At 44.2% G+C, this 288358-nt stretch overlaps 1 protein-coding gene across 2 annotated transcripts; it reads left to right on the top strand.

Annotated features, from left to right (window-relative positions):
- Positions 1-65559: 65559 nt before the first annotated feature.
- LOC141107521 (class I histocompatibility antigen, F10 alpha chain-like) lies at positions 65560-269284 on the top strand. Of its 2 annotated transcripts, none has more exons than XM_073598313.1 (7): positions 65560-65713; positions 147921-148181; positions 219655-219933; positions 250860-251135; positions 254946-255044; positions 256755-256784; positions 265252-269284. In XM_073598313.1, exons 1-7 carry the CDS (start codon positions 65656-65658, stop codon positions 265293-265295), a joined length of 1047 nt encoding a protein of 348 aa, XP_073454414.1. In that variant the 5' UTR covers positions 65560-65655; the 3' UTR covers positions 265296-269284. The 2 variants fall into 2 exon arrangements, with proteins under 2 accessions (XP_073454414.1, XP_073454413.1); XM_073598312.1 differs by lacking the exon at positions 265252-269284 and adding an exon at positions 257082-257456 and having other exon boundaries at positions 65561-65713.
- Positions 269285-288358: the final 19074 nt, after the last annotated feature.

Below are 288358 nucleotides of genomic sequence, written 5' to 3'. Positions count from 1 at the left end.
TTTCCAACAACGGATTTTGTTGTCGGAAAATTTTATCTCCTGCTCTCCAACTTTGTGTGTCGGAAAATCCGATGGAAAATGTCCGATGGAGCCCACACACGGTCGGAATTTCCGACAACACACTCCGATCGGACATTTTCCATCGGAAAATCCGACCGTGTGTACGGGGCATTAGATACTATTTGTCCTCATCGCTAAGCGAGAACTTATTACTCATTTAAACTATTTGGATTTCCACCCATAGGATTGTTCCTCTTCGCTCCAGTATACTGCTGTGGCCTGCACGTATCCGGGAGGGGCAGGGGTAGGTGAAGCTTTATGTACACAATATAGAAAGAAATTTCCCCCCCTTGTACTTCTTTGGGGAATTACTATAAAGTCGATAGAGTACCCAGAGAACAGCATCCTGCATCTATAAATACCAATCAAGCGCCATCTTACTTGCAAGCATTCTTTGCTCCTTGTTGTAATTGTCACCATTTTTTGCTCAGAAGCCAACGATAACACAACAGGTAGGTGATCAATGGATCATTTAACCTACAAATGGTTATTAGCATACAGATATATATGACAACTTACCAATTACAATTCTCTAACTAATTTAGATGAACTCCTCTTTTCAACTATTACCCTGAAGAAGGACTGAAATAGAATGTACCCTGAAACGCGTTGGGCATGAAAAGAGTCTCACCATATAAGTGTTATCTTTTAATATAAACAGATAAAAAACTCTTCTGAATTATGTTTACTATATAATATGTTCTCGTTGTTTGCAAATGTTTACACTGTTTTTAATATATGAATTTTTGAATAAATATAAACATTGTTTCACTCTTTATATGAGTTTGTACTCTTCCACTTCATATAACTCTTGTGCAAGTGCCGGAAAAATCCACTTAGGGGAACCTTTTTTCTTTAAATAAGCTTTTTGGATGTGGCACCCCCCCTTTATTAACCTAGGAGAGCTAGTCACTCTCTTCTATGACTTCATTGTAACAGCAAACAAAGTGTAAAAAAATAAAGAATCCTTTTCATCCCCCCAGAGTAGTAAAGTGTTACTATGTTGACACTGAACTACTTTAATGAAAGTATGTAAAACAAAATGTAAAAAAATGTTAGAAAATGAAAAAAAAATGTTTAAAAAAATTGAATAAAAAAAAGACAATATATATTTTTTAACATACTGTTGCTAGTCAGTGTCCCTGGTCACCGATCACATCAGTCATATGATGACGCTGTACTGCACTGGTGACAGTATTAAAAAAAATATGGAAAAAGAACAATTTTATTTCAATTTCTTCATTTGCAAAAAAGTTGTGATAAAACAATTATAAATTTAAAAAAACTCGCCATAACTCATTCTAAATACCTCAGACTGCCTACTTTCTAAAAAGGGATCATTTGGGGAATATTTGTTCTGTCCGGGCATTTTAAGAAATGAGTACATCAGTCAGTACATCAGGATTGATCAATTTTCAGATATACAGTATCTCACAAAAGTGAGTACACCCCTCACATATTTTATTCTATCTTTTCATGTGACAACACTGAAGAAACAACACTTTGCTACAATGTAAAGTAGTGTGTAGAGTGTACATCTTGTAGAACAGTGTAAATTTGTCCCTTCAAAATAACTCAACACACAGCCATTAATGTCTAAAGAAGCTGAGGGTAAAGGTGATGGACTGGCCAAGCATGTCTCCAGACCTAAACCCTATTGAGCATCTATCGGTCATCCTCAAACAGAAGGTGGAGGAGCGCAAGGTCTCTAACATCCACCAGCTCTGTGATGTCGTCATGGAGGAGTGGAAGAGGACTCCAGTGGCAACCTGTGAAGCTCTGGTGAACTCCATGCCCAAGAGGGTTAAGGCAGTGCTGGAAAATAATGGTGGCCACACAAAATATTTTCCTTTCAAATTTGGCTGTTAGTGAACGTAACAAATACAAATTTTTCTGAAGTTACAAATTTTCTGAAATAACGAATGCCATATCTAAATGAACGGAAAGTAATGAATTGATAATAATAAATAATAATACAAATTTTTTATTATTATTATTATTATTAGTTCATTCCGTTCCATTTGTTTAGATAAGAACATTCGTTATTTCGGATAAACGGTAACTTCGGATAAATTCTTATTCGTTATGTTCACTAACAGCCAAATTTGAAAGGAAATTACAATACCTATAATTTAATCGTTAGTTATTGTTAGTTAATATTTCGAATTTACGGATTTTCGATTTTACGAATTTTCAAATTTACTAATTTCAATCATAACGAATGACCCAAAAGAAAAAAAAAAGAAATGAAAATGAACAAATTTATGTGCAGTGCACATGTCTACTCCCCATTCACACCTGCCACCTTGTAACACTAATGAGTCATATGACACCGGGGAGGGAAAATATTTAATTGAGCCCAATTTGGACATTTTTCACTTAAGGGTGTACTCACGTTTGTTGCCAGTGGTTGAGACATTAATGGCTGTGTGTTGAGTTATTTTGAGGGGACAGCAAATTTACACTGTTATACAGGCTGTACACTCACTACTTTACATTGTAGCAAAGTGTCATTTCTTCAGTGTTGTCACATGAAAAGATAGAATAAAATATTTACAAAAATGTGAGGGGTGTACTCACTTTTGTGAGATACTGTATATACCATAGTTTGTGGGCTCTAACTTTCCTTCAGACTAAATAATATACACTGATTTGGGATATTTTCACCAAAGAAATGTATCAGAATACATTTTAACCTAAATTTATGAATAAAGATTTTTTTTTGCAAAATTTTTTACATCAGTACATCAGAATTGATCAATTTTCAAGTATACTGTATATACCAACTTTCACACAAACCAATTAATATACACTTATTGGGATTGTTTTTTTATCAAAAACTTGTAGCAGAATACATTTTGGCCTAAATTTATAGCAAAATTAGATTTTTTTTCAAAATGTTTGGTCTTTTTTGTTTATATCACAAGAAAAAAAAACCCAGTGGTGACCAAATACCACCAAAAGAAAGTTATAAAAAATAACAAAAATGTATTTTGAGTACAGTATTGCATGACCACGCGACTGCCAGTTAAAGTAACGCAGTGCTGAATAGGAGAAAATGCCCTGGTCATGAAGAAGGTAAAACCTTCTGGAGGTCAAGTGGTTAAATACCACCAAAAGAAAGCTCTATTTGTGTGTGAAAAAATGCTAAAACTGTAATTTGGATACAGTATAGCATGACTGCGCAATTGTCATTCAAAATGTGACAGCGCTGAAAGCTGAAAATTGGCCTGGCAGGAAGGGGGAGAAGGTGCCCTGTATTGATGTGGTTAAAGAGGGTAGATATGATAGGTAGGAGGAGTGGGAGGAAAGATTTTTAAGAAGTTGGTATTAGGCTTTTCTTCCACTTTAAAGTGTTTGTAAACCCTTTACAACCACTTTAACCTACAGGTAAGCCTAGATTAAGGCTTACCTGTAGGTGCAAGAAATATCTCCCAAACCTAAAAGGAATAGGAGATATTTGCAGAATAGTGGCACCGATGTTTACGGCGCAGGCGCACTGAGCGTGCCATTTCTAACGGTGATCATGCCGTTAGTGGCAGCACTAGCACGCATGCATGGGAATTACATCATCGCGGCTCCGGCTGCTATACCCAGAAGTCATTCTGGGATAGATGGCGGTGTTTGAGGAGGCAAACAAGGACCGATTCGGGGGCTTCGATCTCAGGGAAGTATTTCATAATGAGCTAGTATGCTATGCATACTAGCTCATTATAGCCTTTGTCTTACAGGGTGTATTTTTTTTTTTAGAGGCTTTACTTCCTCTTTAACTTTACCTTTAGCCTGGGTTCACACTCTAGCGAACACAGACATTGCATGCGGTGCAGATCACATGCAATGTCTGTGCAATGCGAGTTTAGCCATACAGTTTGTATGGCTGAACTCACATTGGATTCGCATAAAAAGATGCAGGGTCTTTTTTTCCCACACTGGAATCAGATTGTATGGGTGTTCTCACCCATGCAATCTGATTCTCATCTGAATCCCCAGTTCGCACTGCAATCTGTGAACCGATATGGGGGTGTCATTAACATTGTATTGACACCCCCAGCATTTCACAGAGGGCAGTGTGAACTGCCTGCGGGAGAGATGTGATGCGGGAACCGGCGCTGGAATCACGCTGGTTCCCGAATCGCTACAGTGTGAACCCGGGCTTATTTTATTTTTACTTTACTGATATCAGAAGGCACTAAATTACATCAGGGCTTTCACTTCAGTCAGTTTACAATATTATTATAATACAGGATGTACAGCATCTCACAAAAGTGAGTACACCCCTCACATTTTTGTAAATATTTTATTATCTCTTTTCATGTGACGACACTGAAGAAATGACACTTTGCTACAATGTAAAGTAGTGAGTGTACAGCTTGTATAACAGTGTAAATTTGCTGGCTTCTCAAAATAACTCAACACACAGCCAAATTCAGCCCAAAGTGTCAATATTTTGTGTGGCCGCCATTATTTTCTAGCACTGCCTTAACCCTCTTAGGCATGGAGTTCACCAGAGCTTCACTGGTTGCCACTGGAGTCCTCTTCCACTCCTCCATGATGACATCACAGAGCTGGTGGATGTTAGAGACCTTGCGCTCCTCCACCTTCCATTTGAGGATGCCCCACAGATGCTCAATAGGGTTTAGGTCTTGAGATGTGCTTGGCCAGTCCATCACCTTTACCCTCAGCTTCTTTAGCAAGGCAGTGGTCGTCTTGGAGGTGTGTTTGGGGTCGTTATCATGTTGGAATACTGCCCTGCGGCCCAGTCTCCGAAGGGAGGGGATAATGCTCAGCTTCAGTATGTCACAGTACATCTTGGCATTCATGGTTCCCTCAATGAACTGTAGCTCCCCAGTGCCAGCAGCACTCATGCAGCCCCAGACCATGACACTCCCACCACCATGCTTGACTGTAGGCAAGACACACTTGTCTTTGTACTCCTCACTTGGTTGCTGCCACACACGCTTGACACCATCTGAACCAAATACGTTTATCTTGGTCGCATTAGACCACAGGACATGGTTCCAGTAATCCATGTCCTTAGTCTGCTTGTCTTCAGCAAAAGGTTTGCGGGATTTCTTGTGCATCATCTTTTGAAGAGGCTTCCTTCTGGGACGACAGCCATGCAGACCAATTTGTTGCAGTGTGTGGCGTATGGTCTGAGCACTGACATGCTGACCCCCCCACCCCTTCAACCTCTGCAGCAATGCTGGCAGTACTCATACGTCTATTTCCCAAAGACAACCTCTGGATATGACGCTGAGCACGTGCACTCAACTCCTTTGGTGGACCATGGCGAGGCCTGTTCTGAGTGGAACCTGTCCTGGCCATCTTTATGTAGAGCAACAATTCTTTTTTTCAGATCCTCACAGAGTTCTTTCCCATGAGGTGCCATGTTGAACTTCCAGTGACCAGTATGAGAGAGAGTGATAACAACAAATTTAACACACCTGCTCCCAATTCACACCTGAGACCTTGTAACACTAACGAGTCACATGACACCGGGGAGGGAAAATGGCTAATTGAGCCCAATTTGGACATTTTCACTTAGGGGTGTACTCACTTTTGTTGCCAGCAGTTTAGACATTAATGGCTGTGTGTTGAGTTATTTTGAGGGGACAGCAAATTTACATATTTGTCACATGAAAAGATAGCATAAAATATTTACAAAAATGTGAGGGTTGTACTCACTTTTGTGAGATACTGTATATAGCACCAACAGTTTGAGCAGCGCTTTACAACATGAGGGCAGACAGTACAGTTACAATACAATTCAATACAGGAGGAATCAGAGAGCCCTGCTTGTTAGAGTTTACAATGTAAGAGGGAGGGTCAAGTGAAACAAAAGGTAATAACTGTGGGGGATGGGCTCATGGAGAAAATAAAAGTACAGTTGTTAGGTGGAGACATACCACCATACCAAATAGGAATTGTATAGGGAGTACTTTTATCTAAATGATAGGGCCTATACTGGATGCTACCAATGGTGTATTTGATTGACTGTTAACCTCTAATGTCTGGGGATTATTTCTATATCTGTAAGACCATGCCTTTAATAGTTTGTTCAGGGTCAACAGCTCTGTGTATAAACATACATTGTTTTTTTAGGGTTTTTGTTCAAAAGTGAAGTCACTATTTCCCTATTAACCCCTTCTCACCTAAGGGTAAAACAAATGTTAATGCTTAAGCACAATTTTACAACTTTGACATGTTTTAGTAAAACCCGTATATATCATCATAACTAGTTTGTGCATCCAAGTGGATTTGGTGGTAAATGGTAATGCATATCTCCTGATTTTTTTTTTTATTTTATTTTTTTTAGTATCAAAGAAAAGCTGGCTTAAAAAAGTAAAAAAAATAGCTGTATATTTCTTGCTACCACCATAACCTACTCCCAAAGAACAATCCAAAATAAATTCTCCTGCTCCTGACAATCGCAGTAATACTACATATGTGTATGTTAGTTGTTGCTTGTACCCGTAGTACAGCCCAGAAACAATAGTGCACATTTTGCTTTTTTTATCCTACCTAAAACCAGGGTCTTCTTTAATATTGATTGAACCTTGGGCAAATATTTTCTTGGGCCCCCCTGGCCCCCGCCATGTAATTTTGCTCTCAGCCTTCTCTGAGAGCAGCTAGACTCAAAATCAGTTTACTACAGCAGATCAGGCAGGGATTGAGATTGGTTGCTAGAAGATGCAGCATATCATTACCACTGGTTGCTAGAGGTTACTGCACACATTACAGCTCACTGATTAGTTTCTAGATGTTACAGCATATAATTTCTGCTTGCTAAGTGGTTGCTAGACGTTACTGCACATCCTTACCATTCACTGAATGGTTGCTAGAGGTTACTGCACATCATTACGGCTCACTTATTGGTTGCCGAAGGTTACAGCACATCATTTCCTTACTGCCTGCACACCATGGGCTAGGGAGGTGAGGAGTAACTGGACACAATTAACCCTTTCATTGCTGGCAGATGAGAGCCCAAGTGGAAGTGCATGATTAACCCTTTCAGATCTGTGTTGGAAGTGTGTGATTAATCATTTCTTTGCTAGCAGAACCCTATTGGAAATGCATGAAATTTCCAGCAGGGATCTTCTAGCATTAAAAGGGTCATCATGTGCTTCCCCTGGGATCTATCTCAACTTAGCAGCTGCCATGGCACACACCTCTGTACAGTCTGCTCTGCAGCCTGACTAAAGCTTGCCATAGATGGTTCGGATCTCAGCTGGTTCAGCAGGAACTGGCCAAAATTTGAACCATGTATGGGCAGGCTGAATATACCCAAGTTAATTGATCAATCAACTTGGGTACAACCAGCCTGAAGGATTTTACATGCAATTATTCCTAGCAGTTGTTATAGCCGCTAGCAATATTCACTGCATTCTCCTGCCGGGAACGGCTTCCCCCCACCCCCCACTCACTGGAAAAAGACAATGGCTCAGCAGGAGGGATTCTCCTATCAACACTGACTGTGTTGATAGGGGAATCAAGCGAATTTCTTTTCTGCAACCACAGGTTGCAGGAAAGAAAATTGCTCTGTCTATGGCTGACCTAAGCCTCTCAAAACAGCATACCTGCTTGCCCACAAGCTGCAATCACCTCCAAGGTAGTTCCTAATGGTTCATGCTCTAATGGTGGTAACATGTAGTGGCTGCAAAGCCTTCTTACCAGATCCAGCGACACAACAGCAGTGGTCCCTTCAATCAGGTGTCTGTGGTTGCCCATGATGACTACAGTAGGCAGTGCAGCAAGTTTCATATCCTGGCAGCGGCTCGGCAACATGGTCCTCTCGCTTTTGCAGTCTCCCCCACATGGTACTTGCTTGGTGGTTTTTCAGCAGCTCAGTCTCTGGAGGGAACTGTACCACATGTTCCTCTCACTAACTCCCCCAGAACACTGCACTGTCCTGGTGAATTTTTGCCCAGGCAAAACTTGCTCCCTCCTCCTTTAAAAGCAGGGTATAGTAGCAGAGTATAGTTCAGGCACCATGGGACTACATGTCCCATCACACCCCTTGATTCTCTTCTGATTGGCTGCTTGTTCTGCTTAGCCAGAGGAAGGGGGAAGAACAAGCAGCAATTAGACAGAGCCAGCTGCTGACAGGAGATGGAGGGAAGAGATAGGAGGGTGTTCTATTGAATAGTGCCTACGTCAAAAAGTGCCCACGCATGCGAAGTATGGAAGGCCACTCCAGCTGATTTCCCGATCAGCTGGCGTGACGTTACCATGGCGCATGCGCACATCCTAGGAAGCATTTTTCAACAGGAGATACCATTTCACTGGCACAATTGAAAGCTATGCAAACAGCAGAGGGAGACCGTAGTTGTCAGATTGTGCCTCGCTGTTGCAAGGGATTTGTGGCTGTGTTGCAGGGCGGGTTTGGTGTGTTGAAGGGCGGGTTTTGTCTGTGTTGCAACCCGCCCTTAGACACAGACAAAATCCGACCTTGAGCACAATGTAAACCCGCTCCACAACAGCGAGGACAACTACGGTCTCCCTCCGCTGTTTGCATAGCTTTCAATTGTGCCCGTCAAATGGTATCTCCAATCAAAAAATGCCTGCTACGATGTGCGCACGCGCTATGATGAAGACGTCATGCCAGCTGATCGGGAAATCAGGTGGAGTGGCCTTTCATACTGCGCATGCACGACGGCGGGCACTATTCCTTAGAACAGAGGGAAAAGGGGGGGCAAGCGGGTTGCAAGTACACAGACAACTCGCAGCTGCACCTCTCCCCTGTCATAGCACAGCCAACCAGAGACCCATAGTGGCCTGTGCAGTGGTGGGAGGGCAGATCGCTCAGCTACATTGATAATGAATGACAGGGAGGCTGCGCGAGCCCCTGTAACTAGGAGTGACCCGAGATATTCTGGCCGATTGGCTGCTTGTTCAGCTTAGCCTGAGGGGAAAGAACAAGCAGCGATTAGAAAGAGCCCGCTGCTAACAGGAGGAGTGGGGCAAGTGGGTTTCGAGTACACAGGCAACTGCAGCTGTGCCTCTCCCCTGTCATAGCACAACCGACCAGAGACCCGTAGTGGTGGGAGGGGAGATCGTTCAGCTACACTGATGACGGGGAGGCCACACGGGCCCCTGTAGCTAGGAGCGATCCAAGAAATTATGCATATGACGGGCTCAAGGGGCAGCTGCTTTAGGCCCCACAAAAATGGCTGGGCCCTGTGCAGCTGCCCCTTTTGCCCCACCTTAAAGACAGCCCTGCCTAAAACACACTGACAATAATGTGACACTGATACTAATTTAGAAAAAAAAAATCCTGCCCAAAAAATCCTGACATTGACTTTTGACCCAAACACTAACCCCGGCACTGACCTAGATCAAACCTTGATCTAGATATTTTTATTATTATTAATTTTTTTAATTACAATTTTTTTACACACAGTTGCTTTTTTTATTTCTCCCTGCAAGGAGAGAGACAGAGGTATGATGTATCTGTCCCCTACATTCAGAGAGAGAGAAAGAAAACATGGGGGCGGGCTTCACAGTGACTGATCACTATGATAGCCAATCAGAGGCTATCACAAGGATCAGGTGACCCAGAATCAGGAGTTCGAGGTCCCAATCGTTAGTACGGGGCTCAGGGCTCTCAGTGAGACCCCGGTCTCTATGCTGGGAATGCGCATTCCCAACACAAAGACAGATACGCAAATATGCAGCCCCACGGAAAAAAGCCCAGTCCAGTGGGGCCGCATTTTTGCATATGCTCGGTGCCAAGGGGTTAAACACATGCATCAATCATGAATCTACAATATGGTAGTTATTCTGGCAAACAAATACAGCCTGATACGATTGTTATATGTTAATGTAATTTTGCTGATTATAAACATATTAGTTATGTGTACATGAGGTCAGTAATGATGTTCTCCTTTTTTGTATTTTTTTTCATAAGTATTGTCCCTTTAAAAATTGGAAAAAAAATAGTGTAGAGCTTTCCTTAAAATTTTAATCAGACCCTGGGAGGCCAAGAGAGGGAGGGCAGCAAGTGAACCACACTAGGTCACTTAAAGCAGAGCTCCACTCAAAAGGGGAAGCTCTGCTTGTCTGCCTCCTCCTCCACATTTGGCACCTTTTGGGGGAGAGGGGGAGCAGGTACCTGGGGGAGAAGTTCGGCCCCCTCCTCCTTCCCCCTCAGCTGGCCCATTCACAGAGCACAGTGCGGCTCACACATTCCCAATAGGGAACTGGCTGTGAAGCCACAAGACCCTTAGTGGAGATGGTGGTGGCAGCACCTGATAGCCGATTAAAAAATTGGGTTGGGTGACGACACCACTGGATTCCTGGGGAGGTAAGTGTCCTAATATTAAAAGTCAGCAGCTACAGTATTCGTAGCTGCTGACTTTTCATTTTTTCTGAAGGAGCCTGGAGCTCCCCTTTAATTTTTAACATTGGGAGGTACCAAGCAAGGGGCGCTGGAAATCTTCCCTCCTTGAAAGGCACCTTGTCCTAATGCTGTGATTGACAATAACTAAAACAACAAGCAGATTGCACAGACATAAGTGCAATAATAACATCAAACCTTTTGACATTACAAAAAAAATTGCATTTACGAGATGTGTAAAAAAAAATCTGCTGGTGAGAAGCCCACAGCAGGAGGCAGAAATGACAGCTTTCTGTGGGCCAGCAGAGGAGCTGAATCCGCAATAAAGAACATCCCGATGGCTGTCTGAATGGAATGAAAAGCTACTAATAGGAGAATCCTGACAACCCAGGGTGTTCCAGAGCTGTGAATATCTCCTGGGTGGAAAGAAGAGCAGGAGATTTCTAAGCATTGTGTTTCGGGAGTTCCACCTCCTTTGTCAAGGAGGGTGTCATAGAACGAGAGCATCTACACATCACTTAACAGCAGGGAAAGTGACCAAGCCATACAAATAAATACAGGGAAGGCTGATACAATTGGAAATTGTTTGACATCCTTATAAAAAAAACTTGTAAACAATATTTGTGTCTATAGGAATTGTGTTTTTTTTAGGAAAAGCTGAAATCTAGATATGACTTTTATTGCATAGTTATATTGGTCCATATTTGAATATTTGTGGGTGCTATCAGCCTCTCATTAATTTTGTAGGGGACTTCCCGACCGCAGCTGTTTGCAGAAATACTGCTTTCCCATGGGAGATCGTACTCTGCCCCCAACCACATGATTTTATGCGGCCCTAAAATATAACTAATGGCAGAAGTTTTTTTGTTTTGGATGGAGTGGAGAGGGATTATACCAACTGTCAGATTTTTATTGCTGTCTGTGGCCCGTTATTCACCCTCTCTATTTGTCCTGATTACTGTTATCATCAAAAGTGAAAGAAAAATTAGGGATATCCCTAGAATAGGAATAGAGGGGAAATCTTCTAACGGGGACACTAGTTCTGGTGATCCTGGCGACAACCAGGGATTACCTCACTTTGGAAGGATTTCCTTTCACTTCCTGTTTTGGCTATGGGACAGGAAGTGGATGTAAGTCTTCCCATTGAGACACAGATGACAAGAAAAACCCGACAGGCTTTATAACTCTCCCATACCCTATCCAAAATTAGAAAAAAAGTTTTGCCTTAAAGTGATTTAAAAGGGTATTTTTTTTAAGTAATGAACATGTTATACTTACCTGCTCTGTGCAATGGTTTTGCACAGAGCAGCCCTGATCCTCCTCTTCTGGGGTCCCCTGCCAGCGCTTTGGGCTCTTCCTCTTCTCCGTGTGCTACCATAGGAAGCAGCTTGCTATGGTGGCACACATGTGGGCTGACACACACAGTATGGCTTGGCCCTGTCCCCACTTCCTCATCACTGGATTTGATTGACAACATCAGAAGCCAGGAGCGGAGTCCAGTGAGAAGAGAGAGAGCGGAGAGTGCCACTGCTCTTGGGCACAGTGGAGAATTGAGTTTGGGCTCAGGTAAGTATTTAGGGGAGCTGGGATTGAGCTGCACATAAAAGGTCTTTTATCTTACTGCAGAGAAGGCAATAAGGTCAAAAACCTGAAGCCTTTACAACCACCTTGTATGTCGGCAGAATGGCACAGCTGGCCAAAAGGGCATACCTGTACATCCCTTTGAATTTGTTCCCGTGCCATTGCGTGTGCGTGCCAGCCAGGAGCTCCGTGAGTCGGGTCGCGGGTCCCACGGACTCGATGTCCGCGGGGATACCCGCGATCGCCTCACGGAGAGGAAGAACAGGGAGATGCTAATGTAAACAAGCATCTCCCCGTTCTGCCTAGTGACAGTGTCACTGATCTCTGCTCCCTGTGATCGGGAGCTATGGTCAGTGATGTGTGATGTGTCACAGCTAGCCCATCCCCCCTACAGTTAGAACACATCCCTAGGACATACTTAACCCCTACAGCACCACCTAGTGTTAACCCCTTCACTGCCAGTCACATTTACACAGTAATCAATGCAATTTTAATCGCACTGATCGCTGTATAAATGTGAATGGTCCCAAAAATCATGCCAAAATTGACAGACGTGTCCGCCATAATGTTGCAGTGACGATAAAAATTGCTGATCGCCACCATTACTAGTAAAAAAAAAATATTACCCTGTTTCCCTGAAAATAAGACCTAGCATGATTGTCAGTGATAGCTGCAATATAAGCCCTACCCCCCAAATAAGCCCTAGTTAAAGTCCTTGTAGGTCTTAGTTTCAGGGTAGGGCTTATTTTCGGAGAAACAGGGTAGGGCTTATTTGGGGGGTAGGGCTTATATTGAAGCCATCACCGACAATCACGCTACGTCTTATTTTCGGGGAAACAGGGTACTAAAAATGCCATAAAACTATCCCCTATTTCTATTTTTTACCGAAAAATATGTAGAAGAATACATATCGGCCTAAACTGAGGAAAAAAAATTTTTTTTATATATTTTTTGGGGAATATTTATTATAGCAAAAATCAAAAAATAATGTGTTTTTTTCAAAATTGTCGCTATTTTTTTGTTTATAGCGCAAAAAATAAAAATCACAGAGGTGATCAAATACCACCAAAAGAAAGCTCTATTTGTGGGAAAAAAAGGCGTCAGTTTTGTTTGGGAGCCACGTTGCACGACCGCGCAATTGTCAGTTAAAGCGACGCAGTACCGAATAGCAAAAAGTGCTCTGGTCTTTGGCCAGCAAAATGGCCCAGGTGGTTAAGTTCTACTGTAATGTAAAAGTTAATTTATTTCAGTAATTCAATTCAAAAAAGTGAAATTCATATAGTATATAGATTTATTACACACAGAGCAATATATTTCAAGCATTTCTTTCATTTATTTTTGATGATTATGGCTTACAGCTAGTGAACACCCAAAATTCAGTGTCTCAGAAAATTAGAAAATTACATAAAACCAATAAAAAAAATGATTTTTAATACAGAAATGTTGACTTACTGAAAAGTATGTCCATGTACAGTATAATATGCACTCAATACTTGGTCGGGATCCTTTTGTGTAAATTACTGCATTAATGTGGCGTGGCATGGAGGTGATCAGCCTGTGGCATTGCTGAGGTGTTATGGAAGCCCAGGTTGCTTTTATAGCGTCCTTCAACTTGTCTGCATTGTTGGGTCTGGTGTCTCTCATCTTCCTCTTGACAATACCCCACAGGTTCTCTATGGGGTTTAGGTCAGGCGAGTTTGCTGGTCAATCAAGCACAGCGATACCATGATCATTAAACCAGGTTTTGGTACTTTTGGCAGTGTGGGCAGGTGCCAAGTCCTGCTGGAAAATGAAATCAGCATCTCCATAAAGCTGGTCAGCAGAGGGAAGCATGAAGTGCTCTAGAATTTCCTGGTAGAGGGCTGTGCTGACTTTGGACTTGATAAAACACAATGGACCAAAACCAGCAGATGACATTGCTCCTCAAATCATCAATGACTGGGAAAATTTACACTGGACCTCATGCAACTTTGATTCTGTGCCTCTCCACTCTTCCTCCAGACTCTGGGGCTTTGATTTCCAAATAAAATGCAAAATTTACTTTCATCCGAAAAGAGTACTTTGGAACACTGAGCAACAGTCCAGTCCTTTTACTCCTTAGCGCAGGTAAGATGCTTCTGACATTGTCTCTGGTTAAGGAGTAGCTTGACACAAGGAATGTGACAGTTGTAGCCCATGCCCTGGATATGTCTGTGTGTCGTGACTCTTAAAGCACTGACACCAGCCCTAGTCCACTCCTTGTGAATCTCCCCAAAATTCTTTAATGGCCTTTGCTTCACAACCCTTTCAAGGCTGTGGTTATCCCTGTTGCTTGTTGCACCTTTTTCTACCACACTTTTTTTTCACTCCACTTTCCATTAATATGCTTGGATACAGCACTCTGTGAACAGCCAGCATCTTTAGCAATGACCTTTTGTGACTTACCCTCTTTGTGGAGGGTATCAATGACTGTCTTCTGGACAACTGTCAAGTCAGATCTTCCCCATAATTGTGTAACCTACTGAACCAGACTGAGAGACCATTTAAAGGGTCAAGTAACCTTTTGAGTTAATTAGCTGATTAGAGCATGACACTATCAGTCTACAATATTGAACTTTTTAACAATATTCTAATTTTCTGAGATACTGAATTTTGGGTTTTCACTAGCTGTAAGCCATAATCATCCAAATTAGAAGAAAGAAATGCCTGAAATATATCACTTTATGTGTAATAAATCTATATAATATATGGGTCAGTGGTGGTGCGTCCATAAAGGGCACAGGAGCACCGCCCCCTCTCTCCTGGCACTGCTCTATCACCATAGATTCATGCATTGCATTAATCTATCTATGTTCGCTGCTGACACCCCCTATTCAGGTGGGCTGGGCACCTGAATTACAGCGGCGGGGTTGTTTTTTAGAAGCACCTGATTAGAGCCGTAAGCTCTAATAGGCGCTCAAAAAGGTGAACAGCGGGCACAATGCTGTGTGTTCGCTGTTCACACAGCTGTGTGTTAGCAAAGCGAAGGAATTGCCTCTCAGCCAATCAGGTGCTCGGGTCTGTTACCTGTCACCTGATTGGCTGAAACGTCAGGCACTGTGATTGGACGCCTGATAGAGAGGATGGAAGAAAACTTCGAGGAGCATGCAGGACACCGCCACTGACCCGCTGCGAGACAGGTAAGTGCTGGGCGATGCACACTGGCAGCATTTGATGAGGCACAGTAGCGGTTATTGATGGGCATACTGGCAGCATTTGATGGGGCACAGTAGCGGCAATTGAGGTGCACACTGGCAGCATTTGATGGACACACTGGCAGCAATTGATGGGTACAGTAGCTGCATTTGATAGGCACAGTGGCTGCGCTTGATGGGCAAAGGGGCTGTGTTTGATGGCACAGTGGCAGCATTTGATGGGCACAGTTGCTGCGTTTGATGGGCACAGTGGCTGCGTTTGATGGACACAGTGGCTGCGTTTGATGGCACAGTGGCTGCGTTTAATGGCACAGTGGCAGCATTTGATGGGCACAGTGGCTGCGTTTGATGGCACAGTGGCAGCATTTGATGAGCACAGTGGCTGCGTTTGATGGGCACAGTGGCAGCATTTGATGGGCACAGTGGCTGCGTTTGATGGGCACAGTGGCTGTGTTTGATGGGCACAGTGGCTGCCTTTGATGGCTGCGTTTGATGGCACAGTGGCTGCGTTTGATGGGCACATTGGCAGCATTTGATGGGCACAGTGGCTTCGTTTGATGGGCACAGTGGCTACAATTTATGTTTTTTATTTTCAGTTTGTTTGCGCCCCCCAAAAAATTTTGAGCACCAGCCGCCACTGATATGAGTTTCACTTTTTGAATTGAATTAGTGAAATAAATTATCTTTTTGATGATACAGTATTCAATTTTTTTTTAGATGCACCTGTATGTGAGGATACAAAGTAGCTTACATTCCTAGTGCACTAAATTGTTTTTAAAAAAACAGTCTTATACAGTAAGTTGTACTGGATTTTTGGAGAATGTGCATCCAAATAGTTTTGAAAAGCCTCCTAAACCATGTCTTTGGAGGAGCTCTCCTGTATTTGTTTTTTTACTATCGCACTTTGGGAGATGTAATCCACACCTAAAGTGCATTTTTTTGAGTCTATAGAACTAGAATCTGAGAATGTTATTCGTTTACATTTTCCATGGTGATATTTATTTTCATGAAGATAGAAATTCCCACTGGTGACGTGCCTCCATCATTCCACTGCTCTCCTCTCTCCCTCTCCCACTCAGCTCCTATGTGTGTCTCACCGCCTATCAGCCCCCCAACCACTTTAAAATGATTCATGAACAGAATGTTTCCATCCTGTTCATGAAAAAGATCTAAATTACAAATATTAGAGATACAGGGTTAACAACAGGCCTAAATCTCAAGCCAAGTGTGTTATTGTTACAATAAAGTAAAAAAGGGAGAATGGTCTGTGTGACCCAGGGCCGGCATTACCATAAGGCAACTTAACAACTTGCTGGCCAGCCACCACCGGCAGATCGGCTCTATTGCGCAAATCACCATACTGGTATGGGTGTTCGTTTAATAGATATAGCAGACAAGTCTACGGCACCGGAGCTGATGCACGTGGCCGACGGCCACCCATGATCGCTCAGAGAGGCAAAACGGGGATCTGCCAATGTAAACAAAGCAAATCCCCATACTGTCAGGGGAGTACAGTGAGATTGTCTGTTCCTAGTGATCAGGAACAGCAATCCTTCTCTACACCCTGTCAGTACACTCCTCCACAGTTAGAAACACCTCCCCAGGACACACTTAACCCCTTCCCTGTCAGTGTTATTTATAGAGTAATCAGTGCATTTTTATAGCTCTGATCGCTGTATAAATGTGACTGGTCACAAAAAGTGTCAAAAGTGTCCGATCTGTCCACCGCAATGTCGCAGTCCTGCTAAAAATTGCTGATCGCCGCCATTACTAGTAAAAAAAAAAATAATAATAATAAAAATGCCATAAATCTATCCCCTATTTTGTAAAAGCTATAACTTTTGTGCAAACCAGTCAATATACGCTTATTGCGATTTTTTAAAATCAAAAATATGTGGTAAATTACATATTTGCCTAAACTGATGAATAAATTCGTTTTTTGTTTTTTTTTTGGATATTTATTATAGCAGAAAGTAAAAAATATTGTTTTTTTTTAAATTGTCGAAACGGACCAAGTTATCTTTGATAGATCAAGAAATTAAAGATCTTAAAGATAAACTTCCTGTACACAGGACCACGGCTGAATAAATTTCCCTTTCCTCCACTCTGAAAAATAACTTGGAGAAGGAAGAGAAGGATCAGAAAAATAAAAAACAAAAGAAATATAATAGGGATTTTTCCGATTATAGTACACATATGGTTTTCAATTGGCAAAAAAAGATGGCCTTTTCTGCCTCTATAGAAAATGGGTCTCTTCCTGTTGAGACTCAACATCCAATAAAAAACAATCCAGACAGGAGATTAGTATATGAACCACCACAGAATACAGGGGGAACCTCGGGGCAATCTTACCAAACCCCCAGACGCCCCCTAGACTCTAAACGCAATAATTCTAGGAATCCAGGTCCTAGAAATGCCCCCCAACGTCCACTACTCCCTTTCTATCCCTCTCCTAACCATAGAGGAGGAGGACCTAAAAATCGAGGTAGAGGCCACTCACGGGGATACCCTGTTGATCCACCTTATCGTGGAGCCCCTGGGTCTTCACCATATAATTGGCGAAATTTGGCGGGTAATCAAAGACCTAGATCACATAGTTGTGATTACCCCTACGAGACTCCGATTCATACCCAAAACCGCTACTTACCCTGCAGGAATATCCAACACAAGATGTATACCACTAGGCCTATCCCCAATATGATAGGGAGGAGGATGTATATAATAGGTCCCCATATAACTACAACCAAAGAGGTTTAAGTTTTGAACAAACATCGGGTTTTCAGAGGCCCATGGAAAACCATTCAGGTTATCAAGAAGGAAAAGAGGGACCAGAGGGGGTGGAAGGTTAGAAGCCAAAAGAAAAAGAGTTTGAGAGGCGTTGGGATCTTTACTCTTAGCACTGTCCACTTGACTGAAGCCGAGAAATCGGTTCTAGACAAGGGACTTAAGTTTGTTCCCCCAAGACCTCTGAATAAATTTTGTACATTCATTGATGTACTAAAATTTACTAGGAGGGGGTGTGGCCTAGCGCGGCATGTGAACAGACCTGTTCACCGGAGCTCCCGCTGTTGATCCTTGGACCGATCTTTTCCTCGCTTATCCATACGCCCACGAATCACGGTACCGGTACCCACAGCCTCCCTGTCATCCCAGGTCACAGTAACAGCACCAGATTGGGGCATGATGACCCGAGGGAACCGCGGAGAACAAGCGGCCTCGGCCGCTACAGACTTCCAAGATGGCGCCTGGTCATCTCAGCCTCAGAGAACACCACGAGGCCAGGAGAAGAAAACAGAGCAGGGGGTAAGTTACAGAAACCCCCTAAGACTAAAGACCAGACCAGGGATATGCTTTATTATGCGCAGAAGTTAGCGGGCTCAGCAGACTCCACACAGAGCAGCACACAGCTTCCTGCAGCTTCCCTGGAGCAGGCAGGCAGGGGGGACACAGACAGGCCAGAAGACACTGACACCATGGAGTCTGTACCAGATCCTATGCCAGGCCTGTTCGATATGCAGGTGGAGGACACCCCCCAGCCCACGCTGAGTGAAATACTCCATGCAGTCCACAGATGTACTGCCTCAGTGGATGACCTTAAGGAAAAGTTTGGGGGGCTGAAGGAGACTGTCTCCCTCCTCCATCAGGACATTCAAAAAATTAGAGAGAGAACCACGGCAGTGGAGGGGAGAGTCAGTGACATAGAAGACCAGATGCCCCACTTGAACATAGAAGTGAGGGGGGCCGCACAGCATGCACACCAGGCCTTTGAAAAGACTGACGACATCAAGAACTGCCTGCGACGCAACAACGTCCACATAGTGGGGTTACCAGAGAAGGTTGAGGGCAGAGACCCCACGGTGTTCATTGAGGAATGGTTACAGAATATATTTGGCAAAGAGGCCTTCTCACCCCTGTATGCGGTGGAACGGGCGCATCAAGTACCACCAAGACCTCTCCCACCTGGCAATCCCCCCAGAGCGATGCTGGCCAGGCTCCTCAACTATCGGGACCGTGAAGTGGTTCTAAGGTTAGCCAGAGAAAAGGGGGCTTTGCAGTTTAACGGTACCAAAATATCCTTCTATCCTGACTTCTCAGCTGAAGTGCAGCGCAGAAGATCTAAGTTTGCTGACATTAAAAAAAGGCTACAACGACTGCAACTCAAGTATGCGATGCTGTTCCCCGCTAAGTTGAGAGTTACAGCCGGAGACCAGAACAGCATGGGTTATTGCGATTTTTATATGCCGGCTTGTTTTTAATTGTATTTCTACCTCACGGAGCGTGCACTCTCCATTGCGGTCTGTACTTTTATTCAATAAATCCTCAAACTTTTTACACTATTGGAGCTCCGCTCTTTTGTTTTTTCCTTTGCCACTCTGGGAGCAAGAGAGCTGTCCTTCCCCCCCTCTTCAGGCGTTTCACTTGGACTAGCCCGGACCGGAGACAGCATTCCTGACAGCTGCTGGGGAGATCTTCTCATCACACGGTCCCTGCAGAGGGCAAAATCTGCATGCCTGATAGACCCTGCCAAGGAGGGGGTCCAACACGGAGGGTAAGAGTCCACCTTTACCACTTTTCTCACTTATTGGAGTCACCGCCAGTGAAATTGTACCATCCTGCACATCCCTCACCTTTGTCGATCCACTCATAGGGAGATTGGTTGCTGCTAAGCTGTATAGTGGATGGAAGTATTTTTTCACTGATGAACGTTTTATGTTTGAACTCATGGACTGAGTCTGTTTGATTATCATGTTTTCACGTTATTATTATTGTTGTACTTCACATGTACACTTTTTTCTTTTTATTTGAGTTTTTATGATTGGCACGTATATTTTTCCATCACCCATTGAGTCATTTATTTGCTCTCAGTAGATTGTGGTTTTCACTACCACCCATATGCATTCACAATTATGTGTATATTCTCATACAGTTAGCGCACTTTATTTATTTTTATTTTTATTTTCTCAGCTGAAGTGCAGCGCAGAAGATCTAAGTTTGCTGACGTTAAAAAAAGGCTACAACGACTGCAACTCAAGTATGCGATGCTGTTCCCCGCTAAGTTGAGAGTTACAGCCGGAGACCAGAACCACTTTTTTGAAACCGCACAGGATGCTGCAGGATGGCTGGACCAGAATGAACAAGATCTACGCCACCGCAGACGTGAAAATGAGGAAGGCTGATCTCAACTAACCCACTTACTCCATGCATAAAAGGCGCCTACATTCCACTTTTGATATTGCTCCTTATACAGAGGACGTTTCCTTAACATCAAGTGACAGCGATTGAATACTAAATCTTTCAGAGCTCGGTACAGTTGTTGTCTAACCAACCGGGTGGGCTGTGAATGTGCTTCACTCCCGCACAATACAAGTTGCCACTGTTGTTATGGCTTGAGTTTTTGTGCCCTGTTGGCACAGTTTGGGCCCACAGAGCCTCACAGTTTTTGATGCCTTTCCGCTTGGTATTGCCAGCGGGACTTGTTTTGCAAGATCTACTTTATCCATGGATCTACCACGTGGTCTGTTTCACCATGCAACTGAGTTTACTTATTTTTTGCAAAGATCTGATGCTTCTCCACTGCATATTATGCCCCATCGACCTGCCCCACGCTCCGCACAGTCGGCTGGTCACTTTGCTTGCACATGGACTGCAGCTTGGAAGTTTCCGGGTGCAACATCAAATGATACAGGACAGGGACATGCCCATGAGAAATGGTTCAAACTCTCGCAATGTCTGATACACCTATAGTGTCCTGGAACGTGCGAGGAGTAAATGACCCATTAAAAAGATCCATGATTTCTGCTGGGTTGCGGAAGTTTTACCCGGCCATAATTGGCTTGCAGGAAACCCACTTGAAGAGCGACACAGTCAATTTTTTACAATACGCCTGGGTAGGTAAAGCTTATCACTCCACTTACTCTGCTTTTTCGCGTGGAGTAAGTGTTTTGATACATAAAGCCCTAGTGTACCAGGAACTGGACTCATTAATAGATATATCTGGAAGGTTTGTGTTTTTGCACTGTAAATTGTACACAATCACATTGATATTAGCCTTTGTATATGTGCCCCCTCCGTTCTCCAGAGAGGTTTTACAGCTATTAATCTCATACTTAGTTAACAAACCGGATATACTGGTACTGATAATGGGTGACTTTAATTGTTACCTGAATCCTAAATTAGACAGACACCCTCCTGTGCAGCCTCCTGGGGGCAGACAAGGCACAGCTCTGAGCCGCCTACTTACAGAGGTAGGATGGATGGATATGTGGCATAACAGAAATCCAAATAACAAGCAATTCTCTTGTTTCTCTAAGACCCATGGGTCACTATCTCCTATTGATTTATGCATAGGTACCCCAAGCCTGGTCGGTAGTATATCTAAAATAGAATATTTCCCGTGAGGTGTCTCGGACCACTCCCCATTAGCTATATGGTTAACTACTCGACCACCTAGTAACTTACCTAGAGCCCCTTGGAAGTTAAATGCTTTCTGGCTAAAACTTTTCACTTCACAAGAAAGAATAGCCGCCCAGATTCAGGCTTTCTTTAAAATGCATCGACATTTAACTAATGCTCATTTGAAATGGGGGACCTTTAAAGCACACTTGAGAGGGACTTTTATTCAGGAAATACAGAAGGTCAAACACAACTCCTCGGTCCTGTTAGAACAGGCGGGGGACTTGGTGCGACAACTGGAACTAACTTATGTCACCAGCCCTACCGACTCCGCTAGGGAGGCGTGGATGTTGGCCCAGGATTCCCTGGACCGGCTGAGATCCTCCACAGCGGAGACAAAGAGATTTTTCTTGAAACTGGCGTTCTATGAAGAGGGGGAAAAGACAGGCCGTCTACTTGCTAAAATCGCACGATCCCAACAGCAGTCACCAGCCATTGGGGCTATTTGGGCAGCCAATGGGAAAATAGTTAATTCTCCGGAGGTCATTATTTCCGAGCTGGCATCTTTCTATGGCGACCTGTATAGATCGAGGGATGCTTACTCGGATGCAGACCTAACCGTGTATATGACAAAAATTGATTTACCCTCGTTGTCGGTGGCAGCTCCAAATCAGTTGGATGCTCCTATAACTTTGGAGGAGCTACAGACGGCGGCCTGCTCTTTTCCCACATGTAAGGCACCGGGAGAGGATGGCCTCCCCACGGAGGTATTTAGTCAGTATGGTGAACAGATACTCCCGGAACTGCTATTGGTTTTCGATGCTTGCCTGGATGCGGGTAGACTTCCTGAATCCAAGGCAAGAGCCAACGTAATTCTACTACTCAAACAGGGGAAGGATCCGGTAGACCCCAGCTCCTACAGACATATATCGTTACTCCAGAGTGACGTGAAGATCCTAGCTAAGGTCCTGGTGCTCCGGGTCAATGGGATCATCTCCTCCATTATACACCAGGATCAGGCAGGCTTTATGCTGCAAAAGTCAACGGCCACAAATCTTAGGAGACTGTTCCTGAATATGCAAATGCAAGCAGATAACGGGGGTCAAAGGGCACTGTTGTCTCTTGACGCCAACAAGGCCTTTGACAGCGTTAGCTGGAGATATTTATGGGCAGTACTGGAAAAGTTTGGTTTTGGTGCACGGTTTATAGCATGGGTTAAGTTGCTATATGCGTCCCCTCAGGCCAATATTAGAGTGACGGACAGGGTTTTGCAAGCTTTCGCTCTGGGCAGGGGGACAAGGCAAGGTTGCCCTCTCTCCCCTCTGCTCTTTGCGATCGCGATAGAGCCCCTAGCAGCCCTGATAAGAGATAGTGCCCAGGTACAGGGATTCCTATACGGAAATCTACATGAAAAAATTATGTTGTACGCTGACGACATGTTACTCTTTTTAGGGGACACGAGTCACTCATTAGTGGAGGTGATGTCTATAATAAAAATGTTCGGTCACTATTCCGTGCTAACCATAAACTGGTCCAAGTCGGCCCTGATGTTGTTGGACGGAGATCATGGGGTTGTACTCCCAGATAGCTGCCTCATTCCTCTGGTCACTAGTTTCAAATACCTGGGCATACAAGTGGCGCCCAGGATTGGAGACTACTGCTCCCTAAACATCTATCCCTTGCTATCTCGTTTTCAAGACAAAATAAATACCTGGAACAACCTGAAGATGTCCTTAGCGGGCAAGGCCAACTTAATTAAAATGATCCTAATGCCACAGTTGCTATACTTCTTACATAATACTCCGGTCGTGGTTCCACTAAAAATCTTCAGAATAGTAAATACACTCTTCCGCCGGTTACTATGGAATAACAAAAACCCCAGAATTAAGCTGGAGCAGCTGCAGCAATCAAAGGACAATGGGGGTTGGCAGTTCCCAACCCCTGGTTGTACTATATAGCGTCCTAATTGCAACAGCTGGTCGGCTCTATGGCGCCAGAACCAAAAGGCTCATCGGCACAGTTGATGTTGATGGTGTCGGGGGCAGAGACCATCCCCATGGGCCTTGAGGCACAGCTATTTGCAAAATCCAACAAACAGACCCCAACATTGTCACTTGTACAAAAAATTTGGAATAAGGTCAGACAGCTTCAGGGGGTGCAAGGCTTCATTGATTTTAGCCCAATATGGGGCAACCGCTCTTACACTGAGCTGGATAAATTACTACAAGGGCCAAGATGGCGTAAACACGGGTTTAAACTGCTACCACATATATTCTCAAACGGTAAACTACTCTCTTTTACAGAATTGCAGGATAAATTTAACCTGCCAGATAGCATGTTTTATTCCTACCTTCAGCTCCGACATGCGATCATTGCGCAGGGGGATGCGGGTGGATGGACATTGTCGCCCACGCTGGTGTTTCATGTGTTGCAGTCCAGTAGTGAGACCAAGGGAATTATATCTCAATGCTACCAGATGTTGTTAGTAAGGCACCTGCGAGCATACATGTGCAATGCAATGTCGGCTTGGGAAAGGGACCTTGGTCAGATTACAGAGGAGCAATGGGAGGAGGCCTTGCAGTCTGTATCCACGTGCTCCCTTAACATTGCACAAAAGGTTTCCCAATTGTTTATAGCGTTAAGAGTGCACTATACCCCATAAAAGCTATTTAAAATGGACAGGACGGCAGACCCTCTATGTTCCCGTTGTCGTCAGCATGATGGGGACCTTTTTCACCTCCTGTGGAGATGCCCGAAGCTCCACCGATATTGGAGGGAGGTGATGGGTACGCTCAATGAGGTATTTCAAACGAAGGTCCCCATGGACCCCATGTGTTGTATACTGGGGGTCCTGGAGGATGAGATCCCTGAGGAATTGATCAGGGTCGCATTCTCAGAGCTTTATTTCAGGCCAGGAAACTTATACTCATGGGTTGGAAGTCTGTGGGGCCACCTACTAGTCGCACCTGGGTGGAACACATGGGACAAACCCTCATAAGGGAAAAGTATATATATCAACACAGAGGGTGCCCTACCAGGTTTGAACAAATTTGGTCCAAATGGCTGGACACACCAGGTCTAAGCCCGAGAGAGCTAGTGATGTCCAGGCTCCTACAATCTCTGTAAACATGATGAGGGGATGCAGGATAGTATATATAATATAAACTGTGCGGGCGGGGGGGTGGAGATGAGAAAAGGTGAATTTTTGTTGGCAGGAGAAGTGCAGTGGGCTGGATAGCCAAGTTGAAATAAACACTGTATGTACATGAACAGAATCTGTTGTAACAAATCTTATGTAATTGCAAACTGAGTGACGATTATTGTTGGATAATATGTGAATGTTCAATAAAACCTTTTTTGATTTAAAAAAAAATTTACTAGGAAATTAAGTATACACAGACATTTTTTGAGCCAACCTTCTATTCCCTCTACAGTGAACCATATCTCTAGGAACAATGAATATATACACTCTGGATTAACCAATCCCTCACTATTTAACCCCCCCAGGGAATTTAGCCCCGTCCCTTCAAGTTTTCAAGACTTTAGTCCTACAAGACTTGGATAAACTCCAGAAATCCAAAAGGAGCACCCATTTGGACCCTCAGATTAAAGTAGGACTTAAAGAACTTTGTGATAGGAAGGATCTTATTATAAGACCCTCCGACAAGGGTGGGGGCATTGTAGTTCTAAATAAGGAAGATTATATTAGAGAAATGCTCAGGATTCTTCAAGATCGAGATACCTATACCCCTATTGACTTTAATCCAACCCATAGGTTTAAACAAACCTTGGTTGAATTGGTCAACGAAGGTTATTCCTTGGGGATTCTAAATAAAAAAGAGAAGAGTTACTTAGTGCCTCATGTTCCGCAGATCCCCGCAATATATTATCTCCCCAAAGTCCATAAGGACCCAGTCAATCCCCCTGGCAGACCTATTGTCAGCGGGATTGACTTGGTCACTTCCAGGATAGGGAGATATGTAGATTTTTACCTCCAACCACTGGTCCAATCCATTCCGTCTTACCTTAAGGACACGGGACGTTATCAAACGACTTGAAAAAGTAAAACTCAAGGAAGGAACCTATTTGGTCACATCCGATGTGGCTGTCCTATATACATGTATACCACATAATTTGGGGTTCAATGCAGTCGAAAAACATCTGTCCATGAACAATACTTTGCCAATATTGCAGCGTAATTTCATTATGCAACTCCTGCGGTTTGCCACAGGCCACAACTACTTTTGGTTCCAGAACCAGTTTTATGTACAACAAAAGGGTGTGGCCATGGGGGCCAAATTCGCCCCCAGTTTGGCCAACCTTTTTATGGCCCAATGGAAGGAGGATGTCGTCTATGCCTACCAGAGACCAGAATTAGTCCTCTGGATTAGGTATATTGATGACATCCTCCTCCTATGGCAGGGAAACCGTGAGTCTTTAGACAGTTTCATGGCTGTTCTGAATACCAATGATCGCAGGATCTCCCTTAGTTACGAGGCCAGTGTAAGCTCAATTCACTTTTTAGATTTGGAAATTATGATAGTTGATCAACACCTTGAGTTCAAGACTTACTTTAAACCCACAGATCGAAACGGGTATATCCTGTCCGACAGTTGCCACCATGCTCAGTGGCTACGGTCTGTTCCACGCAGCCAGTTATTACGACTGCGTCGTAATTGCTCCAAAATTTCTGACTATTATGTCTAATCTTACATATTGAAAGACAGATTTGTAGCTAAAGAATATAATGCAAGAGAATTGGATGCAGAAATCAATAGAGTTTCACTGATTGACAGGAACTCTACTTTGGTTGAACGTCCTACTAATACCTCTGATTCTAGAGCTAAATGGTCCTTTTTCACCACATATTCCACTCAGTTTAAGGAAATAAAGGCCATTTTCAGAAAACATTGGAAAGTACTCAAGAGTGACAGACTTTTAGGTCCTGACTTACCCGATAACGCTGGAGTCATCTTTAGAGGTGCCCGCTCTATACAAGGACAAATTGCCCCCAACATTATAGACCCTCCAAAGAAAGTTTCCTTCTTTCAACAATGCCAAGGATTTTATCCATGTCGTAGATGTAATGTGTGCACACATAATGCCATAATAGGATGTAAAATTGACACTTTCAGTTCCACTACTACCTTGCGCATTTACCATATGAGAGAATTTGCCACCTGTGCCACTCAATATGTGGTATACTTGATTACTTGCCCATGCAAGAAGCAATACGTGGGTAGGACCATTAGAACGTATACCACACGTGTAAACGAACATATTGCTGGCATAAAAGGTGGCAAGGATAAACATACGGTACCTTGGCATTACCTATCCCACCACAACAAGGATCCTACGGGAAGTACATTCCAAGTGATTGATAGGTTTGTCCCCCACTGGCGGGGCAAGTCTCTTCTACGGGGGGGTATCTAAGTTAGAGACGTATTGGATACATGAACTCAGATCTTACTTTCCGTTCGGGCTTAACGTAGAGTGGGATCTGAATTCATTTATTAATCTTTCATAACGTTCCAAGTGCAACCTTATTCTAGCCTATTCTATCATAACCCTAAAAAGCTTGGGCCCCAATAATATTTTTACTTCACTAACATTTTTTAGGTATATATTCTTTGTTCCCCTTTACAAATATTAATTTATATTCATCCATAATTAATTTAATTTTCATTTAGGTTCATATTAGGTTCATATTAATAAACTCCTTGGTTGGAAGTATAAATAAAAAATCTTGGCTAAGATGAGGTACAGTGTGCAAGGTTTTGGCCTTGTCCACTTTATTTTTCATTCTTTAGCTTCATATATATATTTTTTGGCTATCTGGTACTTATTATGTGCCCCCTTCCAATTATGTGATTGTTACCTGACTACCTTGTTTTTGTGTAGTTTTCCCTGCAGGACACACACAATTACTTTCAGCATGCAGACATGCTCTTCCGGTTTGACCCACATCAGCGGTCACATGGGAGATCAATTTGCGTGTCAGGTGACCGTGGTGCGGGCACGCCCATGTTGTTGTGAGCTTCCCTAACATGGCGTCACAGCTGCCTAGCAACCTACACATACTGCCCACATGTGAGCGATGTCAGGTGTCACATGGGGTAGTAGCCAAGTGTCACATGATGACCACGTGAACACGTGTTTTGCATTCGCGGGCTTTTGCGACATGGCGTTTATCATTGCTGTTCAACCTCCATGTGCGGAACGCACGTTTCTGGGTGCCGGCATCATGTGCATAGGTTTCGCCCATTTCCCGGGCTTCCAGCATGTGGACGCCCACTCAGAATTTCACTAACCTCCATGGACATGGGTGAGATTAGATACCCTTATTGGTAGATGTATATGGCGATATTTAACTACAAGTACACTGATTGCACTTGAGGAGATGGTGCATCATACTCCAATGGGGGATGCTCTCCTGGTCCAATAAGATTCATTGTTGTTCACATGTTCACAGCCTATTGGTCTTGTATTATCTTTGATTGTACACATTATTTTATAAATTTGGGCAGTGTCATGAGGGTCCCACATGCCCCTGTTGAAGGTCGTTGGATCAAAACGCGTAGGGCGGCTTTTATATACCCTGCACACTGCCTTTTTATTAGTGATCACTCTTTATGTATTGTGGTTTTTTAGCAATAAAATACCCTGAGTTACACTATGTGGAAGCATCCCACTTTCTTTCCACATACTTCTGGGAACTGAGAAACAACTTCTACTTTGGAACCAATCCTGCCTTGTTCCTGTGGATTTAGAGGTGACATCTTGGCCCTGCAGAGGCTCTACCTTGCCTTCATCACTCCACATATCCGCCCTTGGTGGCACAAAGCCCAATTGATTCTATGCTCATGGCAGTAGAATACAACAGTTCCGGTAAGCGTACCCCATCTATTCGTTAAGTTTGATGACATCTGAGCTGACAGTTGGGAAGCAGGAAGAACCGTCACACTGATTACACCCATTCACTGTGGACCAGTGCTGTGTCGGCCTAGGCCTAGGGCGGCACTTTGGGGGGGCAGCATCTGCTGCCCCCCCTGCTCCCGAATCAGCCCGAGAATTTGACAGAACACCGGAGTTGCTGGCTGCAGCGTTCTGAGAGCATCTCTCTCTCTCATACAACGTGTGGTGACAGTTCCCCCCTCCTCCTCCCCCTCCTCCTCTCTACACAGATGGAGAGCAGTGGGAGAGATGGTCAGTTTCTCTTCCTGTGTTGTGACCTCTCAGGTACGGAGCCGTCAAATTGTGGCGGACCCCGCTACTGTGTACATTCTGTATATCTGACCTGGCTGGAGGGGTGAGAGGAAATACCAATAGTCACTGTGTCTCCTTGCAAACCTCACAGCACTGCTTATCTGTGCTCCAACTTTCCCACTTTGTTTCTCCTGTTATCTGAAATAGAGACTCTCTAGTAATTAAACCTCTGTGTCCTTGCTGGGGGAGAACTGTGCTTTTCTTTTCTTCTCTGCTTCAGTCCAGGTTCACACCAGTGTGATCAGACATTGCATGTTGTTCGCACCTGCACCAGTGGTACCGATCACATGCGATGTCTGTGAGATGCGAGTTCAGCCATGAAATTGTATGGCTGAACTCGCATTGGATTGGCACAGTAAAAATTGCAGGGACTTGTTTTTCCCCGCACTAGAATCAGATCTCACCTATGCGATCTGATTCCTGTGCGAGTTAACAGTTCGCACTGCGATCTGTGAACTAAGCTGGGGGTGTCATTAACATTGTATTGACACCCATAGAGGTTTGCAGAGGGTGGTGTGATCTGCCCGCGGGAGAGATACAAAGCGGTAACTGGTGCTGGAATCGCACTGGTTCCCACATCACAGTGAACCCAGGCTTAATGAACACGTGTACACTGCTGTTTACCCCTTTCACACTGGAGGTGTTTTTCAGGCGCTACAGCGCTAAAATAGCACCTGCATAGCACCTGAAAATAGCCTGAGTGCTTTCACACTGGGGCGCTGCGCTGGCAGGGTGTTACAAAAAGTCCTGCCAGCAGCTTCTTTGCAGCGGTGTAGGAGCGGTGAATACACTGCCCCTGCCCATTGAAATCAATGGGCAGCACCGGCAAAGCGCCGCTGCAGCGGCATTTTGCAGGCGGATTTTACCCTTGTTTGGCCGCTAGCAGGGGTTAAAACCGCCCCGCTAGCGGCTGAATAGCGCCGCTAAAACAGCGGTAAAGCGGCGCTAAAAATAGCGCCGCTTTACTGTCGATGCCCAGGTGCTTTCAATGTGAAAGGACTCTAAATGGTTAAGGCTGCACTCATACCTAAGCGTATTTTTTTCATGCAGAAAGTCGCACGTTTTTACCACAATTTTTGCAACAATTTTGTACAGGTCAAAAGGTCACCAAAGAAAAAAGCAGAAAAATGCCTATAATCTGCCTATAAAGAAGTTCATGTACTTTTTTGAGCTCAGGCTCTGTTTACACATAGGCGTTTTTGGGCGTTTGTTTGCTCTCAGCCTCAGCTCTAAAAACGCCCAACAAGACTAATCCTATTCATTTCAATGGCCCCTGTTCACAACTGAGCTTTCTGTTACATAAAGCAAAACGGCCATCGCTCAAAAAAGTACATCAGCTTCTTTTTTGGCAGATTACAGGCATTTTTAATTCTTTTACATTGGTGACCTTTTGACCTGTACAAAATTGTGGCAAACATAGCGTAACTTTCTGCCTGAAAACAATACACTCAGGTGTGAATGCAGCTTCAGGCGTTTTACTACAGTCGACAAAATGCTCAGATGTGAACAGGGGCCATTTAAATGAATGGGATTTTACTTGTTGGGTGTTTTCACGGGTTTTTGATGGCATTTTACGAGCTGAAAACATTCAGGTGTGAATGCAGCCTGACTATGTACAGCTCAACATCTGCAGGCTGGTGCTTCTGGTAAAAAATGGCATTTAACACCTTAGTGTCTGCTTGTATATATTGGTTTAACCTTTCATAGCTACCTGTATGGTTCATGCTGCCTTCTGACATACGAAGAAAAGTGTCATTTCTCATTATAGATCAGTCTGGATTTTATTGTCCATTCTACTAACTACATTTAAGACTGACGTATATTTTTTTTTGTCTCTATTTGGAGTGAACGCAGTTTGCTGAAAAGGCCAATGATTTTGCCCCGCCTCCTTATGATCTATCCAATCTCTGTTGTGCCTGCCCCATAAGCTATGTCCAGACTCCACCCCCTGATGCACACACAGACACACTTTCTGTGTATATGTTAAGGTGTGCAGGACAGGTGGCAAATCAGAGTACACGCACACTAGAGGCTGGAAAATTGGTTAGTAAGTTTAGACATCACCTCCCCCTAGACAATTACACTAATGCCCCCCTCTGCTGCTCTGATTAAAAAAGACTGTCACACTTCTGAAAAGCAATCCACAACAGATTTCTTTTCAGAGGCAATATGCGGCCTCCTCGCCACCTGTGTGGGCACTGGTGAGGCGGCACTGATGAGGCTGCACTTGGTACCCACTTTAAGCCCACAATCACATTGGGCCAATTTGGCATGTCAAATTGCATGCCAAATCGGCAGCTATTGCTGACAATTACACAGTTCAAATCGGTGCGACGCTGCCTTTGCGGAGCCGAACCGATTCCCAAAATAAGTTCCTGTACTACTTTTGGTGACTTTGGGGGCGATTTGAATAGACATCTGTGCATGAACCCACACAGATGTCTGTCAAATCGTCCCCGAATTCGGACTGCATTGCCAGTTTGAAATAATGCGAGTTCAGATTTCAAACCCTCCCTAATGTGAACGTAGGCCTAATGTACAGAGAAGAAGAGGTGGAGCCTAAAGAGGAAGGGGTGTGGTTTACAGATGACAGAGCAGGTCTTAAACATGAAGGGGTGTGGCATCGACAGGAAGGGATGGGTCATATTTAACCACTTCAATACCAGGCACTTAGACACCTTCCCGCCCAGACCAATTTTCAGCTTTCAGCGCTGTCGCAATTTGAATGACAATTGCGCGGCCATGCTACACTGTACCCAAACAAATTTTTTATCATTTTGTTCCCACAAATAGAGCTTTCTTTTGGTGGTATTTGATCACCTCTGCGGTTTTTATTTTTTGCGCAACAAATTAAAAAAGACCGAAAATTTTGAAAAAAAACAAGTTTTTCTTTGTTTCTGTTAAAATTTTTTTGTAAATAAGTACGTTTTCTTCGTCAATGACGGGCACTGATATGGCTGCACTGACGGGCACTGACTGGCACTGATACGGCGGCACTGATGGGCGCCGATGAGGTGGCACCAATGAGGTGGCACTGATGAGGTGGCACTGACGGGCACTGATGATGGGCACTGATAGGCGGCACTGATGGGCACTGATAGGCGGCACTGATAGGTGGCACTGGTAAGCGGCACTGATGGGCACTCATAGGTGGCACTGATGGGCACTCATAGGTGGCACTGATGGGCACTCATAGGTGGCACAGATGGGCACTCATAGGCGGCACTGATGGGCACTCATAGGTGGCATTGATGGGCACTCATAGGTGGCACTGATAGTTGGCACAGATGGGCATGGATGGGCACTGATAGATGGGCACTGATGGGCACGGATGGGCACTGACAGGTGGCATGAATGGACACTGATGGGTGGCACTGACGGCACTGGTTGTTTGCAGTGATGCCCCTAAGGGTGGCATTGCTGGGCATCACTGCAACATAATGGTGCCAATCAGTGCCCATTTGTGGGCACTGATTGGCACTGACTGGGCACACTGGGCACATGTGGATGGCCATGGGGTACATACCTGGCCATCCACATGTTGTCCCTTCCCTGGTGGTCCTAGTGGTGATCCCTGGTGGTCCAGTGTGGTGATCTGAGGGGGGGCTGCGCTGATAAACAATCAGCACAGACCCCCCCTGCCAGGAGAGCCGCCGATCGGCTCTCCTCTAATCGCGTCTGTCAGACGCGAGTGAGGAAGAGCCGATCAACGGCTCTTCCTATTGACAGCGTGATCAGCCGTGATTGGACACGGCTGATCACGTGGTAAAGAGCCTCCGCCGGAGGCTTTTTACCAAGATCAGTGTAGCGGTGTGTCAGACTGACACACCGCTCCACCGATCGCCGCGATGCGCGCCCCCGGGGGCGCGCTGCGGCATGTTATCCTGCTGGACGTCATATGACGTCCAGTCAGGATAACACAACCACTTCCCGGACGTCAATCCGCCATAGGGCGGGCGGGAAGTGGTTAAATTTGGGGGTGCATGAGTTTAGTCAGGCCTAGGGCAGCACAAAATGTAAATACACCACTGCTGTGGACTACTTTTGCTTTGACCACACGTCACTATTGGGACACTATGTTTATGTTTACAGAGACACTCTGTCCATATTGCACATGTGTGTTTTAGCTCTACAATTTATTCAGTATTTGTTTGCATCTTTGTCATATGGTTTGTAGCAGCTTGCTTTGTTGTTTTTTTTTTGGGTAGCGCATTAATCATCCCCCCTTTTTTGACATATATACACATACATACATCCTATGGGGCAAGGCCGTTTAATTGGAGTCCTTGCAAGGGTCCGTTTGAATCTCATTGATATAAATATAGAATTCAATATCTCCATCACACAACTTAAAGCGGTTGTAAACCGCAGCGGTAAAAAAAAAAAACATTTTCCCCTGTAAGGCATTTGCATAATGTGCTAGTATGCATCACATACTGGCACATTATGAAATTCTCACTCTACAACAAAGCCCTCTGACAGGGCATACATCTTCCCTGGTTTGCCACAGCCGCAATGATGTCTCTCCCACACATACAGAGACAATTTGAGAGGTGGTGAGGGGGGGTTGTATCGCCTCCACACAACCTGTTTTAACCCCTTGAACTCCACTTTGCATGCAGTTGCAGGCCACTTGCAGATCGCTGCCTTTCACTTGAATGGGTCACAGTCAGTGGGTGCCACACCTGATGAAAGCAACAGGGAATAAATATGCAGCTGCGGCATGTGAACAAGCCCAGCCGTTGCCCCTAAATTAAAAGATGGTAGTGGTTGAGGGGCGGTAAAAGCACAGCTCAACAGCAGGGCTTTACTGCACCTCAAACGCTAGTGTGAACAATTAAATGTTTTAATAAATTTAAAAAATTCAAGTTTCTTTTTTTTACATTTGATAAGTCTTTAAAAAAACACATTTTAATACATTTTAAAATTTTTTTTACATTTACAGTAAAACCTTGGTTTGAGAAAAGAGAGGAGCCTCTAAGTGTAGCAATATGGTTACATTTAATGAAGGTACAACATTTAGCAACTTATTGCTACACTTAGAGGTGCCTCTCTTCTCTTTTATACCCTGTAAAAAAATGCTTTGACATACAAGTGCTTTGGATTACATGCATGTTTCTGGAACGAATTATGCTCACAATCCAAGATTTTACTGTATTTATACGTGTGTGTGTGTGTGTGTATATATATATATATATATATATATATATATATATATATATATATATATATATATATATATATATATATATATACGCACGCATGTGTGTTTGAGCCTTGGGATGCACACCCTAATGCAATAGGCTGCGCACGCCTATGGTCCTGCCCCTTGCCTGCACTAACAGCTAATCAGTGCTCAGTCCTTCCTCTTCCTCCCTGGAGCTGCTACTCAAGCAGAGAGCATTGCTTGGCAGGAGCTAGGGCCCGTTTGCACTGCCTGCACACTAAACTGCAGCGGTTTAGTGAGTAGGCAGCTCTCCATTCTGGCTGCAGTGAGTGGGCAGCAGGGGGCAGTGTGATGTGCGTTTTAGCGCATCGCTCAATTCCCTTATTTGTTTCAACTTTATTTGAAGTGCACAAAGAGCGGTGCATTGCCCTGCTGTACAGTAACATGTAATATCCTCCTGTACCCTGCAATAAAATGCAGCATCCTTACATTTTAGCACAGTATACTGTACTGCACCTCTGGGCTCATTGACATGTGAACAGGACACATAGAAAACAATTGTTTTAGGTGGGCCCTTGCAGTGATTTGCATTCATCCAGTGCAGTAAAACAAAGGTCACTGTATTATTTGTGAACAGAGCCTTAAGGATCCCATCCCAGTGCTACACAATTCTATCAGAACTGTGATTACTATGCCATATATATTTGGAACCTCTAATGCAACGTACTCACGGTCAGACTTTTTGACCGGACTTTTGACAGACCTCCGGTGGACTTTTTTTACGAATGGACTTGCCAATACACGACCGAACTACGGACGGCCTTGCCTACACACGACTGGACTTTCCAGCGGACCTATTTCCTGACGGAGTTATGGTGGACTTTCCAAATGAACTGACATGCCCACACACGAACAAGTCCATTCATTTTGAACGTGACTTGTGTACAACAGGACTAGAAAAGGAAGTCAATCTCGCCACTTTTATCGGCGAGATTGACACCTTGCGAGCCCCGTCGCGGGGCATACCAGGCCCTTAGGTCTGGTATGGGTTTTAAGGGGAACCCCCTACGCTGAAAAAATGGCGTGGGGTCCCCCCAAAATCCATACCAGACCCCTATCCAAGCATGCAGCCCAGCCGGTCAGGAAAGGGGTGGGGACGAGTGAGCGCCCCCCCTCTTGAACCGTACCAGGCAGCATGCCCTCAACATGGGGGGGTTGGGTGCTTTGGGGGAGGGGGGGCCCTGCGGGCCCCCCCCAAAGCACCTTGTCCCCATGTTGATGAGGACAAGGGCCTCTTCCTGACAACCCTGGCCGGGTTTAATAAGGGGGCCCCCAGATCCCGGCCCCCCATCCTATGTGAATGAGTATGGGGTACATGGTACCCCTACCCATTCATCTAGGGAAAAAGTGTCAATAAAAAAACACACTAGACAGGTTTTTAAATTAATTTATTAGACAGCTCCGGGGGTCTTCTTCCGACTTCGGGGGTCTCTCCGGTGTCTTCTCCCGATGTCCGGTTCTTCTCCGCTCTCTCCCGGCGTCTTCTCCCGATGTCCGGTTAAAGCAGGCTTCAAATCTAAAGTCCGTTGGATTTCCGACCGAAACGGTCCGTCGGAAGTCCGATGCAGACCAAACACGGTCGGATTGTCCGCCGGATTTGGACCATCGGACCAGTCCGGTCGGAAAGTCCACCTTTGTGTACACGGCGTTACTGGCATAGTAATTCCTTTTGTACAGTATTATAACAATATCACCCTTGGCCTAATAAAGGAGGTGTGTTACTGGCCAGATCACAGGTGAAGACAGAGGGGAAAAAAAGAAAAAAAAAGAAAACTGATTCAGCCACCACATCTAATGCTTGGTACACTGCAATATATTACATTTATGGTTTTGGGTTTAAGCCAAAAAACAAAACCTTTTTAAGTCTAAAAAAACCTTTAAACCCACTAATCTTCATAAAAATCGTTGGTATTATGGCACATGGATGTGTAATGTCCTAAAAAGCCAGTTCTGTAGAAAAAATTTCACTTTTATACATGGATTATATCATCCAAATTGAGATATAAGGTGGTTGAAGAAGCTTTTTAAAATTATTTGGATAACCCCGCATCCTACAAAAAGCCCTTACCAAGAAAGTATTAATTTCATTTTTCCGCACATGCGCAGTTAAGACCACAGTTACGGCCCATTCTGTGTGCCGCAGCGATGTGGCTCCCATGAACATGCGCAGGAGTGATGTCACCGCTACCCGGGCATTCAAGTATTCAAGTGGCTGAAGATTTCAAACCTGGAAGGAAGACCGGGTGAAGATGGAAGCACCAGGGAGCTGTGACTGTGCAGCGTTGGAGGGCTCATTTTTTAGGTAAGTCTGTCATAATGTACTAGTATGCAGTGCATACTAGCACATTATGACAAAGTGTTTATTACCCCAACACTTCATATTCCTGATATGTGCCTGCTATGTACTCGTGAGAGATAGTCTCCTGTTCTCTTTGTGTTGCTTCCTTTGTGTGAAACCCCTGGTGTTCCTACTAGTCCCTCTACTCTCCTATTAAAAACTGACCATACTAAGCAGGAGAACACATCGTGGTCAGTTCTCTAGCTGTGCTGGGAACTCAGGCTGCTCTCCTCCAATGATCAGACTTGTCCTGCCACGCCCCCACGGCACAGCCATTCACTGGCAAGATCAGTGTGCTGCTGTTTCTCCTCCCCCAGCTCTCATGCAGCTGAGAACAGAGGGAATGTGATCACTTATAAAAAAAGGGGAAAAAATATTTATAATGCTTTTTTATCTATACACAAATGTTTAGTCTTTCATTTAAATTTTAAACTGAAAAGGTTGTTTTACAAGGTGATTTTTTACAAACACACACTGCAGGGGGGCATTTTTTTACATTGAATAATGGCCCGTACACATGATCCGAAAATCAGACGAAAAATACCACTTTTGACGCGATTGTAAGATAATCGGATCGATAACACAGAGCTTTCAAGAGCCGATCATGACCGTTCATTCCGATATTATCCGATGGGATATCACATGTGACACTGATGATGAGGCACTGATGGGCACTGATAGGTGGCATTGGTGGACACTGCTTAGCAGTACTGATATGCACTGGTAGGTGGCACAGGTGGGCACTGGTAGGTGGCACTGCTTAGGTGGCCCTGTGTGCGGGACCGATGTCCCGTTTTTCTCCTCACGCTGTCAGTGTGAAGGGAAAAAAGCTGATTCTGTTTACATCACGTGATCAGTTATCATTGGCTGACAGCTGATCATGTGGTAAAGGGCCGGGATCAGCCCCTTCAATCTGTGATCAGCCGTGTCTCACGGACTCTCTGATCACAGAGCCGCCATAAATGAAGGAACTTCAGGGGGAACTGATCTGGAAATTTAAGCCCTGAAAATAATATACTTTATTATTAATGTGACTTACAGTGATGACTCTATAGTTTCAGAACATGTTTAGAATCAACAGAGACACCATACCCAGCTGTGGAATTTTATCTGACAAAAGCCTCTTCTCTGACCATTTGGTACCATAATAATGTCACGTCAAAGGAGGTGGGAAGGGAACAGGAAGAACTTGGTCATAAAATGGTAGCTGGTGTTCTATCTTAAAGGGGTTGTAAACCTTCCTGTTTTTTCACCTTAATGCATCCTCTGCATTAAGGTGAATAAACACCTGGCAGTGACTGGCCCCCCATCCCCCCATTTTACTTAAGCGGAGTTCCACACAAAAATGGAACTTCTGCTTTTCAGAACCCTCCCCCCCTCCGGTGTCACATTTGGCACCTTTCAGGGGGGAGGGGGGTGCAGATACTTGTCTAAGACAGGTATTTGCACCCACTTCTGGCATAGACTCCCACGGGAGTCTATGCCTCTTCCTGTCCCTCCACGCTGTCTCCTGGGAAACACACAGCTCCCAGGAGACAGCGGGGACCAATTACGACACGCAGCGTGACTCGCGCATGCGCAGTAGGGAACCAGGAAGTGAAGCCGCAACGCTTCACTTCCTGATTCCCTCACCTAGTATGTCGGCAGCAGCTGCCGAGAATCGAGCGAGTGATCGGTGTCTGCTGCCGACATCGCTGGACTCCTGGACAGGTAAGTGGCCATTTATTAAAAGTCAGCAGCTGCAGTATTTGTAGCTGCTGGCTTTTAATATTTTTTTTTAGGTGGACTCCCTCTTTACCTAATCCCTGGAACTAGACCCGGCGGGGACGCGCTCTCTCTCTGCCCGGGGGGTTCTCGGCTCTTGATTGAATAGATTGATAACAGCGCAGACATTGGCTCCCGCTGCTGTCAATCAATTTCAATGACGCGAGCGCTATGGGGCGGGCCAAGTCCTACATTCGGCCTCTATGGTCGGCTGCAAGGTAACCCCCTCGGGGAAGCGCTTCTCCCAGGGGGTTATCAGATGTGGGGAGGAGCCGCGAGAGCCACCGGGGGACCCCAGAAGAGCAGGTTCGGGGCCACTCTATGCAAAACGAGCTGTACAGTGGAGGTAGGTATGATATATGTTTTTTATTTTAAAAAAATGTACTCTTACAATCACTTTAAGAGAGTCCCCCACCCACATTGGCTCAATGTAGCAGGTTTAGCACATAGGAGGGGGGGTTACAAGTGTGTATATATCAGAATACACCCCCCTGGCTCTCTCTCTTAGCCTCATAGAAGACAAAGCATGGTCATGTAAGGGCTGTCTGGGTAATGTATCCGTATTATCTTATTTCTCTTTTCTTTTCTCTAACTTTTTCTATTCTAGGATTTGCCTTAAAGGGGTTGTAAAGGTAAAAATGTTATAACTTATAATCGATGTCTGTTAGGTACTTATAAAGAATAATGTTGTCACTTGTATTAAAATTATTTAAATACCTGAGCAAATATTCCTTGTATATCACCCTCCTGCCTTCCTCTCTTGTTTCTATACAGTATTTCTGTGTTTGCGGTGCGCGTGCATTACAGCCACGTCACGGCCTAATGGGAAGTACAGTTCCCATTAGGCTTAGCGGCATGCGCAGTCCCTTTTTTTTAAATTTCGCCTAACGAGAACGAGCAAAGTTCTCGTGGACGCCGCCGTATTGTCAGAACACATCGCGCATGTGCAGTGAGAAATTTCTGCCCGCATGGAGCATTCTATGATGGGGAGCAGAATATGACACTACACCGCCCCTAGTATACACCCATTCCCGCCTCCCCAGCCTACAGCAATATTATCTACAGCACAATGGTAAAGCTTTATAAGAGGCATATTATATATTTAAATTTGACAAAATTCTTGACAACATTTGAAGATTAACTTATATGTGATAAAAAGGGCATAGTTGATGAAAAAATAAAAAGAACAATCACTACTAATAATAATAATTAAAAAAAATAATACTAAATTAATATAAATAATGCTGATTACTGGATTTAATTTAAGGGCATAGATGATGAATTATGAGTAAAAAATTTATAATAATAATGAAAATAATAATAAATAAAAAAATAATAAATGAATGTAAATAATGAAGATGACTGATTAAAATAATTTGTATACTGTAATTTATATTCAGATAATTAAAATGCATACCATTTATGCATCTGCACAATCGATATGCATTTCAAGCTATTGATATTGTGTTGATAAATATTTTTTTGTTAGTTGTTTATTAAATAACAATAATAAAATTCTTGTGTATTTGTTACTTAATTAAAATATATACTTAAATTAAAATTATACTTTAATATAACATTATTTACTCAAATAATTTAATATATTTATATAAATTTTTTAAAAAATATTACAGTATTGGTTATTAAAAAAATAATTTTAGTTATTTTAAATCCATAAAATATATAATAAATATATAGATCTCTCTATCTATCTATCTATCTATCTATCTATCTATCTATCTATCTATCTATCTATCTATCTATCTATCTATCTATATATATATATATATATATATATAAAATTAATAAATAATTTGTACATCTAAGATAATACGTGTATATAATTACTTTACTATAAATTATTAATAATCAAATACATTTCATAGGAATCCCAGAATTTATATGACAAAGAGCATTCTATTTTATAAGAAGAAATATCATTTACCTCAAGCTCTCAGGTTGGTTTTATATACAAGTTTTATTATACATGTTTAATTATAGAATATGTACATTAAAAAAAAAATATATATATTTTTTTTAAAAGGACACCGCTGAGAGTGTGCATATTAATGGTACAGATGATGATGACAATGAAATTTATGCATCATCTGTTCCTAGCAAAATCGATTAGGTAAACATTTCAATCATATATAGTTTAAATGAATAAAATTGTTATAATTACTAAGATTTTTTTTTTTAAGTATGTTTTTTATGTGATGCAGCCACCACAGCTACAAGAAAACTATTTCCAAAATTAGGATACTCTTTGTGATCAATATCATATAGTGTTGCACTATCTACATAATTCTTCATTCAGAGATACGCATATGTAGAGTGCCTGGATGTACTATTTAGAGAGTGAGGCTCGATTCACACAGGGGCAACACGACTTCAACGCGACTTCAACACGACTTGTGGATCCGACTTTACCCTGCGACATGTGTCCGACTTTCAATGAACGGGGATCCGACTTGGATCCCCGCCACTGTGTTTGGTATGAATCTTTAGGGGGAACTCTGCGCCAAATTTTAAATAAAAAACCGGCATGGGTTCCCCCTTCAGGAGCATATCAGGCCCTTGGGTCTGGTATGGACCTTGAGGGGAACCCCCTACGCCGAAAAAATGGCGTGGGGGTCCCCCCCCAATCCATACCAGACCCTTATCTGAGCACGCAGCCCGGCCGGACAGGAATGGGGGTGGGGACGAGCGAGCGCCCCCCCCCCCCCTGAACCGTACCAGGCCGCATGCCCTCAACATGGGGGGTTAGTGCCTTGGTAGAGGGGGCGCGTTGCGGGCCCCCCCAAAGCACCTTGTCCCCGCCTTGTCCCCCCGTCCCAGGGACTGTGACGGCATAAGGGGGCGTGGTCACCACCTATATAAGTCAGAGCAGAGCGCTCAGAGTGCATTCTAGCCCCAGAGAGTGTCATGTCAACATCAGGAGAAGAGGGCAGAAGGCAGAAGATTGAAGACCGGGCTCCTTCGCTATAGCAAAAGAGCGGCAAAAGAGCAGAAAATAGTGGAGGAGCCCGGCAGAAGACCCGGAGAGCGCGGAGAAGAACCGGAGAGACCCCCGAAGTCGGAAGAAGACCCCCCGGAGCTGTCTAATAAAATACTTTAAAAATCTGTGTAGTGTTTTTTTTTTTAATTGACACTTTTTCCCTAGGTGAATGGGTAGGGGTACGATGTACCCCATACTCATTCACATAGGGTGGGGGGCCGGAATCTGGGGGCCCCCTTATTAAAGGGGGCTCCCGGATTCCAATAAGCCCTCCGCCCACAGACCCCGACAACCAACGGCCAGGGTTGTCGGGAAGAGGTCCTTGTCCTCATCAACATGGGGACAAGGTGCTTTGGGGTGGGGGGGCCGCAGCCCCCATGTTGAGGGCATGCGGCCTGGTACGGTTCAGGATGGGGGTGGGGCGCCCGCTCGTCCCCCATTCCTGTCCGGCCGGGCTGCGTGCTCGGATAAGGGTCTGGTATGGATTGGGGGACCCCCCATGCCGTTTTTTCGGCGTAGGGGGTTCCCCTCAAGATCCATACCAGACCCAAGGGCCTGGTATGCTCTTGGAGGGGGAACCCATGCCGGATTTTTATTTAAAATTTGGCGCGGAGTTCCCCCTCAAGATCATCTGAGCACAAGTCGCATGCCGAAGTCGGATCATGCAAGACGGCGATCCGACTTTGATCCGACTTCAATGATAGTCAATGGGCTGAAGTCGGATCAAAGTCAGATCAAAGTAGTACAGGGAGTACGCTCTGAAGTCGGAGCGACTTCAGTAGCGTCTATTAAGACACTAGCGTTCACTCCCATTGAGACTATTTCTGGGGTGACTTGAGGGCGTACAAGTCGGATCCCAAGTCGCCCCAGTGTGAACCGAGCCTGAAGGGGTTGGTGGTGTGTGCTAGGTTCAGAGTGCAAGGTGGAGGGGCGCGCTATATGCAGAATGCTGGTTTGAGGGGTACGCAAAGTGCATAGTGCACGGTTAACCACTTAAGGACCAGCCTCGTTTTGGATTTTAGGTGTTTACATGTTTTAAACAGTTTTTTTTTGCTAGAAAATTACTTAGAACCCCCAAACATTATATATTGTTTTTTTTCTAACACCCTAGAGAATAAAACGGCGGTCATTGCAATACTTTTTTTCACACCGTATTTGCGTAGCGGTGTTACAAGCGCGTTTTTTTTGAAAAAATTAACTTTTTTGAATAAAAAAATAAGACAACAGTAAAGTTAGCCCAATTTTTTTATATTGTGAAATATAATGTTATGCCGAGTAAATTGATACCCAACATGTCATGCTTCAAAATTGCACCCGCTCGTGGAATGGCGTCAAACTTTTACCCTCAAAAATCTCCACAGGCGACGTTTAAAAAATTCTACAGGTTGCATGTTTTGTGTTATAGAGGAGGTCTAGGGCTAGAATTATTGCTCTCGCTCTAACAATCGTGGCGATACCTCACATGTGTGGTTTGACCACCGTTTTCATATGCGGGTGCTACTCACGTATGCGTTCTCTTCTGCACGCGAGCTCGTCGGGACGGGGCGTTTTAAAAAAAAAAGGTATTTTTCTTATTTATTTTACATGATTTTATTTATTTTTACACTGTTTAAAAAAATGGTGTTACTTTTATTCCTATTACAAGGAATGTAAACATCCCTTGTAATAGAAAAATTGCATGACAGGTCCTCTTAAATATGAGATCTGGGGTCAAAAAGACCTCAGATCTCATATTTACACTAAAATGCAATAAAAAAAAGTCATTTAAAAAAATGACATTGAAAAAATTGTGCCTTTAAGAGGTATGGGTGGAAGTGACGTTTTGACGTTGCTTCCGCCCTGCAGTGTCATGGAGACGATTGGGTGCCATCTTCCCCTCACTCGTCTCCAGGCACAACAAGGGGACAGATGCAATCGCCTCCGCCGCTACCGACGGCTCCGGTAAGCGGCGGAGGGCACCGGATCGCGGCGGGAGGGGGAGCCCTCTCCCGCCACTGATAAAAGTAATCTCACGGCGAATCCGCCGCAGGGACTACTTTTATCTTGTAGCCAACCGCCGCATGAAAACGGGGATACCAGGTTTATGGCAGCTAGCTGCTGCCATAACAATGATATCCCCCGCCAAACTTTGGATGTATATTGGTGTGTGGCGGTCAGCAAGTGGTTAAGGGGCAACACTATGTGCAGAGTGCAGGGTTCATGGGTATGCTATATACAGAGTGCAGGGTGCTGGGGTTACCTATATACATAGTGCAGGGTTAAGGGGTACACTAGTTGCAGGGGGTGAGGTGGATGAACAGTGCCGTGGATGAGGTGGGTGCATAGTTTAGAGGGTGAGTGCAGAGTGCAGGGGGTGAGGTGCGTGCAAAGTGCAGAGGGTGAGGTTGGTACAGAGTGCATGTATGCACGGCTCTCCTCCATTTCAGATTCCAGTAAAAAGCTCCACACTCCACACTCCCCCTAAGTACAAGGCAAAACTCTCCTCCCTCAATGTTTCCGCCATTCCAGTGCAGAGTTTTCCTCTGTCCCAAATGTTACTCACAGCATGGTGTCCAGTCCTCCAATGTCCTTCCAACATGCCAGTTTGCGGCCGCTTCCCTTGTGCAGATTACCCGCCCCCTTCCTCCTCTGCTCTCATAGAGCGTGTGTACACCAGAAAGATCACAGTGGCCGCTGGTAGAGGAGCGTTGTCATTTGGAAATACAGGAGCAGCGCTTCTGTATTTCCAAGTGACATTAGCGAGCAGCCAGCATGCGACCATTATCAGAGGTGGCCGAACTCCGGCGGGCAGCGAGGGGCTCAAGAGGCGGGCAGCGGAGGGGCACCCATCAGTGACATGGCCCTGTGCATCTGCCCCTTTTGCCACACGTTAAAGACTGCACTGATCTCCACTTTGAAGCATGTATTGCATAGAGTGGCCACCATCCACGTCTTATGGGCTCACTTTGCCATCTGACTCCACTCCTCAAAGCTTTTGATAATCCCCTCTGGTAAGCAATCTCCCTATTCTTTTACCTATTGGGAGTGCTCCCTATTCCTCCATTTGTTGTCTACAGACATACACTATAAGACTCGGCCCCGACCCCGGCCCTCTAGTCATTGTAGTAGATTCACTGCGGTGCAAGCCATTGGCTGTGCTGAGCTTAATCTATGCCATGAAGAGCTGAGAAAACCATGCCTAGATCAAGAGCATTATCAACGCTTGACTTACAATTACTCAGCTATGTAACCCGTGTGTGCGTGGGGTCCGGAAATCATGAAATCTTTTTTCACCAATAAAGGTGTTCTAAATGTTTGAGTTTTCTCATCTCCATACATCCAATGCTTCCCCCAGCCCCCAGTTTTACTTACAGAAACCATGGAACTCCTGGCCTCGTTCACACCATGCTTTTTCCCTTGCTTGAGGCAGCTTGTCATTTATTAATACATGTTTTCCAATAATAATATTTAACTGAGATTATTTTTATTTTGTTAGGAAATTCATGTTATCATGTTTTTTTCAATTTAATTTAGGATGTTACTAATCTTAGAGAAAGATTACGTCACAAATATCAACAGCCTGGCACTGAGGAGCCACCAGCGTTTCCTATAAATCCCCTAAAAAAGAAAAGAATGATTGAAAGTTTAGAAGAGGAAGATCATTCAGAAATTCTAATTGGTCATACAAGGTGGTGTGTATGTGGAGAATGTAGGCCCATGCCAACAACAGAAGAATCAAAATGCTGCAAGTCATTAACCACTTCAATACCGGGCACTTTCCCCCCTTCCTGCCCAGTACAATTTTGAGCTTTCAGCGCTGTTGCACTTTGAATGACAATTGTGCGGTCATACAACACTGTACCCAAACCACATTTTTATAAGTTTCTTCCCACAAATAGAGCTTCCTTTGGTGGTATTTGATCACATCTGTGTTATTTATTATTAAACAAACTAAAAAAGGCCGACATTTTTGAAAAAAAAAAGTTTTTCTTCATTTCTGTTATAAAATTTTGTTTTCTCCTTCACTGATGTGCACTGATGAGTCAGCACTGATAAGGTGGCACTGATGGGCACTGATGAGGAGGCACTGATATGTAGAATGATATGTAGAATTGATGGGCACTGATAGGCGGCACTGATATGCAGCACTGATGGGCACTGACAGGCAGCATTGATGGGCACTGACTGATGGCACTGATGGGCACTGACAGGCAGCACTGATGGGCACTGACAGGCGGCATTGATGTGCACTGACTGGTGGCACTGATTGGCACTGACAGGCGGCACTGATGGGCACTGACAGGCAGCATTGATGTGCACTGACCGGTGGCACTGATTGGCTCTGATAGGCAGCACTGATTGGCACTGACAGGTGGCATTGACGGATACTAATAGATGGCACTGATGGGCAGCACTGATTGGGCAGGTACTGACAGGTATTAATGCTGGGCACTGATTGGTACTGTGATAGACACTGATTGGCAATGTGATGTGCTCTGATTTGCACTGTGGTGGGCACTGGCAGACTTTTTTATTGGAGCACTGCTGGGCACTGATTGGAAGCTGATTGGCACTTCTGATGGGGCTGTGCTGATAATCAATGTGCTAATTATCAGCACAGGGAGAGCTGCCGATCGGCTCTCCCTGTCAGCGAGAACCTGAGGAATGCCATTTACCGGCACTTCCTGGTTCTCGCAATGATCAGCTGTGATTGGTCACAGCTGATCATATGGTAAGAAGCCTCTGTCAGAGGCTTCTTATCACGATCGAAGATGCAGCGTGTCAGACTGAAACTCTGAGCTCACGATCGCCGTGCTGCACGCTTCCGTGGGCGCGCGCCGGCATGTTATACTGCTGGACGTCATATGACACCTAGTCAGGATAACAGAACCACTTCCCGGCCGACATTCTGTTATACACCGGGTGGGAAGTGGTTAAATGGGGTTGAGCCTTTCTTGACGCATGGACTTATATGTGTAATAAACAACGAAGAATTTAAGGAAAGATGTCTGATGAAAAGAATTCTTTTTACCAAATACAGATGGAATCTGGAAATGCTCACAAAGTGTATATTTGTGATGCTAATAGGTATATTTTAATTACATTTTTTTTTTTATTTTTTTTAACATTTATAAAACCCCTTTTACAATGTTGGCATATTGCAGGCGCTATAGTGTTAAAAATAGTGCCTTCAATACACCCTCAAACAGCTGATCCATTTTTCACAGTCCTGTTAGCACCATTTTTGGAGCGTTGAAGGAGCGTTGTGTTTACCACTCCTCCCCCACTCCTGCCCATTGAATTCTATGGGACAGTGCGACTATACCGCTGGAAATGCACTGCTGCAGCAGCACATTACGGGCAGTGGGGGCATTTATCCACCACGCTGGCGACCAAAATAAGCCTCATATCTGCCAATAATGTAGGTGTCGCAAATAGCGTAGTTTTACCAAGGACACTATGGGTGTCTCAATGTGAAAATATTAATTTTTAAATTGTTTTTATAATAAACATGTTGTATTCTTTTTTTCTTTATTTCAATAACATAACATGTTTAAAATCATTATGCTTAATCTTTTGTTCAAAATTTTTACAATTAAAAATCAAATAATAAAATATATATTTTGAAGCACTTCTCGCCTGCTATATGTTGAAAGACGTCAGGGTATTGGTTATGTTATGCTGACTGGACGTCTATTTTAGTACATCATTATAACATAAGGGACACGCAGCGCGGCGAAAGCAAGTGTTTAGTGTCAGTCAGACAACCTGCTTCTCAGATTGTGGTAAGAAGCCTCTGTCATGGCCTTATTTTCACGTGATCAGATGTGACAAAGCACAGTTCATCATCCTGTGGACCATGAGGTACCGTTAAACGGCATTTATCTTTTCACACTGACAGGGAGAGGAAATCGGTTGCTCTCCCTATATGAGGGGGGTTCTCTGATGATAATCATCACATTGACTATCAGCACAGTCCCCTCCTATGTGGCACACCCCCTTTTAAAAGTTGACAGTCAGTGGCCAACCAAAACACTGCTAAATGTGACCATCAAAGTGCCAATCAGTGCCGACCAGAGTGCCTGTAATTGCCCATCTCAGTGCCCTGCAGTAAAACATGTCAGTACTTCAACATCAGTGATGGCCATCAGTGATACCTGTCAGTGTAAGTCAGTACCGCCTATCTGTCAATCAGTGCCGCCTGTCATTGCCCATCACAGCCGCTTGTCAGGGCCCATGAGTGCCGCCAGTCATTGCTCATCAGTGCAGCCAGTCAGTGCCCATCAGTGCCATCTATCATTGCCCATCTCTGTTGCCTATCAGTGACCATCAGTGCTGCATAACATTATCGGCTATTGGTGCCCATCAGTGCAGATTATCATTGCTCCTGAATTCTACATATCAGTGCCAACTCATCAGTGTCCATCCTTGCTGCATCATCATTGCCCATCAGTAAAGCCTCATAATTTACCGTTATTGAACGCAAAATCAAATTTTTTTATATCTATAAAAATAAAAATCCAAAGAATATTAAAATTTTTAAATTTTATCAAAAAATAAAACCATTAAAGGTGATCAAGTACCATCATAAAATATCAATATTTGTGGGTAAAAAAAAAGATGACATTTTTGATTGTGTAGAGTGTTACATGAGCGTGCAATTGACATTTGAACAGCGACAGAGCTGAAAGCATAAAATTGTCATGTGTGGGAATGGTTGAAAGTTACTGGTATATAAGTGGTTAATTTAAAAAAAAATATTCATTTACCTCACAAGAATCTTCTATCACAATAAAAAAGATAAAAATATATTTATGTTATATATGTACAATAGTAAAATATGTAATATTTTTATTTTAAAAGATGCCTGAGAAGAGGAGCCTACAGATCCTTCACAAACATGGTGCTGGTTTTCTGGGGAAGAATAGGAGAATTCTGATACCCTCACGTGTTGTCTGGGCCATCCGAAATATGTATCCTGATCCCGATAATGAATACACTGGATTCAAATGGTCATCAGACTACAATGCTTCAGATATGGCATTATAATAATTATTTTGTTAATAAATGTGATTTCTTAGTACATTCTTTCTTTGGCTTACAAACAGTTAAAAAATTTTAATTGTTAATTTATTTTGAATAATATTTTTATTTCAAATGACCGTTTTTTCTAATAATATAAAATTGTGTTTATGTTTCTTTTTACAATAAATATATTTAATTTCAAATAAATAATAATGTCTTGTTTTTCCTTTTGAAATTTCATATGAATAAAAAAAATGGGTCTATACACTGTGTGCTAATAATAATAACAAATATGCTAATAAAAAAATAAGAAACATATTATAAGCTAAATATTCTTTATTATTATTTTCTTTTATCCATAAAATTATATATTAACTTGCATTTAGAAAAAATGTAATTTTTTTCAATACATACAACATTTTAAATTGTATATTTAAACAGTGTAATCTTATATTTATAGAATTATATTATAAAAAAAATCAATTATTAATTTTTAGTCAAAACGAGAAAGATATTTAGAGAGCAGTTCATGTTTTTCCGGACGTGGAAATGCTGCAATGTTTTTCTGAAACATTGACCTGCCTCGAATGCCATGTAAAATGTTTGATTCCGGCAGTATGGTCAATGACATCACTGATGATCTTTCATGAATGTTTGACTAGTTGGTTCATATACTTTGCCGACAATCCAGTCTTTTTTTGCCTTACTGAAGCCATACCGGTAACACATAGCCCCCTTATTTTCAGAAATGTTTTTGGTTTTTGAATAACTGCTTTCAACCTGTTTATGTTGTGATTGTGGTCGAGGGCAGCAAGTTGTGTTCTTACAACCATGCTGTCCATAGAGAAGTGATGCTGTTTTGATCTATATTTCAACCCCATACTATGAAACACTTCAACTTCACCTGTATGGTAAAAACCAGAAATATGATCAAGGTCCTTTATCAGTCTCTGGTCTTGAATTATGGCATTTAAGTTCTGGTGAGCTGCAGATCCTTGTGTAAGCCACTCATATTCCCTCTCTTCATCAGTAGGTATTGGCGTATGTGAACACTGATGGTATAGGGAATTTCCATGCCATTCATCTACATTTGCTGCATGAAAACTCATTGAAAGTCATTTTTCTTTTAGTAGAATAGGATTATCCTGACAAGTACTGGATGACCACCAGAAATGATTTTTGGCTAAAGGAACCCGGCCAGCAAGTTCCCTACTGTTATTTTTTTTACTTGCAGCCATCAGTTTTGCTCCAATTGATTTCGCCATATGCCATACATCAAATTTGTGCCTAATTTGTGGGTATTTCTCGGTTATTATTTTTCTTGTGGAGACATGTCTGTCCATTGCAATGATTTTTACCTGCACTTGATCCCTTAAAACACGCTCCAAGGCTTCAACAAATGCCAATTTTTCAAGTGACACTGAGATACGACCAGTTTGCAGTTGCTCCACTTGGAAATTTAAGATGTAATCTGTTTCTGCATCTATTAACCCCTTCCCGACCGGCTCCTGTAGATATTCGTCGGCAGAATGGCACAGCTGCGCAAACTGACGTACCCATACGTTACTTTGAATTTGCCACCGCGAGCGCATGCACCTGCCGCGAGCTCCGTGAGTCGGGTCGTGGGTCCCGCGGACTCGATCGCCGCGGGGATACCCATGATCGCCTCATGGAGAGGACGAACGGGGAGATGCTGATGTAAACAGCATCTCCCCATTCTGCCTAGTGACAGTGTCACTGATCTCTGCTCCCTGTCATCGAGAGCAGAGATCAGTGACGTGCCACACACAGCCCATCCCCCCTACAGTTAGAACACATCCCTAGTACTGACATAACCCCTCCCCGCCCCCTAGTGGTTAATCCCTTCACTGACAGTGTCATTTACACAGAAATCAGTGCATTTGTAAAGCACTGATTGCTGTATAAATGACAATGGTCCCAAAAATGTGTCAAAAGTGTCTGATGTGTCCGCCATAATGTCGCAGTCACAATAAAAATTGCTGATCGCCGCCATTACTAGTAAACAAAAATTATTAATAAAAATGCCATAAAACTATCCCCTATTTTGTAAACGCTATAACTTTTGCGCAAACCAATCAATAAACGCTTATTGCGATTTTTTTTTTTACCAAAAATATGTAGAAGAATACGGATCGACCTAAACTGAGGGAAAAAATGTTTTTTTATATATTTTTTGGGGATATTTATTATATCAAAATGTAAAAAATAATGCGTTTTTCTTCAAAATTATTGCTCTTTTTTTGTTTATAGTGCAAAAAATAAAAACCGCAGAGATGATCAAATACCACCAAAAGAAAGCTCTATTTGTGGGGAAAAAAGGACACAAATTTTGTCTCGGAGCCACGACGCACGACCGCGCAATTGTCAGTTAAAGCGACACAGTGCCAAATCGCAAAAAGTGATCTGGTCAGGAAGGGGGTAAATCCTTCCGGGTGTGAAGTGGTTAACGTATAAGCGCAGTACTTTGCATTGAAGCCAGGCGAATCACATTGTCCATCACCAATCAATGCTACACTGTTATCAGCAATTTTTTGAATGTTCTTTGTTCGTTGATTTAACCAATGATGTTCAATAGTTGGGAAAATGAATTTTTGTGGTTATTATAATGTGTAGTTGCAGAACTCTTCAGATGTTCTTCTAAGAGCAGAGAAGAGTGATCTGTACTCTTCAGATGTTTTTCTAAGAGCAGAGAAGAGTGATCTGTACTCTTCAGATGTTCCTCTAAGAGCAGAGAAGGGCGATCTGTACTCTTCAGATGTTTTTCTAAGAGCAGAGAAGAGTGATCTGTACTCTTCAGATGTTCCTCTAAGAGCAGAGAAGAGTGATCTGTACTCTTCAGATGTTCCTCTAAGAGCAGAGAAGGGTGATCTGTACTCTTCAGATGTTCCTCTAAGAGCAGAGAAGGGTGATCTGTACTCTTCAAATGTTCTTCTAAGAGCAAAGAAGGGTGATCTGTACTCTTCAGATGTTCTTCTAAAGAGCAGAGAAGGGTGATCTGTACTCTTCAGATGTTCTTCTAAAGAGCAGAGAAGGGTGATCTGTACTCTTCAGAGGTTCTTCTAAGAGCAGAGAAAGGTGATCTGTACTCTTCAGATGTTCTAAGAGCAGAGAAGGGTGATCTGTACTCTTCATATGTTCTTCTAAGAGCAGAGAAGGGTGATCTGTACTCTTCAGATGTTCTTCTAAGAGCAGAGAAGGGTGATCTGTACTCTTCAGAGGTTCTTCTAAGAGCAGAGAAGGGTGATCTGTACTCTTTAGATGTTCTTCTAAGAGCAGAGAAGGGCGATCTGTACTCTTCAGATGTTTTTGGACCTCTTAGTTCAGAATCTTCTTCAGAAAAACATTTTGAACAAATGTGGAATTGGTTTCGTTTTATAAATAGTTTCCACCAACGATTCGAATTCTCCGCTTGGAATGTGGATTTTTTCCATGTTTTGATTCTCTCCATTGCGGGGAAATGAATGAAGTTTAATATTCTCATTTTTCAAGTTCAGAGAAGAAGATTTCATAAAACAACCGGACATTCTGACATCTATTACATCATAAATTGGTTTGTTTTTGATATTAAAAAAATAGAATAAAGTGATTAAGATTGAAGAAAAGAACGAGAATTGAGCATGACCAAGGAATTTGATGAATGGATGGAGATGTGAGAAATAAGACATAGTGATGTGTGAGCGAGGGATGTAATGAATTGATGGATGGAGATGGGAGAAATAAGACATAGTGATGCGTGAGCGAGTGATGGGATGAATGGATGGATGGAGATGGGAGAAATAAGACATAGTGATACGTGAGCGAGGGATGTGATGAATGGATGGATGGAGAAATATGTGAAGTATAGAAGTAGAAGAAATGAGACAGAGGGATGTGATGAATGGATGGAGATGGATGTGTATGAAATAGTTTTTGGGGATAGAAATGGGAGAAATGTGAAGGTCGGATCCATGAAATAATAATATTACAGTTTAGGAAATGTTGTGGGGGAGGGGCGTTTTTGTTGGTATTTGTAGGAGGAGCCACACAATGCTGTTTATTGCATATAATAAAGACACCGATATAAATAGACATCACTAAGTTTGTGTATAAATCTTACAATATACAGTCATTGTAGAGACAACTCTCAGGTTTTCCTCATCTTGTTGTTTTGTAAAGAAATGTTGATGTTTCTGCTCTCCTCCCCAATACACTGTATAGATGAGTTTAGAATTTTCAATCTTCAGGCAGCAAGGGGGCGGAGTCCAGGCGGGGCAGTGAAGCTTAGTAAATGAAACTAAGCCAAGGGAGGCGGGGCTGTGGTGTGGTAGACACGCCCACTAACCCACAGCTCTTTTCTCAAGCTTTTCAAAGAAGAAATAAGGACATTTCCAAGCAAAATGGAAGGATGAGGTAAGTGAAGGAGGACTGCACTAAGGTAAAGGAAGCTATTTAGGAAAAATTGTACCTTTACAACCCCTTTAATACATTGATAGCATTTGTATGTCCATTGTAACCATATATACTTTTTGCATTAATTATCTTTGTAGAATGACAACACTGTATATGTAATATCACTATGTTATATTTGGTAATCTCTGATTATTCTAACATTTCTTTTCTGTATAAATAAATTTGATATTCTTTTTGCACAGTTATCATTTGTTTTTAATTCTATAGTAATAGCTGCAACCACATTGATTGATTCTTATATAGACAAAAGGTTTTAATCACTTATTTTATGTATCATTAATCATTTAAGTGAGGTATGAAAATTGCCATGACAGATGGTGCCCTGTGTGAGGAAGTTGAACGTTCGGGTGAATGTGATTTCTTGTATGGAAGACAGAGCTGCTCTATACAGTCCTAACTCCTAAGTGTTTTTTTCTTATGTCTTTTATGTTCACCTGTCTCCCATCTGAATACCCAGACTAACAAACTTCTCAGAACTTTCCTTTTTTACCTTTTGACTTTAGTAATACTTTGATGAGACTGATTTTGAATAATGTGTATATAAAATGAAATTGTAAGTGTGAATGATGACGGCTCCATTTGGAACCTTGGAGACATGGGAAAAGGATATGTGCCTCTCTGCCAAAAAGCAATTTCACACTGGGGCTGTTTGCAGGTGGTATTGCGCTAAAAATACCACCTGCAAACCGCCCCTAAACAGCCTCCGCTGTTTGTTCAGTGTGAAAGCCCGAGGGCTTTCACACTGAAGCGGTGTGCTGGCAGGACGGTGAAAAAAGTCCTGCAAACCGCTTCTTTGGAGCAGTGAAGGAGCTGTGTATTCACCGCTCCTAAACCGCTCCTGCCCATTGAAATCAATGGGACAGCGCGGCTATACCGCGTCAATACCGCGGCAATACCGCAGCTATAGCCGCGCTGTACGAGTGATTTTAACCCTTTTTCGGCCGCCAGTGGGGGTTAAAACCGCACCGCTAGCGGCCGAATACAGCTGCAAGAATGATGGTACAGCAGCGCTAAAAATAGCGCTGTTGTACCGCCGACGCCCCCACCGCCCCAGTGTGAAAGGGGCCTAAGAATATGATTAGGCCAATCTTTGTGATTGGAACGCACCTGTGGGCATAGAGCCCTGTGGGCATAGGGCTACTTTTTCACTGGTACAACTCCAAGGTCGCACGATTGAGAGTGTGACTGAGGTGCGACTGTGGTGTAGCTTTGAATGCAACTTTGATCCAAATTCACACTCTGGGTCAGAGTGGCATCTGAAGTTCCATCAGGGTGGTGCAGGTACCTTTTCAGAGTCACTGCAGCTTTGAATTGCATAGATTGGAATGGGTGCTATTGAAATCAATGAGCTGCGACTTGTATTGCAACTTTGTGTGTCCAAAATTGCATGACAAATTGCACTATGAGAAACAGAGACTAAATCACACTGAATGATCTTGGGTATGAATCTTTTTTCTTTGCAATTACTAACTGAGGATTGTAAACTTTGTATTTAGACCTGGGAACACTGGCTATACTGTAACTGATATAAATCATATTGCAAATCATTGTGCCTCAGTTGATTGCCTTCTGTACTCCAAGCAGGCATATATTTTCTTGATTATCCAAGTCTGCTCGAATCATTCTTGAGATAACAAAAGTATTATCCTACTTTAAGCCATTTTTAAAAATACTTTGGAAAAGTCCACAGGGGGAGATTGAACTAAAGAGTTCGGGAAAATCTCCAGGTTTCTTGAAGGACTATCGTCACGAACAGGGAAAATATTGTTCTGACAAGTAGTGAAAAGAGGCAACGGTGATCAGTAGTCCTATATGAATGATGTTTACCGACTTTTTCAATGGGACTGGACAGACAGAATTTAGATATGTGACCAAATACCCCACATAAGTGACATTTTATCTTATCTAAAGTGGTGCTACATCTCTTAACGACAGGCTTTGTTTTAGACGACTAAGAAAGTGGGATGGCTTTTTCTGGATTAGTAGTTTCCAGGGATTTATTCTTGTTGGTACATACATTAGGTGTGGTGGATGTCCCCCTGAATTCAGACCTACCCAAATCAGTTGCTCTGTTATCTCCTCTATCTGAAAACTGAGCAAACGGCTCCTGGCAGCTGACAGATAATGGTTTCACTTCACTTTCTGCATCCTTCAGTCTTTTCCCAACTGATGAATGTTCTCCTGTAATCTTTGGTTTTCTAGTACTAATTGCTGGTGGATAGCCTCAGAATTTGACATAGAAACTTCTAAAGTACTGATGTTACCTTTGGTTATTTCTAGAGCTTCTTTTAGGGATGTGTTTTGCACTTTCAAATGTTCATACTGTTTTGCTAACCACCTAGCCGCAAAGATTAGCAGCGTTTTTCCTGTGCGCTTATTACAGCTTCTTCCAGTGAAAAAAACTACTAATCCAGAAAAAGCCATCCCACTTTCTTAGTCGTCTAAAACAAAGCCTGTCATTAAGAGATGTTGTACCACTTTAGATAAGATAAAATGTCACTTATGTGGGGTATTTGGTCACATATCTAAATTCTGTCTGTCCAGTCCCATTGAAAAAGTCAGTAAACATAATTCATATAGGACCACTGTCACAGTCCCTTCCGTGCCAAGCAGATGGCCGGGCATGGTCACACCCCAAGTGGCTCAAGGTGGTATTGAACCCATAACCTTCCGTTTGCTGCTCCTGTTGCTTTACCACTGAGGCACACTTCAGTTCTCTATTCAGCTTGCTTTCCAGCTATGCCTAGTTCTGCATGAAGTACTGAGGGTGATACTCTGATTGTACCTGTCACTCCTGGTTCAGCTGAGGCAGTTTATCCAATCATCTAGGTATAAAACACTGCCTCACTCTGAGGGCTTTGTCAGTTCATTCTCTCTTGCTTCCTGTGTTCCTGTCTTCTAGTTACAGCGTTCCAAGACTGACTCTGGCTTCAGACCCTGGCTCTGCTTATTGTTTATTCTGTCTTCTGGAATCCCTGACTATGGCTTTACCTCGACTATCCTTTTGCAAATTCCTCTCAAGCCCCTGTTCACAGATTTCTACCCTGTTACCATGAGCTGTGAGTATTTGCAAGGGTGAGCATACATCTCTGCATCATGGACTCCAACCTAGGTAGGCACTTACATACTGAACTGAATGACATGGAGTCCACAGAGATGTACAAGATGCTCACCTCCCTTGTTCTGCAAGTCTCCAGCCTGGGCCAGACCATTTTGGAATTGCAGCAAGAAGTTCTGTTATTTAAAGTACAGTACGCCCAGCCCCGGAACCAGCATGTCCTGAGCCATTTGTGGTGATGCCAGAGAGGTTTGACGGTAGTCGAGCATCATTCGTGTGCTTTAAGATGGATTGTGAGCTGTTGTTTGCTCTTAAGCCTAGGACCTATGCCACCAACTATATAAAGATTTGCGCTTCCATCAACCTGCTCACTGGACAATGCAAAACATGGGCTCATCAGCTTTTACAGGAAAGGAGTCCAGTCTTGGACAGCTGGGAAGCATTCATGTTTGCTCTGGACTCTCACATTCCTGTTTCTAAGAAAACCAGAGTTCCCAAGTCTGCTCTCTGTTCACGTGACCTATGGGTATCCAGGGACAGGAATACCCTGTACAGATATGACTCTGAGCCATCCCAGTATGTGCCAAGCTATGAAGTTCTAACCCCACAAAGCCAAGATGCTCCTGAAGATACACACACACACACCTACCCTGGAAGATGTGGAGATTGGGGCCATCCGGTCCAAGCTATCTAAAGGTGAAAGAGAGCGGAGGAGAGACTATGGTCTTTGTTTCTACTGTGGAGAAAGAGGGCACTTTATCTCTCTCTGCCCAACTCGCCCACCTCGGCCAAAGGTTCTTCAAGTGGGTACTATTAGGATCCTTCCTGTCACCCCTGAATCTCTGCCTGCTATCCAGCTTGAAGTTCCTGTGCCCCAGTCTGACAGCCCAGTGCCTGCTACCCAGTCTGATGTTCTGGTACCTGCTGTCTGGTCTGATGTCCCTGTGCCCATGTCCCCGCTTGAAGTTCCGGCACTGGTGTCCCCGCTTGAAGTTCCGGTGCCGGTGTCCCCGCTTGAAGTTCCTGTACCTGTTTCACCACTTGACGTTCCTATGCCTGTGTCCCCAATTGAAGTTACTGTGCTTGTATCCCTGCTTGAAGTTCCTGTGCTTGTATCCCTGCTTGAAGTTCCTGTGCTTGTATCCCTGCTTGAAGTTCCTGTGCTTGTGTCCCCGCTTGAAGTTCCTGTGCTTGTGTCCCCGCATGAAGTTCCTGTGCTTGTGTCCCCGCATGAAGTTCCTGTGCCTGTATCCCCAATTGAAGTTCCTGTGCTTGTGTCCCCACATGAAGTTCCTGTGCTTGTGTCCCCGCATGAAGTTCCTGTGCCTGTATCCCCAATTGAAGTTCCTGTGCTTGTGTCCCCAATTGAAGTTCCTGTGCTTGTGTCCCCGCATGAAGTTCCTGTGCCTGTATCCCCAATTGAAGTTCTGGTGCCCGTGTCCCCACTTGAAGTCCCGGCACCCGTGTCCCCACTTGAAGTCCCGGCACCCGTGTCCCCACTTGAAGTCCCGGCACCCGTGTCCCCACTTGAAGTCCCGGCACCCGTGTCCCCACTTGAAGTCCCGGCACCCGTGTCCCCACTTGAAGTCCCGGCACCCGTGTCCCCACTTGAAGTCCCGGCACCCGTGTCCCCACTTGAAGTCCCGGCACCCGTGTCCCCACTTGAAGTCCCGGCACCCGTGTCCCCACTTGAAGTCCCGGCACCCGTGTCCCCACTTGAAGTCCCGGCACCCGTGTCCCCACTTGAAGTCCTGGCGCCCGTGTCCCCACTTGAAGTTCTACCATCTGACTGTACGTATGCCTCGAATGGCACCATTGTCCATAAGCAGGATCTGGTAAGGTTTGAAAAATCTTTGCAAACGGCGAATGCACCCCCTACAAGAACTTCAAAAACAACAAAGACCAAAAAGAAAAAGACTTCTGGCACTGCTTTGGTTCCCCGTGGGCTTAATGAGGACTGTATATATGGCATGGATGCCTATGGCAGAACATTCCTAATGTCAGGTGACAAAGTGCTTGGCTGCTCTGATGAGGAGGGTGGTTTGGACCCTGAGGACTATGCCTGTGAGGAGCCACCTGTCCATTCCCAGAGGATGTTTCTAAGGGGGGAACTGTTACGGTTCCTACCGTGCCAAGCAGACAGCCAGGCGTGGTCACGCCCCAAGTGGCTCAAGGTGGTATGGAACCCATAACCCTCCGTTTGCTGCTCCTGTTGCTTTACCTCTGAGCCACACCTCAGTTCTCTATTCAGTTTGCTTTCCAGCTATACATGAAGTACTGAGGGCGATCCTCTGATTGTACCTGTCACTCCTGGTTCAACTGAGGCAGTTTATCTAATCAGCTGTGTATAAAACACTGCCTCACTCTGAGGGCTTTGTCAGTTCATTGTCTCTTGTTTCCTGTGTTGCCAAAGGTTCCTGTATTCCAGTATTCCTGTGTTCTAGTTACAGTGTTCCAAGACTGACTCCGGCTTCTAACCCTGGCTCTGCTTATCGTTTATTCTGTCTTCTGAAATCCCTGACTATGGCTTTACCTCGACTATCCTTTGGCAAATTCCTGTCAAGCCCCCGTGCACAGATTCACAGCCCAGGTAGCTTATTACTCTGTTACCGCGGGCTGTGCATTTGCAAGGGTGAGCATACATCTCTGCATCATGGACTCCAACCTAGATAAGCCCTTACAACCACAAGACGTGATTTTAAAGTGTACTTTGCACGCTTCGCCACGTGGCCTAGGTGTAAGAAGTATTGACCACCTAGGTCATGGGTCCCATTCCAAAATCCTGAGAATGTATCCATACAGGCTGAGAAGAAGCTAATGAAATGGGATGGATCTCTGAAAGAATTTCAAACTTACAAAACAGATGTTATGGGTTTAAGAAGAAATACAGGTTATTATAGAAAACATGCTGATATGTGTGATGTCTAGAGTTCCTCTTTAACCTAGCTAATTGTGTGAGTGTGTGTGTTGAATATGGAATATATGTTGTGTCATCTAACTCTGAGGTCTGTTGTCTCAACTGCAGAGAACCCACCCAAATGACCCCCCCTTCTTTCTGACCAGGTCGGTGGGAGTGTAAAGTGAACTGTATTGACATGCAAATTACCTGAGCCAAGATAAATATCTGTAATAGTGAATTGAAATGTGTATTTACTAAAATGTGTTTGTTTTCCAGAAAGACTGTTCTGGAGAGGTTCGGTATTATGATTTGTAGATAAATGGTACCGCTAAAAGGTTTATTACGAGTTGATAATTTTTTTCTCACCATGGTGAATACATTTTTTTGGGGGGGTAAATTAATTGTATACCATAAAACAAACATCCACGTAGTAGTAGTTAAAGTTGAGCTCAACAATTTTTGGTATTTTAAAAAAGTGCACTGTTCCAAAACAAATAAGAGACTTTCTTTATGGAATGGAATGTCATATATATTTGGGTTTCATATGCTAATGTCTTGTTACAGGTATACAATCATTGGTTTATTTTGTTTCTGAGCAAAAAATGGAATGTTTATTACTAAATTTTATTGGTGTTTTATCCCTCAGATTCGATAATTGGGTTTCACGGCTTTCAGAACAAAAGGAAATTACAGCCTCCATAGACAACTTTATACAAAATAGTTTTTCTTTTTCCTGGTTTGTCGGGTTTCACATGTGAATGTTTTAGGTTTTCGTCACCATTATTTAGTTGGTGCTTCTATTTGTCAGTCCATTCGGTTGTGTTTTGGACTACCTAGCAGTGTTGCCAACAGCCCACGTTTTTACGGGCAGCCGTAAAAACTGGGCATATTTTCAGTAAAGTGAAAAGCCTTCCAGTAAATACATACGCTTTCAGCCAGTGACGCTCTTGGTTCTACTGCACATGTGCAGTTCCCGGCCAGAGCCGGTGTTCTGCCATATAGTGTCCTGGTATCAGATAGTGTCCTCCTCGTACTGCGCAGGCGCAGCGCCTGCGCAGTACGGAGGAGCAGGAGATGCCGAAAATGCCCGAAGTTGATCAGCTGACCATCAGCTGTACACGGCGCTCGGGCACCTGTCAGCGATGGCAGTGTAAGAGGGCCCCTCGCGGGCTCGCTTCGCTCGCCACGCTTCGGGCACGGCCTCGCTGCGCTCGGCAAATATTTATTCTAACTCTATGTCCACTTGGATAGTAGGGAATGATCCTGGACATAGGGTAAGAATAAATGCGCAGGCGCCGTGTACAGCTGACGATCAGCTGTTGAACTTCGGAGACTTTCGGAGTCTCGTTTGTCCTCCGTACTGCGCCTGCGCAGTACAGGGCGGACACTTTTGGATAGGGGACTGAATTCGACAAGACACCGGCTGAGACCGAGAGTTCCCAATGATCTGAATGTGAGTGAAGCTACCTGTACCCTCCCCCCTTTCTCTCGGAGCGCCTTATTTGAGTTCCTCACAGGAGATGCTGGGAGGAGTGGAGACATTCTGTAGTGGAGGACGGAGTTCAGCCTAAGGTAAGCTAGCTGAGCAAGATGCAGACAGTCCTGCTGGCGGCTTATCTTAGTGGGCAGGAGGAGGGGAGAGGGAAGAGGGTGGGCTCTGTGTAGCAGGCTCCTGTCTCATGCTGTTACACTACTGTAGATGGTTTTTGTGTGTGACTGAACTGCTCTGCTTCTATAGGGAGCATGTTTTCTGAGATCTCTCCCCAATCTCCATTATACCTCTCTGTCTCTACCCATTACCAGGCACAGTCTCCTCTCCTACATGACCACCTCATGTGTCAGGCTGTGGCACTACAAATCCCAGCATGTCAGGAGAGGGGAGGCAGCAGCAATATCACAGATCAGGCTGATTTTGTAGATGAAAAGTGCTGATGTTGTATAGTGTGTTGTCTATAAAATGTATGATTGATCATTATATATTTGATTACTTATTGTGCTTGCTGGTCTTAGGGTGTTTATTATTCATATATTTTTTTTTAGTAAGTAGTGAGAAAATTTGGTGTAGAAGCGCATTGGAGTATTTTTATTTGTTTATAATGGAAAGACAGAGTAGTGGAGTGATGGGGAGGTGGATGGACAGAGATGGAAACAGCGAGGAGTGAGTTAGGCCCCTTTAACACATGCGGACCATTCAGGTCAGCCTGTCAGTTTTTCAGGCGGACCTGAATGGACGCTCCATGCACCTCTATGGAGTGACAGATGTCAGCAGTGACATGTTTGTGACATCCGATCTGCTCCACTAAATCCAGATGGATGGTGACCCGGCTGTCTGTTTTCATCCGATTCCCCCATAGAGGAGAGCGGGGCTCAGACAGGTCCGTCCCTGCACAGTGAGCAGAGACAGACCTGTCATCCGGCGGCTCAGCGGGGATCAATGGAACGATCCCTGCTGAGCAAGTGAAGTCCGTGAAAAAACAGACATATATGTGTGCAAGAGCCCTATATATAGATTGGGTGACAGGCATGGAGGGACGTGAGCGAGACCGAGAAATGGAGTAAAAGAGAAGAGAATGGAGTTATGGAAAGATAGAGGGAGAGACAGAATAATAGAGGGATGAAAGTGATGGAGGATAAAAAAGGTGGAGGGATATAAGGCACAAGGATTGTTGGATGGACAGTATGATGGAGAGAGGGATGGAGCAAGAGATAAAAGGATGAAGTTATGGAAAGATGAAAGAAGGGAGGGATAGAGTAACATAGGGATGGAAGTGATGGAGTGTGAAGAGGTTGGAGGCACCTGCAACAGAGGGATGGAGACGGGAGAGGAGGTGAAGGAGGTATGGAGACGGGAGAAGAGGTGAAGGAGGGATGGAGAGGAGGTGAAGGAGGGATGGAGATGGGATAGAAGGTGAAGGAGGGATGGAGACGGGAGAGGTAGTGAAGGAGAAATGGAGATGGGAGGTGGAGGAGGGATGGAGATGGGAGAGGTAGTGAAGGACGGATGGAGACGGGAGAGGAGGTGAAGGAGGGATGGAGACGGGAGAGGAGGTGAAGGAGGGATGGAGACTGGAGAGGAGGAGAAGGAAGGATGGAGATGGGAGAGGAGGTGAAGGAGGGATGCAGAGGAGGTGAAGGAGGGATGCAGAGGAGGTGAAGGAGGGATGCAGAGGAGGTAAAGGAGGGATGCAGAGGAGGTGAAGGAGGGATGGAGACGGGAGAGGAGGTGAAGGAGGGGATGGAGACGGGAGAGGAGGTGAAGGAGGGATGGAGACGGGAGAGGAGGTGAAGGAGGGATGCAGAGGAGGTGAAGGAGGGATGCAGAGGAGGTAAAGGAGGGATGCAGAGGAGGTGAAGGAGGGATGGAGACGGGAGAGGAGGTGAAGGAGGGGATGGAGACGGGAGAGGAGGTGAAGGAGGGATGGAGACGGGAGAGGAGGTGAAGGAGGGATGGAGACGGGAGAGGAGGTGAAGGAAGGATGGAGACGGGAGAGGAGGTGAAGGAAGGATGGAGACGGGAGAGGAGGTGAAGGAAGGATGGAGACGGGAGAGGAGGTGAAGGAAGGATGGAGACGGGAGAGGAGGTGAAGGAGGGATGGAGACGGGAGAGGAGGTGAAGGAAGGATGGAGATGGGAGAGGAGGTGAAGGAAGGATGGAGACGGGAGAGGAGGTGAAGGAAGGATGCAGAGGAGGTGAAGGAGGGATGCAGAGGAGGTGAAGGAGGGATGGAGACAGGAGAGGAGGTGAAGGAGGGATGCAGAGGAGGTGAAGGAGGGATGGAGATGGGAGAGAAGGTGAAGGAGGGATGCAGAGGAGGTGAAGGAGGGATGGAGACGGGAGAGGAGGTGAAGGAGGGATAGAGACGGGAGGTGAAGGAGGGATAGGGACGGGAGGTGAAGGAGGGATAGGGATGGGAGGTGAAGGAGGGATAGAGGTCGGAGGTGAAGGAGGGATAGAGACGGGAGAGGAGGTGTACGAGGGATGGAGACGGGAGGTGAAGGAGGGATGGAGACGGGAGGTGAAGGAGAGATGGAGACGGGGGGTGAAGGAGGGATGGAGACGGGAGGTGAAGGAGAGATGGAGACGGGAGGTGAAGGAGGGATGGAGCAATGGAGACAGGAAGTCTTTAGAATTGGGGACATAAATTCTGGTGATCCTGGTGGCTACCTGGGATTTCTGCTCACTTTCTGTGTTGGCTATGGAACAGAAATGAAGGGGAAAAATCTCCAGTTGGACATACATGACAAAATCTGATGGGTTATAATCAGGGCCGCCATCAGGGGGAGTGCTGCCAACCTGCCAGATTGAAATTTACTGGCACGACATCCAACATTTACTGGTACAGCCAAGTTTTTACTGGCAGTTCCAAAAGTTACAAATTATTTAGGCTACAAATAAGTACAATATGCAATTAGCAATGTGATTTAGGGTAGATATTAAGGCAAAAAGCATATTTCTTATTTTATTTTATATAGAAAGTAGCTCAGGGACAGGACTCAGGAGGGCAATACATTAGAATGGGTGATGCACACATGGAATTGACTCTCACAGTGATACTGACAGCAGTATGCAGGAGCACAGATCACCGACAGGACACACCCCCTCCTGAGTCACAGTGACATTCTCTCTCCATGCCAGGTGGTCCCTTCAGTCCCCTCCAGTCCAAACAGCACTGACAGTCACACTCCTGGCTTGCCTTAATTTCATCCTGCAGACCCACACACGAGGCTCTGGCTGTGCCTCCACCTGACCCGCCCCCCACGACACGCTCAGACACCGCCTCCACCTGACCCACCCCCCCATGCCACACTCAGATACCGCCTCCACCTCACCCGCCCCCCACAACATGCTCAGACACTGCCTCCACCTGACCCCCCCACCATCGCTGCCCAAACATACTGTAGTGTAGCAGACACTTGGATAGTCAGTCGGCTCCAGGCCCGAGCAGCGCACGTGCAGTTCCGAGCCAAGCGTCACAGCCATATTTTTTACTGGCAACCTTTTCCTCTTACTGGCATTTACTGGCAGGAGAAAAGTGCCAAGTTTTTTACTGGCTGCCAGTAAAAATACTGATGGTTGGCAACACTGATCAGGGGGGTACAGCCGTCACAACTGTAAGGGGCCCCCGGGGCCAGAATAAGGACAGACGGGTGAAGCGGATCCATGCTGTGCATTACAGAAACGATTTCGCAGCTTCTGCTGTTCTCGTGTCATTGAGCTCAGACATCGAGCTCTTTACTGCCACCTCTGGCTACTATGTGTATGTGCACCCCTCGTGTGATTTGTACTGAGCTTCTCAGCAACATGTCAGCTTTGTGAAAATGAGCTGGGACCAGGTAGGAAGACCTTCTTTACAAGTAGGAGCTGTGAGGGAAAAGGAGGGGCTGTTTGTGTACAGGGAGGGGCCAGAGCCTTGTGTGTTTACAGGTTTGTGTATGTGAGGAACTGCCATATATACAGGTGTGTGTATGTGTGTGGGGGGGTGGCTGACATATATACAGATGTGTGTGGTGGCTGACATATAACCCCTCCTAGATTGTAAGCTCTAACGAGCAGGGCCCTCTGATTCCTCCTGTATTGAATTGTATTGTACTTGTACTGTCTGCCCTAATGTTGTAAAGCGCTGCGTAAACTGTCGGTGCTATATAAATCTTGTATAATAATAATAATATACAAATGTGTGTGGAGGGTGGCTGGCATATATATACAGATGTGTGTGTGTGTGGGGGCTGACATATAAACAGGTGTGTGGGGGCTGATATATATACAGGTGTGTGTGGGGGCTGACATATATATAGGTGTGTGGGGGGGCTGACATATATACAGGTGTGGGGGGACTGAGTGTGTTTACAGGTGGGATGGCCGGTGTGCGGATTCGGTAGGATGGTCCGTGGGCAAGCCCTGGGAAATGTTGGTGGTCAGGCTCGGGGGGTGGGTTCAGGCCTTAAACCTGTGTAAGGGGCCCAAAAATTTCTGATGGCTACACTGGTTATAATAACCCACCCTTACTATATCAAAAATAACATAGGAAATATGTTTTGTTTTTTTTTACCTTAATATCTATCTTAAACCACATTGCTAACTGCATATTGTACTTGTTTGTAGCTTAAGTACTGAAATTTGCACTGAAAACCGTCATTTTGTAACTTTTAGAAAATGCCAGTAAAAACGTGGCTGTGCCAGTAAATTTTGAGTTTAGTGTCAGTGAATTTTAGTCTGGTAGGTTGGCAACACTGGCGGCCAGCTCAGAGAAGGAAGGGCTGAGCCCAGCCCTGACACTACCCTTAATATGGGGGTAACATGTTAAAAAGGTGAACTTATCCTTTAAATAACATGTTGCGGTTATTTTAGCAATCAGGGCTGTTTCACATGGGCTGCAGCTTGTATAAGGGCAGTGTGAACAGCAAACTTTGACAAAACATGTGCAAAGTTTTCAGCAAGCTTTGTTGAAGCTTTTGAAGCACCATTCAGCTCCAGTTTGTAAATATTAAACAGAACCTAATGGGAGTGTTGATTGCCGCTTTAAACAAGCTGCTGGCAGGCTTCAGAACTTCTTGAAGCTTGTTGAAAGCCTGCTAGCAGTTGGATTAAAGTGACAATCAGCACTCCCATTAGTTTCTGTGTTCAACATTTACAAACTGGAGCTCAATGATACTCCAAAAGCTTCAATAAAGCGTCCTGAAATCTCTGCACATGCTTTGTCAAAGCTTGCTGTTCACACTGCTCTGTTGAAGCCTGTGTGAACACACCTTAGTCTGCTCAGTGCTGCAGTAATCTCTCCTCAGGATGTGGAAATTCCCAGCTCTAAGCTCATTCTTCTCTCATTTTGTTTGTGAAGAAACTCCAGATTTTACTTTCACTTTCTCCCCCCCCCTGTGTTAAAGCTTTGCAACCTTTTCGAGTACTCTCTACCCAGCAACTACTGACCATCTCCGTATGAATTTTCCTATTGGCTAAAAGCTCTGGATCACCCAATCAGCAGGTAGAGACAGCCTCCTGAACACAGTGATTGGCTCCTGACAGTGTCAGTGGAAGTCAGAGTCTTCTCAGTATTTGGGGTCCCAGCCGTGTATATCATACAGGAGGGAGATGGAGATTTACTGGCGGCTCATCCCGCTCTTTGTAGCTGTGATACAAATGTGTTCTGGTGAGTAGAATTCCCTGTATATTGTTCTTTATAATAAGATCTGTCATCATGTGGAATAGACTTTCTCTGGATCTACTTCTAGCCAACTCTGTAGAGTCTTTATAAAGGGAGATATTACAATGCAACTCAATACAAGAAGGATGAGAGGGCCCTGTACCGGAGAGCTTACAATCTAATAGGGAGGGGCAAGAGATACAAAAGGTAATAACTGTGATGGAGGAAGAAAAGTTCCGTTGTTAGGTGGAGGTGGGAAAGACTCTGAAAATCTGATTTCTAAGGGTTAGCCTAACCACTTGCCGACCGCTGATATACGTCCTCACTTTGGGGGAGGATATCGTTACTATGGCTGCAGCTATCTGCCATAACCCTGGTATCCCTGTGTTCGGCCGGCAGTCGGCTACAAGATAAAAGTGGTCTCTGCGGCAGATTCACCGCAAGATCACTTTTATCGGTGGCGGGAGAGGGGCAGCAGCGGAGGCGATCGCATCCTGTCAGTGGCTGGGTATGGAGATGAGTGAGGGGAAGATGGCCCCCACCCGTCTCCATACCATAGCAGGGCGGAAGCGATGTCAAAACGTCACTTCCGCCCATACGTCTTAAAGGCACATGTCTTTTTTTCAAATGACAATCTTTTTTTTATTGCATTTAAGTCAAAATATGAGATCTGAGGTCTTTTTGACCCCAGATCTCATATTTAAGAGGTCCTGTCATGCTTTTTTTCTATTACAAGGGATGTTTACATTCCTTGTAATAGGAATAAAAGGGACCCAATTTATTAAAAAAAAAAAAAACAGTGTAAAAATAAATAAAATCAAGTAAAATAAAAAAAACAAAAACTTGAGATCGTGCGCAGAAGCGAACGCATACGTGAGCAGCACCCACATATGAAAACGGTGGTCAAACCACACATGTGAGGTATCGCCGCAATTGTTAGAGCGAGAGCAATAATTCTAGCCCTAGACCTCCTCTGTAACTCAAAACATGCAACATGTAGAATTTTTTAAACGTCGCCTATGGAGATTTTTGAGGGTAAAAGTTTGACGCCATTCCATTAGCGGGCACAATTTTGAAGCATGACATGTTGGGTATCAATTATCTCGGCGTAACATCTTCTTTCACAATATAAAAAAAATTGGGCTAACTTTACTGTTGTGTTATTTTTTTTCCCAAAAAAGTGCCCTTGTAAGACCGCTGCGCAAATACGGTGTGAAAAAAAGTATTGCAATGACCGCCATTTTATTTTCTAGGGTGTTAGAAAAAAAACCAATATATAATGTTTGGGGTTCTAAGTAATTTTCTAGCAAAAATAACTGTTTTAAACTTGTAAGCACCAAAATCTCAAAACGAGGCTAGTCCTTAAGTGGCTAAAGATGGATAGGGTAGGAGATCAGCAGAGATTGGGGTAGGGAGTTCCAGCAGGGACGTGCGGTGAGATGAGTGGCTGATGAAGAACTGGCTAGTATCAGAGCCAGATACACACAGGTTACATACGCCGTGATTGTTAGAACGAGAACAATAATTCTAGCACTAGACCTCCTCTGTAACTCTAAACATGTAATCTGTACAAAAAATTTAAAGCGCCACCTATGGAGATTTATGCGCAATTTTAAAGCATGACACGTTAGTAATATAGTATACAAAAATATTGGGCTAACTTTAGTGTTTTTTTCTCTAGTCATCTTCCAGGACGGCACACCGGAGAGATGAGAGGCTCCTCCCTACAGGAAACACAATCAATCGACAGCTGTTTTAAGTCCCCACCCTTCCCCTTGATCCTCAGTTTTTGATTGTGTTTCTCCCTACACAGCGAAACCGTTTGTTTTTTTCCAAATGACCCGAAGCCTGGGGCTGGTGGTCCCCCCCTGGGAGTCGGACCAAATGCCTGGGGAAGGCCTACGGCCACAACACCCTGAAAGTGAAAGAGGGCGCCGCCTGCCCGATCTCGTATGATCTCGGAGGCAAAGCAGGGTCGGGCCTGGTTAGTACCTGATGGGCCTCTGGGTCTGGCCGGATATATTTATCCTTCCTGGGGGGTTCCCCTATCCTTTCCTCAGGGGGGGCAGCAGAAACTGGAAGAGCCCCCCTGAGAGCTGAAGGCCCCTGGGTACAGTGGTGTCCCCAGAACTTCAGGGACCTTTTTCCTGTCTCCCCCCTTACCTGTCCGGGCGTCCGTTCAGACAGGGGTGCTGGCTGTCAGTTCTTTCCAGGGCCCCCGACTCCTGGGCCCCTGGTAGCTCGCGTGGGCTGCTGGGGAGGGTGCCACCTGAACGACCCGCGTTCTTACCCAGGAGGGAAGGCTGAGAGTCAGCAGGAGCAGGTGCCCACATCCTTCTTTCGAGGAGGCACCAGTTCACTACGGTGGATGTCTGCCTAAACCACCTCAGAATGGAATGAGGAACGTACGGCATTGCCCCCCCAGGTGTATATACTGACTGGCAGGACACAGCCTAACCTTGCAGCTCCCTACGGGGACAGCAGTTGGGGGGGCACTTTGGCGGCTATCCTCCTTGCGTGTGGACCATAAGGATGGAAAAGCAAGCCCGGTGGCTGTGGAAAAAGGGGAAGACTACAACGGTGAGTACTTTCCTTTACCTTGGGAATTTAGCTACAAAATCCCCAATCCCAGCCAGATGGTTTCTGGGCATTTGAGATAATCTCCCCTGGGGTCTAGATTCAAATAGCCCAGAAGCTTCTGCTAAAAATACCAGCTACAGCTCCCTCTTACATCAGAGATGCTGTATGGTGGACAAGTGGTGCAGAGGAGCGAGTGTGCCTAAACCACCTCAGATGGGAAAGAGGTAGGTAAGGCATTTCTTCCCCTTCCCCCTGTATTTACTAAGTGGTGCAGTGCAGGACCTGGGGTCTGCATAACAAAATAGCCCAGAAGCTACTGCTAAAACCACCAGCCACAGCTCCCTCTTACAGCAGAGACACTGTGGTTATCACAACAGTAGGTTTCCAGACTCTCCCTACATGTCCGGTTGTGGGACATTAGTAGGGATGAATAGAGCGAAGGGGGGGGGCCTGGTAGATACAAAGAGTTCCTTACAGGCCAGGTATACCACTGAACAATTTATGGATTGTGCAATGGTTGAAGGATTCAGGAGTAAGCTCTCCTGGTCAGCAGGTGCACTAGGTTGTATGGCCCTATTAGCCCAGCTGCTAGGAATCTGAAGTCATAAGCTCCAACCTCCCACTCCACCTTTACATTGTGGTTATATTGAAGTGCAGGAGGTAAGAAAAACCTTTTTGTTGGTTTGGGCTACAGTCAACTCAGTGACAGATCTAAAGGCGATTTACCATAAATCGCTTCTTATATCCTTTAATTAAGGATTTTCTGTGCAAACATATGCAAGAGCTAGATAGATACATGATTGCTTGTTTAAGGTCTGCGGGTGGCTATTTTCCTCCAGGCTAAATTGGTGATCACCTTTTCTAGAGGCTGTGCTAAATTGGTCTCTAGGGCTGGGCTCATTGAGACTTTAGTTTCTGATCAGCCCCACCTGTGTGTGAGCTGGCCAGCGTTTGCTCAGTCTACGGAGGTAAGGTAGGACAACAGCTACTATAGTAAGGTGTCTAGCCATTTTTAGAATTTGTTCCTTCACTGGGGGTGAAGTGTTAGTATCTACAGCCCAGGCTATGCCTAGGGATCAAATTGCTCTGTTTGGTTATTTCATAAAGGGATACACCATGACTTCTCCTTGGTTGCACACCAGTAGACCTCAGTAGTGAAGGTTTGTCCTTGCTGGGATGTTTTGTGGCACAGCAGAAATACACATTGAGATTTGTGACATCTCTGCTCATAAGGAGTACAGTGCTGTACATCAGAAATGCACAGCACTGAAGCTTGGTTGTTGTCTGTTATATCCTAAAGGTACGGCCTTATTTGGCTACAGATCAGAAAAATACAACAGGGAAGGTGGTCTGTACTTTCTGGTCTTGTGACGCATGGCGGAAATGCACATCATTGAGTCTTATGACATCTCTGCTCATATATGTTATATTGCTGCACATCAGACATACTCAGAATTGAGTTCTGTCTGGCTTTTTTTGTGTCCTGTATTACTGCCTTATTGGTTGCTTATTAGAAAGGCAGTAGTGAAGATTGATGGTCCTGAATTGTTGGGAAATACAAATTGAACCTGTGCCAGGGGTAGTACTGGTACTGCCTTTAGTAATCGGTGCAGCCCCGCAAAATGGCGTCAGGCTGACCGTGCTATTAACAGCAAAGGTTGCCGATTTTAGGCATGCAATTTGACATGTTGAGTCGCATGCCAAATCCCTTCAATATGGATGTGCTATCTCTATTCAGATTGTTATATTGTTGCATATCAGATATATACAAGATTGAAGGTTGTCTGTCCTTTTATGTCTTACATTTACTGCCTTATTGGCTGCATATCAGAAGGGACACAGCAGTGGGGTTGCTTGTCCTTTTCTGATTTGTTTTTGCTGCCTCAGCAGGGAGACACCTTGAGGATGGTGGCGTCTCTGCTCAGTATTGGTATATTACTACACATCAGACATACACAAAGATTGAAGATTGTTTGTGTCCTGTATGTTCTATATTTACTGCCTTATCGGCTGCATATCAGAAAGGCACAGCAGTGAGGGGTGTCTTTTCTGTTTCTCATTGTTCTACCTTGATGCTTCTTAGGGATACACAGCAGGGGGTTGTTGGCTGCACGCCTCCAGGGAGATACAGCATTGGAGACCCCTCGCTTGTTCAACCTGAAAATTGCAAGTTACCTGCGACCTGTGTAATCTTGAGGTCTGTGGATCCAGAAAGCAGGGTCTGCTTGGTGGCGCTGCGACCTGGAGTTGCACAGACACGAATGGTTCCCATTGGAAGCCATAGTGTATGACTTTTCTCTTGCATTTTTGCGGTTGCAGGTTGGGTCGCACAGGTGTGGGAGCCCTAAGTTTCCCTTCTGGTTGAGGTTTTGCTACACACAAGAATAGACATCATGGAGTTTATTGCCTTACTTTGCAATACACCAGAAAGATTGAAGCTAGGAAGGCTGTCTGTTTTTATGTGGCTGCACAGCAGAAATACTCAACATTGAAGCTTGTTGGTGCTTTCTGTTTCAGATTCCCTTACCTTACTGCACTTTGGGAAAAACACAATGCTGCAGGTTGCTTGGGTCCTTTCCGTGTTGGTTCTATGTGACTGCACTACAGAACTGCATAACAGAAAAGATATTGTCTTGTTATGTTGGTTTAGCTAGCCAGTGCCATATTGACCTTTTAACTGTATTTGGTGGTTCATCAGAAATACGCAACATAGAAGTTTGGGTCTTTCTGTCTTATATTTATGGCCCTGTTTTGCTGTACATCAGTAAAACTCCACCGTAAACAGGACTCCCGTCCTTTATGTATATATATCAGTTATGACCTAGCTAGCTGCACTTCAGAAACATGTAGCATTTAGGGTCGGTTCACACTGAGGCAGCACGACTTACAGCGCGACTGCCTCAGGCGACCAAGGACACGACTCAGCGGTGACTTGCGAAACGACTTCTGTATAGAAGTCAATGCAAGTTGCCCCCAAAGTCGCACAGGAGCCTTTTTTCTAAGTCGGAGCGACTTGCATCGCGCCGATTTAGAACGGCTCCATTGCACAGAACAGGACGCTACTTGTCAGGTGACTGTCGCCTGACAAGTCGTCCCAGTGTGAACCAAGGTTGAGGGTTTGCGTGTGTCTTAATGTTTTTACAGATTGGCTGCATATCAGAAAACCAGACTGAGGATTGTTTGTCTACATTGAAGTTCAGATTTGGGTCTCTCCCATATTTGATATGTTGGTTTAGCTAGCCACACTCGGATACACATTATTGTCTATGCTTGTGTCCTTTCTGTCTAAATCTATTGTGCTGGGTCCACAATCTATGATCTTTTTTTTTTAATTTGTGATATTAATAATGCATGTATCACCTTTTGTATTTCAGCCCTCTTTTCCGTGGAGGGGCCTGGAGTTCTGGCTGCAGATGTCACATGTCAGAAAGCCTCAGCCCCTTACATTCAGGGATGCTGGAACCATTTCCTAGGGTTGAAGCCCAGTAGGGTTATAGGACACTGGAGGAAGGCTATAAAGAATCACCCTGCTTAGTAAGAACTTGGGAAGTTCTGTTCAGAGGAGTATTATGACCTGAAGATGAAGTATAAAGATGTCCACCCAACCGAATAGGTTACTGCTCGGTGCATGGCCTTCATCTCACCCTTCTAGCAGAACTAGATGTAGCAGTATAAGTGTTATACTCCTGCTATGAACTTTATTCTCCTGAAGTAGGCACTCAGGCGTAAGTAAAGCCACAGAGTGGGCATGCCTTAAACCCAGGGATCAAGCCTCGGTTAATCTATTACCCTTAAGTAGGCTTCCCTTTAGTTTTTGCTGATGTAAAGATAAAAATGAACAAAAAAGGTTGTCTGTTAGGGGCCCACCTTTTTTTTGCAGTTTTAATTCCCTGAACAGGGTAGTGTTAAGACAGGCCCTCTTGGTGATCAATTAGTGTCCTTGTCTTACAACACGGGTCTCTGATTAATCTTTAAGGGTTATAAGTAGCACCTACAGGCACAATAGGCCATGGTTGTTAGATGTGTGAGACAGGCAACACTGATAACCTACAAGTTTAACATGTTTTCTGATTCCATCTTTAAGAGCCCACTCCACCTAGGTCCTGCATCCGAAGCAGAGAAGGCAGGGACATCGGTGGAGTAGACCTGCAGACCAGCCGCATGATCCAGCTATAATACCTTCATCAAGCATATGGAGTGGAGGTAAAACTCACTGCAGAACCAAGGTTCGCCAAGAGGGTCTTGCAGTGGTCCCACCCTAAGGTAGGCCTGAGGTACTTGATTATCCTCTCAGGTGTGCCGTCCTGGAAGATGACTAGAGAAAATTGACAGTTACTGATAACTGTTTTTTTAGGATATCTTCCAGGACGGCAGGCCTACTTCCCGCCCGTTGGAGGAGGGAAAATGGTAGAACACTAGAAGGTGAGTACCTATGAGGAATGATTTCCCTTGTGAACCAGGTTCAGGAGTTAATTCTCTACAAACTGAGGATCAAGGGGAAGGGTGGGGACTTAAAACAGCTGTCGATTGATTGTGTTTCCTGTAGGGAGGAGCCTCTCATCTCTCCGGTGTGCCATCCTGGAAGATATCCTAGAAAAACAGTTATCGGTAAGTAACTGTCAATTTTTTTAAATTCAGGAAACTATTTCTTTAAAAAAAATGCGTTTTCAAAATTGCTGCGCAAATACCGTGTAACATAAAAAGTTGCAACGACCACCATTTTATTCCCTATGGTGTCTGCTAAAACAATATATATAATGTTTTTGGGGGTTCTGAGTAATTTTCTAGCAAAAAAATATTTTTACATTTAGGAGAGAAGTGTCAGAATTGGCCGGGGTGGTAAGGGGTTAATTACCATAAGTAAGTAATATACAAATAATTATTATATATTGTTTTTAAGGTAATTTACTATAGTTTCAAAAACTGTACTCAAGCAGGTGGCTTAACGGACAAATTACTGAAGTTTGAAGTTATAACTTCCAACCAGTAATTTCACAGTAAATAGATAAATAATAAACTATTATATTATAACATATAGCATAATAATATATGATTAACCTTGAATATAATACCTTTTCAGCAGCAGACAATTCTCATTCTACCTCTTAACTGTGTTAGAAAAACATGGGATTGTGGGTAAATCTTATACAGATAAACACGTATTTAAGAGGGCTGGAAGGGAGCATTTGTCTTTTAGACACATGCCCCCTTCTATGACACTGCAGTTAGAGGCGTGCCTCCGCTGCGGCATTTTTATTGGACATCTGGGCCCAATGGTACTTTACCGTTGGTCCAAGGCTCCAAGCTGTCCATTGAGCTCAGTGCCTCTGACAAGAAGTGAGAGGCACTGTGAGCTCATCCTCTCAGTCTGCTGCAGAGTGTGTCAGCTTGTATTTAAACTGGCCGCTCTGTATGTAGCTTCTGACAGGCTGTGCAAGGAGCCCCATATCTCCGGAACCATAGGTCCCAGGAGCCCCAAATTTTGACCAGTGGTGGGGTAGGACTTCGGCTATCTACCTAAAGCCCAGGTCGCTGAGCTATGGCCCTCAAAGCTTGATTGTTTTGGGTTTTTTGGGGTTTTTTTTATGTTCATGGCTCTGTCTCCCCTGAGTGCACTTCCCTGAGTTCCAGAGGATGGGAGAGACTATAGAGAAATCTATCTTTCAGACATGCTGATGACGGGGTATTATTGGTGCTTTATTCATTAACTGCAGGAGGAAAAGATTTGGCAATCTTGACTACAGCATTTATTAAAGTGATTCTAAAGGTTAAAGGTTTTTTCTTACCTTGATGTATTCTCTGTATTAAAAACCTCTTAGGTGCAGCTCCCCCCAGCCCCCCTAAATACTTACCTGATCCCAATCTTGATCCAGCACTGTGCCCGAGAGCACGGCTCTGCTCTCTCTTTCCTCACTGGAGTCAGTGAGAGCAGTGGGGGCCATTGGCTCCTGCTTAGGGCTGAAACAATGAATCAATTAATCGACAACTAATCAATTATGAAAACAGCAATCAATTAATTTCATAATCAATTAATTGGCCAGTAACATAATGGGGTTAAAAAAACTAAAATGAGCCCTTTATAGTACAAAAAAAGAGCAAATTGCTACTGTAAATATTACTTGCACAGTTCTACAGGAAAAAAATGAACCCCTTACAGTAGTGATTAGCTGTTTTTTTTGTACTATAAAGGGCTAATTTTAGTTTTTTTTTTTAAACCCCTTTATGCTACTAAACATCTTAGGCCTGGTTCACACCTATGCATTTTTGGTGCTTTTTGCAGAAACGCACTACATTTCATTTACATGGTTTCCTATGGGACACGTTCACATCTATGCTTTTTTCAGCCGCTGCATATTTGGAAACGGACAGGGACTTTTTTTTTTACGCAAAACTGTACTTTTTTGTTTCAATATACTTCAACGGAGAGGCTGCAGAAAAGCATGTAATGCGTTTTTGCAGCAATTTGTGTTTTTTTTTTTTTTTTTTTTTTATCTGCACAACAACAAATTGGCCAAAAAAAATGCAAAAACACAAATCGCAGAAAAATCATGTGCGCAAAAATCAAAACGCAAAGCAAAAAGCACTACAGAAACAGATCAAAAGTAAACTGTATAGGTGTGTACTGAGCCTAATGCTGGCCACATGGATCAATTTTCAGACAAATCTTTGTACATTCGCTGAATGAAAGAGTGTTTGAAATTTTCACTTGTTTTTAACATTCTGTTTTTAAAGTTAATGTAATTTGTGAACAAAAACCACATACACTGTCTGAAAATTCCTTTCACCAAGAAGTTTTCTATTACTTCCAAATTTTCCCGTCACTGTGGTTGAAAATGAACGTTGATTTGACCCCACTAATGATTAGAAAATCGAACGTTCTTAAAATTTAATTTTTTTTCGAAGGAAGACATTATTTGTTTTTTAACCACTTGCCGCCTGACTCACGCCGATATACGTCAGCATAAGGGCACGTACAGGCAGATTAACGCACCTGTACATTGCCCTTTAAGAAGCGGTTTGCACAGGTGACCTTCGTGAGTTTGATCGCAGGTCCTGTGGACTTGATGTCTGCAGGGATACCCGCGATCGTCTCATGGAGAGGAAGAATGGGATAATGCTGATGTAAACAAGCATTTCCCTGTTCTGCCTACTGACAGGACACTGATCACAGCTCCCTGTAATCAGGTGCAGTGATCAGTGATGTGTCACACACAGCCCCTCCCCCCCACAGTTAGAATCACTCCCTAGGACACACTTAACCTCTACAGCGCCACCTAGTGTTTAACCGATTCCCTGCCAGTCACATTTACACAGTAATCAATGCATTTTTAATGGCACTGATCGCTGTATAAATGTGAATGGTCCCAAAAGTGTCCGATCTGTCCACCATAATGTTTCAGTCACGATAAAAATCGCGGATCGCCGCCATTACTAGTAAAAAAAATTATTAATAAAAATGGCATAAATATATCCCCTATTTTGTAGACGCTATAACTTTTGTGCAAACCAATCAATAAACGCTTATTGTGTTTTTTTTTTTTAACCAAAAATATGTAGAAGAATACGTATCTTACCCCCTTCAGTTAATTGCATAGATATTCAAATGCCGCACAAATTTTTTTTTATCACTGTAATTACCTTTTATATTGTACTTTATTGTGGCACTTCCTGTCTCCCCTCCCATGGGAGTAGGCGTGTTTATTGCCTTTCCCCAGCGCCGCACTGTCTCCTGGGAGCTTAGTGTCAGGCTTCCCAAGATTCAGTGTGGAAACAATGATCATGCGCGTGAACAAGCTGTGAATGAACAGCATTCACCGCATCCAGGAAATCAATGCTTGTGGGCTTCACATGCCCACAAGCAAGATGGAAACAGCCAGCATCATGTTTTTTAAGTTATTCTTTAGTACGAAAACAGACAGAGGCGGAAATATTACACCCAAACTGTGAGTATAATTTTGGGATTAGCAAAGTGTCTCAATGACCTAAAAAAAAAAAAAAAAAAAAATTGGTTCGCCGGACTCCCGCCACATCCTCTCCTCCTCATTAGGCAGCAATACTGAGAGCTTAAATCTGGTTTTAATAAATTGTCCGGTTTGGAGATAAACTCCAAACCGGACGCAGGACTCAAATCCCGGACTGTCCGGGTCAAAACCGGACAGGTGTCAAACCTAGGGGTGAGGGCCTTGGACGAGCTGCACTGAGTGTATCAATAGATGCACAAAGAGCGACTCGGGATGGAGCCTACACAAGTAACCCCTCTAGGAAAGGCTTGCAACAGGGGGACTCGGAAGGCAGGAGAAGCCAGGAGCACCTGCAGGGAACCCGAGAAGTGGAGGATCGGGGCTGCTCTGTGCGAAGCCATTGCACAGAGAAGGTAAGTATAATTATAATAAAAAAAAAAAAATATATATATATATAATTGGTGTTGCTGAGCTTGCTGGTGCATTCTTTCTTTTTACGGATGTTCCAAACAGTTGATTTGGCCACACCTAATGTTTTTGCTATCTCTCTGATGGGGTTGTTTTTGTTTTTTCAGCCTAATGATGGCTTGCTTCAATGATAGTGACAGCTCTTTGGATCTCATATTGAGAGTTGAAAGCAACAGATTCCAAATGCAAATGGCACACTTGAAACGAACTCTGAACTTTTTATCTGCTGCTTGTAAATGGGATAATAAGGGAATAACACACACCTGGCCATAGAACAGCTGAGCAGCCAATTGTCCCATTACTTTTGGTCCCTTAAAAAGTGGGAGGCACATTTACAAACTGTTGTAATTCCTACACCGTTCACCTGATTTGGATGTAAATACCCTCAAATTAAAGTTGAAAGTCTGCAGTTAAAGTACATCTTGTTTATTTCATTTCAAATCCATTGTGGTTATAGAGCCAAAAAGATTAGAATTGTGTCGATGTCCCAATATTTATGGAGCTAACTGTGTGTGTGTGTGTATGTGTATATATATATATATATATATATATATATATATATATATATATATATATATATATATATAACCCTTTACAAACACTTTCACTTTCTGCCTTCTAGGACTGTTGAGATAAGAGACTTATGGCCATAGATGATTAGCTAGAGGCCCTAAAGTCTAAACCCAGCTGATTCTTTTTTTTTTTTTTTTTTTAAGCTTTCTACAGGGTAAGAAAGAGTTAAATTTTCTGTCCCTTTTTTTTTTTTTTTTTTTTTTTTCTGTAACCCCATTGGATGATTTTTCCTCACTTCCTGTCACTGTGATGACTGTATAAGAAATAGGAGGACAGGAAGACAGAACATCTGATAATGTGGTTTCTGCTGTTCATATCTCTGCCTCCCTCTACAAAACATATGTTTGTGTTTGGTGTGTGTCCTCATTGAAGATGGTTCCCATCACCTTCTGTCCTGACAGGATGTGAGGGTGAATCCCCTCAGCAGATAGATAGCAATAAAAACCTGGCAGACACTCTAACCTCTCCAGGCTCTGTTCAAAACAGAATAAAAAGCTTTGGCTGGAGACGGGCTTTAATAGTACAAGGCCTACAGAACGTATTATTCCTCTGGTCTGACTCTGTACAGGCTTTATAAGAAATTCAGCAATGTGCTTTAATTGGGACTTTCATGTATGAAATTCAAACTACCAAATTTTAAACCACTTTCTATTTTTATATTTTTTCCTTAATTTAATGGGGGCATTTATCATGCAAATTAATAGTGACACAATCACAAATCAGGCTACGTCTCCTTTAGCAAAATCTTTGTGAAACAACCTGTGCGCTTGTGTTCCTGGGGAACCAAGTAAAGTGCTAGATATAAGACTTTCACTCTATAAAGATATATAATTAAAGAGGAAGTGAACCCCGTACATTTTTTCTTTTTTTTTTTTTTTTTTTTTTTTTTAAATAATCATCCTGGAATGTATTTGTAAGCCATACATATTTAAATATGACAAAAACGAGGTTGTAAAATACCTTATTTCACTTTAAATTTCGTTTCTTCCGGGTATTGGCCGCGCCATTGTTACTACTGATTGATGAATCTTTTGTGGACGTCATTTCTGCCCTTACTTTGTTTTCCTGTCCAAGTCTAAACCAAGCCTGTATCTCGATTACCGTTACTATGGCAACGAGCTAAGCCATTGATGACGGTGTTCTATTGGGAAGTTCCCTGGGATGTACTGCGCATGTGCAGCACATGCGCTGTACGGAACAGCACAACAGCTGATTTTACAATCAGCTGTTGAGACGGCGTCTGCGCACAATAGCCGATGGAAGAAATTTTGTGTCTGGCACTGGTGAGGCGTGTTCATGTTGGTGAGGGGCAGATTTGTACATGTTGGGTGGATTTCTAAATGATGGGCAGTGCTGCAAAGATGGAGGTGGATTTTGCAAAGATGGCCAGTGCTGCAAAACAAATTTTATCCTGCTATTTTTCCTGGATGCTTGCGGGACGTGCCCATCTTTTAAAAATCTGCATCCAACATGTACAAATCTGCCCCTCACCAATATGAGGTATCATTTAAAAATCTGCCCCCCATCTTTGCAGCACTGCCCATAATTTTACAATCCACCCTCAACATGTACAAATCCGCCCTTCACTGACATGAACACGCCTCGGCAGTGTGAGGCACAATCTGACAGAAAAATTTCTTCCGCTGTCTTGCTGTCACAACAGCTGATTGTAAAATCAGCTGTTGTGCTGTTCCATATGGTGCATGCGCAGTACATCCCGGGCACTTCTCGATAGCAGGCACTATCTGACAGAACACCGGCAAATCACTCTCTGTGCTGCTCTGGTTCACTCCCCCTGTGTGACGTCTTATACAGTCACAAGGGGGAGAACCAGGAGGGAGAGGATGAGAGTACAGCATCGTGAGGCTTCTTTCTCTGTGCCGTTTTCAATGAAAGTCAATGGCATGGAGAGGATAGTGAAATGGCACACATAGCGTGCCTCAAAGAATCTATGGAATGTGCAAGCGTGGTGGACTTCACTACAGATTGCAGGACGATTTCTAAGGGAACAGAAAGAGTCAGTGAAATTTCACAAGCAGCGATCAGCTGTCTGTTACAGTAACTCACAAAAGTGAGTACACCCCTCACATTTTTGTAAATATTTTATTATATCTTTTCATGTGATAACACTGAAGAAATGACACTTTGCTACAATGTAAAATAGTGAGTGTACAGCTTGTATAACAGTGTAAATTTGCTGTCTCCTCAAAAATAACTCCATGGTGCTGAACTCCATGCCCAAGAGGGTTAAGGCAGTGCTAGAAAATAATGGTGGCCACACAAAATATTGACAATTTGGACATTTTCACTTAGGGGTGTACTCACTTTTGTTGCCAGCGGTTTAGACACTAATGGCTGTGTGTTGTTTTGAGGGGACAGCAAATTTACACTGTTATGCCCCGTACACACGGTTGGATTTTCCAATGGAGAATTACCGATCGGAGCGTGTTGTCGGAAATTGTGTTGTGTGGGCTCCATAGGACATTTTCCATCGGATTTTCCAACACACAAAGTTTGAGAGCAGAATATAAAATTTTCCGACAACAAAATCCGTTGTCGGAAATTCCGATCGTGTGTACACAAATCCGATGGAAAAAGTGCCACGCATGCTCAGAATAAATAAAGAGATGAAAGCTATTGGCTACTGCCCCGTTTATAGTCCCGACGTACGTGTTTTACGTCACCGCGTTCAGAATGATCGGATTTTCTGACAACTTTGTGTGACCGTGTGTATGCAAGACAAGTTTGAGCCAACATCTGTCGGAAAAAATCCTAGGATTTTGTTGTCGGAATGTTCGAACAAAGTCTGACCGTGTGTACGGGGCATAATACAAGCTGTACACTCACTACTTTACATTGTAGCAAAAGTGTCATTTCTTCAGTGTTGTCACATGAAAAGAGATAATAAAATATTTACAAAAATGTGAGGGCTGTACTTACTTTTGTGAGATACTGTATATATAGATCAGATTGAGCTAAAGTGAAAGTGGAGGGTTTACAACCACGTTAAGAAGTCATTGGGGTCATTTTTAAATTGTTTATCACAATACTATAAAAATCAAAACACAATAACAAATCTCCAAATGTAAACATAGAAAATCAAAAATTTGAGGGCAATATATTGCAAACAAAAATGAGATCTTCTACATTAGTGGGCTCCAAACTGCAGCCCTTTGCTTGCCTTTATCCAGCCCTTGGGGCATTATTCCTCCCACTAACAGCAACAGTGGGGCATAGTTCCTGCCACTGACACTAACAATGGGGCACTATTCCTCCCACTGACACCAGTGATGGGGCAATATTTCTCCTAGGGATACCAGTGATGGGGCACTATTCCTCCCACTGACACCAGAGATGGGGCACTATTCCTCCCACTGACACCAGAGATGGGGCACTATTCCTCCCACTGACACCAGTGATGGGGCACTATTCCTCCCAGTGACACCAGTGATGGGGCACTATTCCTCCCAGTGACACCAGTGATGGGGCACTATTCCTCCCAGTGACACCAGTGATGGGGCACTATTCCTCCCAGTGACACCAGTGATGGGGCACTATTCCTCCCAGTGACACCAGTGATGGGGCACTATTCCTCCCAGTGACACCAGTGATGGGGCACTATTCCTCCCAGTGACACCAGTGATGGGGCACTATTCCTCCCACTGACACCAGTGATGGGGCACTATTCCTCCCCAATACTAAAGATGGGGCACTTTTGCTCCCACGGACACCAGTGATGGGGCAATATTTCTCCTAGTGATACCAATGATGGGGTACTATTCCTCCAACTGACACCAGTGATGGGGCAATATTTATCCTAGTAATACCAATGATGGGGCACTATTCCTCTCACTAACACCAATGATGGGGCATTAGTCCTCCCCAATACTAAAGATGGGGCACTATTCCTCCAAATGACACCAGTGATGGGGCAATATTGCTCCTGGTGATACCAATGATGGGGCACTATTCCTCCCCCAATACTAAAGATGGGGCTCTATTCCTCCCACTGACAACTACAATGGGGCCACCATTCCTCCCACTGATATTAATAATGGGGCACTATTCCTCCCCTCATACTAAAGATGGGGCATTATTCCTCCCACTGACACCAATGATGGGGCATTTTTTCTCCCACTGAAACCAATAATGGGACACTATTCCTCCCACTGGCACCAGCGATGGGACACTATTCCCTGTATACTAAATAGGGGACACCAGGACATATTGTACTTCTGCTGACTGTATTCTCACCCCCCTAAAAATTGAAAGATAAAAAACTGGCCTTTTGTTTACAAAGTTTGGAGACCCCTGTTCTAAATCTTACAAGATGCAATTTATGGACACTTGTGTTGGTTTTGCATTGCTTGCTTTGTATAGTGTCGTGTGTTGTTTGTTGTTGTGTCTGTTTTTCTCCTCCCCCTCATCTCCTGGGTGTTATGGGTAGGAGTTATGTCCATTTCACATCCCCCACTACAGGTTATTACTTTTTGTTGTGTTGGTTTTCGTTTTATTTATGGTAGATTTTGTTGTTGATGAGTCAGGTTTTGGGCCGATGGCTATTGTAGCGGAGTATGCATTCCAGGGTTGTTTTTTGTGGGTAAGCTTTCACACCTGTGCCCACCACCTTCAGTTGATTATGGGGTACCAGAGGTGGTGTGCCATAATGGTACATAATTTCTAGTTCCGGCCTCAGGGTAAGGTGTGGCACGGGAAGTAACATCAAATCGGTGGGACTTGTGTATGCTGTAGTGGAGCGTCCTGCCAACATATCTATGTCGCTTGACACATGAGTTGGGTGGGGAATGAGCCCTGGGTGGGTCTCCCCTCTATATATAAAATGGCATATGTGTTTGCATGCTAGGATGCCATTGCTGGGAAAGTGTGTTATGAAAATAGCTCTCAGAGACAGGTGAGGACATTTTCTGCATGGTTTGATTTGGTGGGTTGGTTCATTTGTTATTGATGGTGCTACTTTTAACTATGGAGTTTTGGGTTTGTTTGCTTAAAATCCATACCAGACCTGAAGGACCTGGTATGGATTTTGGGGGGGACCCCACGCCATATTTATTTGTGTGTGTGTGTGTGATTCTCTCTGCTCTTCTGAAGCCACAGCCATCAAAAGAAGGGAAGAGAAAAAATGGGCAATCTGCCAAGAAACAAAACCTTCTTTATCAGTTGAAATTAAGTATAAACATTGTAACAGTTTGTCAATGGAATATACTTCCTGTGTAAGTGAAAAAAGTTTAACCACTTAAACACTTTCTGACATTTGTTGGTTTCAAGTTAAAATCATTTTTTTTGCTAGAAAATTACTTGGAACCCCCAAACATTATATATTTTTTAGTAGACAGCCAAGAGAATAAAATGGTGGTTGTTGCAATATTTTATGTCACACTGTATTTGTGCAGCGGTCTTTTTTTGGAAAAAATTACTTTAATGAATTTAAAAAAAAATCTAACCAGTAAAGTTAGCCATTTTTTTTTTTTTGTATAATGTGAAAGATTTAAGTCGCGAGAATCGTGATCTTTTTATTCTAAGCAAAAAAATTGTGATTCTCATTTGGCCAGAATCATGCAGCTCTTATATATATATATATATATATATATATATATATATATATATATATATATATATATATATATATATATATATATATATATATAATTTTGTAGCAGAGCATCCCAGAGAGAGCTCCTCTCATATACGTTCAGGGATCTCTGATCCATGGTCCAGTTCAGGTCTTTGTCCTCTCCCCAGGATAATTGGATAATTTAAGCTCACCTGAGCAGACAGCCTTTGCTCTTGGCCTGGGAACCATAGACAACTTCTGCGCTGGCAGGACGTCAGGAAAAGTCCTGCCAGCAGCTTCTTTGGAGCGGTGAAGGAGCAGTGTGTTTACCGCTTCTTCACCGCTGCTCCCCATTGAAAACAATGGGGCAGCGCTGGGATACCGCTGGCAAAACGCCGCTATTGCGGGCCGTTTTAACGCTTTCTTGCCCGCTAGCGGGGGGGTAAAACGCCCCTCTAGTGGCCGAAATGCGCTGCAAATCTGGTGGTATTTTACCGCCGATAGTCTGCTCAGCCCGGTAGTTAGGCTTTGTAAATATTGTATAGTTAGTGCCGAGACCCAGCTAGGTTTTTGGTTGGCTATTTTTGTTCCTGTTTGTTTTTGGAACACTGTACAGCACCTGTGTATATAGACTTGTATATATCACAAATAAACACTGCACTGTTTGTCACTACCTCACTGGATTTGGTATCTGTGCCTGAAAGACTGCTAATCCCAGGGAGCCTTGTACCTGCTACCTGTCTCCCAGGTTACATATGGTGGAGGCTGCGACCAGCTGCTGTAAGTTACTACTTAAAAGGCCAATACCCAGAGTGACTAAACATGGAGGAAATCCTAAAACAATTGGTGCTATCCATCGTGCACAGCAGCAAGCAAATGCTGCACAGCATCAAGCAAATGCTGCACAACGGCAAGCCAATGTTATTGCACAGGAGCAAACCAAGGCGCTGTGCCAACAGATTGGTGCTGTGCAGGAGCAATTGCAGAGGCTGTTTGAACAGTTAGTCACTGATGCAAAAGCGGATAGGAAAACCTTGACTGAGGTTGTGGAGATGCTAGCACAGTGGTCTCCTGCTAAAGTTGATAATGTTGGAGACAAGCCCTCAGCCATCCATGTGGGTCGCTTTCTTTCTAAGATGACTGCAGATGATGATCCAGAGACCTTTCTGCTAACGTTTGAATGGACAGCTGAGAGGGAAGGTTGGCCTAAAACCCAGTGGGCAGGACTGGTCACCCCCTTGCTTTCTGGAGAATCGCAGAAGGCCTACTATGATTTGGAGTCAGCAGAAGCGGGAGACTATGAAAAGGTCAAGCGGGAAATCCTGGCGCAACTTGGTGTCAACTTGGCAGTTCGAGCACAGCGGGTCCACAGCTGGTTCTTCCAAGATGAGAGGCCCCCAAGATCGTAGATGTTTGACCTAATTCACCTGGTGAGGAAATGGCTACAGCCGGAGTCTCTGTCTGGGCCACAAATAGTCGAGCGTGTGGTCATGGACCGGTTCCTGAGGTCACTACCAATTCCCCTGCAGAAGTGGGTGAGTCAAGGAGACCCCAACTCGGCAGACAACCTGGTGGAACTCGTTGAAAGGTACTTTGCTGCAGAGAGCCTGGTCACCACCCCTACAGCCACATGGACTTTCCACCCAAAGCCATGGTCTCCCCAGGCAACTGGTAAGACTGTTCCAGGGGAAGTGGGTGGTAAGCATGGCAAGGAAATAGGGGGGAGGAATTTTGGTGCCAGGACTGAAGTTTGGCGTCCCAAACAAGGGAAGCCACTGCCTGTCAGCAAACCAAACTGGGGAAACATTAGGTGTTTTCATTGCCAAGAACTGGGACATGTTGCAGCAAACTGTCCATTGACAGATGAACCAATGCAGTGTGATCTATCTATTAGAAGGCAGTCTATGTTTGCAGCTGTTTCATGTGCTGCAACACCAAATATTGGAAAACACATGGGCCAAATGACTGTTAATAATAAGCCTATTATGGCCTTGCTAGACAGTGGGAGTCTAGTGACTTTGGTTACAGCTGAGATGGTTGAAACTTTTAGCATGAAAATTCACAAAGTTGCTGTGGTCTGTGTACATGGGGATACCCGGGAGTATCCTATAGCCACTGTTCAGATTAAAATTGGCTGGTGACCCATCCGGTCAGACTTGTGCCCTACTTGGTGCACAAGGCCATCGTTGGTAGGGACTTCCCTAAGTTTTGGGAACTGTGGGATCGTCCCGACCTGGTCACAGTAGCTGACGTGATGGCAGAGCCAGAACTCCTGGCCACTACTGACAATGTGGGTTTAGGGGACTCCTCTCAGGGCTCCCCGTGTTTACCTTTCTCAGTTATGGCAGGAGATCTGGAGAAGCCTCCCACAACCAGTAGTCCCCACAACCAGTAGAGCTGGACAGCCGTCTGCTGAATCTGAGCCTATGTTGGAGTTTGCTGACCTTAATGTACACAAGGAAAATTTTGGTACCGAGCAGAGAAAAGACCCTACCCTCGCCAGGGCCTGGGAAAATGTAATAGTGCTTAATGATGTACCTGTTGAACCAGGGGACAGGCCCTGTTTCTCTTCTTTCAGCAGCAATGAGGATTTACTATATCGTGTATGTAAAAAGATTGATGAAGTGCTTGAACAGTTGGTGGTCCCTAAGCCATACAGACGGGGGGTTTTGCAACTTGCACATGGGCACTTGCTAGGAGGCCATTTAGGGGTTGAGAAAACAACTGAAAGGCTATTGCACAGGTTTTACTGGCCCGGGATACAGAAAGGTATTGAGAATTATTGTCAATCCTGTCCTGTGTGTCAGATGTCAGCCCCACTACACAACTTCTGAAGTCCTTTAGTGCCCTTGCCCATTATTGAAGTGCCCTTTGAGAGGATTGCCATGGACCTTGTTGGTCCACTCCCCAAGTCTGCATGGGGTCATCAGCATATCCTTGTAATCATGGATTACGCTACCTGTTACCCCGAGGCAGTTCCCTTATGCACTGCATGCTAAAAACATTGCCAAAGAGCTGTTTATGGTGTTCAGTCATGTTGGCATCCCTAAAGAAGTCCTTACAGACCAGGGCACCCCATTTATGTCACGAATAACTAGGGAGCTGTGCAAGTTTTTTAAGGTGACGCAACTGCGAACCTCTGTGTACCATCCACAAACGGATGGCTTGGTGGAACGCTTCAAAAAGACATTAAAGAGCATGTTAAAAAAGGTTTTTGACAAGGATGGGAAAAACTGGGACTTCCTGATTCCATACTTGATGTTTGCCATCAGGGAGGTTTCCCAGTACTCTACGGGGTACTCTCCCATTTGAGTTGCTTTATGGGAGACACCCTTGGGGACTCTTAGACATAGCCAAAGCAACTTGGGAGGGGAGCAGACACCCCATAAAAGTGTCATTGAGCATATCACTCAAATGCAGGACAGGATTGCAGCAATCATGCCGATGGTAAAAGAACACTTACTGCAGGCCCAAGCAGCTCAACAGAGGATATACAACAGGAGGCCCAACTCCGTGTTTTCTCAACTGGTGACAGGGTCCTGGTGTTAGTTCCCACTGTTGAGAGCAAGTTCCTGGCTAAGTGGCAGGGTCCCTTTTGATGTAATTGAAACAGTTGGGGAGGTCAATTACAAGGTATATCAACCAACAAAAAGGAAGCCCACACAGATTTACCACATAAACTTGTTAAAGACCTGGAAGGATAGACTGGCGTTAACTGTGAGGTCCCTCCCGGTAACGCGTAAGGGTACTGAGTCCCCTCTGATCCCTGAGGTCACGATTTCAGACACCCTGTCATATTCCCCAAAACAGGAAACTAGAGAGTTCCTGATAAGGAATAGAGAGAAATTTTCAGAGTTACCTGGCACGACATCAGCAGTTCAGCATGATATTGCTACTGAACCTGGGGTCCGTGTCAAGCTCAAACCGTACCGAATACCTGAGGCGAAAGGACATCGTGTTGGTCCCAAAACCAGATGGCCCTTGGAGGTTCTGTAACGACTTCAGGAAGCTTAATGCAGTGAAAAAGTTTGACACGTATCCAATGCCCAGAGTGGACGAACTTATAGACCGACTTGGCAAGGCTCGCTATCTGACCACTTTGGACTTGACAAAAGGGTATTGGCAAATACCCCTGACTGGTAGCGCCAAAGAGAAGACTACATTTGTGACCCCGGAGGTTTCATTTTAATATAAAAAAAAATGCCTTTTGGGTTGCAAAATGCCCCGTAACATTTCAGAGGGCCATTGACAGGACCCTAATACCCCACCGATGATATGCAGCAGCCTATCTAGATGACATAGTGGTACATAGCGCTGACTGGGAGTCTCACTTGCCCCGTGTCCAGGCTGTCCTTGATTCCCTCTTCAAAGAAGGTTTTACGGCAAATCCAAAAAATGTGCCATTGGTCTAGAGGAAGCCAAGTATTTGGGCTACACTATTGGCCGTGGTGTCATAAAACCTCAAGTGAGTAAAATAGAAGCCATCCAGGAGTGGCCATGTCCTACAAACAAGAAGCAGGTCAGGGCCTTTCTTGGCATTGCGGGGTATTCTAGAAAATGTATCCCAAATTTTGCAACTATAGCTGCCCCACTGACAGACCTTACAAAAGGGAAAGACTCTGTAATGGTGAAATGGTCCTCTGTTAGAAAAGTTTTAAATGTTTATTGTGTGACTATTAGAAAAACAATAACCCTGAAACTTTTCTTAAGATGACTTCTGAGCACATTGTTGTATTAACTAGCTGTATCGTTTGCTTTAACTAACTCCATAGTAAGTTATAGGATGATTAGGCTTAACCATATATGGTAGAACAAGAATGTACAGGAAACACTAATTGGCAAATAAAGTACCATTTTGTACCAGGCACGCTATGTGTGTTTCCTCAGCCAATAGAAGCGTTATCTCTATATTATTGTAGGTATTAGGAGGGGGGATGTTCATCTCTTTGTATGATTCTTACTGCATCTTTTGACTTGTAAGCATCATCCATTTGTGTGACACATCTGAAATAAATTGTCTGCTTTTCAATACACCTGGAGTTCGACTGATCACAAGAGGAGAGTAATCCTAACATTTTGGTCCTCCGAGCCGGAACCAACAAGTGCATTTTGGGTCAGATGGTCCCGACAAAAACTTTGGTGAGTATTGGACCTCAAAGCTCACTGAGAATTAAAAGTCCCCCCACTCAACGTTAGTGGTGAAATAGGGGTGGGGGCCTGAGACCCAGATCCACTGTCTGGTTTTTAACTTCGTGATCTAGTCCTCCTGGTGTTTGAGAGGTAAGATAATTTAACTTATTCTTAATACTCTCTAAGAGTCTTTTCTTCTCTTTCTGTTTGATTAATGTGTTGTAATTGCTGACACTGGTATTGATTGTATAATATTTTAATAATCCAGTGTGCAAAGACAGAGACACTTGGGAGCGTTGTCTAAGGTAAAAAATAGCGTTACCCGCTGTCCAGGACAGATAAAAAAGATTTGAGGTATACCAACGTTAGTGGTGAAACAGGGGCGGGGGCCTGAGACCCAGATCCACTGTCTGGTTTTGAACTTCGTGATCTAGTCCTCCTGGTGTTTGAGAGGTAAGATAATTTAACTTATTCTTAATACTCTCTAAGAGTCTTTTCTTCTCTTTCTGTTTGATTAATGTGTTGTAATTGCTGACACTGGTATTGATTGTATAATATTTTAATAATCCAGTGTGCAAAGACAGAGACACTTGGGAGCGTTGTCTAAGGTAAAAAATAGCGTTACCCGCTGTCCAGGACAGATAAAAAAGATTTGAGGTATACCAACGTTAGTGGTGAAACAGGGGCGGGGGCCTGAGACCCAGATCCACTGTCTGGTTTTGAACTTCGTGATCTAGTCCTCCTGGTGTTTGAGAGGTAAGATAATTTAACTTATTCTTAATACTCTCTAAGAGTCTTTTCTTCTCTTTCTGTTTGATTAATGTGTTGTAATTGCTGACACTGGTATTGATTGTATAATATTTTAATAATCCAGTGTGCGAAGACATAGACACTTGGGAGCGTTGTCTAAGGTAAAAAATAGCGTTACCCGCTGTCCAGGACAGATAAAAAAAAGATTTGAGGTATACCGAACGTCAGTGGGTGAATGCCTGACGTCATCGTCAGAGGTGGATTGCCCGACGATGTAAGCGCTTAAGTGATCTAGGAAGATCACAAGACTAACTTTCTTTTGTGTGTTTAGTTTCTCCTTTCTCATGGTTAACCTTTCTGTTGATGCTGTAACCTTATTGAAAAGAAAAAAAAAAAAAAAACAGTACTGCAGAGACAAGTTAATTATTTTTTGATTATCCCTATAGTCTGGGGAGTGATGATATTTTTACACTTCTTGTATTCCTATTGTTACCATGGGCGGAGGGTCACTATACCAGTGTTTTATAGGTAAATGAGAGACCCGTCTGGCATTGACAATGGGGAATAGTCTCTGTAAAATGTTTTGTGCCTGCTTATGAGGCTGCTGTGTTCCTAATGTGCCAAGTGGGAGACTGGAACTTCTCTTTAAGGACACAGGGCTTTATAGGGCAGTTTGGATTCAATAGTAAACTAACTGTAAAAGTGTCAGGATTTGATGGATACATTTAAATTGTTAGGACCCAAAGATCAAAAAAGGTATGGGTTGATAATAGGATTTTAAATAACCAGCAAAAAATCTCTCTTCATAACTCATGGTCTGTGTGTTTGTAAAATTTGTGTTGTAGCCTGCTTGCCTGTCAGTGACAGATTGGGAGCTGGCAGAGAAGCAGGAAACTTTAGAAAAGTTTAAAGAGATACTTGGTTTAATTGTCTTATGGCTTCGCTCTGTAAGGCAGCCAACACCTTGCTAGCCAATGTATTAAGCAGATAAATATGTAAAATACCACGTGACATTGCACTATATGGCCCATGGGGATTGGACCGGAGCTGGCGTCTTGGATTACTGCACTGTCTCAGGTACCACTGGACAACATTGGGAGACTGTGCTACATCTGGGCCGCCTGCTCGGGGACAACCCTCAGTCAGACTCATAGGAACCAAACAGTTGGAGCTGCAACTTCAGGTAAAGGTAATCCAATAGCCATATCACTGATGGGTCTAGCAAAAGAGAATTAGACCAGACACAAGTGTGATCTAAATGTTTAACAAATATTTGAGAAGCAGAAAAATAGCGAAGTATGACTGAGTAAAAAAAATAAATAAATAAGTGCGAGAAATCATCACAGGGAGATTAAAGCCTTCAGTTTTTCCTCACCCCTCCCCTCGTGTGAATCTCCTGTATTACAGGAGGGAGTGAATTACAGTGAGTTAACTCTTGACCAGCTATGACAAGACAGAAGGGTTATGAAAGTAAATATTGAAACTGAGTATAAAAAAAATGAAAGGTACACTGATAACACCAGGGTGCTTTATTATTTTAGCATGCCATGGTGTTAAAGAAAGCACATGGCAGAAATTGTTGATGGTTTTGAGGAGGTAGATGGGAGACATGAAGGTGGATTACATTGTGGAGTGAACAGAATGTTGTGGAGTTGTCAAGTGGTTTGATGAATGTGAGAAAAGAGAAGGCTGAGAATGTTGTGATTACTTTAAATGTGTCCAGTCCAGAGACAGTATGTGACTGAGTGCTAATTTTACTGCCATAAGGAAACGGATTTGAATGGGCTTTGCTAAGAGAAACGTGCAGTAGTTTTGAAGTCCAGAGAGAGGAGAGAAGGGAATATACAGACTTCATGCTTTTTCTCAGAAACAAGAAAATGCAGATTGCCTGACAGACATAGCATAAGAGAGAGGGAGATGATAATGGATGACTAGTAGGGCAGCATTAACCCTTTGAGCACACAGGTTAATTTGTGCATCTGTAAAAATATTAGGATTTTCGGTGGGAAAGAAAGTCCAAATAATAGTCTTAAAGTAAATATTTCTTGGATATGTTACTTTTAGTACTCCCAGATTTTCAACTGTAAAGTGTTAATGATGCAATGCTGTTTATATTTAGGTACATTTATAAAATCAAAAGGCTAAGTTCTGAATTAGAATATGTGTTTGGGTTAAATGAAAAAAAAAATGTTTTGGGACCAGAGAATAAGGGGAACAATACAAAAGGGATTCATGTTTTATTCAATTCTGCTAAAATATCGGGGTCTGAAAAAAAATATTTTTATATATATTGAATATATATGTCAAATAATGTAAATGCCACTAGGAAACATTTTATGTCTGCATACTTGGTGACCTTATGGACTTATATTTGAATAAATGAAAGAATATTGTTTTTAACAACTCCAAAGGAAGGAAGGCATTCTTTGGTAGTTTGATCTGTGATCCTGCGCTCATTCATTTTAGATAAAGAGTATCTATTTTCCCCAGCCCCAATTCAAGTGCAGATATGACATCCCCCCCTCCTCCTTCTACAGAACTGAAGAATGAGTCGAGTTCCTTTTTATGGGGTGGGTGTCTAGTGATTGCATGAATGGGTACAAAATTGAACCTTTAGAGGTATTTTAGAGTTTAGAACATTAAATTAAGGTATGAAATAATGTAGACTACACAGTCCTTAGAGACAAAGAAACTATATTGGAAAACAAAAGGTTGCACAAGTATAGATAACATTTACATGTCACCTGATTGAAAACCGGTATTGCCAAAATCCTTATTTAGGTATGCAGCAGTATTGACACATGGAGTAACACATGTGTCAAACAGGGGGGTGACTGAGATGTTTAATAAGGTATTTACAGCCCATGGCTTCACTAACTACTAAAAAAAAAACTTTTTGCTCTCAATGGATTATATGTGCAAGATACAATGCTTTGGGAGGCATAAGACCACGGAAAGGGAAGTTCCCCACACCGCAATATCCATTCCAACACATTTGCATGGATTTTATTGAATTGGACAAATGTGAAAGGAAGAAATATTGTTTGCTAATCACAGACACCCTGACCAAATGGGTGGAGAATTCCCAACAGGAAGTGCAGAGGCACAGACAGTGATAATGGACCCTATTTTGTAAATAAAACTATACAACATTTGACAGAAGTGATGGGAATTCAAGTGAAATACCATTGTGCCTATCATTCCCAATCAGCTGGATTGGTGGAAAGACATAATGGCATTCTAAAAAGCAAACTGAGGAAAGCTATGGAAAAAACAGGTAAAAATTGGATGTACTGCCTACTAGTGGCTGTGACTAGTATGCATATCACACCTACAAAAGAAGGTTTAAAGGGGTTGTAAAGGTAAATTATTTATTTATTTTTTTAAATAACAAACATGTCATACTTACCTTCACTGTGCAGCTCGTTCTGCACAGAGTGGCCCCAAACCTGCTCTTCTGGGGTCCCTCGGCGGCTGTTTCAGCTCCTCCCCGCAAGAACTAACCACCTTAATGCGAGCTCCCCCGCATGGTGGTTAGTTATTGCGGGCGCGCTCCCGTGATACAGCCGGTGGCTATAGCCACTCACTGTATCACTCGGCCCCGCCCCCCAGCGAGCCGCGTCATTGGATGTGATTGACAGCAGTGCGAGCCAATGGCTGCGCTGCTTTCAATCCATCCACTGTAGACAAACAGCGACCAGGCTGAGCTGCAATAGAGATGACTGGAACGAGCAGCGGAGATTCAAGGTGTCAGGTAAGTAAAATGGGGGGCGGCGGTATTGTCAAAAGTTTTTTCACCTTAATGCATATAATGCATTAAGGTGAAATTTTTTTTACCTTTACAACCCCTTTAAGCCCATTTGAGATGATAAATGGAAGGCCATATAAGATACCCTTACAATCAAATGAAACCCCTACTGAGGAGTCTGAGCACACACTAGCAGAATACATGTCTAGGCTGTTAAGACAAAGACGTACTAATGATTTATGTTCTGTCCTAGAAGGTCCAATTCAAGAAGATGAAAAGGTGCATGTGGGAGATTGGGTCTTAACAAAAAGTAATAAGAAAAAGCAGTGGTACTCCCCAAGGTAGGATGGTCCTTTCAAAGTCCTCCTAACTACCCCTACTGCGATAAGGATTGCAGAGAGGTCTACCTGGATTCACCAGTTCCATTGCAAAAAGGTTTTACAGGTAGAGTAGGGCCAGTTGGCTACAAGAGGTTCAGAAAGTCCGGCTACAAAGGGAGGTCCTGCACAAGGTGGGACTTGTCTCAAACCGGTGAAGTCTGCCCTACCCTATCCGCTGGAACTCTGTAGCTGGTTAGGATGAAAGGGACAGTAATTAACCTTGGGTTACTGGTGATTCTAGGAGAGGCATAAAAGGGGTTATACGTTATGGAAGAGCAGAGGAACCTTTGGGTTGGGAAAGAACAGGAAAAGCATTGAATCTAACCTTTATAGAGGGAATAACTAGCACTATACTGGTAGACTTCTGTCAGATTGTGGGGATACAACTGGGGCTAGAGGACTTCTATGGGCAGATAAATACATTTGGTGGCTCTGAAATAGGGCAGGATGTCAAGCATAGGATCAAGTCAAGATTGGGGGTATAATCTACCAGGGCCTAAAAAGAGTGGAATAAAGGAAAGATTAAATTACAGAAGCAGCCAACTCCCCCTACACACATAGTAAGAACTGTAAACAATTATTGATAACATTAAAGGAGTCGAGGAAGGAAGATCAGTGGTTGTACTCTATGGGAGCATGGGTGTCAGAAACTGACCCCTCAGGCAAATTTTTCCTCAAGGTATTACCATCTAATAAAACCTGACAACAGGAAAAGGTAGATTATGGGAGTGTAGATGTGGCACTATTTCCCTTCAAATTAAAATATATATATATATATATATATATATATATATATATATATATATATATATATATATATATATATATATATATATATATATATATATATATATATATATATATATATATATATATGTATGTATGTATGTATGTATGTGTATATATATATATATATATATATATATATATATATATGTAAAATATTAGGGGAGGTATGCCTCAAATAAAATGAACTGTGATACATCCTCTGTCTGTTGGTCTCAAAATGTGTTTGAAAAAAATAAAAATATATATAAGTGCCAAACATCTAAACAAATGCAACTACTTTATGTATTAAACCTCTGATGCAGTAAACCACTTTTGTGTTGCACCCCCTGGGGGCAAGAATTAAAAATAACCTATACAAGTGGTAGTGTTACACCCCCTGTTGATGGATATCAGAGTGTGTGTGTGTTGAAGGTGCTGAACTTCAGATAGGGTGTCCAACTGGTGTGCTACACCCTCTGGAGTCCGCAAACTAAAATCTATGATCTACAATATCTGGAACTGTAAAAATGCAGTGATCTAATCCCTAGTTGGCAAAGTGATAAATATGGATGTCTGCTGTATCAAAAATCTGGTATGTGAATAAAAATCCAATTATGCCAATAGATAAACTTTAAGCAGAAGTGAAAAATAAATAAAAAAAAAAAGAAACAAACAACAAAAATGTGAATGCACAATTCAATATACGTCTCTGTGTTACACCACGGTTTGACCACATTCAAAACCAAAACAAATGATGAAATTGTTGCAAACACTAAATTATGAGTAGATAAGTCCATACAATAAATAAAGTGATGTGCTTAAAAAAAACAAAAACAAAAAAAAAACAGTGTCCAGTGCTTTATCAAAATTTGGTGCTGATTATCCTTTCAAGTGACAGTGGTGCCAGGTGATATTATCCGTGTTGATAATGTGATTGCACTCACCAGATGACATTACCCCCCAGGGGTGTTATGACTTCACAGTGTGAGCTACTGGGTTTTGCTGGGCAATCTGAGAAACGTTTTGCTGGCTTTTCCACCGAGATATCACATAGGGGAAAGAGTAATGCCCATAGTGTGATATTGTTTAAAAAGGCTTCATTTATTAAAAAGTTTAGGAGATATACTCACATGATAAAACAAGAGCCGGCGCTGTGTAAACAACAATCGCCGCTCAGACGGAAGTGACGCCATACTAAAATAGAAGTTCTGAGTAAAACTGTAAGATTTACTAATCTAACAGTAGAAGATGCCATAGCTTTGGAGACAGGATACCAGGGAAAAAAAAGAGTGGTTAGAATGGTTGAGGTACACGGCTAAAACTTTAAAAAAAAAAAGGAAAACTGTTTAGTTTGTGCCAGAGCAAGACTACATTTAGCAACTATTCCTTTTCCTCTAGATCACAATACAGATCCAGAAAGTTTAAAATGTATGTTGTGATTATATAATAAGAGTTATAAACCTGAAACAAATTCTACCTGTCACACGTTGAGTTTGTTGTTACCCCCAGTACAGAGACCTCAGATACCTTCAGTGGGTACTACTTATCTGGGCAACTTTACTTGTTTTGCACTCCCAGGGAACCCTTGGGTCGCTACCCGATGACTATTGTAGGGAGAGGATTAACATGGGCAATGGTGACTGGGTTGAACATGACATTCAGAGTGCTGATGTCTGGTGGATGTGTGGGGATAAGAAACTGTAAGCTAGGATACTGGCCAATGCCCGAGGGGATTGCGCTATGGTCCAGCTGGCTATGCCCCTGAGGATCCTGTCAGAACACCCGTGGACTAAGAGTCACCAACGGTATTGGAGGGACACCTCTCCCATAGGGTCATTTGACTCTCGGATCTACATAGATGAGATTGGGGTTCCTCGCGGAGTGCTGGATGAGTTTAGGGCCAGGAATCGGGTGACAGCTGGGTTTGAGTCTCTTCTCTGGTGGGTGACTATAGATAAAAATGTTGACTGGATTAACTAAATATATACTATAGGGCTGCAACTAACGATTATTTTCATAATCGATTAGTTGGCCGATTATTGTTTCGATTAATCGGTTAATAAGCTTAAAAAAAAAAGTGTGGCGTATAATTTAGTTAATATGTAAAGTTTTAAAAAAAGGCAAATTATGCTTAAATATCTCTATGCAGTGGTAAATATAAATAACTATATGGTTAGGGAGCAAAATATCTAATCTACTCTGAGAATAACAGACAGAAGAGATTTACTATTAGAGGAGACATACTGTATGTACTATTAGAGGAGAGATATGCTGTATATGCTATTGGAGGATATATACTATTAAAGGGTGAATCTGGTAAATATCAGAGATCAAATGTTTTTTATTTAAAAAACAAACAATGTCTTCCTTAAAAAAAAAAAGGCATTTTAAGAATGTTAGTTCGATTCTCTAATCGTTAGTGGGGTCAAATCGACGTTCATTTTCAACCATGGTGACAATTTGTAAATAATAGAAAACTTCTTGGTCAAAGGAGTTTTCAGACGGTGTATGTGGTTTTCCTTCGTTTTAAAAACAGAATGTTAAAAACAAGTGAAAATTTCAAACATTCTTTCATTCAGCGAGTGTACAAAGATTTTTCGTCTGAATATTCTCGTCTGAAAATTGATCCGTGTGGCCAGCATATGGCTTGGTACACACCTATGCAGTTTGCTTTTGATCTATTTCTGCAGTGCTTTTTGCTGTGCATTTTGATTTTTGCACACGTGATTTTTCTGCGATTTGCATTTTTGCATTTTTTTGTCCAATTTGTTGTTGGGCAGATTAAAAAATACAAATTTCTGCAAAAATGCATTACATGCTTTTCTGCAGCTTCTCTATTGAAGTATATTGAACCAAAAAAGCACAGTTTTGTGTTAAAAAAGTCCCTGACCCTTTCCAAATACGTAGCGGCTAAACATAGATGTGAACTTGTCCCAAAGAAAACCATGTAAATGAACTGTAGTGCAACCAGGTCTAAGACGTGTAGTAACATAATGGGGTTAAAAAAAAAAAAAAAAAAAAAAAACTAAAATTAGCCCTTTATAGTACAAAAAAAGCAGATAATCACTACTGTAAGGAGTTCATTCTTTTACTGTAGAACTGTGAAAGTAATATTTACAGTAGTGATTATTTGCTCTTTTTGTACTATAAAGGGCTCATTTTAGTTTTTCCTAACCCCATTATGTTACTGGCCAATTATTCGATTATGAAAATAGTAATCGATTAATTTCATAATCGATTAGTTGTTTCAGCCCTAATATACTATAACCAACAACGGTTTGTAAACTATACTAGGGACACTGTGAAGGCCCTAACAGAACAGTTGGCCACCACATCTCTAATGGCATGGCAGAACCGAATGGCCTTTAGATATGGTCCTAGTTGAAAGAGGCGGGGTATGCAAAATGTTTGGTAGCATGTGTTGCACCTTTATCCCTAATACAGCTCCTGAAGGGACCGTGACCAGAGCGTTGGAAGGACTGACTGCTCTATCGAATGAATTAGCGGAAAAATCAGGTATTAATGATCCATTAACAAACTGGCTTGAAGGATGGTTCGGTAAGTGGACTGGACTTATCACATCATGTTTGATCTCAATTGCTGTGGCTTTGGCCATTTTGGTCACTTGCGGATGCTGCTGCATTCCCTGTATTCGAGGACTTTCACAGAAACTGATTGAAACCGCAGTCTCAAGAACAATGTATCAAGCCCTTCCTACCTCTGAGGAGACCTGTGTGGACATTGAAGCTCAACTTAATGACATACAGTCCTAAAGTGTATAAACACAGGGACTATTATAGAAATGTGTTGAGATAAAATAGTCACACAAGAGGAGGGAATGTTAGAAAAGTTTTAAATGTTTATTGTGTGACTATTAGAAAAAAACTATTAGAAAAACAATAACCTTGAAACTTTTCTTAAGATGACTTCTGAGCACATTGTTGTATTAACTTGCTGTATCGTTTGCTTTAACTAACTCCATAGTAAGTTGTAGTATGATTAGGCTTAACCATATATGGTAGAACAAGAATGTACACGAAACACTAATTGGCAAATAAAGTACCATTTTGTACCAGGCATGCTATGTGTGTTTCCTCCAATAGAAGCGTTATCTCTATATTATTGTAGGTATTAGGAGGGGGGGATGTTTATCTCTTTGTATGATTCTTACTGCATCTTTTGACTTGTAAGCATCATCCATTTGTGTGACACATCTAAAATAAATTGTCTGCTTTTCAATACACCTGGAGTTCGACTGATCACAAGAGGAGAGTAATCCTAACAAAGCTACATAGATATTCACAGCCAGTGCAGTGGCATGAGAAACGGCAGAAAAAAATCTATATACCATACAATGTTTGGTAAAATTACACTTTTTGTAAGACCAGGGTTAAAAATGAAAAACGAGGCAGAGAGATGGAAATGGGTTTCTTTACAGTACATCACGGGACACAGAGCAACAGTAATTACTACATGGGTTATGGGCCACCTTCAGGTGATGGACACTGGCATAATCAAGACTGGAAGTCCCCCTCTATATAACCCTTCCCACATGGGGAGTACCGCCAGTGTCTAAGGTGTTGGTCACGGTTAACATTATGCTCTTCAGAAGGGCCCTAGGCAGGGCCAGGGAGCTATACATTTGGATCCATTCAAAAAGCCAAAACAAAGGCAAAAGTGCATGGTACCCGAGCCTCGATATGGGAGAACGGGGTTATGCTTGTAATGCTTCTCTTTGGAGAGCTGGGCCCTGGCATCCAGCACCTTGGTCACATTGCTATACCACAGGTTGCTCTGGCGGGGTGCTATACAGGTCCAAGTCAGTGGACCCTAATAAATTAAATAAAGGGGACCCCGTCCTTGAAGGTCTGGCATGACTCTGAGCCTGCTGTGATTGGTGAAGATTGGGTCACACTGATAATTCAGGTAGTACCCTGCGGTGGGAATGGTAAGTTAAAAAGACCCTTTGTGGACTTCTTTTAATGAATATTTTATGTCTTGCCTGTGTTTTCTTCTACCACTAGAGGGTGTGAAGTAGCATACCTGGTGTCAGCATCCCATGCCTGCCTAGTTAAAAAGGTCTGTCAGCAGCGCTTGTGGAAGAGTTCTGCCTCTCCCTCTCAGTTCGTCAGCCACCTAAGGAGGGGGGGGAAATTTGGTGTTTCCACCAGCAGTGAGACTTACTCCACCCCCCCGGATCCCTGAGTGGACCGCCGCTTGCACACGTGAGGAGAACCTCTTTTTATGTGAAAAGGACGCCACAGGGGGGCAGGGAGCGGTGCCGCCGGCGTGCTCGCTGATTGGCGTGCACATTGCCCTACGGCACAGGCGTGAACCAGCAATTGTTATAAACTCAAGCCACGTGAGTAAAGGTGCGTGGATGGAGAGACAGACACTTTTCACAGGGCATGTAAGCGCTGGGGACAGACGATTTTCAAGACTCATCTGTTCAGCATCTGAGCTGTGGCATATTAAGATTGCTAAGACTGAGCTCAGCAATAGATGCATAGTAATTAGTACCTCTGCTTTGTGCCTAGGACTTTAGGAAATTTATCCTATGGAGGAGAAATTCACTAAGAAATGGAGTGTGCCAGCAGTAGACGCTGCTGTTTCTTCCCTGAATAAAAGTCTTACTTGTCCAGTCAACAATGTTCAGGTGTTTAAAGATCCAGTGGATAAAAGACTGGAGTCATTGCTTATGGCCGGTGCGGTTGCACAGCCTGCAAAAGCAGCTATTGCCATCTGTCAATTCCTTAAAGATAAGGTGAAACAGGCCGTCAGAGGGAAAGAGGTCCTGGACCTTCTGGAGCTTCCTAAAGCCCTTTGTTTTGAAGTTGACACCATTAAGGGTTCTATCCACCAGACATCACGTCTTGCTCCTCTGCTGGTACACATGCGAAGAGTGCTATGCCTTAAGCATTGGTCAGCAGAGCTGCCTTGTAAGAAACTGTTGACTGGGTTTCCTTTTCACGGAGAGCGTTTATTTGGGGAGGACTTGGATAAGTACATCCAGAAGATCTCGGGTGGAAAGAGTATCCTTCTTCCTGTAAAGAGAAGAAGTAAGCATCCTTCTTTTAAATGTTCTGCCTCTCCATTGCCTGGAGCATCAGCCTCCAGACAGTCATGACGGCCTCCGCTGGAAGCCCCAAGAGGAAGACCCCAAAGCCAGGCTCAGGGCCAGAAGAAGTCCTGGGGACAAAAATCTGCAAAGCAGAGTCCCAAGGCCTCCTTATGAAGGGGCGCCCCCGCTCGCACAAGTGGGGGGAAGGCTCCTGCAGTTTGCGGGAGCCTGGCAGGAGGAGATTCAAGACATATGGGTCATATCCAGTTTCTCTAGGTTACAAGCTGGAGTTTCGAGAATTTCCTCCACCTTATTTTATAAAATCGAGCGTTTCCAAGGATCCGGTAAAAGGGCTTCATTGTTTCAGGCACTAGACCGATTGATTTCTCAAGGGGTGATCATAGAGACCCCCTCAAGAGAACAAGGAATGAGATTTTACTCAAATCTCTTTACAGTGCCCAAGCAAAACAGATGTCAGACCCATTTTGGATCTCAAGAGTCTGAACCAATTTCTAAATATCCACTCTTTTCGCATGGAATCAATTCGGTCAGTGGTGTCCTCCCTTCTGGGAGGAGAGTTCTTAGCATCAATAGACATCAAGGATGCATATCTCCATGTGCCAATTTTCCCTGCTCACCAAAAATTCCTGTGATTCACGGTAGAGCAGCGACACTTTCAGTTTGTGGCCTTGCCCTTCAGGTTGGCCACCACACCACGAGTGGTTACAAAGGTTCTTGCTCTGCTTATAGCAAAACTAAGAGCCCAAGGTATAGTGGTAAAAGCATACCTAGACGACCTATTACTGATCGATCAGTCCATAAAGGGTCTGGATCTGAGTGTAGCCAGCATGGTCAGGTATCTGGAGCATCTGGGTTGGATTATCAACCTAGAAAAATCATCCTTGCGGCCAGTAAAAAGACTGGAGTACTTGGGTCTGGTGGTAGACACAGCCCACAAGGAGGTGTTCTTACTCCAGGCAAAAGTCTGCTCGATAAGAGATCTGGTGCACACAGTCAGGATAAGGGAAGAGCCTCCCATCTTTCTCTGTATGAGACTGCTAGGGAAGATGGTAGCTTCATTCGAAGCAGTCCCTTATGCTCAGTTCCATTCAAGACTGTTGCAAAGCAGTATCCTGTCTGCCTGGTGCAGGAGAAACCAGGATTTGGATTGTCCAATGCGTTTGGCTCCAAGCATACGCCAAAGTCTCAATTGATGGTTACTAACCAAGAATTTGCAGGGAAATGCTTCCTACCGATCACTTGGAAATAGTGACGACCGATGCCAGCCTTGTAGGCTGGGAAGCAATTCTAGAAGAGAATGCTGTTCAGGGGGAACGGTCAGAGTCCGAGAAGACCTTGCCCATCAACATTTTAGAAATTTGGGCAGTATGCCTGGCCTTAAGGACTTGGTCGGGCAGACTGCGGTGATAGCCTGTCAGAATTCAGTCGGACAATGCCACGGCAGTGGCCTATATCAATGACCAGGGTGACACCAAGAGTCGTGCGGCCCAGAAAGAGGTAGATCTTGTTCTGGTTTGGGCAGAGGAACATGTTCCTTGCCTATCTGCAGTGTACATCCCAGGGGTAGAAAATTATCAGGCCGACTTCTTAAGCCGACAGCCATTGCTCCCAGGGGAATGGTCCCTACATCCAGATATCTTTCTGGCCATTTGCCGGAGATGGGGTACCCCGGACGTTGATCTTTTTTGCGTCCAGGTTCAACACCAAACTAGGCAAGTTTGTGTCCCAAACAAGCGACCCGCTCGCTTGCGGGAAAGATGCATTGGTAACCCCTTGGGATCAGTTTTCTCCGATTTATGCGTTCCCTCCAGTTCAGTTGCTCCAGCAGGATCAAAGGGGAACGGCAATCTTAGTAATCTTAGTGGCCCCGGCGTGGCCCAGAAGATCCTGGTATGCAGAGATCGTAAAGATGGCAGTGAGAGATCCTTGGGTTCTATCAGCTGCCAAGGATCTGCTGTCACAAGGGCCAGTATTCCATCTTGCCTTACAAACACTGAATTTGACGGTTTGGCTGTTGAGGCCCTCATTCTAAAGGATCAGGGGCTTTCAGGCTTAGTGGTAACCACCCTGATTAATGCTAGAAAGCCAGCTTCTAGAGCTATCTACTATAGGGTCTGGAAGGCCTATGTTTCCTGGTGTGAGAACAAGGGATGGCATCCTCCCAAGTATAGCATAAGCAGGATTCTAGACTTTCTACAGTTAGGAGTAGAGATGAAGCTAGCCTTGAGTACTATTAAAGGTCAAGTCTTGGCTTTGTCAGTTTTTTTTTTTTTTTTTCCAAAAACCTCTTGCTTCTCATGCTCTACGCCATGGGATCTGAATTTGGTCTTGTCAGTCCTTCAGGGGCCTCCCTTTGAGCCGATGTGTGATGCCCCGTTGGCCATGGTCACAAGGAAGCTAGTATTTTCGGTTGCTGTAACTTCTGCAAGAAGAGTCTCGGAGTTGGCAGCGTTATCTTGCAGAGAACCATTTCTGGTTGTTCATAAAGACAAGGTGGTGTTACACCACGGCCGTCTTTACTGCCTAAAGTAGTATCCAGTTTTCATTTGAACCAGGATATTTTGCTGCCTTAATTTTTTCCGGAGCCAAATTCAGTAGTAGAAGAGTCATTACATTCTCTCGATGTAGTGAGAGCAGTTAGCTTCTATCTGGAAGCAACTGCTCAGATTTGGAAGATGGATGAGTTGTTCGTGCTGCCAGGAGGCCCCAGGAGGGGACAGGCAGCATCCAAATCGACCATCTCTAGATGGGTTCGCCAGATCATTACTTAAGCCTATGATTTACAAGGGAAATTTCCGCCTTTTCATCTCAGAGCACACTCCACCAGGGCAGTTAGCACTTCTTGGGCAGTGCGTCTCCAGGCCTCCATAGCTCATCTGTTCATACATTCACTAAATTTTACCAGGTGGATGTGGGTCAATAGGAGGATGCCGCCTTTGGGCGCAGTGTTTAGCAGGCGGCAGTATAGGTCCTCATGTCTGACGGAGGTCTGCTTTGCTTGTTCGTGTCTCCCTCCCCTCAGATGGCATTGCTTTGGCATTGCATGGGCATCATTACTGGTGCTCTGTGTCCCGTGATGTACTGTAAAGAAAATAGGATTTTCTTTCTCGGACATCACGGGACACAGAGCCACAGTAATAACTGGTGGGTTATGTAGGTTCCTTTTAGGTATTGGACACTGGTCACACTCTAAGCAGGAAGTTTAACCCCCTATATAATCCCTCCCCTTCCAGGGATACCTCAGTTTTTACGCCAGTGTCTTAGGTGTTGGACGTGTAAAGATGTCCTGTGCTGAAGCTCCAAAGGGAATATCCTGATATCTTATACTGGGGCAAGCCAGGCGAACCGGATCCATTCAAAGTGTCTTTTCATGGCCAAATTGGATGGTACCCAGGCCTCATGTCCGAAGAAAGGAGGTTTTACCTGTAACGCTTCTCTTTTTAGAGAGCTGGACCCCGCAGATCAGAAAATGGCTTTAAACCTCCTAATTTCTGGCTGGGTGCTTTACAGGGCCAGAACTGCAGGATCCCCCTATTCGTAGGGGGCCCCAGTCTCTGACGGTTTTTTCAAACGGAGCCCACCGTGAGAGGTGAAGATTGGGTCTGTTTATACAGAACCCTGCGGCTGGATAAGGTAAGAGGAGATTCCACAGAATTTTGAATTCTAGTAGGTTTCTCCTTTAAGGTAAATGCTTGCAATGCCTATTGTGACCACCGGGGGCTGCCAAGAGCACATACCTTCTCATGCTGTTTTCTGTCTCGGCGTTCCATGCTGCACAGCTCTTCCGACCGGCTCCAGGTAGGATGGGATGGGGGGGATTTCTCCTCAGGGATGTCCTCCCCAGGCTTAGGGGAGGCTGCAAGTGGGCTGTAAGGTGGTTTGTTACACCGCACTGCCGCTGCCGCCGCCATTGCAGGTATGCAGGCCCCCATCGCTGCTGGCCTCTCCCCTTCCTCCTCCACCCCCAGCCTTCCTCCATGATAATTCCAGAAGGGTCAGGCTCATGTGGGAAGCGCTCGTTTTCGAAAAAGACAAGGGGGGGCGCCGGGGGGGTGGGGCGTCAGCGTGCTCAGACGCCCACAGTGCCAGAAGCATGGCTATTTAAAAGCACACTTTACAGGTGCTCTGAGCCTTGGAGGGACACAGAGCTGACAGTCGCATGTAAGGTGGGACACAGGCATTCTCCTAGGCTGCATTTACTATATAGCACCAGACTGGGCATTTGGTAGCAAGGCTTTTGCCAGACTACATCGCTCACCAGTCAGTGTTCATTTTGGATATCTCACACCTTGTTGCTTTGCACTATGGGTAGGAGAGGTTCAAATACTCCCAGAACCGGAGACACTAGGGGATCTTGTTCAGGTTCTGAGGACCCCCTGTCTGCTACATCCTCCCCCCCTGAGGGGCCAGGCATGGCTGGACAGGGAGAGCTGTTGGGGTCCGGGGCTGTACCTGCTTCTGGCACTTCAGCCCCTGTATACATTACACAAGAGGTTTTTTCCTCAACCATTACTGGATTAGAGGAAAGATTAATGGCCATGATTACAGCTTTACTCAGTGGAAGAAAATGTACTAGGCCTTCCTCTGTTTCCCAAGTCCCTCAAACAGAGGAGCTCTGGGATAAAGGAGATGAATCCCTTTCAGAGGATCATGATGGGATGGATGATTCCTCTTCTGAATTAGGTGGAGAGGGACCCTCTGCGACTTCCCAAGAGGAGAAAGTCTTAGTACGGATCCTTACTGGATTGGTCCACTCTACATTTAAGTTGCCCGTACCTGAAGCTGTTAAAGAATCCTCTTCTGCTTTGGGGTCACTGAAACCTTCTGAAACGGCACATGCTTTTCTGTTCATAATTTGCTTGAAAAGCTCCTTTTATTCTGAGTGGGATCACCCAGATAAGCAATTTCTTCCACCGAAAAAGTTTTCAACACTTTATCCTATGGAAGAAAAATTCATTAAGATGTGGGGAATGCCGGCTATTGATGCGGCCAGATCCTCTGTGAATAGTAGTCTGACTTGTCCTGTAGACAACGCTCAGATGCTCATGGATCCTGTGGATAAAAAGATGGAATCCTTATTAAAGGATGTTTTTTCCTTAGCAGGATCAGTGGCCCAACCTGCAGTAGCAGCGATTGCAGTCTGTCAATACTTAAGAGACTATGTTAAACAGGTCATCAAAGTTGTACCTGAACAACAGGCCCAGGGGTTTGCTAACCTTCCAGCGGCCTTATGTTATGTTGTTGACGCCATCAGAGATTCTATCATGCAAACCTCTCGCCATTCACTTGGGTTGGTGCATATGCGTAGAATCTTATGGTTGAAAAATTGGTCAACCGAAGCACCATGTAAGAAGCTGCTGGCTGGGTTTCGTTTTTGTGGTGCAAGGTTGTTTGGAGAAGACTTGGATAACTATATCAAGAGAATCTCCTGTGGGAAAAGCACTCTCTTGCCTGTTAAGAAGAAGAGTAAGCGTCCCTCTTTCAAACGGACTCTTTCCCCAGCACCAGGAGCTTCAGCCTCCAGGCAGTCACGACGGCCTCCTCTGTCTGGGGCAAGAAACAAGAGTTAACCCCAAGGCCAAAAGAAGTCCTGGGGGAAGAAGTCTTCTAGACAAGACACTAAGGCCTCTTCATGAAGGGGTGCCCCCGCTCGCTCGAGTGGGGGGAAGACTGCTACAGTTCTCAAAGCTCTGGCAGGAGGACTTCCAGGACAGATGGGTAATCTCCACGGTAACCTTAGGGTACAAGCTGGAGTTCCAAGAATTTCCCTCTCCTCGTTTCCTCAGATCAAGTGTTCCCAGAGAAGAAGCAGTTGCTCCTTCTAGTGTTAGAGCGACTTTTGTCGCAAGAGGTCATTATGGTGGTTCCCACAAAGGATCAAGGATTGGGCTTCTATTCCAACCTTTTTACGGTCCAAAAACCAAATGGGGATGTCAGGCCCATTCTGGATTTAAGGGATCTGAATCGATTCCTAAGGATTCAGTCCTTCCGCATGGAATCAATTCGGACAGTAGTCTCCATCCTGCAGGGAGGAGAATTTTTGGCATCGATAGACATCAGAGATGCATATCTACGCTTAGAGATAGGAGGGTGCCATTTCCAGTTTGTGGCTCTGCCCTTCGGGATAGCCACTGCACCTCGAGTGTTCACAAAGATCTTGGCTCCTCCTCTGGCCAGATTAAGGGCTCAGGGTATAGCTGTCATAGCATACCTAGATGACCTGCTCTTGATAGACCAGTCGGTAGCCTCCTTGAATGGGAACTTGAGGACTAGGGATGAGCTTCGTGTTCGAGTCGAACCCATGTTCGACTCGAACATCGGCTGTTCGGTCGTTCGCCGAATTGCGAACGATATGGGCCGTTCGCGCCAAATTCGTGTGGCGCGTCACGGCCCATAATTCACTGCGGCATCGCAGTACATTGCTTGCTGATGATTGGCCAAGCATGCACTATGACCCGCATGCTTGGCCAATCACAGCGCCGCCTGAACAGAGAGCCGTAATTGGCCAAAGCCAAGGAGGCTTTGGCCAATTATGGCTCAGGGGATTTAGTACACGCCCCACACCATATAAGGCCGCCTGCATGGCGGCCCTGTGCAGTGTGTTCCGGTGTGCTTAGAGAGAGAGAGAGAGAGAGAGAGAGACAGTGTCATTTCATTTGAGTTAGCTAGATAAGGCAGGACAGTCAGTCAGTTAGCTGCACTTAAAGTGTATTGTGTATATATATATGCATCCCAGGTGTTGCGCATATATATATATATATATATATACACTGTATTCAGTTTAGCTAGATCCGTTCCTGTTATCTTCTAGCCTATTTACATTTAGTGCAGTGCGTCCTGCTCACAGTGTTCAGCTAGATCCATTCCTGTTATCTTCCTACTGACAGGCAGGCTTGTCTTGTTACAGTATATAAAGCTACCTAAAGAAAATTACTGGTGTTCTTTTGATCCTATTAGTACAACGGTCAGGCAGCTAGACTATTTACATTTAGTGCAGTGCGTCCTGCTCAGTGTTCAGCTAGATCGGTTCCTGTTATCTTCCTACTGACAGGCAGGCTTGTCTTGTTACAGTATTTACAGCTACCTAAAGAAAATTACTGGTGTTCTTTTGATACTATTAGTACCAGGGTCAGGCAGCTAGACTATTTACATTTAGTGCAGTGCGTCCTGCTCACAGTGTTCAGCTAGATCCGTTCCTGTTATCTTCCTACTGACAGGCAGGCTTGTCTTGTTACAGTATATAAAGCTACCTGAAGAAAATTACTGGTGTTCTTTTGATCCTATTAGTACCACGGTCAGGCAGCTAGACTATTTACATTTAGTGCAGTGCGTCCTGCTCACAGTGTTCAGCTAGATCCGTTCCTGTTATCTTCCTACTGACAGGCAGGCTTGTCTTGTTACAGTATATAAAGCTACCTGAAGAAAATTACTGGTGTTCTTTTGATCCTATTAGTATCACAGTCAGGCAGCTAGACTATTTACAGTTAGTGCAGTGCGTCCTGCTCACAGTGTTCAGCTAAACCTACAAGTTAGTGGGGTGCGTCCACCTCACAGTGTTCAGCTAAAGCTACCTGTAGAAGGTTGGTGGTGTTCTCATACTACAGGCAGGCAGTTGATTTTGCTAGCTGCAGTATCAGTACATATATAATATATAATATATATATATATATATATATATATATATATATCCCAGCTTAGTGCAGCTACAGGCCATTAGTATGTCTGGAAGGCCAAGAAGGAGAGGCAGACAGTCAAAAGCCAATAAGAGAGGGCAAGCAGGCTCTGTGTCTAGTGCTGGTCATGGAGACGGTGCATCCTCATCAGCACGTGGCCATGGGACACGCTTGGCCTTTTTTTTGGCAGCTGGCCGTGTTGAGCCACAATATGCGGAAGACTTGGTTGAGTGGATGACCAAGCCGTCCTCATCCTCCTCATCCTCTCTCACCCATGCCCAGGGTGCTTTGTCTGGCAAAGCAGCAGCCTCTTCCCTCGGCTCAATGTCATCAGTGACTCCTTCCCTAGCTCCACCATGTCCTCCTGAGGAGTCCCTCGAACTGTTTGACCACAGTGTTGGGTACATGCTCCAGGAGGATGCCCAGTGTTTGGAAGGCTCTGATGATGATGATACTGAGCTTGATGAAGGCAGTAACATGAGCATGGACAGAGGGGGTGCCCAAGAAGGACAGCAATCTGGCAGTCATGCTCCCCCTGCTGCAGCATACTGCCAGGTTTGCTCCAGTGATGAGGAGGGAGGGGATGTTGAGGTCACTGACTCAACGTGGGTGCCTGATAGGAGAGAGGAGGAGGAGGAGGCGGCACATCACCAACGAGGCAGGATGCCCTCCAGGGGCCAGCCTAAGGGCAGCACATTGACTGCATCACACCCCAAAGCTCCACATGTGCAGGGCGCTGCAGTCTCTGCGCGTTATTCAAAAAGTTCTTTGGTGTGGGCCTTTTTTGAGACGAGTGCATCAGATCGCACCGCTGCTATTTGCAACATATGTCTCAAGCGTATCTCATGTGGCCAAAACATCTCCCGCTTGGGTACCACATGCTTGACCAGACATATGTTGACCTGCCATGCAGTTCGTTGGCAAGCGTATCTAAAAGACCCACACCAAAGAACAAAGAGGACCTCTCCTTGCTCCTCATCAGCTGAGATTTCCAACCCCACTAGACCTCCAGTCCTCTCTGAGACCTGCACTGAGAGGAATGAAGCTGTAGAATTAGGTGTGTCACAGCCAAGTACTTGTGGGCAATCTGCTTTTGGTACACCGACGTCAGATTGTACCAGGCAAATTTCCCTGCCCCAGCTGCTGCACCGCCGGAAGAAGTTTGCTCCCAGCCATCCACATGCCCAGCGGTTGAATGCTAGCTTGGCAAAATTGCTAGCACTTCAACTGCTGCCTTTTCAGTTGGTAGACTCTGCCCCCTTCCGTGAGTTTGTGGAATGTGCGGTTCCTCAGTGGCAGGTACCCAAACGCCACTTTTTCTCACGGAAGGCGATTCCGGCTCTCTACCGGCATGTGGAAGGCAATGTCCATGCCTCGCTGGACAGGGCAGTCAGCGGTAAGGTGCATATTACCGCTGACTCATGGTCCAGCAGGCATGGACAGGGACGTTACCTAAGTTTCACGGCGCATTGGGTGACTCTGCTGGCAGCTGGGAAGGATGCAGGACAAGGTGCAGTAGTGTTGGAGGTTGTTCCGCCACCATGCCTCCAAAATGCTAATGATTGTGACACTCTCTCCTCCACCCCCTCCTCTTCTTCTTCCTCCATGGCCTCTTCCTTGGAACCAGCGGTACTCCGTAGTCATTCAAGGGGCTACGCAAGTACGCAGGCCAAAAGATGCCATGCGGTGCTTGAGCTGGTGTGCTTGGGGGACAGGAGCCACACTGGGGCAGAGGTTCTGTCAGCTCTGCAGGGGCAGGTTCAGAGGTGGTTGATGCCACGCCAACTTAAGGCAGGAATGGTGGTTTGCGACAATGGCACCAACCTCCTCTCTGCCCTCCGACAGGGACAAATGACCCATGTGCCCTGTTTGGCTCACGTCCTTAACTTGGTGGTGCAGCGGTTCTTGGGCAGGTACCCGGGCTTACAGGATGTCCTGAGGCAGGCCAGGAAAGTCTGTGTGCATTTCCGCTGGTCATATAATGCTAGTGCTCGGCTGACGGACCTCCAAAAGGAGTTTAACTTGCCCAAGAACCGCCTAATCTGTGACATGCCCACCAGGTGGAACTCAATGTTGGCCATGCTGCAGCGGCTGCACACGCAGCAGAGGGCCATCAATGAGTACCTGTGTGACTATGGCACCAGGACAGGGTCAGGGGAGCTTGGTTTTTTTTCCCCACGCCAGTGGGCCATGATCAGGGATGCATGCACTGTCCTGTCACCATTCGAGGAGGCCACGCTGCGTGGAATAATGGACAGGGCACTTGAGGCAGGAAGAGGAGGACTTCCTTAGCTCTCAAGGCCCCCTTTATCCAGACAGTGTTCCTGCGTGCCCGCCGATCACACAGGAAGAGGAGGAGGAGGAGGAGGAGGAGGAGGAAGATTGTGTCAGTATGGAGGTGGAGCCTGGCACTCAGCATCAGCAGCAGTCTTTAAGGGATCAGTCCCAAGAAACACATGGACTTGTACGTGGCTGGGAGGAGGTGGCTCCAGACATTGTCGTCCTTAGTGACCCAGAAGACTCCGGACCGAATGCCTCAGCAAACCTACGCTGCATGGCCTCCCTGATCCTGCAAAGCCTGCGTAAGGATCCTCGTATTCGTGGTATCAAGGAGAAGGACCAATACTGGCTGGCAACCCTCCTTGATCCACGTTACAAGGGTAAGGTTGCGGACCTTATCCTGCCATCGCAGAGGGAGCAGAGGATGAAACCTCTTCGGGAGGCCTTGCAGAAAGGTCTGTGCAACGCGTTCCCAGAGACTGGGAGGTTACAAACTCCTGTTTCTGGACAACGTGTTGCTGAGGCTTCGGTCAGTCAAAGAAGGAGCAGTGGAGAAGGTGGCCGTCTGACCGATGCGTTCAGACAATTTTTTGGTCCGCAGCCCCAAGGTATGATCGGTTCCAGCAACCATCGCCAGGGTCTGTTTTACATGGTGCAGGAATACCTAGGGGCAAGATCAGACTTGGACACCTTTCCCACCGAAAATCCTCTGGGTTACTGGGTCTTGAGGATGGATCACTGGCCAGAGCTTGCACAGTATGCAATTGAGCTACTGGCCTGTCCTGCATCCAGCGTTCTTTCGGAACGCACATTCAGTGCTGCTGGAGGCGTGGTAACCGATCACAGGGTGCGTCTGTCCACCGACTCGGTCGATCGACTGACCTTCATAAAAATGAATCAGTCTTGGATCACCACCAAATCTCAGATCCCTTAAAAGACTGCCTATGCTGATGCTGAGTGACTATCCCTGAGTAATTATCCTCTTCCTCCTCAATCATCACGCTGATAGCTTGTAAGAACATTTTTGGTTCTGGGCGCCACCACCAGTGCCTAAGGCACAATTGTGTGTAATTACAATTTTTGATGTAATACTTTGCAGCAGGGCTCGTTCTTGCATTCCAACTAGAGTGTCTGTGAGGGGTTGCAGTGTTGTGGCACCAGCACCAGTGCCTAAGGCCCAATTTTTCTGCCCCTGTTCAATAGGGGCATGTAATTAAAATTCTTGATCTAATATTTCACAGCAGGGCCCTGTGAGGGCTTACAGTGTTGTGGCCACAGCAACACCTAAGGCACAAATTTCTGCTGAGTATATAGGGCAGGACCCTACTTTCAAACATCTAACTTACAAACGACTCCTACTTGCAAACGGAAGGAGACAACAGGAAGTGAGATGAAATCTACCCCTAGGAAGGGAAATTCTCTCCTGTAAGAGTTAATATGGGAAAAAAATTTCTCCTTTCCACTGATGCTTTCCAATCCTTGTTCCACAAAAAAACCCAAATTTTCAAAAAACATTTTTCATTGGGACAAAAAGTGAGGTGAAATCTTCTGAACAGGAGGAAAGACAGCAAAACAAATGTCACAGGGGTGATGACCCTTCCCTATGTTTTCCAAAAAGCTTAAAAAAGATTTTTTGGCTGGAGCTAAACACGTTAAAAATGTACCCGTTCAAAATCACAAAGAGATTCTACTTAACAACAAACTTACAGTCCCTGTCTTGTTTGCACCGCCTGTATACTGCTGTTCAGAGTATATAGGGCCTGGTAGCCCCACACCTTTCCTTATTTTAATTTGGGTGCGGGGTTCCCCTTAATATCCATACAAGACCCAAAGGGCCTGGTAATGGACTGGGGGGGTACCCATGCCGTTTGTCTCACTGATTTTCATCCATATTGCCATGACCCGACATTACATTAAACCCGCAAGCAGTTTTAAATGAGATTTTTTCCTTTTGAAAATGACATTTGGTGCAGGGACTGTTCTAAACACGGGAAACACGCGTCACTTTACAGGCATACTATAGACACCCCCCAGGTACGATATTTAAAGGAATATTTCACTTTTTTTTTTTTTTACTTTAAGCATCATTAAAATCACTGCTCCCGAAAAAACGGCCGTTTTTAAAAGTTTTTTTTGCATTGATACATGTCCCCTGGGGTAGGACCCGGGTCCCCAAACCCTTTTTAGGACAATACCATGCAAATTAGCTTTTAAAATGAGCACTTTTGATTTCGAACGTTCGAGTCCCATAGACATCAATGGGGTTCTAATGTTCGTGCGAACTTTTGGTCCGTTCGCAGGTTCTGGTGCGAACCGAACCGGGGGGTGTTCGGCTCATCCCTATTGAGGACCACAGTCAAGTATCTGGAACATCTAGGTTGGATCCTCAACCTAGAAAAATCTTTCCTAAAACCAGTAAGAAGACTGGAGTATTTGGGTCTGATCATAGATACAAGCCAGGAGAAGGTATTTCTTCCTTAGGCAAAGATCACTGCTTTAAGGGAGCTGATTCTGACAGTCAGGACCAAGAAGGGGCCTTCTGTCCACCTTTGTATGAGGCTGCTATAAAAGATGGTGTCTTCATTCGAAGCAGTTCCCTATGCTCAGTTCCATTCAAGACTACTGCAACACAGTATTCTGTCGGCCTGGAACAAGAAGGTTCAGGCATTCGATTTTCCGATGCACCTGTAGCATGCGGTGCATCAGAACCTCAATTGGTGGCTCATACCCGAAAACCTGCAGAAGGGGAAATCCTTTCTACCGGTTACCTGGACGGTGGTAACAGATGCCAGTCTGTCAGGTTGGGGAGCAGTTCTGAAACAGTCTGCGATCCAGGGCTATGGTCCAAGACCAAAAGGACCTTACCCATCAACATTCTGGAGATCCAGGCAGTATACCTAGCCCTAAAAGCCTGGACTATCAGGCTACAGGGTTGCCCGGTCAGGATCCAGTCCGACAATTCCACAGCAGTGGCTTATGTCAATCATCAGGGAGGCACCTGGAGCCGAGCTGCTCAAAAGGAGGTGAACCAGATCTTAGTCTGGGCAGAGAGGCATGTGCCATGCATATTGGCAGTTTTCATTCCAGGGATAGAGAACTGGCAGACGGACTATCTAAGTCGCCAGCAGTTACTCCCAGGGGAATCGTCTCTGCACCCCGATGTCTTTTGGGCCATATGCCAAAGATGGGGGGTCCCAGATGTAGATCTCTTTGCATCCCGATTCAACAAAAAGGTAGACAGATTTGTGGCAAGGACGAGGGATAACAAGAGTCAGGAGAAAAAAAGAAAGTTAAAAAAAAGGATGAGGGCAACAGGATCAGAGGGGAAAGCATGGCTCATAAATGTTTTGTTTATACTGAGAAGGGCCTTGACAGTGCCTTGAAAAAGTATTCATACCCCTTGAAATTTTCCACATTTTGGCATGTTACAACCAAAAAAGTAAATGTATTGTATTTGGATTTTATGTGATAGACACAAAGTGGCACATAATTGTGAAGTGGAAGGAACATAACTGGTTTATAATTTTTCCATTGGAAAACCCTGCCTTGTGTCTTGATTGCTGTTGAACCTTGAACTTCTGGCTCCTCCCATGAACTTCCTATATAAGCCTTGCATCTTCACTTCCTGTTGCCAGATTATTGTGGTCTAATCCTGCACACTACTTGAGCTACTTCTACTGCTGTTTGGAAACGACTTTGGCTTGTGACCCAGACTACGAAATTCTCCTCCTGCATCTACATTGGCTTGTGACCCCCGAATACGGCACTCTCTCCTGCACCAACCTCAGCATGTGACTCCCAACACTGGTCTAGCAATTCAGACTTTCCAATCTTTCACAGACCTGAGAACGGAGCTTGCCTGACATTGTCGCCCATTAGTCTTCACTCATTACAGGTATTCTCTTAACAGCTCTCATAGGGAATCATTGATTTACACGCGTCATGCGACATGTGCTCCCAAAGTCGGAGCATATGTCGTACCAGTGTAAAACCAGCCTTAAGGGATGCAGAGCCTGCCACTTGCCTCATTACAGCCCTGCAGGTGCAGCAGCTGGTTGATAATTATAAAACCACTCCCATACAGATTCACTCAGAACAAGGGCACAAACAGCTAGTTTGAATCCCAATCATGGCACTACCTGCCCGGAGTTTGCATGTTCTCCCTGTACTTACCTGGGTTTCCTACAGGTACTCTGGTTTCCTCCCACCCTCCAAAGACCTACTGGTAGGTTAATTGGATCATGTCTAAATTGGTTCTAGTTACATAGTTAGGTTGAAATAAGACCATCCAGTTCAACCATAAAAAAAAAAAAATATAATATCATACAATCCCATAAACCCAATTCTATACCCACAGATGATCCGTGTGTGTATATTTATATATGTGTATGTATGTGTATGTGTGTGTGTATATATATATATATATATATATATATATATATATATATATATATATATATATATATAATATATAAATAAATTTACACTGTATTCAGTTTAGCTAGATCCGTTCCTGTTATTCTCTTCCTAATATACTTACATCCTGTGCACAGTGTGCAACTAAAGCTAACTGCAGACAATTGCTGGTGTTCTCTTCCTAATAATACCACAGGCAGGCAGCTGCAGTATTTTCAGTCAGTGTACTGTATCCTGTGCACAGTGTGCAACTAAAGCTAACTGCAGACAATTGCTGGTGTTCTCTTCCTAATAATACCTCAGGCAGGCAGCTGCAGTATTTTCAGTCAGTGTACTGTATCCTGTGCATCAGCACGTGGCCGTGGTGCACGCTTGTCCTTTTTCTCGGCAGCTGGCCGTGTTGAGCCACAACATGCCGAAGAGTTGGTAGAGTGGATGTCCAAGCCGTCCTCATCCTCCTCGTCCTCTGTCACCCAGGCTACCTTGGCTGCCAATGCAGGTGCCAAAGCGGCTTATTCCTTGGACTCAAGGTCATCATCAGTTACTCCTTCCCTAGCCCCACCGGAGGAGTCCCCTGAACTGTTTGACCACAGTGTCTGGTACAAGCTGCAGGGCTCCAAAGATGGTACCCAGCTTGAGGAAGGCAGTAACGTGAGCCCAGAGAGAGGGGTTGCCCAAGAAGGACAACAAACTGGCAGTTATGTTCCCCCAGCTGCAGCATACTGCCAGGTTTGCTCCAGTGACGAGGAGGGAGGGGATGATGAGCTCACTGACTCTACATGGGTGCCTGAGAGGAGGAGGCACATCTCCAACGAGGCAGGATGCCCTCCAGGGGGCAGCCAACCGACTGCATCACACCACAGAGCTCCGCAAGTGCAGGGCGCTGGTGACTCCATGCGTTATTCCAAAAGTTCTTTGGTGTGGTCCTTTTTTGAGACGTGTGCAGCAGATCGCACCGTTGCTATTTGCAACATATGTCTGAAGCGTATCAAGCGTGGACTAGACAGCAAGCGCTTGGGCACCACATGCTTAATCAGACATGAAGCTCCCATGCAGCCCCTTGGCAACACTACCTAAAAGACCCACACCAAAGAACAAGGTGGACTTCTCCTTGCTCCTACTCATCAGCTGGGATCTCCAACCCCACTATACCTCCAGTCCTCTCAGAAACCTTCACTGAGAGGAATGAAGGCATAGAATTAGGTGTGCCACTGCCAAGTATTTGCGGGCAATCTGCTATCAGTACACCAACGTCCGATTCTAGCGGGCAGATTTTCCTACCCCAGTTGCTCCACCGGCAAAAGAAGTTCGCTCCCAGCCATCCACATGCCCAGCAGTTGAATGCTAGCTTGGCTAAATTGCTAGCACTTCAACTGCTGCTTTTTCAGTTTGGTAGACTCTGCCCCCTTCCGTGAGTTTGTGGAATGTGCGGTACCTCAGTGGCAGGTTCCCAAACGCCACTTTTTTTTACACGGAAGGCGATTCTGGCTCTCTACCGGCATGTGGAAGGCAATATCCATGCCTCACTGGGCAGGGTGGTCAGCGGTAAGGTGAATATTACCACTGACTCATGGTCCAGCAGGCATGGACAGGGACGTTACCTATTTTTCACCACACACTGGGTGACTCTGCTGGCAGCTGGGAAGGATGCAGAACAAGGTGCAGTAGTGTTGGAGGTTGTTCTGTCACCACACCTCCAAAATTCTACTAGTGGTGATTTTGCCACACCTCTCTCCCCCCCTCCTCTTCTTCTTCCTCCATGACCTCTTCCTGTGCTGATTTGTCCTCAGAACCAGCGGTGCTCCATGTGCGTTCAACGGGCTACGCAAGCACGCAGGCAAAAAGATCCCATGCAGTGCTTCAGCTGGTGTGCTTGGGGGACAGGAGCCACACTGGGGCAGAGGTTCTGTCAGCTCTGCAGGGGCAGGCTCAGAGGCGGTTGATGCCATGGCAGCTTAAGGCAGGAATGGTGGTTTGCGACAATGTCACCAACCTCCTCTCCGCCCTCTGACAGGGACAACTGACCCATGTGCCCTGTTTGGCTCATGTCCTTAACTTGGTGGTGCAGCGGTTCTTGGGCAGGTACCCGGGCTTACAGGATCTCCTGAGGCAGGCCAGGAAAGTGTGTGTGCATTTCCGCCGGTCATATAATGCCAGTGCTCGGCTGGCTGACCTCCAAAAGGAATTTAACCTGCCCAAGAACCGCCTAATCTGTGACATGCCCACCAGGTGGAACTCAACGTTGGCCGTGCTGCAGCGGCTGCACACACAGCAGAGGGCCATCAATGAGTACTTTTGCAGCTCTCATTTGTTTTTGAAAATGAAGAAAGACAAGAAAAAACATTTTTTTTTCTTTTTTCAAATTTCAAAACTTTGTGACAAAAAGTGAGGTCTGCAAAATACTCACTATACCTCTCAGCAAATAGTTTTGGGTGTCTACTTTTCAAAATGGGGTCATTTGGGGGGGTTTGTGCCACCTGGGCATTCCATGGCCTCCGAAACTGTGATAGGCAGTGAAGAGTGAAATCAAAAATTTACACCCTTAGAAAGCCTGAAGGCGGTGCTTGGTTTTCGGGGTCCCGTACGCGGCTAGGCTCCCAAAAAGTCTCACACGTGGTACCCCCGTACTCAGGAGAAGCAACAGAATGTATTTTGGGGTGTAATTTCACATATTCCCATGGCATGTTTGAGCAATATATCATTTAGTGACAACTTTGTGCAAAAAAAAAAATTGTCTCTTTCCCGCAACTTGTGTCGCAATATAAAATATTCCATGGACTCTACATGCCTCTCAGCAAATAGCTTGGGGTGTCTACTTTCCAAAATGGGGTCATTTGGGGGGTTTTGAACTGTCCTGGCATTTTATGCACAACATTTAGAAGCTTATGTCACACATCACCCACTCTTCTAACCACTTGAAGACAAAGCCCTTTCTGACACTTTTTGTTTACATGAAAAAGTTATTTTTTTGCAAGAAAATTACTTTGAACCCCTAAACATTATATATTTTTTTTAAAGCAAATGCCCTACAGATTAAAATGGTGGGTGTTTCATTTTTTTTTCACACAGTATTTGCGCAGCAATTTTTCAAACGCATTTTTTGGGGAAAACACACACTTTTTTTTAAATTTTAATGCACTAAAACACACTATATTGCCCAAATGTTTGATGAAGTAAAAAAGATGATCTTAGGCCGAGTACATGAATACCAAACATGACATGCTTTACAATTGCGCACAAACGTGCAGTGGCAACAAAATAAATACATTTTTAAAAGCCTTTAAAAGCCTTTACAGGTTACCACTTTAGATTTACAGAGGAGGTCTACTGCAAAAATTACTGCCCTCGATCTGACCTTCGCGGTGATACCTCACATGCATGGTGCAATTGCTGTTTACGTTTGACGACAGACCACCGCTTGCGTTCGCCTTCGCGCAAGAGCAGGGGGCAACAGGGGTGCTTTTTTTTTTTTTTTTTTTTTTTTATTATTTTTTTTCTTTTTTATCTTTTTTTAAACTGTTCCTTTCATTTTTTTTTTTTTTAATCATTTTTATTGTTATCTCGGGGAATGTAAATATCCCCTATGATAGCAATAGGTAGTGACAGGTACTCTTTTTTGAAAAAATTGTGGTCTATTAGACCCTAGATCTCTCCTCTGCCCTCAAAGCATCTGACCACACCAAGATCGGTGTGATAAAATGCTTCCCCAATTTCCCAATGGTGCTATTTACATCCGGCGAAATCTAAGTCTTAAAATGCTCATAGCTTCTGGTTTCTTAGGCCATAGAGGTGTTTGGAGCCACTCTGGTCTCTGATCAGCTCTATGGTCAGCTGGCTGAATCACCAGCTGCATTCTCAGGTTCCCTGTTGAGACAGGAGAGCCAGAGAAAAACACGGAAGATGGTGGGGGGGGGGCATTCCCTCCCACGGCTTGTTAAAGCAGTCTAGAGGCTAATTAAAGGCTAGGATTGCTTTTACATGAAAGCCGACCGCTGGCTGAAAAGAATGATACCAAGATGATACCTAACCCTGCAGGCATCATTCTGGTATAACCACTCAAAGTCGTGAATGGCGTACCTGAAGACAAAAAAATGGTTAACAATAAAGCACAGTAAACGGTAAACTATAAAAAATTGCATACCTGAAAAGCAAACATGATAAAACATAATAACAATAAAACATTGCAGAATAGAATACAGTAAAAAAGAGCAGAACAATAGAGAGAGAGAATAAACAATAAAACGACAACTATTTTTTTATTTTATATATATATATTTTTTTTTTACACTTTTTTTGTAACTAACTTTTATAACTGTAACCGGTTCCAGGTTCGGGTCTCTCAAAATGCGATGGAATCTTGGGAGACCCTGTGAAAGTGTGCCTAGTCTGTGGAATGCTGTACCCTACGCTAATACTCAACTAGTGTATGGTAGCGTTCAAAACATTCACCAATGCAAAGACCAGGATTGTCAGGACAGGAGGGACAATAATAGTGGGTGTCACACCTATATCCGCGCTTGCTGCAGACACAACATCTTTTTTGGGGGGGTTCGTTGGGTAGGGGTACTTGGGAGGACATAAAGAAAATGCCTCTCATGCAGCCGACTGCATTTGGTTGGGGATGTGAATGGGGGGTTTACGGGTGCTGCAGAAGTGGTGGGTTCCCAATTAGGATTGGCAAATGCAGCAGGAAGGGCATTATGGGCACGACGGGCCTGTGTTTGTCTTTTTGGTGGCAGCGGGACACTACTTGTGCTTGCCACCTCGCCAGCTTGAACTGCACTTATGGGACTCGCCACGTCACCAAGTGTTACTGCAGTGCTAGTTTGACTACGACCGGGGTGTACTAGGCCACTGGTGCTTGCCAGTTCAATAAAAAGCTACCAAAAAAACTGTTAGCGATCGCAGGGATCAGGCCTGACTCTGCGAACGCTGCAGTTATGCGTTTAGTGTTTTGTAAGTGACAGTGATCGATCGATACTGCACTTGGGTGGGCTGGGCTGGGCCGGGCGGAGGGGCAAAACGCAGGTGCTAGCAGGTATCTGGGCTGATCCCGCTAACACTGCGTTTTTGGGAACCCTAAACTGCTGGGGACGCTAGTATAGATCTGATCGGATCAGATATTGATCCGTTCAGATACTATACCACTAAGGGAGGTGTATGCTGCGTGCGTGGGTGTTAGTGGTACTGGCGCTAACCTGACACTGCTTGGGGCTGGTGCTTGCCAGTTCACCAAAATGCTACCCAAAAAACTGTTAGCGATCGCAAGGATCAGGCCTGACTCTGCGATCGCTGCAGTTATGCATTTAGTGTTTTGTAAGTGTCAGTGATCGATCGATACTGCACTTGAGTGGGCTGGGCTGGGCCGGGCGGAGGGGCAAAACGCAGGTGCTAGCAGGTATCTGGGCTGATCCCACTAACACTGCGTTTTTGGAACCCTAAACTGCTGGGGACACTAGTATAGATCTGATCGGATCAGATACTATACCACTAAGGGAGGCGTATGCTGTGTGCATGGGTGTTAGCGGTACTGGCACTAATCTGACACTGCCTGGGGTGATGCATATCACCACCGGGCGATCAGGGGGCTAAACCTTTATTCGGTAATAAACGGCGGGTGCCCTGACACTATAAAAAATAAACGAACTAACCAGCATCACCCGTAACAGTTATACGGTGATCAGTGGTGAAAGGGTTAACTAGGGGGCAATCAAGGAGTTAAAACCTTTATTAGGTAGTATATGGGGATCCCTGACGCTATAAAACGCTGACGGTGAACCTAAATATTTACCTCCCTAACTAGCGTCACCAGCGACACTAATACAGCAATCAGAAAAATGATCGCTTAGTGACACTGGCGACGGGGTGATCAAGGGGTTAAAACTTTATTAGGGGGGTACTCTAGACCTAAAGGGGGCTAACCCTAACTGTCCTAACACTGTAACTGTCACAAACTGACACCATGCAGTAATCAGAAAAAAAAACAAAAAAAAACTGCTTGGTGTCAGTTTGTGACAGGGGGGGGTGATTGGGGGGGAGCGGGGGGGAGGATCGGGGTGTTTTGTGTGCCTGGCATGTTCTACTGTGTGTGTAGTGTTTGTGCACTCACATTTCAGTCTTCTCTCCTCGGCGCCGGAACAGAAAATACCGAGCCGAGGAGAGATGACATCATTTCCTTTGCTGCTGTTTAGCATACAGCAGCAAAGGAATGTTCCCATTGGCCGGCGGCGATCTCGAGGCGGGGCCACGAAAGGATGGCCTCCCCCTCACCTCCGATCGCCAGGGGACAAAAGAGGACCGCCTCGGACACCGGGGGGGAACCGATCGGACCCCCCACCCTTGGGAGGCAAAATCACGTACATGTACGTGATTTTGCCTGCCCGTGCCGCCTTGCCGACGTACATCGGCGTGAGGCGGTCCTTAAGTGGTTTAATAATCATTAAAATCACTGCTCCCGAAGAAACGGACGTTTTTAAAACTTTTTTTGCATTGATACATGGGGCAGATTCCGGGTCCCCAAACCCTATTAAGGACAATAACTTGCATATTAGCCTTTAAAATTCGCACTTTTTTATTTCTCACATTCGAGCCCCATAGACTTTAACGGGGTTCGAAAGTTGGCGCGAACTTTTGGTCCGTTCGAATGTTCTGATGCGAACCAAAGCGGGGGGGTGTTCGTCTCATCCCTCAGTGATCAGTGTCGTGTCACACGTAGCCCATCCCCCCTACAGTTAGAATACATGCCTAGGACACACTTAACCCCTGCAGCATCCCCTCCTGGTTAACCCCTTCACTGCCAGTCACATTTACACAGTAATTTAGTGCATTTTTAATCGCACTGATTGCTGTATAAATGTGAATGGTCCCAAGATGGCGCCAAAAGTGTCCACCATAATGTCGCAGTCACGATAAAAATCGCTGATCGCCGCCATTACTAGTCAACATCACCCGGTGACCCTGCCCACTTATGCCGTCACAGTCCCAGCATGCCCAGGGACTGTGACGGCATAAGGGGGCAGGGTCACCGCCTATATAAGTCATAGCGGAGCGCCCAGACAGCATTACAGCCGGAGAGAGCATCGTGTCAATATCGGAAGAAGAGAAGAGGGAAGAAGGCGACGCAGAAGTCCGGGCCACTGCTAGCAAAAGAGTGGCAGAAGGTAGCGGTGGAACAGGCAGAAGAACCGGATACCGAGAGAAGAGGTCGAACACCGGGAGAAGAGGCTGGAGAGCGCGGAGAAGAACCAACCGGACGCCGGAAGAAAAGGCCGGAGGGACCCCCGAAGTCGGAAGAAGACCCCCAGAGCTGTCTAATAAATTACTTTAAAAACCTGTGTAATGTGTTTTTTTTAATTGACACTTTTTTCCCTAGGTGAATGGGTAGGGGTACGATGTACCCCATACTCATTCACATAGGGTTGTCGCCCACAGACCCCGACAACCAACGGCCAGGGTTGTCGGAAAGAGGCCCTTGTCCTCATCAACATGGGAACAAGGTGCTTTAGGGTGGCGGGGGCCGTAGGGCACCCCCCTCCCCCAAAGCACCCCCCCATGTTGAGGGCATGCGGCCTGGTACGGTTCAGGAGGGGGGATCAACCCAGAAGGGAATGTTTTTTTGTCAACAAAGGTATTTGTTGTTCCTGACTTTTCATTTTTTGGGGAGAGCCTGGAGCTCCTCTTTACATGTACACCTGTGTAAGGGCGTGTATGCCTGTATGGGATGCACAGGTGTCTCTTGCATCCCCATACAGACAGTCCCACTCAGGTAAATTGGTACACAGTGGTTGCACAGATGCAGTCGTTGCTCTCAATTTGACAGTCATGTGGGTGTGGTGATATGTCCCCGAATGCATACAGTAGGTGTTCCAGTACAGTAGGTGTTCTGGCACCCCTACCCTCACAGATGTCAAATTGGGAGCAGCAGCTGTGTCCTAATTTACATGAATGAGACTGCCTGCTCAGGGATGCTCATAACACTTACAGAGAATGTAGATATAACTCCAAACATGGCAGCATGTTTCCTAACAGCTATCAGTCTCTGGATGGATGCTTAGACTTTCCCATGCTGATCCTTACTCACAGCAGGCTGAAAGTGTTTTCATATAGCAGGGTTTCTGAGGTTTTTTTTTCTTTTTATGCACCAGCTGAATGATTGTAGCACAAACCAATGGAGATTCTAGTGTTACTCCAATATACAGCTCTTGTGTTCATCTCCTGTAGTCTCAATAGCTTCAGCAGTTCACCATTTATCTCAGAGAGCTGATTCTTCAAAAATGCACTCCCAGGATCCTGAAATGAAGACCTTTCTAGAAGGTTGTTCCAGATATTTAAAGTGATTGTAAAGGTTTTTTTTTTCTTAAATGACAAACATGTTATGTTGTTGGTGTATCTGGATTTTGCAAAAGCATTTGACACAGTTCCCCATAAATGTTTACTGTACAAAATAAGGTCCATTGGCATGGACCATAGGGGGAGTAGATGGATTGAAGCCTGGCTACAAGGGTGAGTTCAGAGGGTGATGATAAATACTCAGAATGGTCAGGGGTGGGTAGTGGGGTCCCACAGGGTTCTGTGCTGGGACCAATCATATTTAATTTATTCATAAACGACCTGGGGGATGGGGTAAACAGTTCAATCTCTGTCTTTGCAGACGATACTATGCTAAGCAGGGCAATAACTTCTCAGCAGGATGTGGAAACCTTGCAAGAAGATTTGAACAAATTATTGTGGTGGGCAACTACATGGAAAATGAGGTTTAATGTCAAAAAATGTAAAATAATGCATTTGGGTGGCAAAATTATAAAGGCAATCTATACACTGGGGGAGAACTTCTGGGGGAATCTAGGATGGAAAAGGGCCTAGTAGATGATAGGCTCAGAAATGGCATGCAATGCCAAGCTGCTGCTAACAAAGCAAACAGAACATTGGCATGCATTAAAAAAGGGATTAACTCCAGGGATAAAGCGATAATTCTCCCACTCTACAAGACTCTGGTCCGGCCACACCTAGGGTATGCTGTCCAGTTCTGGGCAATGGTCCTCAGGAAGGATGTACTAGAAATGGAGCGAGTACAAAGAAGGGCAACAAAGCTAATAAAGGGTCTGGAGGATATTAGTTATGAAGAAAGGTTGCGAGCACTGAACTTATTCTTTCTGGAGAAGAGACGCTCGAGAGGGGATATGATTTCAATTTACAAATACCGTACTGGTGACCCCACAATAGGGATAACTTTTTGGCGGAAAGGGAGTTTAACAAGACTAGTGTCTCTCAGTAAAATTAGAAGAAAATAGATTTACCATAAACTACATAGAAGGTTCTTTACTGTAAGAGCAGCCAGGAAGTGGAATTCCCTCCTACAGGCGGTGGTCTCAGCGGGGGGGGCATCAAAAGTTTTAAAAAATATTAGATAAGCACCTGAATGACCAAAACATACAGGGATATACAAGGAACTATTGACTTATAATCACACATATAGGATGGACTTGTGTGTTTTTTCAACCTCACCTACTATGTAACTATGTCATACTTACCTGCTCTGTGCAAGGGTCTTGCACAGATCAGCCCGATCCTCCTTTTCTTTGGGCTCCTGGCTCCTCTTCATTGAGTGCCTCCACAGAGAGAACCTGTGCGGGCGTGCTCACGAGTCCCGCTGCTGCATCCATTGACAAAACCCCGCCCCCGGCTCCCGTGTCACTAAATTTGATTGACAGCAGCGGGAGCCAATGGCTCCTGCTGCTATCAATATATCCAATGAGGACCTGAGACAGCGGCTGGAGCTGCTGGGCTCGAGCTCATCGCTGGAATAATCGGGTTCATTTAAGAAAAAGGGGAGTCTGGGGGGCCGCTGCAGCACAGCTTTTTTCACCTTTATTGCATAAAATACATTAGGGTGAAATACAATGAGGCTTTACAACCCCTTTTAACAGTTTGCCTGGCTCAACCAGCAGGTAGAACTCTGGATAGCTGTAAAGCATGTAAAACTAACCCCTCTTCATACTTCTGACCCAACATTCCTTACAGCCCAACAGAGGCTGACCTAGTATAGAAATTGAGAAACCCCAAAGCACAAAGAAACTGGCGAAAACCAGACAAAACCCAGAAAACAAATAGATTATTAAACAGGACACTAGGGAAGGACATCCCTACGTACTTGTATTGCCATGGTCCCTGTTCATAGTTGGTGTGTTACTAAACCCAGGACTCTACATTCACTATATCTGGTCTCACACAGAACATGGAAATGCAGTTATTTTAGTAAATATAAACTGCTAAATACTTTTTCTCATCAGCAACCCGTGGTTGCAGGAAAAAAATTGCATCATCTTATGGCCTGCTTTAGCCTTTATGCATTGAGCTTTGCTGAGAGCTGCCTAAACATGCCGGGTCTGTGTTATCTCTCTGCTGCAGGTAAAAGCCTTGAGTGGGTGAAGCACTGCTTTGTCTTGTTGTGCTGAAGAAAAGAGGACTTTTGTTTTGTCATTTGGGGGTATACAGTGGGGACGGAAAGTATTCAGACCCCCTTAAATTTTTCACTCTTTGTTATATTGCAGCCATTTGCTAAAATCATTTAAGTTAATTTTTTTCCTCATTAATGTACACACAGCACCCCATATTGACAGAAAAACACAGAATTGTTGACATTTTTGCAGATTTAATAAAAAAGAAAAACTGAAATATCATATGGTCCTAAGTATTCAGACCCTTTGCTCAGTATTTAGTAGAAGCACCCTTTTGATCTAATACAGCCATGAGTCTTTTTGGGAAACATGCAACAAGTGTTTCACACCTGGATTTGGGGATCTTCTGCTATTCCTCCTTGCAGATCCTCTCCAGTTCTGTCAGGTTGGATGGAAAACATTGGTGGACAGCCATTTTTAGGTCTCTTCAGAGATGCTCAATTGGGTTTAAGTCAGGGCTCTGGCTGGGCCATTCAAGAACAGTCACAGAGTTGTTGTGAAGCCACTCCTTTGTTATTTTAGCTGTGTGCTTAGGGTCATTGTCTTGTTGGAAGGTAAACCTTTGGCCCAGTCTGAGGTCCTGAGCACTCTGGAGAAGGTTTTCATCCAGGATATCCCTGCACTTGGCCGCATTCATCTTTCCCTTGATTGCAACCAGTCGTCCTGTCCCTGCAGCTTAAAAACACCCCCACAGCATGATGCTGCCACCACCATGCTTCACTGTTGGGACTGTATTGGACAGGTGATGAGCAGGGCCTGGTTTTCTCCACACATACCGCTTAGAATTAAAGCCAAAAAGTTCTATCTTGGTCTCATCAGACCAAAGAATCTTATTTCTCACCATCTTGGAGTCCTTCAGGTGTTTTTTAGCAAACTCCATGCGGGCTTTCATGTGTATTGCACTGAGGAGAGGCTTCCATTGGCCCACTCTGCCATAAAGCCCTGACTGGTGGAGGGCTGCAGTGATGGTTTACTTTCTACTACTTTATCTCATCTCCTGACTGCATCTCTGGAGCTCAGCCACAGCGATCTTTGGGTTCTTCTTTACCTCTCTCACCAAGGCTCTTCTCCTCCCGATAGCTCAGTTTGGCCAGACGACCAGATCTAGGAAGGGTTCTGGTCGTCCCAAACGTCTTCCATGTAAGGATTATGGAGGCCACTGTGCTCTTAGGAACTTTAAGTGCAGCAGAAATTTTTTTGTAACTTTGGCCAGGTCTGTGCCTTGCCACAATTCTGTCTCTGAGCTCTTCAGGCAGTTCCTTTTGACCTTATGATTCTCATTTGCTCTGACATGCACTGTGAGCTGTAAAGTTTTTTATATAAATAGGTGTGTGGCTTTCCTAATCAAGTCCAATCAGTATAATCAAACACAGCTGGACTCAAATGAAGGTGTAGAACTATCTCAAGGATGATCAGAAGAAATGGACAGCACCTGAGTTAAATATATGAGTGTCACAGCAAAGGGTCTGAATACTTGACCATGTTATATTTCAGTTTTTTTTTTTAATAAATCTGCAAAAATGTCAACAATTCTGTGTTTTCTGTCAGTATGGGGTGCTGTGTGTACATTGAGGAAAAAATGAACTTAAATGATTTTAGCAAATGACTGCAATATAACAGAGTTAAAAATTTAAGGGGGTCTGAATACTTTCTGTCCCCACTGTATATTAATTGCATAAAATGGAAAATTGAATACCAAATACTTACCTGCGATTTTCCTTTCCTAACGACCTCCATGTCAGCCACCTCCAGGTAAGGCCCCATCCACCCCCAAGCAATCAGGACTGAACTCATAAATTTGACCCCCACAACCTGAATGGTGTTACGTAACTAGAAATTTGTCCATAGGTTGAGAGTCTGCGCTGACATGGAGCTGGTCAGGAAAGGAAAATTGCGGTAAGTATTTGGTATTCCATTTTCCTGACAGCTCCATGTCAGCCACCTCTGGGAAATAACTAGATACAAGGGTGGGATGCTGCTTTATCAGTTAAATTATTGCCACCGCCCACAAAAATTATTGTTTTGTCATACTCAAATCTTCAAATCTCACCTTGCGCTCATCAAACCAACTTTACAGAACGCAGTGCCTTTCATGGAAACACTCACCCTTCATCTTCAAACAACACCCCAAGACACCAGTCACATACTACTATGCTACAGACCACCAGGACCGAAGACTAATCTCCTTACACCCTTCACTGAATTCTTCTCAACATACAGCCTGAAAACCAAAAACTTTCTGGTACTTCGGGACATTTACCTCTGGGTAAACTCTACCCAAGACCCCATCGCCACCGCCTGCATTAACCAACTAGAAGAACTTGGTCTGCAGCAACTGATAAATACTCCCACACATGGTTCAGGACACATTCTGGACCTCATCTTAAAACAAAATATGGACATCAACATTTTCGACAACGTACCGCTACCATGGACGGACCACCACGCTATCAAATTTAAAATCGCCACCAACACCACCATCCAAAAACCGAAACAGGCAATAACAACACACTGGACCAGATCTCAGAAGAAACTACATTCCGAACACTTAAAAACCACATTATCAACCAAAATAGCAATGCTAAATTCAAACCACTCAACGGAACAAACTCTCAACTCCTTGAACAAGACATTACTACAAACAGCAGACGAAGTGGCTCCAAAACGTAGAAAACGCATCCGCAAAAAGAACTCTGGATGGTTTAATGGCACTCTTACTTCACTGAAACAGGAACGTAGAAAAGCCGAAAGAGCCTGGAGAAGAAATTCTACAAAAGAAAACCACACAAGCTACAAAGCACTCACCAGGAAATATCACATAGCAATCTTCAAAGCAAAAAAAGAACAAGTCTCAAACACCATCTCAACAGCCTTAAACTGTCCTTGGGAACTTTTCAAAATAGTTGCGCAGACTATGAACCCTACCTGCTTAGAGCCCCCAGCATACGAAACTCAAGAATTCTGTAATGAGTTATCAGATTTTTTTTCATCGACAAAGACGACAACATTCGGGAAACAATTCAACAGAAAAGAACAACCAACCTCGTTCAACTAAAGCAAAAAGAGAAAATTGACACGAACGTCACACAAGCACCGAACTTCTCGCTGATCCCAATCACCACTGACACCACCAAAAACATCATCAGAAGCCTCTGAGACAGCACATCACCAAACATCATCCCCACAAAACTCCTGAAAGAATGTTCCGACATTCTGGCTCCTACTATAACACATCTCACAAATGTGTTTATCGTTCAAAGAAGGGATTGTTCCAGTCGCCCTCAAGCAAGGCATCATCAAACCCCTCCTAAAGAAACCCAACCTCGACCCTAAAGATCCTAACTACTGCAGACCAGTTACAAGCCTCAACTCCTTCTCCAAGATTATGGAAAAAGCAATAGTACAACAGCTACAATGCCACTTGGACACACAAACTCTTGGACCCACTGCAATCAGGCTTCCGCCCAGGCCATGGCACAGAAACGGCACTTCTCAAAATATGGGATGACGCCCTCGAAGCAGCAGATGACAGAGAATCATGTCTCCTGGTACTGTTGGACCTCAGTGCAGTGTTTGACACAGTGGACCACAATACCCTACTCATCCGCCTCACAGAAGTAGCTGGAGTCTCAAATTCAGATCTACCATGGTTCACATCCTTCCTACAAAATCGGTCACAGACTGTGAAACTAGGAGCCTTCACCTCTGAAACTTGGGCAATTTCTTGTGGAGTCCCTCAAGGTCCACCCTTATCACCAGTGCTCTTCAACATCTACATCTGTCCACTCCTCCAAATCATTAGAAAATCGGACCTCTGCTTCCACTCATACGCTGATGACGCCCAACTCTACTTTCGCATCACCGATCAAAAAGACCACTGCCAGCTACTAGAAAAATGCCTCACATTGATAGACGACTGGATGACCACGAGCTCCTTAAAACTCAACGGATCCAAAAGAGAGCTTCCTCATCTTTGACTCAGAAATGTTGATGGATGCACAAATGGGATCGGTAGTCAGTGGATCTCCTTCGCCTACTACGTAGACTCATCCCCTTCATTCCAAAAGAAGACAAAGCAGCAGTAGTTGGAACAATCATCAATTCCCGGCTCAAATAAGCAAACTTCCTCTACATAGGACTACCTAAATACCAGATTGCATGCCTACAAGTCATCCAAAACACTGCAGCAAGACTGTTAACAGGAAAAAACCCTGGGAATCCATCTCCCCATCCCTGAGGAGCCTACATTGGCTAACCGTAAAGGACCGGATCACATTCAAGACCTTCTGCCTCACCCATAAATGCACTCAAGGAAACGCTTCACAATACCTATGCGAGAAAATAAAACACTACACACCTAAAGCGCAGTCTTCGATCAACTAACCAAAACCTCCTCCTCATTCCCAAGTCCCACTACAAATCAAAGGAAGAATGAAGATTCGCAGTCCAAGGACCACAGTTATGGAACGCTCTACTTGCCAACATCTGCATGGAAGAAAATCATCGGGTCTTCAGGAAAAAACTCAACTCTCTTCAAGAAACGGGACTAACAGCACGGATCAAGCGCCTTGAGGCAATTCAGTTCGCATTTGCAGCGCTATACAAATCTTTCATTCATTCATACTCCACTGTAGTCAACATTGATGGGTCAACATGGTAGTGAGAGACAAACGTGTGCATGGACGACCAGGTTGGTGTCTTGCATGTGATTTCTGGCGATATCGGACACGCAGCTGCCCATGAGGTTGAAATGCTCCTTGTGGAGTGAGCTGTTATTTTCTCTGGAGGTGCCAACCCCTTATCCTTGTATGCCATTGTGATTGTTTTTACTAACCAGGTGGCGATAATCCTACTGGAGGCTCTGTATCTCTTGCATACTCTGTCAAGAATTATGAACAGGAAGTCTGATGCCCGGGGTCACTTCAATGTACCTTTTTAGCGTTCTGCCCATGTCCAGTGGGCTGACTTCTTGTCCGTCTTCCTGGAAATAGGTGGGTAGCACTATATCCTGACTGAGATGGAACTTGGTGGCCACCTTAGGGATGAAGTCTGGCATCGGCCTTAGAATGACCCTGTCCGCCCCAAAGGATGTGTGGGGCTCTTTAACCACAGAGCTGCCATTTCTGAGACTCTCATGGCCGAAGTTATTGCAACCTTGGCCAAACTTGGGTGAGGCCAGAAAGTTCTGAGCTAGCAGGAGGTCCCACTTGAAGAGTGTGGGTGCTCTAGGGGGCCTTCATTTCACTACGGCCTTGAAGAACTGTATTGTTAGGTTGTTAGAAGCCCACTGAATCCCCGTGAAAGCAGAGATGGGAGAGACTTGGCCCTTAAGTGTACTAGTCCCATTTCCAGGCCCTTCTGCAGGAATCCAAGAATGTGACAGGCTCTGAGTTCTTCCAACTCAAGACTTCCCAATGCTGGAACTCCTGGGATTTTTGCCAGCTCCTGTTGTAGACGCTGTTTGTGCTTGCGAGCCCTCATAAGGATCTGCACAACTTCCACGGAGCACCCCAGTATTATGGGCCTCCACCGTTCAATATCCAGGCCACTAAGCTGAGTCTCTACGGTGCTGGGTGCAACACTAGGCCCTGGCCCAGATGATCTGGCCTCACCGGTAACACACAACGCACCCTGGTACTCAAGCGTAGAAACAGGGGATACCACTGATGTTTGGGCCAGTCTGGAATTACTGCCAGCACCGTAGCACCATAACATCTTCCCCCCTTAGTCTGTTCAGAAAGGGCAGTATCAGAGGTACAGGGGAAAGGTAGAGGCTGTCCTAAATTCCCACTTCACAGTCAGTGCATCCAAAGGGTTGCCCGAGGATGGAACCCTTTCTGGGGAGCTTGCATTGGCTGGAGATGTGAAGAGGTCCACTTTGGGCAGGAATGACCAAGCTACCAGCTCCCTGAACACTGGTGTCTGTAGGGACCACTCATTGTTGTCCATTGCGGTCCTGGACAAGTAGTCCACCTGGAGGTTGACGTGCCCAGGTAAGTATACTGCAAAAAGGCGAAGCAGATTTTCCTGGGCCCAGTTCATTATGGGTTCTACCTCCTCTAGGAGGGACCGACTCTGCGTGCCTCCCTACTTTTTGACATAGGCTATGGCTGTTACATTGTCCATCTTCAGGAGAACCAAGCCCCCACAGATTTTCTGGGGAAAGGCCAGGAGGGTTAGAAATGCCAACCTCAAGTCCAACCTGTTGGAAACAATGTTCTCCGGAGGGGGAAGGCAATCTGCCTTGAGCCCACTGGTCTCTGCAAACAGCACCCCATCCTACCTTGCTGGCACCCAAGGTGATCACTATTCAGAATATTGGGAGAAGGAAGAGACACTGCCTTAGATTGCTCTTCTCTTCCCATCAGGCCAGACTCTGTTTCATAGACTGTTTCAATGATCTGTTCTGATGCAGACTCCAGGAGGCCCATTGCCGGAGGAACCCATACTGGAATGGACAAGAGTGCCACTGGGCCCATTTCACCGATGTCATCATGCCCAGCAACTGGAGGTGGATCTTGGCACGGAGCCAGGTGCCTGACCTCACGACCTTTTCAAGCTCTAGGATAAGAGGAACCTTCCCTTCTGGCAGGGATACCATGTTTCTTTGCATGTTTAGCTCTGCACCCAGGCAGACCAGCAACTGGGATGGGTCTAACTGGCTCTTTTCCCAGTTTGAGTCATCTGAGCTGTTGAAGTGTTGAGATGACTTTGTCGTGGTGAGTCAGCAACTGGTTCCTGTCTTGGTCTAGCAACAGGATGTCGCCCAGGTAGTGGTAAATATGAATTCTGCATTTTCTCAGCTGTGCCACTACTGCCAGCAGAATCTTGGTAAAGACCCTGGGTGAGGTTGTCAACCCGAAGGGCAGGTAGAGGTAGACAAACTGATAGTGAAGAAGACCCACTGTAAATCACAGGAACTTCTGGCAGCATTTGGCGACCAGCACGTGGAAATAGGCATCCTTCAGGTCCACCAAAAGTCTCCAGGTAGTATCAAATTCAGAATGTTCTGTAATGATTCCATTTTTAAAGTGTTCCTTCTTCACGTGATTGTTAGCCATCTGAGGTAGATTACTGGCCTCCAGTCTCCCAACTTTTTCTGTAGCAAGAATTGCTCCCTCCGGCCAATGGCTCTATCGCTTCCTGTTGTAGGAGTGTGTTTATGTAATGTAAAAGAATCTCCCTACTCAGGGAGCTTGAGGGGAGAGTGGTCAGTACAAAGTTTGCCCTCAGTTTTCTGAAATATTCCCAGGAGTGCCCCGTCTTTATAGTGGAGAGCACCCAATGATCTTGAACGTTCTCTGTCCATATTTGCCAGAAACTGCGTAGCTCGGATCCCACTGGATGAGCATGGACAGGAACACCATCAAAATGACTTCCGGGGTCCATACTGTACACCACTGAGTAAACTTATGGAGGAGGTGGGTTGGACTGACCCTTGGCATGATAGGCACTCAGGGGACAAGTACTTTTCCTGTTTTACTAAATCACGTATGTCCCTATCCCGAATAGATCTCAGTATCTGCTCAGCAACAGCCTCTCGCTATATATCAGAAATCACGTATGCTGTCTGCAGCATATCTAATAACTCGCCAGTGCTTACCAACTTGGAGGTGAGACGCATCTCTAATATGGTAAGTGCCCCCTGGAAACTGAATGCCTTTTGGCTTAACCTGTTTTCATCCCATGCCCAAATAGGGACCAACATTGAGGAGTTCTGGAGGGTACATGGAGATCAGGCCGCAATGGAGAATGTATGGGAGGCCTTCGATGCCTTTCTCCATGGTACATTTACCAGAGAGAGCAATGTAATTAAACAGGATACTAATGCCCAAAGGGAGGGTTTGGAGCGACTGGTGAGTGATCTGGAGGTAAAATTTATATCTGATCCCACAGAGGAACATAAGGACTCCTGGTTGGCCGCCAGTGAGGCGCTCAGTCACTGTAATACCTCCACAGCAGAGAGGAAATGCTTTTTTAACAAACTGGCCTATTATGAGGAGGGGGTGTAGACCGGTCACCTGCTAGTGAAAATTGCTCACTTGCAACAGAACTCACCCTCCATTAGCGCACTTAGGACTCAGGCGGGAGTTGTAACCAGTAATCCTGATCACATGTCTGTCTCCTACTACTCTACTATATATCATTCCAAACAGACTTATTCAGCGAATTCCTTCCAAACGTACCTTGAAACGATAGACCTCCCAACGTTATCAGAGTCTGCTAGAAAGCAGCTGGATGCTCCTCTTACCTTGGACGAGCTCCAGCGGGCGACCGGGATGTTCCCTAACTCTAAAGCACCGGGGGAAGATGGTATTCCAATTGAAGTATACAAGCAATATGCTGATTGTATGCTCCCCAAACTACTGAATTTATTCAAAGAGGCTAAGAAAAACAAAAGTCTCCCCCGTCCATGACCAAAGCCATCATAGTGCTGCTGTTGAAACCAGGCAAAGACCCACTAGACCCGGGCTCTTGCAGACCCATATCCCTCCTGCAGAACGATGTTAAGATTCTAGCAAAAGTCCTGGCTGTGCATTTAAACAAAGTGATATCCACTATTATACATTCGGATCAGGCAGGGTTCATGCCCCAAAAATCTACAGCAATAAACTTATGCAGACTTTTTTCCTTAATATCCAGACTGAGGCTGACAACAAGGGGGACCAGGCACTACTGTCCTTAGATGCCGCCCACAAGGCATTTGACAGTATTGAATGGACATACTTGTGGGCAGTCTTGAAAAAATTTGGGTTTGGGGAGGAATTTGTTGCCTGGGTGCAACTGTTGTACCACACCCCTAGGGCCACCATTAGGGAGGCGGGTAGAGTATCACAGGACTTTCAGTTACATAAGGGTACTAGACAGGAGTTCCCATTGTCCCCTCTTCTGTTCGCTCTAGCCATACAGCCCCTAGCGGCACACATCCGTTCCAACACTGATATTCAAGGCTTCTGATTCGGGGGGATACAGGAGAAGTTAATGTTATATGCGGATGATACCAGGCTACTCTTATGGGATACCGGGAAGTCACTGGATGAAGCCATGGAGGTGGTGCAGACCTTCGGCTTGTATTCAGGGTTGGTAGTAAACTGGAATAAATCCTCGCTCATGTTCCTTGATGTGAGCACAGACCAGCAACTGCCAACACTTGTTGATATACCAGTGTCTAGGACTATTGAATATCTTGCTCTACAAGTCACCCCTGACCCTTTCCATTATCTTAGGTTGAATCTTACGCCCCTGCTTAATCGTATTCATGATAGGATTAAGGTCTGGTCCAGGCTAAAAATGTCACCAGTAGGTAGCATCAATCTCATAAAAATGATTCTTATGCCCCAAATTCTTTGTTCCATAATTCCCCGCTAGTGATCCCCTTGAAACAATTCCGAATCATCAATTCAATGTTCAGATCCCTTATATGGCACTCCTCTATGGCTAGGGTGAGATTGGAACAGCTTCAAAGGCCCAAGGAGACAGGTGGATTGGCGCTGCCAAACCCATGCTTGTACTATCTGGCCTCCCAGTTGAAACACGTAGCCAGGGCGCTTAATCCGGTGCCCACCTCGGAGTGGAATTTGGTGGATTCAACCACCTCACTTCTTACATTTACTATTGGTAGGGGGGTAGCAGAGGGGTTGGAAGCACTTCAATTTGGTAAATTGAATAAATTATACCCCACATACAATTTAATGCAGAAAGTTTGGAATAAAATCAGAACATTACAACAGGTAGAGGGATTTACTAAATATAGTCCTATATGGCAAAATAAACATTACACAGAGATAGGGAAATTACAGTATAGCAAAAAATTGCAGCAATACGGAATCAACTACCTATCTCAAATATTCCGTAATGGTGAGCTGCGGACATTTGCCGCTCTCCAGGAGGAATTCCAACTCCCCAGGTCCATGCAATTTTACTATTTCCAATTACAACACGCTATAAAAGCCAAAAGTGGGGTGGATGCCTGGGTTCAAAGCAGCACTTCTATCTTTAACTATATGACGGGGGTATCTTCTTATAAGGGCTTCATATCTTGTAGTTACGCTATGCTACTTAACATGGTCCTACCTGATCTGACCCGAAAGGTGATGGCCCAATGGGAGGGTGATGTGGGGCCCTTTGAAGAGGGACCGTGGGAGGAGGCTCTCTTAGCAGTATCTCAATGCTCTTTGAATGTTGCACAGTGCCTGTCCCAATTATACATACTTTTACAAGTCCACTACACTCCCTGTCAGGGAGTGCTGGATGATCCCTCGTGCACTCGTTGCATGCGGGACCATAGTGACCTATTACACCTTATATGGCGCTTTTCCAAGCTACATGTTTACTGGACAGAGGTGTTGATCATTAACCAAGCTTTCCAGGTTCAAATTAAAAAAGATCCCAAACCTTGCCTGTTAGGTATTATTGAGGGTGACTTGATTGAGGAGGTGCCCAGGCAGGCCAGGGCTCTTTTTCAGTCCCGGATGCTGATTTACGACACTGGAAGTCGACAGAACCACCTACTGTGAGGGAATGGATAAAGCAAATGGGTAACACACTAAGGCTGGAAACGCTTATCTACCAACATGGGGTAGTATGGCAAAATGTTCTAAGCTCTAGGATCCATGGCTGAATGTTCCAGGGCTAGCTCCGGTGGAGCTGATATTGGATCGAATAATGTAACTGTTGCTATATATATATAACAGAATTTTTTTTTTGTTTTTTTTTTAACGGAGGTTGCACAACGCACCGCTCACCTTTCCCATAGTTTTGTTTAACCGCCCGCGCGGCTCTCATTGCGGGAGGGCGTCATATGACGTCCTCCCATTTAAACAGGGAATGCGCGCTATTGTGCGCACGCATCCCTGTTCCTTCGGTGGCGGCGTGTCACGGAGACACCGCTCGCCACCGAGGGGGGTGAACAGCCATTGGACATGGCTGTTTACCATGTGATGAAGTCACGGCCGATCACAGATAGGTCCACCCCATTGTGCATGGCGCATGCGCGCAATCACGTCGGTGACGGAGTGTTCCCGGGAACACTACTCGTCACCGACGCCGGTAAACAGCCATTGGCTGGCTGTTTACCCACGTGATCGGCTGTGATCCATTCACAGCCGATCATAAATGTAAACACAGAGCGGTAACTAGCTGTTACCAGCTCTTCTCTCCTCACACACCGTTTCCAGTGTGAGGAGAGAAGAGCCAGAAGCAGTGAGTTACCGATCTGTGTTCTGTAGTGTCTGCACCAACACCACACCTGTCCCATCGCCCCCCCCAATTGTCATCTGTCACCCAACAGTCACCAGTGTCACCCAATAAAGTGCACCTGTCACATAAGGGACTGCCATCAGTAACCATCAGCGGTGCACCTGTCACCCGTCACAAATCAGTGACCATCAGCGGTGCACCTGTCACCCGTCACAAATCAGTGACCATCAGCGGTGCACCTGTCACCCATCAGCCGTCACCCATCAGTAACCGCCAGCCGTCACCCGTCACCCATCAGTGACCGCCAGCCATCACCCATCAGTGACCTCCAGCCATCACCCGTCACCCATCAGTGACCGCCAGTGGTGCTCCTGTCACCCGTCACAAATCAGTGACCATCAGCGGTGCTCCTGTCACCCATCACCCATCAGTGACCGCCAGCCGTCACCCGTCACCCATCAGTGACTGCCACCCGTCGCCCATCAGTGACTGCCAGCCGTCACCCATAAGTGACCGCCAGCCATCACCAGTCACCCATCAGTGACCGCCAGCGGTGCTCCTGTCACCCATCACAAATCAGTGACCATCAGCGGTGCACCTGTCACCCGTCACAAATCAGTGACCATCAGCGGTGCACCTGTCACCCGTCAGCCATCACCCATCAGTGACCGCCAGCCATCACCCGTCACCCATCAGTGACCGCCACCCATCACCCATCAGTGACCGCCAGCCATCACCCGTCACCCATCAGTGACCGCCAGCCATCACCCATTACCCATCATCTGTCACCCATCAGTGACCGTCAGCCATCACCGATCACCTGTCACCTTTTAGTGACCGTCACCCATCACCAGTAACTGTCCGTGGCCTGTCACCCATCAGTGACCATCGCCTGTCACACCGTCATCACCGATCAGTGAACGTCAGCTGCCACCTATCGCACAGCCCATCAGTGACCGTCACCTGCCACCTGTCACACCGCGTCATGTCCAAAAGAGTATTCAGCAGTGAGGAGGCGTTCCAGATCCTCTCCATGACCGATGAGAGCAACGGGGAGTTCTCATCAGATTCCAATTTGGATTCTGATTCAAGTTCGGCATTTGAACCAAATAGTGAATCGACAAATGATTCGGAGGAAGAATGGGTCCCTCCCAAAAGCGCACGGCACTCTGGAAACCAGGATTATATTCCCAGGCCCAGTACCAGCGCTGCCACCACCAATAGGCCCCAGGAACAAATTCCCAGGCCCAGTACCAGCGCTGCCGCCAGCGTTAGGCCCCAGGAACAAATGCCCAGTACCAGCGCTGCCACCACCAATAGGCCCCAGGAACAAATTCCCAGGCCCAGTACCAGCGCTGCCACCAGCGTTAGGCCCCGGGAACAATTGCCTAGTACCAGCGCTGCCACCGGCGATAGCCCCAGGAACAAATGCCCAGACCCAGTACCAGTCCTGCCACATCACTCCTGAGTACCAGCACAGGAAATTCCAATCCAACTACTGGAGTGTCACACCCCCCAAGAGCCAGGGCCTCTGCATACATGCCAGATGGTCTTGCCAACCCAATATGGCTGCCTTCCAACCTCGGCATCGCCAATTATTCCCCCGTTCACAGCACTGCCAGGTGTGCAGACCAACACCCAAAATTTCTCAGAGATTGATTTCTTTCATATGTTTTTGCCCGACACTATGCTGCAATTTATTGTGGACCAGACAAATTTGTATGCCTAGCAATATATTGCCAACAACCCCCAATCATCCTATGCCCGTCCTTTTGAGTGGAGAGATCTGAATTTGGAGGAGTTCAAAATGTTTATGGGCCTCACCCTAAACATGGGGATTACAAAAAAAATGAAGGACATGCCTATTGGTCCACCCACCTGTCTTAAAACCAAAGAGAAGCATTTTAACCTAAAATAATTTTCATAACATCTGTACATATTACATAATCCGTATTGATCAATATATTTGACATCTAAGGTGAGATGCTGCACAATGGCTTGGCATAGCATAAATTATAGTATGTTGGGTGGTTTTCCTAAATTTATAAGAGGGGTGAGTGAAATTCATCACTCTAGTCATGATTTGAAACTTTGTTGATTCAGTTGTTTATAATATGCTAAAGGCTATGACACATATGGATGAAAAAGACCTTTCTACCTTTCATGGTGAAGATACTGGCAAGAATTTCCACTGCTGCTTTGTCTGGATAGAAGATCTGATAAACACTGATGTCAAGCTGATTCTATCTGAACCATCGTGTGGGGGTATATGTATATGTTGGTATACCATTCAAGTGTAATTATGGACTGAATGATCCAAGTAACTGCTCTATTGAAGGCAATGAGGGGTCGGCCTACAGCAAATTACAAAAGCAAGTTGTGGCTGGCAATCAACAAATTCTGGTACTTGACAGGTACACAACCCGGTCATCTTTGTTCAAATTGTGGAAATGGAAAGAAGCAGATGTGAATTGTAAAATACTTGCAAGATGGACTCATGAATGTCAAGTGCAAGAAAATAGTTTGAAGCACAGTTTTTACTGCCATATCCAAACCTTTTGACCTTGAAAGTGAGTGCTGGTACATTGATAGTTCTTCTTACTATAAAGATGAAAGTAGAGTGTTTGCGTAAAAGCATCTTTAAAAATGAAAAGCTTGAGCCTGGAGATGGAAAAAAATCCTGGACTTATGTGGATTGGAGTTCCCAGAGCATACCAAGTTTACTTTCAGTGAGATGGTGAGAGATGTGAGGAAGTCAGACCGAAGAATGGACTGTGACATCAGCTCATCTTTGCGCAATATTCAAGATCTTGATGTGATATAATAAGGCCTAACAGCTATATGGGCTACTGATGTTTACCAAATCCTTTTCCAGTCATGGTCTAAAAGTTATATTATCTAATAACTGTTTCATGGGGATATTTTAGAGGCTGGCGAAGAGAGATGTAACCAGTTTCAACTTCATATTTTATATGAGCCATTGTAAAGCATCCAGTACCTTAAATCATACTGATATGTTTTGTTGTTTGATTTATGGGTCAGTTCTAGTTGTTAGAACCGACCCAAGTGGGGGTATATGTTGTAATATGTTGGCCAATTTATGTATAATATTGTATTGGAGTGCTGACCAGAAATTCAGTTGCATTGTCCAACTGAATTTTAACATAGCAAGGGAAAAGCTGAAGACTCTTTGATGTGTTAATCATATGCAAGTCTATTTGAACATTTCAAAGGGTATTCAGGTGGTATGTTAATCTAATCTAATTACATATATCTAAAGAGGACTTGTTGATGTTGATATGCGGGAGTGCAAATTGGGGTGGTTTATGACTACAGCTGTTCACGGCTGGGGGTTGTTGTCTATTTGAAAGACTAAAGCTAATCAAAGGCCAATCAAATTGCTCAGCCATTCAATATTTAGTGAATATAACACGGCATTCAGTCTATAGGTTTGGTAAGTGAGGCTTGTATGTATAGGGGAGGCTTGTCTGTGCATGGCTGGGAAGACTGAATAATATGGGTCTCTGAATTATATTTCCTCTGTCGGATTTCTTTGTCATCTGTGGACTTTGGACTTTGTTCTGTGTTGGAAGTCAATAAAGTGCATCTCTCTGGAAGAATTGGGTTGCTGCGGAAGAGTACTTACATCATCATTATAATAATACCTAAATATTAATCATCATACCCACTCTACATCATATCATCCAGTATACCCGGTGATCCGGATATCACCCAATATACATTAATAGACAATAGATCACTACACCACCCCATCCACAATATGCCCATTTATTCTGCCCTAATGTCCAGGTCCCGATACAAGATGATAATGCGCTTTCTTCACTTGAGCGACAACACCCAGTGCCCTCCCCACAATCATCCAAATTACGACAAGTTATACAAGATTCGCCCACTGATAAATTTCTTTTCTCAACAATTTGCAGAACTCTGTCCCCGATCAGAAAATTTGCGTCGATGAGTCCCTGGTACCCTTTTCAGGCCGGCTAGGAATAAAGCAGTATATTCCTAGCAAAAGGGCCAGATACGGAGTAAAGTTATACAAGCTATGTGAGAGAGACACGGGATATTTGTATGCATTCCGCATATATGAAGGAAAAGATTCCCAGCTCCAGCCCCCTGAGTGCCCGGCCTACATGGGCACAACTCTAAAGATTGTATGGGACCTGGCATACCCACTTCTAAACAAAGGATATCATATTTACATTGACAACTTTTACACCAGCCTGCCCCTTTTCAAACACTTATACATCGCAAAAACCCTGGCCTGTGGAACCTCCAGAAAAAATAGAAAGGGCTTCCCACAATCTTTAGTGAACAAAAAGCTGCGAAGGGGGGAAAGAGCATCATTGAGATGCAACGAAGTGCTGGCCTTGAGGTGGAAGGATAAGAGGGATGTGCACATGATGTCCACCATCCATGAAGACACTGCAATTGTGGTACAAAGAAGACAAGGTTTCATTGAAAAGCCAACATGTGTCCAAGATTATAATCTCTACATGGGGGGTAGATTTTAACGATCAAATGATTCAGCCCTATTTGTCAATAAGGAGGTCCCGATTCTGGTATAAGAAGGTAGCAATTTATCTCATCCATTTGGCCATTTACAATTCCTACGTAGTCTACACCAAATCCATTGAAAGCCCCGCCCCCTTCCTAAAATTCATAGAAGAAGTTGTCACGTCCCTCATCTATCACCAAAGACCCCCCCAAGAAGACCTTCGCTCTGAGACTGTTTGCCGACTCCATGAGCGCCACTTCCTCTTCAGCATTCCACCATCTGAAGCAGGCCGAAGATGGCAAAAAAAATGTCGCGTGTGCACCAAAAGAGGATTTAGAAGAGATACCAGCTACCATTGTCCCCAGTGTCCCTCCCAACCTGGCCTTTGCATTGGTGAATGCTTCCAAATTTATTACACATCCATAAAATATTAGCCCATATTTTTAACCATTTCCCCATTTTCATCATCTGTGCTGACCATTTTCCATTCTTTCCCAAATAACCATGCCACTGCCTTCCATGTGAACTGACCCTGGCCTGTTTTTTGACTATGCCTCTGCCTACCGTTTGGACTGCTTTCATGTGAACTGACCCTGGCCTGTTTTGTGACTATGCCTCTGCCTACCGTTTGGACTGCCTCCACGTGAACTGACCCTGGCCTGTTTTATCAACTACTCTACTGCCTACCGCTTGGACTGCTTACATGTGAACTGACCCTGGCCTGTTTTATGGACTATGCTTTTGCCTACCGCTTGGACTGATCTGTTGCCCTGCTACTGTAGTACACAGGGGTCTCACATATGTGAGGGGCTCCAGAATTGTTTTTCCGGTTGGAGAAAACAATTATTTTGTTTTCTTCGGGTTTCGGAATTAGGGTCTGGAGTCAGGAGGTTTCATAGAGATTTGGGTGGGTCGAAGCCTCTACCCCTGTGCCCCTGTGCACAGGTCTTACCTGATTGTGGCCCTCAGCCTGCTGCTGACTTACTGCCACCATGCCCATGCCTGTCGCAGTACAATAATGAGTGTCTGCAGTTAACAGTGTACCAGGACCAATATTATGGCTGTGCTGGCTGTCTCTGCCTGGACAATTTCTATGGACTGTGCTGTGCCGACTATAGACAATATTTCTACCTGCTGCCTGGATAGTTAATATTGCTGTCGCTAAGCACCTCCCTGCCTGCTGCCTGGACCAGTGCTCTCCTCTGTGGATACTACTAAAAGCACAGGTATTGCTTTTTTTTTACCCTTTCTGCAATAGAATTTATTTTGGATTGTAATTCTTGGTATGTGCATGCTATGTGTTAGAAATATGAAGGGTTTTCAAAAATGATAGGTTGCCAGGAAATTATATATGTCATTTATGCTCCTAGAACGCCTGATGGTGCTACTTTGATGTTGGGCCTCTGTATGTGGCCAGGCTGTGTAAAAGTCTCACACATGTGGTATCGCCATACTCAGGAGGAGTAGCAGAATGTATTTTGGGGTGTCATCTTTGCTACGTACATGCTATGTGTTGGAAATATCTGATAAATAGACAACTTTGTGTTAAAAAAAAAATGCGTTTTCATTTTTTCCACATTTTCCAAAAACTTTTGGAAAAAAATGAACCGTTCAAAAGACTCATTATGCCTCATAGATTATACGTTGGGGTGTTTGCTTTCCAAAATGGGGTCATTTTGGGTGCAATTCCATTGTCCTGGTACTCCAGGGCCTTCAAAAATGCAATAGGTGGTTGAGAAATGAGATGTGTCATTTATGCTCGTAGATCGCCTGATGGTGCTACTTCAATGTTGGGCCTTTGTATGTGGCCACGCTGTGTAAAAGTCTCACACATGTGGTATCGCTATACTCAGGAGGAGTAGCAGAATGTATTTTGGGGTGTCATCTTTGCTACGTACATGCTATGTGTTGGAAATATCTGATAAATAGACAACTTTGTGTAAAAAAAATGTGTTTTCATTTTTTTCCACATTTTCCAAAAACTTCTGGAAAAAAAAGAACTGTTCAAAAGACTCATTATGCCTCATAGATTATACGTTGGGGTGTTTGCTTTACAAAATGGGGTCATTTTGGGGGCAATTCCATTGTCCTGGTGCTCCAGGGCCTTCAAAAATGCAATAGGTGGTTGAGAAATGAGATGTGTCATTTATGCTCGTAGATCGCCTGATGGTGCTACTTCAATGTTGGGCCTTTGTATGTGGCCACGCTGTGTAAAAGTCTCACACATGTGGTATCGCTATACTCAGGAGGAGTAGAAGAATGTATTTTGGGGTGTCATCTTTGCTACGTACATGCTATGTGTTGGAAATATCTGATAAATGGACAACTTTGTGTAAAAAAAAAAATGCGTTTTCATTTTTTTCCACATTTTCCAAAAACTTCTGGAAAAAAATGAACCGTTCAAAAGACTCATTATGCCTCATAGATTATACGATGGGGTGTTTGCTTTCCAAAATGGGGTCATTTTGGGGGCAATTCTATTGACCTGGTGCTCCAGGGCCTTCAAAACTGTAATAGGTGGTTGAGAACTGAAATGTGTCATTTATGCTCGTAGAACGCATGGAGATGCTACTTCAATGTTGGGCCTTTGTATGTAGCCAGGCTGTGTAAAAGTCTCACACATGTGGTATCGCCATACTCAGGAGGAGTAGCAGAATGTATTTTGGGGTGTCATCTTTGCTACGTACATGCTATGTGTTGGAAATATCTGATAAATGGACAACTTTGTGTAAAAAAAAAATGTGTTTTCATTTTTTTCCACATTTTCCAAAAACTTCTGGAAAAAAATGAACCGTTCAAAAGACTCATTATGCCTCATAGATTATACGTTGGGGTGTTTGCTTTCCAAAATGGGGTCAGTTTGGGGGCAATTCTATTGTCCTGGTGCTCCAGGGCCTTAAAAAGTGTAAATGGTGGTTGAGAAATGAGATGTGTCATTTAGGCTCATAGAACGCATGAAGATGCTACTTCAATGTTCGCCCTTTGTATGTGGCCAGGCTGTGTAAAAGTCTCACACGTGTGGTATTGCCATACTCAAGAAGAGTAGCAGAATGTATTTTGGGGTGTAATTTGTTGTATGCATATGCTCTGAGAGAGAAATAACCTGTTAATATGACAATTTTGTAAAAAAAAAAAATCTTCATTTTGCAAAGAATTGTGGGAAAAAATTACAACTTAAAAAAATTCATAATGCTACTTACTTAATACCTTGGAATGTCTACTTTCTAAAAAGGGGTCATTTAGGGGGTATTTGTACTTTTCTGACTTGTTAGTATACCAAGAAATGAGATAGACCATCAGTACATCTGTGTGTTCAGATGTGATCAATTTTCAGTGATTGGCACCATAGTTTGTAGACACTATAACTTTCACAAAGATCAAATAATTTGCACTAATTTGGGTTATTTTTACCAAAGCTATGTAGCAGTATAAATTTTGGCCAAAATTTATGAAGAAAAATTACTAATTTGCAAAATTGTATGACAGAAATAAAGAAAAAGGCATTTTTTTTCACAAAATTTACGGTCTTTTTTATTTATAGCACAAAAAATAAAAAACCCACTAGTGATTAAATACCACCAAAAGAAAGCTCTATTTGTGTGAAAAAAGGACGCAAATTTCATATGGGTACAGTGTTGCACGACTGAGTAATTGTCATTCAAAGTGTGAGAGCGCTGAAAGCTGAAAATTGATCTGGGCAGGAAGGGGGTGTAAGTGCACTGTATTGAGGTGGTTAAGGAATTTGGAGTGAAGATGCAAACAGTTATACTTGTAGTACGATGTATGGAAGAAAGACTTGTGACTGTACAACAGCTTGTATTGCTCTGATGCCAATTATAGATATATTGTACCTTTTTTCTTTTTCAATAAAACCTTGCTTTGAGATAAAAAAAAAGACTTCTTGGCCTGCAGGGGTACCTGCCGCCTTCTGTTTTGACCCCAAGGGAGTATTCTAAGGCTTGTGGAATTCTCTCTCTGGCCTATAGGATCTTGCTTCTTTCCTTCTGGTTCTAGGGACTGACAAAAGGCCGGATTCTTCTGGCGGAGTAGTCTCCTGTCCTGGGGAATAAAGACGGAACTTCCCCCTGTCGCCCTGGCGATTGCAGTATTGAGCTTGTCCCAAAATAGAGACCCTCCCTCGAAGGGGAACTTGACCCATCCTTGTTTAGAGGAGGGCTCCGCCACCCAAGGTCTGAGCCATAAGGCGCATCTTGCTGTGACAGCGTAAAGCATCACGCCTGCCAGGGCTTTAATTATATCAATGGCAGCTTCTGCAGTGAACCCTGCTGTCAGCCTTATGTTGTTGAGTGAGGACATGATCTCGGTCTTATCCCGATCATTGGCAATATCTGCTTCCGAGTTGTCTATCCAGACTTGCAAGCCCCTCCTGTGACTGTGTAGACCTTCTTCAGGTCCAAGTTTACTCTCCTATTGAGGATGTCCCTGAAGGAGACTGCGTCATCTAGTGGTAGTGTAACATGCCTGGCTAAACTCATCAGGGCTGCGTCAACTAAAGGTGGGTCTTCCAAATGTTTAACATCCTTCTTTTTGAAGGGATACAGTTTGGCCAGGCGACTCAGAAAAAAAGTGTTTTTCTCTGGTTGCCTCCACTCATCCTCTAATATACTCTTGATTTTATTTATGAAGGGGAAGGTGAGACCCTCTCTCCCTGTTTTTAAAATAGCAGCACTGTTTTTTCAGCAGCTTCTCGATTTGCGTCCTCCCATTGTAAGGCCTCCCTGACATCCTAAAGGAAGGGCTGCACCAGGTTGAAGTCAAACCCTTCATAACTCATATCAGCTTCTTCCCCAGAAGAGTCTTCGGATGCTGCCCCTTTAGCCCCATTCCCTAGCTGAGACGTAGTCACCTGGGACACCAAAGGGGCTTGCTGATGTGCTGGCTGTAGCTGCTCAGCAAATGACTAAGGGCACTTTTACACGGATGTGTCCGTGTACGGGCTCCGCTTTGCTCAGTAGGGGATTGCTCTGTGGATCCCCGCTGAGCAGGCAGATGACAGGTTGTTCTCTGCACGCTGTGCAGGGACCGACCTGTCAGAGCGCTGCTCTCCTCTATGGGGGGATCGGATGAGGATGGACCGTAGAGTCTGTTTTCATCCGATCCGCAGACGGGGTTTCCTCCGTCGCACTTTTTCAAAACGGAGCGGGTCGGATGTCAGCGGACATGTCACCGCTGACATCCGTCGCTCCATAAAGGTCTGTGGAGCGTCCGTTCAGGTCCGCCTAAAAAACTGACAGGCGGACCTGAATGGTTCGTCCGTGTGAAAGAGGCCTTAAGTGTGTCTCTGAATGCTTCCTTAATAAGCGACACCATTTCCTCTCTCCCTGCCTCCTTATCCTTGGCTGCGTCCTTAAAGCAGGTTTTGCAAACCGTTTTGCCAGGTATAACCTCCTTTGGGCAGGCCCAACACATCTGGGGCCCAGGCTGAGGATGGTGGGAGGGGCTTTGGGTCCTCACAGGGGAGCTATGATGTCTGGATCTCAAGTGTCAATTTCTTTACCTTTTGTGTGTCGATTCCTTGACCTTTCACTGTACTGGCTACCCCTGGATCTAGAGCGGTACTCTTGTTCCGAACAGCATCTCTCTTAGCGGGGGGATGAATAGTGTCTTGATGAACTGGCAAAGAGAGGGTTAAACAATAAGTGTCAAACTGGGAAACATAACGATCTCACATGGTGGTGGGTGAGTCTCCTTCCTTCTCGCCATTCGCTGATCTTTTGGGGTTGGCATTGTCTCATATGCAGCAATGGAAGATACAGACTGGTGAGGAAACACAGGAAAGACAAGTCATCTGCAGTTCGCACAGCCCACACAGTCTCAGCTGCTGGCATCCCCACCTACCTCACTCTCCTTGCTTGCAGATTAAGGCAGCTTCTGAGCTGGCCCAGCACACTGTTCTGGCAGGCAGCATCGCACTGAGAACTCCTCCCATTTAATTCTTGTAACAAGCTGTCTGGCCCCGCCTCCACAATCTCCAATGGGTTACTGACCTTGCACATGGGCCGTCTGCTCCCGACTTCCTGTATTCAGTGTGGAACGCACTGCCATCTTGCTAGTGCTGGCTTGATTGTAGCTGAACGGCAAGATCCCTGGGGCTCCACCGGCCGTTTGACGTTTGGGAGAGGAGAGACCATGCCACCCCGACTGCAGACCTTTAGTCCGCTTCTTGATGCCATGAAAACCAGCAGCGGGGACCCCACACAGCCAAGGTGTTTAGCGGGCATCCTCGATCCAGAAAGGTAGAGGACTGCACCAGGTCCTGACAACACAGAGGAAAAGAAAGGAATGCCGTTCAAGGCGTGGGGGGTAAATTTATGAGTTTGGTTCTGATTGCTTGGGGGTGGGTGGGGCCTTACCCGGAGGTGGCTGACATGGAGCTGTCAGGAAAAACGTTTGACAGGCTGGTTGTAATGGAGTTGACCAATGGCTCAACTTCAGTAAAACTCAGCCTGTTCAATCCATCTATGGCAGGCCTAAAGAGGTGTTCCGCCCCCCTAAACAAAAAAAATTAAAAGTCAGCAGCTACAAATACTGTAGCTGCTGACTTTTAATATTAGGACACTTACCTGTCTAGGGTTCCTGCAATGTCAGCACCCCAGCCAATTTTCAGATCAGCTCCCGAGTGCTGCTGCCACCATTTCTGCTAAGGGAAACTGGCAGAGAAGCCTTTCAGCTTCACAGCCGATACCCCACTATGCATGCGCGCAGCGCACTGTGCTTTATAACTGGCCTGGGGGAAGGAGGAGGGGGGCTGAACTTCTGAGGGATGGCACCGTCTCCCGGGAGTGTGGAAGGGTACCTGGCTGTCAAAAACAGGTACCCATTCCCCCCTCCCCCCTGAAAGGTGCCAAATAGGTGGCCCACTCGCATCCACTGGGAAAAACGGACAGATGGATCCGAGCGGGCCGATCGTGTACAAGGGGCCTTATGCCGTGTACACGCGACTGGACTTTTCAAAGGTCTGACGTAATTTTGACGGAGATACGACAGAGTTACGTTGAATCGGACTTGTCTACACACGATCACAACAAAGTCCGACGGATTCAACCGTGATGATGTGCGACCAGACTAAAATAAGGAAGTTCATAGCCAGTAGCCAATAGCTGCCCTTGTGTCGTTTGTCCGTCGGACTAGAATACAGATGAACTGATTTTTCAACCGGACTCAAATCTGTCGGAAAGATTTGAAACCTGTTCTATTTCTAAAGTCCGTCTGCTTTTTCGACAGCAAAGGTCCGACCATCCCACACACGATTGAATTGTCCGGCGGATTCGTTCCGTCGGACCTTTGCTGTCAAAGTCCGGTCGTGTGTACATGGCATATAAATGCTTTTCTGTTTCTTTTTTTTATATTTGAGATGTTTGTAAATAATGAAACTGAGCAATAATTGGGCTATCAAGTGAAATTCTCAGAGGTAGTAATGGCCAATTCTGAGTTGTGAAAGAGCTCATCTTTGTGTGTGTGTGTGTGTGTGTGTGTGTGTGTGTGTGTGTGTGTGTGTGTATAGATGGTATAATTTTTTCAGTCACTGACAGACTCTATTTGTCTGCCCATTTCTGTTTTCCTGGATGTAATCTATATTCATAAATTAGATGCTATGTGATGTATAACGGTCTGTCTCCCTTTCTCAATCTCTCAGACAGTCATTTTCTCCAGTACTATACCACTGCAGTCACCTCTCCGGGACCTGGACTCCCTGTGTACTCTGAAGTCGGATATGTGGATGATCGGGAGATAGCAAGTTATAACAGTGACACCCGTCAGTATCTTCCAAAGACTGAGTGGATGAAAAAACTGGAATCTGAATACTGGGAGAGAGAGACACAAAGAAATCAATTAAGGGAGGTAGATTCCAAGCACAATTTGCAGACAGTGATGACTCAATTTAATCAGACTAGAGGTAAGACAATTCTTACACTCATTCATATATATATAAAGTCTACACACACCTGTTAAAATGTCAGGTTTCTGTGATGTAAAAAAAATGAGACAAAGATAAATATTTTCAGAACATTTTCCACATTTAATGTGGCCTATAAACTGTATAACTCAATTGAAAAAAAAGAAATGTTTTGGGTGAGGGGGGGTGGTAAGGGTAAAAATTAAAATAATGTGGTTGCATAAGTCTGCACACCCTGTTATAACTGGGGATCTAGCTATGTTCAGAATTAAGCAATCACATTCAAACTCATGTTAATTAGGAGTCAGTACACACCTGCCTTTAATTAACCCCAAATAAAGTTCAGCTGTTCTAGTAGGTCTTGCCTGACATTTTCTTAGTCGGATCCTACAGAAAAAGCCATGGTCCACAGAGAGCTTCCAAAGCATCAGAGGGATCTCACTGTTAAAAGGTATCAGTCAGGAGAAGGGTACAAAAGAATTTCCAAGGCATTAGATTGTCATGGCCGGGATACATAAACATTTTCATAATTCATGAAACCAAAGGCGCGCCCCCCACCAGAAAAGGTTGATTGAATTATCCCCAATATACAAACCTTATGTTGAAACAGAGTAACCTGAACAATAGTGCCACTTTTACACCAAACCAACTAACAATACTTACTTGGTATTTTGAGTCCTAGATATCAAGGCCTTTGTTTAAGGAAGAGCGAGGGTAAATATCCCCGTTGTTTCACAGGGTGAGATTGTCTCCTTAGTGAGCACCCAATGTTGGCTCAGACAATGGCAGGGACGCCCGGTTAATTATATACCAAAATGACACCAGTCACAAGTACTGTATATGGACATTCTACAATGAATATCATAATGTGCCTAATATGCCTAAAAGGAATTATTACATTTTGGCTATATGTGTAGGGCAATCGTTTATTGAAATTCATACCATCTATGCTGATATCTAACAGAACTCATTGTTTAGACTCAAGGGTTTGGCTGTACAAACAATTCCTAATCTAAATATTCATTGAGTCTGTCCAAGGTTTATTTCAAACATTTTAGGAAGACATTTAAATCCTGTCCACTCAGCGATATTTTAAAATACATGTGATTATAAGTAGGGCTGCAACTAACGATTATTTTCATAATCGATTAGTTGGCCGATTATGGTTTTGTTTAATCGGATGCATTTTTTATGCTTTTTTTGGCCAATTTGTTGTTGGGCAGATTAAAAAACACAAATTGCTGCAAAAAACGCACTACATGCTTTTCTGCAGCTTCTCCATTGAAGTATATTGAACCAAAAAAGCACCATTTTGCGTTGAAAAAAGTCCTCGACCCTTTCCAAATATGCAGCAGCTGAAAAAAGCATGAATGTGTCCCATAAGAAACCACGTTAAATAAACTGTAGTGCGTTTCTGCAAAAAGCACCAAATAATGCATAGGTGTGAACCAGGCCTAAGATGTTTAGTAGTAGCAGCATGCTTTGTTAAATATAAGGCACAATACTGGTAAAAGTTTACTTTAATTGTAATTGTAATGCCTTATATTCCCTCCAGTCTATCTGTTTTCACCTTCTCTGGGTTCAGATGCTGATCCTCCCTGCACAGTCTTTAAAGTGATTTAAAAAAAAACAAACATGTTATACTTACCTGCTCTGTGTAATGGTTTTGCACAGAGCAGCCCTGATTCTCCTCTTCTGGGGTCCCCCATCAATGCTTCTGGTGCCTCCTGCCTTCAGAGTGCCCCACTAGCAAGCTGCAAAGTATAGTATATATAGTGTCCGTATAGCAAGGTAAAGAAAACTTCTGCCTCTAGAACCACTCAATTCCTGCACAGGACTAGATGTCCCATGAGGCATTGCTCCTCACGCATTCACAAGTTCTCAGACACTTACTGACATGTGTGGAAGATGTACTAAGCTGTATGTGTGCTGCACTGTATTTCCTGATATGTAAACAATTAATGTATTCTGTATGCAGGCCAAGTAATCGGCTGGCATAGTTGTTGACAACTATTTTCATAATCGATTAGTTGTTTCAATCCTAATTATAAGTTATTAAAATATATATTAGATTCCAAGTCATAGATACAATTATGATTTTAGTGTCTACGGACCCAATGATAATTCTGTAATAAGGTAAAAATATAATATTTTGATGTAGAAGAAATTGGAAGTAAGAATTGTTTTAAGATACTGATCATTGTTATGAAAGACATATAAATTGTGACTATAGCTACATAAAAATGTACATATAGCCTGTGTTTTTCATAGATAAATAAGTATTCAAAGGATATACAAGAATTATACATTTACCCACATAGATAATCATTTTATGTGATATTGATTAATCAAAATTATACTGCGTGTATGGTATATTGAACCGGTTACCAGAGTCCCTAATAAAAAATATATATATATATTCATCAGCACCAATATACAAACAGATACACATTATGAAAATAGAACATATTCTTTAACAGATAGTTCAGAACACATTTTTCTACATAAACTATCAACAATGTGGGTATAATTGGCGCTACCTGGAAAAACTGAATGCTAGGCATGTACAGGAAAAAACTTTTGAACTGGTTATAATTACACTCTTGCACATCAATATATGAGGGAGAGATATCTCAATAGCAGTAGGAGGCATCCTAAAATCCCTTCACCATAGAATTTTTGCATGTAGGGATAAGGTTTGTTATATAAGTGTGACCATACTGATATAATAGCTGAGTTTGTGTAATAATTGGACCAATTCCACTATATGTATATCAATATACACTATATTGGCTATGTATAGACAACCAGCCAGTGGAATATACTATAAGCTATACCTCAATTGGTGCAGTACTAAAAAATGTAACATGTACTTCAATACATCACCATACATAAGCATCTGCATCAGCCGCAAGGATTGTATGCATCAAGGGGTGGAAATTGCTCAGAAAACACTAACATTCCATACACTGAAAACTGGATCAGACTGCATTAACCACAAACCATATATGCATCAAATTTGAAGTGGAAATCGCATACAAGCATTACAGTTCATAAATTGAGACCTGGACCCAGTATGTACTGCAGCAGTTAAATCACAGTAGAGTGTAATAGTCCCATAGAATTATCACTATATCAGGTCAGGAACTCCCAGGGGTGACTTTGGTGCAGAGAATGTTGCCAGGTGACTTTTGTGCTCCCCCTTCTGATTTCCTACTCACTGACTCCTGGAACCCCTGCAGGGGTAGTACGCCTGTAGTATTTTTAGGTGGGACTCTCCGCTTCCTGTTTTCTGTGATGGATGCCTCCGGTGTATCCTGATTGGTGGAGGTATTGTAATACCCTCGTGCATCAAAAAATATGAAGAGCTTCCATAGCGTGATAAAGTAAAAAAACTTTTATTTTCCTTAAAACATGTATTAAACAAAAAAAATCCCAAAGACTTATGTATTCCTACCCAGTTATGCACTGGGATAGGATAACAACAGTTCCCGACAGGTAAAACAAGTTAAAAGGTCACTATATCCAGAGCGTGTATCGAGATGGGGGTAAGACAGCTGGACGCTGCACCTGCGTTCCGCCCACTCGTATGCCCGGAGGTGACGTAAAGAGCGTGGTTCCGTCGTGCATGCTTCGTCACATGACATCCTAAGCGACGGTACCACCCTCCTGCACACTGTGAAATTTATGGGGAGAACGTCCATGTTTGTCCCGCCCCTCGGGATACGAGCATTATTTGCATACATATCTCCTAAGGAGCGACTAATCATATATTAGCCCAAAGGATATTTCCCATCAGCCAAATTTAAAATCTGTGTACCGAGTGTGTATTTTTATTTGGGCAAAAAGTTATTATAATAGAAATCATGGAAACGCTCTCCGCTATGTTGTTAAAAAGGCTACTCATATACAGTGTATGCAATTAGGGGGACTACCCCTACTGGTCAATAAGTAGTAAAACGTGTATCCCAGCCAGACATTATTCTCGATGTCATAAAGGTTAGGAAGTGCGATACAACTGGATATACCGTATTTATCGGCGTATAACACGCACAGACGTATAACACGCACATTCATTTTAAGAGGGAAGTTTCAGGAAAAAAACTTAAATTTTAAATAAGAAACTTTAAAGCAAAATAAGGGTCAGTGCCCATCTGCAGCCTCGCCATTGCCATCAATGCAGCCTGATCAATGCCCATCTGCAGCCTCACAAGTGCCATTAATGCAGCCTCATCAGTCCACATCAATGCAGCCTCACCATTGCCATCAATGCAGCAGCCTCACCATTGCCATCAGTGCAGCTTGATCAATGCCCATCTGCAGCCCAGAGGGGACAGGGAGGGGGACAGGATGAGCGCCGTCAGATTACATACAGTGAGAATCTCCTAAGATAGACAGAACAGTGGTCCAAAGGCTGCCCAAGAGACAAGACTTCTTATTACAGATGCCGCCAAGTAAACAGGAGATTCTCATTGTATGTAATCTGACGGCGCTTGTCCTGACCCCCCCTCCCTGTCCCCTCCGAGGCAGCTAAAATGAAAGAATTGCGTATAACACGCACACGCTATTTGCACCCGATTTTAATGGTGAAAAAGTGAGTGTTACATAGTTACATAGTAGGTGAGGTTGAAAAAAGACACACGTCCATCAAGTCCAACCTATGTTTGTGATTATGTGTAAGTATTACATTATATATCCCTGTATGTTGCGGTCATTCAGGTGATTATCTAATAGTTTCTTGAAGCTATCAATGCTCCCCGCTGAGACCACCGCCTGTGGAAGGGAATTCCACATCCTTACCGCTCTTACAGTAAAGAACCCTCTACGTAGTTTAAGGTTAAACCTCTTTTCTTCTAATTGTAATGAGTGGCCCCGAGTCTTATTAAACTCTCTTCTGCGAAAAAGTTTTATCCCTATTGTGGGGTCACCAGTACAGTATTTGTAAATTGAAATCATATCCCCTCTCAAGCGTCTCTTCTCCAGAGAGAATAAGTTCAACACTCGCAACCTTTCCTCATAACTAAGATCCTCCAGACCCTTTATTAGCTTTGTTGCCCTTCTTTGTACTCGCTCCATTTCCAGTACATCCTTCCTGAGGACTGGTGCCCAGAACTGGACAGCATACTCCAGGTGCGGCCGGACCAGAGTCTTGTAGAGCGGGAGAATTATCGTTTTATCTCTGGAGTTGATCCCCCTTTTAATACATGCCAATATTCTGTTTGCCTTATTAGCAGCAGCTTGGCATTGCATGCCATTGCTGAGCCTATCATCTACTAGGACCCCCAGGTCCTTTTCCATCCTAGATTCCCCCAGAGGTTCTCCCCCCAGTGTATAGATTGCATTCATATTTTTGCCACCCAAATGCATTATTTTACATTTTTCTACATTGAACCTCATTTGCCATGTAGTTGCCCACCCCATTAATTTGTTCAGGTCTTTTTGCAAGGTTTCCACATCCTGCGGAGAAGTTATTGCCCTGCTTAGCTTAGTATCGTCTGCAAATACAGAGATTGAACTGTTTATCCCATCCTCCAGATCGTTTATAAACAAATTAAATAGGATTGGTCCCAGCACAGAACCCTGGGGAACCCCACTACCCACCCCTGACCATTCTGAGTACTCCCCATTTATCACCACCCTCTGAACATGCCCTTGTAGCCAGTTTTCAATCCAGGTACTCACCCTATGGTCCATGCCAACGGACCCTATTTTGTACAGTAAACGTTTATGGGGAACTGTGTCAAATTCTTTTGCAAAATCCAGATACACCACGTCTACGGGACTTCCTTTATCTAGATGGCAACTCACCTCCTCATAGAAGGTTAATAGATTGGTTTGGCAAGAACGATTCTTCATGAATCCATGCTGATTACTGCTAATGATATCGTTCTTATTACTAAAATCTTGTATATGGTCCCTTATCATCCCCTCCAAGATTTTACATACTATTGATGTTAGGCTTACTGGTCTGTAATTCCCAGGGATGTTTTTTTGCCCTTTTTAAATATTGGTGCTACATTGGCTTTTCTCCAATCAGCTGGTACCATTCCAGTCAATAGACTGTCTGTAAAAATTAGGAACAACGGTCTGGCAATCACCTGACTGAGTTCCCTAAGTACCCTCGGATGCAAGCCATCTGGTCCCGGTGATTTATTATTGTTAAGTTTCTCAAGTCTAATTTTTTTTTTAACAAAAAAGTTTATTTAGGTTTTCCAAAACAAACAGTTTAAAATGGATTAGACATAGATAAAGACATCTAACAAAGTTTTCTTACATTTCTTAACAAATGCAGGAGTAGTAGTCAAATCAACAATATGTTTACAAGAACATTGCTCCCATCTCAGGTGGAGGTATAAGAGGTCAGATTGATTACCTTTAGTTCCCTCATTTTAACCCCACACTCTCACAGGTAGACACAAAAATCTATTTATGGGGACCAGTTTATATCAACCATCGTGAGCCCCGACCCGGGGGCCTCAATCAATAGTTAGATGTTTTGCCTTCACCCATGCTGCCCAAATCTTCCCAAACTTTTTGGGGCAGTTTCTTCCCATATATGTCATTTTATATAATGGTAATGCCCTATTTATCAAGGACTGCCAAAGCTGTCTGGTGGGTGGCTCGGACTGATTCCACTGTAATAGGATAGCCTTTCTAGCATACAGTGTGGCGTAGAAGATAAATAATTTCTTCCCCCATGAGACCTCCAGGAAGTCGCAAATACCTAACAAAAGAGGGATTGGGCTGTATGGAACCATCACTCTCCCAATAGAATTAATATCGGCAAGTATATTTTCCCAGAATTCCTTCACACCAGGGCAGGACCAGACTATATGGAAGAAGTCAGCGTCATCCGAACCACACCTAGCGCACCTCGCCGACCTATCAGGGTAAATTCTCACTAAACGTACTGGAGAGTAATATGCACGGTGAAGAAACTTCAGTTGCATGAATCTATCTCTAGCTGAGATTGTAAGGGGTAGATATTGCTGAATCCCCTCCTCCCAGTCCTCATCTGTCAGTTTCGGGATATCCCCCGCCATAACTCACACAGCCGGGACACTCCAGATGTGTCGTGGGACGCAAATATGTTGCACAGTGTGGACAACGTTTTCCCTGTATCTGGGGGTTTAAGTGTATTTTCCACAGGCGACCCCTCCAAATTTAGCGGGCCAGGGAATTGGGACCGGAATGCATTGCGCAACTGAAGGAATCTGAAGAACATATGGTTCAGGAGTTCCTTATCTCTTTTTAAGGCATCAAAAGAGAAGAGTCGGCCCTGTGCTACTATATCTCCCAAAGTTTTGACCTCATATCTAGCCCACACATCAGGAATAGAGCGAAAGTGAGGCAGACGAGGGTTGCCCCACAAGGGAGTCGCAGGGGACCAGTCATTGGGTCCCATGAGTTGTTTTTTGGCCGTGTCCCAAACCCTAAGGGTCGTCATCATGGGAAGAGTCACCCGAAGATTGGATCTGGGGCCTCCATAAACCAAATTCCCCAACTCCACAAACGAACCAACCAATGGCGCCTCCGTGGTGGAAGCGGGATTAGTCAGGTCCTCCGAGAACCACCACTTAACAGTCACCAGGACCGCCGCCCAATAGTATTTCAGAAAACAGGGCAAGGCCAATCCTCCCAGCACACCTGGCAGCTGCAGAGTTGATCTAGCTATTCTAGGGGCCTTCCCAGGGCCGGTCCCAGGGCCGGTCCCAGGCGGGTGCACGGGGTGCAGTGCACCCAGGCGCCAGAGAGGTGGGGGCGCTGAAGCGCCAGAGTGCTCCCTTCCCTCCTCCTCCTCCCCTCCGTGTCCAGAAGTAGCTCTGTCCGCAGCAGCTCACCGCCACGGAGCGGCCGCGCCGGCGCCGGCGCCGCTGTGCTTTACATTGCTAGAGCCTGTCCCCCCTCCCTCCTCCTCCTCCTGTCAGAGGAGAGCAGCCGCCGGAGATCGGAGCGGCTGGTCTCTGCGTTGAGGGACTTCGCTGTGGGGAGGGGGGGCGGCCCGTGCCTGTCCGTGCCTGCCCGTGCCTGCAGCCTGACACAGGTTCTCTCTCTCATCCGCTGTCTCTCACTCCCGCCTAAGCTGATGCCTGCAGCCTGTCTTGATCTGTTCACGGCTGCACACTGTCCTCTCTAGCTGCTGCCCGGGTGTTAATGTGTCTGTACTGATAGAGGGAGGTTTGTCCGTGGGGCGGTCTGTGCTAATGGGGGGGTTGTCCTGGGGGGCGGTCTGTACTAATGGGGAGGTTGTCCTGGGGGGCGGTCTGTACTAATGGGGGGGTTGTCCTGGGGGGCGGTCTGTACTAATGGGGGGGTTGTCCTGGGGGGCGGTCTGTACTAATGGGGGGGTTGTCCTGGGGGCGGTCTGTACTAATGGGGGGGTTGTCCTGGGGGGGCGGTCTGTACTAATGGGGGGGCAGTCTGTACTAATGTGGGGTTGTCCTGGGGGGGCGGTCTGTACTAATGGGGGGGTTGTCCTGGGGGGGGTCTGTACTAATGGGGGGGTTGTCCGGGGGGGCGGTCTGTACTAATGGGGGGGTTGTCCTGGGGGGGCGGTCTGTACTAATGGGGGGGTTGTCCTGGGGGGCGGTCTGTACTAATGGGGGGGTTGTCCTGGGGGGGCGGTCTGTACTAATGGGGGGGTTGTCCTGGGGGGGCGGTCTGTACTAATGTGGGGTTGTCCTGGGGGGTCTGTACTAATGGGGGGGTTTCCTCGGGGGTCTGTACTAATGGGGGGGTTGTCCTGGGGGGGCGGTCTGTACTAATGGGGGGTTGTCCTGGGGGGTCTGTACTAATGGGGGGGTTGCCCTGGGGGGTCTGTACTAATGGGGGGTTGTCCTGGAGGGTCTGTACTAATGGGGGGGTTGTCCTGGGGGGTCTGTACTAATGGGGGGGGTTGTCCTGGGGGGTCTGTACTAATGGGGGGGTTGTCCTGGGGGTCTGTACTAATGGGGGGTTGTCCTGGGGGTCTGTACTAATGGGGGGGTTGTCCTGGGGGGTCTGTACTAATGGAGGGGGAGTTGTCTTGGGGGGGTCTGTACTAATGGAGGGGGGATTTGTCCTGGGGGGTCTGTACTAATGGAGGGATTTGTCCTGGGGGTCTGTACTAATGGAGGGGGGGTTTGTCCTGGGGGGTCTGTACTAATGGAGGGGGGTTGTTCTGGGGGGGGTCTGTACTAATGGAGGGGGGTGTTTGTCCGGGGGGTCTGTACTAATGGAGGGGGGGTCCTGGGGGGCTGTACTAATGGAGGGGGGTTTGTCCTGGTGGGGGGTCTGTACTAATGGAGGGGGGTTTGTCCTGGTGGGGGGTCTGTACTAATGAAGGGGGGATTTGTCCTGTGGGGGTCTGTACAAGTGGAGGGGGGGTTCTCCTGGGGGGTCTGTAGTAATGGAGAGGGTTTGTCCTGGGGGGTCTGTACTAATGGAGGGGGAGTTTGTCCTGGGGGGGTCTGTACTAATGGAGGGGGGGTTTGTCCTGGGGGGTCTGTACTAATGAAGGGGGGATTTGTCCTGTGGGGGTCTGTACTAGTGGAGGGGGGTTCTCCTAGGGGGTCTGTACTAATAGAGGGGGGTTTGTCCTGGGGGTCTATACTAATAGAGGGGGGTTTGTACTAATGGAGGGGGGTTGTCCTGGGGGGGTCTGTACTAATGAAGGGGGGCTTTGTCCTGGGGGGATCTGTACTAATGGGGGGGGTTGTCCTGGTGGGGGTCTACTAATGGAGTGGGGGTGGTTTGTCCTGGGGGGGTCTATACTGATGAAGGGGGGTCTGTACTGAGAGAGGGGTTTATACTTAGTGGGGGTCTATACTTAGTGGGGGTCTATACTTAGTGGAGGGAGGTCTGTACTGAGGGGTGACTAAAGTTGGTGGAAGGAGGGTGACACCATGTAATACCGCACCTGGTGACACCAACCCTAGTGACGTCACTGCAGCTGCAGGCTCTTCTTTCGCCCCTTCCCCTCCCTCTCCCTCTCCTCCGCACGTGCACTGCTATACTAGTGAGCGGCGCTGGCCAGCACAGCCTCCCACTATGTTTCTTCCCCCGCCTTCATATCAGCCAGGGAAAAATAGAATAGAAAAAGGAGAAGAGGATTGTGGGACATGTAGTCCCGAGGACTGGCAGCCCCACTGTAACACGGAAACTGCAGTCCACACAGCAGGCTCAGCTGAATGGGAGAGAGAGAGATACAGGAGCCAGAGGGAAAGCCACACAGCCTGGTGCCATCCCTGGCGGAGAAAGGAATGGAGTCATTGCCAGAATACAGATCTGGGTGCTACCCAGCGGAGTCACCACGGGCAATTCAGAGTGAGCTTACTCCTGATCAGAGGAACCATCGCTGGGTCAGGTGAGAGGGCCAATCGGCCATTATCTACTAATGTCCATAGGAACTGCAGTCTCTGACCATCTCCTGTATTATATCTGCAGTCTCTGACCTTCTCTTGTATCATGTCTGCAGTCTCTGACTATCTCCTGTATTATATCTGCAGTCTCTGACCTTCTCTTGTACCATGTCTGCAGTCTCTGACCTTCTCTTGTATCATATCTGCAGTCTCTGATCATCTCCTGTACCATGTCTGCAATCTCTGATCATCTCCTGTACTATGTCTACAGTCTCTGATCATCTCCTGTACCATGTCTGCAGTCTCTGACTGTCTCTTGTATCATGTCTACAGTCTCTGACCATGTCCTCTACTATGTCTGCAGTCTCTGACCATCTCCTGTATTATATCTGCAGTCTCTGACCTTCTCTTGTATCATGTCTGCAGTCTCTGACCATCTCCTGTATCATGTCTGCAGTCTCTAATCATCTCCTGTACTATGTCTGCAGTCTCTGATCATCTCCTGTACTATGTCTGCAGTCTCTGATCATCTCCTGTACTATGTCTGCAGTCTCTGACCATCTCCTGTATTATATCTGCAGTCTCTGACCTCTTGTACCATGTCTGCAGTCTCTGATCATCTCCTGTACCATGTCTGCAGTCTCTGATCATCTCCTGTACCATGTCTGCAGTCTCTGACTGTCTCTTGTATCATGTCTACAGTCTCTGACCATGTCCTCTACTATGTCTGCAGTCTCTGATTATCTCCTGTACCATGTCTGCAGTCTCTGATCATCTCCTGTACTATGTCTACAGTCTCTGATTTATCTCTAGATAAATCAGAGACTCTCTAGAGACTCTCTAGAGTCTCTAGATTTATCTATAAAAGAGCCTCTACTCTGAAAGATCGTTTGGTTAAAAGCGTGATTGACCCCCCAAAGACTATTCTCGTTTTTTACAGGTAAAGGATTCTATCCTTGTAAACGCTGCTATGCTTGTACTCGAACTAAACATCCGAATGAAAAGGTTTTTTCATTCCAGTCCAATAGTAATGGTGCCACGTTCGACATTGGTGAATTTATTGGTTGTAACACTGAGGGGGCTGTATACGTTTTGGAGTGCAGTTGCGGCCTCCAATACGTAGGCCGCACCAAAAGATTACTAAGAATCCGTATTAAAGAGCACGTTCAAAACATTATAAAGGGCTTCGACAAACATAATGTTTCTAGGCACTTTGATAAACATCATAACAGAGATCCTAGACATCTGAAATTTTGGGGTATTGAACCCTATACTAAACCTTGGCGAGGAGGGCCCAAAGTGAGGATCCTCAGCAAATTGGAGTCCAAATGGATATTCTCTTTGGACACCATGGCCCCAAAGGGACTCAATATAGAGTTCGACATTAACTGTTTTATAAGCGATTTTTAGCCATCTTCTCCCCCCCCTTTCTTCTGCTCAAAATATATATATTCTTTTTCCCATACTTATTCTGTTTTTTGTTCTCTATACCTACTAGATAGTATTATTGAAAATTAGTACCATATAATGTATACCACAGACTTATATATGCTGATTTTTTGTAAAAATGATGTGGCCTTCTGGTGCGTCTCTATATATCTTATATTTTAGTGCTTATTCTGTATGATTATCTCTTTAGATGGTGTGTGACACCTCCCGAGCTCCTGTTTTTATTATAACAATTTTTTTATTATATCATTTTTTGTATATTTTTATGGGTTTTTCTATGGGTTAAAATTCCTTACACTTCATGCGTTTTTTGGGACTCTCCAGAGGCCTCTGTTGGTATGGGAACTATGTGGCTTTCCCATACCAACGGTAGGTTCTTATGGCTTATGCAGCATTTAGTTTGTCCCCAAAAGGAATTAACATGTCTGAATTACCTTTTAATTACGTTTTTAATATGAACAGCCCTTTTAGCTGGAGCCTGGTTTTACATACATATTATATTCCTTTCCCCATCCTCCTTTTTCATATTGCATTATTTGAGGCCCTTACAGCGGTGTGACTGCTGGCATTTGGGTTCCACTGTTCTCTGCCAGTGATGTTGACCCGTTGCAATATGATGTTTGTATGGCTGCATTCACGATCAATATGTCATTCTGCCCGTTTTTATATAGATCTATATTTTGTTTTGATATATATGACCCTGGGAAAATGGCCGCCAGGCATTGTATCACCTTTCACTATCAGCGTCCTTCGGGAAAATGGCCGCCGTGTATTCATTACGCAGGGACCATTTAAAAGCATTGGCTTTCTATCCCGTGTTATCCTCTGAAGAAGTCACGTGACGTGACGACACGCGTTAGGAGCACGGGACGCTGCCACACAACAGCTGATGTTACGAGCACGGCGCTCGCGGACTTTTACCCCCCAGCTGTCTGCTTTTTGTAAGTGTACCACTGTTTTTAACATAAATAAAGTGTGTTTACTGTACTGGATTACGCTATATGCGGTCTTCTTGTCCTGCTACTACATTATTTTTATGACGGATGACGGGTGGAGAGCCACAGGAGATATGAGACGCTAGAGGGGTCTACGGCCAGCAGTGTGGACTATACGAGTTCGGCACTCGTGGATTGAGGCTTGCGCTCATCTGCCACAAAGTGAGTGCAACCCCCCCTCCTCCTTCAGCTCGTCCATCTCCCCAGTGCCATATGGTATCACACTATATGCTGTCTATATGCTTTTTCCGCATGTGATACCATTGCATTCACAAGCCATTCCAGCAGCCGCAACCATTCTGGATTCCATATTCCACTGAGTGTCTTTTATGCTGTATACCTTACAGCTGTAAGGTAAGGGGCCTGTGTTCACTGAGGTGCCCCCATCAAAGACCACCCCCCTCCCTTCACCTGTCAATTTGTTTGGATGTCTACTTGAATTGTGACCCAGCATTATTACACCTGGTGGTGGGACTGTCGTTTATATTCAACACCATCATTATATTTTTATTTTGAGATCCACGGTTTCTAGACTTTTCTGGAATTATTATTCCTTTTGCCATCACCATTTAAGACCATTCGCTATTTTTACTCACTAGCTCTTTTGTGCACCTAGTGGGATATGCATTATTTGTCATCAGTGTGATTGCCCTTTTCATCATGTGCATTGCTTAATTTTATGTGATTCATTACCACTTTGTCTTTAAACTATACTATTTAGTGCTTTCTATCCAATCGTTTACTATATGCACTAGTCACTTTTTTAGTCATTTATTATACACTAGTGTGCTGTGTTTGTTTTATATATTCTACTTTCAGGTCACTAGGCTTATTTGCCAGATACACTCTAGTGTAGATCCCCCCCCCCTTTTTTCCCATCCCCCTCCCCATCACAGCGCAACCACCACCCCCCTCTAGTTATTATGTCTGCAGTCTCTGATTATCTCCTGTACCATGTCTGCAGTCTCTGTTCATCTCCTGTACTATGTCTGCAGTCTCTGATCATCTCCTGTACCATGTCTGCAGTCTCTGATCATCTCCTGTACCATGTCTGCAGTCTCTGATCATCTCCTGTACTATGTCTGCAGTCTCTGACCAACTCCTGTACTATGTCTGCAGTCTCTGATCATCTCCTGTATTATGTCTGCAGTCTCTGATTATCTCCTGTACTATGTCTGCAGTCTCTGATCATCTCCTGTATTATGTCTGCAGTCTCTGATCATCTCCTGTACCATGTCTGCAGTCTCTGATCATCTCCTGTACCATGTCTGCAGTCTCTGATCATCTCCTGTACTATGTCTGCAGTCTCTGATCATCTCCTGTATTATGTCTGCAGTCTCTGATCATCTCCTGTACCATGTCTGCAGTCTCTGATCATCTCCTGTACCATGTCTGCAGTCTCTGATCATCTCCTGTACCATGTCTGCAGTCTCTGATCATCTCCTGTACCATGTCTGCAGTCTCTGATCATCTCCTGTACTATGTCCGCAGTCTCTGATCATCTCCTGTACCGTGTCTGCAGTCTCTGACCAACTCCTGTACTATGTCTGCAGTCTCTGATCATCTCCTGTATTATGTCTGCAGTCTCTGATTATCTCCTGTACCATGTCTGCAGTCTCTGTTCATCTCCTGTACTGTGTCTGCAGTCTCTGATCATCTCCTGTACTATGTCTGCAGTCTCTGATTATCTCCTGTACCATGTCTGCAGTCTCTGTTCACCTCCTGTACTATGTCTGCAGTCTCTGATCATCTCCTGTACTATGTCTGCAGTCTCTGTTCATCTCCTGTACTATGTCTGCAGTCTCTGTTCATCTCCTGTACTATGTCTGCAGTCTCTGATCATCTCCTGTATTATGTCTGCAGTCTCTGATCATCTCCTATACCATGTCTGCAGTCTCTGACCATCTCCTGTATTATATCTGCAGTCTCTGACCTTCTCTTGTACCATGTCTGCAGTCTCTGACCAATTCCTGTACCATGTCTACAGTCTCTGTCCAGCTCTTGTATCATGTCTGCAGTCTTTGACCGTATCCTGTATTATGTCTGGGGACTCTTTCTAACAGAAGCCCTTTCTGTGTGGATCAGAGAGTCTCCCCTTTAGGTCTCATTAGTGTTCTCTCTTCCTGTATTTTCTTTATTGTTAAGAGATCATGGGAGGATTTCAGGGTAACAAAGACTTCTTAGGGGAGCAGCTCTGTATTTGAGTCGTTGCCATAGAATCATTTGTAAAGGGGTGGAGTTGGTAAGATGACCACGCCCATGTGGGGGCGCCAGAAATATTTCTGCACCCAGGCGCCGGTGACCCTAGGATCGGCCCTGGGCCTTCCCATTCCAAATAAATGAGGTAACAATACTGTCCAAGTGTTTAAAGAAGGTTATCGGTATAGAGATTGGAGTTTGATGGAATAAATAGGTAAACTTGGGTAATACCGACATCTTGATTAAGTTAACGCGGCCAACTGGTGTTAGAGGTAAGGATTTCCATGTGGCGCATCTTTGGGAAAGGTGACTAACCACTGGGTTTAGGTTAAGGGTTATATATTTTTTTAAATCCCGATGTATTTCTACACCTAAATATTTGAACTGAGAGTCTCTACTAAGCTGCCCATCTGCCTGCGAGGGGGCAGAGCCAGCATGGAGAGGGAACAGGACCGACTTCCCCCAATTTATGCATATGCCCGAGAATTTGCCAAAGTTGTTAATTACCGAAAGGGCTGCTTGTAGGGAAGTACCATCGTCCTTAAGATACAGCAAGGTGTCATCGGCATATAATGACACCTTTTCCTGTATTGAACCCCTTGTAATCCCCCGAATTTCCGGTGCAGCACGGAGGAGGGCAGCCATGGGCTCAATCACCAGGGCGAAAATTCCCGGCGAAAGAGGGCACCCCTAGTCCCCCTACCTAGGGGGAATGCCGAAGAGAGCACCGTACCCATGCGTACACTAGCCGTCGGGGCCCTGTAGACCATCTTGACCCAGGAGAGGAAGACCGGACCGAAACCGAACCTGCGAAGTACCTCCCAGAGATAGCCCCACTCAACAGAGTCGAAGGCCTTCTCTGCATCTAAAGAGGCCACAATCCCGTCCTCCTCACCCTCCTCTCCAGAGGCCAAGACCGCATACAACCTACGGATGTTTATATCTGTGCCCTTCCCCGGCATAAAGCCTGACTGGTCTTCGTGAATAAGAGTAAGTATTACTTCGTTCAGGCGTCTGGATAGAATTTTAGTAAGTATTTTTGCATCGGCATTAAGCAGGGATATGGGTCGGTATGAAGGGCACAGTTGGGGGTCCTTCCCCAGTTTGGGTATAACCACTATAATGGCTTGTGCCATAGACAGTGGGAGCTCCCCAGTTTGTAGGGTCTCTGTAAGCATTGCATGCATCTTATGTGCTACCTTGCCAGTGTATAGTTTATAGAATTCGGGAGGGAGACCATCTATTCCCGGGGTCTTCCCCGTCTGCATGGAACCCAAGGCCTGTTGAACCTCCTCCAAAGCTATTGGGGCATCTAAGCTTTCCCTTGCTGCGTCTGTGAGGACCGTAAGCGTTACCCTGTCTAAAAAGACTGAGAGCTCATCGAGAGAATAGTGCGTCTTAGAAGAGTACAGAGTCGAGGAGTAGTCAGCAAAGCAAGCATTAATATTTACCGGGTTGGATACTAGAGTCCCGTCGCTCTTTCGAATACGGGCTATGGTGGAGATCGAGGATTGTTCCTTGGCCAGCCAGGCTAAAAGCCTGCCTGTTTTGTCCCCTTGTTCGAATATTCTCTGTGTCTGAGCCAATTGGCGTTTATTTGCCTTTTCCACTCTAAGTAGCATAACCTCCCGATAGGCCACCCTCATATCCTGTGCTATAATTGGGTTAGAGGTAAGGGCAAACCTAGTCTCTAACTCTTGGGCCTTAGCCTCCGCTTCCTCCAATAACATTGCGTCATTGCTACGTTCCCTACCTCTAATGTAGGCTTTAAAGGCGTCCCATACAGTCCCTGGTGTGGCGGAATTGGCATTCGATAACCAGAATTGTTTGATCTCTTTGACCATCTCCACTTCTATAGTAGGATGCTCAATCCAGAACCGAGACAGACGCCAGATTCTATCTGCCTGTGGGGTAGCAGATTGCAGCGTACACAGCAGCGGGGAGTGGTCAGATATCCCTCTCGGGAGTATCTCAATATTTATAATTTTGGGAAGCATGGGTAAGCTGGCATAGAAAAGGTCAATACGAGATAATGTGTTATAGGAGAAGGAGTGACATGTGTACATACGATCCGATGGGTGTTTCCATCGCCACACGTCTTCCAATCCCATTGTCTGGGACCAACGGGACAACGCCGAATCAGTGGCGGGGTCCGGGGACAATTTATCTAGAGAGGGGTTCGGAGGGATATTGAAATCCCCCGTTAGGATCACGTTATCCGTGGGGAACTGGGCAATCAGGGTAACTATTTTCTGTAAGAGGGAGATGTTAGCCGGAGGCGGCAGATAAACGCCCACCACCACCACGGCTATTGTATCGATAACAGCATGTAACAGCACATATCTGCCTTCTGGATCTATGAGTACATCTAGGGGTTCAAAGTTAAGGGATCTATGGATCAAGATACTGACACCCCTGGCATAACTAGTGTGCGTAGCATGGTAATGGTGTCCCACCCATGGCCTCTTCAGTCCCATTACTCTACCTCCCACCAAGTGTGTCTCCTGGAGAATGCAGATATGTGGAGTATACTTTTTAAGGTAGTCAAAAACTAGAGATCGCTTGATTTTATGGTTAAGACCTCTAACATTCCAGGACAAGATCTTTAATGGAGCCATATCCCGGAAGGACAGATAAATTGAACGGGGAACCACATACCTCGGGGGCTTACGGGATAACCCCCCACCCCACCCCACCCCTATCAGTGGGCAAGCAGGGAGTCCGCAGGAAGGTGTTAGGATAGGAGGCTTCCTAGCACAACCTAATCCTCTAATGTTATGGAACCATTTGTAATGAAATGCATTCAAGCATGTAGGTATAAGAAAACCAAAAACAAATATAAAACAAAACAAACAAAAAAACCAAACTTCCCTCCCAGCCCACCCCACACCCCTTTAATTGAACCTCGGGGTGTTCGAGTACCCATAACAACCTAAAAGGAAAAACCAACTTAAATGTAGGAGAAAGCTCCTATGGGGGCGGTGTGTAGCAATCGACACACCTAGGACCTAATGGAGCGCAGGGATTCCACTACACGCATTACCTATAGGCCATTGCTGATAAAAAGGAAAAACATGGTAGGGGAACAAAGAAACCCTTCAGCGTCTACAGAACAACTCACACTTAGATCACTCTAAGGGTACAATCTTAGTTACACGAGTTATTCGCTCAACCTGTAGAAAAGAAACAAGGTTAAACAGTACATATTAAACAATTATGCTTCTCTATTGAGACTAAACCAAGGGTGATAAGCTTTCCATCCCTAACCTCTCGATCTGGTCAGCAGTTCCATAGGCGGATCGCAGTTCTGGTGGAGATACCTAAGCCACGTTTAATCAGATGACTCTGACGGTAGGAGGCCCGGAGAAACAACTTCAGCCCCCACTCATCTCAACCGCCCAGATGCAAGATCCATCTCTCACTTGTTAGCACTGGAAAAGGGGGTAAAAATTAAGAGTATGGACTCCAGTAGGACCGGCATCAAGGGGGGGGCCCAGGAGATAGGGGGGGAACCAGCGGCAAAGAGGGTCAAACGCCACAGGAGAGTCAAAGGTGGCAGTCTCCCTCCAACCCCTAGCACCAGACCGTCCAGCGAAATATCGGTCACCTCCCATGTCAGCACCAGACATTACATCCAGTTCACCTTCTAGATCTTGTCTCCAAGAAAGATAAATGCATCACTCTCTGTGGTCTGCCAGGTTCAAATAAAGAGGAGGTTGCAAAAATGAAAAACTACTTTCCTTACCACCAAACATCTCGGGTAGAGTAAAGGGGGTATTCTTGGTGGTCTCCGTTTTACAAATCAATGATTGCATCTAGACGCCTCTTCCGGGGAAGTGAAGAATTTTGTAGTCTCACCGTCCACCACTCTAAGCTGCGCTGGGAATAGCATGCTGTATTTGAGCCCCCTGGTGCGCATTTGGGCTTTGACTTGATCGAATGTCCTGCGCTGTCTTTGCGTCTCGACCGAATAATCAGGGAACAGCATAATCTTCGCGTTTTCAGATCTCAGTTCCCCAGCTTTCCTGGCTTCTCTAAGGATTAAATCACGGTCTCTGAAGTTTAGCATGCGGAATATGAAAGTTCGTGGCGGTGCTCCCGGTGGACCCTGGGCCGATGGCATCCTATGGGCACGCTCCACCGCAAAATGGGCAGAGAATGGAGCTTGCGGAAGCAGGGTACGGAGCAGATGTTCTGCATAAGCCTCCGGATCTCTTCCCTCCACTCCTTCCGGAAGTCCCACCAGTCGCAGGTTGTTTCTGCGATTTCTGTTTTCCTGGTCTTCAGCACGGGATTCCAACGTTTTCATCTTAACTTGCAGTGTACGGATTGAGGCACTATGATCATGGATGACGTCCTCATTATCTCCTACCCTCCGTTCAGCCTCCGTCAGCCTATCGCGGTATTTGTCCATGTCACGTCTTATAAGGGCCATTTCGGATTGCATCTGTTCTATTTTCGTGGTAAGGGAGGTTTGGCATCCTGTTATCGCCTGCATTAGTGCTTGGAATTGGTCTGTGGCCAATTGAGATGTTTCTGCACATGGTTCTGTGTGTTCCGTTTGGGACGCCATGTTTAGTCGCACCGCTGCACGTGTGTCTCTAGCCGGCGGTGGAGTTTTTTGGGCAGACTGCCTTTTCTTCTGTGCACCAGGGGTCCTCTTACGCATGCCCAGTTCCAGACCTAGCCCGGCAGGTAGGATAGTCTGGTTATGTATCTCAAGGGGCCAAATTGAGGCAGCTGTGCAATGTAGAGCCCCTGTCCCTCGCCTCACAGCAGGATGCGCCACATATGTATTCTCTGCAGTGGCGGCGTTTGCAATGCCGGATGACACTGTCTGTATGCCCCAGAGTATTGTAGTGGGATAAGGAGGGTGACTGTAGGTCCTTAGAGGCAAATGTCAGCTTCAGGGAGAGCAGTGTATGATTATTAGTATGTAACAGGCAGAGCAGTGTATGATTATTAGTATGTAACAGGCAGAGCAGTGTATAATTATTAGTAGGTAACAGGCAGAGCAGTGTATGATTATATCACAGGGAGCCAGAGTGAAGTGGCTGTACAGCATGCAGTGCCTGACTATCACTCCTCCCCAGGACGCTGCACACGTGTCTGCCTAGTGATGGAGGGGATCTATGAGGCAGGAAGCCGCTGTCTGTGTGCCCCAGATTATGTCTCTCTCAAGCCTGTGAGAAATCCCCTTTTCAGTGGGGTAGGGAGGATGGCTCAGTCTCCCAACCAGGCAAGTATGAAGGGTGCCAGCCAGAACAGCCAGAGCGGTCTATCCCTGTATCAGGGGACCGGAGCGTGAGGCCTGTGCAGCGTGAAGCCCCTGTCTCCCCTGCACACCAGGGCACTCCACGTGGTCCCGCCGGCAGCGGCGTTTGTTTGTCCGGTCCCGATGCTCTTCTTCCCAAGTTACCTCTCAGGAGAGCCTGTGTGCAGCGGCAGCTCAGGAGGACCAGCAGGGCTTCCGTGTATACTGGACGATAGAGCCTATTAGGTGCGGAGCTCTTGTCCCTCACGTCCTGCTAGGTCGCCATCTTGACCACGCCCCCCCTCAAGTCTAATTTTAATTCCGTCCTCTGTTAACCATGGAGGTGCTTCCTGTGTTGTGTCATGAGGATAAACACTGCAGTTTTGGTTACTGAAGCCCCCCGATTCACTCGTGAAGACTGAGGAGAGGAATAAATTCAATACCTTTGCCATCTCCCCATCCTTTGTAACCAGATGTCCTTCCTCATTCTTTATAGGGCCAATATGGTCTGTCCTCCTTTTTTACTGTTTACATACTTAAAGAATTTCTTGGGATTTTTTTTGCTCTCCTCCGCTATGTGTCTTTCATGTTCTATCTTAGCCATCCTAATTGCACCCTTACATTTCTTATTGCATTCTTTATAAAGTCTGAATGCTGAGGATGATCCCTCAACCTTGTATTTTTTGAAGGCCTTCTCCTTTGCTTTTATATGCATTTTTACATTGGAGTTAAGCCATCCAGTATTTTTGTTCGCTCTTTTAAATTTATTACCCAATGGGATACATTGGCTAATGCCCTTATTTAATATGCTCTTAAAGCAAACCCATCTCTCCTCCGTATTCTTTGTTCCTAATACTTTATCCCAATTTTTTGCCTTTTAGCAAGGTTTGTAGTTTAGGGAAGTTGGCTCTTTTGAAATTCAGTGTCTTTGTATTCCCTTTATGTTTCCTATTGTGTGATTTATACTGAAACTAATTGACCTGTGATCGCTGTTACCTAAATTGCCCCGTATTTCCACATCTGTGATCAGGTCTGTATTGTTGGTAATCAGTAGATCCAGTAATGTTTTATTTCTAGTTGGTGCGTCTACCATCTGACCCATAAAATTGTCCTGCAAGACATTAAGGAACTGGCGAGTCTTAAATGAATGCGTGGTTCCCTCCGCCCAGTCTATGTCTGTATAATTAAAATCCCCCATTATGATAACACTTTCCATCCTTGCTGCTAATCCAATTTGTGAGAGGAGATCCATCTCCCCTTCCTCCTTCAGGTTAGGGGGCCTATAGCATACTCCCAGTATTATTTTCCCCTTAGCTTCATCCCTTTGGAGCTCTACCCATAAGGATTCCACCTCCTCTCTAGCTCCCTCAGTGATGTCATCTCTCACATTCGCTTGTACATTATTCTTGATATATAGGCATACCCCTCCCCCTTTTTTACCCTCTCTATCCTTGCAGTATAGGGTATAGCCTTGAATGTTTGCCAGCCAATCATGAGAGCTGTTGAACCAGGTCTCTGAAATTCCCACAAAATCCAAATCCTCCTTGTACAACAGTATCTCTAGTTCACCCATCTTGTCTGCCATGCTCCTGGCATTGGTGAACATGCCACATAGTTTAGACCGGTCGCATATTGTCCTCGTATTGGGTGTTTCAAAATTGCAACTAGGACTTGCTACTATACTCACCTTGTGTTTTTGTGCTTTGGTTAACCTACCACTAATGCCCCCAACACTACCCTCTGGAATATCATCCGTGCTGGCTATCACTGTCTCTGGACCCTCCCCCCCATCGCCTAGTTTAAAAACCCCTCTAACTTTTTGGCCATCTTCATTCCCAGCAGATCTGTACCCTCCTCATTTAGGTGCAGTCCGTCCCTTCTATAGTACCGGTTACCGACTGAGAAGTCAGCCCAGTCCTCCAGGAACCCAAACCCCTCCTTACTACACCAGCTCTTCAGCCACTTGTTTACTTCCCTAATCTCCCTCTGCCTTTCTGGTGTGGCTCGATGTACCGGTAGTATTCCTGAGAATACTACCTTGGAGGTCCTTTTCCTCAATTTAGCACCTAAGTCCCTAAAATCGTTCTTTAGGACACTCCATCTGCCTCTGACTTTGTCATTGGTGCCAACGTGCACCATGACAGCCGGGTCTTCCCCAGCCCCTCCCAGTAATCTGTCCACAAGATCCGTGATTTTGTGTAGTGTGAGTATCTGAGTGTTGTCTGAGTAGTGTGTGTGGATCGCTAGTACTTGTGTATTGTGTACTGTATACTTGAGTATTGCGAGTGCACGTAGGTCTGTGACTGTTCTGCGATTGCACGTAGGTCTGTGAGTACCTGTGTATTGTCTTGAGTATTAGTGCCAGGAAGCTAGCTGTTAGGTAATTTGGACAGGGTAAAATCCCCAAATCCTCACTAAATTTAATAGGTACGATGCCCGGCGGGTGTGGAGAGGCGACTCTTTGTACATCTTGCCGCATGTATGCGTTCCTTGATCATCCGATCGAGGGTGAATACTGCTGTGCAAAATGTAAGCACATTGTTTCCCTGGAAGCCCAGGTTCTGAATCTAGGGAAGAAACTGTCGGCACTGAGAAGTCCCTCCATACTAAAGGTTTGCCAGGAATGTAATTCCTCTTTAAGAGTAGCCATCTGGAAAGCCACGGCAGCCATTCTAAAACTTTGGTAACCAGCAATTTAGACCAGTAGCCGTCTTGGAATGGGTAATTATGTTGTGTTGATTTTTACCTTACTTTCATTTGTGCTCTCTTAAATATTAGTATTATACAATTGATAATTATTCTCTCGAATCAATAACTGCCTTGTAGATTTTTCTCTAAAGATTCAATTTTCATTATTTTTCATTTGCATAGTTTCCGATTTATTGAAATAACAAACGTCTAATTTTTTTTCACGTTGTTAACCACTTACTTACCTGCAGTATAGTAACGGTTGAATTGGTGAAATACAGACGTTCTGTCTAATTGTCATTTTACAAGGTTATTGATTCTGCAGGGAAGTTTATCATTGCTGTGTCATGTTAAAGGTACTACACTCCCTTTTAGCGGATGTTTCAACTGATATTCAAGCTTTTATGTAGCACAATCGGTATTTTAATTTTATGTATCACCCATCCCTCCCAGCAGCAAACAATTACTTGTAGGAACCTTCGTCACCTTAACCCTTCTCTTCTCTATTCTGCTACTGACACCCTATATGACATAATCTCTCCCCTGTCCTGTCCTGACCTAGCCACCTCTGTCTAAAACAGTTCGCTCTCATCATCACTAGATGCACTTGCTCCTCTAACCGCACTCAGAATCAGGCCCCGACTGTTACAACCCTGGCAAACTGATGATATTAGAAATCTCAAAAGACATTGTCGCGCTCTTGTACGACTGTGGCGTAAAACCAAATGCCTGCAAGACTTCACCGTATATAAATCTGCCCTTCTAAAATACAATTCCTGCCTTCATGCTGCCAAACAAGCCTACTTTGTCTCATATTAATACTTTGTCATCCAGTCCCCGTTGGCTCTTCTCAACCTTTTAACTCTCTGCTTTGTCCCCCACCTCCTCTACCCACTAACTCACTCACTGCCCAAGAGATTGCCAATCACTTCAAAGACAAGATTGATGCAATTCGTGAGGACACCTTCACTGTGCATACATCTTCCCCACCCCACATACCTGGCCTAACAGCACATTCAACACTTTCCTCTTTTGGATTGGCTACTACTGAAGAGGTTACAAAACGTTTCTCAGATGCCCACCTAACCAATTGTCCCTTGGATCCTGTTCCCTCACAACTACTACGGTCACCCTCTTCTTCTATCCTATGCTCCCTCACTCATATCTTCAATCTCTCTCCCTCTCTAGTGGCACCTTCCCCTCCCCTCTAAAACATGCGCAGATCACTCCCATACTTAAAAAGCCCTCACTGGACCCCATCAATCTAAACAACTTAAGACCCATCTCATTGCTCCCATTAACCTCTAAACTTCTAGAACACTTAGTCTACAACCGTCTTAGCTCCTACCTCAGTGAAAATAACCTTCTTGACCCATTACAGTCTGGCTTTTGCTCGCAACACTCCACGGAAACTGCCTTACTAAAACTCACTAACGATTTACTAACTGCTAAAACCAACAGCCAATACTCCATACTCCTACTACTTGACCTCTCACCCGCTCCTTCTTAATAAAATACATTCCCTTGGGCTCCGAGATTTTCCTCTATCTTCCTCTATCTTGGTTCTCTGCCTATCTAACACAGCGCTCCTTCAGTGTCACCTACAACTCTGTCTCCTCCTCTCCGTTGCCCCTTTCTGTGGGGGTCCCCCAAGGCTCTGTTCTTGGACCCCTTCTCTTCTCTATCTACACCTCCTCCCTTGGTCACTTGATAACTGCCCACGGCTTCCAATACCACCTATATGCTGAAGACACCCAAATCTATCTGTCTACTCCTCACCTCACTCCTTCAGTTTTCTCTTGCATTACTAACTGACATATCAGCATGGATGTTGCACCACTTCCTTAAACTAAATCTCTCTAAAACTGAGCTATTAATATTCCCCCCTGCACATGCCCCCCTCCATGACTTTTCCATCAAAACCAACAATGCAACCATCAGGCCCTCCCCTCACGCCAGGGTAGTAGGTGTAATCCTAGACTCTGACTTGTCATTTCAACCCAAAGTCCAATCGTTGTCAAAATTTTGTAGAATTCACATCATTAACTCCCTTGTTATCTCTCGCCTTGACTATTGCAACTCCCTTCTCATTGGCCTGCCTCTCCATAGGCTATCCCCTCTTCATTCTATCATGAATGCTGCTGCCAGACTTATCCACCTTTCCAACTGCTCAGTGTCTGCCAATCCCTACACTGGCTCCCAATCAACCAGCGAATTAAATTCAAAATACTAACCACAACATACAAAGCCATTCACAACTCTGCCCCGAGCTACATCACCAATCTTGTCTCCAAATATCACACTCAATCGTCTTCTCCGCTCTTCTCAAGACCTCCTACTCTCAAGCTCTCTCGTCTCCTCCTCCCATGCTCGTCTCCAGAGCCTCTCCCATCCTCTGGAACTCAATACCTCCACTGGGCCGGCTATCCCCTACTCTTGCTAGCTTCAGGCGATCCCTGAAAACTCATCGCTTCAGGGAAGCCTATCATGTCTCCAACTAATCTCCTACCACTTCCATCAGCTCATTCCCCACAGTTACAACCTTTTGTACCACCTACCCCACCCTATTAGATTTTAAGCTCTTCTGAGCAGGGCCCTCTTAATCCTCTTGTATTTTATTATATTGTAACTGTATTGTCTCCTTTTATATTGTAAAGCGCTGCATAAACTGTTGGCTCTATATAAATCCTGTATAATAATAATGTAATGTCTTTTTTTCAATATATATATATATATATATATATATAACTATAACTTGAAATTTTGTATGATTACATGTCTATTGAATACATTTCATATTGTTAGACTGTGGTCATATTTGATCGATCCTGTATCTTAAAAATATCATCATTAAAAATTACTTAATCACAAATAATGTGCAGAAAAATTATCCTCATAAGCAAAACAAGATATTACGTGGGACACAGTGAAGGCAATCATCAAGTGGAGAAAATATGGCACAACAGTGACATTACGAAGAACTGGAGGTCCCTCCAAAATGATGAAAAGACAAGAAGAAAACTGGTCAGGGAGGCTGCCCAGAGGCCTATAGCAACATTATAGGAGCTGTAGGAATATCTGGTAAGTACTGGCTGTGTGGTATTTGTGACAACAATCTCCCGTATTCTTCATATGTCTAGGCTATGGGGTAGAGTGGCAAGACAGAAGCCATTTCTTACAAAGAAAAACATCCAAGCCTGGCTAAATTTTGCAAAAACACATCTGCAGTCTCCCAAGGTTGAACGTTTTGGCCATAATTCCAAAAGATATGTTTGGTGCAAAACACTGCACATTGCCAAAAGAACACAATACCAACAGTGAAAGCATGGTGGTGGCAACATCATGCTTTGGGGCTGTTTTTTTTTTTTTCAGCTGGAACAGGCACCTTAGTCAAGAGATTTCCGCTCGCTAAGCCTCAGACCTTTACAAGCCCACGCCCTATGATGGGCTCACGGGTGCTGGCTATGCACAAACTTGGAAAAAGAAAAAAGTCATGGAAGGCATCTTTATTAATAAAGTAAAATCCAATACAGTAATTTCATGTGTAGAAAGGTAGAAGGAATTATGAACCGTCCCAAATACCAGTGAATATTGGCACAAAACCTTCAGGCTTCTGCTAGAAAGCTGAATATGAAGAGGAACTTTATCTTTCAGCATGACAACGACCCAAAGCATACATCCAAATCAACAAAGGAATGGCTTCACCAGAAGAAGATTAAAGTTTTGGAATGGCCCAGCCAAAGCCCAGACCTGAATCCCATTGAAAATCTGTGGGGTGATCTGAAGAGGGTTGTGTACAGGAGATGCCCTCACAATCTGACAGATATGGAGTGTTTTTGCAAAGAAGAGTGGGAAAATATTGCCAAGTCAAGATGTGCCATGCTGATAGACTCATATCCAAAAAGACTGAGTGCTGTAATAAAATCAAAAGCTTCAACAAAGTATTAGCTTAAGGGTGTGCTCACTTATGCAACCATATTATTTTATTTTTTTATTTTTACCCTCCCCCTAAAAGATTTCAGTTAGTTTTTTATCTGAGTTGTACAGTTTATAGGTCACATACAGGTGTCCATTTATGAAGCAGTGATCAGCGGTGATCCCGAGGATCACCGCTGTTCACAGTCCATATACAGTTTATGAAACAGTGATAATCGGGGGAGAACATGTTTGAACTTGTTCTCCCGCCGATTATCTCTACACACAGAGAATCCTCATTGAATGACAGTAAGGGCCAGTTTATGAAGCGGTGATCTCACCGCTTCACTGGCGATCTGAGTCAGAATTCACACTCCCAGGTTCACCAGCTCAGAGGTGGTGAATCGGGGAGTGAAGAGGAAATCTGGGGGGATCTGAGGGGGAAGGAGGAAGATTTTTAACTTCCTTATGCCTCGTTCAGACCCCCCAACACTGTTAGCATGTCCCCCTGTCATATTTATGTGTATACATATATATACATATATACATATAATGTGTATATGTATATATATATATAATGTGTGTGTAAATACATGTATATATAATGTGTGTGTGTGTGTATACATATGTATATAATGTAGGGGGACTCATTATTTTATTAACATTAATCGTCCGTGTATTGAGCGGTGATAATTTATCACCGCTTAATAAACTGACATCTCTGTATTTCTGGTGCTGTAATCTCGTAAAGTCTCACGAGATTCCAGTATCAGGGGCCGTTCTCCACTGTTTGAAGCATTTGTAGATCTCTTCACTCCTCCGAAGGTGAAGCGATCTACAAAGCTTCATAAACAGGCACACAGAGGAGAAAGATCTTCACTGTGAATGCCGGAGAATGAAGCAGTGAATAGATTTCACTGCTTCATAAACGGACACCTAAAGGTGGAAAAAGAAACCTGACATTTTAACAGGGGTGTGTAGCCTTTTTATATCCACTGTATATGGTGCTAAACATTATGTGCACAACACTCTCCTGTACACAATGGACAGTTTTGTATAAGGAGACATACTGTAATATACTGGGCTTTTAATTTTAACATTGGTACATGTCCCACATAAGGATGAGCCAAACTACCCTGAGTTTGGTTCAGGGGCAGACTGACAACTCATGGGGCCCCAGGCAATAGAAGATCATAGGGCCCCACCCACACACAAGCCACACCTACACAAAGCCCCACCTATATAAATCATGGGGCACACAGTAAGGCACATAGGGCACAGGACACATCACAGGACACTAGTGGTGCAACAGATCAAAAATCTCACGGATCGGATCGATCCTCGGATCAGAGTCACGGATCGGATAATTTTCGGATCAGCCAAAAAAAAAAAAAAAACACACAAATCTTGTTACACCCACCGGAGTTTTAGATTTAAAAGCTATTTTCAACACAAAACCGAGCTTATATGCATAAATACAGTATTTGTGCATATAAGCTCGGTTTTGTGTTGAAAATAGCTTTTAAATCTAAAACTCCGGTGGGTGTAACAAGATGTCCGCTTGCCCCCTTCTCACTCTATCATTATTGTACTGTGCAGGAGTGGGGTGTAGCAAGATGGCGGCAATGAAACGTCACTTCCTGTTGAGACAGTGGCCGCTTCCGGGTGTACCAAGATGGCCACCGCTCCGGAGCTAGGCCGAAGCCGCGGCCTTTCCTATGGCTGAGGCCGCAGAGTGCTCCACGGATCGCGGGTGTGCCAATCCGCGGAGGGTGATCCGTACGGATCACGGATCGGCAACGATCCGTTGCACCCCTACAGGACACACAGGAGGGCACATGGCACATCAGGGGTACACAGCAGGGCACTGAGCACATCACAGGGCACACAGTAGGGCACATCTCAGGGCATGGGGCACACAGTAGGGCCCATCACAATGTTTATTATGCTGTACACAGCAGGGCACATTATTGAGCAAAGCATGGTGCAGCACAGGGCACATCAGGGGGACCACAGCAGGGCATGGGACACACAGTAGGACACATCACAGGGCACACAGGCGATACACAGCAGGGCATGCAGCACATCACACGGCATGTGGCACATAGGGCACATTCCAGGGCACATCATTGGGAACAGGGCACATTAGGCGATACACAGGTACACAGATACACATAGCAGGGCACAGAGCACATCACAGGGCATGGGGCACACAGTAGGAAACATCCAGGGTCACAGGAAACATTAGGCGGTACACAGCAGGGCACATTACAGGGCACGGGGCACACAGTAGGGAACATCAGGGGGTACACAGCAGAGCATGGGGTACATCATGGGGCACACAGGGCATATCAGGGAGTACACAGCACATCACAGGGCATGGGGCATACAGTAGGGCACATCAGTGAGTACACATCACATCACAGGGCATGGGGCACACAGTAGAGCACATCACAGGGCACACAGTAGGTCACATCAGGCGGTACACAGCAGGGCATGGGGCACATAGGGCAAAGGACACATCATGGGGCATGAGGCACACAGGTCACATCAGGCGGTACACAGCAGGGCATGGGGCACATAGGGCAAAGGACACATCATGGGGCATGAGGCACACAGGTCACATCAGGCAGTACACAGCAGGGCAAGGGGCACATAGGGCACATCACAGGGCATGGGGCACACAGTAGGTCACATCGGGCGGTACATAGGGCATGGTACACATCACAGGCCACAGGACACATCACAGGGCATGGGACACATAGTAGGGCACATAAAGGTCTACACAGCAGGGCACATAACAGGGCATGGGGCACATCACAAGCCATGGGGCACGCAGTAGGGAAAATAGCAGGGCACAAACCAAAACAAGGCACACAGCAGAGCACTGGGATCCTCCAGACTCAGCACAGTGTCTCTCAGGGCAGCCATTGGGGGAGGGCACGGGGACACCATGAGGGAAGAAGACACGGGGGACTCTATTGGGGGAGAAGGCACGGGGGACATCATGGGGGGAGAAGGCATGGGGGGAGACGGCACGGGGGGACACCATGGGGGGAGAAGACACAGAGGGCACCATGGGGGGAGAAGACACAGGGGGACACTATGGGACGAGAAGACATGGGGGCACAATGGGGGGAGAAGACACATGGGGACACCATGGGGGGGAAAAAGACACAGGGACACTGTGGAGGACACAGAGGGACACCGTGGGTGGGTGGAGGGCACAGGGTGGAAACCGTGGGGGAGGGATGAAAGGCACACCGTGGGTGGGTGGAGGGCACAGGGGCACACCGTGAGTAGGTGGAGGACACAGAGGGGACACCATGGGGGGAGAAGACACAGGGGGACCCTGTGGGGAGTGGGGGACACTGTGGGGGGTGAAGGACAAAGGAGGACACCGTGGGGGGAGAAGACGCAGGAGGACACTGTGGGGGTAGAAGATGCAGGAGGACACTGTGGGGGGAGAAGACACTGGAGGACACCGTCGGGGGAGAAGACACAGGAGGACACCGTGAGTAGGTGGAGGATACAGGGAGGACACTGTGGGGGGGAGAAGACACAGGGAGACCCCATGGGGGGTGGAGGATACAGGAGGATGCCGTGGGGAGTGCAGGACACCGTGGGGGGTAAAGGATGCAGGTGGACACCGTGGGGGGAGAAAACACAGGAGGACATCGTGGGGGAGGAGAGAAGACACAGGAGGACACTGTGGGGGGTGGTGAACACCGTTGGGGGTGGAGGACACAGGGGGACATCATAGGGGGTGACAGACACAGGGGACACTGTGGGTGGGTTGGGGGGAACAGGGGGACACCATGGGGGGTTGGAGGGCACAGGGGGACACTGTGGAGGAAACGGGGACACCGTGGGTTAAGGACACCGTGGGGAGTGGAGGACACAGGGGGACCCCGTGGGGGGGGTGGAGGACACAGGAGGACACCGTAATGGGAGAAGACACAGGGGCACCCTGTGGGGGGGGTGGAGGACACCGGAGGGCCCCGTAAGGGAAGAAGACACAGGGGACACTGTGGGGGGGTGGAAGAAGACATGGGGACCCCTTGGGGGGGTGGAAGACATGGGGGGACACTGTGGGGGAGAAGACATGGGGGAACACTGGGGGGAAGACACGGTGGGGACACTGTGGGGGGAGAAGACACAGGGGGACACTGTGGGGGAGAAGACACAGGGGGACGATGTGGGGGGTGGAGGGCACAGGGGGATGCCGTGGGGGGAGAAGACACAGGGAGACACTGTGGGTGGTTGGAGGGCACAGGGGGACACCGTGCGGGACACGGGGACACTGTGGGGGGATGGAGGGCACAGGGGGACACCGTGGGGGGTGGAGAACCGGAAGAGTATCATGGGGTCTCCTGCGGTCCTGTTGGGACCCGTGCCCCCTAGATCTGTTCTGGCTGCCGCGCCGCCTGCTCCTGTGATGGTGGCCATGGTACCATGGCCAACAGACTCCAATAAAACAAAAGTGCACAGTGCTGAGCGCCTCACCTGATGCCCTGTAATACCTCTCACAGCGTGCTGCTCCCCGCCAGCCCCTCCTCTCTTCTCATCCATCCCAGGTGATGTCATGTACAAGCACCTGGGGTGGATGGGAGGGAAGGAGGGGATGACGGGAATCAGCATGCTGTGCGAGGTATTATTAAACTCGCTTCCTTGCATGTGTTGTGGAGCCCCCAAACGGGACGGGCCCTCGGGCAGTGTCCGAGTGCCCGATGGGTCAGTCTGCCCCTGGTTTGGTTCGAGCTGAGTTAAAACTTCAAAAAGATGCCAAACCCAATTGAAATCAATAAGAACTAAATCTGTCAGATCAAAAATGCTAATTTTCTGGTCTAATAGACTAAAAAGCATGGAGTGGACACTGCTCTTTTTTTTTTTTTTTAAGCACTGACATTTACAAAATAAAAATGGTTTTAAATTAATGGCAAATTACATTTTCCTTCTAGTTTCTATTAAAAAAAAAAAAAAAAAAGGTACACCGGTCCATCTAAAGGTCCCCTAAAATATTTAGGGGATCTTTTGGAGGGGTCTGTTTGGCTTAATTTTTAATAAAAATGAAATGTCATTTGCCCACAATGTAAAGGCTACAAACACCTTTAACCACTTAAGGCGGTTGTATACCCGCACATTAAAAAAAAAAAAGGGAAAGAAAAACCCTGCAAGGCAAAGGTATAATAAGCTAGTATGCACCGCATACTAGCTCATTAGGAAATACTCATCTTAGCACGAAGCCTATGATCGGAGCCCGGTCCACTTCGAGGGAGCTGTCATCTTGCCCTTGGCGTGTCTTCCAGGTTCACGGCTCTGGCACCGTGATGACGTCACTCTTGCACATGTGCACGGGAGTTTTCCTGGCAAGGTCTGGCAGTGTCTGCCGGACCTTCGGCCAGGCATTCAGAGCTCATGCGCCGCTGACATCAGCGGCTGCATGCAAAGGGAATATCTCCTAAACTGTACAGATTTAAGAGATATTTATTTTACCAACAGGTAAGCCTTATTATAGGCTTACCTGTAGGTAAAAAATTCAAATTTGGGTTTACAACCACTTTAAGGACTGGAAGAATTTCCCCCTTAATGACCAGGCCATTTTTTGCAATACAGGATATGGCACTGCATTGCTTTAACTGACAATTGCGCCGCCATGCGGCGCTGTACCAAACAAAATTGACGTCCTTTTTTTCCCACAAATAGAGCTTTCTTTTGGTGGTATTTGATCATCTCTGCGATTTTAATTTTTTGCGCTATAAACAAAAAAGAGCGTCAGTTTTGAAAAAAAGCCATATTTTTTACTTTTTGCTATAATACCCCCCCAAAAAATATAAAAAAACAAATTGATTCCTCAGTTTAGGCCGATATATATTCTACAGATTTTTGGTAAAAAAAAACGCAATAAGCATATATTGATTGGCTTGTGCAAAAGTTATAGTGTCTACAAAAAAGGGAATAGATTCATGGCATTTTTATTATTCTATTTTTTTTTACTAGTAATGGCGGCGATTTTTAGCGGGATGGTGACATTGCGGTGGACAGATCGGACACTTTTGACACATTTTTGGGACCATTGACATTTATACAGCGATCAGTGCTATAAAGGGGAGCGATCGAGGGGTTAACTGTGTTTCTAACTGTATGGGGATGAAAGTAGGAACACACGATCTGTCTCTCCTCTCCTGAAAGAATGGAGATTTGTGTGTTTATATATACACACACACACACACACACACACACACACACACACATCCCTGTTCTGGCTCTCTGGCGATTGTGCATGGCCAGTGAACATTGCGTCCGTCGCCATGCAGTGCGTGCGCCTGCTATGGTTTTTAAAGGTGCCGACATACAGCTATGGCGATTTGCGGGAACGTGCTGACCTGCCACACTATAATTACGGCGGCTGGTTGGCAAGTGGTTAATAACAAAAATAATAGATGCACATGTTTGTGCAGGATAAATGTGTTTTTTCACAGGAGCCAATGGTGGTGTGAGGGTGCTTAAGAACATGCTACATGTTACACCCTAAATACAAGTGTAACATGTTCCTAAAGGTAAATTTAGCCTTTATGGGGCGTGGCTTGGCAATGGCCATGTGAAGAAGTGTTTCTTGAGAGCTCCTGGCTATCCCTTCTCTCACCCACACTTAAGACGGCTTTAGAGCAAGAAAACGAGGTATGATAACCTCCAAGGGGTACAGGACACGATCGCTAACCAGAGGACCCCAGATTACAACTCCACGGAGCGGAATTAAAAGATATTTCTGAGACTCACAGAGATCCTCTCCGGGCGCCATTGCGACAGCGCAACGTGTGCAGTACATGGACAGACCTGAATCACCGGATTTAAATCTCTCCCCGTCTCTATCCAACACGCTGAACTGCTTCTCGGAGACCCCAGCTGCTCTAAGACCTGAGATGGCTAGTTCATCACTACACCCTAGCAGTATGCCTGACGACCTGCGAGCCATTCTTCAAGCTCTCCCCATGAGAACGGACATAGAGGCACTCCCCTCTAAGTCGGACATTGAATCCCTCATCCTCCGGGTAGAAGAGACACACGCTCGCGACTTACAGGAGATCAGGGCCAAGATACAGGTCATATCGGACCGGGTGGACTCTGGGGAGGGAACGGTCTCGGCCCTCACGCAGCGAGTTTTGGCTCTAGAACGTTCCCAGGAGGCCCAGGCAACTACCGCAGTAGATTTACAGCTACACCTGGAGGACTTGGAGGACCGTAGCCGCTGCAACAACTTGCGGCTGCGGGGCCTCCCGGAGGCCACCGGATCAGAGGATTTAGAGGTGACAGTAGTGGCCATATTCCAGAAAATACTGGGCGAGCCTCCAACGAGTTTAGAGCTGGACAGAGTTCATAGGACACTTGGTCCTAGGTCACCAGACCCGGATAGGCCTCGGGATGTTCTGTGCAGGCTCCACAGATACACACAGAAGGAACTCATACTGTGCAAAGCATGGGATCATGGGGAGGTGGAATTCAATGGAGCGTCGATCAAGATTTTACCTGATCTATCCAGGGCCACTCTTCAGCGCAGAGCCCAGTTGAGACCAGTGCTGGACTTGGCCAGACGAAAGGGCTGCACATACCGCTGGGGATACCCATTAGCGGTGACTTTTCGAAATGGCAATTCTTCCTTCACGCTCCGTTCCCCAGTGGACCTCCCTGCATTTTTCGCCTTTTTGGAATCGGAACCCATTTCGGTCCCGAACTGGCTGGCCCTGATGCCTCGTTTTGCGGGGCGCCTGGGATAGTTCTCTCAACGGGCCCACCAACCCCCCCGCCAACAGCGATCCAGAAGAAGGCAGCGAGTTCCATCCGCGGAGGGTCCACGTGAGTGATAACTGACATGTCCTACTATGTTTTTCACTACAGCCTGACAAAGTTCTGGTTTATGTTTACCTGAGCCTGCCGCAGCGAGAAAGACGTTATTAGATGATCGGAGCGCTGCTAATATACCCCCGGTCCGGCTCTGTGGCTATGCGCTCTTTGGAGTGTTGTATAGACCTGACAGGTTTCCCCCCCGCATGGATCTCCTCACCCTATCGCCACCAGCCAGAAGAACCCCGCTATGACCCATCTAGATTGCCGCATACTAAGGGTGAAACCTGCCAGTGACAGTCCCGACCTGAACCGAGCCCTTGATTTGCACATTCAGGCTGGAGACTCTTGTACAACCTCTCAGCATTAAATGTGGAGCTGCCTCATAGGTGGTGGGAGATCTTCAGACTCTCTGCTGCTACAATCCAGACTATAAAGACGGTCTCCAAGTTACTGTGATGGGCAAGTTAAAATTCTGGTCTAACGGGTCTGTGAGTAAATGCTGCCAGAAGACGCTTTATTGAGTAAGAGTATTTTCAGATTCAGTGGGAATGTATACCTGTGGGGTGCCGCTCACTGTCGGGTTTTAATGATATTTGTGTTTAGGATATTGGGGTCCCTATACTCTTTAGCCCCCGGATCCTCCTCCCTCCCTGGAGGAATTTATTAATCTCGATGAGGGTGGGCTTATGAGTCCGGTGGACCCTGGGAGTTATGCTCAGGGTAATGGAGGAGAGCGGGGTCCTGGGGGCGTGTTCTTCCGTCACAGCCTCCCGGACTGCGCTCTCCGATGAGGGGAGGGGGCAGAGGGGAGGAGCCCATAATAGATCAACAAAATGGGGTGCAATAGATTGCAATTTTTTTAAGCACTCTACGAACCAAAAGCGGAAAAGTGGACCTGGAAGTGGGTTGTACTGCAGTAGATGGAGGGGGGAACCATGGAAGCAGAAATGGTTAATTCCCAGAGTATATGGCCATGTGATGCTCGAGCGGGGGTGGGAGGGCAGTGCCTCCATATGCTGGGTCCCGGATGGGATATTCTGTCAGCTGCGGGATACAGAAGGCAAAAAGGGTTTAAGAATTTCGAAGTTAACCTGCTCAGGCTAGTGTTCAGATTGGTTTATTTTTGCTCAAAGTTGGAGTATCATCTTACAAAAGAAAGCGTCTGTAACCTCTATTTAAACTGAAGTGAGCGTTTTAGCATTATTGTGCTACTTAGATAGATTACACATATATACAATACTTGCTGGTATCTCAGCACCACTTGTTTTCTCCCCTCTTTCCTAGTCTCTCTTTTCTCTACCCCATTCTATCTCTTTCTTCCTTTACTTCCTTTCTTCCTTTACTTCAAACACTCTCCCCTTTTTATCTACATAGGGGGGCTATGGAGGCGGTGACGGTGTTCTCCTTGAACGCAAAGGGGCTAAACACACCCGAAAAATGACGCATGCTATTAGGTGACCTCCATCGCCATAAGGCTAATGTGGCATTTATACAGGAGACTCACTTTAAAGGAGGTAACTTACCAATACTGAAAAATAGATTCTATCCAACAGTATACCACTCCACATTTGGTACGACCAAATCCAGAGGGGTGTCTATACTCATCTCGCGCTCTGTGCCCTGGAAGTGTGTAGAGGTAAAAACTGATACAGAAGGACGATATCTGTTCCTCAGAGGAGACATTGGGAGGGTGGAGGTGACACTAGCAAACATATATGCTCCCAACACCCAACAAGAGCAATTCATAGCCAAGACATTAGACATTCTGAGTAGCTTCACCAGGGGTCAGTTGATTATTGGAGGAGACTTTAATGTCTCACTGATTCCTTCAGAAGACACCTCACCTGGAACTTCCTCAATCACACCGACAGTTAGGAAACAAATAGCTCGCTCATTACATAATTCACAACTGATTGACGTATGGAGACTCCTACATCCTACGGAACGTGACTATACTTTTTACTCGACCCCACACAGACAGTATTCTAGAATTGACTTTTTTCTAATTCCCCATGCCCAACTACATGCTGTACGAAGTACCTCGATCGGATCTATTACATGGTCTGACCACGCTCCAATCCTTCTTGCTTATGGCCTGACTTGGTTAGATTGATGATAGGCAACTCCTATCCTCATATTGATTAGTGGTTCCAAATTAATAACTACTGCAGTAGGGAACAGACACAAAAGATACGCTCAGCATCTTTCCAAATTACTGTTCTGCTTTATTATGACGCAATTGAAGGTTTTTATGCACATGATTACGTAGGTATCACATTAATATTACAATTGTACGTTTATGGTAACAAGGGGCGTTACATAGGCAGGCTAATTCTAATCAGGACTCGAAAGAATGTAAACATTTACTGAAAACATTATTAGTGCTGTGTGCACAGTGAGGGCAGTGTGCAATACATACAAAATACAATACAATTATATACAGAATGTACAAATTTCCATTACAGGCCTTACAGACTGTCTCGGTGCCAGGGAACGGACTTGGAGACTAAACAAAAGCCTCTTATAAGACGAAGTGACTCTTAAAGATGTAGTAAAAGAGATGGAGAACTACTTTAAGACAAATGACATTCCTGACAGTAACCCCGGGATGGTGTGGGAAGCCCACAAGGCGGTGATACGTGGGATACTAATCAAACATGGAGCACGTATTAAAAGACAGCGCTCAATACAACTGTCAATGCTTCTTGATGATTTACAGAAAGCAGAAGCTAGACATAAACACGCCCAGACCCCTGAGGGAGTAGCAGAACTACTGCTCTTACGCGCCAAAATAAATGATATACTGCAGTTCCGAGCTAAAGTGGCGATACAGATTTGCAGGCGCATGTCCTATGAATCAGGGAATAAGTGTGGCAGACTCCTAGCCAACTCCCTGAAAGAACAGAAACTAGCAAGCTACATCCCGCACATTATGTCGCCCTCAGGTCAGAAAACCACACTCCCCCGTAAAATAGCTAGGGGATTTAAAGATTTCTATGCCTCCCTTTACAACCTACAAAAGCCATCCACCTCACGTTCCCAAATAGAGACATACCTGTGTAAGTCAGGACTGCCCAAATTACCTGATGAAGCCAGTACCTTGCTAGAAGAACCCATATCCGTAGATGAAATAACTTCAGTGATTGGCGCTATTAAATTAGGGAAGGCACCGGGTCCAGACGGTTACACAGCCCAATACTACAAGACCATGTTACCATACGTCGGTGAACACCTCTACAAATTTTTCAACTCACTGGGTTCGGGAGGGAACATCCCTCGGGATACTTTATCAGCTCACATTGCAGTGATACACAAGGAGGGGAAGGATGCCACTGCCTGCGGGAGCTACAGGCCAATCTCTCTCCTTAACATAGATCTAAAAATATTTACAAAAATTCTGGCCAATAGACTCCAACAATTTCTTCCATCCCTGATCCACCAGGATCAAGTGGGTTTTATCCCAACTAGGGAGGCCAGAGATAATACTACCAGAGTCCTTAACCTACTACACATAGTCAATCAAAATAAGAACCCGTCCATCTTCCTAAGCACAGATGCGGAAAAGGCCTTCGATAGGGTGAATTGTCAATTTATGATCTCTGTCTTAAGTCATGTGGGCATTGGCGATAGGATGCTGACTTGGATAAAATCTCTCTATACTGAACCCACTGCTCGAGTGCGGGTCAATGGTGTTTTGTCAAATGCCTTCATGATCGGGAACGGTACTCGCCAGGGGTGTCCTTTATCCCCACTCCTCTTCGCCCTATCGTTGGAACCCTTCTTGTGCACGGTACGCTCTAATCCGGACATATCTGGGGTAGTTGTAGGAGGCACTCAGCAGAAGATTGCTGCCTATGCGGATGACATGTTGTTTGCTCTTACTAGCCCGTTGATTTCCCTCCCGAACCTTCTTCAGGAGTTTAGGACGTATGGTAGTTTATCTAATATGAAGATTAATTTCAACAAGTCTGAGGCAATGGGAGTAGATATCCCCCCACAATTACTTTCAACACTTAGAGACAGCTATAAATTTAAATGGTCAACGACGGCTCTCAAATATCTGGGGACATTAATCCCCCCAAAAATCTTGCAGATATTTTGCATTGAACTTCCCCCCGTTACTAGCTACAGTTCGAGCCCTACTAGCCAAATGGAATACAGGGTTCCATTCATGGTTTGGCAGGTGCAACATATTTAAGATGTGTATTCTCCCTAAATTCCTGTACCTCATGCAAGCCCTACCGATCCACATCCCTGCATCGTATTTTGCCCAAGCCAGTGCCCTTTTCTTTGAATTCATTTGGAATCGGAAACGCCCCAGACTTAACAGATGACAACTCATGTTACCTAAATTGTTTGGAGGACTGGCGATACCGGACCTCCGCAAATACTATTACGCAACCCATCTGACTAGACTTGTCGATTGGAACCGCCACCAGTCCTCCAAACAATGGACCAGAATAGAACAATCTCAGTCAAACTTACCCCCGAACAGGGCACCATGGATAGCTCATCTCTTACCTAGAACACTCAAAAATCACCCCTTGATAGGTCTGACAGTGAATATATGTGCCTCTCTATTCTTGCGCTTCCGACTATCATCATTCAACTCCCAGATCCGCCCAATATTGGGCACACCAGAGTTTGTACCAGGCTGTACAGATCAAATTTTCATCTCTCTAAGAAACTCTAATTGTTTCCAAGCCTCCCACTTCCTTACACAGAGTCGCTGGCCCACTATAGCTGAACTCATGAGTTCAGAAGGACAGTTCAGACTGGACTACTGGAGGGCAGGCCAACTCCAACACTTCCTTAAGTAGCTCCCTGCCCCTGACAGTTTCTCCCCAACACTGACGACTTACGAGACGTACTGTGAGGAAGAGGACTCAATGGCTCATACCCTCTCTGCCACTTACCAATTACTGACCACACCATTGGAGGGCTCAAATCTACAGTGTATAGAGGCATGGGAACGAGATCTATGTTGTACATTTACACCCCGTCAAAAACAAAACATCATACATTTCACATATAGAACCTCGATATGCACGAAAACGCAGGAGACTAATTATAAAATTCTCACCAGATGGTATAACACCCCTGCAAAATTACATAGGATTTTCCCTTCTGCTTCGGATCTTTGCTGGAGGTGTCAGAGTGAATGGGGAACACTTCTCCATATCTTCTGGACCTGCCCCAAATTGGAGCAATTTTGGAAGACCGTTCAGAGCACAGTACAGAGATTCACTGAGCGACCTATATTGTCGGTCCCAGCGATTTTCTTGCTCCACGCCTCTCACGCCCCCAGCAAGGCCTATAAAAAATCGCTCACAAGACACTTGTTTGATGCTGCCAAGGCGTGTATACCCATATTATGGAAATCCACACAACCTCCTACGGTTAACATGTGGGTGAAAAAAGGTGGAGGACATAAAAAAATGGAGGACCTTGTCCTCACGGACAGACACCAAAATGAGCGGTTCTCCAGGACTTGAGCCGGATGAAACATGTTCATATTCTCTGATGAGGGACAGAATCTGTTGGGTGGAGGCCCTCCCACCTAGTCTCTGTGGATTCTTAAAATAGAGGCTATTGGAGGATACAGAGGAGCTTAGCTGGTCAAAGTGAGTGCCTTGGCTGCCTCCATGTGCGCCCCTCTCTCTCTCTCTCTCTCTCTCTCTCTCCCTCTTTCTCTCCCCCCTTCTTTCTCTCCTCCCTCTTTCCTCTACTCCTACAACTATTCCTCTCAACTTCCCATATCTTTCCTTCCCCTTTGTTTCCCGATTACTTCTATACTCTAAGCTCTCTTTAACACTCTATCCTTCGATATTTACCTTCACTTTGTGTATATGGGTAGTCTTTTTGAATGGGTTGTTTGTGATGGAAAATGGAGTGGGAGGGTACTAATGGTTATAATAACACTAAACTATAAGATAATGGGTTCACGCAGGAATGTTATTGAGGTCCAAATGTAAGATTCTGAAATGATGTAATAACAGAGGCTGCGCCCTCACTTCCTTTTATACTGTTAGAGGCTGCGTCCTCGCCACACCTCGCTACTTTTATCTTTGTTAATGTATGCAATTGTATTGCCCTCTCCGGTGGTTGAATAAAACTTATATTTGAAAAAAAATGTAGCCTTTATACTATTTTTTTTTCTTTTTTCTCTTTTTTTTCTTTCACTGCAAAGAGCACCTGTTGTGGTGTCACGTTTTTAAATGAAATCCAATCAATCAGTGATCACCCTTCTCACTAAATACACAATATACAATCAGGTTGCATAGTGTATGGCCATCTTTATACAAGTACATAGGAGGGAGTAGACCGAAACACTCAGCTGTCAAGCCCAGTTCACAACTCTGCATAGCGGGAACTCAGATTCCCACATGCGTGTTTTTGTTTTGTTTTTTGAGGGGTAGGCGTTTTGGAGCATTTTCACTCATCACACATAGGGCAGCCCACTCACCTGAATGGGTTGCCCTACACACAGCAATCGCCCCAAAGAAACTTCAGAACTTTTTTATATAGCACAGGCCATTTAAGTCAATGGGCTGCCCTATGCGTGTCACAGGAAAAACGAGCCGCAAAACATTTACTCCCACTATGCTAGATGTGAATGGGGCCTGAAAGTGAAATTGGTGTGATAACACAAGAACAATGAGTCTCCATTCACATCTGTGCGTTTCCTTGCATTTCAGAAATGCGCTGCACCAAAAATAGCAGTGAAAACTGCACCAAGCACCGCTCTAAAAAAAAGTTCTGATGCTTCTTTTAGGTTAATGCTGTGTGTAGGGCAGCCCATTCAGGTGGATGGGCCGCCCTATGTGTGATGAGTGACAATGCTTAAACGCCTCACCCCTCGCTAGAAAAAAAACGCATGTGGGAATGCGAGTTCCCGCTATGCAGAGATGTGATAGGGGCTTGACAGCAGTCTGTCCACTCCTTTCTATGTACTTGTTTAAAGATGGCCATACACTATGCAATCTGATTGCATATTTAGTGAGAAGGGTGATCAGTGATTGATTGCATTTCATTTAAAAAACATGCAGCTGGGAGTGGGTGGGTAGATGATGCAGGGGGTGTGCTAATGAGATCAGCTGGTCAACTCCTTCCTGTGTCATGACCTATAGTCTGTAAGACAGAAGCAATAGATACGTTTTGAATCATGGATGTAGGACAGTAAGGTAAGTGTTTGTAGATTTTATGGAAAGCTTTGATATTTTTGCAAAAAAGTGCATGAATGCTATATTAGTGCAGAGGGGAGCTGGAATTTAGAAAAAAAAGGTGAACTTAGTCTTTAACCACTTCAGCCCCGGAAGGTTTTACCCCCTTCCTGACCAGAGCACTTTTTACAATTCGGCACTGCGTCGCTTTAACTGCTAATTGCGCGGTCATGCAATGCTGTACCCAAACGAAATTTGCGTCCTTTTCTTCCCACAAATAGAGCTTTCTTTTGATAGTATTTGATCACCTCTGCCGTTTTTATTTTTTGCGCTATACACGGAAAAAGACCGAAAATTTTGAAAAAAAATGATATTTTCTACTTTTTGTTCTAAAAAAAATCCAATAAACTCAATTTTAGTCATACATTTAGGCCAAAATGTATTCGGCCACATGTCTTTGGTAAAAAAAATGTCAATAAGTGTATATTTATTGGTTTGCGCAAAAGTTATAGCGTCTACAAACTAGGGTACATTTTCTGGAATTTACACAGCCTTTAATTTATGACTGCCTATGTCGTTTCTTGAGGTGCTAAAATGGCAGGGCAGTACAAAACCCCCACAAATGACCCCATTTTGGAAAGTAGACACCCCAAGGAATTTGCTGAGAGGCATGTTGAGCCCATTGAATATTCATTTTTTTTGTCCCAAGTGATTGAACAATGACAAAAAAAAAAAAAAAAAATTACAAAAAGTTGTCACTAAATGATATATTGCTCACACAGGCCATGGGCATATGTGGAATTGCACCCCAAAATACATTTAGCTGCTTCTCCTGAGTATGGGGATACCACATGTGTGAGACTTTTTGGGAGCCTAGCCGCGTACGGGGCCCCGAAAACCAATCACTGCCTTCAGGATTTCTAAGGGCGTACATTTTTGATTTTACTCCTCACTACCTATCACAGTTTTGAAGGCCATAAAATGCCCAGATGACATAAAACCCCCCCAAATGACCCCATTTTGGAAAGTAGACACCCCAAGCTATTTGCTGAGAGGCATGTTGAGTCCATGGAATGTTTTATATTTTGACACAAGTTGCGGGAAAGTGACAAATTTTTTTTTTTTTTTGCACAAAGTTGTCACTAAATGATATATTGCTCACACAGGCCATGGGCATATGTGGAATTGCACCCCAAAATACATTTAGCTGCTTCTCCTGAGTATGGGGATACCACATGTGTGGGACTTTTTGGGAGCCTAGCCGCGTACGGGACCCCGAAAACCAATCACTGCCTTCAGGATTTCTAAGGGCGTACATTTTTGATTTTACTCCTCACTGCCTATCACAGTTTCGGAGGCCATGGAATGCCCAGGTGGCACAAACCCCCCCCAAATGACCCCATTTTGGAAAGTAGACACCCCAAGCTATTTGCTGAGAGGCATGGTGAGTATTTTGCAGCTCTCATTTGTTTTTGAAAATAAAGAAAGACGAGAAAAAAATTTTTTTTTTTTCTTTTTTCAATTTTCAAAACTTTGTGACAAAAAGTGAGGTCTGCAAAATACTCACTATACCTCTCATCAAATAGCTTGGGGTGTCTACTTTCCAAAATGGGGTCATTTGGGGTTTTTTTTTGCCACCTGGGCATTCCATGGCCTCCGAAACTGTGATAGGCAGTGAAGAGTGAAATCAAAAATTTACGGCCTTAGAAAGCCTGAAGGCGGTGCTTGGTTTTCGGGGTCCCGTACGCGGCTAGGCTCCCAAAAAGTCTCACACATGTGGTATCCCCATACTCAGGAGAAGCAGCAGAATGTATTTTGGGGTGTAATTTCACATATTCCCATGGCATGTTTGAGCAATATATCATTTAGTGACAACTTTGCGCAAAAAAAAATAAAAAAAATAAAAAATTGTCTCTTTCCCGCAACTTGTGTCACAATATAAATTATTCCATGGACTCAACATGACTCTCAGCAAATAGCTTGGGGTGTCTACTTTCCAAAATGGGGTCATTTGGGGGGTTTTGAACTGTCCTGGCATTTTATGCACAACATCTAGAAGCTTATGTCACACATCACCCACACTTCTAACCACTTGAAGACAAAGCCCTTTCTGACACTTATTGTTTACATAAAAAATAATTTTTTTTTGCAAGAAAATTACTTTGAACCCCCAAACATTATATATTTTTTTTAAAGCAAATGCCCTACAGATTAAAATGGTGGGTGTTTCATTTTTTTTTTTCACACAGTATTTGCACAGCGATTTTTCAAACGCATTTTTTTGGGAAAAAACACACTTTTTTACATTTTAATGCACTAAAACACACTATATTGCCCAAATGTTTGATGTAATAAAAAAGATGATCTTAGGCCGAGTACATGGATACCAAACATGACATGCTTTAAAATTGCGCACAAACGTGCAGTGGCGACAAACTAAATACATTTTTAAAAGCCTTTAAAAGCCTTTACAGGTTACCACTTTAGATTTACAGAGGAGGTCTACTGCTAAACTTACTGCCCTCGATCTGACCTTCGCGGCGATACCTCACATGCATGGTGCAATTGCTGTGTACATTTGACGCCAGACCGACGCTTGCGTTCGCCTTAGCGCGAGAGCAGGGGGGACAGGGGTGCTTTTTTTTTTTTTTTTCTTTATTATTTTTTTGCTTTTTTATCTTATTTTAAAACTGTTCCTTTCATTTTTTTTTTTAATCATTTTTATTGTTATCTCAGGGAATGTAAATATCCCCTATCATAGCAATAGGTAGTGACAGGTACTCTTTTTTGCAAAAATTGGGGTCTATTAGACCCTAGATTTCTCCTCTGCCCTCAAAGCATCTGACCACACCAAGATCGGTGTGATAAAATGCTTTCCCAATTTCCCAATGGCGCTGTTTACATCCGGCGAAATCTAAGTCATAAAATGCTCGTAGCTTCCGGTTTCTTAGGCCATAGAGATGTTTGGAGCCACTCTGGTCTCTGATCAGCTCTATGGTCAGCTGGCTGAATCACCGGCTGCATTTTCAGGTTCCCTGTTGAGACAGGAGAGCCAGAGAAAAACACGGAAGATGTTGGGGGGGAGGGTCATTCCCTCCCACTGCTTGTAAAAGCAGTCTAGAGGCTAATTAGCCGCTAGGATTGCTTTTACATGAAAGCCGACCGCTGGCTGAAAAGAATGATACCAAGATGATACCTAAACCTGCAGGCATCATTCTGGTATAACCACTCAAAGTCGTGAATGGCGTACCTGAAGACAAAAAAATGGTTAACAATAAAGCACAGTAAACAGTAAGGTATAAAAAATTGCATACCTGAAAAGCAAAAATGATAAAACATAATAACAATAAAACATTGCAGAATAGAATACAGTAAAAAAGAACAGAACAATAGAGAGAGAGAATAGAGAGAGAAAGAACAATAAAACGACAACTATTTTTTTTTTATTTTATATTTTTGTATGTGTTTTTTTTTTTTTTTTTTTTACACTTTTTTTTTGTAACTAACTTTTATAACTGTAACCGGTTCCAGGTTCGGGTCTCTCAAAATGCGATGGCATCTTGGGAGACCCTGTGAAAGTGTGCCTAGTCTGTGCAATGCTGTACCCTACGCTAATACTCAACTAGTGAATGGTAGCGTTCAAAACATTCACCAATGCAAAGACCAGGATTGTCAGGACAGGAGGGACAATAATAGCGGGTGTCACGCCTATATCAGCGCTTGCTGCAGACACGACATCTTTTTTGGGGGGGTTCGTTGGGTAGGGGTACTCGGGAGGACATAAAGAAAATGCCTCTTATGCAGCCGACTGCATTTGGTTGGGGATGTGAATGGGGGAAGTACGGGTGCTGCAGAAGCGGTGGGTTCCCAATTAGGATTGGCGAATGCAGCAGGAAGGGCACTATGGGCATGACGGGCCTGTGTTTGTCTTCTTGGTGGCAGCGGGACACTACTTGTGCTTGCCACCTCACCAGCTTGAACTGCACTTATGGGACTCGCCACGTCACCAAGTGTTACTGCAGTGCTGGTTTGACTACGACCGGGGTGTACTAGGCCGCTGGTGCTTGCCAGTTCACCAAAACGCTACCAAAAAAACTGTTAGCGATCGCAGGGATCAGGCCTGACTCTGCGAACGCTGCAGTTATGCGTTAGTGTTTTGTAAGTGTCAGTGATCGATCGATACTGCACTTGGGTGGGCTGGGCTGGGCCGGGCGGAGGGGCAAAACGCAGGTGCTAGCAGGTATCTGGGCTGATCCCGCTAACACTGCGTTTGTGGGAACCCTAAACTGCTGGGGACGCTAGTATAGATCTGATCGGATCAGATATTGATCCGATCAGATACTATACCACTAAGGGAGGCGTATGCTGCGTGCGTGGGTGTTAGCGGTACTGGCGCTAACCTGACGCTGCCTGGGGCTGGTGCTTGCCAGTTCACCAAAACGCTACCAGAAAAACTGTTAGCGATCGCAGGAATCAGGCCTGACTCTGCGAACGCTGCAGTTATGCGTTTAGTGTTTTGTAAGTGTCAGTGATCGATCGATACTGCACTTGGGTGGGCTGGGCTGGGCCGGGCGGAGGGGCAAAACGCAGGTGCTAGCAGGTATCTGGGCTGATCCAGCTAACACTGCGTTTGTGGGAACCCTAAACTGCTGGGGACGCTAGTATAGATCTGATCAGATCAGATATTGATCCGATCAGATACTATACCACTAAGGGAGGTGTACGGTGCGTGCGTGGGTGTTAGCGGTACTGGCACTAATCTGACGCTGCCTGGGGCTGGTGCTTGCCAGTTCACCAAAACGCTACCAAAAAAACTGTTAGCGATCGCAGGGATCAGGCCTGACTATGCGAACGCTGCAGTTATGCGTTTAGTGTTTTGTAAGTGACAGTGATCGATCGATACTGCACTTGGGTGGGCCGGGCAGAGGGGCAAAACGCAGGTGCTAGCGGGTATCTGGGCTGATCCCGCTAACACTGCGTTTTCGGGAACCCTAAACTGCTGGGGACGCTAGTATAGATCTGATTGGATCAGATATTGATCCGTACAGATACTATACCACTAAGGGAGGCGCATGCTTTGTGCGTGGGTGTTAGCGGTACTGGCGCTAATCTGACGCTGCCTGGGGCGACGCATATCACCGCCAGGCGATCAGGGGGCTAAACCTTTATTCGGTAATAAACGGCGGGTGCCCTGACACTATAAAAAATAAACGAACTAACCAGCGTCACTCGTAACAGTTATACGGTGATCAGTGGTGAAAGGGTTAACTAGGGGGCAATCAAGGGGTTAAAACCTTTATTAGATAGTATATGGGGGTCCCTGTCGCTATAAAACGCTGACGGCGAACCTAAATATTTACGTCTCTAACTAGCGTCACCAGCGACACTAATACAGCGATCAGAAAAATGATCGCTTAGTGACACTGGTGACAGGGGGTGATCAAGGGGTTAAAACTTTATTAGGGGGGGTTAGGGGGGTATCCTAGACCTAAAGGGGGGTAATACTCACTGCCCTAACACTGTAACTGTCACAAACTGACACTATGCAGTAATCAGAAAAAAAAAAAAAAAATACTGCTAATGTCAGTTTGTGACGGGGGGGGGTGATTGAGGGGGGATCGGGGGGGGATCGGGGGTGTAAGGTATGCCTGGCATGTTCTACTGTGTGTGTTTGTGTTGTGTGGACTTACATGTCTTCTCTCCTCGGCGCTGGACAGAAACTGCCAGACCGAGGAGAGATGACATCACATCCTCTGCCTGTGTGAAACTACACACAGGCAGAGGAGGATTCCCATTGGCTGGGAGCGATCGCGAGGGGGGGGCCACGATCGGATGGTCTCCCCCTCGCCTCCCGACGCTCCCAGTCAGATGCCGACCGCCGATGGCACCGGGGGGGGTCCGATCGGACCCCCCGCCCGCGGGAGGCAGATCACATACAGGTACGTGATTCTGCCTGCCCGTGCCATTCTGCCGACGTATATATACGTTAGGCGGTCGGCAAGTGGTTAAGCTGTTGTTGATGCTGCTGACCCCATTAAAACAAGATAAATGAAGAAGAGACCTTAACAAAATAAAATCTATAAAGCTTCAATGCAAAGAATGTTAAAAAAAAACTGACACCCACCCAAAATCACTATAAGCAAAATAAAATGCTTTTTTATCAAAAAAAATTTCCATTGAAAAATTTTACTCCTCACTACCTTTTTGCAGTTACAGAGGCCCTGAAATGTCCAGATAGCACAACCCCCCCCAAATGACCCCATTTTGGAAAGTAGACACCCCATTTTCTGAGAGGCATGTTCAGTATTTTGCAGATATCGCTTTTTGTCAAGTTTTGAAAATTTAAAAAAGAAAGAAAAAAAATCTTTTCTTTCTTCATTTTCAAAAATAAATGAGAGCTGCAAAATACTCACCATGCCTCTTAGAAAATACCTTGAGGTGTCTACTTTCCAAAATGGGGTAATTTGGGGGGGGGGGTTGTGCTATCTGGACATTTCAGACTGTGATAGGTAGTGAGGAGTAAAATCACAATTTTACGCCTTTAGAAAGCCTGAAGGCAGTGCTTGGTTTTTGGGGTCCTGTACACAGCTAGGCTCCCAAAAAGTCCAAAACATGTGGTAGCCCCATACTCAGGAGAAGCAGCAGAATGTATTTTGGGGTGTAATTCCACATATGCCCGTGGCATGTTTGAGCAATATATCATTTAGTGACAACTTTGTGCATAAAAAAAACAAAATTTGAATTTTCCCGAAACTTGTGGTAAAATATAAAATATTCCATGGATACAACATGCCTCTCGGCAAAAAGCTTGAAATGTCTTCTTTCCAAAGTGGGGTCATTTGTGGGGGTTTTGTGCTATCTTGACATTTCAGGGCCTCCGAAACTGTGATAGGTAGTGAGGAAGTGAAATCACCATTTTACGCCCTTAGAAAGCCTAAGGCAGTGATTGGTTTTTGGTAGGGATGCACTGAATGGGTTTTTTGGGGCCGAAATTGATACTGAAAATAAATTTTCCTTGATCCCGAAAACCGATACCGAAACAGCACCGAAACCGAAATAGGCTTTTTTTTAATCTATTACCCAAAAAAATTATTGGATATACAAAATTGTGTTAAATTCGTATTCGTTATATTATTTATATTCAACTTAATCATTAATTTTATGAAGAAAAGAATACTACAATCCAGTAATGTCAAAAAGTACTTTAATAAAAAGTAACCCACATAACATTGGACAGTGGACACAGAAGATAAAAATAAAATAAGACTGCAGTCAGTGCACATTGCACCACCATACCAAATAAAACAGGCATAAAAAAATAAATAAAAAAAAATAATAATATATAAATTTAATATAATAATAATTATTTAAGATTAATATAATAATAATAATATAAAAATGCCAAAGACTGACTTTTTTTATATTTTATTAATTTCCAACTTACATCAGAACTAGTAATTCAGTTCTCTCTCCCTAAGGTTTCAGCGGCTGGACATACGATAAGTGTATGTAGCTGCGGGTTACATACATAGTCATACAGTAGACCGCACTGTGTTCCGGCCCCGGGTATGGGTGGAGACATCCTGGAACACAGACTAGTCTACAGCAGCGGTGCTCAGCCAATCACAGCAAGCAATGTAGACTAGTCTGTGTTTATGGAAGTCTCCATCCATACCCAGAACACAGTGCGGTATAGTGCATATAGTACTGTATGTAGAGTAGACAGATACAGAACATACAGTTTTGCACATGCAGCGGGCTGACCGCTTAGGGAGAGAACCGAGAGACAATAACATAGTTTGGCCCAACAACAGAACTTCAACAAACTATGTATAAGTAAGTACTTTAAAGAACAACTCTCTCAACTAACCATAACAGAAATATGGCAGAAGACCATTATTCTGTTTCACAGTTTCTGTAAATATATAACATAGTACAGTGCTATCTGCTATGCTATAATAAAATTTTTATTTTATTATTTTCTTTCAACTTAAATGAGAACTAGGGGAAAAAAAGTACAAGTTCTCTCCCAAAGGTGTCAGCGGCTGGATGTGCAATATAAAAGTGTATGTATGTAGCTGCGGGTTAGATACATACTAGTCAGTCATACAGTAGACCGCACTGTGTTGCGGCCCCGAGTATGGGCGGAGACATCCTGGAAGTGGAACCCAGACTAGTCTACAGCAGTGGTGCTCAGCCAATCACAGCAAGCAATGTAGACTAGTCTGTGTTTATGGAAGTCACCGCCCATACCCGGAACACAGTGCGGTATAGTGCTGTAGTATATAGACAGCCACAGATACAGAACATACAGTTTTGCCTTTGCACATGCAGCGGGCTGACCGCTTAGGGAGAGACATAGTTTAACTTTAGCCCAACAGCAACAAACTATGGTACAGTAGTTCAAAAGCTGGAGTTCTCTCTTAAATTGAAGTGCAAAAAACTGTAGAAGAACTACAATGAACAACCAACAAATGGCACAACTAGACAATTGAAACATACTAGGTAGTCAGTCATACTATGTTGTATGTTCCAATTGTCCAATAGCACAGTCCACAATACCAATTCATTTACTATGTTCAACATGGTAAATGAATTGGTCTATGCTACGGATTTTTACATCTATTTCAGTAAAAGTGGCAGATTTCGCTTTAAGAACAAAAGCTGTTCAGCTTTCTCACAGGAGAGACGGTTTCTCTTCTCATCAAGAATATGAGATGCTAGACTGAATAGTATCTCACTCTCTGTACTGGTGCTTGGGGCAGATAAATATCTGCATGCAATCTGTGCAAGCAAGGGAAAACGTTCTTTGTTGATGCGCCAGTACTCAAGTGCATTGTCGCTTCTAGCTGCACTTGTTGTGGCACCGCTATGGATTGGGGTGCATTCGTGTAAAATTTCTTTAAACATATGAGATATGGAGGGAGTGTGTTCCTCTTCACTTGTATGCGACCGTTTCTCACTTTCCCCTGTGCGACACCTCGAAACTCCTTCACTAGATGCTTCTACCACCTCCATTTGTGCCAGTATCATTTCCCGTGCACGCTGCTTTTTCTCCACATTAAAGTAATGCTCTTTAAATCGAGGATCTAGAACTGTTGCAATACAGTACAGAAGGTTGGACTCGGTGTCTTGAAACCAGTTGGTTACGGCCTCCAGTAGAGTGGTTTTAGCCGTTTTTACGTTATGGTCTGTTTCTACCTCTTTTCCAAGCAGATGCTTCAGTGCAGCAAACAAGGGGATAACTTCAGCAATGGAAGCATTAGCTGAGCTTATTTCTTTTGTTAACTCAAATGGAGATAGAAGAGACAAACTATTTTCAACTAACGTCCACTGATGTGCACTCAGTGTTGCTGGCAGCTCGTAATCTGCAATGTATGCAGCTAAAACACGCTTTTGTTCAAAAAGACTTTGTAGCGTATAGTAGGTGCTGTTCCAACAAGTGGCTACATCTTGCTGCAGTTGTTTCGGTGCCATTCCAAACTGCATCTGCAAAGCTTGTAATCTGGAATAAGCAAGCAGAGAATGCTTAAAGTGACCCACAATTTTTCTTCCTTTTGATACGATATCAGATAAGGTGCGCTGACTCAGGAATCCTTCATTCACAGCCAATTGTAGCGTGTGTGCTATGCACGGTATGCTTTGAAGTTCACTGTCCTCCATTGCCTTTGCCATGTTCCGCGCATTATCTCGGACAATCAAATGCACTTTAAACTTCTCAATGTGCCAAGTGTCAAGCATGGTTTTTAAAGCATCAGATATTGCTGCTGCAGTATGTGATCCAACAAACTCACGTGCGTTAAGTAGGATGTTTTGCAATTGAAATTTGTCATCTATCCACTGCGCTGTCAGGCTGAGCATGCTTGTTGGACTGACATCTGAACTCCAAATGTCGGTAGTAAAACTGATTGCTATGATGTCGGTAGTCATGAGCTCCTGAACGTGTTTTAAAACACTGCTAAACAATTCATGTAGACTGGTATCTGCAAAGTAGCATCTGCTTGGTAGTGAGTAACGCGGCTCAATATGTTGCATGAGCCTACGGAATCCAATGTCCTCCACAACAGAGAATGGCTGGTTGTCTAATGCAATAAATTCCATAATTTTAGCTGTAATGGCATAATGGACTGTCACTTGCATGTTTTTTAACCTTTTCAAACACTGTGGCCACAGATGGTGTTAAGCCTGAGGCACTTTTTGAAAGTGGCGCTGCTTTCTTGTAATCAGAATGCTGAACTGGATGATGTGTTTTCAGGTGGTGTATCAAACCTGTTGTTGAAAAATTCTTTGGCACTGTACCCCCTCTTGAAATTTCTGTTGAGCAAAGAGTACAGATTGCAAATTTAGGGTCTTTATCAGAAACTTTAAATTTCCACACTGCAGACATGGTCCACCTTTGCTGGTAAGGTAGAATAATATCATAGAATGATTTATAGTGGGAGTGAAATCTGAGGGGGGGGTAAAAAAAAGGATGAAATCAATTTAAAAGCTAAACCCCAGGAGGCAGCTTTAAAAAATAAAATAAAAACTAACCAATCCTTTTTTTTTTTTTTTTTTTTTTTATGGTGCCGCTCTTGGTATGCAAGGTAGTTATGTCTGCACTGCAGTACATCCGACCAGTACCAAAAAAATATAATTGAACTGAATAAATTTGATTTGAAATGGAATGGATTGCAAATTGCAATTGCATGCTATTTTGTTTTTTTGAGCTATTCTATAGTATACTTCATGCGCCTTGTTGTTGAATAAAATTTGGCACTTTGACTCACCGTAGTATTATAAGTTATACGACACTGACATGACAGCAAGCGAATTAATTTTTTAAACATGACAGTACGCAATAAATATAATTACTAATAATATATTATGTATGCAATATAATATATATTGCATACTGTCATGTTTAAAAAATTAATGCGCTTGCTGTCATGTCAGTATAGTATAACTTTTACTACGCTGTCAAAGTGACACATTCAATAACAGCAAGCGCATGAATTTTATACTGTAGTGTATACTACAGAATAGCTAAAAAAAGCTTGCAATTTGCAATCCATTACATAACATTCCATTTCAAATCATATTTAATCACTCAGTCAGTTCAATTATATATATATATTTTTTTTTTTGCTACAAGTCAGATCAGATGTACTGCAGTGCAGACACACGGTCATTTTAAATAGTCAGTACTAGTACTATAATAAAATAATCAAGAAATAAAATTACTAGTTTGTTTCTGTCAGTTTAAGAAGGCAAAAGCAGCAATGCTCACCGGCGAATAGTAATGGTAGCCATCCAGGAATGACAATACCCACTCTTGTACTTGAGTATGCTATGTGCAGCCCTCTATGAAGCCGTCTCTCGCTTCCCAGTACCGTCTCTCGCTTCCCAGCAGCATCTCTCAGGTCCCAGCAGCATCTCACAAGCATGAGGAGTGTCCGCGTGGAAGGTGCTAGCGTCTCAGCAGGGAACGTGCTTACGAGTGTGGTGTTGCGGCTTGTGACAAAATATAAAATATTCCATGGACTCAACATGCCTATCAGCAAATAGCTTGGGGTTTCTACTTACCAAAATGGGGTCATTTGGGGGGGTTTGTACTGTCCTGGCATTTTATATACAACATTTAGAAGCTTATGTCGCACATCACCCACTCTTCTAACCACTTGAAGATAAAGCCCTTTCTGAAACTTTTTGTTTACATGAAAAAATATTTTTTTTGCAAGAAAATTACTTTGAACCCCCAAACAGTATATAGTTTTTTTTTAAAGCAAACGCCCTACAGAATAAAATGGTGGGTGTTGCAATTTTTTTTCACACAGTATTTGCGCAGCGATTTTTCAAACGCAATTTTTTTTGGAAAAACACTTTTTTAATTTTAATGCATTAAAACACACTATATTGCCCAAATGTTTGATAAAATAAAAAAATAATCATATGCCGAGTACATGGATATGAAACACGACATGCTCTAGAATTGCGCACATAAGTGCAGTGGCGTCAAACTACATACATTTACATACAGATAAAATGCTTTCCCAATGGCGCTTATATCCGATGAAACCATGAAAGTCATGAAATGCTCATAGCTTCCAGTTTATTGGGCCATAGAGATGATTAAAGCTATTCTGGTCTCTGATTAGGTCTATGATCAGCTGGCGGAACCACTGGCTGCATTCTCGGGTTCCCTGTTTGGACAGGAGAGCCCAAGAAAACCATGGAAGACAGTAAAAAGCAGTCTAGAGGCTAATTAGCCACTAGGATTGCTTTTACATGTAAGCCGACAGCTGGCTGAAAAGAATGATACCAAGATGATACCTAAACCCACAGACATCATTCTGGTATAACCACTCAAAGTCCAGCAACATACAAGTACATTGTTGGCCCTTGTTGGGCGTACATTGTAATGTTCTTTTTTCATGCAGCCTATTGCATGAAAAAAAGAGGTTGATCGGTGGGTATGCCCGCCATTAGAATACCACCCTTCATCCACCCACTCCTAATGATGGGCATACATGCACCATTCTTTTTTTTTTAACTGTAGTGGTGAAATCACCTCCTACAGCACTGGAATCGCTGATTTACGTATCGTGGGAGCAAATGCTGTTACTGTCAAGATAGATGAATCAGGGCTGCAGCTGAATGGTGTACCTGCTAAGCAAATGATGGTTAACAATAAAACAAAGTAACATTACAGTATAACAATAAGACCTACCATACCTGCAAAGCAATACAATAAAACACAGTAAAAATAAAATTTTTTTAACACAATCTGTGCCTAAAAAATATATGCCGAAGCATGGGGGCAATCCACCCCTAATGTTAGGGGCAAATCGCCCCTGCACCCCTGTCCTCATGCTTTGGCATATATGCTTTTTTTTTTTTTTTTTTTTTTACTGTGATGGTGAAATCACCTTCTACAGCGCTGTAGTTGCTGATTTACGTATCGTGGGAGCAAACGCTGTTGCTGTCAAGATAAATAATTCAGTGCTGCAGCTGAATGACGTACCTGAAAACAAAAAAATGGTTAATAATAAAACACAGTAAACAGTAAAGTATAAAAGAATTACATGCCTCAAAAGCAGGTATAGTAACAATAAAACATTGCGGTTAAGCATAGAATACAGTAAAAAAGAGCAGAACAATAGAAAGAGAAGAGAGAACAATAAAACAACAACTATTTTTGTTATAGAATATATATATTCTATAGTGGGGACAGAAAGTATTCAGAATTTTTCACTCTTTGTTATATTGCAGCCATTTGCTAAAATCATTTAAGTTCATTTTTTTTCCTCATTAATATACACACAGCACCCCATATTGACAGGAAAATACAGAATTGTTGACATTTTTGCAGATTTATTAAAAAAGAAAAACTGAAATATCACATGGTCCTAAGTATTCAGACCCTTTGCTGTGACACTCATATATTTAACTCAGGTGCTGTCCATTTCTTCTGATCATCCTTGAGATGGTTCTACACCTTCATTTGAGTCCAGCTGTGTTTGATTATACTGATTGGACTTGATTAGGAAAGCCACACACCTGTCTATATAAGACCTTACAGCTCACAGTGCATGTCAGAGCAAATGAGAATCATGAGGTCAAAGGAACTGCCTTAAGAGCTCAGACAGAATTGTGGCAAGGCACAGATCTGGCCAAGGTTACAAAAAAATTTCTGCTGCACTTAAGGTTCCTAAGAGCACAGTGGCCTCCATAATCCTTAAATGGAAGACGTTTGGACGACCAAAACCCTTCCTAGAGCTGGCCATCTGGCCAAACTGAGCTATCGGGGGAGAAGAGCCTTGGTGAGAGAGATAAAGAAGAACCCAAAGATCACTGTGGCTGAGCTCCAGAGATGCAGTTGGGAGATGGGAGAAAGTTGTAGAAAGTCAACCATCACTGCAGCCCTCCACCAGTCGGGACTTTATGGCAGAGTGGCCCAACAGAAGCCTCTCCTCAGTGCAAGACACATGAATGCTTGCATGGAGTTTGCTAAAAAAACACCTGAAGGACTCCAAGATGGTGAGAAATAAGATTCTCTGGTCTGATGAGACCAAGATAGAACTTTTTGGCTTTAATTCTAAGCGGTATGTGTGGAGAAAACCAGGCACTGCTTATCACCTGTCCAATACAGTCCCAACAGTGAATTATGGTGGTGGCAGCATCATGCTGTGGGGCTGTTTTTCAGCTGCAGGGACAGGACGACTGGTTGCAATCGAGGGAAAGATGAATGCGGCCAAGTACAGGGATATCCTGGATGAAAACCTTCTCCAGAGTGCTCAGGACCTCAGACTGGGCCGAAGGTTTACCTTCCAACAAGACAATGACCCTAAGCACACAGCTAAAATAATGAAGGAGTGGCTTCACAACAACTCCGTGACTGTTCTTGAATGGCCCAGCCAGAGCCCTGACTTAAACCTAATTGAGCATCTCTGAAGAGACCTAAAAATGGCTGTCCACCAACGTTTACCATCCAACCTGACAGAACTGAAGAGGATCTGCAAGGAGGAATGGCAGAGGATCCCCAAATCCAGGTGTGAAAAACTTGTTGCATCTTTCCCAAAAAGACTCATGGCTGTATTAGATCAAAAGGGTGCTTCTACTAAATACTGAGCAAAGGGTCTGAATACTTAGGACCATATGATATTTCAGTTTTTCTTTAACCACTTCCCTACCAGGCCAATTCTGACATTTCTCTCCTACATGTAAAAATCATTATTTTTTTGCTATAAAATTACATAGAACCCCCAAACATTATATATGTTTTTTTAGCAAAGACCCTAGAGAATACAATGGCGGTTGTTGCAACTTTTTATCCCACACAGTATTTGCGCAGGAATTTTTTGAATGCATTTTTTGGGGGGAAAAAACAGTTTTGTGTTTTAAAAAAAAAAACAAAACAGTAAAGTTAGCCCAATGTTGTGAAAGATGAAGTTACGCCGAGTAAATAGATACCTAACATGTCACGCTTCAAAATTGCACACGCTTGTGGAATGGCGCCAATGTTCGGTACTAAAAAATCCCCATAGGCGACGCTTGAAATTCTTTTACTGGTTACATGTTTTGAGTTACAGAGGAGTTCTAGGGACAAAATTATTGCTCTCGCTCCAAAGTTCGCGGCGATACCTCACATGTATGGTTTGAACACCGTTTTTTATATGTGGGCGGGACTTACATATGCGTTCGCTTCTGCCTGCAAGCACATGAGGACAGCGGCGCTTTAAAATTTTTTAATTTTTTTTTATTGCTAATTTAATTTAATTTTTTTTATTTTGACACTTTTGAAAAAAAAATTGATCACTTTTATTCCTATTACAAGGGATGTAAACATCCCTTGTAATAGGAATATGACATGACAGGTCCTCTTAATAGTGAGATATGGGGTCAATAAGACCCCATATCTGACCACTAGGCTGGGAAGCCTGAAATAAAAAAATAAAAATAAAATGATCACCGCTTCGCAGCCGAAGCGGCACCGTTTTGTGAAGTATAGTTTTGCAATGAAAGACATCAACGCCCGTCAATCGTCTCAGGTGTTTACTCAAGAATACGCTTCATATGAAGGACTCTATTATCCTCAACATTCAGAGACAGAGTGCCATACAGATACAAAAGTACAATATTTATACACAATGATTAAATGGGATCCTATAGAGGGCACAAAGCCCATAGTTATGCGTCACAAGTGCACATTTCACTTAATATTTCAACACATGCTTGGCTAACGATTTTGGCCACAAAAAGTCCAATTCTTGGGGTCATCATAACCTAGAACATTTCAAACTGATAAGTTGTTTTGACAGTTGTTTTGAAAGATAAGGGAGAAGTAATTAAAGAGAAATAATTACTGGAAAAGAGGTCAAGTTGACATTTGGACACAGGGACTTTCATATTCCGAGAATCCTTGGCAGAACATTTAGATGTTTTGGTCAACCACTCAGCCACATGTGTTGCAATACCGAGAGAATTCAAAACGTTTACTGGAACACATATTCTTAAGAATACAAATTTATATTTTAATAAAAAAGGAGAACTCTGAATATACATGTAAATATGGGTTCCTATATTCTATATATCTTCACAGTCCCTCCTGAGTTTAGGATTCTTTCGGTATCCCTTTTAAGCTTCTTCTGTGCCTTTAGGTTGCTTTCCAGGTATGCGGACCACCATTTCGTGAGCAGTTCTCGAGACCTTAAGGGCTCAGAAGAACCAATATTAGTACCAGCACGTGTGATTTTCAAACAACATTTGCATAACATAGGTGCACATTTAACTATTAGGATTATGAGAACTATAATTCCTACAATGTATAAAATACCATGCAAAATTCCAGAAAACCATCCTGCAATACCAGAAAACCAATTGAGAGGATTGAGCCAGGAAAGCCAGCTCTCCCAGCTACCTTCCACCCAAGCAGTTTCAGTATGTTCCTTGCGAAATTTATCCTTCATCTGTTGTACCTTTTCTACATGTGAAATGATGGCATCTTCAGTCTTTGTATCATTTCCAATGTAGTTACAACAAGTAGTTCCCACTATAGCACATATTCCTCCTTGACTGGCCGTGAGATAATCCAGCACCAGCCGGTGCTGCAAAACCTCCTTTTTGATCATTTTTAATTCTATAGCAAGAGCTATAAAGTTTCTATCATATAAGGCAGTAATGTTATCCATCAGATCTGCCAAATCAATGATGAAACTGAAAGCCTTCTTAATACAACATCTATTTACCCAAGGAATGGAAAACAATGGTTTGATTTCTCTATCATGTGGTTCAATACTGGTAAAGTTATCATTTGTCTCAGGGTAAAATGTAGGCCTGGTAGGAGAATCACCATCTTTCTCATTAATCTCAGAGTCCTCTTCCTCCTTTCCTCCCGGGATTTCATCTTCTCCTGGAGTAGACTGGTCAGTGAGTTCCCTTTTGATAAGTTGCACTAAGTCTTTTTTGAGAAAGTGTACCAGTATTTTCTGGATTAGTGTTTCTTGAAAATCATTATCCTCCATATACCATGTAGCGGGCACAACTCTACCAAAGTAACAGACCCCATTGGAATTCAAAGGAACCCAAGTATATGCTTTCTTCCCACATATAAAATAATAACCTGGTGGGGCAGCACAAGCTTTATGGAAATTATATCCTTGCAGGCACATCAACAGTTTCATGTTATTCTGCCGAGAGTGTTGACGGTGTGTGTAATCATGTAGCTCCTGATATCTGTCAGTACTCCACACAACATCCTTACCATCAAACCAATACTTGATATCGGCATTATCCATGCAATTAGAATTCCCAATCAATCGAGTAGTGTCCTGATAACCCTGAGAAAGCAATTCAGGTGTATAAGTCCGTGTAAAGTTAATACAGACAGCTGGCTTTCTCAACGGAGCATTTGTAAATAGCAGGAGTGAAATAACTCTGTCAATCATCGTTCTACTAACATCACCAAAATGTGCATTGTCCTCTATCTCAGTTAGGGTGCTAGGTATTCCCAACAAAGGTATAGTCTTATGTGAGATAGGTGCATGTGTGCATATCCAGCAATTGGTAATGTTCAGCTTCTTGGCAGCTTGCATGTGCATTGCTACAAAAGAGTTATGAAAAGGTTCTGCCAGCTTAGCATGGTACTCATGTGCAGCTTCTCTTCGTGCTCTTAGCTCAGTGTCTGAAACCGATTCATGTTGTAACATTTCTTCCATTGTGGTGGCATTAAAAAGAAAAGTGTCTTGCATCTTACCCTTTTCTTTCTTGGATGTCCATTCATAGGCCATAACCGTAATCCATACCACTACACCACCGCAGAGGATAACACTCCAGAGCTTCACATTCATCTTAGGCCCTAGGAGATTCATTCTGCAGTCTTCTTGCTCGCGCACGGGTCAGTGGAGGAGATGACCTGGAAGATAAAGATACAGAACAATTCTTGCCAGTGGCAGGCCGGCTTATATTTTCTTTTGGAGTCACAGTCTTTTTACAGTGTGAACCATGCACCCAATACTTATAGTCTTTCAGCTTCACTGCAGTGGGAGATACAAGTATGACCTGAAATGGTCCTTTCCACTTAGGAGACAAAGTAGTCCGGGGTGTGTGATTCTTGATATACACCCAATCTCCTGACTTTAGTCCATGAGTCTCTTCACTCGTATCCACAGGTTGTCCTGCTTTGGCTCTGGAAAAAGTATCAGAAAACACAGTTGCCAATTTGCGAACATATTCTATCATGGAATCTTGACCATTTTTTAAAGTTACAGTCTCTGGTTGTACCAGGGATGAAGGTAGTCTTTTAGGTGGTCGTCCAAATAATATGTCAAAAGGTGTCAGTCCATGCTTCTCTTTAGGAGTAGTCCTAATGGTTGCCAAGGCTATGGGTAACGCTTCTACCCATGTACTTTGTCCATTAGCAGTTATTTTTGCCAAATACCGCTTCAAAGTCTGATTGCTACGTTCCACCAGGCCACTAGCCTGAGGTCTATATGGAGTATGCAATTGCTGTTTCATACCCAGAATACTTACTACTTCCGCCATAAGCTTGTTATCAAAATGCGTACCTCTATCTGAGGAAATTATTGACCCTATACCAAACCTTGGGATCAATTCTCTCGTCAAACACTTTACCACAGTTCTGGCATCATTCCTCGACGTGGCCCACGCCTCGGGCCATGACGAAAATTGATCAATGCAAACCAAAAGATACTTAAAGCGACCACAAGGGGGCATATCTGAGAAGTCAATTTGCAGGATTTGAAATGGTTCCTCAGTATGCGGAATATGCTTCATGGGAATGGGCACTGATTTTCCAATGTTATGCATTTGACATATAGAACATTCAGTAACCTTTTTAGCAGCATATGCAGAAAAACCTGGAGCCCACCAATCTCTGGCTACCACCCGACACATCCCTCCTGTTGAGACATGGCAAGGCCCATGGCTCAAAGCAAACAAAGAAGGAAATAATGTCGGAGGCGCAACCAATCTGTGTTTTAGTTTCCATACACCATCTGCTCCACAAACAGCTCCCTTTGTGGTCCAAAAAGATGTATGAGGCGAACTTGCTAGAGCTGATACAATATCCAGATCCACTTGAAGATCTGTGATAAGGAATGTCGAAAATGCTGCAGTTGGCTCATAAGAATGTATAGCATCTTTAGCATACCTGTCAGCCAAAGCATTTCCAAGTGATATACTATCATCTGCTCTGGTATGTGCTTTACATTTAATTACTGCAACTTTAAGAGGCAGCTGGACCGCTGCCAATAATCTTATAATTAATTCTTTGTGCTGTATAGGAGTTCCTGCTGCTGTTAAATAACCCCTTTCTTGCCACAATTGTGCAAAACTGTGCACTATACCTACAGCATATGCTGAATCACTATAGATATTTACAACAGTCCCTTCTGCCAGTTCCAAAGCAACACAGAGAGCAGTTAGTTCAGCTGCTTGTGCTGATTTTGAATCTTGCAGAACCTCTGCATGCAATAATCCATTGTCACCATTGACCACTGCACAAGCAGCAAGTGTGAGGCCATCAGTCCTTCTAATAGAAGAGCCATCTACAAACAGATCAGCACAAGATGGCAGATCTGAGATGGGTTCATCCTGCAAGTCAGGTCGGGGCTTAGTCACACTGTCAATTAGGTTAGCACAATCATGAGTTAGGTAGACAGAATCCTCAATTTCCTCGTTGTCATCTTCCGGCAAGAAGGTGGCCGGATTCAAGGTCTGGCAGCGTTGGATTTTGAGGTTGGAAGCTGATAGCAAAACCAAATGATAATGTGTTATTCGTTGAACAGAAAAATGTTTAGTGTAAGCACTATTTAACATAGCTTCCAAATCATGCGGACACATTAAATACAATGTATTTCCCAGTACTATGTCAGCAGTTTTTTCCACCAGTAGAGCAGCCGCTGCTACTGATTTTAAACATCCAGGAAGTCCTCTGGCTACACTATCCAGGGGGTAGCTATAGTACCCTACTGGATAAAAATCCTTGCTATAGTCAGGCAACCCTAAACTGGGTACGGTTAACAAAGATTTTTTTATCAATTTAAATGCTTCTTGAACAGATGGAGTTAACTCATCTTTTGTAAATTTGTAATTGCTTCTGGTAAGGCCTTTTAACAAATCTTGCAGTGGACCTATAACAGTAGAGTATTGAGGTAAAAACTGCCTACAATACCCCACTAATCCAAGGAATGCTCTCAACTGTTTCAGTGTTGTGGGCATTCGTTGCTTCGCAATTACCTCTTTTCTTTTATTTGTCAGATGTTTGATACCTTGGGAAACACAATGACCCAGGTATTGTACTTTTAATTTAACCCATTGTACCTTTGCAGCATCTACTTTTTTTTTCATTGCAAAACTATACTTCACAGTTTTTTTGAATGGAGAGGCCTGGCGTGACGTCATAACATCGCGCCCGGCCTCCGATGATCATAGAGACTCCGGCGACCATCTGGTCCGCCGGAAATCTCTATGATCTACATCTGGCGCCGGCGGATCTGCTCTCCACCTCACCGATCGTAACGGTGAGTCGAAACAAGCACCGGCGGGAGGGGGGGGGAATCCCCTCTCGCCTCCCATAGGAACGATCAAGCGGCAGAACGGCCGCTATGATCGTTCCTATGGTGTAGAGATTCGCTATCTGAAACCGGCAATATCTGAATGATGTTTGTAACTACAGGCATCATTCAGATATATCCGCTCAAAGCCCAGGACGTCATATGACGTGGGCGGGCGGGAAGTGGTTAATAAATCTGCAAAAATGTCAACAGTTCTGTATTTTTCTGTCAATATGGCGTGCTGTGTGTACATTAATGAGGAAAAAAGTGAACTTAAATGATTTTAGCAAATGGCTGCAATATAACAGAGTGAAAAATTGAAGGGGTTCTGAATACTTTCCGTCCCCACTGTATGTATGTATGTGTGTGTATGTATATATAGATAGATAGAGATAGATATTTTTTTCTGTCCCAGGTTCTTTTTGAAAGCCTATGGCGTGCATAACACACCCAAAAAACTTCAACCGGTGCCAAAAAAATGTGCACACACATAAAGAGTGAACACAAAAAAGTACAACCGGTACAGTAGGTGACCACGATATTGTGTCAATCTCACCGCATTTATTGGCGAGATTTGACACCTGCGAGCCCCGTCGCGGGAGCCAGCACCGGGATGGCTCACTCATCAGGAAAGGAAAACTTTTTTTTTCCTTTCGCGATGAGCGACAGGCAGTGCTGTCAGCTGTCTGGTATAAATCCTGAAGGGGAAGCCGCACCAAATTTTAATAGAAAAAAATGGCATGGGTTCCCCTCCAGGAGCATATTAGGCCCTTAGGTCTGGTATGGATTGTAAGGAGAACCCCCTACGCCGAAAAATCAGCATGGGGGTCCCCCCAAAATCCATACCAGACCCTTATCCGAGCACGCAGCCCGGTTGGCCAGGAAAGGGGGTGGGGACTAGCGAGTGCCCCCCCTCCTGAGCCATTCCAGGCCGCATGCCCTCAACATGGGGGGTGTGTGCCTTGGGGGAGGGGGGGCACCCTGCGGGCCCCCCCACCCCATGTTGATGAGGACAAGGGCCTCTTCCCGACAACCCTGGCCGTTGGTTGTCGGGGTCTGCGGGTGGAGGGCTTATCAGAATCCGGGAGCCCCCTTTAATAAGGGGGCCCCCAGATCCTGGCCCCCCACCCTATGTGAATGAGTATGGGGTACATGGTACCCCTACCCATTCTCCTAGGGAAAAAAGTGTCAATAAAAAAAAAAACACACTACACAGGTTTTAAGAGTAATTTATTAGGCAGCTCCGGGGTCTTCTTCCGACTTCGGGTGGGTGGGGGGTTTCTTCCAACTTCTCCCGGTGTTCCGCCTCTTCTCCTGGGCCCCTCCGCTGTCTTCTTTTAGCTCTTTTGCCAGCGGGGGCCCGGTCTGCTGCCGATGTCTTGTCGCCGCTGTCTTGTCGCTTCTTCTCTTCTGTTCTCTTCCTCGATTCTTCCGATATTGACACAACGCTCTCTCCGGCTGGAATGCTGTGTGCTAGCTGCGGAGCCATTTATATAGGCGGTGACCCCGACCCCCTTGTGACGTCACGGTCCCAGCATGTCATAAGGGGGCGTGACCCCAGAGTCCCTGCGCATGCTGGGACCGTGACGTCACAAGGGGGCACGGTCACCGCCTATATAAATGGCTCCGCAGCTCGCACACAGCATTCCAGCCGGAGAGAGCGTCGTGTCAACATCGGAAGAAGAGAAGAAGCGACGAGACAGCGGCGACAAGACAGCAGCAGCAGACCGGGCCCTCGCTGGCAAAAGAGCTGGAAGAGGACAGCGGAGGGGCCCGGGAGAAGAGACGGAACACCGGGAGAAGTCGGAAGAAGACCCCCCACCCCCCAAAGTCGGAAGGAGACCCCGGAGCTGCCTAATAAATTACTCTTAAAACCTGTGTAGTGTGTTTTTTTTTTATTGACACTTTTTTCCCTAGGTGAATGGGTAGGGGTACTATGTACCCCATACTCATTCACATAGGGTGGGGGGCTGGGATCTGGGGCCCCCTTATTAAAGGGGGCTCCCAGATTCCGATAAGCCCTCCACCCGCAGACCCCGACAACCAACGGCCAGGGTTGTTGGGAAGAGGCCCTTGTCCTCATCAACATGATGACAAGGTGCTTTGGGGTGGGGTGGGCCCGCAGGGCACCCCCCCTCCCCCAAGGCACACACCCCCCATGTTGAGGGCATGTGGCCTGGTACAGCTCAGGAGGGGGGGCACTCGCTTGTCCCCACCCCCTTTACTGGCCGGGCTGCGTGCTCGGATAAGGTTCTGGTATGGATTTTGTGGGGACCCCCACGCCGATTTTTTGGCATAGGGGTTCCCCTTACAATCCATACCAGACTTGAGGGCCTGGTATACCCCAGCGGTAGTGAAGAGGAGAGTGAAAAAGGTGGCCATTGTGTAAAACAATGACCAGGCCCTCCGGCCAGGAATAAATAATTCCTATGGTCCCAGCCAAAAGGCCCGGCCCAAGCGGCAGGTGCTAAAAAAGCGTGTTCTATGGTGCAGTGACCATGGTGCCTCAAATCAAAGTGCCACTCACAGTGATTATTTGGCACCCCTGGACTGCCACTCCAGGGGCACATGCTCCATAGGCTTTCAAGACCAACCCTGGCCCACAGCCCAGACTACAGCAGCCCAATGGGATGCCAATGGGATGCATTGGCTATTGCCCTTATTTAATATGCTCTTAAAGCAAACCCATCTCTCCTCCGTGTTCTTTGTTCCTAAGATTCTCCTAATTTATGCCTTCTAGCAAGGTTTGTAGTTTAGGGAAGTTGGCTCTTTTGAAATTCAGTGTCTTTGTATTCCCCTTATGTTTCCTATTTGTGTGATTTATACTGAAGCCAATTGACCTGTGATCTCTGTTACCTAAATTGCCCAAATTTCCACATTTGTGATCAGGTCTGTATTGTTGGTAATCAGTAGATCCAGAAACACTTTATTTCTAGTTGGTGCGTCTACCATCTGACCCATGAAATTGTACTGCAATACATTTAGGAACTGGCGAGCCTTAGCTGAATGCGTGGTTCCCTCCGCCCAGTCTATGTCTGGATAATTAGAATCCCCCATTATGATAACACTTCCCATGCTTGCTGCTAATCCAAATTGTGATAGGAGATCTGTTTCCCCCTCCTCCCTTAGGTTAGGGGGCCTATAGCATACTCCCAGTATTATTTTCCCATCATCCCTTTGGAACTCTACCCATAAGGATTCCACCTCCTCCCTATCTCCCTTAGTGATGTCATCTCTCACATTCACTTGTACATTAGTCTTGATATATAGGCATACCTCTCCCGCTTTTTTACCCTCTCCATCCTTGCGGTAAAGGGTATACCCTTGAATAATTGCCAGCCAATCATGAGAGCTGTTGAGCCACTATCACAGCATAACAGTTGTGAAAATATTATTATTTTAACAGTGAAAGGACGGCATTGGTAGCCTCTGTTTCTTTCTGTACCAGTTTCCTCCTCCGTGTCCACACTTCATCAGAATTAGGGACTTTTTCCAATGACCTAAATTACCAAAATAGTAGGATAGTATGAGATCATGAAACCCAGATAACACACAATGTACACACGCCTCCTTCTCTCTTACTTGCCATATGTATATAAAGTCCCCGGTGTAATCCGTGAACTCAGCAGGATTGGAATTAAGTTTGTATTTCATGAAGCTGAACTCTTCCTGAACCCTGTGTGCACTGACAGTTTACACTCAGCATGACATAACCTTTCCTGGGTTGGAATGTCAGTCAGTGATCAGCAAAGACTCCATCACTTCTCTTACTTTGAATTGTCACTTATTTGTATAATATTATCATCTCTCAGTGTTGTACAATAGATTTGGTGACTTGGTGCTGATTGGTTGAGGGAAACAATAGCCAATTTGCTGCCAGAAGACATTCCATCTAATTAGATGTTGAGGTGATTTCACAGCTCCAATCACTGATCATCAGGTTCTCAGTAATCCCATTCCTCTTGATTATTCAAGTCATGTGACCCAGTTTCCTCAAATGAATTACTGGTTACCTCTGGGGTGATTGTACACAGAGCCGGTACAAGGGGTGGGCAAGAGGGACGAGTGCCCTGGGCGGAGTGTGAGAGGGGGCGGGTTCAGAGTCCTCTTTAACGCAGAGCAAAAGCAGCTGCCCCTGAAGCCCGCACTGCTTAGAATAGTTCTCCCGGTGTAGCGGTCATGAACACAGCTGTGCCATCCTCCCCTGTTTGCTCTCTCGGCCGGGTTAACACAGGCGGCCACACTGACAGGGGAGGAGAACAGCTGTGGGCTGTGTGTGTAAGTGCCGACCCGTCCTGCTTCTCCCTCTGTCAGGAGCTGCAGGATCAGAGTGGCTGTCCTGTGACAGGAAGTGAGGCAGAGCGATCGTCCGTGCTCCCCCGTCCCATCACCCCCCCTCACACTTCTATAGCACAGTACAGAACAGAGTGAAGTGTTCTGGCTGTATGCTACAGATCTGAGACTGCCCTGAGACTGTGTGTTTGAAAAAGAGCGCACACACATACCAGAGAGGTGCAGTGTCACGGAGGATGAGAACTGTGAGAAGGAGGGGGAGGAATTTGTGAAAAGAGGTGAGAACTCTAAAGGGAGGATTACAATGGTGGCTGGGGGGGGGGCTGGATACAGAGGGGTTTGTGGACAGGGAGGGGTGTACAGAGGTGGCAGTAGAAAGGGGGTATACAGAGGTGACTATAGAAGGGGGGTACAGAGGTGACTATAGAAGTGGGGGGTACAGCGGTGACTATAGAAGGGGGGTATATTGAGGTGACTATAGAAGGGGGGTATATTGAGGTGACTATAGAAGGGGGGTATACAGAGGTGACTATAGAAGGTGGGTATACAGAGGTAACTATAGAAGGGGGGGTACAGAGGTGGCTATAGAAGGGGGGGTACAGAGGTGGCTATAGAAGGGGGGATACTAAGGTGGCTATAGAAGGGGGTTACAGAGGTGGCTGTGGAAGGGGGGATACAGAGGTGGCTATAGAAGGGGGGTATACAGAGGTGACTATAGAAGTGGGGGGTACAGAGGTGACTATAGAAGGGGGGTATACAGAGGTGGCTATAGAAGGGGGGGGGTACAGAGGTGGCTATAGAAGGGGGATACTGAGGTGGCTATAGAAGGGGGTTACAGAGGTGGCTGTGGAAGGGGGGATACAGAGGTGGCTATAGAAGGGGGGATACTGAGGTGGCAGTGGAAGGGGGGATACAGATTTGGCTATCTGAATATGTTTCTGATCTGCTGTGTATAATCCACATTTCTTTGTTTTATGCATTCTCCAGTATTGCCTTGTAACTTGCAGAACTATGTTCAAAATGTAAATTGTTCAATAAAAACTTTAAAAAAAAAAATCTGCCCAGCCGTGCTATTGTGACGTATATCATAGTGCGCTGGTCAGCAAGTGGTTAAAGATGGCCCTGGGCGGGTTGTTAGCAGGCATAAGAGTAACAATACTGTGTGTGTGTGTGTGTGTGGGGGGGGGGGATCATGTAAAGGGTGAAATACTGTGTGTGGGGTGATAATTGAATTTGTATTGTTTTAGGTATATTCTTGTTTTGAAACGACATTGATTCTTTCTTAAAAATGGGGGGGGGGGGGGGGGGCGCAGTTTGCCATCTTCGCCCTGGGCACCAAATGGCCTTGTCCCAGCACTGATTGTACACAGCATTCAGGAGGGTGCAGGATGCGGGATCTTGCTTTCTCTGCTTCTTAAGATGTGTCTGAGGGGGGTTGCTGGGACTTGTAGTTCACCCCGTGCTACAGATTATTAGGGGGATGGTGAGTGTAGAACAGCTTTTTTCGGCCAGGGAGCCTTAAGGTTTCTTCAGGGGTGCCTTGACAAAATGCCTACAAATTGATCAAATATTGTATACAAGCCAGCAGGTGGATCAAGCCTGCCTTTTAGTTACACAAAGCCACAGGTTTTTATTATGCACTGTTGTGACAAGACACTGGCATCTTAACAACCAATGACATCAGTTGATAAGGAGGATGTCTGTTGCCTCCACAGCATCCTTGTTTGACCCTCCTCCATCCCGTTCCCTCAGCACTAGGGTGACATTAGCAGACAGATGAAGAGAAATTGAGGGAGAAGAGAAACATTGGAATACTAGTCAGAACCAGTTTGCAAAAGTGTATTTGCTTTGGAAGAATAAACCACCTCTAATGTTGTAATCCTGCGTGTGGATGTTGCTGCATTATGTAAAGCAATTAGAAACGTTTTTTTTAGGGGTGCGGAAATTAACGATTAATTCCTCGATTAATCGTTAATTTTTTTTGATCTATCAAAATTCTTTTGATCGGTACTCACCTCTCCGCCGGCTTCTGGGTCTTCAGGGAGTTCTGTCGGAGATCCGGTGATGTCACGGACATCGACGTCACCAGACTCCTCCCCCTTCCCCAAGTGCCTCCATCTACTAACGAAAGGGAGGGGGACGAGTGCTTCCAGAAATCACCGAGCTGTCATCTCCTTTCCGCTCGCTCTAACTCGGCTCGCACATCACACACACAGTCCCACCTCCGCCCCCGGCATTGGATCAGTGTTCTGTCTATCACAGGAGCTGGTCCAATGCTGATGGTGGAGGCGGGACTGTGTATGTGACTGCGAGCCAAGGAAACAGATGACAGATTCCCAGAGAATCCTCCAGTCCGTAGACGTCATTCCCATCGCAAGTGTATTCCCGCCCTTCCCTGCTAGACCACACCCAAGGCCGTACCCTTAACATGCCTCTCTCCGCAGCCCTCTCCCAACCTCGCCCCCCTGAATCATCTGTGGAGCCCCACCCCGAACACATGTTTTTCAGACCATCCGCCCACTCTGCTGGCTCCGCTCCCAAGGCATTCTGGGATGTGTAGTCTTTTAGTCATTAGCGCAAAACGCTGTTGACCGCAGCCACTGGCATGCACGACTTTTCTTTAGTCTCCAAATAAAGAAACCGGGAAGTAGAATGAGCCTCCTGTAACTGCATCTTAGTAGTTCACAGAGCAGCAAGCTGCATCCTCGAGAAATGCCAGCTGTGACCCCAGAAGTGATTTAATAAACACCGCTCCCAGGGTCACTAGTCGCAAGAGGGATTGAGGAATGATTTCATAATAGAGATGGTGAGCTGCATTGATGGGGGAGTTGGGCACAGAACAGGCTGCAGATGGGCACAGAACAGGCTGCATTGATTCTCACTGACCATTATTTTGCTTCAAAGTGGTTTATTTAACCACTTCCCTACCGGGCCAATTCTGACATTTCTCTCCTACATGTAAAAATCATCTTTTTTTGCTAGAAAATTACATAGAACCCCCAAACATTATATATGTTTTTTTAGCAAAGACCCTAGAGAATACAATGGCGGTTCTTGCAACTTTTTATCTCACACAGTATTTGCGCATGAATTTTTCGAACGCGTTTTTTTGGGGAAAAAAACAGTTTTGTGTTTAAAAAAAAACAAAACAGTAAAGTTAGCCCAATGTTTTTGCATTTTGTGAAAGATGAAGTTACGCCGAGTAAATAGATACCTAACATGTCACGCTTTAAAATTGCACACACTCGTGGAATGGCGCCAATGTTCAGTACTTAAAAATCCCCATAGGCGACGCTTGAAATTTTTTTACTGGTTACATGTTTTGAGTTACAGAGGAGGTCTAGGCACAAAATGATTGCTCTCGCTCCAACATTCGCGGCGATACCTCACATGTATGGTTTGAACACCGTTTTCATATGTGGGCGGGACTTACGTATGCGTTCGCTTCTGTGTGCGAGCACACGGTGACAGCGGCGCTTTAAACATTTTTTTTATTGTTAATTATATTTTATTTTTTTTATTTTGACACTTTTTTGAAAAAAAAAAATTTGATCACTTTTATTCCTATTTCAAGGAATGTAAACATCTCTTGTAATAGCAGAATGACATGTCAGGTGCTCTTAATAATGAGATATGGGGTCAATAAGACCCCATATCTCACCACAAGGCTGGGAAGCCTGAAATTAAAGAAAATAAAACGATCACCGCTTCCCAGCCGAAGCGGCGCCGTTTTTTTGAATGGAGAGGTCGGGCGTGACGTCAGAACATCGCGCCCAGCCTCCTACGATCATAGAAACTCCGGCAACCATCTGGTCCACCGGAAATCTCTATGATCTACATCCGGCACCAGCGGATCTGCTCTCTGCCTCACTGATCGTAACGGTGAGTCGGAACAAGCACCGGAGGGCGGTGGGAGGGGGGGGACGTCCCCTCTCGCCTCCCATAGGAACGATCAAGCGGCGGAACGGCCGCTATGATTGTTCCTATGGTGTAGAAATTGGCTGGCTGAAACCGGCAATATCTGATGTCTGTAACTACAGGCATCATTCAGATATACCCGCCCAAAGCCCAGGACGTCATATGACGATGGGTGGGCAGGAAGTGGTTAAAAAAAAAGTATTTTTTCCTGAAACTTCCCTCCTAAATTGGGGTGCATGTTATACGCCGATAAATACACTATATATACAGTATGTGTATATATATATATATATATATATATATATATATATATATATATATATATATATATATATATTCGTATTTATAATAAAAAAAATTACTTGCGTCAATGCTACAGTTTGAATTTAAAACATATTTGTGTGAACTGTGAAATTAAGTCATGGATTGTGGAAACTAACTAGTGTCGGGTGATTGTATATAGTGTATACCACATTTACCACTGACTAATGCAGAGTTTCAATGCAAGGAGATCAGCTAAAAGTAGTTGGATCTGTATGTGCGTTTATAATTAATTGAAATTAGTCGATTAAAAAAAATGATTAATCGAACACGAAAATTTTAATCAGTAACAGCCCTAGTTTTTTTACATTTTAGAATGGGCTGCCTCAAGATTGTCCATCATTTTAAAGGGTTCCTCAGCTGAAAAAAGGTTGAGAAACACTGGTGTAGAAATATAGAGAGTGAGTGCTCAGTGTCTGTATCATAACACACTATACATGTCATGTCACACACTGACCCTGCCCATCACATGGGACATCCATTGCTGGACACATCACTTCCTCTGATCCCGGGTCACATCTTGCTCTCCTGTCTGCAGGTTTCCATATATACCAGTGGATGTTTGGCTGTGAGCTGAGAGATGACGGCAGCATTGCGGTATATGATCTGGATGGATATGATGGGAGAGATTTCCTGTATTTGGACACACAGAGATGGGTCCATATTGCGACCATAAATGAGGCTCACATCTCAACACAGAGGTGGAACAGCCCGGAAGTCAATGAGGGGTTGAGAATGAAGATTTATCTGGAGAATGAATGTATAGACTGGCTGAAGAGATTCCTTGAATACGGGAGAGAAGATCTGGAGAGGAGAGGTGAGAGCACACTATATAATTGTACTATATACATCCTCTGTGTACTCTCAATACGTTCTGTCTGTATACACAGCACCTTCTAGTACAACATGACACATTACACTCCACCCACTTCTGTGATAAGTTCCACCCACTGTCACACTCTTCTAAAAAAAAAATGCAATTTGCAGAGTCCTCGACCCAAAAGTGGGTGGAGTTTAGAGATCTGACTGTATTTTCTCATCCCACCAATAGCGACTTGATGCTCCTGACAATCTGTCCAGGTCTTTCTGGCATTTATTATCTATCTCTCCATCCCAGTCTGTGTCCATTAATATTGTCCAGGGTGTGTGGGTCAGTTTGTACATATACAGTATCTATCTGGGCACATAAGAATACTGGGTTGTTGTAAGGGATAAAACCACCCCCTGCAGTGAATCATCTAGGATATCTGACTTTTCCTCAGATCACAAATCTCTATACATCTTCTCTTCCTATAAAATGCGTAATTCACACGTGCTCATCCTTGTTTATGTGCACAGCATGAGCCTGTTCCCTGCACAGTTATGTTGAAAGTGTTACAGGGGATTTCTGCAGAACAGTTCCTATACATATGCACACACCATTAAATTAAATAAGTGTAAACAAATAGAGATATTAGAAAAAAATTTTTTATCTGAACTTCCCAAAAATAATGTGTCATTTGAGAGGACGCTGAACAGGAATTTGTGCAGGACACATTTAGAGGATGCTGGGCTGGCTATGTAATCCTGGGCAGTGGGAGCTGAGCTGAGTGGAAAGCTGTGCAGAGGACAGTGGAAGAAGGGTGCATCAGGAATCCAGCACTGATCGGCAGTGCAGTGAATTAGGAGTGAGAGCAGAGGCTGTCTGAGAGGATCACTGGGGCTGAGTGTGCTGGGGGTTTTGCTGACACTTTGAGTAACTGGAAGCAATGTGAGTACGGAGGGCTGTGAGTAACTGGGAGCATTGTGAGGGCTGAGGTCTGTAAGTGATAGGTGCATTGTGAGTACTGAGGGCTGTGAATAACTGGGAGCATTGCGAGAATGAAGGACCTTGAGTAACAGGGAACATTGTGAGCTTTGTGAGTACTGAGGACTGTAGGTACCTGGAGCATTATGAGTACTGAGGTCTGCAAGTAATAGGTGCATTGTGAGTACTGAAGGCTGTGAGTAACTGGGAGCATTGCGAGTATAAAGGACCTTGAGTAACTGGGAGCATTGTGAGTACTGAGGGCCATAGGTAACTGGGGCATTGTGAGTACTGTGGTGTTGTGAGTGACTGGGGGCACTGAGAGAACGGTGGCACAGTGAGTAATTTGGCACCGAGCACAGGGGCACAGTGATCAGAAACAGGAGGAAAGGCTGTATGATCAACAAGCAAGAGCAAGAAGAGAGGATGCTGGGGGGTCAGAGGATTAGCATGCAGTAGCATTAGGAGCGGACACTGGAGGCCATGTTAGAGGGTGCAAAAGGAGAGGACTCCAAGGACCGGGAGACAGGGAGGAGGAGAAGAAACTGACACTGGGGGTTGTGAGGTCAGCGAGCAGGAGTGAGGGAAAGGATCAGTGAGCAGGAACTGGAGGAGAAGACACAGGAGACCGTATGATAAGGGAGCAGGAGGAGAGTATGCCAGGGGCCAGAGATCCCAAACAGCTAAGGGGACAACTAGCGCTCTCCTCATTGCATTACTGGGTAACATGTCCAACGGTAATGGTGTTGTGACTCGGTGCACATTGTGCGCCATGTATACATTCCTTGAACAACCACTTAAGGATGAATACTGCTGTGCAAAATGTGAGCAAGTTGTTTCCTTGGAAATGCAGATCCTGATTCTAAGGAAGCAGCTGACAACACTGTGAAGCATCACTAACCTAAAAGCAAGTTTGGACCATACTCGTCAAGTGCTGGCAGGGGTCAGTACAGAGAGGGGTGGAGATTTGGAGGTACAGATACCAGAGGAAAGTAGATGGGTAACAGACGCAGTAGATGATAAAGTTTTAGGGAGGCCAGTCTGGAGCTGACATCATCCCAAAAATACACCTGGTTGCATGATGTTGGGGTATCAGTTCAGGGGTGGCAATGCTGGAGCAGAGTGACTCCTCTAGCTGCCAGGGGAACTCCTCCAGTGGTGTTGGCACACACAAGTGTTAGCCCTCATTACCAGACTGACACCCACGGTGCTCTGGCACTGTGTGCAGCCTGTATGCACATTGCCTGTGGGTCCAAAAAGCTCCCCACCTGAACACCTCTGTCCATGCTGTGCAAAAGCCGCCAAGGAGAACACCAAGGCACTGCATGTTCAGTTCAGCCTACAGCTAGACGACTACAAACGGGTCAGGATCTGGTTAAAGGGCCATACTATCACCATCTATAGGTGAGCTGTGTTGAGTAAAGACCACTGCATCAGCGAAGGAGAATTATTCCCCCAAGGCTATACCATCCATCCAGTCCACTACATATAAACATGCAGATCAGTCTCGGTTCCATAAGGCTCTGAGGAAGAGGAAAAACCCTTGAAACGCGTCAGTCAATAACTTCATTTTTACCATCCCATGAAACATGGGTTTTGTTTTATGACCTCTTAGAGGAATGATGTGATGTTATTCCAGATACCAAATATGAGTACTCCACTAACTCTTGCTTTGCAATAAAACGTTATACCAAGGATAATGCACTAGGCCACGCTCCTTTTTCTTTCCTTGCTTGAACTCCTTCAGTGAGGATGGGGCAAGGTTACAGGAAAGGATAGGCAGCTATTGGTGGTAGGGGAAATAATTATTCGAAGGACAGATAGGACAATCTTGCAGAAAGATCACGTCACAAGGACAAGTGCAATGTTTTGGAGCCACACAGGACCCCTTTGCCAGGTATGTGATAAAATGCAGCAGTGGCAAAACAGATTATATATACATCAACCACCAATCAGAACATGAAAGAAATGGTGACACCCCCCATCCTCTCACATCAAATGACATCTTACTCCTGCCAAAATATATCAAGATATTGCTGTTCTTCAAGCTGTGTAAAAATACATATACAGTATATTCTATTTCATTAAGGGAGGAAAACCCGTTAAAACTATTGGTGCTGCTGGAAGTAATATAGATCGGGCACATCAGCCAAATGTGTCTGATCGAAACCAACACTACGTATGCCGCACATGCACCATTCTGTCACCGGTTGCTAGGCAGCGGGAGGACACCAAACCGCGGGGCCGCCGTCACCACAGAGGGGAAAAAAAAGGGGAGGGTGCTTCTTGTTTTAGTCCTTCTATTTCCCCCCCTTTTTTTTTCTCCTGCTGTGCGTTTATATTCTCCTCCCTATATCCATTTTTGTTTTTTACCCTCTTTTTCCTTCTCTTTGCCCCTCTTAGCCTTTCTCTCATATTCCTTTACTAGGCTCCTTCACTTTCACCTGTCACACGTTCCCCTCCAATGCCATGTTTACATTACTGAGCTGGGACGGCCTGATGTTTTGAGTTTCTGTGGTGACGGCAGCCTCCCGCTGCCTTGCAACCAGTAACACAATGGTGCATGTGTGGCATACAGGGCATGCTTTGATTGGGTTACGATCAGACACATTTGGCTGATGTGCCCGATCTATAATACTTCCAGTGGCACCAATAGTTTTAACGGGTTCCCCTCCCTTAATAAAATATGATATATACAGTATGTATATTTGCTAAGCTTGGAGACCAGCAATATCTTTATATATTTTGGTGGGAGTATGATGTCATTTGATGTCAGAGGGTAAGGATGAAACCATTTCTTTCATGTTCTGATTGGTGGGTTGATGTCTATATAATCTGTTTTGCCACTGCTGCACTTTATCACATGCCTGGCGAAGGGGTCCTGTGTGGCTCCAAAACGTTGTACTTGTCCTTGTGATGTGATCTTTCTGCAAGATTGTCCTATCTGTCCTTCAAATAATTCATTCCCCTACCACCAATAGCTGCCTATCCTTTCCTGTAACCTTGCCCCATCCTCACTGGAGGAGTTCAAGCAAGGAAAGAAAGAAAAATGCATGTGGCCTAGTGCATTATCCTTGGTAAAAAGTTTTATTGCAAAGTAAAAGTAAGTGGAGTACCCACATTTGTTATCTGGAATAACATCACATCATTCCTTTGCAATAAAAGCCTTTGGACAATATTTGAGGATCCAAATATGTACATTTATCTGTGATGTTTCCAGTATCCAGCTGGTAGTCACTACAGCACCCACTACTGAGGAGCCTTGTTTCCAAGAATGTGTGCGATGGGAATGTAGACAAGATAGGGCAATCTTTCACAAAGACCATGTTCGCCGAACAGTATGTTTACCTGGGCACTCTGGTTCAGCACATTGGATTGGATAGACAGATTATTGGGTGGGCTGGGGAGGACCCAGCTGTCATTGTACTGTACATATTGGCACCTATGACAAAGGTAGCAGAAGATGGAGTGTCCTAAAAAAAATTTCAGGGACTATTTTAAAGAAAAGGACCTCCAAGGTGGTATTCTCCAAAATACTGCCTGCTTCTTGAGCCACACTTAACAAGTGGCTGATAAACTAGTGCAGGATGGAGGGTTTTGGGTTCCTAAAGGCCTTTCAGTCTGTTACCAGCTCTATAGCAGGGACGGACTGCACCTAAATGGGGAGGGTGCAGCTCTCTTTGGAGAGAAGATGGGCATAAAGTTGGAAGAACTTTTAAGCTAAGTGGTGGTAGGGAGGGATCAGAAGAAGCTATAGCTGGCAGTGAGTGAAGGTCAGAGGGTGCTACTGGGGGTGACCTAGGTAGTGTAGATAGAGTACGTAAATCCAAGGTGTGTAGGTTGGCAGAATCCAATTGCAGCCTCATAACAAACAAGAGGAAAATAATATGCACCTTTACAAAACTAAAAGGTATGTTTACAAATGCTCGAAGTCTAGCTAATAAAATGGAAGAGCTGGAGCTGCTGATACACTAGGAGGATTTAGACTTTGTGGCAATATCAGAAACTTGGTTTTACAGCTTACACAACTGACTAGTGACTGTCCAGGGATACTCCTTGTATCAGCAAGACAGGGAAGGTAAAAGAGGGGAGGGGTGTGCCTGTATGTCAAGAGTGATTTGCTAGTGAACACAAGGGATGACATTGCTAATGGGATAAGAAAGGAGGTGGAATCCCTGTGGCTAGAGCTTCAAAGGGAAGAAACAAATGAGGATATAATAGTGGGTGTATGCTAAATGCCCCCTAACTTGAATGATGAGCAGGAGTCTGATCTCCTGTCACAGTTAGAAATGGCAGTGAGGCAGAGCAATGTTATTATAGTGGGAACTTTAATTATCCAGATTATTGACTGGGCAGATGGAACTGCTCACTCATCTAAGGCTCATTATTTCTTAAATGTGTTGCAGAACATGTGCTTCATGTGTCAATTGGTGGAAGCCCCAACTAGAAATAATGCTAGAACTACCAACTACAAATCACACAGATCTGATCTGAGATGTGGAAATACAGGTCAACTTAGGAAACAGTGAGCACAGGGTAATTACATTCAGCGTAAAGCATAGAAAAAGGAGGCATGAGGGTAGAGCAAGAACACTACATTTCAAAAGAGCCAACTTTTCTAAATTGCGCTCCACACCACAAGATGTTAAATTGGATCAAATTCTAGAAACGTTAAACCCTGGGGAACAATGAGTGCTTTAAAGGGGTTGTAAACCCTCTGCGTTTTTCACCTTAATACATACTATGCAGTTCCACCCAAAAATTGAACTTCCACTTTTTGAAATCCTCCCCCCCTCCGGTGTCACATGTGGCACCTTTCAGGGGGGAGGAGGGAGCAGATACCTGTGTAATCCAGGTATATGTATAGGAAAGAAGGGCCAAGGGGGTACCACATCCATGTAAGAGCTATAAATAGAGTTAGGACTTTTGGAGCGGACTTTAAAGGTACCAGAAAATGAATACAATATAATACTTGAAAAAACTTTAATCTATTAAACATTGATGCAAAGATATATAAACAATACACAATAAAAACAGGAGAGATATGACTCTCAATATGGAGCCACAGACTGTATCTGTGTAAAGCTCCTGTTACTGCTTGGTCAAGGAGGGGTCAACGTTTTGCTTTCGCTTCCTCAGGAACTACTTTCTTGACTTCAAACAGAGGGATTCTGTATGAAGAAAGGGGAAATATCATATTTCACAAATGGACAACAAGTATATATATATATATATATATATATATATATATATATATATATATATATATATATATATATCTCAAAGGTAGAGTGTCTGCCCCACAAACATATGAATGGTGCATAGAGAGAGTCACTCACATAAACAGCAGGGCTCTCATACATGTGGCACGCCCCCCGCTATCCCAGGGTACTTGAATCACGAGAATTACCCAATTCACCCCGACAATAAATCAAAGCTTCAATATTCTATAGAAAATAATAATGTGGATGAGACTATAATTAAGGTATATGACTCATACAGACTATCACCAAAATTAGGCCAATACTCACTGGACTAAAAATATATCCGGAAGTTACCATAATCAAGGCCATACAGGCATACAAGTAGTAGTATGGTGGGCTCATGACAGTCTAATAGTTCCTAATAGGTAAAATAGATAGGAAGATTCAGTCAAACCTGTGACTAGCCACTTATCATATACAGTGGCTTGCAAAAGTATTCGGCCCCCTTGAACTTTTCAACCTTTTGCCACATTTCAGGCTTCAAACATAAAGATATAAAATTTTAATTTTTTGTGAAGAATCACCAAAAAGTGGGACACAATTGTGAAGTGGAATGAAATCTATTGGATATTTTAAACTTTTTTAGCAATTAAAAAACTGAAAAGTGGTGCGTGCAAAATTATTCGGCCCCTTTACTTTCAGTGCAGCAAACTCACTCCAGAAGTTCAGCGAGCATCTCTGAATGATCCAATGTTGTCCTAAATGACTGATGGTGATAAATAGAATTCACCTGTGTGTAATCAAGTCTCTGTATAAATGCACCTGCTCTGTGATAGTCTCAGGGTTCTGTTGAAAGCACAGAGAGCATCATGAAGACCAAGGAACACACCAGGCAGGTCCGTAATACTGTTGTGGAGAAGTTTAAAGCCGGATTTGGATACAAAAAGATTTCCCAAGCTTTAAACATCCCAAGGAGCACTGTGCAAGCGATCATTTTGAAATGGAAGGAGTATCAGACCACTGCAAATCTACCAAGACCTGGCTGTCCCTCTAAACTTTCAGCTCAGACAAGGAGAAGACTGATCAGAGATGCAGCCAAGAGGCCCATGATCACTCTGGATGAACTGCAGAGAACTACAGCTGAGGTGGGAGAGTCTGTCCATAGGACAACAATCAGTCGTACACTGCACAAATCTGCCCTTTATGGAAGAGTGGCAAGAAGAAAGCCATTTCTCAAAGATATCCATAAAAAGTCTCGTCTAAAGTTTGCCACAAGCCACCTGGGAGACACACCAAACATGTGGAAGAAGGTGCTCTGGTCCTATGAAACCAAAATCGAAATTTTGGCCACAATGCAAAAGGATATGTTTAGCGTAAAAGCAACACAGCTCATCACACTCAACACACCATCCCCACTGTCAAACATGGTGGTGGCAGCATCATGGTTTGGGCTGCTTTTCTTCAGCAGGGACAGGGAAGATGGTTAAAATTGAGGGGAAGATGGATGCAGCCAAATACAGGACCATTCTGGATGAAAACCTGTTGGAGTCTGCAAAAGACCTGAAACTGGGACGGAGATTTGTCTTCCAACAAGACAATGATCCCAAACATACAGTAAAATTTACAAAGGAATGGTTCACAAATAAACGTATCCAGATGTTAGAATGGCCAAGTCAAAGTCCAGACCTGAATCCAATCGAGAATCTGTGGAAAGAGCTGAAAACTGCTGTTCACAAACGCTCTCCATCCAACCTCACTGAGCTCAAGCTGTTTTGCAAGGAGGAATGGGCAAGAATTTCAGTCTCTCGATGTGCAAAACTGATAGAGACATACCCCAAGCGACTTGCAGCTGTAATTGCAGCAAAAGGTGGCTCTACAAAGTATTAACGCAAGGGGGCCGAATAATTTTGCACGCCCCACTTTTCATTTTTTTATTAGTTAAAAAAGTTTCAAAAATCCAAAAGATTTCGTTCCACTTCACAATTGTGTCCCACTTGTTGGTGATTCTTCACAAAAAATAAAAATTTTATATCTTTATGTTTGAAGCCTGAAATGTGGCAAAAGGTTGAAAAGTTCAAGGGGGCCGAATACTTTCGCAAGCCACTGTATTGTAAGATTACCCATCAGTAATTAATGATAATAATGAACAATTACCTACAAAGAGAAAAAAGTATTAATGGATACAGGAGGTATATCTGTAATAGACACACTGAATAGCCATCTAGAAAAACAAAATGATATAGATGTTACAGTCACCATCAATAATAACATTGATTTAGCAGGATGACATATTAATAAGCTATGCCCTTATGTAGGCTTACCATCAGGGCTGTCTTTAAGGCAGGGCAAAAGGGGCAGCTGCCCTGGGCCCTGTCATTGTTGTGGGGCCCAAAGCAGCTGCCTCATACTTGCCAACTATCCCAGTTTAAATTCCCTTGTCTCTTGAAGTTTTAGTCCTGTGCTGTGTCCCTATTGTTGTGCACAGATGACTCACCTGCAGACCCTGTGTTTATATGTAAAAAAACATCAATCATATGTAAATAACTGCAGCATTCATATGTAAATAGTAGCTGCATTCATATGTAAATAGCTTAGGCTGGCAGCATTGATATGTAAATAAAGGCAGCATTCATATGCCTATCATGCCCCCCTGCAGTGAGGAGAAGATGTGCTGTAACCTATAGCAAACAAACAGTGAGCAGTATTACTGTACAGTAATCTAAAGCAACCAATCAACAAGCAGAAACCATGTGCTGTAACCTCTAGCAATTAATCAGTGAGCCTTAATGTGTGCTGTAACCTCTAGCAACCAGCCAGTAAGCGGTAATGATATACTGTAACCTCTGGCAACCAATCGCAATCGCTGCCTGATCTGATACTGTACAGTAAACTGATTTTAAGTCTAGCTGCTATTTATTGTATGTCTCAGAGCAGGTGGAGAGAGAAATTGCATGGGGGGAACGGGCCCAAGAATTTTGCCCAGGGTCCAATCAATATTAAAGATGGCCCTGCTTACCAGAGGTCCTTTGCTCAATATACTGTATTTCCAGAGCCTAGTGTTAGCAAGACACAATTGATTATTGAGGGATCTTGACTATAGCTCCAGACATTAAATGTCAAGTCAGTACAGCAGAGCGATCCATTCATGTGTATTGTGTATTATATGTATTGTGAATTGTTTATATATCTTTTTATCAATGTTTAGTAAATTAAAGTTTTTTCAAGTATTATATTGTATTCCTTTTCTGGTACCTGAAAAGTCCGCTCCAAAAGTCCTAACTCTTTATGTGTAATCCAGGTATTTGCTCCCACTTCCAGGCATAGATCACTGTGGTGACATACGCCACTTCCATGCCTACTCCCCCCCTGTCTTCTGGGAGACACACAGGTCCCAGAAGACAGCAGGGACCAGTGGGATCGCGCAGCGCGACTCACAAGGCTTCACTTCCTGATTCACTTACCGAAGATGGCGGCGCCTCCACCCGAGAGCCGAGGGACAGATGGGCTTCGGGTGCTGACATTGCTGGTGCCCAGGACAGGTTAGTGTCCATATATTAAAAGCTGCAGTATTTGTAGCTGCTGACTTTTAATATTTTTTTTTGGCGGAAGTCCGCTTTAAGGTCAAAAACCTCCTTTAGTGTAGCAGCCCCCAGAGCCCCTGTTTTACTCACTTGAACCCTGTTATTCCAGTGCCGGGAACGAGCACACTCACTCTTGCCGGTGTCTTGGGTCTTGATTTGATAGATTAATAGCAGCACAGCCATTGGCTCCTGCTGTTGTCAATCAAATCCAATGATGCCGGGGCGGGGCCTAGTCCTGCTGTCTGTGTCAATGGACGCAGCAGCAGGACTCGGGAGCGCGCCCGCACGAGTGTCCCCAGGGAAGCGTGCGGGGAGGCACCAAGAATGCCACGGAGGGACCCCAGAAGAGGACAATCAGGGCCACACCTGCACAGAGGAGGTGAGTATAACATGTTTGTTATTAAAAAAAAACAAAAAACGAACTTTTAGTGTCCCTTTAACCCCTTCCCCCCAAATAACGTACCTTTCACTCCCTGTCACTGTGTCACCAATTGCAGTTTTCATATTTTTCCCTGATTACTGCATTGGTGTCATTTGTAACTGTAATAAGAGCAGTTAGTGGTAGGTCTAGGGTACCCCCTAACCCCCTAATAAAGGTTTAACCCCTTAATCGCGCCCCCAGTTAACCCTTTCACCCCATCGCCAGCGTTGCTAATAGATCTTTTTTCTTATTGCCGTATTAGTGTCACGGGTGACGCTAGTTAGCCAGTTAGTTGATTCGTTTCACCGTCAGGTTTTTATAGCATCAGGTACCCCATATACTACCTAATAAAGGTTTTAACCCCCTGATTGCCCCCTAGTTAACCATTTCTCCCCCTGTCACCAGTGATCACCGTATTAGTGTTACGGTTGATGCTGGTCAGTTAGTTTGTTTTTTTATAGCGTCAGGGCACCCGCCGTATATTACCCAGTAAGGCTCTGTTTCCACTATTGCAACCCCAAAGTCGCACGATTTTGCCGTGATTTACTGCGATTTTTGCCGTGATTTTGAAGCAATGCCTGTGTATTCTTGATGTCTATGGACCTCAAGTCGCATCAGAGTGGGACCAAAGTAGCGCAGGGACTACTTTGAAGTCACTGCGACTTGAAGTCGCACAGATATGAACGCTACTTATTGGAAATCATGGGGTAGGACTTGTCATGCAGCATTGCAGTCCCAAGTCGCCTGACAAGTCACACTAGTGGAAACTGAGCCTGAAGGTTTAACCCCCTAATTGCCCGGCGGGTGATATCAGTTTTTAGGTCAGATAGAGTCTGCGTCACCCCAGGCAGCATCAGATTAGTGCCAGTAGAGCTAACATCCATGCACGCACCCTACACCTCCCTTAGTAGTATAGTGTCTGAACAGATCAATATCTGATTAGATCTATACTAGCATCCCCAGCAGTTTAGGGTTCCCAAAAATGCAGTGTTAGCGGGCTCAGCCCAGATACCTGCTAGCACCTGTGTTTAGCCCCTCCACCCAGCCTAGCCCACCCAAGTGCAGTATCGATCGATCACTGTCACTTACAAAACACTAAACACATAACTGCAGCTTTCGCAGAGTCAGGCCTGAACCCTGCGATCGCTAACATTTTTTTTTGGTAGCGTTCGAATCAGTCGCTGACAGTCAGGAGCTTTTTTTCCTGTGAGTCTCACTAGTGTACCAGTAAATTTAGAGACCAAAATGTCAAATCGAAGGTACACTAGTGAAGAGGCCTACACGTTTCTGAGCATGACAGATAGTTAAGAGGAAGTCACCCATCTCTTGGATTCAGGCTCAGAATACGAACCAGTAGACAGCAGTGGCACCCTGACAGATAGTTCTGACGACAGAGTTTTGGTCTCTGCCAAGGTCAGGCGTACCCGACCCTGTTCTTCTGCTGTTGTTAAGGTGCAAGAACCGCAGGGCTCTCTTATGGAGTAGAAAGCCAGTACTAGTGCGGCTCATCCTTCTGGTAAACTGGCAAGCACCAGCGGCTTAGTACATCCAGGTCATAGTCAAACCAGCACTGCAGTATCCCGTGGTGATGTGGCGAGTCCCATAAGTGCAGTTCAAGCTGGTGCGGTGGCTAGCACAACTAGTGTCCCGCTGCCACCAAGAAGACAATAGTGCCCTTTCTGCAGAATATGCCAGTACTAGTTGGGAGCCCACCACTTCTGCAGCACCCAAACTTCCCCCATTAACTGGCCAACCCGGAATTCAGGTGGAAACAGTTGATTTTACGTCACTTGATCGTTATTCGCTGTTTTTCACGGAAGATCTCTATAGATCTATTGTGGACTAAAGCAATTTGTATGCTAGTCAATTCATCACCGCTAATCCCCATTTGACCCTTCCCAGAGAATAGAAACTAGATACGGTTTCTGAATTGAAGACCTTTCTGGGCCTATCCCTCCTCATGGGCATAACTAAAAAGAACGAGTTGCGGTCGTATTGGTCCACTGACCCAATTCAAAATATGCCAGTGTTCTCTGCTTCCATGGCCAGGGCACGATACGAGCAGATCTTGCGGTTCATGCACTTCAATGATAATGAACTCTGTCGCCCTCGGGATGACCCTGGATACGATCGGCTCTACAAAATTCAGCCCCTTGTAAACCACTTCAACCAACGTTTTGCAGCCTTGTTTACTCCTGATCAAGTTGTCTGCATTGATGAGTCCCTGATTAAGTTTTCTGGCCGCTTGTCTTTCAAACAGTATCTTCCCAGCAAGTGTGCCAGATATGGGGTCAAGAAGTATAAGCTCTGTGACAGAGCAACAGACTATACATATAGTTTTATGGTTTACGAATGGTTTACGAGGGAAGAGATAGTTATGTAGAGCCAGAGAACTGACCAGACTACATAGGGACTGCTGGCAAGATTGTGTGGGACTTGGTGTCACACTTATTCGGAAAGGGGGACCATTTGTATGTGGACAATTATTACACGAGTGTGCCACATTTTAGTCACTTGTTTAATCATGGAATTGGCGCATGTGGCACCATGCGATCTAATCGCCAGGGCTTACCCCAGAGGCTTGTAGATTCCCATCTTAGGCTGGGGGAGAGAGCCTGCTTGAAGTGAAATAATTTGCTCGCTGTGAAGTGGAGGGATAATAAGAATGTTTTCATTCTGTCCTCCCTTCACTCAGACACGATGGTCCAAATTCCTACAGCGACTGGTGTTGTGGAGAAACCCCTCTGTGTCCACGAACTTAACCTTAATATGGAAGGGGTGGACCTCAATGACCAGTTGATAGCGCCGTACCTAATTACCCGTAAGGCCAGACGCTGCTATTAAAAAGTGTCTGTATATTTATTCCAATTGGCTCTGCTGAACGCATATGTGCTATACAAAGCGTCAGGATTAACTGGATCCTTCCTTAAATTCCAGGAAGAGCTTATCACAGCCCTTCTGTTTCCAGACGGTGTTGTGGCCCAACTTCCCAATGCAAATGCAGTAAGCCGGCTGCATGAGAGGCATTTTCTGTATGTCCTCCCCGGTACTCCTACCCAACAAGCCCCCCAAAGAAAATGTTGTGTCTGTAGAAAGCGTGGATATAGGCGTGACACCCGCTATTATTGTCCCTCCTGTCCTGACAATCCTGGTCTTTGCATCGGTGAATGTTTTGAACGCTACCATACACTAGTGGAGTATTAGCATAAGATACAGCACTGCACAGACTAGCACACACTTTCACAGGGTCTCCCAAGATGCCATTGCATTTGGAGAGACCCGAACCATTACAGTTGCAAATAAAAGTGTAAAAAAAAAGTAAAAAAAATATAAAAAAAAATAGTTGTCGTTTTATTGTTCTCTCTCGCTCTCTCTATTCTCTCTCTATTGTTCTGCTCTTTTTTACTGTATTCTATGCTTATACAATGTTTTTTCGGTAATATGTTTTATCATGTTTGCTTTTTAGGTATGTAATTCTTTTATACTTTTTGTTTTATTGTTAACCATGTTTTTGTTTTCAGGTACGCCATTCAGCTGCAGCACTGATTTATTTATCTTGACAGCAACAGCGTTTGCTCCCATGATACGTAAATCAGCGACTCCAGCGCTGTAGAAGGTGATTTCACCATCACAGTTAAAAAAGAGCATAGGGGCGTGTCCAAGATGGTGCAGCGAGGAGACGTGCAATAGAGCTGCTCCGCCATCTGGTGCCTAGATCCTACATCATTTGAGTGTCGACAGTGAGAAATATCTCGGGAAAGTAGAGGGTTACTGTCCCCTGTGACCCTCCATGCCGGGCTACAAAAAACAGGGAAATAATCGACAAAATAACCCACCAAAGACCTGTCCGGGACCCAAGGGCAGAGCTGCAGCAGCCGCCATCAGCAATACCCTGGCCACGCAGACAGAGGAGACGTGCAGGATGGCTAAATCTCTCCCTGCTTCAGAGCCCTCTACGTCCTCCATGGAGTTTGCAGAGCTAATGCAGGCAATTAATGTATGCCGCACTTTCCTGACTGACTAGATCGATTATGTCCACACAGAGCTGGGACTGATCCGCCGGGATCTGGACACATTCCAAGGCCGCATGGCAGACATGGAGCAGAGGGTCTCCTCGACTGAAGATGTGCAAAGGGAGCACTCGGCGGACCTCCGTGTGCTGAAAACCAAGGTCAAACACCTGGAAGCGAGAACGCTGAGAACCAGAACAACTTGCAGGTTCTGGGTCTGCCGGAGGGTGCCGAAGGTAATGATCCCATCTCATTCACTGAGACCTTATTGCGCACCCTGCTCCCTAGAGCCACCTTCTCTCCTCAATTTGTAGTGGAGCAGTCCCATCGCATTCCCTCTACTAGAGGCCCTCCGGGGCACCCCCCCCGCACCCTCATCTTTAAATTTTTGAATTTCTGGGACAGAGATCTGGTGCTGCGGGAGGCCCGGAATGTGGGGGAGCTAAAGTTTGACAATTCTAAACTCCTCATATTCCCGGATCATTCTATTGAAACCCAGAGGTTGCGGAAATACTTTGATCATGTCCGAGCCCACCTCTGTGAAAAAAGCCTCAAATACAGCATGCTCTTGCCTGCTAGACTCCGGGTTCAAGATGGAGAACGCGTGTGCTTTTTCACATTGCCTGAGCAGGCGACTTTCTGGCTGGACACTGTCTATCTGGGATGATGGGGGCCACCATCTCCCGCACTCCTGATTTGACTTCGCTCTCACAGGTACTGTTTGATTTTGTTTTCCTGGGAGCACTGATTGCTGGCCTGCAGACTGGGTGGGAGACTGTGCTCTATTACCTCCTCACTGCCTTTCCCTGGCCGATCAGGAAAGCGAGCTCATGCCTACCGCCTAGCTTGTGAGGTCCTGTTGACCTGGCCTTAAAAATTTTCAGGCCTGAGCCCCTAACCCCTCCGGTCTTGATAGGACCACATTAAAACTTGTGAATGTTATCACCCTCTCTATATGGAGCTCTGGACTATATCCTCGCTGCCCAGACAGTTCCTGGGACCGTAACAAAGTTTGTACCCCCAGCTTGCTGGGAGACCTGCACTCCATTTATCCTCCGGATGACTCTAGCTGTTAGGAGCTAACAGACTAGTGAACTGTATGCCACTTCCACATGTTGCCCCCATTGCATGGCGGTTTGCTGTGCCTGGGATGGGAACCTATACCGCCTCCAATTTTAGGGGCGTCGGTCGGGAGGAGGGGATGTTTTGGTTTATTTTTTTTCTTTATTGTTGTTTCCTTGATTCCTTTGACCATATGTATGTGACACATGTACTTGTAACCATTTTATGCTTAGCCTTGCTGGGCTGCTCACAAACTGGTGCATTGCCATATGGCGGTGGCCGACCTGGGCGACTATCATCCTCTAAGCCTCCTTGTATGATGCTGATCCCACCACTTCGCTGTTGTCCCTCACTCTGATCTCCTGGAACACCAGAGGCCTTACTTCTCCTGTTAAAAGGTCCCTGGTATTCCAGTTTCTTAAGACCTACACTCCTCACATCTGTGTGTTCCAGGAGACCCACCTAGTGGGCCGGAAGATGCTCGGCCTTAAAAAGCCATGGGTGGGCCACCAGTATCACTCATGTTACTCTAATTTTGCCAGGGTGGTGAGTGTCCTTATTCATAAATCCCTGCCATTTAGACTCTTAGACCTAGTACTGGATTCAGATGGGCGCTACGTGGTGCTTCATGCTATGATAGAGTCAATAAAAGTGGTGCTGTTAGGACTTTACACACTTCCCCCTGCTTCCATCAAACTGCTTTATAAGCTCAGCCCTCTTACAGACAAATATGGCACTGACAATGTAATCTTTATGAGCGACTACAACATGCCACCTAACCCTGAGCTTGACCGCTTCGCCTCTGCCAGAGGCTCCTTATCAGATCTCTCCACCTGGGCGGACACATATGGCTTGGTATATCTGTGGAGGTGGAAACACCCCCTCGACAGGTCCTTCACGTGTCACTCTGCTACATATAAATTATTTTCCTGCATAGATTTGATGTATGCGGGGGGCCCCTTCCTCTCTAGGGTTAGTCAAAAAGATATTCTCCCGAGAGGGATTTCGGACCATGTGCCTGTACTGCTCCGACTCTCCCTTGAGGGACATTCCTCAGATAGGCTATGGAGGCTCTCCATATTCTGGATATCTGATCCTGGAGTGGACCTGGGCCTCCAGCAGCAGCTGCGGGCATATTGGTCCCACAATCCAGGGACTGCCTTGGAGGCTGTGGTCTGGGACGCCTTCAAGGCCTTCTGTAGGGGCCATTACCAGATGCTCATAGGGGGCATCTGTAGACAGCTGAGGGCTGACCTGGTTAGGGCTGAGGGAGAGGCAGACTCACTAGAGAAACTGTATGTCCAATCTAGAGACTAGGGATGAGCTTGGAGTTTGAGTCAAACTCATGTTCGACTCGAACATCGGCTGTTCGCCAGTTTGCCGAACAGCGAACAATTTGGGGTGTTTGCGGCAAATTCGAAAGCCGCGGAACACCCTTTAAAAGTCTATGGGAGAAATCAAAAGTGCTAATTTTAAAGGCTTATATGCATGGTATTGTCATAAAAAGTGTTTGGGGACCTGGGTCCTGCCCCAGGGGACATGGATCAATGCAAAAAAAAGTTTTAAAAAACGGCCGTTTTTTCAGAGACAGTGATTTTAATAATGCTTAAAGTGAAAAAATAAAAAGGTAATATTCCTTTAAATTTCGTACCTGGGGGGTGTCTATAGTATGCCTTTAAAGGGGCGCATGTTTCCCATGTTTAGAACAGTCTGAAAGCAAAATGACATTTCAAAGGGAAAAAATGTCATTTAAAACTACTCGCTGTTGGGGTGTATGTATGTTCTAAAAGCAAGTGAACCCTCGTGTGAATCATGCCTAGAGTGTTCCTTCAAACCCATTCAGATCTGAAGACCATGCCGACAAGAAATTATGACACAGTCAGTACATGCAGTCAGAATGATCTAATCTTTTAGTTCCGTATTTCACTTATATAACCAACATGACATCACAACAAAAGTCCAACCCCTTCATTAATATATGGTAAAGTTAGACATACAGGATGTTTAAATAGAATATTAATAACTCATATAGAAACTAACAACAGGAGCTAACAGGAAAGGACTTACACGTCATTTAAAAGAAGTCAGGCCATTTACAAGAATTTTAAACTAACTTTTGATAAACGTCACATATACATATTATTCTGAAATGGATACACATTTTTATAGCTAAAATGGTGAACAGCAAGCTAAAATATCCCTACAATCCCCTCTTTGATCATAAATGTATGATTTCACTTCCTTATCATGGTGGTATTCTCAGCCTGCTTCTGATGATGCATATTGAGATAAGTTTTATTGGGAGATGAGGGATCTGAAATGTGAGTGGCTCTATTAATAAGGCACATAATAAGCTTATACACAAGATAAAGGAAAAAGAACACAATCATGATCAAAATTATGGCAATATCCCTTATCCAAGAGAATATCCCTCCAAATCCAAAATCAACATTTCCAAAAGGGCTCCAGGTCTGGGCTATGTTGTGAGCCTCTTGTTGCAGCTTGGCCACCTCCTTTTCTATGCTGAGCTATCACATCATAATAATCTGGTACCTCTATACTGGTATTGTGTACCCAAGTACAACATTCATAATCCTCAGTCATTTCACATAATCCTGTAAGGGCTGAACTTATGCTTTCAATGGCTAAGTCATGCAATTCTAGTTGTTTTCTAATAGCCCTAGTTTCAACATTAAGTTTAGAAATGTCATCAGAGTTCTTTTCCATCATCTCATCAATAATTCCTGAATAATTATTTAACCTTTTCATCAAATCTATTCCCATCCTGTCCAGGAAGGGAACCATGCCCAGGCCATATCCTTTTCAAGGAATAACTCTCTCCTATTATGATGTTTTAATGGATACCTTGGGTGTATACTAGCTTCAAGTAAATGACTCCCATCACTATCACCTATCACCCCCATTATGGGCACCAGTGAGGCCAGGTAACACCAGCCTTGGGCCTCTTGTGGAATCCAGGGATAACAAGTCTTTCCACAACAAACATAAGTGTGGTTACCAAACGAGAAGGGCGTATTCACAGTAGTCTCTTGATCTACTGCTGTAACTATTGCCAGAACCTGAAACAAATGCTGTACAGATTTACTACTATCATTTTTAGAGGCAAGAGTCTTTTTAAAATCAGCCTGTACTCTGAACTTATCGTGGCGTGTTTGATATAAAAAACAAGACTTCCCACTAGGGGCATAGCAATTAGAAATGTTCAAAACCGATTGACTACAGGTATGAGCATTTTCTAGTAGAATTCCCTAAATTAAAACACCAGGTAGGATTATTACTTTTATTGATGACGTGAAAGGAAATGGTGTCATTAGTTCTTCTGCTGACATTCAAAAGGTCAAGGGGAATTTTTCCTTTTAAAGTGGAGTAATATTTAAAGGTATAACCAATAAGGGTATCCTAACAGTGCTAAGGTGCAATTTGCCGCAAATCCAACATTTCTGAAATCCTGATTTCTGAGCATAAGCATATTTAAATTTTAGCAAAAGCATTCAGCAAAATTATCCTCAATGTCTCTCTTGTTTCTAACTTGTATCACTGTAATGTTCTCCCATGTATGTGTGTTTCCACAAATACTTTTAATGCCACCCAAGTCTTCAGGGTGGTAAATATAGTTAGTGATGATCCAAGTGGGCAGAAACGCTATCAGGGTGATCAGGAACAGGAAGCAAAATGTTTTGCCAGAAGTCTGTGGTGAAATAAGCGAGGTCATCTTCTCTGACCGGACTTGCTTTTCCAGGAACTCCTCCTTCATCTGCTTGGACTTCTGCTTGAGGGCCTCCTGTATTAAGGATCTCCTTCCTGCTCTTGGGGCTTTGGGCAACCTTTTTCACTCGGCTGGCATGGATCCCGTACTAGCAGTTTTCCACCAGAATAGCCGTTCTGATCACTGCAATCACCATAGTAGGAGGTCCAAAGGGATACTCTTGCTTCTTATTTCTGTTCAGCTGTTGAACCACCACGGTGTCTCCCTCCTTGAAGAGGTGAGTAGCTTCCTGTGAAGAAAAAAGAGAGGTGCGAGCAACATTTCTTTGACTGTATCCAATATTTCAACCAGTTTTCTTACATATCCTTCCTGTATTAAGTCTAAATCTCCCTTTTCTACCATTAAAGGTGCTGCGGCCTATGGGGTGGGGAAAGGTCTACCCATCAAAACTTAAAAAAAAACCTTATTTCTGCCAGGACTGCTGGGAGGACCCTTCTCCAGTTGGCAAAGGTTCCTCCTGTGGCCTTTCTTATCTTGCCTTTTATTGTTCTGTTCATCCTTTCTACTATTCCTGAACTTAGAGAGTGGTAGGGAATGTGAAACTTCCATTCTATCTTGAGATTTTTTACCAAGTCCTGGCAGACCCTGGCTATAAAAGCTGGACCATTTGAGAACATGTCCACAATTATCAAAAGATATTCCTGTCTTTTGCCTAGTTTGGGCATGTGTGTGAAATCAGCAATGACTTGTATACCTGCGTGGCCTATTCCGTGGTACTGTGAATGCACTTGCCAAGGTCTGGACTTCTTTGTAGAGAAGTCCAGACCTTGGATCCTTCTACACACCCTTTAAATTCTAGTACCTTAACTCATAATTTGATGCATAATCCTGGGGATCTGCAAGTGACTTTTCAAATGGGGATAGGTCAGGTATCAGCATAGCAATTTGTATGTCTGCTGGCTGTGAGATAGCAGCTTATTTAGCAGCAAGGTCAGCCAGACCTGCTCATTTCCCCTGGCTATCTCTGTCTGTTGGCCTGTGTGTGCTCTGCAGTGTACTATAGCCTAGAGCAAGAACCATCCACAAAAACATTCTCTGTGTCTGGTAGTGCTGTGGAAGATGAATCAGACCTGGGCGATGTGTCTTGGTGAATGAGGTTTATGCAGTCATGTTATGGCACAACCTCATCCTGTTCTCCTTTTTAATCCTAAAAGGGCGTTTAAAATGGGTGCTGGGCCTGCAGTGAGAGAAGCATATTTGATGTGCAATTTTGGATTGGACAGCAAAAGCGCCTCATATCCGCTCAACCTCTGAGCAGACATGTGCTGTGTATGTACATTTTTCAACAAGATTGACACATTGTAAGTGATGTGAAGTGTGGTGTCGTGTCCCAGAGAGAAAGAAGTGGCCATCTCAACCACCATGGCACAGGACGCTAGAGCGCACCGGGACCATCTTTGAGAAGAAAACTACAGGGCAGTCTCCCACTATGTTCCTGGGCCAGTACTCCCGCCATGGTTCTGCAATTTTCCCTGGCAAACAAGTGAAACATTTTGCCATATTCAAGAAGACCGAGCCTTGGGCTGGTAACCATTACACATTTCAACATGGCAAAACATGGCAACATGGCAAAAACATTTAACATATCATCAGACCATTTTACAATATCAGACATTTCAGAGACATTGCTTCAAAGACATTGCTTGTCTCAATATATTGTCATTGAAAGAGCAGTCAGGTATCCATTAGCAGCAGTAACCAATCATACCTAGGAAGGTGAGCATGTCCTTCCCATTAAGTGGGCGGGGCAGACCCATTCAGAGCTGCAGCTCTTTTATGACTGACTCTTCTTTCTCCTTTTGTGAGCACAAATGCTCAACTGTGTGTTTTTTTTTTTTGTTCTTTTTTTTTCTTTTGACAACATTGTAACTTTTTCTTAAACATTTTGTAACCACATACATGTAACCATTTCAATAAAGAGAGGCTATCAGCTCGGCAGTCCTCTTCTGAAGAACTGCAAATCAAAAAATCATCAACATACTGCAACAGTACAAAACCATGAGGGGCAGTCCAGGGCCCAAGGGTGACTTAGAGTACAGTGGCCGTGTCTCCTCGTCTACAGGGATGAAAAAAAAATTCTTTAAATCAATCACAGTAAAATACTCTGCATTGTATGGTATGGCGGTAAATATTGATGGCACATCAGGCACTACTGGGGCAATCGGTACCACTAGGCTATTGATGTCCCTTAGGTCTTGTACAAACCTATAGTCACCATTTGCCTTCTTTACTGGGAGTATTGTAAGGTGAGACAATTTCCCTTAAGATTACTTTCTTTAAGAAATCCTCTTTCTCAGTATGTAACTCCCTCTTTGTCCTTGCCCCTTCCCTCTTTTTATAAAAAGTTTCCCCTTTGATTTCCTAAGAAATCATTTTGATAATGTGTTGATACTGGTGTTTGTTTTGGGATGTCTTTTTCAATCAACGTTTTTTGCTTTTTTTTACATGAAAGTCAGTCATACTCTTTGTAGCCCAGTCTGACATCTACTGTCTCACAGTAAGTGCATATTTAGGAACAAAGTTACTGAGATAAGTCTGTATTAAAAGACTGTGCATTTCATCTTAAGTGTTAAATCTAGCGTCTTGTGTCATGAAAGGAAAACTTTATATAACTAACTGCGTAGTTACTTCCTCTTTTTTCTCTGTGCTTTCTGCTTGGTTTAAAACTGCATGTTTTGTATTCTGACCCTCTACAGCATGTGCAGCCTGTGTTGCATACCTGCGTTGTGGTATGTAAGATGGAGGTGGCGGGGCACAGGGAACTAGGGCAGGAGCTAGGGCACATGGTACAGGCATAGAGAAGGTTGATTTAACCCTTAATTTACCATCCCATGACTCTGCTAAACCCATCGTGAACAATGTATGGGCTAGGATACTATAGGGAGCCTCGGTCCAGCTGATCTCCACAACATACATATTTATATTTCTTTCTAAACATTCTAATTAGATACTGAGTCTCTTTTTTCCTTTTTGCAGTATGCCAACAGGTTCAAACAGTGCCTTCAATTGCGGTAGTACTAATGCCGCAAACAATTCCCCACTATCTATTACATTCAGTGAGATATTAGTACTTGAACCCTGTTGGCAAAAAGCCAAATGTCCAAATTTTGCACCTGACTTCCTCTTTGCAAGAGATGTCAATAGCAAAAATAATTATTCAAATAGCATGTTTTAATCAAAAGTTAGCCTCACCAATTTATGTATTACCTTAAAAAAGAGTTAACGCTCTACCCATATTTTAATTGGTAAAAACGTCCCTAATGTCATAATACTTCAAAGACCGGGGACAGACTTGATAAGTCTCCCCTGCTCTTCCAATAAATGACATTACTCCCTGCACTGTCAATCTTTCTTGAAACACAAATTTGTGTAAACCAGTAATACAGGGATAAGCAATTAGCGGACCTCCAGCTGTTGCAAAACTACAAGTCCCATCATGCCTCTGCCTCTGGGTGTCATGCTTGTCACTGTCAGAGTCTTGCTATGCCTCATGGGACTTGTAGTTCTGCAACAGCTGGAGGTCCGCTAATTGCATATCCCTGCAGTAATACATTCAGGACACTTTTGAAACCTTTTTTTTTTTTTTTTACTTTCCCTAAGATGACACTGAACACTCAATTACAGCAAGGCAAATAAAATATTTTTACTCACTGCATCAATGCCAGAATCATCCTGCCGATTATATATATATATTATACTTTAGAGTCAAAGCATTTATATATAAATCATTAAAAGTCAACATCAATACATCACCAAATATTGTAACATCACTCTACATTTCATTATAATACAATGACAATACAATGCCGTGGAAAGGTGTCATCTTACCTGACAAATTCCACACAGACACACAGATGACCTTATTTTATCTCTAAGCGACAGAAAGGCAAGCAAAGAGGTTTGGTTTTTCTGGCACACTCCATCAGATATCTTTATAAAACTTCTTACAGTACTGTATTATATTACTTTGGGTTTCTCAGAACCCCTTTGGACTACTCAGAGCCCTTTCTTTTTAGAACTACCTCAGAGTTCCTTTGGACTTCTCAGAGCCCTTTCTTTTTAGAACTATCTCAGAGTTCCTTTGGACTTCTCAGAGCCCTTTCTTCCGTCACCCGAACGGACTTCTACCGAGGTTCATACATTTGCATAAATGTCTTTAACACTACACCTTCTGTTAATCCCATATAGGGAAAACGGTCTTTTAAACTAGTCACGGCAAGAGAAACAATATTAATATAATCAGACTCACCCGACTTAAATAATGACCGCCCCACATTCTGACACCAAGCTGTTGGGAGTGTATGTATGTTCTAAAAGCAAGTGAACCCCTGTATGATATCCTGATTAGAGTGTTCCCCAAAAACCCATTCTGATCTGGAGATCATTCCTACAAGAAATTATGACACACACAAGGCATGCAATTCAGAAATGATCCAATCTTTTACTTCCGTATTTTCTCTTATATAACCAACATGACATCACAACAAAAGTCCAACCCCTTCATTAATATATGCTAAATTTACAGACATACAGACATGTAACTAACCAAAAATAGAACATAATTTCTTCATACAGAAACTGTCAACAAGAAATAAACTTAATTTCGGGGAAATCATACCATTTACAAGAATTGAAACTAATTTTTGATAGACGTCACATATACATATTATTCTAAGATAGATACATATTTGTATAGCTAAAATGGTGGACAACAAGCTAAAATATCCTTACACCCACCATACACAACTTTAGGGTATCTATTTACTCGAGCAACCTCGTCTTTTATATTTTACTTATAAACTGAGCATTATATTGTGTTTGTGTGCCCTAAAATTATCTTTAGTATATTTTTTACTGAAAATTTGTACTTTGTAAATGGTTGAGCGAATATTGTGAGACGTAAAAAATTGTAACTACCATCATTTTGTTCTCCAGGGTCTTTGCTATCAGAAAATATATAATGTGATCTTCAGACCGAAAATGTTTTTTTAGACATGTGTGCAAAAAACACACAAAAACAACTGGTGGCAAAAGTTTTACGTGCTTTGGTGTACCCTTTTTTTTAATTTATTTTTTACTTTTTTTCACTTAACCTTATCACAAAGGGAACCAATCCCCCCTATGTGATAGTATGTTTATTTCAACAGGGTCTCTTTAATGAGACATCAGCAGTCTTTTAGACCCCGATGTCTCCCCTGCACGTCTGAAGCTAACAGAGTGTATATTGTGCTTCATTAGCTTTTTCTGTGGCCAGAACTGCTGGGAAAAGTGACAACCGGAAGTGAAAAATGTTGCTTTTGGGATCAACAAATAGGTGCTCTCTGTTCTCCCTCCCCTCTACTTGGTGACACCCGCCATGTGGGTTCCAGGCCCAGAGGTGGATTAGTGCAGCCTGGGAAACATGGTGGGGGGGAGTTGCACATATTGGGGGTCCATAGAAGCTGCCGCATCACTTCTGTCTTTAAGCCGACATTCAGCTTTTTACATTTGCATACATTTCCAGCAGTTGGGATTGTTTATAAAACCCTCCCGATGATGCTGAAAATTGTGGCTGTATTTTACATATGCCCTTACTCTCTATATACATGGATAGGGATTGATGTATAATACAGGGGATCTCTGGGGAGCAGTGCTACAATCTCACCCGATAATCGTGATTCCATAGGGATGGGGCTGCATTGTGCTGTTTATGGGGTGTAATGGGGAAATGGTCCAACGTGCAGTAAGTATTCAGTGTTCATGTCTGGCTAATGAAATCTAAAGGATAAGTCTGTACAATCACATCCTACTATGTATGGCCAACCTTGAAAGAAACCTGTGGAAAGAGAATTATTATGGCTGACATTGCTGAGCTCTTTCAAAATTCTGATTTTTTGGGATTTAATACTTTCAGAACCATCGACTCAGAAGAAGCATGTAGCAAGTGAAATGAGAATGAAAATAAAACTGATCTGCATATTGTTCTGGGTCATCAGCTCAGGACATATTAGAACATTAGATCAGCATGACAGCCAGGGAACTTGCATTTTCAAGTGAGTTCAGCAATAACAACCTCAATATTTCTCTCTGTGCCATCAACCTAAAATAATCATCACCCAGTCCAGACAGATTTGACAGATATGAAGAGATTTATGTGGTTGGACCCATTTTAAATCAGGTTCAACTACCCTGGGTGAGCAATTTCCTTCATGGAGAACAACCAGCTAGATTGGGTTTTATCAGCCAACAGCTGCTGCTACCGGGAGAGAAGGTTGGGGTGGCTGAGGGGTGTGAAAGAATCCAACTCCAGGAAAATGTGAAATGATCCCTTGAGGTGTGGCTGTGCCCGATCTGCAAGGGTTACTTGCTTTGTCTAGAGAAGAGAAACACTTTTACTTAATCATTTGCTTCCCTGGAAGATTGTGCTTCCCCACGCTCTGGCGATGGACTGTACCTCGGGGTCTTCATGCCCATTGCAGGGCTATGAACCCTGCATTGGTCTGATGACTTCAGGATTCTAGACTGCTAGAGCATGGGACTGAAGACACTGGAGGGACGGGTTTAACAGCAGGGAGGAGTGGAGGTTCAGGTAAGAAAATCTTATTTTATTGTTCCTCTAGAGCTAAACAAGCAACTAAATCTTGCAGCGTGGGCACAATCCCTCCGCAAGGGGTCATTTTTTAGTTGCCTGGAGTTGGGCTTTAACCGCTTGCTGCCCGCCAAATGACAGAGGAGTGATGCGGCTCTCGCTCTGCGTGGACGTCATATGATGGCGCCCAGAACGCGGGTGATCAGGGTCACGCCATGTTGCCAGGACACGGTGTGACCCCAATCTCCTGTAAAGAGCTGATCACGCAGCTCTTTAACCATGTGGTCACATGTAAACACGGAAGTGCCAGTGAATGACTCTCATCACCTCACGCTGACAGAGTGTGTGGTGAGCCGATCAGCGGTATCTCCTCACAGGACACACCCAGGCATGTAATCAGGGCACTGGTCATCTGTGTCCTGATTACAGTAAAGCCCATCAGTGACAACAATCAGTGCCCATTAGTGATGTCAATCAGTGCCGCTTATCCGTGCCGTCTATCAGTGCCCACCAGTGCTGCCCCATCAGCGCACATCCATTAAGGAGAAAAATTACTTATTTACAAAAGGTACGGACAGAAACTTTAAAAAATATATTTTTTTTAATGTTTGGTCTTTATTTTATTTTTTTTTGTAAAAAATAAAAACCCAGTAGTGATTAAATACCACCAAAAGAAAGCTCTATTTGTGTAAAGAAAATGATTAAAAAAAATCATTTGGGTACAGTGTTGCATGTCCGTAATTGTCATTCAAAATGTGAGAGCGCTAAAAGCTGAAAATTGGCCTGGGCAGCAAGGGGGTGAAAGTGCCCGGTAGGCAAGTGATTAAGTGAACCTGTTTCCTGTTTCTTTGTCCTGTATGGGAAATGTATTCATAATGCTCTGTATTCATAATTACAACCTAAAATTTGTTTGTTTTTTTAATTGAAACAGTGCAAGTACCTTAATTTGACTTGGTATCAGCCTCATGAAGAAGAGCTCAGACTGGGAGAGGTAGAAGCAGCACAAGAAGACAGTCAGCTGTGCTACAATACTTATGTGTTAACAAATAGCATGCTAGTAGGAGGAGAGAGCAGAGTGATAGAGATGAAGCTCATCAGTTTGCTGCCTCTCCTTTCACTTTCCAGTCTTGGGCTGGGGATGGGAATCATCCCTCCAAGACCCCTTTCACACTGGGGCGCTTTGCAGGCGCTACAACACTAAAAATAGCGCCTGCAAAGCGCCATGAAAGAGCCACTGCTTTGTCTCCAATGTAAAAGCCCCGAGGGCTTTCACACTGGAGCGGTGCGCTGGAGAATGGGAAAAAAGTCCTGCTAGCAGCATCTTTGGAGCAGTGAAGCAGTGAAATCAATGGGACAGCGTGGCTATACCGCTGGCATAGCGCTGCTGTAGCAGCACTTTGCAGTGGTTTTAACCCTTTTGTGGCTGGGTTTTAACCCTTTTTTAGCCGCTAGCGGGCGAATGCCGCCGCTAAAACAACGGTAAAGCGGCGCTAAAAATAGCGCCGTTTTCCTGCCGACGCCGCCCCAGTGTGAAAGGGGCCTAAATGTTATATAGCTAAAGCAGAGAAATATCAGGTACCTTATCTTCCAGGCAGGGGGTCGTATAAATCTCAGGATGATGGAGAGAGAGGCAAATTCTTTAGCAGGTAAAATATTTCCCTTATATGGATAATGTATCACCTGTGTGTATAGTTTTACTGGAATCCAGCTTCCAGAATAAGATCTTTGGGGTAACATTGATCTGCCAAATTGCAAAATCATTCACTCTGGAGGCATAAAATGTAGTCTTTCTTAATCACCTCCCGCCCGCCATATAGCAAAATGACAGCTGAAAAGTGGTTCTATTATCTTGACTGGGTGTCATGTGACGTCCAGCAAGATTAGCTGTGATCTGTGGTGTCACTCTGACACACCGCATCTCCAATCTAGGTAAAGACCCTATGTCTAGATCTGATGTGTTTTTAATGATGTTTTGTCTATTCTTTTTGTGTGTTTTTTTTTGTATATTATAAATAAAATTCAACTTTTTTATATACGTTGTGTAGCTCACTACAGTTGTGCCTTTAAAGTCCCATAAAGTTTTTAGTCTTTTGATATCTCCATGTGATCAGCTGTGTCCAATCACAACTGATCATAGTGTAAACAGGAAAAGCCATGTATCGGCATTTCCTCTACTCGCACGAACAGGCACGAGTAGAGGAGAGCTGATCAGCTGCTCTCCTGACAGGGGGGTCTGTACTGATTATCAGTGCATCCCCCCGAAGATGCCCACCCATGACCACCATTTTTCTTCAAAAATGTTGGTCTTTTTTTTATTTGTAGTGAAAAAAAGAAAAAACCCCAGTGGTGATCAAATACCACCAAAAGAAAACTATATTTGTGGGAAAAATGGTGCAATTGCCATTCAATGTGATAGCCCTGGAAGCTGAAATTTGGACTGGGCAGGAAGGGGGGAAAGATCCTGACAAATGATTGAACAGTTGTCTCTGTATGTGTACAATCCTCTTATAATGTGCATCCGGAAAGTATTCACAGCGCCTCACTTCTTCCACATTTTGTTATGTTACAGCCTTATTCCAAAATGGATTCAATTCATTATTTTCCCTAAAATTCTACAAACAATACCCCATAATGACAACGTAAAAGAAGTTTGAAATCTTTGCAAATTTATTAAATAAAAACCAAAACAAATCACATGTACATAAGTATTCACAGCCTTTGCTCAATCCTCAAGCACCTTTTGGCACCAATTACAGCCTCAAGTCTTTTGGAGTATGGTGCTACAAACTTGGCACACCTATTTTTGGGCAGTTTCTTCCATTCTTCTTTACAGGACCTCTCAAGCTCCAGTTGGATGGGAAGCGTTGGTGCACAGCCATTTTCAGACCTCTCCAGAGATGTTCAATCGGGTTCAAGTCTGGGCTCTGGCTGGGCCACTCAAGGACAGTCTCAGAGTTGTCCTGTAGCCACTCCTTTGATATCTTGGCTGTGTGCTTGGGGTCGTTGTCCTGTTTGAAAATGAACCTTCGCACCAGTCTGAGGTCCAGAGTCCTCTGTATTCATCAAGGATATCTCATATATTGCTGCATTCATCTTTTCCTTGATCCGGACTAGCCCCCCAGTTCCTGCCACTGAAAAACATCTCCGTAGCATGATGCTGCCACCACCATGCTTCACTGTAGAGATGGCATTGGCCAGGTGACAAGCAGTGCCTGGTTTCCTCCAGACATGGCGCTTGCCATTCAGGCCAAAGAGTTCGATCTTTGTCTCCTCATACCAGAGAATCTTGTTTCTCATGGTCTGAGAGTCCTTCAGGTGCCTTTTGGCAAACTCCAGGCAGGCTGTCATGTGCCTTTTTACTAGGGGTGCAATGGATCGTCACCGATCCGTGATCTGAGCGGTTCAGCCTGTTCAGAACGGCACACACGCGATCTGCGGAGCGCTCCGCCACCTCGGCCTTAGGAAGGGCGCGGCTTCAGCCTAGCTCTGGAGCACCGGCCATCTTGGTACACCCGGCGGCAGCCTAGGTGAGCGGCACACTGACGTCATCATCAGTCGCCTCAACTGCAAGCAAGCAAGCTCCAATCGTAGGGGAGATGTGGAAATTAGTAGGGGAGATGTGGATATTAGTGGGGGAGATGTGAGGAGATGTGGATATTAGTGGAGGAGATGTAGGGAGATGTGGATATTTAGTGGGGGAGATGTGGATATTAGTGGGGGAGATGTGGGGAGATGTGGATATTACAGTGGGGGAGATGTCCATTACAGTGGGGGAGATGACGTGGATATTACAGTGGGGGAGATGACATGGATATTACAGTGGTGAGATTGTGGATATTACAGTGGGCACTATATGGTGGTGGAATTTTCACAGGTTTTTGTAAATTAAATTTTTTTTTTTTTTTTTGATCCGTGACTCCTGATTTGAGGAACGATCCGAACCGTGAGTTTTTTGATCTGTTGCACCCCTACTTTTTACTGAGGAGTGGCTTCCGTCTGGCCACTCTACCATACAGGCCTGATTGGTGGAGCGCTGCAGAGAAGGTTGTTCTTCTGGAAGGTTCTCCTCCCTCCACAGAGAAACAATGGAGCGCTGTCAGAATGGCCATTGGTTCTTGGTCACCTCCCTGACTAAGACCCTTCTCCCCCTATCACTCAGTTTGACCGGGCGGCTCGCTCTAGGAAGAGTCCTGGTGGTTCCAAACTTCATCCATTCACGGATAATAGAGGCCACTGTGCTCATTGGGACCTTGAATGCTGCAGACATTTTTCTATACCCTTCCCAAGATCTTGGCCTCGATACAAACTCAGAGGTCTACTGACATGCACTGTTAACTGTGGGACCTTTATATAGACAGGCGTGTGCCTTTCCAAGTCATATCCAATCCACTGAATTTACCACAGGTGGACTACAATCAAGCTGTAGAAACATCTCAAGGATGATCATTGGAAACAGGATGAGAAACACCTGAGCTTAACTTTAAGGGGTTGATTTACTAAAGGCCAATAGACTGTGCACCTTGGAAAGTGCAATTGCACTGTGCAAGTGCAGTTGCTCCAGAGCTTAGTAAATGAGGTAAAGCTTCACTTTGCAAAGAATACCCAATCACATGCAAGGAAAATAAAAAAACAGCATTATTGCTTGCACATGAACGGTTGATGAAAGTCAGCAGAGCTTCTGCTCATTTACTAAACTCTGGAGCAACTGCTCTTGCTGTGTGCAACTGCACTTTCCAAAGTGCAGTCTTTTTGCCTTTAGTAAATCAACCCCTATGTGTCATGGCAAAAGCTGTGAATACATAGGCTACTTTCACACTGAGGCAGGAGCGTTAGCGGTAAAGCGCCTCTAAAATTAGCGGCGCTTTACTGCTGTAATAGCGGCACTTTTCAGACGCTAGTGGGGTGCATTTAACCCCCGCTTGTGGCCGAATAAAGGGTTGTTAGCACCTGCAAAGTGTCGCTGCCAAGTCGCCTGCAAAGCGCTTCGGCATTGATTCCAATGGCAGGGACGGTGTATTCCCCACTCTCACACTGCCTGAAGGATGCTGCTTGAAGGCCTTTTTCTAATGTCCTGCAAGCACACCAATCCAGTGCGAAAGCACTCGGGCTTTCACACTGGGGCTGCAGGGGAGGCTTTTTCAGTCGCTTTTACAGGTGCTCTTATTAGCCCTTTAGTGCCTCAAAGCAAAAAGCAATTTTGGAATAGGGCTGTAACATAACAAAATGTGGAAAAAGTGAAGCATTGTGAATACTTTCTGGATGCATTGTACCTGTATACCATCAGTGTTTTTTATATATTTCTCTTTGTTTTGTCTCCCTCTCAGTGCGCCCACAGGTGAAGGTGTGGGGTCATCGTCAGTCGGATGATGTGACAAGACTTCAGTGCCTGGTGTACGGGTTTCACCCCCGACCTGTTGATGTAAAGTGGATGAGTAATGGGAAGGACCATCTTCCTTCAGATGAAATGAGTCCAATTCTCCCCCATCCTGATGGCACCTATCAGATCAGAGTCAGTGTGGAAGTGCCAACCAAGGAAGCAGACACTTACTCCTGTCATGTGGACCACAGCAGCCTGAAGGAGGTTCTCACTAAGAAATACGGTGAGTAGAAGAAGAAAGTTTGATGATAAAATATCTAACCATGAATACACATGAGGTCTGCCGTCATGAATATAAAGATATATATATTGCAATAGGTCCTTTTCAAGAGAAATCATTAAAATATCCATGTAATGTGTATTTATTCCTTCCTCCTGATATGTGCTCTGTACATTTGCACCAATAGAACTGTCATACATTGTATAGATGGAGACATTCTGAGAGAGATAAAGACAGTTTGGGTTTGATTTACTAAAGACAAATAGACTGTGCACTCTGCAATTACTCCAGAGCTTTGTAAATGAGCAGAAGCTTTGCTGACTTCTATCATCCAATCACGTGCAAGCAAAATGCTGTTTTTTTATTTTCCTTGCATGTGATTGGGTATTCTTTGTAAAGTGAAGCTTCATCTCATTTACTTATATCTCGAGCAACTGCACTATCGGAGTGCACAGGCTATTTGCCTTTAGTAAATCAACCCCTCTGTGTTCATAGTCACAACATGTCTTGAAAATAGAATTGCCAATTCAAAACTATTAAATCACAAATAGTACCTGCGCTAAAGCTCTAATTGGCAAGAAACAAGCAGCTGACACAATATTACAGGCTACAATATAAACACAATTATATGAAAAAGGCATTGCTCCACTAATATTAAAAATAGACAGAGACTGGAAAAGGATGGACAAAGAAGTGCAAAACAATTAAAATTGATCAGGTAAGTCCATAAAGTCATTAAATGACTGGTAGATGGTGCTCATAAGGATGTATGACCAAATAAATTTGACCTTGCAGTCAAAAAGCACAGTCAAACATCTCCTTCAGAAATGGAACATCTCTCAACTTCTCCCTTGGGTAAACATATTCAGTAGTTGTTGCTACCCTGGTGACCATCAGAACTCCCAATGGGTAGAAGTCAAAAAGAAAGGCAGAGGTATCTCATATTGCAGTATTTGTTAAAAAAAAGTCCATTTATTTCAAGTAAAATAATGCCCTCACATTTAAAAAAAATAGAAAACCACATTAGAAAGTTTCAAGATGGCCACTGCATTCGGTGTGCAATGACGTCACCCGCTGTGACTCCGTCCTACGCGTTTCTTCAGCAATGATGTTCTGTGGTTTTAAATAGGAGTGAATTATTGATTTTATTTGTTTTGCACTTCTTACATTTTTCCAGACTCTGTCTATTTTTAATAATAGAAGAGCACTGTATTTTTCATATAATCCAGAACTATTATCTGAGTCACTTTTTTTAAATATTACATTACGTAAAGAACATAAGATAGTCACTGACCAATCCCTGTGATTAAGGCAAGGGGAAGCTACAGTCCTGTCTATAGGAGAAATGCAGACAGGACCTCCGGCCACCATGAGTAAATAAGTTCAAGTGTAACTTCAGTGTGAAAAAAATGTGAACAGGCAGAATTTTGAATACAGAAATACATACTGGGGCTGATTTACTAAAGCCAAATAGACTAAGCACTTTGCAAGGGAGTTTACTCCAGACCTTAGTAAATGAGGAGAAGCTCTGCTGACTTATGTTATCTAATCATGTGCAAGCAAAAATGTTGTTCCTTTTATTTTCCTTACCTGTTATTGGGTATTCTTTGCATAGTGAAGCTTCATCTCATTTAAGCTCTTAAGTAAATGTCCTTGCAGAATTCAATTGCACTTGCAAAGTGAACAAGCTATTTGCCTTTAGTAATTCAACCCCACTATGGCTGTCTGTCTGCACTGTACACTGAGCTAGTCACACACAGCTCAGGGTATAATTTCAGCCATGCAGAGATGACTGAACACCCGAGCATGCATGGGAGGGACGATATCTCGGCCCGGCCAATAAAAACAGCTGTGGGGATTGATACCTAAAATCAGTTGATACTTATTTTACATGAGCAATGTGGCTAATTATTAAGACTGTGAGTGGTGCCCTCTAAAGAGTGATCTGCAGTGGATCAGTCTATAAAGGGCATTTGACAGGGGGTGAGGAAGCAGCATGCTGCCTCCTTACTGCTTGTTTTAACCCCTTACCACCGAGCGTACGCAGATGTGCGGCCTCGGCTTTCGGGGGTTATACCGGGATGATGCCCACAGCTGCCTTTTTTTAGAGCCGGCCATCGGCTTTCCAGGGATAACAACCGATGCGGCTAAGAGCCGCTCTGCTGTTATCCTGGAGGATGTCCCCCCTCACGCCGCTCTAACTGGGCCTCTCGTCGCACTGGGAGGCTCGATCAAACATCTGCCACTTCCAGCGGCTAGTGACAGACTGGAATGAAGCTGGAAACGGTTTCATTCCAGTCTCCTGATTGTAAACATGGAAGCGACTTCACAACGTTACTTCCTGTTTACTCGGCTGCCAATGGCGCTGGTTTAAAAAAAATATACAGTATTCAGAATCCCCAAAAACGGCGATCTGAATACTTTGAAGTGCAAAGGAGAGTACCTGTCACCACCTATTACCGTCACAAGGGATGTTTACATTCCTTGTGACAGCAATAAAAGTGATCAAAAATGTTTTTTGTTTAAACACAATTTATTAATATAAAAATAAATAAGAAACAAAAAAACATTTTTTAAAGCGCCCCCGCCCCCGCGAGCTCGCGCAGCAAAGACAACGCATACAGAAGTCGCACCCGCATATGTAAACGATGTTCAAAACATACATGTGAGGTATCGCCATGATCGTCAGAGCAAGAGCAATAATTCTAGCACTAGAGTTCCTCTGTATCTCTAACCTGGTAACCTTAAACAAATTTAAAGCATTGCCTATGGAGATTTTTAGGTACCGTAGTTTGTCACCATTCCACGAGTGCGTGCAATTATAAAGCATGACATGTTTGGTATCTATTTACTCGGCGTAACATCATCTTTCACATTATACAAAGAAATTGGGCTACCTTTACTGTTTCATTTTTTTTTAATTCATGAAAGTGTCCCTTTTCCCAAAAAGTTGCGTTTAAAACACCGCTGCACAAATACCGTGTGACATAAAATATTGCAACAATCGCCATTTTATTCTCTAGATTCTCTGCTAAAAAAAAATATATAATGTTTGGGGGTTCTAAGTAATTTTCTAGCAAAAAATACGGATTTTAACTTGTAAACACCAAATGTCAGAAATGGGCTTAGTCATGAAAGGGTTAATGTCTAAAGACCCGCATGTGAACCCAACAGGGGATCATTTTTGCTGCGCTACGATGCAAAGCATCATGGCTGCAAAATGTACACCCCACTCGCTGTCATGGCAGCTTTAGTAGATGCAGTTGGATGGTGATAATGCTGCTCAATCGCACCCCTGACTGCAAGTGTAAACAAGGTCTTACTGTCAGATGATGTACAGTATATCTGCTCAAACAGCCTTTGCAAAGAAATTGTCAGCTGATTTCAATTGGCATAGTAAAGACAAGCCTGGCATAAAATTCCAGGAGTTTTCCTGGACCCTGGAAGCCTCATGTGTTGTGTACAGCCTGCTATTCTAGAGGTTGGCTGTATGCAGCCTTATGCTTGTCAAGACTGGTGCTTCTGTATATCAGCATTTACCCACAGATGTGCATGCGGGTACACAGAGGTTCGGTGTACGGTAATTATGTTATACGTGTATGAAGGGGTAAACAGTGATGCACAGAAGCATCAACATTTTTAAGAGTATGACGTGGGAAAACACCCAGAATTTTACACAGTTCATATACTGTATACGGTTTCTTCCCATCTGTGTACATGAGGTCTGACTATTACATGTCTTCTATTATAAAGTATCTTCACCTGAACTTCTCACTCAGTATTCCCACCATCTCATGCATCTCTTTCTTTCAGAACCTGACAATGGCACCCAATATACAATGATTATTGCCATTGTCTGTGCTGTTGCCATCATCGCAGTCATCCTTGGTGTTGGAATCTTTTGCTACAAAAGTAAGTAACAGATTTTAATTTTTTTTCTCAGATGTTCCTTTCTTTCACAGTATAAATGAATGAAGCTCAGATGAATTTGTTTGCTTAAAGTGACAATTATGGAAGCCGCCATTGCTGCTGCCCGCCCCCCAGAGCTGGGTCCAGTACTTGGCCCTCCACTCAATCCCACAGTACCTCTTCTCTGCCAAATGATGTCCTCAGTCTGACGGATGAAACTGGAACAGAGGCTTTTGTAGGGAACTAGGGACAACCCTCCTATCCACTGACTATGGGCCCTGGCAGTTAAGGGAACACTACTCTTTGGGAGGTGTGTGCCTGGGGGACCCTTGGAGTGGTCTTGCTTCAGATTCAAGTCCATGTCTCTCCAAAACACACAGACTCTGGGAACTGGAGGACCCATATATATATTTGGGGTCTCGAACCAGCAACTGCTTCAGACTGTGAGATTTAGAGCAGATGTTAAAATAATCAGTTTAAGCAACCTGAAGAGTCTACTACTCTAGTCTGTTTATTAAGGTGTTATGTTTATTAAATGTCTCTCCCATTGGGCGCCTCCTAGGTGTGCATTCCCATTGTTAATTGAGTCTCCTATTGTTTCTGTCTGTTGGCTAATTTGGCTGACTTTTGGAGGTTCCTATATGATGCCATAGCCTTGTGTCAACTCTACCTCGTTATCTAAACCATTGTGTGATGTTTTGGTTAAATGTTTGGTTTTATTTTTCATGTGGTGACTGACCTACTTTTGAAATGTATAAAAACCTGTATTTCTGTTCAACAAACAATCATTCCTTTGGTTTTATCCCAACATCTTGTCTGTGTACGGTGATTGGGGTAAAGGGCTGGTATTAGCTCTTGGTCTGCTGGAACAGTTTGGGGGGCAGGAAGCACTGTTTGACAGAAGCACCCAAGTGAGGTGCCAAGCGGTTCCGTCCCACTAAGTATTCTGGGTGAAATCACACTTATTCAATCTGGCGGACTGAGGACATACTGTGAATGCAGGGTGTCATGAGACTGCTTTTGAGGGGGCATCATTATGGCACCCTGTACTCAGTACATTGAGGCAGGGAGAGGCACTGATGTCATCATGTCAGCACTGCTATCTGTATCATCAAGAACCACCCACTACCAGAAAAACATTTGAAGAGGAAGAGGACCCTGCACATCATGTGACCAACCTTAAGACCCAAGCAAAGGAAAAAATAAAGTATAAAATAGAGGGGTTATCCAGGGGGGGGGTCACAGACCTGGAACAAGCATGCTGTAAATGAATGCCAGAAAAGTGTCACATTCCATAACTATACCTGTTCTGGGTCACCAACTCAGACAGAATTGAAGACAAACATTAGCAAGACAGCCAGAGAATGAGCATTCTCAAAGGTAGATTGCAGCAATGGCAGCCTCCAGTATTCTCTCATGATATTGTCTCTTTATTTTATTTTATTTAATCAGCACCCATAGTGTGTCATTTACAGAAAGTAGGGTTCAGTTCTTCAGTGAAAAAACAAACATTCGTAGTAACTTTCTTTATTGCCATTTATAATTATATTAGTCTGTTTTGGGTCTTTTCTCATATATTATATCCCATGTATGTGAGCTCATGGCTGTTTCTTGTCTCAAAATTCTGAAAGTTTGGATATTGGCTATGACAGATTGTGATGAGCTTTTATTTAATGTTTTCTTGTTTCTAACACAATAATTCATATATTTCAGAGAGGGGAAAAGGCTACAAGACCACCAGTAGTAAGTATCCCATCATGTCCTGTTCTCTGTGTTATTATAGTGTGCGGTGTGTAGAATATGTGAGAAGATGAGACGTCCTGCAGATAATCCTATTCTGTGATACAAGTAACTTTATTATCATTACCTACATTATATGATACAAATAGAAATAACTGGTTCTCCATTTTTGGCTCTCTGTACAGACCTTTCTCTGTAATATAAAGCACAGTGTCTCTCTGTACTCTATATAATATTATATGATAATCGACATTTATCATGATCTTCCTACAGACTAAATGTCTTTACTTTCTTTTACAGCTTCAGATGCCAATTCTGACTCCTCCAGCAACCCGACAGCCTAAATGTACACAATGGAGTATTATGTGAGGACATCACAGGAAGAGGAGGAGATGCATTTTTTTTCCTTTCAGATTCAGCCTATTACACTTGCTTCTGTCTGCTTTCTTTAATACATCTAATGCCATGTCATTTAAAGAGAACCTGTCATGTATTTTAATCCACTGGTATATAAAAGGGATAAAATTTAATGTAAAATCAGGGCGGTACACCAATTGTATAAAGATTGATAGAAGTATTTTCCCCATATTGATCAAATCATTATGGCTGACAATGTGACTCCTATAAAGGACTGTAGTATAATAATATAAAATAAATATTCATATGCAGAGTTAACTGATTGGATCAGTGCTGTGTATATATCAGTACTGAGGATTTCTGAATAGTACCCTCATCTTATTCAGTACTCCACTGCATCCAACTTCCCAGTCTCTGCAGTAATATCTGAGTAATGATGAGGAGCATACATTGGACCCCTGTACATGTATGTACTAGAAAGTAAACTTGTGAGGATAGAATTATGGGAGATACCATTGCTGATCTTTTAAGGGTATAGACCAGTGATGGCTAACCTTGGCACCCAAGATGTTTTGGAACTACATTTCCCATGATGCTCAACTACACTGCAAAGTACATGAGCATCATGGGAAATGTAGTTCCAAAACATCTGGGGTGCCAAGGTTTGCCATCACTGGTATAGACTAATTTCTATGTTCCTGATCTTGGCTTGGGTACATCATGAATCAGTGACCTGGAGCAGGCATGATGTCAGAACTTCCATCTGTGTGCTTGTTTCAGGTCCAGGGAATTATGTATAGTAATTCAAGGATCAGGATGACAATAATTCAAGGACCAGGATTCACCCTGGGTGTGGATAGCCAGCGAGTCTGCTATAAGCTTTTAACATTACAGCAACGGTGGGTATACATTTTCTATTAAAAAAACCCCGTCTTTTCAAGCTCTCTCATACTATTCTGGCCAGGTGGTGGGCTCCCCCTCTTTCCCCCTCTTTTTCCTCTTCCCTGTTCCGCTCTCCCCCCTCCCCTTCTTCCCCCCATCCCCCCCTCCCCCTTGTCCCTGTCTCTTGTCCCCTTCTCCCCTCCCTCTTCTTCCCTTCCCCTTCCCCCCTCCCTTTCATGCTCCCTCCCCCCTTTTCCCCTCCCTTCCGCCCTTTTTCCCTCCCCCCCTTTTCTCCCCCTTCCCCCTCTCCCTTGTCTCTTCTTCCTCCCTTTCCTCCCCTTTTTTCCCCCTCCTTGTCCATTTTTCCTCCCCCCCTCCCCTCTTTCCTCCCCTCCCCTTCTCCCATTTCTTTCCTTCCCTTCTCCTCCCTCTCCCCCTTCCCCTCCCTTTTTTTCCACCACTTTCTACCCTGACCTTTTGCACATGGGTGGTTGCCTTATTCTATAATTAATTATACCTTATTTTCATAATTTCTTTACAATAGTATCACCTTACGTGCCCCCCTGGCCCGCCCCCAGGGGAACGCCCTTAGTGGGCATCTCACAGTGTTGCTCTAGCCCTCTGTGGGCATAGGTTGGTGAGTGCAATATTAAACAAAGATTACCTTCTCCAATATCAAATTTGTATTTATACACATATGTTTTTTTCACTGTAGGTATGCTTTGTAATGTTGATATTGTACTTTTCTCATTTTGTATAATATGTACTAAGACGCCTCCTGAAGAAGCGGCTTGACCGCAAAACTGTAGAGGTCACGTCTGCAAGTACCATACAATCTGCCTTCATTTTTTCTGTGTGGGCATTATCAATACAATTTGTTTGTCAACATTGCTGTAAACAATTATTTTGTGATTGTGTTATTATGTCACGGTTTATATTGTGTCCTTTGTTGGACTTTTTAATATCCTATGTTTGAATAAATCTAATAATTTTTATCATACCCTTGTCTACGTCCCCTTGGTACCGCAATAGTCCTAACTATTTCTGAAAGAGGCCGGACCTAATTGGAGAGGTCCTTATTGTTTTCTCTTTTAACCCAACATTGCCCTATACATTTAAAGGATGATGGTACCTACCAACGAAACAATACCCCTTTCTGTTTAACTTTATGGCATACTTTTGAATATGATATGCTGGGTGGATAACACACCCTGATCTTTTGATCAAAATCCTTTGTTTCCCTTTAGGCCACTATTCTAATTTATTTTCTACACATATCAAATTTAGATGCTTTTTGTCTTAGGGTAGCCATTTCTAAAACCTATTGACTGAGTCTTTCTTACTCCCAGTGAGGGCCTTGTTCTGGTCTTTGTAATTCAGGGCAATGGATGTCCTGGGCACAGCTTGGGGGGATTTTATATCCACCATACAAGCAGGTTGCTTAGCAAACCAACAGTCAGAAGATGAAACTAAAACGTTTCTCGATAGGATGTTTAATCTCTTAAAGAAAAAAATCTCATCTGTACTGGCACATTCAATACTTCGAATCGTACATTACAGAAAAAGTTTGCCCCCTAGGGCTCTGGATTCAAATGTTTCCAACTATTAAGGACCCCTCCCCGGACTTTAGAAAGTCCTGGGAGAACATCTTAACCAACTGTAGTATAGAACTCATGCAACAACTCACCACCCAATACCGTACAGACATGACGAGCTTGGATGGTGAAATTGATAGATTGCTAAATCAATTCCCCAATATTAAAGACTCAGCCTCCTTCACAAATAGGTGGAAGGAGGTACGAGACAAAGTGGAAAACCTTAATAAGGACATTATCACCAAAAAACAAAGGAAATTTTTCCAGGATAAACTAGCTTTTTCGGAGGGATATGCGTACAAGTGGTCTGGAAAACCATATTCCAGAAAAAACAAGAGCTTTAGTCGCAAACCTCCAATCTTGACAGCAACTGATTGCACGGAATCTGACTCATCCATATCTTCACAGGTTACTACACGTTCCACTACTTCATGAACACCAAGTGTTCCTCGGAAAAGGTCCCTCACAGGCAACAACTCAACCACCAAACACCCCAAAAAAGGAAAACAACACGGTAAAGCACTCAAAACACCACCACCAAGGCCGGGTGGACAGACCCCTCAAGAGGGTTCTCTCCACCCCACCCTACACAACATCATCCCCAAACTTCTACAACCTAATATACAGACTCTTTTATCACAACCTGTTTTTTTAGTACAGGCAACTCCAGAACTCACCAGACAGGGGAGCCTGGACACGTTTGTGCAAAAAGCTCCAGTTCCAAGCACGTCTTACAATCAGCCACATTAAATGATGGAGTGATTCCTTACTCTCTTAATATAATCAATTTAACCCCTTATCAACTGACTCCAGAGGAGGAACAAGTTCTCCAATTGGGTTTGGGCTTTTGCCCCTCGGAGTCAATTGACATCTATGAGACAATTAAAGATCTCTATCTATTCGCTAGAAAACTAACTTTTAATTACATGTTTGATCAAGACCGAAGATGCGTCAATCTGGAAAAAGAATTAGCAGAAAAAAACAAAAATGTCACTATAGCTGAGTCCAGAGCACTACGGGATCTTATATTACTTTTGGACGAAGGAGAGGTTGAGTCGAATGTCTCTGATGGCACCCCTGACTCTCCCTCCTCTGGTCAAATGGACATTATTTCTAATCTGCGACATCCTAACCCTAAACCTAGTCTAAAAAGGAAATCCAGAGCCTTCCCTGACTTAATGACATGCCCATCTATATGGGCCTTCCTACATGAGTGTATCCTGTCCCTTAAAAAGGAGCAATGGCAAACACTACCTTCTAATCTGACCCAGCAACAGTTTCAGGCAGTTACCAAACTCCAAAAAAATACCGATCTTATTATAAAGCAATCAGATAAAGGTGGTAACCTGGTACTGATGACCCATCATCAATACCAAACTATGTGTCTTAAGATTCTTTCCAACCCTAACTGGTATTCACCTATTGACAACATCTTTATCCAAAAAACAATTGATGAATTCAGGGGACTCATCGGGGGGGCCTTTTTAGAGGGCCTCATCGATGAGGATACCTATAAATTCATCAATGTACAATTTCCGCATACCCCAACGTTTTATGCGCTACCCAAAACCCACAAGAACCTCTCACTGTACCCCCTGGTCGACCTATCGTCTCAGGTAAAGGCTCATTAACAGAGAACGCAAGTAAATTGGTCGACACTTTTCTATTACCCCATGTATTGAGACTACCATCTTATATTCGGGACACTACCGACCTTCTCAAACATATTGAGGGAGTCCAGGTCCCTCCGGATGCCCTCCTCGTGGCTGTTGATGTTGAGGCCCTGTACTCAAGCATCCCCCACGAGCAGGGCGTCCGGATGGCTGGCTCCTTCCTCATGGAACAGGACCATCACACCTGACCTACTAATACTTTTATTCTAAAACTTTTGTAATTTATTCTGACTAAAAACTATTTTCTGATTATGGATCAATTATATCTTCAAACCCAAGGCGTTGCAATGGGCACATCTTGTGCCCTTTCTTACGCCAATTTTGTTTCTGGGTGGTTGGGAGCAGTCTGTCTTTGGTGATGACCTATTGGAACCCTTTTTGAACCATGTCCTGGGCTGGTTTAGGTTTATTGATGACCTACTGGTCATTTGGACAGGAACAGAGCAACATTTAAAAGCATTCATTGAGAGGTTAAACACTAATCAGTTCAATCTCCACTTCACCTTCACATACAATACTCAGAGTATCTCCTTTCTAGATGTACAGATTATCAAAAATTCTGCTGGACAATTAACTACAGACTTATACCGCAAACCCACAGTGGGCAACACACTGTTGCATGCTTCAAGCTCACATCCCCGCCCTCTGATCCACAGTATCCCTTATGCTCAATATTTGAGACTAAGAAGGAACTGCACAGAGGACGGGGACTTTCGTAGACAAGCAAACACTTTACGCACACGCCTCCTGGCTAGAGGCTATAATCGTACTACTCTGAGGAAAGCCTTTAATAAGGCCCTAGCTCAAGATCGACAAGCATTACTGTTTGGTCCTTCACATCCTAAAAAACCTTACATTACTAAAATTATCACAAAATTCTCTACCCATCACCACCAGTTACGTAACATACTATCAAGCCACTGGCACATTTTGACTGACCACCACACACTCAGAAAATATATCAAACCAACCCCTGATCTGGTCTTTAGGAGGGCCACTTCTCTGAGGGACAGGCTCACCCATAGCCACTACAAAATCCCTACATCTGGCCCAAAAGAACCCAGAGGCACCTTTAAGTGTGGCAACTGTCCACAGTGCCCCTGGATCCAAGAGGGACAACAATTTTTACTCCCAAACGGCGAGATGTTTTTTCCAAAACACTCAGCCCATTGTGGTACACGAGGTGTAATTTATCTCATGACCTGCGCTTGCAGCACTTTTTATGTGGGAAAGACGATCAGAGAGCTGCGGCAGAGACTGGGTGACCATTTATATGCCTCCACTAATGGCAAGCTCACCACTGTGGGCCGCCATATAGGCATCCACCATCGCTTCAATCTTGATTATATCAGATTTACTGTTTTAGAAGTCGTCCCTGAGGACCCCAGAGGGGGCAACTGGGATTGCCAAATTTTGAAGCGTGAATCGCTCTGGATTGAGCGACTCAACGCTTTGATTCCACCTGGTATTAATGAGGCACACTCCTACAAGTATTTCCTTCAATGACTTATTAATAGGTCTACCAGTCTCTGCTTCAGCTCTCCATTCGACACTTGTCTCTCACGCTGTTGTAATAAAATCTTTTGTACCTACAACACAACATGCCTGTTCCACACCATATGTACCCTGTCGTGATATGTATATATGTTATTCATGTCCCAGTTTTATTTGCATAACCAGACTCCTTCTATATCTGTCTGTAAGTAGACTTTTCATACATTGTCTTTTGTACATTGTATTTACATGTATTAAACTGTTAATTTGGCTCACTGTAAGTATTCTGTAAACTACATGATTTGTAACCAGTATCATGTCTTTTGATTCTTTTTATCTCTTTTGTACAGGGCAGAGTGGTGCACATCCCTGGCCATAGGTGAAGTCGGCTCCCGGCACCGGTGATTGTGCATCCCTGTCTTTGATTTACCTATTGCTAATATTGTTAACCAATCCGAGTACTCAGTTCTGCACTCGACTTCCCCCTCTGAGTGATGTGAGGAGTTCATTCTCCCCTGCACGGTGGGCTTGCGATCCTTCGGCAGTGGGCGGGGCTCCACAGAGCCCAGTTGCTGCTTCTCTAGATTGACGCTGCCACGTCAACAATTGTGGAGCTACGCGCTTGCGCTGGACAGTTCCCTGCGCATGCGCAGCAGTGGAGGATCGGACCCGGAAGGGGCGGTGGCTGATGTTTTCAGCGCCGCTTAATTTCTGGCTTGGGGGCACTTAAGGTTGCAGCTTTGCTTGACCGCTACGAGAGGCACACACCCAGCACATTACTACCTTTGCTTGAAGGCCCGTAAGTAACTGCCACACATTTCTTTCTGGGGGGATATCATGATACTATTATGTACTATCTCCCTTTCTTTTTCCTCTCCCCTTCCCCTTTCTTTGCCTTCCTTCTCCCCTCCCTCCCTTGTTTATCTCCTTCCTCCTTCATTTGGAAGCATTTCTCCCCCTGGAAAAAGTATGTTTCAGTAAACTGACACACACCCCATGCTATTTATCTTTAGAGGCTCCCTGTGGCATGATTGCTCGGTCCCTACAGCTACTGTTTTTTACCATTCACCCTGGGTGTGGATAGCCAGCGAGTCTGCTATAAGCTTTTAACATTACAGCAATGGTGGGTATACATTTTCTATTAAAATACCCCCGTCTTTTCAAGCTCTCTCATTCATACTATTCTGGCCAGGTGGTGGGCTCCCCCTCTTTCCCCCTCTTTTTCCTCTTCCCTGTTCCACTCTCCCTCTCCCTCTCCCCCCCCTTCTTTTTCCCCCTGTCTCCCCCCCTTGTCCCCATCTCTTGTCCCCCTCTCTCTTCTTCCCTTCCCCTTCCCCCCTCCCTTTTATGCTCCCTCCCCCCCCTTTCCCCATCCCTTCCTCCCTTTCTCCCCCTTTTTGCCCCCCTCCCTTGTCTCTTCTTCCTCTCTTTCCTCCCCTTTTTTCCCCCTCCTTGTCCATTTTTCCTTTCCCCCCTCTCCCCTCTTTCCTCCCCTCCCCTTCTCCCATTTCTTTCCTTCCCTTCTCCTCCCTCTCCCCCTTCCCCTCCCTTTTTTTCCACCACTTTCTACCCTGACCTTTCGCACATGGGTGGTTGCCTTATTCTAAGAACCCCAATTCTATAATTAATTATACCTTATTTTCATAATTTCTTTACAATAGTATCACCTTAAGTGCCCCCCTGGCCCACCCCCGGGGGAACGCCCTTAGTGGGCGTCTCACAGTGTCGCTCTAGCCCTCTGTGGGCATAGGTTGGTGAGTGCAATATTAAACAAAGATTACCTTCTACAATATCAAATTTGTATTTATACACATATATGTTTTTTTCACTGTAGATATGCTTTGTAATGTTGATATGGTTCTTTTTCTCATTTTGTATAATATGTACTAAGACGCCTCCTGAAGAAGCGGCTTGACCGCGAAACTGTAGAGGTCACGTCTGCAAGTACCGTACAATCTGCCTTAATTTTTTCTGTGTGGGCATTATCAATACAATTTGTTTGTCAACATTGCTGTAAACAATTATTTTGTGATTGTGTTATTATGTCACGGTTTATATTGTGTCCTTTGTTGGACTTTTTAATATCCTATGTTTGAATAAATCTAATAATTTTTATCATACCCTTGTCTACGTCCCCTTGGTACCGCAATAGTCCTAACTATTTCTGAAAGAGGCTGGATCTAATTGGAGAGGTCCTTATTGTTTTCTCTTTCAACCCAACATTGCCCTATACATTTAAAGGATGATGGTACCTACCAACGAAACAATACCCCTTTCTGTTTAACTTTGTGGCATACTTTTGAATATGATACAAATAGAAATAACTGGTTCTTCATTTTTGGCTCTCTGTACAGACCTTTCTCTGTAATATAAAGCACAGTGTCTCTCTGTACTCTATATAATATTATATGATAATCATCATTTATCATGATCTTCCTACAGACTAAATGTCTTTATTTTCTTTTACAGTTTCTGATGCCAGTTCTGACTCCTCCAGCAACCCGACAGCCTAAATGTACACAAGAGTATTATGTGAGGACATCACAGGAAGAGGAGGAGATGCATTTTTTTCCTTTCAGATTCAGCCTATTACACTTGCTTCTGTCTGCTTTCTTTAATACATCTAATGCCATGTCATTTAAAGAGAACCTGTCATGTATTCTAATCCACTGGTGTATAAAAGGGATAAAATTGAATGTAAAATCAGAGTGGTACACCGATTGCATGAAGATTGATAGAAGTATTTTCCCCATATTGATCAAATCATTATGGCTGACAATGTGACGCCTATAAAGAACTGTAGTATAATAATATATAAAATAAATATTCATATGCAGAGTTAACTGATTGGATCAGTGCTGTGTATATATTAGTACTGAGGATTTCTGAATAGTGCCATCATCTTATTCAGTACTCCACTGCATCCAACTTCCAAGTCTCTGCAGTAATATCTGAGTAATGATGAGGAGCATACATTGGACCCCTGTACATGTATGTACTAGAAAGTAAACTTGTGAGGATAGAATTATGGGAGATACCATTGCTGACCTTTTAAGGGTATAGACCAGTGATGGCTAACCTTGGCACCCAAGATGTTTTGGAACTACATTTACCATGATGCTCAACTACACTGCAAAGTACATGAGCATCATGGGAAATGTAGTTCCAAAACATCTGGGGTGCCAAGGTTTGCCATCACTGGTATAGACTAATTTCTATGTTCCTGATCTTGGCTTGGGTACATCATGAATCAGAGACCTGGAGCAGGCATGATGTCAGAACTTCCATCTGTGTGCTTGTTTCAGGTCCAGGGAATTATGTGTAGTAATTCAAGGATCAGGATGACAATAATTCAAGGACCAGGATGACAGCCTCAAAACCAATCAATCCACAATGACATCTCTCATAACTCCATCCTCACAGGTTCCATTTATTACCAGCCATGTTTATGGAGCCGCCTTTCCTTTGTTATTGGGGGACAGTTTCTCTAAACATTCTGTACATTAGTCAGAAGAACATTGAAATCCTGATACACAGCTAATGAAGTAATAAACACAAAGGGGCTGATTTACTAAAGACAAAAAGACTGGTGCTCTTTGCAAAGTGCAGTTGAAGAGCAGTTGCTCTAGAGCTTAGTAAAGGAGCAAGAGCTCTGCTGACTTCCATCATCCAATCACATGCAAGCAAAAATGCAGTTTTTTTTTCACTTGCACATGATTGGGTACTTTTTTGCAAAGTGAGGCTTTACCTCATTTACTAAGCTCTGAAACAACTGCACTTTTTTAATGTGCACAGTCTAATTGCCTTTAGTAAATCAACCCAAATGTGCCATATTCAGTGACAGGTTTTCTGTAGGAATAAAATTTATACAGCAATTATCATATTATGCATAATTCTGCATTTCTAGCATTTGTAGCATTGCATAATTTTCATAAGGTTTTCATATTTGCAGTAAGGTGAAGGGTCTTCATTTTTTATTATGTTTGTAATTGCTAGTTTATAGTTTGATTTGTTGTTGATTTGTAAAAAATGATGGACTGGTGTCTTTATTCAACCTTACTAACTATGTAACATTACACCATACCTCTGTTTAACATCTCATTTCATCATGGACATCACTATCATATTCTGGAATTTACTGCTGGTCTTCTGCAGATTAATGATGACCCATTGGATAGATACATCTCTCCCGCTGCCCTTCTCATGTATGTCGGAGTGTTTCTGGCCGGCTTCAGCTATCTTTACAATAAATGGTGCTGTCATCTACAAACAGCAAAGGTCCGACCAATATTGACATTTCCTTTTCATTAATTTGGAAGAGTCTGTCACTGTGCGGGCCAATATCCAGAATGCACTGAACTTCTCAGTGTGTATATGAGACCTCCAGACATCATAGAGAACCTCCAGACATCATAGAGATGAAAGAAGCATGTTAGAAAATGCTGAGCACTGAGCTGTGTTTCCCTTAGGGCTGTGTCATCGAGCTTCAGTTGGAGACACTTGAGAGATCATACAGAATTCACTGACCAGGGCATTTGATCTGCAGTTGACCTTCTTCTGACCTGCTTTAAGCAGATTTACATACCAATAGGGGTTGATTCACTGGTGCATCTCTGCATAGAAACCAATTAACTTCCAGGTTTTATTGTCAAAGCCTAATTGAACAAGCCGAAGTTACACACTGATTGGTTACTATACACAGCTGCATGAGATTTTGCACTCCAGTTTTAGTAAAGCAACCCCATAGTCTTGTATGAGAACAAAAGCCATTTACAGAGGTCCTACCACTATTCATCTCCTGTCTGAAAAAGTCTTTAAGTCTCATTCCCACGAGGCGGATCCACTCAGCTCTGTCCACCAGCTCAGCAGGAGATCTCTCCGTTGATCTCCGCTGAGCCGGCAGATGACAGGTCCCTCTCTGCTCACTGAGCAAGGAGGGGCCTGTCAGAGCGCCGCCGATTCCTATGGAGGGATTGGACGAAAACGGACAGCACGTCTGATTTTAGCAGATCAGATTGGATGTCAGCGGACATGGTAACCGCTGACATCTGTCCCTCCATAGACCTGCATGGAGCATCCGTTCAGGTCCGCCTAAAAAACTGACAGGCGGACCTGAATGGTCCGTTCGTGTGAAAGGGGCCTTACAGTCCAAAACCCACCACATGTTATGAACCTGCTGATGTTACAATATCAAAACAGGCATATTATAAATGAGTGAACTCAGACTATTCTAGTGGAAAATGAGAAGAGATTATTGATGACTTGAATCCAGATGGAAAATGTAAGTATGTTTTGTTTTGTTTTGTTTTTTATTTTAATGTTGCTTAAAGGAAAGAAAAAGGTATTGATAAGTATGTATATTCCACATACAAGCCACAAATAAAAACTGATTGTGTAGTGCAATGCATGCATCACAGTGTTTTGTGGTGCCATTTGTTTTGAACACTCTGCAAAGTAGGGAAATGCACTGAAGCACATTACAATGCACATGGTGTGTGTTGCAAATTTGTTCTTTAAAAAAAAGTGTATATCCAATTTTTTAGTCAAGCTGCACTACCTGTACTTTCAAAATAAATGGTCTGTCTTAGGGCAGTGGACCATAATGCACTGTAATATGTTGTGTTAACATAATCTATAATGTAAATAGGCCCTAAATGTTTTTCTCAGAAATTCAGTTGGCTCTGTCTGGCCTCACAGCTGCAGAAGGCTTAGCATTAGGCCCGATTCACACCTATGCAGGATGCAGTTTTCATTATGCAGGTGCATTTTGCGTTTTTCAATATTGAAGTCTATGGAACCAAAACCCAGAAAACAATTCCCGACCCTTTCCATAAATTGCACAGATGTGAACTACATCCATAGGAAACTATGTTAAGTGGACTGTAGTGTGTTTCTGCAAAACTGAAAACACACTAAAAAATGCATAGGTGTGAATCAGGCCTTACCATTGTGGTGCAATATTAGATTCATCAGTGCTGGGTTGCCATCATCCCTCTAATATAGTATCAAAAAATCTCTTTAAGTTGGACTTTTAGGGCAACCAAAAAGTAACAAAACAATATTAAAAGTCCAATTACCATTGTGCATTACCATTGTGTTCTTGGTATTATACAATAAAAACAAAGAATGATATTCCTATAAACTTCAGATCAGTTGGGGAACAGAAAACTTCATACCAAACCTCCTTAATCACATCCTGAGGTTGTTGGGTGATTCAGTCAACTGGAATCCAATCATTGGTAATGTATCAGATTATGGTGGTCTAATTCCCCAGTTATATATTGAATAAATGATTTAGCACTTGAAAGAAAAATCATTTGTCCTAATCACCAGACAGAGACCTGAAATGATCAGATACAGATATGAGGCATGTGAGAGAACAAATGGCATATTAGTAATCAGACTGTATTTATTCTATAGACATTATCAATAAATAATAGAATTTTGGGATGTAACTATTTTTTTAAGATTTAAATTATCAATAAAATTGGCTTGCCCCTTTGAGGTGACTCTGTTTGCTATTTGCGATTGTATTGTTTTCTAAAAATTAAAAAAGTTAAAATATATCTGCAAACTATTTTGTAAATCTGAGTCTATGATGATTGTGTATATAAACCCTAACAATGAACTTCCTTTTCTTAATATCCCTTTCAGTATTGAAAGTGTTTTGTAATATATGTTGTATAATAATTATTTAAAGTGGTTGTAAACCTCAGTCATGGAATTTGAGCAAAGCACATATATCTGTGTAGTGTTTACTTATCTCTCTCCAAAGCTCTGAATGTTGTTTTTTTCTGGTGCTTTGTTCCTCTCTTATCAGCATGAGTCACTTCTGAGAAGTTTTCCTGACACATGAGATAAATTAGTGTGGGGGGGGTCTCAGAACAGAGCTTGTCTATTTACAACACAGTTCTTCTATATGAATGGGGGTGTGTTACTTTCCTCCAATCAGCTCTGACACAATCTAACTGCAGTCTCTCTGCCCCCTCCTCTGTGCTGCTTACAGATGAAGAAAGATTTATAACACGATCTGCACTTTTGAAACAATGTAGAGTGAAGACTGCAGATAAACAAGTAAAATGTATGTAGCAGGATTTGTTTCATCTCTGTGTATCATCTGAGGCTGTTCACGTCACTGGGTATATGTGAGGGTTTACAACCATTTTAATTTGAGTGCAAAAAATACCTGTTGATTCTGTTAGAAATCCAATAAGCTGATAACTTCCTTTGCTCTGTGCCTGTGCTGCATCCTTATTAGTTACATTGTTCCCATCAATCTCTCAGGACTATAACCCCCATGTTATGGAGACAAGGGGACATTTAAAGTCCCAACATAGTTTCTGTAATAGAGTGACAACGCTGCTTTTTCTTAGATACAAAGGTAAGCAGTGTCACATTAGGACAGGATGTGTGTTACTGGCAGGATCACCAGGTGAAAAAGGCAAAAAGCCAGAAAAAAAGAAAAACACTACATCTAAGGACTGATAAGCTGGATATGTAGCGCCCTCCTATCATAGAATGCTAGGTACATTTTAGTTTCTGGCTCCTGTAATCAAGGGAGCAGTGATTGTTTGTTTGTTTTGGTATGTTCAGGTTTTTACAGGCTGGGAGTTTGTTTGCTTCCCCTTGCCTCTGGAAAAAGCTTCCAGAGCTTAGGGAGGGAGAATTCAAATAACCAGCCTGAATATTTATCATGCTTCAGTCATTCCCTGGAGAGGAGTGTCCAGAAGGGGGCTGGACAGGGGATAAATAGTTTGACTGGAGAGCTGAGTTCTCTCTCCAAATGAGGGTTTCAACCCTTGATTAGGCAGCCCATGGACTGTGAAGCAGTTCTTAACCTCCCTGGCGGTATGATTATTTCAGATTTTAGGTGCTGAAAGCGGTACAATTATTTTGCACAGAAATTTGGCGTTTTATATTGTAGGCCTGTAATTCTTAGGAATAGTTCACTTAAATCTGTCCAAACAAGAGTCTAGTAGACATCCTGGGTATATTAAAGTTTAAAAAACGAAATAAAAAATTATAATATAATAAATAACTATAAATAATTAAAACACATAATAATATAATAATAATAAAAATTATATAATAATGTAATCAAATCAAAAACACTGAAATTTGCTCAGTTGCAGAATTTTAGCTTTTATTACTTTTAGTGTTTGATGACGGATCTTACCACAAATCACTATCGCTCAATTCTGCAAGTGATTATAATTTATTATCGCTTTTTTCTAGCTCATCTAAAACTACTTTTGATGTAAAGAGACAGTTTTGGTTGCTATGGACAATCTCCAGTTTCCTGGCAGAAAGAACAGTTTTATATATATATAAAACTGCATGCAGGACACTGGGCAGACCACTAGGGACAAAGGGGATGTGTAGTTATTTGATACAGTACTGTAAATTGTGAGATTACAGTATGCTGTATCTATACTGTGTGTTTCACTTTTGAATTTACCGCCGAACTCCATCCCCGTGCGTCGCAACGCTCGCAGGGAATGGAGCTCAGCACTGTGAATCGAGCGAGACACAGCGGCTCGCCAATCACAGCGGGGAGACATCGCAGGATCCAGGGGACAAGGTAAGTAAGCTCTTCCTGGATCCTGCGATGCAAGCCCGAGTCTGGCTCGGGGATACCGCTTTTGGTATGTAAAATCCACCCCGAGCCAGACTCGGGAATACCGCCAGGGGGTTTAAGGCATCAGTGGAAATAGGGCTGGAGTCCTGGATGAATCTTGCTAGAAGCTGGTTGCAGGAGTTGACCACAAGGGATCTGATCTGGAGAAGGACTGTCTTACTCACTGGACTGTGTATGGAGAAAGGTGGAAGCTGACCTAGGGACTAGTGAGTAAAGACCCTACATTGATCCCTGTGATTGTGCAGTATTCTGGATATTGCATTGACTACCAGTAGTTATGACAGGGCTCAACAAATCCCAGGTGCCAGGTCACAATGGTGACTAGAAAATGTGGGCTGGGCTGTTTTTGGCCCCAGGGACTAGCATGCTGGGGGAGGAGCAGCGCTGTGAGGGCGGGTTTTAAGGAGAAGAGGGGTGGGACTGTGAAGGGTGGGTTAAAGCAGATGTGGGGCTGTGAAGTAGTAGAGGTGGTGGGGGAGGAGCAGAGCTGACCGGGGTGGAGCAGAGCCCCTGGCAGTAAGTGTTCCCTGTGCTCTCCTCCCTGTTGCTGTGTGCGGGTCTAGATCGAGCTGTCCAGGAAGGTGCTCTGCAGCAGGAACTGGTGGCTCTAAACAAGCTCAGCAATGGCCCCATGCCGGACACTACCTCGCAGGGTATTCCCCTGCTTTTGGCTCCAATTCCCCCTTGGACAGGCTCCGAGTCAGTTCTGGGCAGCCAAAGAGCACGTTACCCCTGTAAGCCAGTGTTGTCACATATCAGTGCCCATTAATGCTGCCTCATCAGTGCCTCCTCAGTAGCCCATCAGTCCAGCCTCCTCAGTGGCCCATCAGTACACCCATCAGGACCCATCAATGCTGCCTTATCAGTGCTGCTTATCAGCGTAGCTTCATCAGTGCAGCATCATCACTGCATATTAGAAGTAAAAAAAATACTTTAAATTTTTATAACAGCAATTAAGAGAAGTTTAAAAAAAAAATTTCAGTCTTCATGTATTTAGCAAAAAATAACACCCCCCCGGTGATGATTAAATACCATCAGAAGAAAGTTCTATCTGTCTCAAAAAAATGATAAAAATTTTGTTTGGGTACAGTGTTGCATTGCCGCGCAAATGTCATTCAAAGTGCGACAGCGCCGAAAATTGGCCTGGGTAGGAAGGGGGGTGAAAGTAACCAGCAGGTAAAAGGTTAAAAACCTGGGGATCTCCTAACTTTTTACCTGGCTCCTAGATTCAAAGCAAATTTGTCAAGCCCTAAGTTATGCATAGACACAAGGTAACCAGATGGCCAAATAAACTTGCCTCCTGGTCTTCAGCTGTGAGGCCTTCGCCCTGGTTTACACTACCAAAACATGCGACATAGAAAGTCACAGCAACAACAAAAAAGTTTCTGCAGTACTTTTGTGCAACTTGAGTGCTTTAGACCACAATGTTAATCACAAAAGTCACACCCGTGTGAACCAAGCCTTACCCTACGTTCACATCTATGTGTTTTTAGTGCATTTTGAAGTTTGCAGAAATGCACTGTAGTCCATTTAACATGGTTTCCTATGGTACTAGTTCACATCTATATGTTTTGCAGCCAGTGAATTTTTGGAATGGGTCGGGGTGCTTTGGGGCAGGGGGGCTCTATCCCCCACCCCAAAGCACCTTCCCCCATGTTGATGAGGACAAGGGCCTCTTCCCAACAACCCTAGCAGGTGGTTGTCGGAGTGTGCGGGTGGGGGGCTTATTTGAATCTGGAAGCCCCCTTTAAGAAAGGGGGCCCCAGATCCTGCCTCCTCGGTGTGAATGGGTAGCGGGTACCTCTACCCATTCACCAAAAAAGCAGTGAAATGTAATAAAAATACAAGAGCCAGATTTTGACATTTCCTTTAATAATAGCTCTGTTTTCTCTAGCCGTTTCTTCCCGTTGTCTTCTCCTTCCCGCTGTCTCCTCCTCGAGCTGTCTTTTCCCACGGTCTTCTCCTCGAGCTGACTCTTCCCGCTGCTGTCTTCCTCACTGGTTACCCGCTAATTTTTTTTAAAAAGCTGCTCTTGTTTTGTTGATGTCTTCATGTGTTTTGTTGTCGCCCACTCTACCGACTCTTATATAGCAATGGGGCGTGGCCATCCGATGGCAGGAAGGAAAAGACAGCGGGAAGGAGAAGACAGTGGGAGGAGACGTTGGAAAGGAGAAGACAGCGGAAAGAGACAGCTCGAGGAGAAGACGGCTAGAGAAGACAGAGCTATTATGAAAAAACAGCTCTTGTGTTTTTATTACATTTCACTGCTTTTTTTGGTGAATGGATAGGGGTACGATGCCCCTACCCATTCACATAGAAGGGGGGCCCCAGATCCCCCCTTAACTACTTCAATACAGGGCACTTACACCCTCTTCCTGCCCAGGCCGTTTTTCAGCGCTGTCACACTTTGACAATTGTGCGGTCATGCTACAATGTAACCATGTGAAATTTTTATCATTTTCTTCACACAAATAGAGCTTTCTTTTGGTGGTATTTAATCACTTCTGGGTTTATCTTTTCCTACAAAAAAATGATGAATGCAGCCTTACCATTGCCAGGAATGCAGCACCCCCATTGCCAGGAATGCAGCACCCCCATTGCCATGAATGCAGACTCACCATTGCCATCAGTGCAGCCTGATTGATGCCCATCTGCAACCTCGCATGGGACAGGGAGGGAGCGGGACCAGCGCCAACAGATTACATACAGCAGAATCTGTTTTCTCTGCATCCTCTTTAATACAAAGTCCCGCCTCCTATGATGGACAGAATGGTCGTCCAATGGCAGTGCAGGAGATGAGACTTGCTATTACAGAGGCCGCCGTGCAAACAGGAAATTTGTCGCCTCCAAGGCAGCCAGCATGTATATCTTTTGTGGCCACAAAAGATATACATGTCCAAATTACTGGGCGGGCCATCCGAAACTGCAACGCGGGCTGCGATTGGCCCACGGGCCGGACTTTGGACATGCCTGCCCTAGACTGTTTTATTGGAGCCAGAGTAAATGAACTGGTGCTTGTGGGAATGGCCAACTTTTGTCAGGAGGCTTTAACTGTTTGTTTAGATCTAGGGGCACAAAAAGCAGTATTACTTATCCCATTCCTCTGCTCCCTGGAAGCCAGAGCTCTCCTCTACTCCCCTAAGCATCCTCATGTCCAATGCACAGCTATGGGCTTTGCATTGAATTTGATGGCAGAAGAGGAACTGCAACTGCCAGGGCATAAGGAAGAAGAGGCACAGGCTGTGATTGACAACCTCAACTCTGTACCTGTGTGCTGTGTGAAATGAGGGTTGCCCCTTCCTTCCAATCAGCTCTCAGAGCTCTCTTCACTGTAACTTCAGCTCTCTGCCCACTGCTTTTCAGAGCTGAGAGATTCTGTGTAAATTCTGCACTTTTAATGGATGTACAAGACAAACGGCTGTAGGTAAACAGGCACAACTTACATAGGATGCAGTGGCGGCCCGTCCATAGGGGCGCCCGGGCACCGCCCCCCCTCCTGTAGTCACAAAAAAATGAAAAAAAAAATTTTTTTTAAACTGGCCCTTTAAGTGAAAAAGAAAAATAACTCCTTTAACATAGTGCACTGTGGCGCCGGACGCAGTGCACTATGGGAAGCGCCACGTCAATGCAATCACAAGATTGCAGACATGGTGCTTCATTTGCGGGCTTATAACCCACCTTGTGGTGCAATGCAGAATGCCGAGTAGCTTCCGCCCGTAAAATCACTGTGATTCTATGGGCGGGAGCATTGTTGTTAAAAATCTCAAGGTCACTTTTGGGTTTTCTGAAACTGACAAGCCGGAAGTGATGTCGTCACGTCGGCAGCTCCGTTCTTTGGAGCTGCAGTAAGGTGAGAGACTGCATAGACAATGGACTATATTAGCAGCGGGGCAGCTGGGCTTGGGAGTCGGGGTTAGTGGGCACCAGTTCTACTTTTGCCTTCCAGCTGGACTGTAGGTTGTCACCTGTCCTGAACCCCCCTGAGTGTATGGAAATGCCCTTTGCCGAATTTCAGCGGCTCTGCCTCCACGTTCCACCCACAGCCCAGCCAGAACTCCGTGACTGGAAGCTGGATGGGTGTACAGTGAACTGTGCCGTCTGTGCTGATCCTGCAGTATCACTTAATATCTCACTCCTGTGACTGAGATTTTGGATACAGCAGGATTCAGAGCGAACAGCACAGGCCCCCAGGATGCTGAAGACCCCTTGTCGTGAACAATCCCTGCTGTGCCCACAATAGCAGCCCCACCCTCTGATGTACACACACATCATGGTGCTAGATAGGTGTGTGTGTGTAAAGCTGCAGCAGGCCAAAACTTCAATTGGAGGACATAAGAGACTGCAAAATTGGTGTGTCCACTGTCATAACTTGACAAATGCATATGTTCCTCTCCTCTGATGCTCTGAGTCTCTTACTACTTACTATAAAAGACTGCCACTCCTCTGAAAAGCTGGCTGCTATATACTATCTGTGGTGCTGATCTATATACTATCTATGGTGCTGGGTGGTATATACTATCTGTGGTGCTGATTAGGGATGAGCTTCGAGTTCGAGTCGAACTCATGTTTGACTCGAACATTGGCTGTTCGCCAGTTCGCTGAACAGCGAACAATTTGGGGTGTTCGCGGCAAATTCGAATGCCGCGGAACACCCTTTAAAAGTCTATGGGAGAAATCAAAAGTCCTAATTTTAAAGGCTTATATGCAAGTTATTGTCATAAAAAGTTTTTGTAGACCTGGGTCCTGCCCCAGGGGACATGGATCAATGCAAAAAAAAGTTTTAAAAACTGACGTTTTTTCGGGAGCAGTGATTTTAATAATGCTTAAAGTCAAACAATAAAAGTGTAATATCCCTTTAAATTTCGTAGCTAGGGGGTGTCTATAGTATGCCTGTAAAGGGGCACATGTTTCCTGTGTTTAGAACAGTCTGACAGCAAAATGACATTTCGAAGGAAAAAAGCCATTTAAAACTACCCGCGGCTATTGCATTGCCGACAATACACATAGAAGTTCATTGATAAAAACGGCATGGGAATTCCCCACAGGCCAACCCCGAACCAAAATTTAAAAAAAAAAATGACGTGGGAGACCCCCTAAATTCCATACCAGGCCCCGCCCCCCGTTATTTAAGAGCCGTCAGACGAAGAGACGCCGTCACACAGCGGGAACCTCCCTCCATGCCAGCATGAATGTGGAGCGGCCCGGAGAAGAAAATGAAGAAGAGAAGAAGGAAGAAGTGAAGAGGATGAAGAAGAAGATGAAGAGAAGAGCGGGAGCCTCCCCTCATGTCATGGGTGCGGAGTGGCCCAAGGAGAAGAAGATAGAAGACGCCGCGGAGGAGATGCTGGACAAGAACGCCGGAGGAAGAACCAGAAGAGCCAGAAGAAGATGAAGGAAGAAAGAAGAAGCATTTAAATAAAGGAATTGTCAAAAACTGTCTCTTGTCATTTTTAACATTTTTGACAGTTTTTTAGTGAAATGGTAGGGGTAAGTACCCCCTTACCATTTCACACAGGGGGGGCCGGGATCTGGGGGTCCCCTTGTTAAAGGGGGCTTCCAGATTCTGATAAGCCCCCTGCCCACAGACCCCCACAACCACCGGCCAGGGTTGTAGGGATGAGGCCCTTGTCCTCATTAACATGGGGACAAGGTGTTTTGGGGGGCAACCCCAAAGCACCCTCCCAATGTTGAGGGCATGTGGCCTGGTACGGTTCAGGAGGGGGGGCCGCACTCTTGTCCCCCCCTCTTTTCCTGCGGCCTGCCAGGTTGCGTGCTCGGATAAGGGTCTGGTATGGATTTTTGGGGGGAATCCCACGCCATTTTTGTTATTTTTGGCACGGGGTTCCCCTTAAAATCCATACCAGACCTGAATGGTCTGGTGTGAAATTTAGGGGGAACCCCACGTCATTTTTTTTTTTTAAATTTTGGCCGGGGTTCCCCTTAATACCCATACCAGACCTAAAGGGCCTTGTATGGAATTTAGGGGGACTCCCACGTAATTTTTTTTTTTAATTTTGGTTCGGGGTTTCCCTGTGGGGAATTCCCATGCCGTTTTTATCAATGAACTTCTATGTGTATTGTCGGCAATGCATTAATAGCCGCGGGTAGTTTTAAATGTTTTTTCCTTCGAAATGTCATTTTGCTGTCAGACTGTTCTAAACACAGGAAACATGCGCCCCTTTACAGGCATACTATAGACACCCCCCAGGTATGAAATTTAAAGGGATATTACACTTTTATTGTTTGACTTTAAGCATTATTAAAATCACTGCTCCTGAAAAAACGGCCGTTTTTAAAACTTTTTTTTGCATTGATCCATGTCCCCTGGGGCAGGACCCAGGTCCCCAAACACTTTTTATGACAATAACTTGCATATAAGCCTTTAAAATTAGCACTTTTGATTATTCATGTTCGTGTCCCATAGACTTTAACGGTGTTCGCGTGTTCGAGCGAACTTTTTTCCTGTTCGCATGTTCTGGTGTGAACTGAACAGGGGGGTGTTCGGCTCATCCCTAGTGCTGATCTATATACTATCTATGGTGCTGGCTACTATATACTATCTAAGGTGCTGGGTGCTATATACTATCTGTGGTGCTGGCTACTGTATACTATCTGTGGTGCTGATCTATATACTATCTGTGGTGCTGATCTATATACTATCTGTGGTGCTGATCTATATACTATCTGTGGTGCTGGCTGCTACTCTGTTTCCCAGAAAATAAGACCTAGCGTGGTTGTCGGTGATGGCTGCAATATAAGCCCTACCCCCCAAATAAGCCCTACCCTGTTTCCCCAAAAATAAGCCCTACCCTGAAAAGAAGACCTACAAGGACTTTAACTAGGGCTTTTTTGGGGGGTAGGGCTTATATTGCAGCCATCACCGACAATCACGCTAGGTCTTATTTTCGGGGAAACAGGGTATATACTATCTGTGGTGCTGGGTGCTATATACTATCTATTTCAGAGGAAAAAGCCACGCATCATGAAACCATTTACAATATGACATCTACTCATATGTATTAAATATTCCTAATGGGTAAGGGACAAATAAACTTCCAATCCACATGTCAATTTGATCAATCACATGATATGATCAAAAAGAATGTCCCTGAGAGAGTTCATATCAACAAGGATTCACTAAAAAAATATATATTTTAGTGAATCCTTGTTGATATGAACTCTCTCAGGGACATTCTTTTTGATCATACCATATAGATGATTTTATATGCATTTATTTACAATATTCCGATACCTGTGGTTTAATATTGTTGGAATTAGATCTACTAATTGACATGTGGATTGGAAGTTTATTTGTCCCTTACCCATTAGGGATATTTAATACATATATGAGTAGATGTCATTTTGTAAAGGGTTTCATGATGCGCGGCTTTTTCCTATGAATTATATGTATTGTGTGTATCTCACATGTAAGCTGCAGCTGGACCTGTTGGTTTTTATATATATTTTACATTCCAGACAGCGCTGTATTCCCATTTGCAACATTACTATATACTATCTGTGGTGCTGGCTACTATATACTATCTGTGGTGCTGGCTACTATATACTATCTGTGGTGCTGGCTACTGTATACTATCTGTGGTTCTGGCTACTATATACTATCGGTGGTGTTGGCTGCTATATACTATCGGTGGTGTTGGCTGCTATATACTATCGGTGGTGTTGGCTGCTATATACTATCTGCGGTGCTGATCTGTATACTATCTGCGATGCTGATCTACATACCGTACAGTATCTGTGATGCTGAGCTCTGTCCTGTAATTCTGAGCTGTATACTCCTGACAATATGCGTGGAAGCAAGTTCAATACAGAGGACGGAGTGGGTGGATTATATAAGGGGTGGGGCTTATGAGAAGTGGGAGGGGTCAAAAAGGAAGGGCGGGTCTGGCGCCCCCCATCCTAAAACTTCACCAGCCGCCACTGATAGGATGATTTGTTTAATCTCTGTATCACCAGAGGCCAGTCACTTTACTGTTTATATGTCAGGGTTTACAACCACTTTGTATTTAAATGTGTCAGTCATGTCCCCCTTTCCCTTCTTTCCTCAAGACTGCACATCAGGGGCGGCCCATCCATTGTGGGCACACGGGCGCCCCCCCTATCCATGCCCCTCCGCCCTCCCTATCCATGCGCCCAGCCCCTTTCAGGATGCCAGGCGCATGAATTCCTATGGCGGGGATGGGCAGGGTGTGTTTTTTGAAGCACTGATTAGAGTCAGAGGCTCTAATAGGCTTCAAAATAGGGTGGGCTCAGGGAGCAGAGCATTGCCTCCGGAGCCCACCCAGGTGTGTTGCAACAGCGAATGAATATTCGCTGTTGCAACACTGATCCTCCTCCCGGCCAAAGGACAGGTGATCCTATTGAATGCCTAGGAGAAGAAGGGAGGATGCCGCACAGAAGACATGGATGCCCGCTGCCACCAGAGCCTGCAACCACTGGAGCCCGCTGCCACCAGAGCCAACATCCTGCCCCCTGGGGCCTGCTTGGGTAAGTGCTGCTGACTGAGATGCCACGGGGGGTGTTTTGCCACCAGCTGCCACTGCTGTACATATTAAATTGCTGGAGTCTCTCCTAATATGTTTTTATCTGTCAGCTCTTTCACCATTTTTGTTGCTCGTTCCTGGACTCATTCTGTCATAATATCCTTTCGTAAGTGAGATCTCCAGAACTGGACACAGTATTCTAAGTGAGGTCTAACTAAAGAACTATATGCAGGGGTCTCAAACTGGTGGCCCTCCAGCTGTTGTGAAACTACAAGTCCCATCATGCCTTTGCTTGTGGGGGTCATGCTTGTAACTGTCAGCCTTGCAATGCCTCATGGGATTTGTAGTTTCACAACAGCTGGAGGGCCACCAGTTGAGACTCCTGATATAGAGGAATCAGGACCTCCTTCCTCAGGCTAGTGAACCATACAGCGATGCACCCTAGAATTCTACTCTTTCCCCATGGCCAGGCTACACTGCTCATTTTCTAAACATATGAAATGTGCAACCCCAGATTTATCTCCTCTGTAATTCTGGGCAACGCTGTATTCTAAATATTGTATTTTATAGGAGGATTATTTTCCCTAAGGGCACTTAGATTTGTTGAAATGCAGTTTCCATTGCTTTTACCATTCTTTCAACTCTTCTAGATCATTATTTAGCTTACAAAACCTCCAGAAACATCAACCCCACAGCTATCACATAGTACCTGGGCCAATCACAGCATCCTGTACCATGTGATTAGCTGGTAGCCAATCACAGATCACTATTGATCACAGCTGCTATCAGGGGAGGGCTGGCAGCCTTAAGCCTGGGGGGCAAGTCCAGTCGAGTGGCCCATTGTACCACCGAATCAGCCCAACATCCATGCCTACCGGGTTTTATAACATAAATTGATGTTATGAAGAAAGACAAATATGACACAGCAATGACAGCATGACCCCAATCTTGGTAAAGAGCAGACTACGTGGCTCTTTACTCATGTGACTTGCTGTGTCCAATAACAGCCAATCACATGTAAATGACAGCATGTGAGGAGAGCCGATCAGCGGCACCTCCTCGCAGGGGAGACTGTACAGATAGTTAGGGCACTGATTACAGGGCAGCCCTAGCAGTGCCCAGCAGGTGACGCCAGTCTGTGCCCATCATTGACACCAATCAGTGCTGCCTTTCAGTGCCCATCAGTGCCACCCATTAATACCCATCATTGCCACCCATCAGTGCCCAACAGTACCACCCATAAGTTCCCCCTATCAGTGCCGCCCATCAGTGCCACCACCTATTAGTGCCCCCTATCAGTGAACTTCAGTAAATGAGAAAAATGACTTACAGTGCCTTGAAAAAGTATTCATACCCCTTGAAATTCTCCACATTTTGTCATGTTACAGCCAAAAACGTAAATGTATTTTATTGGGATTTTATGTGATAGACCAATACAAAGTGGCACATAATTGTGAAGTGGAAGGAAAATGATAAATGGTTTTCAATTTTTTTTACAAATAAATATGTTCAAATTGTGGAGGGGGCATTTGTATTGCGCCCCCCTGAGTCAATACTTTGTAGAACCTCCTTTCTCTGCAATTACAGCTGCAAGTCTTTTTGGGGGATGTCTCTACCAGCTTTGCACATATAGAGAGGGACATTTTTGCCCATTCTTCTTTGCAAAATATCTCAAGCTCTGTCAGATTGGATGGAGAGCGTCTGTGAACAGCAATTTTCAAGTCTTGCCACAGATTCTCAGTGTGATTTAGGTCTGGACTGTGACTGGGCCATTCTAAAACATGAATATGCTTTGATCTAAACCAGTGGTTCTCAACCTTACTAGTGCCGTGACCCCTTGATAAAATTTCCCAAGTTGTGGGGACCCCTAACAGTAAAATTATTTTCGTAGCGTAGGTTGTCAGCACCCAAGGCAAGACAAGTCATTTGCACCCCTAACCCACGGACATTTAGCGCTCCCTGAGTCCCTTCCACTCGTACAGTTTTAAAGCCCCTTATGGTACATTTTAGAATGTACCACTCTTTCTCTTTGTTCTCCTTTCTTTCCCTTTTATCTCTATCATAATTTCTTGTTTTTTTCTCCTGCCCCTTTCTCATATTCTTTCTCTCCCTTTTTCTTTGTTCCTTCCCCTCTTTTTCCTCTCGCTTCCATGTATTCTCTATTTTTATTCCCTTATTCCCGTATTCTCTTATGCCCCGTACACACGGTCAGATTTTCTGACGGAAAATGTGTGATAGGACCTTGTTTTTGGAAATTCCGACTGTGTGTAGGCTCCATCAGACATTTTCCATCGGATTTTCCGACACACAAAGTTTGAGAGCAGGCTATAAAATTTTCCAACAACAAAATCCGTTGTCGGAATATCCAATTGTGTGTACACAAATCTGACGCACAAAGTACCATGCATGCTCAGAATAAATAAAGAGATGAAAACTATTGGCTACTGCCCCATTTATAGTCCCGACGTACGTGTTTTACGTCACCGCGGTCAGAATGATCGGATTTTCTGACAACTTTGTGTGACCGTGTGTATGCAAGACAAGTTTGAACCAACATCCGTCGGAAAAAATCCTAGGATTTTATTGTCGGAATGTCCGATCAATGTCCGACCGTGTGTACGGGGCATTAGTCCTTGGTGGAGGGGGTGGGGGGAATGGGATGAGTGGCAATGCTGGGGGGAGTTCTGATCGGCCAACTTAGGTGCTCTTGATCAAGGTCATCTGCTGATCTGAGAACTGTAGTGGGGACTTTTAATGGCAACTATAATCACAGGTAATGTTACTCACTGTGTCTCTGACTTTGTGGTGTCTCGTAGCAGTGACACCGATGTTGAAATCAGGAGATAAGGGTCTCCTCCAGCCCTTTCCACTTCACATTCCTCTCCAGTCAGCTGAACCTCCACCTCAGTCTCAAGTCTTTTGCAGACTCTAAAGCCGCATACACACAACCGGACTTCCATCGGACAAATCTGTGGATTTTTCCTCGAAGGGCGTTGTCCATGAACTTGTTCTGCATACACACGGTAGAACATTTTCAGCCAACATTCACGAAACCACATGGTCTTTCAGCTCTTTAGCGCCATCCTTTGGGCAATTTCTGCTATTGTTGTCTGATGTTTAGCTTTGGTTCAGAGCATGCGTGTTTGTACTTTGGATTTTAGTCTGATGGATTTGTGTACACATGATCAGATAATCCGATGGAACATATATGTTGTCGGACAACTTGAGAGCATGCACAGCCAACATTTGTTGTCGGACATTCTGACAACAATTGTCCGATGGAGCATACAGTCGGATTGTCTGACAAAAACACATCCGTCGGACAATTGTTGTCGGAATATCTGATCGTATGTACAGGGTTATAATCTTTCCATTTTAAGATGATGGATTTAACAGTGCTCCGTGAGATGTTCAAAGCTTGGGATATTGTTTTATACCCTAACCCTGTTTTATACTTCTCCACAACTTTATCCCTGACCTCTCTGGTGTGTTCCTTGGCCTTCATGATGCTGTTTGTTAACTAAGGTTCTCTAACAAACCTCTGAGGGCTTCACAGAACAGCTGTATTTATACTGGGAATAAATTACACACAGGTGGACTCTATTTACTAATTAGGTGACTTCTGAAGGAAATTGGTTCCACTAGATTTTAGTTAGAGGTATCAGAGTAAAGGGGGCTGAATAAAAATCCCCCCCCCACACACACACTTTTCAGATATTTATTTGAAAAAAAAATGTTGAAAACCATTTATCATTTTCCTTCCAGTTCACAATTATGTGTCATTTTGTGTTGGTCTATCACATAAAATCCCAATAAAATACATTTACATTTTTGGTTGTAACATGACAAAAATGTGGAAAATTTCAAGGGGTATGAATACTTTTTCAAGGCACTGTATTTACAAAAAAAATTTGGTCTTTTTCATATTTTAGCAAAAAATAAAAAACCCCAGTTGTGATTTAATACCACCAAAACAAAAACAATTTGTGTGAAAAAAAAAGGACAACAATGTAATATGTAGTGTTGCATGACCGCGCAATTGTCATTCAGAGCCGAGGTTCACACTGACATCGGGGATAAAATCGAGGGAGTTCAGCTGAATGATTGAATGATTTCTGTAAAAATGTGGAGAGGGTGTAAAAACCTTCTCCTCTCAGACACGTGTTATGTCAACAGTGTCTTAGGCGTTTTGTTCCAAAGTTCAGTAGCCAGGCTGTCTTAAAACAAAGTGTGAGTTTATTTGGTCACACTTGGCAACAACTTGAAAATATACAAAGTTAAATTCTTCTTACAGCTTGATGTAGTAAAACAAAAATAATAACAAAAACTTGTATCAAGAAGGTTCAAGACATGTCTCAGCTCCGTTGGTGCTTTTCTATGTCAGAGAGATGTCCGCTCTAGCAGCTGTTTGTGAGGTAGGCTGTATTTAGGCCTAATGTAAACGAAATGTCTTCTGTAGAGTAAGAATGCGTGTGTTCTTCTTTGTGTATGTGAAAAGGTAATGAAGTCCTTCTGTTTGTGTGTGTGTGTGATGTGTCGTGTGTGTGTAGTAAAGTGTGTGCGCCCTGAAGTGAAGTGTCACTCTGTTTTTATACTATTTCAAATCAACTAGTCAGCAGACTAAAGTCATAGCCATATACGGCTAGAACTAAAAATGAAATGATCATATTCGTGATTATTCTAAATATTCTCTTTGCCAACAGCTGACACGTCTCTTAAACCTCTTTGATTGTCAGTAACACACAACAGTTTCTTATAAAAAACTCAAGGTGAATGACCTTTCCAAATGGCCAAATTCTTGTAATGGATATCTTTTAAACTACAGAAATGCAATTCTGTACCAAACCTTACAAATGCATATTAAACTATAATTGGATACATATATACATATATACTACTTCACACAAACTCAATCTAACTAACTAATTAAATAACTATATCAAATAACTAACTATATTATGGATAATATGTTTTTACCTTTAAAAAGATCTTTACAATAAAGTTTATGACAGATATACTGAGTATATTCTTATCTGTGAAATCACTGACCTACTGACCTTAGTCATTAACTCAGCACATGTAGAACAACTGTTACAAAAATGACATGCACACAACCTAGCTATTTCAAGATTTGTCTTATGCTGAGCTGAATGAGCTTTTTCAATGTCAAAGCTTAAAAGGGACCCAGACTGCATAAATACAGATCTTGATTGTAAAGCCGAATTAATATAATTATTCTACAATCCCCCCTGAATATAATTTATTATATTAACTAAATCACGCGCTCTCCATTTGTGTCCCTTTCATACACATTTTGAATCAGTTGCTCCAGATGTACCACAGCCAATCACAGGATCAGATAAGCCAGAAGTAATTTTCCGACTAAAAATACCTGTCATAATTTTTTCACCTTTTTTCATTTCTTCCTTAATCAATTTATAAAATCGTTTCATTCTAACCATAATACAGATTTGGAATAAAATACATAATATCATGATAATAAATATAATAACTATAGGATGCAATAATATATTTCCGGCAGCAGTTGTCACTGAGGTATTTCCTCAAACTGAAACATTCCTGCTGATTACATCCTACCCATTTTTACCAATTATTTTTATTTATTTTATTACCAATTCTTTAGAAACAAAAAGTATAATTCCAATGTACCTTAAAAATAACAAAATAATCTTTCCAATTGACATCTCTGTTTGCATCCCTGGTACCTTCAGATCTATAATTCTTAACCATAACTTTAGCTACTGGAATAAATTACTAAACATACTCATTAGAAGTAGAAATCTCATTCAAGACATCATTTCTATTTCAATTTAGCAAAGGCCTAGCCATAATTTGTGAACAAACTTCTGAAATACCTGCACCTGTTGTTTGCAAAGTTTGCAACCACACTTCTTTCTATACAACAGATTATATAAAAATAACAAAGTATGCTAATCTCAAAAGACATCCTGTCATTAACTTAAAAAGTTAATAAACCCTATGTTTACAAAATAATAAAGTTTTTCAACTAAAACTGTAGCAGGTAAATAAGTCACCCAATCTTTACCTTATTCTTGAATCATCTTACCCTATTTAGACTTTATAATACTATTCATACGTTCTACAATACCTGAGTATTTAAGATGATAAGAAACAAAAACTTTACTAAATACCTAAAATTGCATACATATGCTGCAAAATTTTAAATCATAATCTGATTCCATGGTTTGAAATCCAACCCCAATGGAATATGACATAAGTTCACAACAACTTAGCTTTTGTTAAAAATATTATTTTTCTAGAATTAGCTCAATTAATTTATCAAAAAGAAACATTAACTAAAAAAAAACAACATCCTTGTATCCTCCTTAAGCAGGTGGAAAAAACTAATACAATCAATCTATAAAGATTAGCCAAATTCCTCAATACTTTGTAGTATCAGGTTACTCTTTCCTATTGGATTGTTCAAATAAAACATTATTCAGAAGTTTGATGACAAAGTGTTCTAAAATGAGTAGTTCAGAATTTCTTTCATTAGCTTAAACAAAAAATCAATCAGTCAGTCAGTCAGTCAAGTACCTGGATATGCAAAAAGAAATATTTTCATTTAAAAATAACTCTATCCATTATTGTTGGAATTATTTTTTTACAATAAATATTATCTTCATCAGTCTGTACTGATTCTAACTAAAACAAAATGTCATAGTCCCCCTTTTTATCCTGTGACTAATATTAAATCTTGTAAAAGAATAATCTTACCAGATTATTGTATTTTTTCCTTTACACTGACAATTTAGGTTGGGCTTTCCCAAATATTATATTTCTGAAAGAAATTTGATCATGTTGAAATTTCTTTCCAGAACCAAAAACATTCCTCTCATACAGTATGATTGAATGAGCCACACATGCCTGTCACTCTGACTGCTAAACACATGGCAGCCTTAAGTTCAGCTTTCGATGCAGACACTTACAGAAAGTTTAATATTGTCATTCCATTGTGCCAATATTTGGATCCATCTATAGAAGCACAAGAAATTCTTTCCCAATAAATGTCCACTAAAAGTTGACAAAGTGACTTTTGCATAATTAATTTACACAACTGTGGTTCTATCCCTCACATTGCATCTATTTAATCCCCATGTATTTTTAAATACCACTACAACTGATCTTTTTAACATCCAATTGCCATTAGACAAAGCTGTGTGTATTGACACCTCCTGTTTTCCTAGTAATAACACCTTTAGTGTAACATAAGATGTTTTCAAAACAAATGGTGCAAAACCCACAATGTCTCTGATCTGTAGCATTGGACAATGCTCTCCTAACACATTTTTTTATAAATACCAATGAAATTGTCTCATCACCCACATACACTTGAATATAAAATGGCTGAGAGAGATCTCTATATTAATCAAAAATACTAAATTAATAAGGGCTTTCTTTAGATCTTCAAATTATTGTATACAAGTTCTCTCTTGTAATTAAAAATATTTGCCCTACAGTAAGCCTATATAATTCATTAAAATTTACTCAGACAAATACTTTGTCTAGAAAAATCTCAATGAACTCTTGAGAAAAGTTATTAAGACCCAAAAAATCTTATTTTTTTAAAAACAATTACTTTAATAAGTAATAATACCTTTTAAAAATGTATTTTTTCTCATCCATGAACCCTCTTCCAGATATTTGGAAGACTTTGATCCACAGAAGTGAAAACTGTCATGACATGATGACTAGTCTGTGTAACTTGATCTGCATTTCTCTGTTGGCAATACACTCCTCGCATGTCACAAACTCTTCAGAGAATGATCTGTTACAATCAGTTTAGCCATCATGCTTTGTATACAATACACTGTACAATTCGGTAACAATCTAGTTTTTCGTTTTTAAAATGTTTAACCTTTTTACCACTTTTTAAACATATTTTGTTTGTACATCTGCCAAAAATCATGTACACTACGTTATATGACTTTTCTGATTATAGTAATGACAAAAAAATTGTATAGAGGACAATCTCGTGAAACTCACAGATTGGATCCTGCCCAAAAACTGCGATTGGCCATATCCCCGAGAAAACTCCTCCCTCAATCAAAGTCCTTACTTTTACCAGAAATACTAATTTACAAAGACTATTAACAATTGCTATTTTTACAATTTTTTTAGATTGAACAAAACTTTCATATTTTTATATTTTCTCTGGGTAGTTTTAAATAAATTAGAACAATCTACTACTTTTAATTTAATAACCAAATCCAAGTTTGGAATTTTTGTAAAAATTGTTCAATCCTTAACTTATTATTTCCTACAACCAAATCTATAGGATTTTTGTAAGACACTAAACACCATGTTAATTTCCATAATCTCAATTTCATACAGTTCTTTCCACAATCTTAATCAATACTTTTTCTCTGAAAACTTTTTCTGCCCCCTATTTATA

This window comes from Aquarana catesbeiana, linkage group LG09, assembly GCF_042186555.1.
Source record: "Aquarana catesbeiana isolate 2022-GZ linkage group LG09, ASM4218655v1, whole genome shotgun sequence".
NCBI classification, from domain to species: Eukaryota; Metazoa; Chordata; class Amphibia; order Anura; family Ranidae; genus Aquarana; species Aquarana catesbeiana.
This window is presented reverse-complemented; position numbering and strand designations above follow the sequence as displayed.

Bases quoted from the DNA above. Each gene is read 5' to 3' on its own strand.
- LOC141107521 (XM_073598313.1), top strand. From the start codon at position 65,656: ATGGAGATTTACTGGCGGCTCATCCCGCTCTTTGTAGCTGTGATACAA. The intron at 65,714-147,920 runs GTGAGTAGAATT...TCAATCTCTCAG, and splicing joins TGTGATACAAATGTGTTCTG to ACAGTCATTTTCTCCAGTAC. The intron at 251,136-254,945 runs GTGAGTAGAAGA...TCTTTCTTTCAG, and splicing joins GGTTCTCACTAAGAAATACG to AACCTGACAATGGCACCCAA.